The sequence below is a fragment of the Chrysemys picta genome, chromosome 4 (assembly GCF_011386835.1).
Source record: "Chrysemys picta bellii isolate R12L10 chromosome 4, ASM1138683v2, whole genome shotgun sequence".
Classification (NCBI taxonomy): domain Eukaryota; kingdom Metazoa; phylum Chordata; order Testudines; family Emydidae; genus Chrysemys; species Chrysemys picta.
The window spans coordinates 37028176-37270990 of record NC_088794.1 but is presented as its reverse complement, the minus strand read 5'-3'; the positions used below and the strand labels follow the sequence as shown (position 1 = coordinate 37270990).

The 242815-nt window shown below is 45.3% G+C and overlaps 4 protein-coding genes, 1 long non-coding RNA gene and 2 other non-coding genes across 30 annotated transcripts; 1 reads left to right on the top strand and 6 right to left on the bottom strand.

Moving 5' to 3' along the window:
- Window positions 1-51336: 51336 nt before the first annotated feature.
- On the bottom strand, window positions 51337-59171 carry LOC135982988 (uncharacterized). The gene is made up of 2 exons (XR_010600483.1): window positions 55552-59171; window positions 51337-51741 (listed from the first exon to the last, which is right to left on the bottom strand). It is a non-coding gene; the product is annotated as an uncharacterized LOC135982988 (long non-coding RNA).
- Window positions 59172-70190: 11019 nt separating this feature from the next.
- On the bottom strand, window positions 70191-84567 carry MRPL23 (mitochondrial ribosomal protein L23). 2 transcript variants are annotated; one of them, XM_005307748.4, is made up of 5 exons: window positions 84409-84567; window positions 83155-83277; window positions 80329-80411; window positions 77940-78013; window positions 70191-70533 (listed from the first exon to the last, which is right to left on the bottom strand). In XM_005307748.4, exons 1-5 carry the CDS (start codon window positions 84426-84428, stop codon window positions 70369-70371), a joined length of 465 nt encoding a protein of 154 aa, XP_005307805.1. In that variant the 5' UTR covers window positions 84429-84567; the 3' UTR covers window positions 70191-70368. The 2 variants fall into 2 exon arrangements, with proteins under 2 accessions (XP_005307805.1, XP_065448136.1); XM_065592064.1 differs by lacking the exon at window positions 84409-84567 and adding an exon at window positions 83376-84319.
- A 3115-nt stretch (window positions 84568-87682) lies between these two features.
- TNNT3 (troponin T3, fast skeletal type) lies at window positions 87683-132899 on the bottom strand. Of its 13 annotated transcripts, none has more exons than XM_065592052.1 (17): window positions 132770-132899; window positions 125677-125711; window positions 124773-124786; window positions 122361-122378; window positions 118290-118304; window positions 116969-116980; window positions 113447-113461; window positions 109147-109191; window positions 101885-101903; window positions 99730-99775; window positions 98269-98385; window positions 96741-96818; window positions 96304-96417; window positions 95766-95875; window positions 94783-94873; window positions 93976-94016; window positions 87683-88062 (listed from the first exon to the last, which is right to left on the bottom strand). In XM_065592052.1, exons 2-17 carry the CDS (start codon window positions 125694-125696, stop codon window positions 88014-88016), a joined length of 804 nt encoding a protein of 267 aa, XP_065448124.1. In that variant the 5' UTR covers window positions 125697-125711; window positions 132770-132899; the 3' UTR covers window positions 87683-88013. The 13 variants fall into 13 exon arrangements, with proteins under 13 accessions (XP_065448124.1, XP_065448122.1, XP_065448125.1 ...); XM_065592050.1 differs by lacking the exon at window positions 93976-94016 and adding an exon at window positions 90893-90933; XM_065592053.1 differs by lacking the exon at window positions 93976-94016 and adding an exon at window positions 90893-90933 and having other exon boundaries at window positions 109147-109188.
- Window positions 132900-133895: 996 nt separating this feature from the next.
- Window positions 133896-161213, top strand: LOC101951463 (uncharacterized). Its single transcript, XR_010600481.1, has 2 exons — window positions 133896-134176; window positions 158959-161213. It is a non-coding gene; the product is annotated as an uncharacterized LOC101951463 (transcript).
- Window positions 150089-232789, bottom strand: LSP1 (lymphocyte specific protein 1). 11 transcript variants are annotated; one of them, XM_042840124.2, is made up of 11 exons: window positions 232559-232789; window positions 193245-193397; window positions 187073-187255; window positions 174803-175028; window positions 173536-173664; window positions 169645-169688; window positions 169262-169343; window positions 168655-168792; window positions 167179-167259; window positions 166154-166268; window positions 150089-151613 (listed from the first exon to the last, which is right to left on the bottom strand). In XM_042840124.2, the coding sequence occupies exons 1-10, from the start codon at window positions 232636-232638 to the stop codon at window positions 166179-166181; spliced, it is 1206 nt and encodes a 401-aa protein (XP_042696058.2). In that variant the 5' UTR covers window positions 232639-232789; the 3' UTR covers window positions 150089-151613; window positions 166154-166178. The 11 variants fall into 11 exon arrangements, with proteins under 11 accessions (XP_042696058.2, XP_042696059.2, XP_005307810.2 ...); XM_042840125.2 differs by having other exon boundaries at window positions 150089-151610; window positions 232559-232715; XM_005307753.5 differs by lacking the exon at window positions 232559-232789 and adding an exon at window positions 212085-212827.
- TRNAI-UAU (transfer RNA isoleucine (anticodon UAU)) lies at window positions 180920-181013 on the bottom strand. Its single transcript has 2 exons — window positions 180976-181013; window positions 180920-180955 (listed from the first exon to the last, which is right to left on the bottom strand). It is a non-coding gene; the product is annotated as a tRNA-Ile (tRNA).
- A 3459-nt stretch (window positions 232790-236248) lies between the features above and the next one.
- On the bottom strand, window positions 236249-240864 carry TNNI2 (troponin I2, fast skeletal type). The gene is made up of 5 exons (XM_024102165.3): window positions 240708-240864; window positions 240032-240160; window positions 238537-238626; window positions 238040-238216; window positions 236249-236742 (listed from the first exon to the last, which is right to left on the bottom strand). The coding sequence occupies exons 2-5, from the start codon at window positions 240152-240154 to the stop codon at window positions 236644-236646; spliced, it is 489 nt and encodes a 162-aa protein (XP_023957933.2). The 5' UTR covers window positions 240155-240160; window positions 240708-240864; the 3' UTR covers window positions 236249-236643.
- Between the last annotated feature and the right edge of the window lie 1951 nt (window positions 240865-242815).

Here is a 242815-nt window from a genome sequence, read left to right as displayed (position 1 = left end):
GTGAGTATAATATGTTGCCATTCTGATCTGGTGGAGTTTCACACTCACTGTGTGCAGGTGTGAAGTACAGCCCCAGGAGCAAGGCGGCAGAGAATCAGGCCCTGGAGATCAATATGGGATATTTTGATCTACTTCAAATCCCTCCAGTAACTGCAGTGATTCTTCACCTCCCTCACTCCACTGTGTGACATGCACATGAGGAACAACTGCCATATTCTACCCCAGAGATGGATGCATTTCAGTTGTGAGCAATCACTGGATATAAAAAAGTAGATGGTTAGAATATATATGCAGTCTATGAAGCACCTGGGATGAAAGAGGCTATCAAAATGTAGGAACCCTTTTTATAGCTGTATGGCCAAGATTGTCCCAAGTGACTAGTAATTTTGGGGTGCCCTTAGAAGGCCCAGATTTTCAGAATGTGCTGAGCACCTAGGAGATGGTAGGCCAGCCAGGGCTGCTGGAACCCAATGTGGTCTAGCCCCACCCCCTTCTGGCACCAGATCACCTCTACCTCACAGTGGCATGGAGTAATTTTCTCTGAACCTGCTACAGATTTCTCTATTACAAGGAGCTTAAAGCTACCTTAAAGCAGAAGCTGAGAATTGCTTTATGATAGGGGGAGCCGGAGCTGCTGTGTAAAGCCAGTTTTAAAAGCCCTTTGCTTCACTGCAGCAGCACAAAGGGGACTTACCTGGGGCCGACGATCTGATGCGTAGATTCTTGGGATTTCCCTGTGGCAGGGACCAAAAAGCTGGTAATCTGTGGGGAAAACCCGTAGGCTTGGCAGACCTAGGATGATCACTTAGTCATCGGTAAGGAATCCTGCTAAAAGGAATAAACCGGTTATGTGAACAGTCTTCCCCTAGCACCGCGGCTGGTGTTTAGCAGGTACTGCCTACATTCTCCAGGTACTCTGCACTGTTCACCTCATCTTGGAAGATGTGGCCATTGACAATAATATCTCAGATACTTTATTTTTTATTGCAAGCCCTCCCGCTTTGGAAAGCACTAATAAAGGTCCCACTGTGCTCCTGGCCCTGTCAGCTCCAAAAACTCATGCCTGTGGCTTAGTGGTACATAGGATGTACCAACACCCCTCCTCCTATCCCCGCTTCCCATCCCACAGCCTTTGGAGAGCTGCTCTGAGTCATGGCAGAATTTTTTCTGCCTAGTTTACTCACTGACGTACAGAAGGGATTTTACCTACTGGAAAACAATTGAGGCAATTCCCCCAGGGTGCCCTGCTGAAAGCACTTGACAACTTGCCGTCTCTGTGATGTCTCTGTGACGTCAGTGAAGGATCTGGGGTCGGATTTGTTTAAGGGGAATTGGAATCCTGGATTCCACAGTGATTTTTCAGACACCAGGGAGAGGTGGTATAGGCTGTGCCTGGGCCAGAGGCATGTACATTGGACATGAAATTTGAAACACGTGCAGCATGGGAAGGGCATGGCAAAGAGGTGGCTCAGGGCTTAGTATTCATTGCTCTCATTGTTATTCACATAGGTATTGAAGTCATTTGTGTTACAGAGCAAGACAATCTAGCCTAGCAGTTAGATCCGGGGATTGGGAGTCAGGACTCCTGAGTTATAGTCCTGGCTTTGCCATTGACTTGCTCTGTGAAAGTCACTCAGGATCAGATTGTGATATCCTTACTCCCAGCAAGTAGTACCTTACTCCACAAGCAGTTCCATTGATTTCAGTGGGGTTACTCATGCCAGAAGGTACTAGTCAACCTAAGTAAGGGGGGAGGTCACATCCCTATCCTTCACCTGGCTGTGCCTCAGTTTACCCATCTATGAAAAGAATACCTACGTCACCAGGGTGTTGTGCGGCTGTGTTGACGAAAGGTTTAAGCTCCTTGTGGAAGGGTAAGAGAAGTCCAAAGTGTTAGTTTACCTGGGGTTTGGGGGCACCCACTGTAATTACAGTTGCTAGCCAGTTTCAGTTCACAACTTCCTGTTCCACAGGCCTGTAATTTGCCCGAACATTCGCTTTTGAAGCTGAGGTTGGTGGCTAGTGGGCAAGATCCTGGCCCTTTTGCACCATTCTGGCAGTGCACGGGGAATGGAAAGGTGGTTCAGTGAGGATTCCCCAGGCATATGAAAACCCAGGGCTGGGCAAAAGCCAGCCTAGCCAGCTCGGTGCTAGCCTGACTTCTCATGCAAAGGGCGAGGCTGGAGGTGTGGTCCGAATGTGCTGGGCTCCGGCTAGGCCAGCGGCAATCACGCGTAGTGTAGAACAGCCTGCTGTAGCTTGTTCCAGGGCTCAAAATGGAGGAAGGGCAGAAGGGAATTCGACCTCTACCCTCACCATAGGGGCACTGAGTGTCTAAGAATCTATTCTGGGTCAGCTGAGAACATGGCTCCTTGGATGAGCACAGCTGGGTGTGGCTCGTAGTGACTACAGAAACTGGGGGCGCCGAGTGTGACTCTTGGCGCTAGTGCTCCGCTCATGTATGGGTCATACTTCGTTTTGCCCACCCCGGCACAAGAATTTCAGTGTGCCGGGCCTAGAACATTCGCGTTTGTGTCAGAAGGAGTGGTAACCAATGGCAGGTCGTTGCCAGTCCTCTCCTTCCTCTTCGGCTTTTCCCTTTCCTCTCAGCCTCTCCCCGCCTAGACACATCAAGAGGCTGGGGAATAAGGGAGCAGACGGTAGGTGTCAAGCAGAGGAGGCACTAGCATTGGTTTTGTTTTAAAAGGAACAGAAAACATACTGGAGTCAGTGGAAGCAAGAGCTGAGCCTTGTTTTTGATTTCTCATAGACTGGAGTTACTCTCCCCAGAGAGAACTGTCTTTTTTTTTTTTTTGTTATGCATGTTTTTGTTTGTAAGTTAAAAAGTCCCAGGATTTACCGTCTTTGAAGCATGGTCGGCCTGCCAGATGGAATCAGTCAGGGCCTTTTCAGTCGGAAATCCTGGGAAGATGAAGCAGGATGAAGATACAGTGTTTTTCTCATTTGCTGGGGAAAGCTCTGCCTCACCCCCCGCAAGTTCAACTGGAGACTGCTGCAGGCCTCCTCAAGTGGGCAGGATGGAGGCAGCAGGAAGCCAAGCAGAGGGCCAGATTCTCCACTGGTGTAATTCACTGTGGCTCCACTGCAGTCAATGTCATTACACCGGTTAACAGCAGCTGAGGATCTGGCCCAGATATTTCTGGTGGTATATGCTCTAGCTACAAGCAGTGGAGTTTCATCCACTTACACTGGGCCTGAATTGGTCCTCTCTCTGGCTTAATGCAGGCCTTCACCCCTCCCCGCCCCCTGCCTGTCTTGAATCAGTCGTCTCCTGACTACACTACAACTTCCCTCTCCTGAATTCCTCAAGGACTCCTGTTGAGAGAAACTTGCATCTGAAGAAGTGAGGTTTTTACCCACGAAAGCTTACGCCCAAATAAATCTGTTAGTCTTTAAGGTGCCACCAGACTCCTTGTTGTTTCTGTTGGGAGAAGAGTCCTCTGTGTTCCACATCCCTGTCTGGGCTGTCGCCTCCTTTAACTGGACACCTTCAATTCACTCCTAAGTCTAGAAATCTTGGCATCACCTTTCAGCCTAGCTTACTTAACCTTTTCCTCTCCAATCCCCTTTGCCTCTCAGCCTGCTCTGAAACACTGACAGAATTCATCCTTCCTTCACTCCCATGTCTCTGCTACACCCCTCAGTTATCCCGTGATCACTTCCCGTCAAAGTTATTACTTCACAATAGCATCAGCTTACTCTCTCCTCAGCCAGCAGTGGAGTGAGACCAACTGCCACTGATTGCAACCTATGGCAGATGAATAACATCCCACCATATACACCCAGGCGTGCAAGTATTGCTAATGGAAGAGTTCAGACACATTACACTTGGTCTGAAAACCTCCTAGTGGGAGGCCAGGGTCATGTTTACTCACCATTACTCTGTAGATATTCTGATTGCCTCTGCAAAGAGGATGAGGAAGAAGAGAGGGGACAACCACAGCATAATACATTGCAATGCAGAGTTGAAGGAGCAATTTAAACCAATCACACACGGCAGAATTCTGTATGAGCTGGAGGTGCTCAGAAAGAAGTATCTCTGCAGGACTGGGGCCAACTCAATGAAGAGGTTTGCTCAGCGTGCAGTGACGGGCCAAAGACAGTGAGTGAGATGCGCTGCTGTTTTTGCAAGGGAATAAACTAGAAAAGTTATAGCTTTCAATATGGCCAAATCCTGAGAGGGAATGAGCATGTGCAATTCTCAATTATTATTTATATTACACTAGCGTTTAAAGGGCCAAGCAAAATCAGGGCCTCATTGTGCCAGGCACAGTATATACACATAGTGAGAGCTTGTTTGTGCCCCAAAGATCTTCTAGTCTAAATAGGCAAAGGGCAGGAGGGGAAACTGAGGCACATAACGGTGACACGACTCACAGCAGGTCAGTAGCAGGGCTGGGAATAGAATGCAGGTGTCTTGAGTTCCACTCCAGTGCCTATCCACTGACCACGCTGCTCCTCTAAAGGCAGCAGAAGTTTGGCTGAGTAAACAAACAGTGAGTATGGAGCTTAGGACTCGGCCCCCAGAGGTTAAACTGTGGAGCTCACTGCTTTACGATATCGTTGAGGCAAAATACTATAAGAAGATTCAGAAAGGACTGGGGTTTTAAATGAAGAAGAACATAGGGCAGTCGATTGGAAAGCCCACCTCCAATGGTTGGAATTTCAGGAACAAAAATGGAAGCCAGCCAGGTGACAAGTAGGCTGAAAAATCATGCTGATAATCCACATTTGCTAGGATAAAAACTAGCAGGGGCGATCGATGGTTATGTGCTAAAGCATATGCTCATTGCCTGGCAGCGCTCAGAAGGAATTCTCCTCTCAAAGATTGTGTAACTGGCAAGGTAACTTGACCAGCTTCCCCTTCCTTTAATGTATCAGGTGCAGCTTATATTGTGTGTGTGTGTGGGGGGGGGGGGGCTCCATACCAGAAGAGAAGACTATTGCTGTGTCCTAGCATGAGAGTGCCTGTGTCCTTATGCAGAGGAATAGGGTCTTAAACTCAAGAGAAATAGAGCCATAATAAATACGATATGGAAAACCTGAAGCAGGTTCTCTGTCCCCATAGCAATTTCCCTGGGAAAGACATCTCTTTCTGCAGTTGGGTTGAGATCATGAGGTCACCTCTCTTGAATCAGGAGCAGCTAAGACCTTCTTAATAGGCAGATGGGTTAATATTCAGTCAGTCTCTCCTTCCACCCCATCTGACCCTAGGGTCACCTATACCCCTACGTGTCTCTCTCAGTACTGCCAAGCGAATGGTGGCATAGAGAGAGTGGGGCTGGTTACCCATATTTATGAATGTCTCCCCTCTGATGCCCCATCTACACCGCCAGGTGGATGATTCCCCAACAGTGTTTCTGTAGAGTGACACTGCCCTCCTGTGGCTAAACAGAGCTGCTGCCAGCTGAGGATCCCAAAGGATAAAAGTCACCTGTTTCCCCCACAGACCAGACAACTGTCAAGGTCAAAGAGCAGTGACCCTGCTCCTCCACTCCCACGCGCACACACTGCCTGCAGTGAGAATCCAAATGAACCTGCTATCAAAACGTCAATGTGAAAATCATTAAGTATCAGGAATGTCTTTTTAAAATCCCTATTTCTCATGCCTAGGATACTTAACAGCTGACCAGTGTTGATCTCCCTTTTGCCACCAGCACCAAGGCCATGAAATGTCTCATTTTCATGGGCTAAGAGATTTCTCTCAAATTCCACCTTCCGCATTGCCGGCTTGCAAATACACTTACGGTGCCACCCACTGGGCTTGTCTTTGGACTTGTCTTTTAAAGCCTAATCCCCATTCTGAGGGTGGACAACAGTCCTAAAAAGGCCCAAAGCAGCCTGTGCATGGGGAGGGCAAAGTGCCACCCTTGACTGTCCTCCTCTTTAATATAGAGGTGCTCTGTGCAGAGAATTCAAGTCTCAGCCGGTAATAAACACCGCTTGCGTCGGAACAGAACAGAACCACCTGCTGGGATTTGTAGGCTCAGTGGGCCACAGCTTCGGATTCAAAACAGGGGCAGAACTTCGATGGAACGATGGCAGTTTACACTAGCTGAGGATCTAGCCCTGAAGGGTTGTGTTCTTCTCCACTTTGTACACATTAAGGGCTCCTGGGAAGCTGCCAACATGGCCCAGGGCTAGGCAAAATGTCTTAGAATGACAACCTGTACAGAGGTGTGGGGGGTATGAAACCAGGGAAACAGTCTCGTTTACAAGCCAAAAAGTAAGAGCATGTAGCATAGTCCAAGGTCCAGTGTGTTTTCCTTCGAAGTCACTTAGACTTGGCTTCCCGACTGCTCTAAAGTAAACAATGGAGAGAGACACAAAGAAAGTGGGCAGGCTTCACAGAGGTTATAAAAATATCATTTGTATAATTAGATTGAGTCAAAACGCATGACTCTGTGGTTGGAAGGGAGGCTTGTTTTTCTCTCATTTCTTTTTCTCCTCTGCCTTTTTTCCCCCCAATAAAAATCTGGATAAACAAAAGCCCTGGGATATTAGAGGGTTGTTGCCATTTTGTTCCTAAAGCAAAACAAGAAGAAGAAGAAAGAGTATACATTTTTGGCTTTGTGTTGAATGTTTTTCTGGGTGCATATGTGCCATTCTCACCCTCTCTGCCTCACCCAGTATTTTTCTTCACTTCCTATCTCAAACTAATATGAGGTGTTGCTGTGGGTTGTTAAACATTCATCCACTGCCACCCCAGAGGCAGCTGCATGTTATTGAAGCACAAAGTGAATCTTTCATAGTTTATATATCAGTTTGCTAACTTTGGCTTCAATTCCCAGCTCTGCCACAGACTTCGATGTGACCCTGGGCAAGTCACTTAGTCTCTCTCTAAAGATGGGGAACAGACCCCATGGGGATAAAAATACACCCTTTGCCCCTGTATTTGTTGTGACTGTTAGATCATGAGCTCTACAAGATAGGTATTGTACCTTACTATGTGTATTAACAGTTCCTGGTAGCATCCCCTCTCCCCCCACCCCCAGTAAAATGCTTTGCAATCTTTCAGGGTGGAAAGCACTAAGACTGCAAACCCTAAGTATTTCAAAATCATGGGTCAAACCCTAAAATTCATGTGATTGGCTTAAAAATCATGAGGTTTATGAACAAAAACCAAAATTTGGAGGGTTTTTTTTAATGTCCTTCTGGATTCTGAGCCCTTAGGGTACCCATTTTCAAACTTTTCTCCAAAACCAAGAGGGCTAGAAACTCACTTTAAAGTAATAAATAAATAAAAGTCTCACATAATCACATGAATTGAGGAGCTGGGGCTTAAATAAAATCATGTGCTTTGCAATAAAATTGCGAGAGCTGGTAACATACAGTATGAATATCAGATGATAACTCTCTTCCCCGGCTGCCTGCTCTGTTTATTTCTTCTAAGTAGATTTTTTTAAAATAAATTGTTGAATGACTTTGATTCTCTGTGGACCAAGCTACCCCCCTCTAAAAGAGAGGAGACAAACCAACCATGAATGGTGCTACTTTTTCCATATATCTTCCTATGCTGTGATCTTTGAGCACATTCCTATTTAAGTTTGTTTGCAATATGGTAGTTAGTCCTCTTATTGATCCCTCTATTTTTTGGTTTTGGGGAACCTCAAGAAGGAACAGTTTTATAAGTCCACACCAGGCAGTGGGCAATGCACAGAATCAGAAGGGTTTCTAAATCAAAGCCTTGACTACATGATAACAGGTTTTTGCATTTCAGATCCTAAAATTTTGTTTGGGGAAGGTCCACCTTACTGAGGCCCTATGTGTCTCCTTCTGCCCTCCAGGCCCTTTGGGAATATTCATCCTCTCTTCATAAATTTTAACTGTATTGTCATTGTTTTTGTGCCAGATCCCATTTGTATTAGCTAAGGTTACTTAGCGGCCCCATCCCAGGCAATCCAGAAGATAACTAGTGGAGCTGAGGAGCAATAATTGTGAATTCCAAGGAGATTCGCTCTCCGTTCTGGATTGCCCACTACTGAGACGACAAAACCAGGGGGCTGGTAATGATGAACTGCTGGGCAAGTAGCCACCCATCTCAGTTGCTATTATGACAATGGGTTTGGACAGCAATTATGTTAAGTGTGAAGGAGATTAGCCCTCAGGCCAGCTCAGGCATGCTTTTAAAACCTCCCTTTTTTCAGCCCCTCGCAGATAAGAAAAAAAATTGATCTTTACAACAGACTTGTTACCAGGGCCGGCTCCAGGCACCAGCGAAGGAAGCAGGTGCCTGGGGCGGCCAATAGAAAGGGGCGGCACGTCAGGGTCGTCGTCGTCAGCACTTTGGCGGCAGCTCAACTGGCCCGCCTCACTCTTCGGCGGCAATTTGGCAGCGGCTCCTTCACTACCTGTCTTCCTCCTCAGCGGCAATTCGGCGGCAGCTCAATCAGGTTTTTCTTTTTTTTTCCTCCCGCCGCTTGGGGCGGCAAAAAAGCTGGAGCCGCCCCCGCTTGTTACCCTACTTCTGCAGTCATAGTGGCTAAAATTCTTCTTCCTTGTGTAGTACTAGAGAACAGCGATCACCCCTAACACTACCACTGGGACACACTCTTTTATGTAGTGCTAACTAGTAAGAAGGTGGCCTGACAAAGGAGAGAAACATAGTTCATGCTAGCAATGTATCTACTGACACATCTCTTTGCTGCCCTCTACAGAGGAAATCAGGTAAAGCCAATGGGGTGAGACACTGGCTCAAAGTATTCAAATAACAGGCAGCTTAGCCAGTCTGAGAGGTGCTGATCCAAGGAAAATATGAAATAAAAGTCAATGGATCAGAGTGGAAAATGTTATAGCAGTCAAATAGGCTGTTCCAATAATACTACCTCTACCCACAGGTATGTTTGAAGGGGCTGGGGGGTGAGAAGGAGAGAGAGAGAGCTCTGTGTTGAAAATTAAGGTTGGTTTTTTTGCATAAATCCCACCCATCACCACAGCAGCCATAGAACTGCCCAGTTTATAGAGCCCTGAGGCTCAAGGAAGAGATGACCAAGGAATAAGTAAAACAACTGCATGGCTCATTACACACACCAGATCAGCTTGTATAATGCCTTGTATAGATCGTTGTTGCAGGGCAAGGAACAGTGACATCAACCCATTGCAAGGTCATCATCCCAGCTGCTCCTAACACATGATAATACTGCCCCCAGTATGGCACCTTTCACTTGAGAACACCTCTCCCAACCTGCTGACGTGTGACACAAACCACCGAGTTGGGACAAGTGACTGAAATGAGTGAAACCTGTGCGTCGTTACACACCACAACTGACAGATTAGAAAGATTTTTTTAAAAGAATAAAACCTATTTTAAGGCTCTCTCACTATGTAAATCAACTCCACCAATTTTGCAACCTGTAACAGTCTCCTCACATACAATGAACCTGTCATAAGCGTCAACCAGTTCAACTGCTCCCCCCTAAACCACTCCCTCCTCCCCCAACCCACACATATGTTAAGATGCCTGGAGAACCCCCAGAACAATCTACCAAGAGCCTGAGGCAAGCAGAGATGGGGACTCCGTCTGCTAGGAAAGGGAATTTCACAAGCAGAGCAGACTTGTGTGTGTGAGCAGTTCAGTGGATCACGATCCTGGTGCATACACAGAGCTAATACAGCTAAGGACTAAGATGCATTAGCTGGGATGTGTGGAGAAACTGGAACAGCAAGGGGGTTAGCAGGTGGCAGAGCTGTGGTGAGGAAGATCACAGAGCTCCTGTCCGCACCATGCATGGGTTTAGCTATGGCTATCAGTCACTTCTGATTAAAATCACTAAAATACATCAAATTCATCCCTTCTCTCTTAAAAATCCAAGGCTGGCTAATTGAGCACAGCTCCCAGCCTGGCCACCATTGGACAGCTCAGTCGTGCTGAGTTCACCCCTTCCGATGCTGGTGAGAGATGAAACCAGAGCCTGGAACTCCACAGCTGAAAGCTGGGCATGATGGTTGGACTCCAGATCCCTACGAAATCCTTTGTGGTTGCAGAGATGTCACAGCTGAGGTGGGTTTTACCCCAGTTTGTGGAGGCAGCCCCTGGTTCTTATTAGCTGTACTGAGGTATGGAGGACGAGAAGGGAACAAGCCAGAACCTACTGCAAAATGTAGTGAGCACACACTTGCTTCTGGTCTTCATTAATTTTAAGTGGGTTAGTGTGGGTAGAAATTAGAGGTCAGGGGAGAAGAGCAGGAGAACATCATGCTTAACTGTGACGGTCTAGTGACATGTTGGGTTTTTTAAAGAAGCTTCAAGGCATGTCGTGTCTGGGCATATGGGTGTGCCAACATATGTGTGCGTACGGATGAGTTTACATATGTATGCATGGGACAGATGAGCCTGTACCAAAACCCTGGCTTCAAACTCCCCCACATTTGATAGGATGGGTGTATGTATGTGGATGTGAGGGAAAAAATCTGAACCTGGCTCTTGAATTTTGCAGCATGGTCCCAATAGTAGTGTGAATGACTGGTTCTCTCAGAAAAAGCGAGAGAGAGGTAGAGTGGGTGAGATGTAAATGAGTAAGTAGATGCCAGCAAGAGTATATATGTGCATATGTGTCCCTCTATGTATGGGTAAAGGAGCAGTGTGTACATGAGTGGGTGTTTGTCAGAGAAGGTGCACATATATATGTTTAGACAGATGTGCCTGTATGCACAGCACTTGGATACAGGATGATGGCTAATACAGAAAAACTTCCAATGGACAGAGAAGATGTATATATGTGTGAGCGTCTGTGTAAGAGCATGTGCCTACGTTAAGGAGAATGTGTTTTGGGGTGATATGCCACACACACACACACACACACACACACACACACACAAGTGAAAGGATGAATATATAAAGCTGAATATACATGTGTGGGTAACAGAGCAAGTAGCTGAAGGAGAGGGTGCAAATGTGTGGCTATATGAACAAATGGGTATCAGTGAGTGAATGTACAGGAATGAGTGTGGGCCAAATTCAGTGGTATGAGTTACGCACTCTGCTAAATTCAGTTCTCAGTTAAACCCATGAAACCTCATTGACTTGCTGTGGTTCTACACAGTACAACTGAGGGCAGAATGTGGCCTGTATAGAATGTAAAACTTTCAGAACTGTAGTCTAAGTGGTCGAGTGGTGTAACTTGCACTGATGTGATATTCAGGGAGTGTGCAAAAATGAGTACTTTAAACATCAAGTAGGCAGAATAGGAGGCACAGCAGGTAAAGCAACTAACAGGAGGATGTAAGGCGAGTAAGGGAGAAGGGGAGTAAAGGTATAAGCTTTATCTTACACTCTGCAAGTAGATGCTTTTCTTGTTTCATCTCTCCTCTTCTGCTCGCATGGCTGTGAAATCACATGGGTTTTGAATGCCAAATTCACCTGCTGAATACCAAATTGGTGCAAGTTCCCATTTAAACCGCTGTCCTAACCAACATGAAACGTACAACACATAATTGTTTACATCACTGCCAAAGTTTGCCCAGAATGCTTGGGAGGCTGTATATATCCCCAGAGGTAATTTTGGGGGAAGTTTCGATCCCAATCTAAATTTTGCAACGGGCCCCTCTGTCTGTGATGGGCTGAACCAAAGTTATTATTAATTATTATTACTACATGTATTATGGTAGTGCCTAAAGGTTCCCGCTTGGGCTACATCTTCACTACGGGGGGGGGGGGAAGGGCGATTTAAGATACGCAAATTCAGCTACGCTATTCGACGTATCGCAGCCGACTTACCCCACTGTAGGGACGGCGGCAAAAATCGACCTCTGCGGCTTCCCGTCGACGGTGCTTACTCCCATCTCCGCTGGTGGAGTAAGAGTGTCGATTCGGGGATCGATTGTCACGTCCTGACGGGACGTGATAAATCGATCCCCGAGAGGTCGATTTCTACCAGCCAATTCAGGCGGGTAGTGTAGACCCAGCCTTAGATTGGGTCCTCACTGTGCTAGGCTTTGTACAAACATACTATGACTGTGGTGCCTGGAAGGGCCTCACTGAGATTGCTCAATCAGGGTAAACTGCAAAGATTGGGGCAGACAATCCCCCAAACTGGTGGTTTATTCCAATACTTAGATTCACCAACCCAGCAACAAAACAGCTTCTATCATACCTAACTGGTTACCCAGGAGCTGAAAACAGCTCCCTTAAAGCAAGTCAGCCCTGGACTTTCACCCAGACAGTCAAGTCAAATATGGTGAGGATTACTTAAAACATATATAAAGTTCTACCAATCCCAAGCAATCAGACACATTATCCACCAGGTCAGTGAATGTTCCAGATTTTACCCAAATACACACGTATAGCCAATTCTTATGAGCTAATCTAAGATTTATTTAAAAAGAAAAGAGAGAGTATTATGATTAAAGATCATTATACATACAGATATGAGTAAAATTCTTAGGTTAGTTTCATAGTAGAGATGAGCTGCCGATTTGTAGAAAGTTCTTCCAGAATCAGTTCCATAAATTATAATCCAATAGGCAGCCCATGTGCAGCGTCTGTTTAAATTCTTCCATGAGAAGTAGCAGGGTAATCCAGATTGGAGCCGGAGACCTCAATCTTGCAATTTAAACTTCCCCTGACCAAGCTTATGCAGATCTGAGATGAAAAAAGGATCAGGTCCCAAAGTTCTTTTATAGCTCTCTGGCAGATTACGATAGCCTCTTGCTAGCAAAATGGCACAGCCAGCGTTCCTGGGGTGAAGAATAGGTAATATACATGGTTGCTCTGAAGTCAATTCCTATTTCCTATGTATACACAGGTAATTAGTTTCATTGATTAGCATAAGGCAATTTACCATTCAAAGGTTCACAGGTAGTTTACTACAAATTTCAAAGAGAAATAAAGACATGATACCATTACGCCCAAGTTTCATCTAATTGCTAATATTCGCTTTTGATTTCTGAATCAATAGAATATAGCAATGTAATATTACAGACAGGAACCGAGTACAGCATCTACATGCTAATTAGATCACATTGTTAAACTCCTAACAGACATAGGTAAACACAGACAAATACAATAATATTTACTTCTAATTCTCTGACAATATAGGTTTGCATTTCAAAGGATTTAGTCCACTTACATGGCTTTGAGAACTATCTACAAGAAATGGCCCTGCTTACCATGTCAATATTTCTCAAATACGTTTTTAAAGGTTGATCTTGGGTCACTTAGCCTGCTGGTTATTTAACCCTCACTGGCTCAGTGTCACACATATATTAGAAGATAGTCCCTGCCCCAAACAGTTTATACTCTAAAGAGATAAGATAGATAAAAAGCAGGAGGGGAAACAGAGGCAGAAGAAGGTGAAGTGACTTTCTCAAAAAGACACAGTAGGTCTATGGCAGACCTAGGAATAGAACGCAGGTCCCCTGAGTTTTCCCCATTGGGACATGCTGCTAAGAACACAGAAGTCCTGAACCTTTAAAAAGGCCAGATCTGGATGTAAGCTCAGATTCTGATCTCTGCTACACTGACCTCAATGGAGTTACTCTGGATTTACGCTGTTGTTTATAGGGATCCACATCTAGCTACTTTCTGGCTTTAGCCCATCTCTAGTTTTGAAGACATTTTAGATAGACAATCTGTATTTAGATATTTATTACCCAGAGTTGTGTGCACCCTCGATTTGAATGCGCTACCAAACTTTTTTTTTCTGATCAGTATGAACAGTCTCATCACATGCACAAAGAACTGAGAGTACTTTCCGCAAAGGATGGTTTTAACCTTGGGGTTTCTCATCACTTTTTGTTGGTGATGAGCTTTTGTTAAAATTGTTATTCACTCCCCACACCATCATCATCACTGCCATTGGGGAGGGCAGAATATTACATTTCTAGGGCAAAAAATAAGGATGTCTGATCTCCACCAGTTCACATATAGACAGAAAAGTTCAACCATATACAGATGTGCTATTTGTAAAAACAGCCTTGTTACAGTGACCCAGTTAAATAGACAAGCAGAACAAAATACAGTTAGGCTTCCTTTGGCCAGCCTACAACATATGGTATTTGTCAGCCAGTCTTGTTCCTCTCTGGGATCTGGCAGGAGACAGGTGGCTGGTTCCAACATGGAGAGAGCTCCTGGAAAGTCAGCATGCTGAGCACACTGTAGGAGTGGGCTAGCTGGGAACATAATAGCTCACAAAGGCACAGATTTAACAACATTTCTTCCACATTGTTCAGCGCAGCACTAGGTTATAGTGGCTTTGGCTTTGATACATTTATGGTCCACACTGTTCCTTTGGTACTGTATCTGTAAGTTCTCATTTGCTAAGTGTACACACTGTTCTATGGCAAACCTCTCTTTCCAAATGGTCGACAGACAAAAGTGTGTGGCTCAGGGAGAGTTCAGTTAGCTTGGGAACAAAGAGATTCTCATAAAGATAAATCATACCAACTGTCTGTAGGTAGCTGGCAGATTGTGATTATTGTGACGCCTTTCTACTGTGACATAAACTGAAGATGGCTGCTGCCACTGCATAATTTTAAGGAAGACTAATCATTTGATTGGTAGTCACAATGAATACTCAGGCTATGTCTACACTACCTCGGTAAGTCGACCTACGCTACGCAACTCCAGCGTCACGTAGCTGGAGTCGACGTACCTTAGGTCGAGTTACGGCGGAGTCTGCACCACGGGGGGTCGACAAGAGAAACTCTCCCGTCGACTTACCTTACTCTTCTCATCGGGGGTAGAGTACAGGGGTCGACTGGAGAGCGATCTGCTGTCAATTTGGCGGGTCTTCACTAGACCCGCTAAATCAACCGCCAGTGTATCAATCTCAGAGCACTGATCCTGGTTGTAGTGTAGACCTGCCCTAAGATGCAATGTCTCCCCACCTTCCCAAAAGGAATTTTTGATTAACATGACTATTATTAACTAGAAAACTATCCTCCAATTCTGGCTTTGCCCAGGGATTATTCTTCCCTAAAGCAAGGGCCTTGCCACTCTGTGTTACAAATTAAAATGAGGCAGTCTTCTAATTCATCTTGAAATAAGTATGGGATAAGTTTGATATAGTGGAACTGGAAAATTCATTGCATCATGTGCATGTGAAACAGATGTCCCAGCGCAATCAGTTACTGATATGGAAAAGGAAGCTGATACAGGATTATCTGTTTATTCCAACAACAGAAAAGGCTTGAGAATGGAAGAGATCTGAATGCTTTATTCACATGTTCTGGATCTGAAATTCTTGGACTTTCTGCTGATTCATCCAATGAACCATCTTAGCATCTGAAGGGCCAAGCACTGCTAATCATAACTCCAGCATGCAAGACATTCCTTTCATATGTTTGCTGGGTATGACACTGGTTCTCTTTCAGCAGTGAAACTCATTCAGCCCTTGCAGCACAGATATGAGCTAGTGCTGCTTTTAAAAGTTCTGTCTGTCTTCTATCTGCTATCACTCTTTGTTGATTTCACTTCTCCTTGGCAGTGGCTCAAGATGTGTTTCCATAGGTTAGTAAAAATTAGCTAACGTTATAGTAGAGATGTGCAATGTAATTTCTGCTGATTTGTTCTGTTTTCTTCCGGTCCAGAGGGATCTTCCAGTGTCTTCTTGCCACACTTTATTGCTGGGTGGGTTTTTTTTGCCAGTACTGGCCTTTCCTGCAGCCACTTTATTCTGCATACAAGGACAATCAGTTGGTTCCTCAATAGTATATTGCAAGCCTATCTGATTTTTACACAAGCACACGATTCTTGATGTCCTGTCTTGCCACATCAGTAAAATCCCAGAATACCTGACATTTCCCTTGCAATCTTGTACCTTTTTGAATGAATATTCAGTGCTAGGGATTCCCTGGGCTGCAATTCCCACAGCCTTTTGGCCTGTGAGATCTGGCTCAGACAATAGGCCAGCATCAAAAGCACTATGAAAGCATTTCCCACTCTTTTTGGTTTCTATTACAAGACAGAAATCTCTCCATGATCACCAGCACGGTTGGAACATACTGTGACAGCAGCACTTGCACAATCTTTTCATATGTTTTGGTTCCAGGTCTGTCTAGTCCCACCATGCTCAGGGAAGGGGTTATAATCCATTGCTCCAATATGGCATTTGTGTCTGCAAAGTGTTCAGTGTTCCATTCCATGTGCCCCATAAATCCTGTTACAGCTGCTATTGTTGTGCTCTTTCTTCTAAGATCAATGGGCCAGATCCTCAGCTGGTGTCAATGGACGATAGCTATATTGACTTCAGTTCAAAGGATTGGCCACACTCTTTTGGGTTTGACCTAGAAGATAGCAAAGGGATTAATTAATGCAGCCAGATGAGTCATCAGTCCATATGATGACCATATGAACAGTAGCCCCTGAAAGGAACTTGGCGGACTTTTATTTTCAGGAACTGGGGTACCCACGGTGGCCTTGGCCTTTACTAGTAACTTGTGAAGACAACACACATCAATTTTGTGGCCACGATATTCTATGGAGTGCTGCCAAAAAAATCACATTTGTCCTCCCGTCTGCAAGGCGGAATCAGGAGGCATCTGCTCTTGTTCTTGTCCAGCTCTAGGATGTCACTTAAGTAGCATTTCAGTGGAGCTAGATGAATTGACACCAGCTGAGGATCTGACCCAGTAACTTTAGTGGTGTCCCATAAGCACTCAGCCATGGCCAGTAATCTCCCTTTGCTCTCACATTTTGTCCGGCTGCACCCCAGTTGGATTTCCTTGCACATAGTCACTGGCAATCTTAACTTCCTCTCTCAGGGTGTAGCTCCTCTTCTATGTTTGAAAGCTTCTTTTCTCTCCAAGGAGCTTCTGACTTTTAATACATGGTGGTTGCGTCTTTGGAAATATTCAGGTTTCATCCTCTTAGCACTAGGAAACTGGACATACTTTCGTTTCTCTTTGGCTTTCTGTTTGCACAGTCCAATCTTCCTGTGGCTCTTTCCTTTAAGATGGCTGCTGCCATCCCATATATTTAACAGTTTACCTTTAAAAGTTAACTGTTCAATCCATAGACAGTCACACCGTTTCATAGTATTATCTCCCTTAAAGGAGCCGTATCTCTTTGTTTCCTTCCGTAGATCTCAGGATACCCATCCCTAACAAGGAGCTTTATCCTGCTCCCATTGACTTCAGTGGAGCAGGATCAAGCCCAAAACACTACTGCCACTGCAGTATAATACCCAGGCATGTCCCTCTGTTGATGACAGCTCATTAACTACAAAACCATGCTGGAGCCAGTCACTCGCAGGTCACACATATGGCCAGTTTTAGTATGCTGTTTGATTTTATACATGATTTATATTCTTTCACAACTCAAAGGGTATCTCACAATATTTTTAAAGTTTTCAAAACCATGCAATGGAAACAGAGAGAACTAAAATGACATTTACCCAGTCCCAGTAGGGTTTTGCCATTGCTGTAACATCACCAGTACTGGGACACTACTTCCCATGAGTGGCCAATGATCTGGGTGGGGTTGACCTTGTAGGTATGAGATACAAGAATCATTATATGCATATATTGGCCCGGCTTTCAAAGCAGCCATCCAGTTTTGTGGGCAGAGTATTATGTCTACAATTAATTGTGCCCACAGTTTTCCACCTGTAATGCATTCATGCTTTTTCCTGGTACTTCAATATAGCCACACAATTGTGGGTGTAAGATTTTCATGGCAGAAAACTAGCTTGAAACTTAGAATCACATTATACTGAATGCCGTTTGGCATGGTTTATGGGGCACTTGAAACAAACTGCTCTTTTGTAAAAAGATGTGCAGTTCCCCCTTACGTCAGTGGATTGAGTTCTCAAAGTCAGGTATATGCAAATACATGTATATATTTGCATGTGCCTCACCCACAGATAACTGGTGTATGAATTTAAGTCAGGTATTTACACAAGAATCTGGCCAGATAAGTACAAAGACCTGAGTTTTGCACACAGATAGAAGCACTTGAGCATGGAAATCAGGCATATACAAATATATATATATATGCCCACCTCACTTTGAAAAACTGGCACAGTATGTGAGTAAATGTTAAACATGATAAAAATAACAAGACACAGACAGGCAACAGAATTAAGAACTACAGCCATCTGGGTTCTTCTAATCAATGACATCAAGGGATTGCTTAGGTAATACACTGATGGTTTTTAAATGAGCTGTAACCACTCAGGGAAAAGATTCAGGCGTCATTGCAGACAGCTCAATGAAAACATCTGTTCAGTGCACAGAGCCCAGCAAAAAAGCAACCAAAATATTACGTTGACTGGGGCAAACAACAATACAGAAAATATTTTAATGCATAGTGGGCATCCTTCGAAAAGGTTACAGTTTCTTTGTAATTACGTGACACTCCCAAAGCATTCACAGATTTCCTTAGGTATTTTCTATACAAAGGAAAAAGAGAAGTTCAGATACTGTGAATACACAGAACCCATTAAGGCAAACATAAGGCAAAACTGTACAGTGTTTAATGGCAACCACTGTATTAAATGTGAATATTACCAAGATGAGTATAGCTGAGTGAATATGCTCCTCTGTCAGGAGGAAATATGCTCCTCTGGTTGTGGGTATGTCTGTGAGCATGGCAATAAGTGTGTTTGTGAACCAGTATGCGCATTTCTGTCCTGCCAAAGGTGCGTAGGGGTTGTATGTGAATGTGTGTGTGTTTCAGTTCATGTCTGTGAATGGGCATTTGTATGGCATGGTTCTCTGTACAGATCTTTATGCGAATATCCACAAGTGCATTCCCCACTAGGCATGTTCAGAGTACCACAGCTGGGTGTGTGTCATCAGTGAGTACATCTAAAGTGGTTTCACCATTAGTGAGAAGAGGGACCCCACAGGGCACAAAGCAAAGGTCCCAATGTGTGCTCCCTTGGAATATGAGCTTATGTCCCTTCAGAACATCCACTTTGATGACTTTCCCCCATACAGCTGCTGGGCAAGAGGAGTAATCTTGTTATACAGTAACAAGGGCCAAATCCTCATGTTGGGTAAAACTGGCATTGATTTCTTGCCTCTTTGTGCTTATTAATCATCCAGGAAAGGCAATTCCTCTCCACATGCCTCCTACTCCAAACCCCATCTGCACTCCTTTCCCCGCATACAAGCAGCACTACAAAACTACAATACTCACAAGTTACAACACGATACAGCAACAGAATCAGGTGCTGTTCAGGGAAGGCAACTGCAGCCAGCATTCCAAGGAGCACAGTACACGCTGTGTACGCTAGTGCCGTCAGACTCCATGGATGAATTTCTCCAGTGTTTTGGGAGGGGGGAGGGGAGAAACAGACCGAGCTTTGTGGAATTCTTCTAAGAGCGTGTGCGCGACTGTATAAAAGAACATTTTTTCTGCCCTTGAAAAGACAATATTATTTCACACAGGCCATTTCCAAGAGCAGTTGAGCTGTTTCTAAATGAACCAGTGCCTGGGTTGAAGCAGAGATGCCGGGGAAACCCTCTCGCCGCGTGCGACATGGAAATTCCTTGACCTCAGCGGGAAAGCAGAGCTACTTGCACGCAATCAGCCAAAGGAAAAAAATATTGAGGTGAAAGAAGTGGACAGAGGCAGGTGTGTTGGGGAGGAGGAACAGCCCGCCTTTCACAGGCAAGGGGAGTTCTCGTCTGACAAGCCATGTGTTTGTGACCAAGTTGCAAGGACAAGATGGACAGGGTTGTGAATAGGATGGGGTGGCAGTTAGGGCAGTGAGAAACAAGTCATAAAAAAGAAAGCCAACCAAAATGCCTGTCACAGGGGCTCAGCGTGACGAATGGGGCCACCCCTGTTTGCCCAGTGTGGGGTTCAGCCACCTTGTCACCCAGTTGTCAAGATTCCCTGTTGGGTCAAACAACCACAGTCAGGGTATCTCAGGACCCCTGAGGGGGCAGAGCAACCAAGCAGTCCATAACCCCTCGGGCAGGGCAGAGCAAGGCAAACACTCAGTCTAGGGCCCCTGAGCCTCCTGGCTGAGGCAGGCAGTAGCAATGGGCGGAAAGGGCTCTGACCCTCTGGGCAGGGCAGAGTAACAATCAGCCCATAGCCCCTGAGGTGGGGCAGAGCAGTCAGTTTGGGGCTCTGGCCCTGTGGGCAGAGCAGAGCAAACACTCTGTCTATGGCGGGAGCCCCGGATAGCCATGACTAGTGGCATATGCAGTGGGGGAGAGGATAGGGGAACCTGGGCCCACCCTACTCCACCAGGTTCCAACCAATGGCCCTATGGAGCCAGTAATCTCCCTATAAAGGGTTCAGGCATCGGCTCCTAACACATCCCCTGGGTCATTTCCTACCAAAAAGGACATCTCAAGCATCTTCTCGACTGGCAGCATCTTGGCATCCCAGTCAGTCTCCGTGGTCAGTTAGTTGTCCGCAGCATAATCTGTGTCCACAGTCCCTACAGACTGCAGAGTTGACAGTTCCTCAGCGGAAGCCTGCAGCACATGCCCTTCCTCTTCCTCCACCAGCCCCGACTGAGCTGGGCTGCCTTCTTTTATCTGTCCCTTTCACTTGGAGCATGCACAGCAAGAGTGAGGGGGTCATGGTCTCCTGGGCCCACAGTGATTGGTCAGCCCCCATTGGCCCAGTGCAGGGCTGATACACCCCGTCACAATGCCAAGCAAACAAATTCTGACTCATGCCTCCTTCTCCACACTGGTACCATATCCTGAGCTAGGGTAAACTTGCATTGAAGCCAATGGAGCTACATTGACTTACACCAGCTGAGGATCTGGCAGTAACTTGAGTTCTTTCAGATATTTTGGTGCTACACTACTGGTGTACTACATGAATGGCAGTGCATCCTTGATCAGAGATTTTTGGTAGCAGTGTCCATGTGATCCTCACCTGTGCTCTGTACACCCTCCGTGTGGAACTGCTGCCACTCCAGTTCCTTCTCCACTGTGAAATATAGCTTAATGCTGGGACTCCGAAGCAGAGGGGAAGGAAGGCAGAGAATGGAGCACCCGTAAGGACAAAACATCTTGAGGAACTCACCTTGCTGTACCAAGTAATCATCAATCCTTCTTTGAGTAATTGTCCTTATGGGTGTTCCACTTCAGGTGACTCTCAAGCAGTGCCCAGACTAAGGGGTCAGGTGCTGAAGAGTCCTGTCTAGATTGGAGAACAGCTGTCCCAAAAGCTGCATCAGACCTGCGAGCATACACTGTGGCATAGTGCTGGGAAAAGCAGTGAACAGATGACCAAGTGGCAGCTTTACAGCTGTCTTTGATGGGGAGATTCATGAGCCAAGTAAGAGAGGTGGGCCTTAGTGGAATGGACAGTCACCTTAGAGGGACGGTGCATTCTAGAGAGTTCATAGCAGGACAAAAAGCATCCCAAGCCCCATATGGGTAGTCATCGGATAGAAATAAAGGTTACACTCGTTCTGTCTATGAAGGAGATAAAAAGCTTAGAAGAAGCTTTGAAGGATCAAATTCTTTCTAGGTAGAACGCTAGTCCCTCCAACACCCAGAGTGTGTAGACTAGCTTCTTCCCAAGAGTTGTGTGATTAGGATAGAATACGGATAAAAGAAGGTCATGGAGAAATCAGAGGAGATCTTGGAGAGAAAAAAAAGCTGGAGGCAAAGAGTCACTTTGCCCTGATAAAACCTGGTGTAGGATGGATCTGCCAGAAAAGCTACCAACTGCAAAATGGACTTCAAAGGAACATAGCAACAAACCCACCGTCTTTAAATTTAACGGGTAATCTAAAATCTGTATTATGTGAAGATTAGAGGGAAACAATCATGCTGGGAGCATCAGTAATGGAATCACATCCATTTGTGAAGGTAAGTCTTCCTCACTGATGGTTTCCTGTTCAACCCTATATTCTGCACTTCAAAATGAACAATCCATTCCTATGGCCGAGAGCCTCCAAGAGCCAGGCCTTGAGATATCGTGTGGGTAGATTTAGGTGAATAGTTTTCATGGAGAGGTTCCCTTGAGCCAGCAAGTTTGTTGTCAGTGGCAGGTGAAGAGGTGGCCAAAGTGACAGGCAAATCAGGTCTGGGAACCATACCTCTCTTGGGTAGGTTGATTTGGGTAGGTTAATCTTTTTCAGGCCTTTGAGAAGCAGTGGTGTGGGAGGATAGGTATACAGCAGGAGCCAGTTGTGTAGGCAGGGAAAGACTGCCACTGCTATCTCAGCTGGGCAGCCACCACTCAAAGGACCTTTGTGAAGCTTCTTGAGACAGTCAAGAGGCTGCACGGAAGTATCCACTATTGATAATATTTGTGACCAACCATGAACCTTAGGAAGTGCTTGTGAGCTGGACACACTGCTATGTGAAAGTATGCATTCTAGAGATAGAGAGTCATAAATCAATCCCCTGTATCTAGAGATGATATAATTGCTGCTAAGGTTGCCATCCTGAACATAAGAGTCTGGATGAATATGTTAAGTGTGCTGAGGTCCAAAATCAGTCTGCACCCCACTTTTTTTCATGGGTACAAGGAAGGATCTCGAGTAGAAGCCTTTCCCCATATAGGGAGGGGAAGCTGGCTCTACCACACCCAGTTATTTCCTATCTTAGGAGACCTTTATGAGATGGGTCCCTGAAGAGTAGTGGGGAGGGATGGAGCTGAAGTGACTGGCATATCCTGATGTGATGCTTGCTAGCACCTATCTGCTCTATGTGGTTTGTTACCATAAATGCTTGAAATGGGAAAGACAGTCCCCATAAGGTGGGGAGGTAGGAAATAGAAGGGTGATGCAGCATAAGATCCAGGTGGCAGCATGACTTGTGGCTATTGACCAATAACCAAAAAGGCTGCTTTGTAGAGGTTGATGGCTGGATGACTGTAGCTACGGAGATCAATGGTATTTTCCTTTGGAACCTAGGCCCTGTGATATGTTAGAAACTGGACCAGGCTGGACCTTTGGGCTGTATGATCTGCTATATCTTCTTTTGGTTGCAGGAGTGTAAATTCTCAAGGACTGAAGAATTGCTCTGGAACCCTTTAAGGAATGGAGGGATTCAACCATGGTGTTGCTTAATAGCTTAGGGTGCTCACCTAGAAGATCCTCCACTATGTTCTGGATCTCCTTATGGACTCCAGAGGACTGTAAGCAGGATAAGCGGTGCATTACTATAGTCATTGTCATAGACCAAGAGGCTGTGTCTGCCACATCCAAAGATGCCTGTGATGAGGCCTTGGCCCCTAACTGTCCTTCAATGATGAGAACCTAGAACTGGTCTCTTTGTTCTTGTGGGAGATACTCAACAAAGTGAGTGAATTTCTTGTAGTTTGTGTAATCATGTTTTGCAATCAGGGCTTGGTAATTTGCTACCCTGAATTGTAAAGAGACCAAGGAATAACTTTTGTGCACTTACATGTCTTTTTCATGTGGTGTGGACCAGGAATGATGCTGTTTGTTTCGTTCATTCAGAGCATCAACCACGAAGGAATTTGGGACAGGATGGGGGAAATAGGTATTGTGTGCCTTTGGAGGGTGCAAAATATTTCTTGTCCACGCATTTGCAAGTGGGAGGAATAGTGGCTGGTGTTGGCCATACTCTTCTGGTTAGCTCTAGCAAGGCATCATTTATTGGCAGGGCTGCCTTGCCCAGATAGGTGATATGAAGGCTATCCCTCACGCTATGCTGTGACTCCTCCTGCACATCTTCCAGAGGGATTTGCAGAGATTCTACTATTCTTTTCATGAGGTCTTGGTCATACCAAGGGGGCTGTTGAGGGGCTTGCAAGTCCCTGTTTCCTGATGACCCTCTTTCAGAAAAGGCTGAGGTGGTGGAGTCCTTTTGCCTGGCCAGTTCCAAGCCAGGTACTGCTGTCGGTACCAATGGGGCTGCGTGTTGAGAAACTGTTTGGTGTGGATAACACTAGATGTTTTTTTAGTCACTGCAGGAAGCTCAGTACTGGAGTATCTAGGACCCTCGACTGCACCCATACTGGGATGCAAGATCTTCTTGATGACAGATTTATGAGGTGATTTACCCCTTTTCTTCTATGCCTCTCTATCAGGGGACTGAGGTCTCTCCTTTTTTGAGACCTTTGAACTAGTCTGTGGAGCTGTCCCATGGTTCTTACCCGATGGAGCCAGATGTGTAGAAGTTGAAGAGATGCTCAGGCTGTCTGATCCCTTTGTACAAGGGGGTACGCAGGCCCAGAGTTGGAGAAGGGTCTCATAGAATGCTTTGTGAGAAGCAACTTAAGACTATTCTCCCTCAGCCTCCTGGAACTGCTCCAAATCTGATGCAGATCTTGCACCTCGATAGATGTGTGTCTAAACCCAGACAGCAGAGACCATCATTGAGGGGAAAAGACTTTCTGCGGTTCTGGCAGGGTGTAAAACCTGGGATTTGGGGCCTATCCAGCAAGAAAAGAAAGAAAAAGAAGACTTAAACAAAGGGAGAGATTAAGCGGAGGGGAAGAGATATGACAGCCCCCAACCACAAAAAAGAAGGGCGGGGAGCATTTCTAAAAAACAGATGTGCCAGGTAAGTTCAAAAGCAAAATAAAGATAACAATTTAAGAATAAGATGAGGAAAACTAGCTACGCCCAGTGTACACTAACCCTCAGACACAGCTGCACTCTGTCTCAGGCCTCAGATGGTTGAGAAGGAACTAGAGGGACGGCAGGTTCACACTGCCTTACATGCCCTCAGATCAGAGCATGAAGGCACACAGCGTGAAGACGTGGACTACATGGACACTACTACCAAAAATCTCCAATCACAGGCATAGGGGTGTGCACACACTTGAAGTGGAGTACCCATAGGGACAATTACTTGCAGAAGTAGTCCTGGTTCTGAGATTTGACTAAGAGGAGATCATTAGAGACTTTGGTGAGAGCAGTTTCAGAGGAGAGCAGGGGGCAGAAGCCAGGTTGGAGATAGTCTGGAATGGACTTGGAAGAGAACACCAGACAGCATTTGTAAGCAGCACATTCACTGAGCTTAGAGATGAAAAGAAGATGAGGGTGGTAGCTACACAGGCCGCTGGAGTCAAGGATGTTTTGTGTTGCTGAGCTGGAAGAGACAGGAGTATGTTTGTATTACGAGGGGAAAGAGTCAGAGGAGTGTAAGAGGTTAAGGTAGGGGATGAGAGGGGGCAGCAGAGTAATGAGGAGATGGACCCAGGACAGAAGTATATTTTATTAGGCCTAACAGACTGCCAGTGAATAGAGTGTGTATGAATTAGAAAATGAGCCCAGTTTGTACTAGGGTTGGGCAAACTTGTTTTGCCTAATTTAGAGGCCACTCAAACACTGTGGGTTTGAATGTCACTGGATTAGTGTTTCATGTAGGAAAAAGTGTAGAAAAAAAGGTGCAGAGAAGGGGAGAGGAAAAAAAATCCAATGGAAAAATAAATACAGTATAACATATATGGGGCACCCTCTTGTGCCAATGTGGCATTTCTAGCCCTAATTCATAGCACAGGCTTCCCTTTAGCTGGAAGATCGTTTCTAAAAATAAAAAATTGGCTCACCCTGGAAGGGAGAGAAAGATGAATTTAAATTACAAGGACATCAGGTTCTAAATGATGAGGGGTGGGGGTGTTCATTAATTCAAACCAGTTTCGTGAAACGTATAAATCCAGAAACTAATTTGTGAAGTTCAGAAAAACCTCATACTCCTCCAGGTAACAATAACAACTCTTAGAATTCATATAAACACTTTGCAAATATAAATCACTCAACTAACAAGATTCATCCCACTCCCTGGCTGTGCTCTCTGCTTTCTGAGCTACATCTCTGTACACCTGTATCCAGCAATCTCCACGGCTTTTGGAGACATTTGTTGAGAGCCAGATTTAATTTGCATTTTGCTTTCCTCTTTTCTTTCTTTCTCTGGTGCCTTGTTTGAGTGGCTCAGATTTGGGTTGGACTAGAACATTATGGGCCACAGCGTCGGCTACAGTAAAATGTTGATTTCAATGGAGCTACACCAATTCATACCAGTTGAGGAAGAGGCTGTTTGGTCCAAATCTGATATAAGACCAAAATTAGACCTGTCCTGTTCTCTCCAAATAAGCACAAACAATAGAGGGAGATTGGAGAAAGGCTTGGGGCAGGGAGAGAGAGAAGGGAACGAGAGTTGAAAGAGGTGAAGAACTGGAAGAGAATGAAAGGAGATGTAGAAAAGAGGAGCATCGGAATTTCCATACTTGACCAGACCAGATCAGATCTAGTCCATCATCCAGTCTCCAAAATCGACCAATGCCAACTACTTCTGAGGAAGCTGCAAGTGGCCAACTATAAAGTAACCTGCCACGGGGGAAGTTTCTTTCTAGTCCCTATCAGTTAGTGTTCAATTTAAATAAAGATAGAGAAAAGGCAGCCAGGAAAAGATAGAAGGGATTGAAAAGAAGGGAAAGGAAAGTAAGAGAATAGGGAGAGAGGTAGAGACACAGATGGGAGTCAAAGGATGATTTCACACATTGCTCATGCCCAGGGGGACAATGATCAGGGTCTGAGGATGCTGGATACTCAGACAATCATCCTCCTACAGAAACCTTGACAAAGGTTTGGCACCTGGTATACAGTGACCGCTGCCTATCACATGGCCCAGCATCGTCTCACTGATTCCTTGAGGTTCCCCATCCATTTATTGTATCCACCTGTTGTCTACAGTCTTGTACTTAGATTGTAAACTCCATGGGGCAGGGACTGTCTCTTTGTTAATTGTCTGTATTGTGCTTATCACAATGGGACCCTGGCCTCTACACACCACAAGATAGTAAGGGGGAGGCTGAAGCCTACATTTTTTCAAAATAGTTTGACTGGGACAGGGGAAGGAAGAGAAAAAAATCCAGGCCAAAGCCTCAGCTGGCACCACTTGACACCTGCTGAAATTCTGACCCGATGTGTCATCCACACTACCTCTTCAAGAACCGCACTCCCGCTATCACCTGACTAAGACTGTCTCCCCTGTTAGGCAGGGTTTAAAGCCGAGCTGCCAAGATTCCAATGTCACCTATTCACATGCATGATCCCTGAAGATGCCGTGACCCTGGAGCTGTGAGGGAGGCAGCAAAGCACATGGAGTTACTTCTCTTTTCAATACATCTCCTCCCCCACCTAATCTATGTTTTTTTTTTCCCCCAATCCAATGTATACTTTCCAGCTCGTTTCCTCTTGCGGTTCTCATTTCCCGCTCCTAGGAGGTGAGCTCATACGTTTCTCAATTACAGGCCAAAGAAAGGGAGAGGGAGAAAAATCTTATGGAAACAGATGAAGTCATGCCTGTGCAATGCCGTGTTATGGCCCATGCTCACGGAGCCACGAGGAGGACGCAACCGCCCCCCAACCCTGGCGGGACACCCTGTTTTGTTTATTTCCTTCTCATTATCTCTCTTTTGTTTTCTTCTTTGCCACTGAGAGAAGATGCACCACTGATACACAATAACAACAGCATGTTTTTGTCTCCCTCTTTCTCTCCCCCTCCCCTTTCATTCTCCTGCCCGTTAGCCCACCCCCACGGATCTTTGAGTCATTCACAGCACGCAGTTGAGTCAATAGTGAGTGTACAAGTCTCCGAGTGCTGTGTACTCTGCCGATGGCTATGCGGACGCCGGAAAAGTTACACAAGGGAAATCTAAAGGCAATTAAAAGAATAATACAAGTGGTTGTTTAGAAAAAGGGGGGTAGGGAGGGGAAACTAAAATTAAAATAAATAAAGGAATGTTTTAATGAGGTTAACAGTGAAAGCTGAATTAGAGGCGCCTGAACTTCATCTATATATTTCTCATATAGAAAGGAGTTCTGCCCTGTGCAGCCAGAGCTGACTAAAACTAGCCAGGGCCTCAGGCTGAGAGAAACATTTGGATAGAAAGGAAAGAAGGTAATTGCCGCAAATGGAGACTAATTCAGAAAACAACTGACCCTGCATTGGGTCACAGTTCTTTTGCTTTCAAAGAGCTACTGATGCTTCATGGAACATGGGGGATGGAGGGACAAGGAGGTCTGGAAAATCTTTCCTTCCTGCAAGTCACACATGGTTAGCACTTCTTTTTCCTTATTCTTCATTCCCAAGGATGCTTCCTATCTACCTAGGTACTTACTTGGCCCTAGCATCACCACAGCATCCAAGCACCTTGCAGTCATTTAACATAGCATTTCCTAAAATGTGGGGGCATTTCCCTACAAGACAGCACGAAGGGCTAGCTGCAGGGAAGGTGGCAGGGGCCTTGATTAGTGTATTTCTTCTCATTATAGCCCTATGAGGTAAGGAAGGAGTGTCCTCACTTTATAGATGGGGAACAGAGGTAAGGAGAGATTTAAGGATTAACTCAAGGTCACAGGAAAATCAAACCCAAGTCCCCTAGTCCAAGGTCAATGCCTTAAGCAGAGGACCTTTCTGAGAGCTGGTCAAAAAAAAATTCTGATAAAAAACTGCCTTTTCTATAAAAAAAATGTTCATGGAAAATGTTTTTCTGTTGATTTTTTTTTTAAATGAAAAAACTTTTTGGGGAAGATTGTTTTTCATCAGAAAAAGATTCTGCAAAAAAATTGAAAATTTCAAAATTTTTCATGGGAAATAATTTCCATTTTCCAATCAACTTTATTTTTTCCTAGCAAAATCTTTATACTTTTTTAAAAAAATTGCAATAATAATCATCTGTTTTATCATGTATATTTGTTTTTGCAACAAACACTGCAGCAGCCTTCTTCTCATATAATTTACTCTAAGAACTGACGCAGACAAAATCCTTTGTTGGATAAGACTAAAGACCCACAGATCTGCAAGGCACTTTGCAGACAAATACAAATAAGAGGCCCCTGACTTGACAAATTTACTATATAGAACCAATCCTGGGTGGTGCTGAGCAAGTGCCTATTCCACTGAATTCAATGGGAGCTGGAAATAGGTGTTCAATGTTTCTCAGGTTTTGGCACTAACTTAGACATGAGAGATGACAGCAGAAACATGTTATGTGCTAGCTGTGTGTCTAACAATGAGTGAACCATGTCACCCTTTTGTGGTAAGCCCACAGACACAATAAGAGAGAGACCTGCTACTGAAAACTTTGGAGAGTCCTCCATTAGTTCTGGTGGTAGCTACATATGTTTCTCTGGTTGACGGGTAAGGGGTCTAGTCCCAGTTCCCCGAGTGTGTTTTATAAACTCTTTGTGTTTGTTGTCTGTATCATACAGATTAGTTACAAAAAGATAAGATGAATACAATATACACATCAAGAGTTTGGTTGATAGAGGAACATGGGTCAGTTACAGAAAGCTTTCTACTACATAAAGAAAATATGAACACATAGAAACTAGACTGTCTTTGCAGTCCACCTGCAGTTTGGGGCATGCGTGTGTGATCTGAGAGAGAGTGTACAGAGAACTCTATACAACTCAAAAACATCAGCCATATTGTTAATATTATTTTTGTTTCATAAGAGTTCATCTGCCCCATTTCTTATTCCTAACCAGACATCCTAACCCTGTGTTTGTGGCACCCAAATTAATTACCCATAACAATTTACATCTTCAAAGTGCATTAAGGCTGAGTAGTATTGTAACTATTGCTAGCCCTATATTACAGGCATGGAAACCAAGGCTAGGTCTACACTATGGGGGGGGGGGGGGGTGTCGACCTAAGATATGCAACTTCAGCTACGTGAATAGCGTAGCTGAAGTTGCGTATTTTAGGTCGACTTACCTGGCTGTGAGGACGGCGGCGAGTCGACCGCTGCCGTGCCGCCGTCGACTCCGCTTCCACCTCTTGCCATGGTGGATTTCCGGAGTCGACGGCAGAGCCATCGGGGATCGATTTTATCGCGTCTAGTGAAGACGTGATAAGTCAATCCCCAATAGATCGATTGCTACCCGCCGATCCGGCGGGTAGTGAAGACGTGCCCCAAGGCTTAGTGAAATGTCATGACTTGCCTGAGCCCTACAGCGAGTCAGAATTAGAATTCAGGTGCTCCTGATTCCCCTCTACCAACCTTTAACTGGGCCATGCCCCTACACCTGCTCTTGCCTGCAAAGACAATAATTACCATGTTACAAAAGAGAGGATCAGCTGTGAAATCCTGCCCTCGTTAAAATCAGTGGCAAAATCCTCATTGACTTCAATAGGACCAGGAAACTCCTTCCCCCTGCCCCCGTCCAAGACTTTAGGTGAAGAGGAAGAAATAGGAAGCATATAAAATCTTAGGCTGAGATTCAAATTCAAAGCTACCTTAGGGATTGCCATTAACGGAAAACTTCTAGGCAGCTAGGAAAATTGAAGCTGTGACAAAGGCCTTACATTAATGTTGAATAAGTGGTTAAATTAGTTCCTGTTCATACAGCACTTTGGAAAAATGTAGAGCACTTTTCAGTATGATTGAGAAACAAAGATCCTATTCAATTGTTTTTAATTATCTTTGAAGAACAAGATAGTTATTCATCATTGTAACACTGGGCCCATGACAATTAGGGAAACAAATAATAAAACTTGACACCAATATGGCACTGTGACGGTCCACGCCCCCAAGGATACGAGCAGCGTGGACTATCTGCCACCGTCCGTAAAATAGCCCTTCAGTCCAGGGCAGTGTGGCCTAGCGGCCAGAGTCTATGACGTCCCCTTTACCTCAAGGAGACGTGGCCTGATGGCAGGAGTCTATAACACGGCCCTTGGCTACAGGGCAGTGGGGCCTACTGGCCGGAGTCCAAGAAGTAACCCTCAGGTGGAGGGTAGTGTGGCCTAGCGGCCAGTGTCTATGACGTCCCCTTTACCTCAAGGAGACGTGGCCTGACGGCCGGAGTCTATAACACGGCCCTTGGCTATAGGGCAGTGGGGCCTACCGTCCGGAGCCCAGAAAGCAACCCTCGGGTGGAGGGTAACATGGCCTAGCGGCCGGAGTCTTTATCATTGGGGTGCGACAGCCCCAGTAGGGGGGCCCCGACCCGGGGCCCTAACAGTAGCGTAGTGGTTTGCCACCAACTCAGCGGGGGGATCCGACCAAAACACACTGAGTTTCCCCCGGGGGGGGGGGGAGGAGAGGTACCACTCTGTCACCCTCCCGGGGTCACTTCCTACCAGGCTCTCCGTTGGGATCTCCCAGGAGTCATCGGGTCCTTGGTACTCGGTGGATTCGGTCGTCTCCTGGGTCTCCTCCAATCGCCGGGGCACAGGCGGGCCAGGGACGGCGTCTCTTCCCGGTGCAGTCAACAGCTGTGGCTAGTCCGCCGCAGGAGCTCCCCCGGCAGGTCCTTCTCCTATGGGCTCCAGCCCAGAATGAGCTTTATACTCCTTTTATACTCCTGTAGCACTTGGAGCATGCCCAGTCTGCCCGGGGAGGCGGGACTTCCGCTGCCAGTCCCTGGGGCTTAACTCCTTCCGGGTTAAGGCGGGGTAGTCTGGCCCCGCCACAGGCACATTTCATCCATAGATCTCAAAGCCCTTTATCAAAGCGAATAAGGCCTTGTCTATATATAAAAAGGGACTTGTTATATCAACATAGTTAAAGCAATACAGTGCAGATGCAGTTACACCAGTATAAAGGTGCTATATGGCTTATTCCCTTTCCTGTACGACACCTTTATAAGTAGCATAACTGCATCCACTCTAGGGGATTGTACTGGCATATCTGTGTCAGTAAAAAACACTCACACCCCTGACTGATACAGGTATCCTGGTACACAATCTGCAATCTGTGTGTGGACCAGGCTTATGTATCATTATCTTCATTTGACAGATCCCAGATCTGAGGCAAAAAGAAGCAACTTATCCAAGGTCATGCAGCAGAATGGAACCTAGCTCTCCTCAGCCCACTCTTGTGCTCTCTCTGCTAGGCCCTTTATTTCTCCAGTACTGTGGCTTGTGCCATTAACAGAGAAAAAAAAACGCCTTCTTGAACCATTAAGGAAGGTATAATTTTCCTTAGAAAAATGTCATTAAGTGAATCAAGGCCAGCTGACTCCTACAGTGACTCAGTGTCCCATGCCCTTCCTAGAAAGAAAGGATAATCCGGGTGTTGGTGTGCTACCTAGGAATTGAGAAGACATAAGTTCAAGTCCCTGCTCTGCTACAGATTTCCTGTGTGGCTTGGCCAAGTCATTCAATCTCACCATGCCTCAGTTCCCATCTGTGAAATGGGGATAACACTTCCCTACCTCACAGAAGTGTTGTGAGGATAAATAGATTAGAGATTGAGAGACACTCTAATACTACAGTGATAGATAGATAGACAGACAACATGCACTGTAACAGGAACGTGTCTAAAAATATGAGTGGGATGCAGTCTTGCTTTGAATTCTTCCCACATAAACAAGAGACTACAAAGTTAGGAAGATGCTGGGTGCGCACATGCAGGCAGTCTCGGGGAAAGTGTTTGCCTTAGCTTGTGGGATTTAAAATGGCAGATCTCTCCCTCTTGCCCAATTTTTTGCTTGCTGAGTATATAGGCATCAAGAAAAGATGCCTGGATTTTAGAAAATGCTTACAAGGAAGCTTCATTTTGAGACAGGAAGGTTTTTTAAACAACCTATCCAGACCCAACAAAAGTAGTGCCAATGCGCTCATCTCTGCTATAGCTAGCAGAGTAGGTCTGGAGCTAGGATTGAAACACTATTAGGGAGGTTATTGATCGGAGACAGAAGCTGGTACGTAAAAAGACTGAATACAGTTTTCACTTCTTTGTCCCCACTTCTGAATAAGATGAAGTGAATTCCTGGAAACTCATGGGCTTGGACGGTAGAGTTGTAGGCTTGGAAAAATACTCCTTCTGGCAATGATGATTTATTTATAGTTGCAATTAAAGACAAAAGGGCTCTTCAAGAGAGTGGGGAAGAAGTGGAAAACAAGGCCAGGATTAGAAAGTTGACACAACGGGGATTCCCAGAGCAAAGTGAATCAGGGGACTGAGTTGTTTTCTAATCCCCTCATAAATAGTTATCGGCTTTATTTGTCTCTGAGTTCCATTATGATTAAATCTCTCTTTAAATGGCCAGGAAGATTACCTGCTAGAGAGGATCCTTACAAAAAAATTATTCCTGATTATGTATATAAAATTTAGAGATGGCCCCAACCCAAAACTCTGGCTCTGAGCACTGCTGAGTTTTGAATGCTGGATATGGCCCCTCCATATTGGTTTTGGATCCAGGCAAGATCCCAAATTGGCAGCAAAGGAGCAGGGATAGGTATCAAAATGGCTGAACACTTTGCAAGAATTATTTGAAAGATCTCAACCCCATAAAAGGCCACTGCACCATCCAGTGGGTGCCATTTTGCAAGTGGTAGCAGTAGAGGCAGTGGTGGTCTAGTGGGAGAGAAGAGCCAAAGGTCACTGACAAACCTCATCCAATAGTTTGGGGCCTTGGAGATGGACAGAGAATAAAGGAGGGGAGAAAGGCAAAAAGAGCCCCTGCACTGTCAAAGAGATATAGAGCAGCAGCAGGATTCCTAGTTTGTTTCCCACGTGGCCCTGTTCTTACAATACCCTGGTTTATAATCTATAATTATATATCTACCTGTTTTATATTATTCAGCTATTAGATGTCTGTGTGCTGTATAGAGTTCCAGACAGGGTATGGTCTCTAGTAAATAACATAGTTAGAGCTGGAACTCGAGCTGAGTGGAAGTCTGTTTGTTGGTAGTTGTAGTTGTTTTGGTTAAGAAATGTCTCATGTTTAAGAAGATCTGCAATTCCATGTAGCTTGATCCAGATAATAGAGGAGGGAGGGAAATTTGAGGGCCTGAAGAAAGAGAGTGCAAAGGACTGTCTCCTCGTTAACCCCACCCTCAACTTGTTACACAAATGGGTCTCCAAAATACAGCAAAATCTCCAATTGATGTAGCACCCAGCTTTATAAAATTCCAGTAAGGTGATTGCTGCAAAGCACCCAGGTTTGCAAAAGCCAGGAGGGTGATCTCCAATCCCAGCTTTAGAAATGCAGAGAGGGTTTTCTCCAAAGGGCACCCTGATTCCATACCGCACACAGGGTGCTCTCCCTTCAGCACCTAAATCTAAAATATCTGGCTGAACCTTCCCTTCACACATACATTGCACACCTAATTGGAATAGGGGCCTTACCCTGACCCCATGTTTCTACCATTTATAAGCATTTTCCACTAAACTGTTAATAGGGGCTCTCCATTAAATCTGTGTTTCCACTGTTTATGTACTGCATTCCAGACTGTAAGAAAGGCTCACTCCTCCACCATTTATATACACTGTGCTACAGAGAGGCTTTTTACTCCACTCTTATTTTCTGAGTTCCACAGTTCCACACTGTAATAAGGGGCTGCCATTGTACCATTTATATACTGCGTTCCACACTGTAATAGGATCCCTTCTGCTGATCCCGTGCACACACCGTTATACACTGCATTGCTGCTTGTAAATGGACTTATACTGTCACTTTTAATCCAGTATTTCATTCACATGAAAACCTGCCCCGGCACCCCAGCCATGCGTTTCAGAAAAATCAGATCCATGGAAAGCAGGAATATCCCTAGGCGGTGCAGAATACATAGAACCAAAGAAAGAGCTATGCAAGTTTCTGTGCCATGCAGCACTGAGGAATATCCATCTTCATCCATGTGCACTATGTCACCTGAAGAATGACAGGGCAGCCCAGATGTAAGGTCCATCATCAAGCGAAGCAATTCACATGGACATCTGCAAAAGGGTAAATGACGACGTGGCCATCATGGACTAGCTGTCGCTTTGTATCCCTCCAGGGGTTCCCCCTTCTCAATCACATCACACTTAAGCTACTTGTCTTCACTTTCAAGGCCCTTCATGGCCTATCCTCCCACCCACCATCCCTACTCAACTCTCATTGTCTGTTGAACTGTCTACACTCCCCTCTGATTGGCCCACAATGCCAGCTTCCATTGCTCACTTGTTACAGTTTCATATAAACATCTCAATGCTTTCTCCCATGCTGACCCACATGCTTAGGAGGTGCTCCCTGTAAACATTCACAAAGCTACCTCCTTATCCATGATCTGAGATCACTGCCCATCGTGCTGAGCAATGGTGTCTCATTGTTTCCTTGGACTCCCCCGGTTGTGTGTATCCATCTGTTGTTTCTCATCTTAGACTTAAATTGAAAGCTTCTTGGCACAGGAGCCACCTTTTTGGTCATTAGTCTGCATTTGTACAGTGCCTAGTACAGTGGGATCTTGGTCCATGACTAGGGCTCTTTGGTGCCACAGTAACACAAATAACAAATAAAGAATAATAACAAATGTCCTAAAACCACACATGCACTCAGCATACAGACAGACACCATCGGCCAGACCATCCCACAAATACATCTGTCGACTCAAAGGTTGGCATGGCAAAGACAACAGTGTTGAAGCCAGAATAAGGGTGTGATATGAAAAACCATCTGTCAATATTCTTCTCCAAGGAGCTATGATGTGAGTATTACTATCTTCCCTCCACGTGAGATCCATGATTCAACATGCTGGTCTCAGATGATGCCTCACAACTGAGCTGCTGGAAAGAGCTAGTTTATGCATAAATTGTTTGCCAAACAAAAGATGGGTTTGTGCAAGATTTCCATCCCTAAGAGCAATAGAAAAGACCAACAAAAAACTGCACCAAAATACTTCAAATTACTGAGTTAATCAGACTACTTTAAAGCTCAACAATCTGATCTGGTCTTTATGAAACAGGCTGCAACTCTTTTGCTCAGGCTCCAGAACAAGTCTATCTTGTGCAGGGCTGCCCAGAGGGGCGGAGGGGGGGGGGGCAAGTGGGGCAATTTACCCCAGGCCCCGGGCCCCACAGGGGCCCCCACGAGAATATAGTATTCTATAGTATTGCAACTTTTTTTTATGGAAGGGGCCCCCAAAATTGCTTTGCCCCAGGCCCCCTGAATCCTCTGGGCGCCCCTGATCTTGTGCCTGACAAGATAGACACACTGTATTGAGTGAGCTACTAATTTTGGATAACAGTGATGAAAGTCCTTTGAAATACTGCAAACAAAAGCAAATATGGTGGTCACCATTATGAAGCCAACAAGTGTGTATTCCAACCAAGTTTTCAGTAGCCAGTGCAAGGAAGAATTTCACCCCAAAACATGGAAACACTTGTTCATCAAAATATACTCCATGTCTGAGGGGTGTCTCCGGGTGGCGCTAACAGTGAGGGTGACAAACTATGGCCACTTTTCATGGAACAACTGCTGACAACATAGACATCTGATGATCAGCAAAAATACCAGTGGAAGACATTATCTGTGCACTGTGACAGGAGCCTAGCAAGTGGGCATGTGGAACCCTGATTAGAAACAGGGTCTGCTACATGGATCGATTCTGCTTCTGGCTGTGTGTGCATGCATCCTCATCCTTAGACTGACTCCTCATCACTGATAAGAGAGATAGTGTATACGGTAGCACTTTAAGATCTCACTGTGACACTCTCAGAAATTAATAAATTCGCTGCCTCCAAAGAGGCATTGTACCCACTAGCTTGTTAGGTTACCTGAAGTCACGCTTCAGGTTAATATACAGCACTGAGATAGTTTTGTACTAAAACAAGAATAAGTTTATTAATAGAGAACAGAGATTTAAGTGATACTAAGCAAGAGAAAAGGAGACTGATATGATTACAAACAAAACAAAATAAAACATGCTTTCTAGTGTCTAAAGTTCAATAGATTATAATCTTGCTCTCAGGTGATTTCTCACCTATAGCTAGGGCCCTACCAAATTCATGGTCCATTTTGGTGATTTCATGGTCATGAGATTTTAAAAATAATAAATCACATGATTTCAGCTATTTAAATCTGAAATGTCATGGTGTTGTAATTGTAGGGGTCCTGACCCAAAAAGGAGTTGTGTGTGTATGTGGGGGGTGGGGATCGCAATGTTATTGTAGGGGGGAATTGCAGTACTTCTACCATTACTTCTCCACTCCTGCTGATGGTGGCACTGCCTTCAGAGCTGGGCAGCTGGAGAGTGGTGGCTGCTGGCCAGGAGCCCAGCTCTGAAGTCAGAGCCGCTGCCAGCAGCAGCACAGGTAAGGATGGCATGGTATGGTATTGCCACCCTTACTTCTGAGCTGCTGCCTGTAGCACTGGGCCCTCAGTCAGCAGCTGCCACTCTCTGACCACGCAGCTCTGAATGCAGCAGCACAGAGGTATGGTATGGTATTGCCCCCCTTAATTCTGTGCTGCTGCTGGCAGGCGCTGTCTTCAGAGCTGGGAGCCTGGCCAACAGCCACTGCTCTCCGGCCACTGAGCTCTGAAGGCAGTGCAGAAGTAAGGGTGGCAATACCGCGACCCTCCTAAAATACCCTTGTGACCCCCCTGCAACTCTCTTTGGGTCAGGACCCCCAATTGAGAAACACTGGCCTCCCCCATGAAATCTGTATAGTATAGAGTAAAAGTACACAAAAGACCAAATTTCACAGGGGGAGCCCAGATTTCACGCTCCGTGACACGTTTTTCATGGCCGTGAATTTGGTAGAGCCCTACCTATAGTCAGTCCCCAGAGACTTCAACCTATCTGGCTGAAGGATCCACCTTTCATAGATTCCAAAAACTCTGGCCTCTTTTGTCTCTGAAGTGAAGGATAACTAAAATGTGTTGTTGTTCTCCTTATATTACCCAGAGTCCTTTGTCTATGCTTCCAGAACCAGGAAGCTTCCCTGGGTGTGCAGACTCTGTTCCCCGGTGTGCTTACTATAAACTGTTTCCTCCTCCCACTTATTAGTTTGATTGCTTTGTTTAATGTATATGTAAATGTACTTTCACTATCATTGCCTGTAATCAAGCCAATCAGACAAGGGAATCCACATTCCTTTGTCTAGGGCAGGTTTGATTTAGGGACTGCCTCCAAGATACATTTAAAGCCCATATTTCCAGCATAAACACATAATTCTTTATACACAACCCATACAATCAGGCAATGAACTTTCAGAACCAGCTTGTCATCAGTTTACATCTGATACCTTACACAAACACCTTTTTGATACATGTTATGAAAACAGGTGTTGGGGACAGTGTCAGGCCTGATATGAGTCACGGTATAGTGGGCCCGCTGCCAGTGAACACTGAGAGGTTCTTAGGGTCACACTACCTGAGTAGCCTAACTGAGCACTATGCAAGCACTGTGCCTGATAGGATTTGCAGGATTAGGTTCTCTAGTAAATCTGTACTACAAGTCTGTTGGCAGGTGGCCATGCCACAGTTGTGCTAAACATTCCACTTCACAGAGAAGCCCACAATCTCAGCATGGCAGAGACAGACACTTGTCAAAAAGCCTGCCGACTCCATAAAAAAAGAAGTTCCATTTCCAAATTGCTCACTGTGTGGCATGTCCACATCCACTGTGACACCTAATGAGCTCACACCACTGAAAGTAAGCTGCATGTGAAAATCAATCTGAAACTCTTTGTTGTGTCCTCCTCTCTGTCTCTTAGCTATGGGGCTGGATTTGGTGGATACTGGGATCTGGTCTATTGCCTCCCCTTTCCCCCCAAATTGTCCTCTGGTCTATCTTCACAATATGGGGGTTTGTTCAGTGTAAGCACATAAGAACACACACCCAGGCCAAGCTTTTCAAAGTGACTAGTGATTTTGGGTGCCCAGCTTGTGACACCTGAAAGGGACCTGATTTTCAGATTTTCCACTCTCTGGAAACCTGGCCCTTTCAGGTGTCTCAAGTCGGGCACCCAAATAGTGAGACAAATCACCAGCCACTTCAGAAAACCTCAATGTTAGTGTTTTTTCCGGCAATGTGGGAGACACTAAGGGATTACATGACTAGCCCAAGGTCACAGAACAAGTCTTCGTTATAGCTGGGAACCAAGCACAGGTTTTCTGGCTCCCGGGTTTATGAACTTACTGTGAAGCTGTTTAGAGTGGCTCATGAACGTGGGTGCCAACCTCAGGGGAAACCAGGGCACAAACCCCAAACTGGTTGGGTGTTCTATTATTAGATTTCACCAACCAAGTATCAAGTTTGAACTCCTCAAGCACTACAGCAGCCTTAACATGGAGTCACAGATAGTCCCCTGGGGTACTCCGGTCTGTCTTGCCACCCAGGCAAACCTGCCTTTGTGACAGATGGTCCCTTACAGCAAAAAATCACAACAATATTCAGGTTACTCCCAGTCTCAAAGGACCAGTCACTTACACCAGATCAATTGTACCTTAGAGCTCTCACCAAAGACAACACTTGTAGCCAGTACTGTAACAAACTAACTAACGGTTAATTAACTAGGAAAAGCAAATGAGAGTTATTTACAAGGTTAAAGCAGGTAAACATACACACATAAATGAGCTATAGTCTTAGATTCCAAAAGGTGATAGTAGCTGCTCTATACGCCCTTTAGCGCTCGCCCAAATTAAGCATCTTGGGGGATCCCTTGCTTATGCTTAGAAATATTGTCCTCTCCAAATTCCAAGCAGCACAGTGATACAGTTCCTTTGGGTCAGGCATTTTTATTTCCTTCCCCCAAAGTGTCAGCACCCATCACCTCTTCATTGAGGGTGGGTGGGGGGCAATCAACAAAGTCTTTGTCCTTTGATGTTTCACAATGGCTCGTTTCGTTTCATTGGGCCTTCTTGTGTGCAGGACCAGCACTTTACACAAATTAATGCTTCTTTCCTGTTTGGTGAGTTACACAATTACACAGGTTTACCAGGCAAACACTCAGTATAATTTTAGACCATGGGCTACAGATGTTATAAGTGAGATCAATACATGCAGCATCCTACAACCATTTTATCAAGTCTAAACACTAAACACATTCTTATTGACTTAACAATGCTAACACACAGCTTGAGCCAACATGGTTTCCCGCTATGCATGTGTCAGTGTTCAGTAAGACCTTTGGGCCTTGGCATGAGGTGGCACCTGGCCTGCCTGCATCACACTTACCACACCACACTCCTTCCCCATTGTCCCTGTACTGCACTGAGTAGATTGCTGCACAGAGTTACTGGGAGTATACTGACTTTGGTCTTAATGGTCTGAGATCCTGATCCAACTCCCATTGAAGTTAATGTAAAGAGTCCCAAGCAAATCAGTGATAATGGAGCAGGAGAAACTCAACAGCTTCCTCAAGTGACTTGTCTTCTTTGGGGTGGGCAAATAAAGATAAAATGCAAACAAACAAATCCAGCAGCAAACTGAAGCCAAACTGAAGGCATGGCAGCACCAAATTGCAGTGCCAGGCAGGACGTGAGTCTGGGACTCTTCCCCCTCCCCAGACTCAATGGGTGTCAGTGGCAATGTGACTGGTCTCCTGGGGAATGGGTGAAATGCCAACCCTTGATGTTACTCAACACTGCAGGCTGCAATACTCAAAGTGCAGGAAGGAGCATTCTGCACTCCCAGTTGGAGGGAGAGAATCATCTCAGCATGAAGAGGAAGGGGCACTGCCCATGCTCAAAACGCCTAGAGGACTGTCCAGACAACGACAAAAACAACAAAAACTGAATATGAAAGGAATAAATAAATAAAAGCAGATGGAGTTGTGCAGCATCCATGCAGAGGGCTCTTCCCACCAGCATTCCAGGCGTACCAAGACCAGTCACCTCCCCTGACTTGATTACTCTGTCCTCATTTAACTGGAGAACTCCACTATAAGATCCATCTGGTATTCCTCATCTGTGAGGAAAGCAAAACCTCATGTCTCTGACAAATAAATTGCAGCTGTTCTTCTAACTATCTCCCTCTCTCTCTCTCTCTCTCACACACACACACACACACACACACACACACACACACACACACACGCACCAAAAAGAATCCAGTTCTCCTTTTGAATTCCGAGAACAGAAGTGTCATCTCCTAAAAAGATAAACAGTCAGACTAGAGCTAACCAGAAACCTTTGAAATTTCCTCCAAACAGAATTTTTTTTTTACATTAACAATTCTCCCATTTTCCAACTGGATTTCAGGCCTTGCCAACACATAGAAGTTGGACTGATTTAACTTAAATCAGCTTTTAAACTGATTGAGTTAAACTAATGCAAAACCATGTATAGACACTCTGATTTCAGTTTGGTTTAAACCTAGTCCTAATTGATTATATGTAGATGAGGTTTATAATGATTTAAAAGTCTCCACATAGTCATTTGCAGTGGTTTAACTAAATCAATTTTAAACAAAACCTTGGTGCAAATTTGTGTACCAACAAACCCTAAGTAAGGCCCGGTCTGTACTTGACAGTTGTACCTGCAGAACTATGTTGGTTAGGAGAATGATTTTTTTTTACTAATATAGTTACACCAGTATAATCACAATTTGGATGCAATTACACCAGTATAAAGGTGCCTTATACCAGAATAGCTTATTCTCATGCTTGGACAAGTTATACTGGTATAACGGCATCCACACCAGGGGGTTGTTTCACTTTAACTATCCAGTAGATTTAAATCAGTACAACTTTTATATGCAGACACACCCTCAGACTATTTATTCCCTGAAAGCAGAGATCTGTGGTTACCATGTACCACAATTGCATTGATGTCTTCATTCAGTCACTAGAACACCATGCTTTCAAGAAGGTCTATAGAAGCGATCCAATATTTGAAAACCTCATGTTGTTTTTACTTGCACATACTGGATTTAAAAATAACAGATTTTCCTTCTTGACTGGTCAATGTGATCTGCTAATTGCTCCAGTTCTTTTTGGGCTGATTGAACAAGAAAGAGGAGGCTGGGAAGGACCAGTGAGGTCTTTGGAAATATAGAGAGTTGGGCAGCACACCCAAGTCAGTGGGGAAAGACTTCTTTGGAGTGAGAACCTTCACAACTACTGTGGCATGCCTGCATTGACTCACCAGTAGCCAATGGGGCTCCAAACACGAGAAAATACACCCATCAACATAACTCTGTGGAGAACCAGAACCCTTAAATTAAAGCCAGAAGCCAAATCCTCAGCTGGTGTAAGTCAGTGTAGCTCCATTGAATTCATATTTATACCAATTAAGGATCTGGCCTGAAGTGTCCAATTCATTGTCATCTTGCACCTTGAGTAGTATTTTCCATCAGTGCAAAGTGCCAACATTCTGATTTGGTCACGCATTACACCCATTTTGCACTTACCTTGCACTGGTGTAAGTGACCACACAAGGTAATGAAGAATTCGGCCCCTGGTCTCTTATTTGTCTGTTAATCACCATGCATATTTATCATCAAGCCAGATGAATAATAACTTTTTTAAATGTTTAACTCAGAGCTAAGATCCCATGAGAAGAAAATCTAAAGGATAAAGGAGTTCAGGAGAGCTGGCAGTGTCTCAAGGAAATATACTGAATGCACAACTGCCAATTTTTCTGATGCAAATGAAAGATACGAAGAAAAGTAAGAGGCGAATATGGCTACATCAGGAGTTCCTTAATTACCTGAAAATCAAAAAAGAATTCTACAAAAAGAGGGAATAAATCATCCCCTTGAACGACGTAAGTTACACAGACATACACACCTTGCTGGTGGGAGAGCTTCTCCCGCCGACATAGCTTCTGCTGCTCGCGGGGTGGTTTTTTTATGCCGATGGGAGAGAGCGTCTTCACCAGACGTGCTGCAGCAGTGCAACTGTATCAGTATACATTTCAGAGAGGTAGCTGTGTCAGTCTGTATAAGCAAAAACAACGAGGAGTCCTTGTGGCACCTTAGAGACTAACAAATTTATTTGGGCATAAGCTTTCGTGGGCTAAAACCCACTTCATCAGATCCATGGGGTGAAAAATACAGTAAACAATATATATATATGAAAAGACGGGAGTTGCCTTACCAAGTAGGGGGTCAGTGCTAAGGAGGCCAATTCAATTAAGGTGGAAGTGGCCTATTCTCAACAGTTGATTACTTTTGTAGTGCTAACACAGCCAATGCAATCAAGGTGGACATCGCCCATTTCCAACAGTTGACAAGAAGGTGTGAGTATCAGCAGAGGGAAAATTACTTTCTGTAGTGACCCATCCACTCCGTCTTTATTTGGGCCTAATTTGATGGTGTCCAGTTTGCAAATTAATTCCAGTTCTGCAGTTTCTCGTTGAAGTCTGGTTTTGAAGTTTTTTTGTTGAAGAATTGCCACTTTTAAGTCTGTTATTGAATGTCCAGGGAGATTGACGTGCTCTCCTAATGGTTTTTGAATGTTACAATTCTTGATGTCTGATTTGTGTCCATTTATTCTTTTGCATAGAGACTGTCCGGTTTGGCCAATGTACATGGCTGCACCACTGCAGTGCTGTAGGTATAGATATGGCCTTTCTTCTCAAAGTTAGGAAGGCCTCCTAGGGATTCAGTCTCCAGTGTCTCTCCAAGGCACAGAAGCCATATTAATTCTCTGTCTCTTGAGTTCAGGCTCAACCCCTGCTCGGTTGCTTGATAGCTTTGTTTACAGCTAATATGCAAATTAACATAAACCACATTCCTCTGTTCAGTATGGACCTGTTTATCACCTCTACCTAGGCTAGGCTATCTTCTTGAACCTGTTCTAGCAACATTATACAGAGGGAATTCATAACTTCACACATAAGATTAACACATGCATCCTACAATGATATTATTGACCAGTCTACTATTAGTTTCTAAATGATACCTTACAAGGCATATTTTGGACAAATATCATTGCAGTGGTGTGTATGATGTGATGCTTGGGATTACAATGATGCAGCTGCAAAAAAGGCTAACATCATTCTGAGGTGTATTAGCAGGAATGTTGTATGTAAGACGCAGGAGGTAACTGTCCCGTTCTACTCGGCACTGATGATGCCTCAGCTGGAATATTGGGTTCAATTCTGGGTGCTACACTTTAAGAAAGATGTGGACAAATTTGAGAGAGAAGAGAGGAGAGCAACAAAAATGATAAAAGATTTAGAAAACCTGATGTATAAGGAAAAGTTACAAAAACCTGGGCATGTTTAGTCTTGAGAAAAGAAGACTGAGGGGGGACATGATAATGGTCTTCTTCCAATATGTTAAGGGCTGTTATAAAGAGGATGGTGACCAATTGTTCTCCATGTCCACTGATGGTAGGACAAGAATTAGAGGGCTTCCTCTGCAGCAAAGTAGATTTAGGTTAGATATTAGGGAAAACTTTCTAACTATAAGTTCTGGAATAGGCTCCCAAAGGAGAATGTGGAATCCCCACCTGTGAAGGTTCTTAAGAACAGGTTGGACAAACACCTGCCAGGGATGGTCTAGGTTTACTTGATCCTGCCTCAGCACAGGACACTGGACTAAGGACCTCCTGAGGTCCCTTCCAGCCCTATATTTCTATGATAAGGGATGTAAGTATTACATTTTAATTGGTGATATGAAAAATCAGCTGCTGATGATTTATCTAATGTGTAAATATTTAATCACATGCTCACTTAGTGTAAGTCGCTGAACATCCCTTGGCGTCAATAGAGCTTTGCTGATTTTATATGAGCTGAGGACATGGTCCATTATTTTAACATAGGGACTGTTACATTACTTAAGTAGCTCCTCTGATCGACATCGTGAAGTCCAAATATTCTTCCATGTTATTATTTCTATTACAGTAGCATCTAGAAGCCACAGTCAAGACCAGTGACCCATGGTGTTAAAGACTGTACAGTCCTTGCCCCAAAGTGCATATAGTTTAAACAGATATGAAGTGACTTGCCCAAGGTCATACAGCAGGTCAGTGGTAGAGCCTGGAACAAAACCCAGATCTTCTGGTGCTCATGCTGGTGCTATCCACTAGATCATGCTGCCATACTACTAGCATATAGTTCAATATACAGCATAAGCAACTCACACACATGTGGTTGCTGGCATATTGCGCAGAAGGGGAAGACAATAACAGACCATCTAAGAATAACAAAATACTGTACATCTCAAAATGCGGAGGGGAACCTAGCCAAGTATGCTTTTTCCTTCAGTAGAATTTTCTTTCTCTCATGTGTGTGTTAATCTGAAGCAGAGTTTTGTTTGTCTAGGAAAGTGTATTATCCTGGAAGCTGTCTTCTAAAAAGAAAAACCCTCTAGTTCACAAAAATATTATAAATTTTTTAAAAAGAGTAAATGCAAGAAAGAGATGCAGTAAGACAGGGAAATAACAGAAGGAAACACTCATCATTAGGGTTTACAATTGAACCCTACATTTATATGTATCTTTGGGGCAGGCTCTCTCTTTTTGTTCTGTGTTTGTACGGTACCTAGCACAATGGGGTCTTGGTCCATGACTTGGGATCCTAGGTGCAACAATAATACAAACAAATAACAATAAATTATGTATTTAAAAAAAGACAAGAGCCTGATTTTCATTTACATTAAGGCTCTTGTCTTAATGTCTGGCAAAGGCTACTCACCTTAAAGCCCCTTTACACTGCCACAATGGTGTAAAGGGGCCTTGGTGCAAATAGACTCATAGACTTTAAGGTCAGAAGGGACCATCATGATTATCTAGTCTGACCTCCTGCACATTGCAGGCCACAGAACCTCAGCTCCCCACCCCCCTACCCCGACTCCTGTAATAGACCCATAACCTCTGGCTGAGTTACTGAAGTCCTGAAATCATGATTCAAGACTGAGTTACAGAGAATCTCCCATATACACTAGTTTAAACCTGGACATGACCCATGCCCCATGCTGCAGAGGAAGGCAGAAAAAAAAACAGGGTCTCTGCCAAGCTGACCCGGGGGGAGGGGGAGAGAGGGGGTTTCCATTGTATTGTCCCATCCATTGTAGGCAGTCCCATCCCATCCATAAACTTATCAAGCTCAGTCCTGAAGCCAGTTAGGTTTTTTGCTTCCACTGCCCCTCTTGGAAGGCTGGTACAGAACTTCATTCCTCTGATGGTTAGAAACCTTCACCTAATTTCAAGCCTAAACTTGATGGCCAGTTTATATCCATTTGTTCTTGTATCTACATTGGCACTTAACTTAAATAACTCCTCTCTCTCCCTGGTATTTATCCCTCTGAGGTATTTATAGAGGGCAACCATGTCTCCCCTCAGCCTTCTTTTGGTTAAGTTAATCAAGTCAAATTCTTTGAGTCTCCTCTCATAAGATGGGTTTTCCATTGCTTGGATCATCCTAGTAGTCCTTCTCTGCACCTGTTCCAGTTTGAATTCATCTTTCTTAAACATGGGAGGCGAGAATTGCACACACTATTCCAGATGAGGTCTCTCCAGTGCTTTGTATAATGGTACTAACACTTCCCTGTCTGTACTGGAAATACCACACCTGATGCATCCTTGGACTGCATTAACCTTTATCACGGATGCATCACATTGACAGCTCATAGTTATCCTGTGATCAACCAATACACTCCGGTCTTTCTCCTCCTCTGTCACTTCCAACTAATACGTCCCCAGTTTATAGCAAAAAATCTTGTTGTTAATCCCTAAACGCATGACCTTGCACTTTGCACTATTAAATTTCATCCCATTTCTATTACTCCAGTTGACAAGGTTGTCCAGATCTTCTTGTTTTATAATCCGGTCCTCCTCCGTATTGGCAATACCTCCCAACTTTGTGTTAACTGCAAATTTTATTAACACACACCTACTTTTTGTGCCAAAGTCAGGAATAAAAATGTTAAATAAGATTGGTCCCAAGACCGATCTCTGAGCAACTCCACTAGTAACCTCCCTCCAGCCTGACAGTTCACTTTTCAGTATGATTGGCTGTAGGATCAAGCCCACAAATATTCATTGATTAAACAGCCCTAAATAGTTTTCATGGAGTTTATGTCATCTACCACACCACACCCCAATGGTCAAGTGTACAATGGGAATTTTTGCATGGGAAATGTAGCGGATAGAACAGACTAACTTGTGTTTCCAGGTTCCAACAGAAGCCACCCCTTGCTGGTCACAACTTCTTTGCACACAAACTTCAGCCTAGAGGGAGGGTCAGATGAAGAGTTATTAGCAGTTGAGCCTGCCATAGGCAGTGAAGACTCTCCCTTCCCTTTGAACCTTATTTTCAGCAGAGGGAGTTTGCAAAGCTGCAATTAGAATGAAAATGCTACCTTTGTATCGGTCCTTAACCAAAGCCCATTGCAGTCAATGGGAGTCTTACCGCAGAATTCAATGAGCTTTGAATGAGGCCCAGAAAGTGATAAAATGGTACAATAGAGCAAGGTTCAAGATATCAAGAAACTGCATCTCTAATTGCTTCTTGGAACCTCTAGTTGTAGAGTATAAGAGAGGAGGCTACTCTCGACTTTGTGCTCAGTATCTCACATAAGTTGGTTCACGAAATAACTACAGTTAAGCCATTAAGTACGAGTTACCATAATATACTATCCCGAAAAAAACACATTAAAATGGAGTTAAGGTTAAGAGTGCATATCAGTAATCTGGGTAAAATACATTATAGCGCTGTTGTAATTATTCCAAATCCAAGAGTTATAAACTCATGAAATTTAGGGTTTAAGATTCAACTTAAAAGAAATCAAAAAATGTTAAGGTATGGAAGTGCATAGTTCAGGCACCCAAACAACCTTAACTCTGTCCACCAGTGATGACTAGGGGTAGGGCGGGGCAGGGAGAGGGAGGAAAAAAACTAATATATCTTTAAGAATCAGTTTAGTCTAATCTGGGTCCACAACCACTAACATGCCATAATAAAAACTGTATGGTTTTTGCACGGTGTCACTAAAGGACAGAGTTGGTTTCCACTGAAGAAGAAAGTTTAGTTATGAAGAATAATGGGAAAAAATACCATTAATTCTAAAAAATAATTATTCAAATGTAGTTTATGTTCATGCATAAGATGAGTTTTAACTACGTAGGAAGCCTTAAGAGTCTATGTCATTCGGTTACTGAGATCATTAGGGGCCAACAACAACAAAAACAAAACAAAAGTAAAAGTCAACACAGGATGCAAAAATGTTAAACATTCCCATTAATTTTAATTCCAAAACTAATAAATAAATCTACTCATAAATTCTCATACAACAATAATAATTTGATGCTCACAGGGTTGCTGTAATTTTGGGCAGGATACATTCTATTTTTCATAATTACCAGAGGTTGAATCCGTGCTTTCATTTCACAACTCAATTCGACCTTAATTATGAAGGAGCTCAGAGAGCCAGCAAACATCTCTCTCTGCTGCTTTCAGCTTTCAACCCCATCTGGCCTGAGGAAATTTGTGGGTGATCCGCCGCGACCTGCCTTCTGCTGTCACCAGGCTGATCTGGCTCCCGTGGTTAACCAGAGAACTCTCACTGCTCCCCTCCCTGAAGCTCTCAGCTCAGCTCTGCTCTTCCTCTGAGCTCTCTACTTCTTCAGACCCCTCTACTCTGGACTCTGGGTTCTGCACTTCCTTCTGGCGGTCCCTCATTTATAACTCCCTCAGGAGCCCCCACCTGCCTCATTACACCAAACTAGGGCACACCTGGACTGGAACAGGCGCACTGGGCCCATTTAAGGAGCCAACTACCCTGTTACACTTGTTTTAAAAGGATTCCATTGCTACAGGCTAGTGTGCCTATCCGTGCTTTGAAGGCTCCCCATGTCACTGCTGCTTTGGCTCCACCGTGCATTGAGACAGTACTGCTGGGGGACCTCAGGCAGAAGCATTGGGAAAGCCCTTAAAGCACAGAGACATTGGGACTCAAGCACTGGGCTCTTCCTCCAGCAACATGTAGCACCAGTCTCACTAACAGCCCTCTAAACCAATAAGTCAATTGCATATTTGGGGCAGATTCACCAGCAGTTTGGGTGTTTTGTGTAGTTTAGTGACGCAAAGCCTCCGTAAACTCAGCTTACCTGGACAGCCTGTTCCGCTGCTTTGGGGAATCTGCCCTCAAAAGCTGAAACAATTAATTTTATTTTAGGTGGATCCCACATATTTTCACACCATTCGAAAAATCTCATGGTGGCATTCTCTCTGGGGGTCTTGTTCAGTGTTCATGTGTGAAATTTTGTAATTATTTTAAAAAATCATATTAAGGTTGAGACTACATTTTTAAAGATTATTTTCATATTTTTCCCTTCATGGCTAGTCCCTGCAAGTCTAACTATAAATAAATATAACTATTTAAAATGATGGTTTTAAATTAATTTTCATTCAAACAAATTAACGGATTTATTTGGAAAACCTCTGAAAATGTATTCTATACACAAAGAGTAAGTGCTGTAAATTTTGGGAAGATAAACTATTTTTCATACATAACAAAGAGGTTGCATCCCTTCTTGAAGGGCAAAACAGCACGCAAGCTTAATGCAATCTGTGCCACCATGATTATGTTCAACAGCCTCAAGGAAGGAAAGAGACCAAAAAATAGCATGGCAACACAAAACTTTAGAAAGGGGGATTTCAGAATATTGAGGAAGGAAGTCATTAAGGGCTTAAAGTAAAAAATAAATAAATTGTTAGATTTATGGTATGTGTTGGAAGCCTCCATACCAAGATGGTCACAAAAAGAATGCTTAATCTTAAACAAAAAAGGAGATAGGAAGTGAAGAAGTAAATCAGTACGGCTAAATGGAAAGGTTGAAGAGGCTTTTTCTGTTTTGAGACAGAGGCGTCTTTCAGATCAGAAATCCATCCCTACCGAAGCCAATACAAAGGAATATAAACTATGACAGGAAATATGTAAGAAGGAAAATAGGAAGGCTAAGGGGGATTTTGAAGAACAAGGAGCAATAAAAACAAATAAGAAGAAATTCTGCAAGTATAGCGGAAGCATGGAAGCCTGCAAAAGAATCAGGCAAGGCTGCTAGACTACCAAGTTAAGGACAATGGTGAGAGTCTAAATTATTTCTTTGCATTGTCCACCACAGAAGATGCTAGGGAGATCCATACTTTTTTTTCAGGTAATAAGGATGAAGTACTGTCAGGGATCGAGTTGTCAAAAGAAGAGGTGCTGAAACAAACTGATAACTAAAAAGAGCAACAAGACACGAGAGCGAGATGGCCTACATCCATGAGCTCTGAAGGAGCTTTAAAATGAAGTGGTTGAGCTGCTAACAAAAATAAACAACCTCACTAAAATCAGCTACTTTACAAGAGGGATGGAGGGTAGCAGAGATTGTACCTATTTTTTTAAAGAAGATGGCAGGTGTGATCTGAGAATCACAGACCAGTAAGCCATGCTTCAGTACCAAGTAATTTGGTTGGCAATATATCTCCAGATTCAACTAACTTGGTGTACCTGCTGCTGCAAATATACAGCCTTTCTCAGTTTCTGAATCTTCAGAAACACTTCTGTTCCACTTCCGTAACAAACTGAAATGAGATCCAAATGATTCCTACCTTTGAGAAACAAGCACCTGGCACAATGTTTTCAGCACATCATAGGATACCCTGGTACCTACTATGTAACAACATTGGCCTTTAGCATCATTTGAAAATGGACAGTGATGCTTTTACTCTGATAATATTCTTAGTGGAATAAAGAAAGCCACTATCAGCAAACTACTGTCATTTGACTTTCTTAGTCATCTTGGGAAGTTACTGCGGATGTTTTGTGCTGTGTTCTTCTGCAAAGGTCAAAAAGGTAAGAGCTAGATTTCCATAACAGCAGGGTTGGGGGATGTTCTCTCCTCATTGTCATATCTCCAGCAAATTGTGCTGTGTTTTCTCAAGTAACTCTAAAATGGATGGTATTTTCTGAAGCACAAGCAAAATGCTAAAACGGATAGGATCGGATGGAATGTGATGTTGGAACCACAGATCACTCTTGTGCAACAACACACAGGCCGGAGTGTGTCTTTGTCATCTCAACCCATACTACCTCTGTTGCAGATGAATCATATAACAAGGTTTGTGAGGATATATCCTGCCACTCAATAGTAGAAGCCCATGTGCTCTGACTCAGAGGTCAGGGGTTCAATCCCTACTTGTGGAACCCATCTAGAGGTACTGTTAGAAGTGATGATTCATACTGTTGTGTACGTCTGATGTTTAGGACAAGCTTTCCTGGCTAAAGGGTATATGTAACTCAATGGCTAAGTGTGTCTTTGCCCTACCTCGCTCCCCTCTTTCCCCCACAATAGGTGGACCACATAAAGAAGTTTATAAATCTGAATCTGCCTTCAAGTTAACATAGCTAGTCTTTTAGCTCAAGCTTTGTAGACTCATGCTTTTGGATCTGGAAGTCCCAGATTCAGTCCCTTCAGCCCACTAGTCTAGGGGGTCATTACACCTGTTTTTGTATACAATAGTTATGAATTTAGTTGTACTGGTGTGGCCTAACAATGCACATGGCCAAAGCTCCAGTAACTGCAGCCAACAGAAAGATGAAGTAATCACTCCATAACACACTCCCTAGCTTGTTTTATTGAGATTATGAAATGGTATGTCTACTTAAAAATAAAGAAAATAGCTGGAACCGTAGGTCATACACACAGGAATGACATCACTGGTAACCTCGCGCTCCTCTCTGTACGTGCATCAGAGGGAAACTAGACTCCTCTGTTTTCTGTCTTATCTGCCTCTTCAAAAGAGATACATCATCTTTTATGCCCTGGCTGAAGGCACACGACTTTATAAGAACCAGAAATCAAGGAAATGCATGTTTTTAGGCTGACAGGGTTTTTTATAAGATTTCTTTTTCAATTAAATATTTTTATTGTACAAAGGAAAAGGAAGAGCACTATAGAGTTTACAATGAAGTAAGAAAAAAGATAACCAAGTTCATCAGACTTTACACCAATGTTTGACATTTGTCCATTCCTTTCGTATTGTAAGAGCACTTGGAGAAAAAGCGCCAGAGAAACATCAAACAAGCCATAGGAAACAAGAGAAAGATGACATTGTAGACAAAGCAGGTCAGACATAAGACATACCATGAAGAGCAAGAAAGTTGTCCACATGCAATGATGACATCAGTCTAGAACTGTTTTCAGCACTGTTACACCAAATCCGCCGATAACGTGTCCTATATATATTGCCACTCCGCAGTTAGGTCAACCAACCAACTCTAAAAATAAAGACATCAAGACAGCTCCTCAGCTGGTGTAAATCAGCATAGCTCCACTGACGTTAATTACAGAGGATCTGGCCCTAATTGTCATCAAATTTGAAGAGCTCTTCCCTTCTTTTGCTTGTACTCTTCCCAGAGCTACCATGTCACTCAACTCCAGTTCTATATGCTGGGAGATGTAGGTCATTTCTGGTGTTGTACGATTTGATGTTTCACTGCCAACAAGGCTCATCAGAACCAATGTTCCCATGAATCATTAAGAGTAAGCTTTTGGTTGGTGGGTACCAATATAAACAATTTGGCAGGATCAAAAGAAGTCCCTGATACTAAGTGCACCTTTTATTTTTATTTTTTTAACAGCTTCAATAGATATGACAGAGAGCTAAGGAATCCTCCAGATTTCCAATACCTATATGTTTCTTTAATGCCTACTTGGACTGTAAAGGTCCAAGTCACGTGAAAAATAATCTGCTGGTGAATTAGTTAAAGAGGAGAGCCCAATTCATGCTTTTTCTGTATCATGCTCAATTTTATTCCACTGTCCCTGGGATCCTTGAATCCTGACTCAATTTATGTTGAAGGGTTCTCCATACTTTTTCCAATGGAAGGTCAATAGGTATATATTAGTGCACTGGGTCTGTTATGATGTCCATTTTTTTTAATTTTTAATAAAATAAGTTAATCGATTCCAGAGCTACTACTGCACTGGGGCCAAACGGATTGGCTAATAAATGTGTGGCATTGCTAATTTTTGTAGTTAATTTGTAGGTGCTGCCAAAACTGCAGCCAAATTATTGCTGCAATGACTTAAAAGTATCCCTGTGTGGATTGGATGCGACAAGGCTAACATCACCCTTTTCTACCAGTTGCTTCTGCACCATTGATTTGCCTGCATTTAATGAGGCTGGATTACCCCACAGTACTGAATGGTTATATAGCAATGGCTTAACATTTTTCTTTTGTTGCCTCATTAGAATAAGCTCGAGCAGGAAGACATGGGTAGGTGGTATAGGAGTTCATGTTCTAATGCTGGTGAATTATGTGTTCTATCTAGGTATCTTGAGAAGGCTTCTCTCAAGAGGAAAGCACTGTAATACATTCTAATAATGGGAAAATAGAATCCCTCCTTTCTTGCAAAAAGGTGTAGTGTTTTTTTTTCTATTGCTACTGAAATCTTTCCCATCCCCTGCTCCCTTTTTTTAAAAAAAAATGGGGCCAGATTCTCAGCCAGTGTAAATCAACAAATTTCCATTGACGACAAAGGAGTTACACCAGGGTTTCTCAAACTGGGTTCACCGCTTGTGTAGGGAAAGCCCCTGGCGGGCCGGGCCGGTTTGTTTACCTGCCCCGTCCGCAGGTCCGGCTGATCGTGGCTCCCACTGGCCGCGGATCGCTGCTCCGGGCCAATGGGAGCTGCTGGAAGTGGCCCGCGCTGCTTCCAGCAGCTCCCATTGGCCCGGAGCAGCGATCCGCAGCCAATGGGAGCCGCGATCAGCCGGACCTGGGGATGGGGCAGGTAAACAAACCGGCCTGGCCCGCCAGGGACTTTCCCTACACAAGCGGCGAACCCAGTTTGAGAAACCCTGAGTTACAACAATTTACACAGCTGAGAATCTTGCCCATAGGTTTTGTTTTGTTTTTCTAAATGAACAGGATATGCTGGTCACCGGCATATTAAATTTAAAGACTTTGTGGCACTAACCAAGCTAATAACAGTTCCAGTGGCACCCAGCCTCATTCAGTGCACAACAGACAAGATACACACATTCACTATATGGCTTAGTAACTTAAGCATCTTCAGCACAGCATCCCTTTCCTCCTAATGTAAATTACTGGAGTCACCACAGGAGTAACTGGATGGAATTCTATTGCCTGTGTTATACTGGGGGTCAGGCAAGATGATCTTATGGCTCCTTCTAAACTTAAAAATCTGTGAACCTACAAATGTTGGCAAAAACTGCTAAAGTATCATGGCAAATTAAGTATCAGAAGCAGGACTAGAGCCCAGTTCTATTAAATCTGTAGCCAATCTGTAACCCATTATGATCAAACTATTGAGCCTCATTGTTCCTTAGTTACCACTACTTACCTAATGCATTCTCATGTGCTGCCCTCAAAGCACTTTATAGAGGTGGCTACACATTATTATCTCCTTTTTACACATGGCCTAACTAAATAAAGAGATTTGAACCAACAGGTACAAAAGGTGCCATGGCCTAATGACTAGGACATGGGTCTCCTATCTCGTCAGAGATTAAGGTTTTGTGCCCAGCTGCGCTCCAGGCCTCCTAAAGTAACTGTTATTACATCCAGCTGCTTCATTGAACTGGGTCTAGTTTTCAAAGCATGGCAATTTCTATACTATTTTTACAATTCTGGCCAGTGAAAACTGCCTCTTGCGTGAGCCAGTGTCCAAAATTGCCTAATGTTGCAAACTGTGTGGTGTAATATGATTTCGTTGGCAGTTAGAGGGACATAAAATGTTAGACACTTGCAAAAGTTTCAAAAAGGAACAACTGAATAAATCTTTTAATCTCTAGTAGTACGTACTTCATTACATCAGCATTTTTCAGGGAATGTTCTAATTGTCAATGAGAGTTAGCTCCAAGAATTTTGAAAGCATAAGAATTTACAAGTCAACCAAAATCACGAGGATCATGGTTGCAACTTTATAGCAAGGCTATCATTTTTCCATAATAAAACAACACCTACTGGAACCGGGACTAGAACCAAGGTTCTTGCTGCTCCACAAATACATATCCCTCCCTACTACCTGAGAAAGATTAAAAGGGAGATGGCTTTCTAGCAAGATCGCTGACAGCTCCCAGCTAGAGAAATCTCCTCACACATACATGTACAGCCCTATCCTGCTCCCAGCTAGAGAAATCTCCTCACACATACATGTACTGCCCTATCCTGTTCCCATTGAAGTTATCAGCAAATAAAAGAAAAAGCGTTCCCATTGACATCAATGAGAATAGGAACAGGCCCAGAACTACTATTTACTGTAGTTCAGTGGAAGCTGGATTGGACCCCAACATGACCCACAACAAAAATTGTTAATAATTTGCTTAGTTACATCATATTTTCTTCAACTACAGCCAGCACACAAGTAATAAAGGAGATTTAACTATGTGGAAAGTTTGAAGGGGTAATAATCATTTGTTTTTGGAGCTAGGGGAACACAAAGAAACATGATGCAAATGTCAAATTTTCAAATCATAGTAATTTTTAATGACTTGTGACTCAAAACACATTGACACATTTTCTTCAGACTTTGCAGAAGCATGGTCACTTGCCTTCAGTGTAAATCTAGCAAATGCCCAACCAAACCAAATTTTTCCAAGCCCAGGTTAGCGGGACCTTCAATATGGAAGAAAGTTGCAATGTGAGCTATGGAAAAGTTCCTGCTTCTCCATAACATGCTCAGTGCTTCAGACAACTCGGCTATAAAAGATGAGAGGCAGGGGTTATCATGCCTTAAACACAATCATCACCCGCTCTCCTGAAGCCATACCAACTTTGTGCCAAGAACCTGTTAGCCCTTACAAGCTAAGCAACAGATCAAATCTGGTTGATTGGGTTTTTGGAGAAGGCTGAGGGAATGCTTCCTATAGTGATGAAGGTGAGAAAAAGAGTTGCTGTAAAAGGCTGTCTTGCTCTCCTCCTGTCGAACTCATCACTTTAATGCTCCTGGGATTTCCTTATATTATTAAGGGTGTGCCAGGACACGTAGATTATTGGATAGACATCTTTTCTAGTTATTATTTAAATCAAAATAAATAAGAAAACAAAGACCATCAGTACCTGAATGGGAGGCCACTAGAGAAGTGGTGTTGATGATTCAATAGTGGATGCTATTTCCTAAGAGTCAGTGATGAGCCAAGGCCCCTGGAATGTGGGTTAGAAATCACAGAGGTTAGATGCCATATTGAGGTCCTCCTGACTACAAGCTACAACTGCTTGCTGTGTGGGCTAGCAATTCCTTAAGATGCCTCATCCTTGCCAAGAGAAAGGCTGCTGGACGTGACATGTTTGTTCTCTCTGTTAGGGCCAGATTGCAACTGTAAGCACAGCCCTGAGCAAACCACACAGACCCAGGAGTGTCCCCAGGAGGGACTGTGCCTCAGACACCGCTCTGTGAGTCACAATTCTCTCCCTGCTTCCCCTTACTCATGGGGTGGGATATGTTAGTTCACTCCTGTGCACCCATCCCTTTGCCATCAGCTATTCTGCCTGGCTGGGGCCCCTGCTCTGCCCCACTACGGCCAGAGTTGCTATCTGAGCAGCAGAGCAAGGGTGCTTTACTCATTTTTAACCCCCTGTGCAGCCAAGTAAGGGCTGTGACAACATAGCCCACAGTTATTTGAAAGGTGCCTATCACTCTGGGGTCTAACTGCAGCTACAACAACAAAGCAATGCCATTCATGGGAGACACCTTTCAAAAAATCACTTTTCCTCCTTAAAATCAAACGAACCATCATTCACCTACCAGTGAAACGCTAGGAAATGACATGAAGATTTTCCTGATGAGGCTGTGAGATTCTCACTGCTCTTACCTCTAGGCCAGGGGCCACGTTAAGCATCTGACTCTATCACAAGCTATAAACCTGTTTGCTGGAAGAGTTTTGCAGTTCTCAGAAGGACAATGTGATTTGAATAACTGGACAGCGATTGACATGGATCTAATGGCCCAGTGGTCCCTGTTCAGCCTGGGGTCTGAGAAAGGCAGAGGCAGCCTTCCAACAAGGCTAAGCAGAAAGCCAAGATACACATTGAGACTTGGGACCTGTTTTAATTATGCTTTCATGTCTGTTCTTTCATTGCACAGGAACATGTAACAAGCTGAACTGCGCATTGTCCCTGTAAACATTTACTTTCTTTCAGCCTTGCACAATAACTGTGTCTCTTCCTGCCGGATAATTCTTGGAACGTCAGATTAGCCAGAGCAGATCAGCCCAGTTCGGACAGTGACTAGAACCAGCTGTTTCAGAGGAACATACAAGAAACCCCACAGTGAACAATTACATGCCCTTATGGGAAGTTTCTTCCTATCCCCATGCAGTTAGTGTTTGATTTATGCCCTGAAGCATGGCACTTTAATCCCTGCTAGTGGAAGGGAAACTAAAAAAAAAAAAAAGTAACTGTGGATGTTTTTATTCATATGAACATTTTGGCCTGAACAGTTGCTTGTGACAGTGAGTTCCACAGGTAAATCATGCATCATCCTATGGCTGTATTATGTAAAGTATGCAGTTGGATGGCAGAGATGTGGCTGCCTGGGATTACTGCTTCTTGAGGACTAATGCCAGTGTTACAAATATAGAAACAGAGATTTGATTCATCCTCTACTCTTGAATATTAACTCTGCTGTTCCACAACACAGATGCACTCTTGCCATCTACTTCCACAGTCTGGGCACACAGGGTGCCTACAGGTAGTCAGACTGTCACCCTTTTTTATATCTTTTGAAAATCAATCTATAAACTAAGGGGAAGTGCGGGAGTGTGCAGAATCGCTGGGGTATTATTTTTTCCAGGCATGATTCTTGGATGAGAATTTGTCCCATGAGCCACAATTTGACCAACAAGCCAAGATGTACAAAAGGCTGACCTGAGGCTTTAACGAAGAGTTTGCTGGCTAGGTCTACTTTGCCTGCTCTCTCCCGGCCCCAAAAAAGCACCCGTCTGCCTCGCACACAAAACTAAAAGAACTTTTGCTCCTTTCCTTAGTCACAAGTAGCAACTGCAGAACTGAAACCAATCAAAGCCAGCTGTGTAAAAAAAAACCTGATTATTATGACTAGGAAAAGCACTATTAAAAAAAATAAAGAAAAGGGAAAATGATCCCATATGGGGGGTGAATGAAATACAAATGTAAAACAGGCCATTTCCCTGTGTTGCATGGCTGCTTCTTTGGGGTTCACTCGTGTGTGGGAATGCTGTGTCTGCCTTCGGAGATCCTTCAGAAGTTCCCCCTCTGTTTTATTGTAGAGGGGTTAAGATTACCTTCAAGCATCCTGACTTCCAACCAGTGGTGTCCAAAATAAATGGGAGGGCTGGTGATTAGATACACACACCGCCCACAGACACACACATACACAAGATCATGTTTGGTCTTCCAGATAAAATCACTCAGCCATCCACAGAATTTGGGGCTGTTCTCCCCCCATTAAATAAATTCTGTGACCCTTCTACCCATTATATCCTCAGCTGTATCCCCACTGCTCCTCTCCAAGTGAGCTAGCAGACTCTCTCTCTCTTTCATTCCATTGTTATGTTGGTCACAGGCTCCACCCCGCATGCTGCCCCTTTCCTCCTTCCACTCTCCTCCCTGGACCACAAGCTCTGGCCCACCCATTTTCCCCATTTGACAGATCAGCCTACCTACTGCTCCCTGGCAATCTCAGGTTGGCCCGCTCCTCACTCCCTCTGCCTCAGCTTCCACAGCGTGGGCCTTTGCTGCTGCTCCTGAGTTTGGGGCATGGCCCTGCACTGAGGCTGCTGCTCAAACTCATTGAGGCAAATTTTCTTCAACCACAAGGAGACCTGAGAAAGGCAGCCAGTGAGCAGGCTCTGGTCTCAGCCCTGCTCTATACTTTCAATAGAAAAAGGAACTCTCTTAGAGCTAACAGTCTTGGCCTCCCCAGACTGCACCCTATGGTGCCACTGTACTGAAGGGACTGGAAACCCTTCCCTTCTCCCCACCTGCACCCTGCTGCTTTCTCCATTGTGCTGCTGGAGAGATGGAAGAAAAGAAAGGAAACTGCTGCCACAAAGGATTTTGCTATTGGTGGTTGATTGTTCAAGGAAAGAAAGGAGATGGTGAATTAACCAGAGAGGGGAAGCAACATTACCAACCTTACCAGCTGCCACCACTTCGGACAGCTTTACCGATCCACAGAAAAGCTCTTCTCCAGAGCAGTCTGATCAAAGGGAGGCCCAGTGCTACTAACACTCATGATCCTATTGAGAATCTGATAATATTTGGTGTTTTTCCTCAAAGCTTCAGCACATGTCAGTGTCTCAGCTTACATTTTTTTTAAAGTAAGTTTTTTGCCCTTCTGGTTGCAGAGAAAAGTTTGTAAATGTGAATCCTAAAAGCTCAAACACCAGAAGGCAAATTAAAAAAAAAAAAACATTTTATTTTATTTTTTAAATCTCATCTTTAAGCCCAGCTCATGATTTCTGGAGCTTGGCTCGTGATTTTTCAAGTGCAGTAGTGATTTGGGGTTGAAGCGGCCGCAAACATTCAAATGCACTGTTCTGTTAAAATTCCAAATGTGGCTTCAAATGTGGGCAGTTCTACACTACAGCCACGATCGACGCTCTGAGATCGATCCACCTGAGGTCGATTTAGCGGGTCTAGTAAAGACCCGCCAAATCGACTGCAGATCACTCTCCAATCGCCCCCTGTACTCTACTCCCAACGAGAAGAGTAAGGTCAGAGTAAGATTTCTCCCATCGACCCCCCGTGGTGTAGACACCGTGGTAACTCGACCTAAGGTACGTCGACTCCAGCTACGTTATTCACATAGCTGGAATTGTGTAGCATAGGTTGACTCACTGCGGTAGTGTAGACATAGCCTTGGTTGCCATAAACCACCTTTGGATGACCTGTGCTGCTTTTCATCAGCTGTGGAAGGGCTGTCTTTGGTATATGTGCTTGGAAGGGTGAGGGAAATACGTTTACCAGTGTTCTAACGTACGAGAAATCACATCTCCTTTGACTGGGGAAATACGTTTACCAGTGTTCTAACGTACGAGAAATCACATCTCCAGAACTGCTGGAGTCCGAGCCTAGTGCAAAATGCTTCATAACTTCCCTTGACAAGCCAAGAAAAACAGAGCATTTGTCTAAACAGAAAACAAATGACCGTAGGCGAGTGGGAGTATATGCCCCTTACTAGAATGGCATTAAGCAGTTGGAGAGGTAGTGCTGATTAACCTTGAATTACTTACGTACTAACGAGCTCTGTCTCAGGCATTTCCTGGCAGCTAATGAGCGGCTGGAGGAGTTGGAGACCTATTGCACTATCTTCACCACAGGCCTGAAATCAAGATAAGGGCCCTTCACCCGGCTGGTCATTAACTGCCAAGAAATGCTCCATGTAGAGGTTGTTTATTGCTATTAAAAGCAGTAGAAAATACAAAGAAAAAATAATCCACTATTTTACGGAGAAGTCCAGTGCTGACTTGCATGTTGCCATGGTTAAGATATTCAGGTTACAGTACTGGTCTTAAAGAATGGTGAAGCAAGGAACAAGAACACAGGACTTCATCCTCAGTGCACCATTATGATGATTATTGTATTACAATAGTATGTCAAAGCCCCAACCTAGATGGCAGTCGCATTGGTCTAGGTGCTGTACGAGAGCCTGTCCCTGCCCCCAGAATTTTACAATTTAAATAAGTCAAGCGGACAAAGTGTAGGTGCAAGGAAGGATTGCTATCCCCATGTTACAGATGGTGAACTGAGGCAAAGAAAGAGATTAAGTGATTTGCCCAAGGTTGCACAGGAAGTCTCTGGCAGAGCTGGAATTTTTACTCAGCTCTCCTGAATCCCAATCCCCAAAACCACCCTTTCTTTCAATGGAAGTTATGATGTTTACAACATATAACTTGGCAGAATGTAGAAGCTAGTATCCAGTCTTGAAGAGTTTAGGAACAAATTATTAGAAATGATGTTATTATTACCAGAAAGATCACTCTTTTAATACACTGCTAGGAACATCAGAATTGCCATACTAGCTAGACCAGGGGTCCATCTAAGCAGTATCCTGTCATTAAATAGAGACCATTACCAGCAGATTCAAAGGAAGGTGCAAGAAACCCTGCATTCAGCAGTGATGGGATAACCTGCACCCAGAGAAAGTTCCCTTCTAAACCCCAATAGCTAGAGGTTGGCTCGTGACCTGAAGCATGAGGATTTATATTGTTCCCAGAAGTCTTGTTGTTTTAATATTTACCATTATCACTCTGGTTATTCTTGTGATCCATACAACTGTCTCATCCCTTTTTGAACCATGCTAAGCTCTTAGCCTCAAGATTTTCTTGTGGCAATGAGTTCCAAAGACTAATTGTACATAGCGTGCAAGAGTATTTATTTCCTTTTAACAGTTTTGAATTTGCCATTTTTTAAATTTCATTGAATGGCCCTGAACACTTGTATTAGAAACAAGAACAGGAGTTCCCAACCTCCGCTTGTTCATCTCCTTTCTAAGGCAAACCATCCCAGTCTTCCGATGAGAAATGTTTCGTGTACATAATCATTCTCATTGCATGCTCCACACACCCTCTAATTCTGCTATTTTCTTTTTGAGATGCACTGAGGATCCCAGGTGAGGGTGCACCCTACATGCATACAATAGCATTATAATATTTCTGTATTATTCTCCTATTGGTTAAAATAAGGAATCTGGAGGCAAAGGAAGCTAATTCCCTCCTTAATTCTAAGACTTCCCTGTCTTCCAAAGACCACTCAAGATAACTGTACCAAAGAATGTACCTGTGCCTAACTAATGAAGCGAGGGGAGGGAGGGAAAGAGGGGCACTGATCGTGGCTGATCTGGCTGTCCATCAACACTCGGTCACCCCTAGTAAAAAGCTATAAAATCACAGAAAATGGAGGACCTATTACAGCTGAATTGCACAGTTGTTCCTATGCAGACGTTCTTCTTCACTGTCTGGCTACTTGTTAGCCAATCGTTTGATGTCCAGCTTGTTGTAGTTAGCCATAGGCATTACGTGTATAGCCATGTTAGACCTGAAATAAAGCCTGCCAAATTGAAGAGTCCACCTCTTGGGATACTTCCATTTGTGAGCCTAAGAAAATTATCCCTACCCCTAACCTATTTTATCTGCTCCCCAGACCCACCTTCAGAATTCAATTCTGGTCACCTCACCGCTAAAAAAGAGCTATATTAGAAATGGAAAAGGTACAGGGTACAGAACAGCTTCCATTTGAGGAGAGATTAAAAACACTGGGACCATTCAGCTTGGAAAAGAGACTACTAAGCGGGGATATGATAGAGGTCTATCAAATCATGAATAGTGTGGAGGAAGAGTTATTTACCCCTTCGCATAACACAAGAACCAGGGGGCACGCAATGAAATGAATAGACTGCAGGTTTAAAACAAGCAAAGGAAGTACTTCTTCACACAACACACAGTCAACCTGTGGAATTCATTGCCAGGGGATGTTGTGAAGGCCAAAACTATAACTGGGTTCAAAAAAGAACTAGATAAGTTCATGGAGGACGGGTCAATCAATAGCTATTAGCTAAGATGGTCAGAGATGCAACCCCATGCTCTGAGTGTCCCTAAGCCTCTGACTGCCAGATGCTGGGTCTGGAAACAGGATGGATCACTTGATAATTACTCGGTTCTGTTCATTCCCTTTGAAGCACCTGGCATTGACCACTGTTGGAAGACAGGACACTAGGCTAGATGGACCATTGGTATGACCCAGTATGGCCATTCTTATGTCTTTATATTCTAATTCTTTGGGTGCCAGAAGAAAGGAAGACAAGTTGGGTGAGGTAATATGTTTTATTCGACTTCTGTTAGTCTGATAAAATATATTACCTCACCCACCTTGTCTCTCTAATACCCTGGGACGAACACAGCTACAACAACACTGCACACAACAAGAGACGAAAGGAAGGTCCAACAGGATGGTTTAACACAACCACCTGAGATTTCCAAGCTGACCAAAACTAATACTGCTACTTTGCATCTCCACAGCACCTTTTGTCAGATGATCTTAAACTGCTTTGCAAACACCAAGCCACCCAGCCCCGTTGTGAGGTCGGTATGTAGTACTGACCTCAGATAGGGAAACTGAGCCACGAAGAAGTTAAATGACTCACAAAAAAGTCACAGAATAAGGCAGTGGCAGGCAGGAATACAGCCCCCTAGTCCCTTGCTTTAATCACTGGAACAACATGCTGAATTTAGCTTCTTTTTGTGAAGAGCTGATCGGTGAAGGGAAAGATGAATTCACCTGTAGCTTCAGGGCCAGTGTTGGGGGGATAGGGAGGAGGTACTAGCCTGCACATGTGGATTGAAAGCAAACCAGGAAGATCCCACAAGTAGGAAAAGACTGCAATCTGGTGCAGCTGTTCTTTAACTCAGCTTCTAGACCTCACAATTCTTAAGCTTTTCACACCAGCTTTATAGAAAATTGCATGCATGAGCAATGACAGTGGGCCCAGGCCAGTCCATGAAGTCAATGGCAGTTCTGTCTGCATAAACAGACCAGACTCAGGCTCAATACATATTTAGCAAACAAGCAAAAGAAAGAGCCCCCCGGAATCTTTTAGCTCCGTTTCAAAGGAATTAGAAAGTTGCTAACTTCTTCTTCTCCTAGCCCCTTCCATAAAAGCTTTGCATGCAAAGCAGTGTCTCCTGAGTCCCTCATTCCCTCTAACAAAGTAAACAGACCTCCTGTGTAGCAACAAATGAACAACAAACAAAAGGAGGGGGAAGAAAAAAGATCTCGCTGCCAATTCGGGGGTTTTTCAGGCTGTTTTATTTTTCAATAAAAAAGAGCCATGCCCTGAGGGTGACCCTGCAAAAAGCTTTTTGGCAGTCTGACTATACTCTGATCACCCCCTCCCCAACCACCACATGGGTGCATGCACACACATGCCCCCCCCGCCCCTCCAAGTACAGGCACTATGTGTAAATACATGTGTCTCCATCAACATGTTTATTTTTCTTTGTTTTCAGGGTTGTTTGCCCAGTTTGGAGTGAGGGGGAAGGTTGTTCCTCACAGAATTTGTTGGTATTTATCTTTCAATCAACTGTTCCCTGTTGCAGGGATAAACAGGATGTTTAGAGTCACTGGGTATGATGACCAGTCTTCCACAGCTGTTGGGACACACCACTTGCTGGGCTTGCCATGTGTATACATGTGCCTGAGCATAGGCAGAAGCAGTCCCTCCCAACTTGTGGAGATCAATTATATGACCAAATAGGTCATTCCCAACTCTAAAGTCTCGGTACAGGATAACAGGTCTGGAATGTCTCTGTCCCCCACCCCGTCAGAATCTCTCAGCTGTAAAGTGGGAATAATACTTGCCTACTCTACACAGGTTACTTCTAGTCTGAATTTGCCTAGCTTCAACTTCCGCCCATTGGCTCTTACTATGTCTCTGCTAGATGAAAGAGTGCTCTGATATCAGAAATCTCCTCCCCACATAGGTACATACAGACTGTGATCAAAACACCTCTTAACTTTCTTTTTGATGAACTAAATAGATTGAGCTTCTTTAGATCTGGTCTACACTACAGAGTAAGGTTGACGCAAGGCAGCTATGGAAGTGTCTACACCAGGGGTGGGTAAACTACGGCCCTTTAGACGTTTTAATCTGGCCCTCAAGCTCCCGCCAGGGAGCAGGGTCCAGGCCTTGAACTCTTAGGATTTAAGAACAGCTAAAAGAAGAAAAGGAGGAGCAACAATTGGTAACCAGAGTCGTGTTTGTAATAAAAACAATTGCTTTTGGGCCAAGATCTAGTGCACCGAATTCTCAGGCAATGCATTGAATTATTATAGGATACCTTGTAAACTCTAGAAGATGGGTGTGTTCATAACAGCCTTCAGTGTAGCAGCACTCATTTTGATAAGTTATAATATATACAAGGAGCTATATGCTGTCTAAACAGCCATAAATCATTCTACAGGGAATGCCCCAGTTAGTCAGGGTGTCTCACTATTTACTCTGAAGCCCTTTAGATTTAAAGAAAAAAATATTTATATTTATCCTTCCTGTTTACCAACCCTTGATAATGAATATCAGTGCTCAATTTTCTACACCAAAGCCAGTTTAAGATCAACTCAAAAGTCAGTAAGACAGAATTACTCCACTTACTTAATTTCCAATTGCTCAAGCACTGCCTATTTAGGGAAGTTTGCCTTACTTGATCCAGGTACATTCCACCACAAGTTTTTGGGTTCTATGTAGGACTTACTAGATGAAAACTATGGCATGTTACATAGGAGATCAGACTAGATAATCATAATAGTCCCTTCAGGGCTTAAACTCTATAAATATGGGAGCGTCAGCTAATGTGGATGGGGCAAAACCATTTTCAGCCAACTATTTTAAAATGGTTTATGGTCAGTCTTTGAAAACTGTTTCAGGAGAAGGCAGGGTGGACAAGGCGTTAGTTTTTTTAGTTCTCACACCCTAAAGCAATACTATGTTAGGTCTATAGACAATGCCGTTTCGCTTACAAAGCAGACCTGTTGTACCAGCCTTTACTACCCACTGGAGGTTATTTCCTCTGCCCCAGCTGAAGAAGCAATAGAGAAATTCCAGTCTGTAAAACAGCCTTCCCTCAACAGCTACATCTTCAGATACGATTGGGGAAAAAAACCCTCTGCAGATCATGTGGCTCCCAGACAATAGCAAAGCTCCCGCAACAGCAACAATCATCCTGGATGAGTGTAAGCAAATGCTTTCCTCAGTTTCATTCATTCAAAAATATTGGTGTTACTGAGATCTCAGGGACAGAAAGTTCCACACATCTTCTTTTCTGCCACTGGGATCATAGACTAATGGTCACAGGACTGAGAACCAGGTGCTCTGAGTTCTGTGCCCAGTTATGCCACCTATTACATAAGCAAGTCACTAAACCTCTCCGGGTATCTCTATATTGCAGCTGGAAGCAAGCTTCCCAGCCCAGGTGGACAGGCACACACTAGCTCTGTTCGAGCTAGCATGCTAAAAATAGCAGTGTGGACATTGTGGCCCGGGTGGCAACATGGGCTACCCGCCCAAGAAAAAGCCCGGGTCCTAGCTTCGGTAGCTAGCCCAAGCTGCCACCTGTGCCACAACGTCCACGCTGCTATTTTTAGTGCACTAGCTTGAGCACAGCTAGCACGTGTCTACCCAGTAGGAGAGGCAGGCTTCCAGCGGCAGCATAGACATTCCCTCAATGACTTTGCTTCCTCAGCTGCAAAGTATGGATAATACTTGCCTTTGCCATGGGGGTTTTGCAAAGCTTAATTCATTGTAAAATGCTTTGATGGGACAGACCACAGCAATGCAAAGTAATATTGACTTTTATTCTTACACCATTATTTTGCTTAGCCTTTTCCTTCAATGCATCTCCCTTACTATATAGCTTGATAAATTAAAAAGGCAGCACAGGACAATGGAATGTGAACCAAAGGCTGAACTGTGTGGGATATTTCAATTGTCTCTCTGTTCTAAGCATGCCAAAATGGTTACTCTAGGCTGCGCTTTTTCATTTCAAGTGAGAACCGTGTAATCCTGTCTCACTCAAGGGCCAACCAATCATTAGCTTTTCGCACAAAGCTTTTGAATAAGCAGGAGGGTAATAGTACAAAGCTATGTTAAAGCTGTATCACTAAGGAAGTTATTTTACAGGTTGTGGTTGTTTGTAATTCAGGTTAAAATAAAATGGCAATGGGAAGGTGATCTATTGTTTGCATTTGTATTTTCACAAGAAGCTGATCATCTCTCTCAGCAACTCAACAGAATCCCTTACTCAACGGAATTGACACACACCCCTCCCTCACACACTCTGCAGTCCAACTTGTTACGCCATTCTGGGGTCTGTCCATGACAAGAGGGGAAAGGAACCATTCTGCATCTCCGCTACATGACAGGGAGGCCGGCAGCTGCAGAGCTCTCTGTGCCAAGTATGGCTCTGTGCGTCATACCAGACTGTTATGATGTTGCCTTTTCCAGGCACCTCTTCTATCAAGTAATCAGTTCACTCCATGGAGAAATTATTAACATCTACATTCAACACTGGCCCACTCAGGTACAGCTGCTGCCCTTCCAGCCTATCAGGGACAGCTGTCGACCTCCCAGCAACAGGGCAGTATCTGACCTCCCAGAAACCACTGCTGACCACTTGGCATACTATGGGACATTGGGGTGCACTGAGGCAGCATGGTTTTGTGACTTCAACATGGGTCCAAGAGTCAGATAGTTCTGAGTTCTATTCCCAGTTCTGCCACCAACTCGCTGTGCACCACAGGCATTTCTGACAGCCTCTGAATCTAATTTCTAATCTGTAAAATAACAGCAGTGATACTGACTGTACAGGGGTGGCGATAGGATTTGTAAAGCCCTAGATAAATGTTAAACATCAGTATTGATAGTCATTTTCTATAAACTGTTTGCCAGCATGAGAGCTGAAAGTATCTGCCATCTCTCTGATGCCAGTCCCATGGAAACTGGAGCAAGAACAACATTTGTTATAATAGAATAACCCATTTTTTTCATGTTCTCTGCATATATATATTTTCACTGCATGCATCCGATGAAGTGGGCTTTAGCCCACGAAAGCTTATGCCCAAATAAATGTGTTAGTCTCTAAGGTGCCACAAGTACTCCCCGTTCTATTTGTTTTTGAGAGATTTTCACTCAGTATTTTATTAACTTTATCTTCACTTGGATTGGAAAATTCTCCTTTGTGGGGTTTAGTTGCTGGGTATCTGCTACAATGTGCAAGAGCCAGTTTTATACAGATTCGTAGCACCAGATCCTAGCCCCTATTCCTTCCCATTTGTGCCAGCCCTGCAGTGCAAAAGGGGCAAAAATCTGGCTTAAATGGCCATCTGGGGAGTCCTCTTACATAGGGGAACCCCTGGGTGGCAAGGGGCCATTATAGCAAAACCCTCACATAGGGTGTGCTCTGGACTGCAGCATACTATCTTCATCCTGGGCTGTTACTACTGGTGCAAGTGATTAAACCTCAGGCAAGCCATCCTCAGGCTACTCTAACTTGCATTGGGGGCCTATCCTGCCCTGAGCTACTCTGAGAACCTGGAAGTGGGCAGGGCAGAAAGGCTGAAGGGTTAGAGTCTCATGGCTAAGCCAGGTACCTGTTGCTATTATGTCTAGCTCTAATAGACAAAGAACAACCCCAGTTAACCAAAGCAGAGTCATACCTGCCTCACAGGGCAATACTATACTCTTCACGGTGGAGAGCTGCTCGGCTCTTTGGTTAAGGCTGGTTGACCAGTGACGAGGAAGGAGGCAGTAAAGAGCACCAGCCAGCTTCCCCAAAGCCAGCCAGCAGCATTGAGGGTGGTTCTGCTCCAGCTCTCCCAAGCCCATGGTACAAGGAGGCGGCAGTTACCTAGCTTAGTACATCAGCTGGATTCCACATGCATTATTTAGCATTTATGCTGCAGTAGCAACTTGATACTCCCATCAGGATCAGGTCCACATTGAGCTGGGAGCTGTGCAAACACACAGTAAAAGTCCCTCGCACAAGCAGTTTATAGTCTGAGACTGGGGTTATGCTAGTCTGAGCATAACCCCTTTAAACCAACTGGTCTGGAAATTCAGCCACTCTATTCTAAAATTCTAGGCCACCTCCTGACTTACACAAGGTTTCAGCTGTCACTAGAGATCTTTGGCACTGTTGGGTTTGTTGCATATGCTGGGCATAAAAATTAATTCAGATGAAGCTAATATTTTTCCACATCTACTACTGTTGCTCTGTTAGCAGTTCCGTGATAGTAAAACCTCCCTTCTTGTTTCTCCCACCCCAAGAGCATCTCTCTGTTTAAGCACTGGCTGGCAGATCATGATGCACTCTAAATCTCTTTCTTGGAAGTTGTACAAGGAGGGGGTGGGGTATTCACTCATGTTGTAAGGAACAAACCACAGGAATCGGACTGTCATGCAGGGGGAAAGGCAGCTAATGAGCAGGACGGAGTGCATAAAATCCTATTTGGATGGCTTCTCTGGGGAACAGCTGTCTCCTTGTAAACATCTTGCTAGCTGTCCAGTCTGCAAGTCTGGACAGAGACAGTTAAAGGAGAGTGCCTGGGTAGAGGGAGAAGGGTGTTGAAGGGGAGAGTTCATTCACTGCACAGCCAAGGGCTTCAAGTGGCAGAACTCAACAGCAGGGGAAACTTGAGCTGAAAGTTTGACCCCTCACATGCTGGAGAGGAGATTTGTATGTCTAGTGGCCAACCAAGATAAACCAGAGCACTAAGGGCGGCACAGCTCCCGTTCCAAAAGCCACAGTAGTACAGTTACTCTATCTGCTGAAGAGCAGCCCCCTTTTGACATACAAGCAGAGCACATTACCTGGTGAAGAGAAGAGAAGGAAAGGATATGTCCTCACCAGGGCAAAGAGAAAAGGCAGGAATACAAGACAACGAAAGAATCTGAAGACAGCAACCCTACATTAGAAACACTTTGCTGGTATAACTGCTGGCAGACCCTCTTATCATAGATGCAGCTATAGCAGCAAGAAAGTGGTTTGCCAGCATAGTTTACACCAGATCTGTGAGCGAAAATAAACTATGCTGGCAAAAGCATTTTATGTCAGTATAACCGCATTTTCCCTAGGGCTCGTGCCAGAATAGCTCTCTCATTAAAAAAAAAATCATCCTCCTATCTGACATTGTTATGCCAGCAGAAGTTTCCAGTGTGCACTTGTCCTAAGAATCAACTACTTATGTCATGTATCAGCATTCAGGGAGAATCATATTCACTAGTTCCTGCAAGTCTTTGTGGGCTATATAAATGTGTATATGGATGTGTATCCATCTTGTATAGCCTCCTCCTCCAACATTAAAAGCCCCACAACACTAGAATATATTAAACATTAATGGAGTAGTGAAATTAGATCATAGCTACATCTCCAAGCAGAAAGAGTCACTACAGCATAGTATCCTGTGAGCAAAGCATTAGTCCACTTGGCAAGGATGGAAACTGGTGCTCTGACGCCCATGTAACCAATCCACTGGTTAGCTAGAGCAGCCAGTCCATCTTATATCGCCCCATCAGTATAGCATCCACACAGCTCATCCTTTATACAATCTATTCAATGCACACTACAATTAACATTGGACCATGACATTTCTGATACTGGTGCTCAAATGACCTGCAGGAGGCAGTGAGTAAGGAGAGTGGGAGTAGAGGTCTTCTTAGGCCTTTAAATTTAAGCCCGACCTATACTTGAACTGGACCAAAGCCCACCCAACCAAAGCCTGAGAGGGTTTAGTCATTTTCCAATCCAACCCTGAATCTTTCACCCCAAACCTGAATCACAGCTGCCCCTGCCTGTGGGGTTGGCACAGTAGTGGCTGCATGCCCCATTCTTGCCACCCACCATTGCACTATGGCGGAGAGGGAGGCACTACTCCTCGTGAGAACACTCGCTCCGCAGCACACAGAGAGTGCAGTGAGATGGCAACAGCCACCAAGAGTGAGGCATGCAGCTGCTGCCACACCAACCTCACAGGCAGGAGAAGGTCAGAGACAGCCTGACCTGACCCCAAGAAGGTTGGGTTGTTTTCTGACCTGCCTCAAACCTGACACTTGTAGATAGGTTCCACTGATTCAGATCGAGTTGCAGGGCTCTAAGTGGGAGAGGGTGGGTGATACACTCGCCCAGCCAAAGAGAATTGCCAGTGAGTCTGTATTTAAGAGGTCCGGAGCCTTTATAAGAAAGATCTGAAATGCTTTTTATTTTTATTTCTCTTTTGTGTCATTTTGTCATAATTATGCACAGATAGGCTGCTCGAAAATAAACCCTATGTCATAGGGAGAGAAAGACGCAGGTTCCGCTGATTCAAATCCATCAGAGAGGCATAAAGAAAGGCAGCTGCCTTGTTCCATCAAAGTCCAAACCAGTCGGTGACTCCTCCTCGCCTGGGGTCAGCTGTCTGCCTCTGTCTCTCGTTCTCCATAAATTGCTTCTGGATGTCTTCGACAGAGCCAGGTTCTGGGGTTTCTTCTTTCTCTGGAAATAGGTTTGGGAACTGAAAGGTTTGTCCCTGACCCTAAAGAGAGAGAACAAATGGTCAGATACACATTCCAGTCTTTCTCTGAAGTAGCTGTGATGTACATACTTACAGCTATATCTGAAGACCACCCGGAAGCTTCAGCTGGTGGAGAATGCTACTTCCCATCTCCCCATCTCCCAAGCAGGACAGGGCCCTATACACACCAAGACTCATACTCTGCTCTGGTTTCCTATTCACTTCTATGTGCAAATCCAGGTGTTGGCAACAATCTTTAAGGCATGAATGCTCAGGAGATGACTATCTGAGATCCATCTCTTATATTATACCACAGTGCATCAACTAAGAGGTGTTTGTATTAGCTCCGAAGATAAGATCAAGGCCAGTGGCAGTGAGCAGTTCTGCCAGAGTCCCAACTTCAGTGAACCATGTAAAGACCATTTATTTTGTTTAGCACTTAGGTAATGGTCTGTGTTTATAGCTGGTTAATTTATAATATAAATGTTATACTTAATATGCCTAGCTGTCATGGTGAGAAGTGCTCCAGTTCAGTGTCAGCAAGTCACTACCGGGAGGGGGGGATCGTACAGGGTAGTGCTTGGCAGGGGTCTCTCACCAGGTGAAACAAAGAATAGAATGCAAAACAACAGTACAGTGGAAAAAAACTGTAATGTACCAACAACGTTCATGAGATAAAGTGATTAAACCTACATCAATCATTCCACCTAACAGACAAGCTGTTGTAGTATATCACCATCACAGGATCAATGTTTCCCGCTTGGATGGAAAATAAACATCACTTGGCCTCTAGCTTTTATCTAACAGCAGGAAACCATTATTCTGTGACAACGTTTTATCCCATTGACATTATCTCTATTTCTGAGTATTGTTTGCACCAATTGCAACCTCTTTAAATCAACAATGCAAGCCTTGTCCATTCATTTCAGTATGAAACGCTGCATAATTAAACACACACACAATAATATGGCAGAGAGAGAGATGTTATAAAAATAACACTGGGGCTGTTTTAAAACTATCTGACAAATAAATGCACATTTCTCCAGGTTTTTATATGCATTTATTGCCACTCTATAAACTGAAATTGGTTTTGCAAATTAGAGTGCATTTGTAAAAAAATGGGTAAATACCCATCTACACTACAAACACATCAAAGATCCAGTTACAACACAACTCCAGATGGGAGCTTAATCACATTTCATACCCAGGCTGGCATCAGAGCAAGGCTCAACTATGCTTCCAGAACACTGTTGTGTTCCCATCTACAATTCATTTTAGAACTGAAATTGTGATGCAACTGGGTCTCAGGAGAACAGTAACCATGTCACTTGACACAGTTGTCCTTGTATTGTTTTTTTTATTTAGCCTTATACACTGCATGGCAATTTACAGGTGAGAGATGGTCTAAACCCCAAATGTAGCTAAGGAAGTTGCAACTTGCCCCAGTTGAGCTTATCCATGCTTGAACCTACAACAAGTTCAACTAGTGCAATGCAATTCCTAGGTTGTTTCTGTGGCATACACTTCCTGGGGATCCTAAGAGGCTATCTACACTACAAAACAATCAGGGGACTGGGTACAGCACAGCTGTCCTACAATAATTAAAGCACAGCTCCATTTCATAGTATAGAATTGGGCCTCATCAGTACTCCTAAACAGTGCTGAAACTGTGGAGTATTGAAGCTCCTTTGCTATAAGTACCACGAAAGTAGCTACACCATTCCCTTAGAAAATGCACAGACTGGACCAGTTGTGAGCACTCTTGCAGCCCAAGGCTGTCCGAGACTTTAGCAGACTTCAGACATGTTGCTAAGATCCTGTCTACACTGCACAATATTAATATGCTTTAATGAAAACAAGGGACAATCATGTTGCACCGAAATCCCCTGACACAGACAAGGTCAGCCCTAAAGCTTCATTCACACTGGGGATTAAACCATTTCAGCTGAATTGATTTGAAAACAATTCAAGCCAACATGTAGGCAGGACCCAAGCACAAGTTTTACTGGTAACAATGTGGAAAGGAGTGATCTCCTGATGCAGCACAGCCATTTTGGTATGTTTCCAATACTGATATGCTTCCATTATTGGGGAATGAAGGAAAATAGTCCCTGCAGTGTACTAGTGACATCCATTGTGATTCACTAAGCATTGCAAAAAGAGAATGTAGAGTTATGCACAGAGGCTACAGCGGAACCAAACAAACTTTTCATCCATTTATCAAAGTGCTCAGAGTTCCCATTTCAAGGCTGGTGAAAGTAAAATATTGAGCAGATTAAGTCTATCTGTATCTGGAGCTTTTGAATAAATAAAAATCAGGGTAGACAAGTTGGCTCTTTCCAGCTCTTGTTTTGTAAAGAAATTCTGATTTTGGCTGGCAGCCAGACACGATTTCAAACAGCCAAAACATTACACCCTGGAACTGAAGGTTTATAAATCTTAAGTAACAATACTATGCTGTAATACTGCACTGTAAGACTCTGGAGTGATGAAAGCTGCATGAAAAATAGCTATTGTGCATGCTTGGTAGCTAGTTTTCAAAAGCATATTTCTGGGCTTTTTCAAAACTTAAAATATATCAGGAGGCATCCATTTATGTAAAGGGCAGAGTGGACATTCAGACATATTTAAATTCAGTATACCTAAGGCATTAGGTGTATTGTTTGTAAATAACATATACAAGTTTACCATTTTTAAAGTAATACAGTAAACAATTGGCAGACATATGATAAAAAGATTCATAAGAGAAATCCTGACCTACCTAAGTCAAAAGCAAAATTACCATTGACTTCAATAGGGCCACAACTTCACCTCTAACTTTCCACGTGACGGAACGTTGACTGTTACAACATGCAACTGGAAGGCATGTTTCTGGCGTTCTATTCCTAGTGCTCACAATGGTTTGCTGTGTGACTTTCTGTAAGCCATTTAACCACACTGGGCCCCAAATTGCTCCTTTTGTATATTGAAGATAATGACAAACTCACAAAGGTGCAGTGAGATTTTGTGTAAAAAATGCTTTGAGATCACTGAATGAAGGGGGCTTTAAAAATGTATTGTATTGTTGTTGGGATAGTAAAACTTGGTGCTAAAAATCTATGTATTGCAAGGATTCAGGGTCTTCCCACAGATGTCATTGTTTTCTACAAATTATAAATTTATATGCAAGAGAGGCGCATGGTCCATTGTTTACATTAAAAAAAAGGAAGCAATTAACTCCCCAAATCTAATCCTTCTTCAACAAAAAAAACTTCAAAAACAGAATCCAACGTGAAGCTGCAGAACTGGAATTAATTTGCAAACTGGATACCATCAGATTAGGCCTGAATAAAGACTGGGAGAGGTTGGGTCATTACAAAACCTAAACCTAATTTCCTCAATATGAATTTCTCCCTACTGTTACTCGCCCCTTCTTGTCAACTGTCTGTAATGGGCCACTCTCTTATCACTTCAAAAGTTATTTTTCCGCCCTTCGTATCCTGCTGTTAATTGATTTACCTCATTAGACTGACCTCACACTTGGTAAAGCAACCCCCATCCTTTCATGTATTTATACCTGCTCCTGTATTTTCCACTCCATGCATCTGATGAAGTGGGTTTTAGCCCACGAAAGCTTATGCCCAAATAAATTTGTTAGTCTCTAAGGTGCCACAAGGACTCCTCGTTGTTCCTTCTGTTTCAGTTTACCCTAGTATAAAATTCATTTACATAATGGCTATTATAAGGATTAATTCATGAAATGTTGTTAAAACCTTTGAAGATGAAAATGCTATAATAAGTGCTAAGTCTATTTTTAGTTTACATTTCTAGCTCTTCTGGTTAGGAAGATCGTTTTCAGGGTAGAAATAAAGGTTGTCTTCAGAGAGAAATATCACACCAAGAGGTACAAATTGCCTCCATTCAGCTTAATGGGCTGTTAAGTGATCATAATTAGGCCTTTAACGTTAAGTGTTCACATTGTTAACCTTTTCACTGCCGAGCATCATGCCAGAAATATCCAGCTAATAGGCTTGTCCAGCACAAGCTAGTTATTATACGTGCTTTGACCTTCCATTTATTTCACAAATTTAGGAATGGAAGGACAGCACAGAAACTGTTCTATAGGAATGATGCAACAAATGTTGAGTTTGCAAACAGCTGAAAGCTCTTTTGATTATTTGGATAATTAAGACGCTTACTACTATCCTAATTCTGAAGGACAGAGTGATGTTTATAATGTCATCATCTAAAATATGCTGGATTCCTACAGTCTGGGACGTGGGCCAGCAGCAAGGGCAGCTCAGTTTTATAACCTAATATATTTGCATGACTCTCCTTGTGTCTTATAATAATATCTGGTATTAAAATAAAGAGTAGAGCCAAGGAGAATAGGAGACTTAACTTTAAAATACTTTCTGTAACATAGCAGCATATGGGGAATCTTACTTTCTCCAAAATTCCTCAAATACAGTGAGAAACCCTACAAACTGCTGTCATCTTTGGATGGGAGCATTTTTAAAGAGAAATGTGAACTGCTAAATACATGCTTATAAGGCACTGTAGCCAAAACATATGTAGGAATATTTACAAAAAAATTCCCACTGGTGCTATCCCTTGTACAGCTGAACAGGTGCTAGCCCAATGTAGACAAGACTGCTCTTCTTTTTATTACCATTTCCATTAGACTTTCTCTAAGCAGGTTTAATTAAAATGGAGGTAAAACCAGGTGTGGATTTCAGAGCCTTGTCTACACTTCTGCTCCACTTGCTTAGCAGAACTAGCAGCTTTGACGATTTAAGGTAATTTTTAATGGAAGAATAGTAACAACTGGACTGACAACTTATTTGGCAAGTTAGAACCTGAGGAAAAAGAAAACCATTCCAAATCCCCAAGAAATAGAATTTAAAAGAGACTGAACTGATATATTGTATATGATTAATAACATACCATTCATTTTCAAAACACTTTCAGTACATTAGTATGTGCAAGTGCTGTAGAAACTAATGTTCTCCAAAGTAGAGCAGCATGACTGGTCTCTTTAAAATGAACATGATTTCATCCAGGTAACCAGAGACTTGCTAGTTAAGGAAGTCACACTAGGAAGAGTAATGCTTCCACCTAGTGGTTGATAAGAAGGCCAACACAAAACACTCCTGACCTCTTCAATTTTCTTACACTCTTACACCATTTTAACTTGAAACTGGACTAGAGAAAACACAGCTGGTAAAAATGATGGGGAAGCAAAAAACACTGACTAGTTTGACCTTAATTGGAGTTGTTACAGATGCAGCATGATTCTAATCAAAAAGGGATTTTGAAGTGCTTAGCAGAGGTTTTTCTACACTACGAGTAGAGTTCTATTTTAACCATGGGCTCCATGGGCCTAATGAAGGCAAACCAAAAGTTTCAGAATTGACAGTGGGGGCATGAACTCTAGTCCACTGCTGTAAAATCAACACTAATGCAGAACTGGGAGCAGAGCGAGAGACAGACCAGAATTAGTAATTAAAAAAAAAAAAAAAAGACCCAAAGAGGAGAAATACATAGGGAAGACATGAAAGTAAAGAGTACCAGGGGCCAGGAGGTAGAGCACACACAAAAGAAACAGAAGAGGGCAGGAAGAGTCTGGAAACCTAGAGGTGAGGGGAAGCAGAACACACACACGATATCCTGGCTCAAGGTTCACTGCATTATTTTTCAGTGCCTCGTGTTATTACTTTACTTGTATTACTGTAGGAGCATCTAGGAGCTCTACCTATGCATCCAGGCTTCCTTTGTACAGCGCCTAGCACAGTGAAGAGCAAATAAACCATCCCTGCCCCAAAGCATTAAAGCTGTCTCATATCACGGAATGATAAAGAATGGCATTGTTAAACGCTTGCCCCGCACAGATGTGATGTCTGTGATTGTTCCAGGTACAGATGCTTGGCCTGAGGTAAGCACACACAATACTGCTTTGAGTCTGCAATCTATTCCACAACACTGGAGAATTTTGTTTCTAATTACAGTGTAGACATTTTCTGAAGATCTATGTCTGTTTACAGTCTGGCTGATCCTTCCTGAAAGTAGAGAATGTGGCAGTGGAAAGTGGCTGCCATTGGCCAGAATGTGGAGCCTGGCCAGGAAATGCAAGGATACCATGCACCCCTGAATCCTCTCCACCCACAAGGCTCCTTTTAAGTCTTGACTGTGGCTTAGAGAGGCTTCCTGACAGCATAGACATTATAGTAACGCTGCCTACCATCTCTCAGGATAAATCTCCCCTGTATCTCAGACTATGTCTTCCCTGAAAATAATAGGTATGTTTTTACATCAAATAGCTATTGCATGTTGTAAAATCCTAGTGGAGACAAGGACCTAGAGTTTTTACCTCCAGGTAAGCTAGCGGGAGGTCAACTCTATACACTCCCCAGGAGGACTGTTACACAGTTGTACATAACAGGATTTATTTTTATCTTGGTCTTTTTAAAAGAAAAATGAATAAATTACATATAAAACCCATTAAAAGAACATTTAAGGTTGCAAAGTCAAGCACCAGAACATTAGGAAATGCCAGATTTACGGATGACTATGCAACCTTCATTCAGTTTTCTGTGCATATGCATTACGATCCGGCCTTTAATTACATGATCATATACTATTTTTCCCACAGAACACTTGCTTCATTCAGTGCACAGGGTGGATGCACAAGGGAGTAGGATTAAGGTTGTACAGGCAATAGTAATTCTGGCATTTCCTAACTTTCCAGTGCTTGATTTGGCAATTTTAATAATGTTCTTTTAAGGTAGTTTTTGTGAGTGTAAGTTTTCGATCAAAGAGGTTATTCCAGGAAGAGATCTGAACTATAATATGCTTGGGTTGTTAAAAAAAACAAAACAAAAAAACTACCACAGTTATACAAAATATTGGGCTCCATCTCCACTGGGACACCAACATTTTAGAACCCAGTTTAGCCACAAAGCATACTTGTTAGACATGATTGAAAGCCCACCAAGGCAGTACCTAAACTCTTCCAACCATTCCAACATCCAAAGAGTTTTATTAAAATCACCACCACCACCCCCCCGCTTTATTCTTTAACTTAGCAGACATTTCAGCAATCAGTCACATAAGTGGTGAACCTTTCAACATGCAGAGTACAGGGTCAGCATGAAACTCACTGGCAGACTGATACTCAATGCTACCTGACTGGACCTTAGATTCAGGATTCAAACAAAAAGGGATTTAAAAACGAATGGTTTGTTTGGGTGTTTCTGAACTAAACTCTTTTCATTCAGACAACCTCATCATGCGGTATCAAGGGTGCCAGGGGATGACACCATTAGTACAGAGAAGGCTGAAGTTGCATAAATATACAGTACAAATGGACAATTAACTAAGCATTATTTCTAATTATGCTGATTAACAGACCCTACCCTCACTTCAAACACACATACATGTTTACTCACCAGCTGTACGTACGCAACCTTGTAATCTGGCTTCTTCACTTTCTGGTTCTTGTGGTTCCTTTTATTGTTTGCACCTATTCAAGTGAAGAGAAACACTTACTTACCCAGAGTCACAAGCTCCCCCAACTGAAAGGTTTGATTTGCATTTTGATTATTTGTGTGGAAGAATTCTATCTTAGCTATTTATAACTACACCTCTACCCCGATATAACGCGACCTGATATAACACGAATTCAGACATAACGCGGTAAAGCAGTGCTCCAGGGGGGGCGGGACTGCGCACTCCGACGGATCAAAGCAAGTTCGATACAACATGGTTTCACCTATAATGCGGTAAGATTTTTTGGCTCCCGAGGACGGCGTTATATCAGGGTAGAGGTGTATTACCATAGAATCTGGGCACCTCACAATGATTAAAACATATTTATCCTTTGGTAGGTACTATTATCCCAATTTTACAGACTGGGAACCGAGGCGCACTAGGTGAAGGCCACACAGGAAGCCTGTGGTGGAGCAGGAAATTGAACCCAGATCTCCGCTAGTGTCCTAGCCACTAGGTCAGCTTTGGGAAACCAGTACTCCCAAGGAAGAAAACAGTCATTTATTAAGTGGCTATGAGATCAGTGTCCCTGCTCCCTGGAGCTCCCCATCTAAACTATACACTTAGTAGCGCTAGTGCACAAGTGCAATTTACTGTTTCTGCTTTAAAGAAATTACAAAATCCAAAAAGTTTAGCAATTTTTAATTTTCTAAAATATAGTGGCTGTGCTTCATTATAGCTCCCCAACTAATGACACTTTCCCACTCCCTGCTCGTCTATCTTCCTCCCAACATACACACACAAACCACCACCATCTCCACCAGCCAGGCTAGGCTTTACGGGGAGGTGGAGTGGAGCGGTTGCCAAATTGGGTATGAATATTTTTAGAAGCTGTTTGGAAGTAAATGTGCATAAAGTCAGTATAAAGTTATTTATAAAATAAAAATTTGAAAATACTACACTTGCTCTCCCATTAATTTACTCTCTACTTTTCTCCCCATACACACACAAATACATAACTATTTTAAGAATTTAGCAACATTTCTTCATGTTTTCTCTAGGAATTTTTACTTCCCTCCTGTCTCTTCCTCCTCAGATTTCTCCTATAACCTTGTTTTTTACCCTTTTTTTAAAAATGTCCGCCCCACTGATGGCCTTCACACACACATCCAACCAGTTCCTCCTCTCTAGTTGTGAGATGCAGACTAAGAAAAACATCCAGCAACCCAACACAATTTGACCTGTCGGTCAGAACAAGTTACATTTCAGTTACTTACTGCTTGAAAATCAAGCTGATGACATTTAAAAATCCTGCCCCTTACTCTGCATCATTCTTCCAATGCATTCCAGCTATGATTACAAAAGCTCCAGGGAGGGGGACATCAGATGCAAAGGTGGCTTTATGGCACCTTTGTGCACCCTAATCCAAGAGTTGTTTGGCATCAGGTCATACCCAGGCATTAATTAGAGTAGACTATGATGGATTTTTGGGCATAGGGGCTAGGGCATAACCATGACAATTATATTGTCTGGTTGTTAGATAAACTCAACTACTTTCAGCCTTAACTATTTCTTAATACTTTAAGAAATATGGGGGAGGGAGATTGTTAGTTTGTTTTAACTAATTTTATATAAGAATGAAGGTTGGGGTTGGCAGGTGTCTAACTTCAGAGGGGATAGATTTTATGCTCAGCAAAATGAGGAACCAACAGTACCAACCAGGGGCATGAACGTTGTATAGCTGTAATCGCATCTCACTTTTCACCTGCAGGTTCCTGCTATTCCAGTCCTGGGCTACCCTTAGAAGTCTAACAGAATTCTGCCAACACAATCCCTCCTGCTATTTCAGTCTTGGGTCCCTACCAAACAGAGGCTGCTGATCTTGCTAAACTGTGTGAAGGTTATGTGATATGAAATACAATGGGAGAAGGTAAGGACTGAGCAAACAGAGATACTGATTTTACCTCATCCCAGGGAAAGGGGGTCCTCTGGCTCAGGGACAAAAGAAAACATTCTGAATTGAACAAATATGAAGACCAAATTCCACTTTCCCCAGAATAGGACAGTTGAAGTTCACAGATAAAGGAGTTTAGGAAAGCCCAGGACTGGATGACCATAGAGACACAGCTGATCTTCAACCTTGGAGAGGAAGATCTCTCCACCACAGTGATGGGATCTATGCAGTGGCAGGCGGGAGAGAAATTTCACCACACCACCCTCTCAAAATACCTTACTGGAAAATCAACACTTGGGGATTAAAAAAAAAAACAGTTGTAGGCTGAAGAGGAGCTTTGTTGAAAACAAAAACTTTTTAAACATCCCGAAAAGAAGCTTAGCCTCTGCACTCACCATACTGTATTCTGGTCCTCACAACAGACACTGGCACGTTGTATATTTTTTCAAGGTAATTCTTAACATCCACTCTCGTCATCCTGTGCAAAGAGGAAATATTTTGGAGAGGAGGGAAGAAAAGTGTAAATGTTTAAACTAAATTCAAAACAGAAAAAAATATGTATAGGCTTATCGATACTTTAGAGCAAATATATCAACAAATCCATTTGGCCAAGATAATTTGGCTGCCACAAATATATAAACAATACAAACAGTTCACAATGGTTCTATAAGCAAACACAGGCTGCAGCAATAATAACTATTTAATCCAATGTAATCTTAATAGTCAAAAACTCAAATGCCAGTTGTATTCAAAGAGGGTGGATGGGCTCACTCTCTCTATCCTAAGTGGACAATTCCTTTGTTTTCTTTGTAGAAGTCTCTAATCTCTGAAAACAAATGGATGAGCAACTGTGACACACAGTACCCCATGTAACCACTGATAATCACATAAAATCTATCTTTCTATAATCAATAAACTTGTTTTATTGTCTTATCTAAACCAGTGTGTTTTGGTTGAAGTGGTTGGGGAATCTCCACTCAGGTTAACAAAAGCTCAGGCATAATCATTTTCTTTGATAAAATTACAAATTATTAATGAGCTTGCTCTGTGCAGCAGTGTGCTGGACAGTGCAAGATGCACATTTCTGGGGTGCAAGGCTGGGGAACTTACAGGTGTCACCCTGTATATAGTTCATGAGTGGCTAAAAGAGCATTCATGTAACTTTGCTGGGTGTGCCTTTACATATTAATGGCTGTGTGAGCAGGGCCTGGAGAGGCTGCTTTTCACTAGTAAAGCAGTGTAAGAAGCACCCTGGGCTTGAGAGTGAAGGGGACACAGTGGTTCTGGTTGCACCCTGGGGGATATCACAGCAACACCCTGTCTCTAGGAAGGGGCTCATAACAACCAATGCATTCTCCCACACCAGTTCCCTTGGACAAATGGAGAGTCTTCTTAATCTACGGAAGAGGCGCTAGGAAAAGTTCATGCTTAAGAAGCTACGGCCTTCACAGCCTAGTGAAGTCCCTGATATAAAAGTTACCTCAACTGTGATACAGTGCCCAAAGCCTACTGTATGTAACGCTCAGCTTCTCTATTCCTCAGGCAGTATTTTACAGTTATTGCTCTCAAAGCCTGTCACTACGATTGCACTGGAAACCTATAAAAATGGACAATCTTGTTGCTCCAAAATGTTGCTTATTTTTAAGTGGGACTCACTGTCAAAAATCATTATATCCCTAACAGGTGCTCTTCTATAGCACCTTTCCTCAAATAAACTTCAAATGTTTTAAAAATATTAAGCTTCACAACACCCGTTTGGAAGGCAGGGATTAAATCCATAGTTGTCAAAACTGAGGCGAAAAGAGCTTTAGTGACTTGTCCAAGGTTACAATAAATCAGTGGTAAAGGTGGGACCTGAACCCCTAACACCAGACTCCCAAGTCTTGTTCTGATCACTAATCAACATTCCCTTCCTACAGAGTGTATCGGTATATTAAAGTATCAATGGGCAGACAATCAGTTTTGTGAAGACAGGGTGCTGTAACATATTTTAACAGTACTGTCCTCCTTGCTGGTCAATAGCTATTGGCACCAAAAAGCTATTGGCTGGCTAGCAATCCACTGAACAAGATCCAGTGACCCTGTCTCAACCAATGGGATTATGTTTTGAAATCAAAGGAACAGATTATTTAGGATCCTCTTTATCAGTATGGATAGTCATCCAAGACAGGTTCTGCAGCAGCCTACCAGAGGTCCAAAAGTAGTGGTGCATACAGTGAATCTTTTGAAGTGCGTGTTTTTCTCTAGAGTGAGAGGAAGCAGTTGTGAAAAGACAACAAAGTTGGACTCTTAATTTGAAAATATGAAAAAAATTAGGGTATAGAACCTTAGCTTGGCTTTGAAGACAGAACTATCACTTGCCAAGTGGATTCACATGCAGGAGCACACAACCACTATATGTTAAAAGCTTCAGGATCTGCAGCCATGCCACTTTAGGCTGTGATCCCATCAGATCACATATGCTAAGCAAGGTCAAAGCGAGTTAAATCTTTGCATGAGAGAACTCAGAGATTACCTATGTGATAGAGGAAACAGTGTCGATAACTAAATAGGTGTCACTTCTTGCCACCAAATCAGTACAGAACTATTACCAAGCATGTTGTAAAGAGACACTGTTGTTGGAAGAGGCATATTTTGGGTGAGATGTAAAACTCAGCTCCTGAACACTTGTGATAATTAAAGATCTTATGTCCTTTAAATAAGTGCAGGAGTGTTTCCTTAAAGGTCCTACCTAAAATTCCCCTTGAGTTTCAGTTAGATATAGTATTCTACACATTGTCTGAAACTGCAATGTAGTGTTGCTATGTTTCACCCCAGAGATGGCTGCATTTTGGTGAAGCAATTCCAATAAACAATATACATTTTGGTTGGCAAATGGCTTTTGGATGCTTCACAATCAAAGATGTTATCAAAATTGTAGATATTATTTCTAGTTCAAGGAGCATGTTTCAACCTATGCAACATTCACTAAACATGGCATCCAGGCAATGGGCTTATCTGCTCAAACAGCGGGTGTGAAGTTTCACAACATGGGAGATTTAATAAATTCTAATTACAACCTAAGTCTACTGTAACTAACAATAACAAAATCTGACCTCAAGCCTAGTTAACTGTGTTTCCAGAGATATTGTTCTTCTCATTATTTAGATTGCTATCCCTGAAGGCTTTCAAACTGAGAAGCAGATGACCCTTTCATCTACTGTTTCTCTGGTTGCACTTACTGCATGGAGATACGGAACTGTACAGTGTCTTCTGGCTGTGTCACACCAGGCCTCACCAGTGTCATGAAGAAGTTAGGTCGGAAAATCCTCAGCTGGGGGTTTCCCAGCTGGTACAGGGGGTAGCTACGGGGGGGGGAAAACATCAAAGTTACTCATAAAACACCAGTGCTATTATAAAATCTTGGTTTTAATTGTTTTATTCCCGGAGTGAAATCACATACTGTACACACAGCAAAGACCATAAACCTCAGCCACAGAACTGTTATTTCAAACTGGCTTATTCCTTTGCCAGATACACGGTTTTTTGCACTTTAGTTTTAAAAAACAGGCAGCATGTATAAAGAATAAATCATGTGCTTGGCGGCTACCCTTAATCAGCACCATATGCTATTTCTAAGGAACAAACAAGCCCAGATACACTGCTTTAAATAAGTAAGTGTCAGGATTCAACTCTTCACTACCATCCAAAGCAGTACGCAACATAGTCTGAGAGATGTCTTTGCAACAGGGGAAGGGACCAAACCTGTGAGCCAGAAGGTTGTAAGCAGTTTAGGAATGACAACAAAGGGGATGTGCCAGCAGGAAAAGACGGTAAGCGGGATTCCGAAAAGGAGGAAATGTTAGTGGGACAGCACCAGCATGTGGGAAGAAGGGGGAAAACAAGGGGAGGAAAGGAAACAACAGTAAGGAAAAGAAACTGACAGATCCAGGGAGAAAGCAAGAGCAGAGAACAAGACCAAAGTGCCCCTGACGAGAGAACTGGGCCGCTGTCGCTCACTGCGCTGAAGGGGCTGATAAAGCGCTGCCTGGAGCCCTGCCTATACTAGGGGAACATCTGCACGACAAGTGCCGCAGCTGCAGCGACTCCAATGCGGGCGCGGGGGACGGGACGGGACTTTCCAGGGCTCTACCGAACCCCTCCCCCCGCCAGCGGCGGTTAGCGGCACGGGTAGGTCCCGCCCTGCGGGGCTCCAGAGCTGCCCTGTAGGCGCGGGGACTCGGCCTGGGGGGCCCCTCCGGCCAACTCCCCGCCCAGATTTGGCACAGGAGGCGGGGCCGGAGGGCCGCGGGGGCGGTGTTGGCGGCGCGGTTATCCCCAGAGCGGAGGCGGCCTCCCAGCGCCGCCCCCGGCCCCTCAGCCCTGCTTTCTGGGCGGGCGGGCTCGCGCGCGGGGGGGGGGGGTGCCCTGGCGCGGCAGCCTCGCGCCCCTTCGCGCGTGGGTGAATCAAGGGGGGGGCGGGGCCGGCTACTCACAGAACCTTCCCGCTGGCCATGGCCCCGCCGCGCGCGCAGCGTCCCCCGGCCCCAAGCGACCGCGCCCAGCGTCCGTCCGGGCAGCTGCGGCGCCCGGCGCAGGAGAGTCTCCCCGGCCGGCTCACTGCAGGCGGAGGCGGCGCTATCTCCCCCTGCAGCTCGGGAGGCCTCACTGCACTCGAGTGTTCCGCGCCGGGGCGTCCCTAGCTCGGGCCGGGCTGCGCTGGGCGCGGCGCGCATATCCAAGGCAGCCCCAGGGACGTAGGCGAGGTGCGATCCACAGGGGTGCCTGGCTCCCAGCCACAGCAGGGCTTTTCAATCCTTGTTCCTGGGTAGCAGCCCCCAGCCTTCAAAAATCAGCAGTTAGCCCCCACCTAACCCCAAACCTCACGCGATTGCGCTAAAAATTGCCTTGGCTCCCCGGTTTCTGAGCCTGGGGATTACACTGAGCCTAGGAGGGGGTGGGGGTCCCCTGCAACCGCCACAGCGAGGCACCTACTTTTATTTTAACTGGAAGTTGAGAGTCTCCTGATTCCAGGAGCTGGGGCTTGAAGAAAAACACCGACCCTCACAAAAGGCACAGTAAAATGGTGAGGGTTGGCAATGCTGGTGTAGGTTGTGGAACCAAGGGTAAAAAAACAAGAAGCATTTGAGATCCCAGGGTGTCTCAAGGGGAGGGAGTCAATTACTATAAGTCAGAGTCAAAATATTTGCTGTGGCCCTGCTTCAGGTCCAGCCTTAAAAGCATTTGAATGCAGCCATCATAGCCTGGGGCAATGTGGCAAAATGGGCTTGTTTGTTTCTTGCACAGGGAATCATCGCTCACATCTTGTCCTAGTAAATGTAAATTAGCTGCAACCTGCTGTCTCTGCCTATGTTTTCCAAGGCAGGAAAGTTCAAGACCTCCAGCGTCCTCGTGTGTGGGTTTGGTTAGTGGGCAAGCTGTGATATATATTCGGGTTGTATTGTATTTGATACAGTGTTTCACTCTAGATTGAAAAATTAATTCCAATTGTCTTGCATAGGAGCAGTATTATGTGGACTAAAAACTGGATCAAAACCTTAAACAGGGCAGTGATTTAAATACTGAGTAGATGGAAGATCTATCTAAGCATGGTTCCTTAGTTCAGGCTTAGGCCAAGTCTACGCTTAAAAATTAGATTGACCTAGCTACGCGCTCAGGTTGCCCTGAATGCCATAGTTAGCTCGACCTATCTCCTGGTGTAGATGTTGCTAGGTCAACAGAAGCTACTTCCTCTTGGAGAGGTGGATTAACAACATCAATGGGGGAAAAAACCATTGATGTACAAAGTATCTACACTACAGCTGCCTATTTGCAGTGCCGTAGCTGTGCTGCTCTAGCAATTGTAGTGTAGACATACCCGTAGTTAATTATCCACCACGTCTTACTCAAAGAGGGAGTAAACAGCACATTAATGAAATTCACAGTGATACTAATTTTGGAGAAGTTGCAAACCCTAGTGAGGACTGAGAAATAATACCAGGAGACCTAGATAGATTAGAAATATGGGCAGAAAATAACCCAATAAGATTCACCTTGGAAAAATTAATGCTACTATGTGCGTGGGGAAAATAGTTCAATGGAAGAGATTAGCTTGTGAAGAAAGATTTAGAAACTGCGCCAAGTTTTCATCTCTAGTTTGACTAAGAAACAACTAAAAGAGGACTGAGTCATTAAGTCCCGTCCTTTGCTATTGCAGGCAACCCCATCATATAATCCTGATCATAATTGTATCAAGTACCATCTTAACACTTGTTAGGTTGTTTGTCCCCCCTCCACACACACACCCCATTGGAAGGCTGCTCCAGATCATCACTCCTCTGTCTGCTTGAAATCTTCTAATTTCCAGCCTAAATTTATTCATTGCCAGTTTATACCCATTTGTTGTTGTGACAACCCTGTCCTTTAGCTTAAATAGCTAATCAGCTCACCTTAACTGATCACTCTCCTTATAGTGTGTATGGTAGCACCCATTGTTTCATGTTCTGTGTGTGTGTGTGTGTATATATATATATAATAATCCTACTGTATTTTTCACTACATGCATCCGATGAAGTGGGCTGTAGCCCACGAAAGCTTATGTTCAAATAAATTTGTTAGTCTCTAAGGTGCCACAAGTACTCCTGTTCTTTTTGCGGATACAGACTAACACAGCTACTACTCTGAAACCTGTAGGGCAGTGGCTCTCAACCTTTCCAGACTTCTGTACCCCTTTCAGGTGTCTGATTTGTCTTGTGTACCCCCAAGTTATACCTCACTTAAAAACTACTTGCTTACAAAATCAGTCATAAAAATACAGAAGTGCCACAGCACGCTATTACTGAAAAAAATCTTACTTTCTCATTTATACCATATAATTATAAAATCAATTGGAATATAAATATTGTACTTACATTTCAGTGTATAGTATAAAGACCAGTATAAACAAGTCATTGTCTGTATGAAATTTTAGTTTGTACTGACTTTGCTAGTGCTTTTTATGTAGCCTGTTGTAAAACTAGGCAAATATCTAGATGAGTTGATGTACCCCCTGGATGACCTCTGCGTACCCCCAGGGGTACCTGTACCCTTCATTGAGAACCATTGCTGTAGGGAACAGTCCTGCATTGGTCTCTGGAGATGGATTGGATGACTTAGCAGGGCTTTTCCTTATTTATCCTTCCATGATTGTAAGTGTTCTTTCAACTGTCAATGGAGTTTCTGCCTATTACTGCAGCAAAAAGGAGATGAGACTATATTAGAATGACTTCTTATTAGAAAGGTGTAATTCAAAAGCCTTCCTCATTTGTTAGTGAAAAATGTTACCATTTCTGATCCCATTTGGGAACCTAAAATTTCATCTAACTTGGGGACACCAGAAACTCTGAAAAGTTAATGATAGTTAAAAATATATGAAGATAGAAGTTGGCCAGCACGTAGGCTTGCCCTCTTCCCCATCATGATGAACCAAACACAGGGCAAATAAAACACCCTGTAGAAATCTGACTTCTTGAATCCTTACTTTACCAAGTGCATTTTATCCTGGGTGTTTTTGTGTTCCCTCAGAGAGCATCTTTGATGAATCACCCAGATCTGTCATGTTTTAATATTAGATTTTAGACTTAAATTTAAGTTTTCATTGCCCTAATAGACGCTTTTATATAATGTTTGAATGAATTGCATTTGAACATCCCCTTGGAGTCTTTGCAACGTTGGATACAATTTTAATTTTTGGAATTGAAGAACCCGAAACGGCAGTCATGAGATATATAATTGAAGTAGGTATCGGTCACACTTTATTTACAAAATCCAGAGATTCATACATAGCAATCTACGGGAAGCGGAGGGCTGGTGTCAGGAAAACAAAGGACACATGAAGCAGGAAAGGTGCCAGCAGGGAGTCATCTCTGTTCCACGGGGACCTCCTTCCTTTTAGTTCAGGACGCTGCTGGAGTCCTTAAAAAAGGAGTAGGCAATCCAGGCTGGTGGTGTAGTTTTGCTCAAGCATGGGAGTGAAATTGATTTGTGAAAGGGGTAGGGGGAGGCCAGCGATGTTTAGCCACGCCACCGGGGATGATCCTGCCTGCAGTCACCTTCTGTTTCTTTACTTCCAGCGCCCTCCAACTTTGCCCTTGGCTCCTGCTTTCTTGCTGCTGTAGTACAGAAAGAAGGAAAACACATCAGTGTGAGTGCTGCAGAAAAGTCCTCTGACCTTTTGTCTTTTCAATCAGCTGCTACTTTGCTGAGAAGCTCTAAACCTCGAGTCAGCAGAGGGAGCTGATCAGATAGCCTGAGAATTGGATGCACCTGCTCCAGAGCAGCTGTAGCACATTCTGAGGAAAGAGATTATCATGGTGGGAGCAGATTTTACTTGGGGTCTTCAGAGGATGGCCAGGAAGTATAGGAATGGAGGGGTCAGAGGCTTTGCCGCTTACTGAATTGTATGCTCAGAGAGCAGGGGATCCTTGAAACTAGCTGACATGGGCCCCAAACTTCAGAGTGCAGATCCAGTTCCAGATCTGAACATTTCCCAAGTTCAGATCTGGATTATGGGTTCAGGTGCAACTCTGGAAATGGAAAGGACTTCCTCAGGACTGTGCCAGTACAGTACCTAGAGGCCCAAGTCACCTGACAATAGAATTTTAGAAATTATTCCCATGCAAAATCATCAGAACAATATTTAAATACAACTAAGGCTGAATAAAAGAATTGCTATGCCATAGTAAAGGGGACTGAAGTCCCCCCTACAATGTGTGGGGAATGTAAAGAATTATAAAATGTTTTAACACATGCAAAGAGATGATTCTGGTTTCCCAGAATTATGTGTCCTCTTCTGACCCTCATTGGTACCAGTAACCCAGTCTTACTGGGGGATGTATGGATGCAGTCTCCATATGATCCTCAGGCTAAGGCTTGTAAAGCACCCCGAGGAAATGATTACCAAGTAATATCTTCTTGCATGCAGAATAGCATTTCAACATGCAATCCACTTACCTTCCTGCTGTGAAACAGATGCATGCCTGCTTCCAGGTGTGTTCCAAGTGAGAAAGTTAGTCTGGTTAGGCTCTGCACTGTGTCAGCAATGGTTCACTCTGCAATGCACTGAATCCTTGTGCATTGCATAACCCCCGTACCCTTCCATCCCAAACATACACCAATAAGGCTACTTCTTGAATCAAACCACTTGCAAGCTGTTTAATCTTTTTGGTGCTAAACGGCATAGCAAGGGTGCCGAGCAAACACATCTGTGTGGCCAGTGGAAGCGGATAGCAAATGTTGTGTTGGTTGGAATGGATGTTTCCAAGGAAGCTGCATTCGGAACACATGTTCCTCGAGGCAGCAGGGAAGGGATTAAAAGGCAACAGCAGAAGGGTATATTTAGCATGGCTATATAGGCCCCAACTTACAGTGGGTTTGTTCAGGAGTAGTAGGCTTATGTATGGGAGAGTCTTCCATAGAGACTTATACACACATACAATGAATACTTTACCTCTCAACCAATTTAGAATAGAAGACAGTCTATTCTGAAAATTGACCTTTTACATGAGAGACAAGGGGTTATTGTCTGTTTACTCAGAGAATATCCTATCTGACATTTTATTAAGCTCAGTTTTCTTTAAACTCATCTCATTCTCCGTTTTCCTGGCTTTTGGACTGGATCAAAAATCACTGTAGAAGCTGCATGCCTAACTGTCAGCTCCCCAAATTAATGCAGCTCTCTTGTCACTTCGAGTTTCACAAGGCCTAAGATGTTTCATGTTATGCCTGCCTTTAGACTATGCTTATGGGGGGTTATTGTTCCTTAAAACAAAAAGGGAGCATACAAGGCTAATACACCAAGATGAAAGATTTGTACTTTGGAATGTCGTGCTCCGTTTCTCACCGAGAAATGCCCCATAATACCTGGAGGGATCCACAATCGTACCTTTCCAAATGAAGTGCCATCACACCCAGAAGAACCATCTCTGGAAAGAGATACTTCCAGGAAAAATATCACCTCTTTGGATAATTGGGAGGGTCCCTAGCATGGTAACATTTCATGCTGGTTTTCTGGTAGTGAGATCAGAAGACATAGGAGGAAGAAAACCACCCAGATGAGCCACTAGCACAATCTTGCAAGGTTCTACGAGACCCCATACTCCCTATGAAGTAAATACATCAAGCCCTCTGTTTGGAATCTACAGAGAACTGCACCCAAAATGTTACATTCATTTGACATTCCAGTGTGAATGGGGGGCCAGGGGAAGAATGTTTGGTCCTTGGTGATACCTAATTCTTTGAGTCATTTGCATGACCGGAACTCTTCATGGTACAGAGAAACTGCAAAGAGCAGATTTCAGCGTTCGGAGACCTTCCCTCCCCTTCTTCACAAGACTCCTCCTCCTCCTCCTTGCCTTTTACTTCTCTACACACTCCTCCCTCCCCCAACCCCTTGTCTCTGATGTATTGAGGTCTCCTGATGAAAACATGCAACAACAAAGACATGGGACTCACAAGCAGGAAAGAAATTAAATTAAAGAGGTAAGGTGGGGAAGGAAAGTGGGAAGTCATATACCTATGAAAAGAACCCACACCTCTGATCTCATGACATCCGTGTGATGGGGTAACCCTGGATGTTAGTCTTATTACACACCTTTCCTTACAATCTCAGCAATCACTTCTCCATCCTGTATAAGCAAGGACCATTTCCGCTCCTGTGTTCAAAACACTTCAGCCAATACAAACAGTCACGGCTTGAGCGGCTGGCATCTTTGCAGCGATTGTGGGAAGGTGTGCGCATGGGAGATGATGGTTCTTTTACATTAGGTTATGAATTCACTTCAGTTTGACCATCATTTTCTAAGGGTGGGGGCGGGTTGGAGGTTGCCCTTCCACTTCTCGCCTCATTCCCTTCTGAGAAGAAAATGTCAGCATCAAAGCTGAAGTGTCCGCTGGAACACTGAGCGGATATCCCAGACTTTAGGCTGGGACATAGGTACTTACTGCTTCTGGGCCTGATCAATCCGGTTCCTGAGGGTGGTGATCTGCAAACAACATACACGACTAGGGTTTTTAAAGGGCTCTGCCAAGTGACCTGATTTCCCTGTGGGGAGGGAAGTGGTTTACCTGGCTGGAGGTCTGGAGACAGGTGCCTGTGATGGGGAGAAACTCTTTCTTTTCAAATGAAAACTCTCTTGACTGAGATGTTGCTAACTAGCAGTAAATTTACAAGCTAATTTCATGTTTTACAAGGAGGCACAGATGAGGGATCCAACTGAAGGGACGGTGCTGTTGCCCTTGTTAAAATAATTAATTAGTTCACGTACAATGGAACCCAGTTATGGTGAACTCATGTATAGCCAAACTTGAGGTAAGTGACCTAGGAAGTCATAAATTGGCCATTTTGAAAGCTCACGAGACCCTGAGAGGTGTGATCTCCTTGTGTGTGCTGTCCTCGCCCTCCCGTCAACCCAGCTGTAAATTTACCAGGTAGCTAGCAACATTGAAGTGGAAGGTGGGGTTGACCTGGACAGGTGAGAAATTGGAAACAGAAAAGCTCCAAAGCTGGAGACAAACAAGTGAGTATGCTCAGCAACAAATAACTCCAGGGCTTTCATGAGAGGGGAAGTATATTGGAGGGGTGCAGGCTGCCCTTCCCTCCACCCATCAATATCATATAAAGAGACTGCTGCACTTTGGGAATGAGAGATACTCCAACTGAGGGGTATTACTGGGTTTAGGCAATTCATGATATCTTGATAGTTAGACTCCACAGGTCCTGTTGTCTTCAGTGGGCTTTGGATCCGGCCCCCAGGATGATGGGGCATGTGCTCTCCTAGTACTTTCTGCAGGCTAATTAGTTGAGCAGCTCTGGTGCTGATTTGGGGGCAGGAAGTAGAGAATGCACAATGCAAAACCCTTTCCAGACATTTATCTAATAGACTGAAGGGTTCCCAAGAGGATAGAGAGGAAATATTAGAAAGGAAACACAGTAACCATAGAAAGAAGGGCTGGAGTGGGGGATTTCAGGTCCTTCCCAAACCATCTTCCAGACTGTGGCAATTTGTGGTGTGGTAATACTTGTGTTCCATTGCCCCTGGGGGGGGGGATTCATAATGAAGATGAGCTCATCCTCTCTTAATCATGGTGGAATTTTAGATTTGAACTAGATGCTCAGGAAAGTGAAGGGCTAATACACAAAGCACCAGCTAGACCCAATGTGTGGCTGCTGTGTTGTTTTGCCTGAGTTAGCACCTCAGTCCTGACATGCAGCCTTGCTATTCCAGTCTTCCAGTGATCTTTGTGCTCTGAATATATGTCCACTAAAAACTAGAATGAGTCTACAACCAACTTCTGTTCATTTCATTTTTCCTGTGTAACCCAATCAGGATCGAACCCTGGTTTCCAGAGGTGAAAGTTAACCTGCAGAGTTCCCTTCTCCCCCCACTTCTGCTCTTGGTGTAATTCAGAATTCTCCATTGCCTCTGGACTCCATGTTCTGAGCAAACTCACAGTCCAAGAACTGATGACCCAGCAAGGGTCGCATGGCATTTGAAATTCCCAGTGCTTGAAACAGGAAAAGATCACATTTCAGGATGGTCTGCCATCCCGGATTTCCTGGGCCAAGTTTTCCCATGGCAAACAGAAAAAAAAGAAAGAAAGAGACTGAGACATTAGAGGCAACAGGACAACATCAAAAAGGAAAGATCTGCTGCATTCTGTACTTACGGTAGTTTAAAAATCCACTCCTTGGATTTGAGTCATTTATCGCAATTGGGTATTTTTTTCAGACCTGGCAGAGATTCAGCTTTGCCCTCCAAACTGACTCAAGGGCTTGAGACTCACCTTTCCTGCTAAACCTGTGACAGTAGGCACAGCAGTCACTGTCTTACACAGTACCAGTAAGCAATAGGGGTACATCTACACTGCATTTTAAAACTTTCAGCACCAGGTCTCAGAGACCAAGTCTACAGACTAGGGACTTGTGCTATGGCACTAGAAACAGCAGTGTAGACAGTGCAGCTCAGGCTCTGAAGCCCAGTCCCCACCACAGTCTCCACTGATCTCCAGCCTGACCTCAAACATCTACACAGCTGTTTTTAGCACAGTAGCACAAGCTCCAAGAGCCTAAGTCTGTAGGTCTGGGCTCTGAGACTCTCTGCCATGAGTTTTAAAATGCAATGAAGATGTACACATAGAGGCCAGTGCTTAAAACCAGGCCCCCTCATTGTCATCTTGTGTGTCCAATTTTCTTCCTTTTTCTCCCCCTTGCTTTCTTTGTTATTTTATGTCTTCTTCTTCTTTTTCCTTCTTACACTTTCTCTTCCCATCTTTCTCTCTCCTTTCTTTCTCAGTCTTCTCTGCCTTCCTACTCATTCTGACCTTTCTTCTTTCTGTCTTCTTTTCTATTCTCTCACTCTTTCTTTATTACACTTTTTGCCCTCTTCTCTTTTTCCTTTTGTACTTTCTATAAGCTACAGAGCTCTACAGGGAAGCATGCAGTCTGGATCTTTCAGCAGTCAGTTCTACACAAAGCCAACTTAGAATAAGGTAAGTTAATTTGTGCTTCTCTGGTTTAAGGAGCAGCCTGCTTTGTCTCTCTCTGTTTTTGGGGTTCTTGTGTGTTATTCTAAATTCTAAGAAATTTAGTGTTATGTTGCAACCTTCCAGCAAGAGTATTTTTCTGTTTTTATCTAATTTCTCTGTATGTATGCCATGAACATAATTCCCACTCTATCTATGGTGCTGCTGCATTCCATTTAAACTAGTGGGATGTCATGCAGTGTCCAGAAGATTCATTCCATCTGAGCATACATGAATCATCCAACTGCAGCTGTTAAACACCACTGTGATTTTGTGCCACTGTTCAGACTACACCCTGCTTTACAAGAATGGAAGGTGAGAGAAAAACGAAGTGAAGGGAGACACGCAAGACTCAGTCTCCTCGTCCCTCTGCCAGATGGAACTGAGTGCCAGTGCGCTGTCCACCTGCGTGCGCAAGCGCGCGAAATCTCGCCATGCAGGAGGCTCATGCATTTTAGCAGACTTCGCTGCTCCTGTCACATGGGCGAACTCTTTGTACTTACAACTTGGATAGCGCCTGCACCCTGCTACGTAGTGATGTAATCTAAGAGAGATTAAGATCATCATGTTGGTGTGGGTTGTTCTCAGTCCAAGTATTTAAAAAAAATTGAAAAAAGGAAGTGAAGAGAGAGAAAAGCAGCCAGAAATATCGATCCCAGCAGGATCTTGGTCACTGAAGTTTAGTGCAGTCGAGTATGGGCATATCCCATTATCAGACTTGAAAGGGACATGTCAGCGCTCTGATACCATGTGACACTTCAGTAAAATGCACATCTATTGAGGCACAGATTTCATCAAGGGCCTCCTAAGAGTTCACTCCACAGGGGGTCATTTCCGTCCCACTCTTTTTGTTTTAACTCTATGATGGAAATAAAAAATCCAAAATTTAAGTATGAAATTGAACATGTGATTAAGAAAGTCACTTGCTGATGGAGATAGGCAACTGAAAGAGTCTGACTAACCCCTTTTCACACCTCTCTTCCACACTAATAAACAATGGGGTTTTTCTTTTCCCATTGTGGTGCGTGTCTCATTTTCATAGATTCTGGTCTAATCAATTTCAACTTTAAGACTCAATTGCGGCCTGCTAATAGTAGCCCCATGCATGTGGTAGGTACACAGTTATGGAAAATATGATTCCAGTGTGCCATGCACGGCTCTGGCAATTTACTCTGCTGAGTAAATATTCCAAGTTGTGTGTGGAAGTAGCTTAATGACATCTCCACACATTTCCTATGGGGGTTTCACAGCTTCCTGCAGACTGGACCCAGAGGTGACTGGTGCCATCACCAACTTGCTTCTCAACCCACCTCATATTTTTGACTCTTCATCTTCTCTGCAAATTCATACTTCTCAGTTTCCAGCTGGTATAACCAATCCCACAGTTCCTTGGCCTTATCCCTATGCATTTAGGAGGGAGGAAGACAGGAGAAATATTTCACACATTTGAAATGTCACATGTTTGCTGTGGCCCTCAGGACACTAGTAGCAATTTAAAAAAAAAAATTTTGGTGTAGCATGTACCGCTTCCCCTTCAAAACTCCTCCCCAGCTTCATGTCACTCACTATTTTTATGTTCAGATTTTATTTTCCTCAGCTTAATCCCTTTTAACATTTCAGCCTTGCACTGTTTTCCTGTGTTTCCTCTATTAACACCCTTTCACAAGTTTATTTATTTACTTGGCTCTGTGTCTCTCACTAAAGAACCCAGGGGAAATGGAGAGGAAGTGGTGAGTGGGATTCCAAAGCTTGAATGAGCAATTGGCTGTGCAACTGGCATGGTAGTTTTCACCAGGCTAAGGTGGATAAGCAAAACTGACCCAGTGTAACATTAGTTAGAGATTGGCTTGGACCAGAACACTAGATCTCTCGAAGCCTCCAAACTCTGAGAAGGTTCACATCTAGATCTTTGCAGTGCAGACCCATCTCTACTATTACTGATGTTGGCAGAGGCCTGCTCTTCTTCCTTGGATTGCAATACTCCTACAATTATGACACTAACCACATTACAAACAGCCCTTTCTATTTCTGGACATCCACCATTGTTCTGCCCCGTCTCCACCAGGGTTGGCTCTTCTGTAGGGTGGCATTTCTAAAGTGGCCCCTACCCATTCCTTTTATATCCCAGGGCACACAGGTACTCCCACAGCACACTCTCTTTCTATATCCCTTCAGTGTGGGAGGCCCCAGACCACTAGAAGAAATTTCTGTGTGTCCTCATTCAGATCTGTCAGCCTTGACCTCCCTGAGAAATCACCCAATCTACCTGCAGCAAATGAAGATGGCATGTTACCTCAGCTTGTCTTCATTCAGATGGTCAATGTTTAGTGTTTTGCGCCTCTCTGCCAGGATCTTCTTCTTCATTTCCCTAGCAGTCTGCTTCTTTCCTCTCTTCTGGTCAGCCTGCAGGAAACATATGCCCAGAACATCAGTGGATGCTGCCCTGAACAAATTCAGGATGAAGTAAGGAGATATTGTGAAAGAGCTAAGGAACCATGGACACGTAGTACTGGAGCATTTCCAGGCAGATGCACTGGGGCCATTCTGGAGACATTAGCACATTCCCAACCACACTTACTCCACACGAGCTGAGAACCTCTTAAAAGTTTTGCAATGGCCTTGAAACCTCAGGGAATCCCAAGCAGTTATAGGAGTTGTCATGAAAATCTAAAGGATTCCTAGCAACTGCTGGAACAAACTTACTGAATTCCTAATGATTGGTGGAGAATTTAGGAGACTCAAGGGGTGACAGAGAGGTACGCGAGTGGTGATAAAATTCAGAGAAGTGTGTTTAATGCCTCCCTATTTCATCCATTGATCAATGCCTTTACCTTTGCCAAATAGCTGCTGTATGTGGCACCCATGGAGGTCAGAGCCTTCTTTTTCTTCAGGTCATCCTCAGCTCTTCTCTTAGCATCTTCTTCCTCTCTTCTTACCTTCTCCTCCTGCAGAATGCACCATAGAAAAACAAGTTACCGAAAGGACTTTGGCTGGGGGAGCCCACACCTACTCCACTAGCAGCAGGAGTCACTGCAGGGAATGATGTAGAAATGTATGCATCTGGGAAGGTATATACCTGCTTCCTTCCCAAGCTCTGCCCAGTTAGCCTCACCGTAATGAGGAGCATATCAGTATCTTCTCTGGTATTCCTGAGGCAGGTGGGACCTGCAGCTTCTCTCCATCTCCTTTCACAGTTCCCGAACAAGATCTGAGCCCAGGTACTTTCTTGTTATGTGTCAAGAGGAAAACAGAAAGCAGAGGCACGTACCGCAAGCCTGACCTGGCGCTCCTTCTCATTCTCAGCCCGGATTCTTTGTTGTTCTGCCCTTTCGGCTCTGCGTTTCTCCTGCCCGAAACAAAGGAAGAGGCATAGAGTCATCAGTATGTGGCTTTATTCGTCTCCAAAGCTTTATAAAGGACTTCAGTTTCCATATTAGGCAGTGGACCTTTCCCATTACTTTACCAAAATGTGCAGGATGAGGCGTATAGCCAGCTGAAGGACCTCAGGTGAATTTCATGACTGTAAAACACCTGGGAGGCTGAGAACAGGGATGAGTTACAATGAGCGTGGTCACGTCTGTGCAGTGTGGGACAGGCTTCCCTCAAGCCAGAATTGAACAAGTAGAATAGATTGTCCATCTACAGAGGGGACCTGAGGCTAGCAGGTGGTTTCTACACCTGTTTTCAGAATGGTTATGCCTCATCCACCACATTTAAAGTGCATTTGGACTGGACCAGTTTAAAACTGCACTGAAAACCAGTCAATGAAAAAAATGGTTTTTGTCCCAGTGTAGTTGGGGGCTAGATTGACCATATCTTGCAATCCTTGCCTTATCTAAGGTTGAAAGAGGATTATCCTTATGTATGTCTGAGTTTCAGGCCTATGGGAGACTGGTCTTCTCCCATATGTAGCTCCCACAGCTTATCCTCTGTTGTTATAACATGTATGTGTGTGAGTGCATTAAGTGCTCCTATAAGTGAGGAAATGATACCATTGCCTAGACCCAGACATTATATAGGCACTAGCTGTGGTATCAGTTCCTCATTTGTGGCAGCATCCAAGCTTCCCATTCACCGCTTAGTCAAGTCTCCTCAATCAGGCCTAAAGCAACCCATGCTATCCTAGTTATGGGCTTCACACACAGCTCTGTTAATGCACCTCTGTTCTGACCTGCAACACCCCTTGATGTTCTAGTTCTGAGTCCCACCACACATATCTGCCATTTTACCTCATCCTTGACCTGCCTAAGCCCTGCTACTCCAGTCTTAAGTCCACCTCATCACTTTACCAATTCACCTCAGACTTGGCCTGCAGCAACCTCCTCCTGGATATGTCAGAGCAGAAATGGTCTATGGTCCTGAGCTGTGCTTAACTGTATATGGTGTTTTATGGTATAAACAAACACACTCCTAAGGAAGGATGAGAAGACCCAAGACTTATTTTCATTTGGGACCTAACCCAGGTTTGCATTTAGCTCTTCAGAAATGAGAGGCTAGTGCACTGACCCAAGCCTCATTAAGGCTATCACTGCAAGGTGTCCTAGACTTCCACCTTGGCACATGGGCACATTCCACTCTACACCAGCCAAAAATGCACAGCCATTATCTTGATCACATTGGGAACAACAGGCAGTCACCTTGAAGGACTCTCTTCCCCTATTCTCCTATCTCCACTTGTTGGATAGAAGAAGCAATTTGGTCTGTAAGGTTCCAGTTCAGTTTTGAGTCTCTGAGGTAATGACACACACTATCTTCCTGAAGCAGACATCACTGGGGATGGCACCATAGAGACTTACAATTCTTTCCTTCAGGGCAAGCAGTTCCTCCTCTTCCTTCTTCCTGCCCTCGAAGTGATTGTCAATCAAGGCCTGCAGTTCAATCAGGTCTTTGTTCTGCCTCTTCTTTTGGATGTCCTGAAAGAGCAGTAAGGCGTTATTACAATAACAATCTAACATTGGTGCAGCTCCTTCCATCTGAGGCTCTCAGCACCCTGTACAAAGGTGGCTAAGTACTAACAGCCTCATTTTACAAATAGGGAAATTGAAACACAAGGGGCATCATTTGAAGGCCAATGAAGTCAATGGGAGCCTTTTTATTGACTCGGGTGCTGAATCAGGGCCAGAGACATTTAGTGGCTTGCCCAAATTAATAGCCAGTGGTAAAACAAGGGACAGAGCCCTGATTTCCCAGCTCCCACATCCTCACATCAATGGACCATCCTTTTATATTTCTCTGCATGCTCCTCATTTTACCTGTATTCCTACACCAGTCAAAATGAAAAGAAGCTTCATTTACTTGTGGACAAGGTGAACACTACCGTGACCCTGAATGATCATATAACTTATCCTGATGTAATCATGTACCGCTCATCATTTTTTCCTGTTGACTTACTAGAAACATATTTGGGTCCATGCTTGTTTGGTTATTTGGTGGTGCCATTCTGAGCACTATTTCTCAGAGACAGAATTGATACAACCTGCTTCAAGTGTGTGGATTCATTACAGGCACATGCATTGCTGGGAAAGCCTCCTCCAAGGGTCTTGCTTCTGCTTATAGGTGCATTGTTAAGGGGGGGTTGGGTTTTTTTGTTTTTTTGTTTGGGGTTTTTTTAGGTTAAATCTATTGTGTGGCCTATTAAAGGAAAAGTGTTTTTTTACCCATGAAAGCTTATGCACAAATAACTCTGTTAGTCTTTAAGGTGCCACTGGGCTCCTCGTTGTTTTTGTGGATACAGACTAACATGGCTATTCCTCTGATAAAGGACATAACCATTTCCCATGCACTATGGCAGTTTCTTGATACCATGAAAGCCCTTTCCTGGCCACTCATACTCCAAAGCTAATTTTATTTCATCATTCTTGAGTCAGGGGAGCTGCCTGGAACACTAAGCAAAAAGACAGGACTAGGAAGTGATTGAAAGGGCAATTGGATTGTCCTTGAGAAATAATTAACTGATCAAGATAAAGATCACAATAAAGGTCTGCAAGGAAGGAGATCTAAAGGCTTTCTAAGCAGTTACTAATTCCATTTCCACCCTTCAGATTTCTCTTTCCAAGACGAATTAAGATATAAATACAGCTGCACAACTAAAGCAATGTGTAAGAAGGTTTTTCAGATTGGACCCCAGATTAATCTTTCAGTGAAAATAGACTCCTTTTGCCCTTGGCTACATGGCAGTGACATTTTCACAAAGGCTAGTAGCGATGCAGGGAGAGCTGGGTGTGTGTATGTGATGGGCATGTGTCAGGAATACTTACATCAAAGTCTACTTTCTCACCCTCTGGTATTTTAGGAGCAGTCAGTCTGTAGGGGATAAAAAATAGAAGGAATTGAACCTCAAAAAACCAAGAGATTAACTAATTTACCAAATGGAGCCATGCTGAGGGAGAAATGTCGATGGGGAGGTACAGCTGAAGCTATGGCTTGATTGAATACTATGCTGGAAGTAGTGCTAGGGGACAATCTGCACTGTCCCCCACAGGAGAAGGAGGAGAAATGACCCAATAGATGGCGGGAGATGACCCATCCCAAATGTTTATGGGGTTATCCCATTTTGCACAAAAAGGCACAGAATGGGACAACTCGCATCTAAAGTTCCATGAGGCTGCTAACACAAAGAGAACATTGCATGACCCATCCTGGGATGCTGGCTTGGTGGAGACTCGGGGCACTGATCCACTAGAGCCAGAAGATGCCTGGGGAATCCTGGTCAATCCCTGTGGAGCCCAGGAAAACCCAATTGTGTTATCTGCCAGCAACACAGGAAGTATGGGTAACTCCCATGACATGCTGCCATTGGCTACCCTGTCCTCCACATCCAGCTGTTGCAACTCATGCCCAGTGTCGGGTTTACAATAGCTCCAGTGGTTCCATGGAACCAGGCTCATGCTCAGAAGGGGCCCCGGCCTGCTCCGCTTGCACCGCGCCCCAAGACCCCGCTGGCTCCCCCCGCCCACCACTTGCTCCTCTCGGCCTGCCCGCTGGCTGGCCTCCGGCTCTGGGCAATCTCTGCTTCCTACCACCCACCCACGGGGGCCCCATCTGTCTCCCCGGAGCTGAGCCACCTGGGATTAGTGCAGAAGCTTGGCCAGTCTCAGCCAGGTGTGTGTAGGAGGGGAACAGTGTGGAGGGCTTGGCTGGGCCCCTCCAGGCAAGTGCGTCTTGAGGGACCCTGCCGGGGCAGGTCCTGGCCTGCTTATCACACCACTCCCGAGGGGCTGGAGCGATTCCTGGCCCTGGGACCAGCCGTGGCTGCGCTGCCGGCTCAGCTCGGCAGACAAAGTCGCCTCCCAGCAGGGCCGGTGAGTGTGGCCAAGAGGCAGGGCTTGGGGGATTGGGTCTGCCAGGAGTATGCGGGGGTGCTGGGCTGTGAATGGGCAGGGAAGTTCTGTGTGTTGGGGCACTAAGGAGTGGGGGTTCTCTGTGGGGATTGCTGGGAAGTTGTGGTGGGGCTGTAGGCGAGGCTCTGTTGTGCAGGGCGCTGTGCATTTGGGGGTGGGTCTAGGGGGATAGTGGGCCCGTGGGGGCTCTGGCCATAGGGAGTTGGGGGGGTGTTGGGCAGGGGGGGCTGTGTGGTGTGGCATCGGCCCACCCCCGAGGGGAAGGGACACCCTGGCAGCACAGGGCCGGGCAGGCCACTGTGTGTCTAGCAACTGCCGGTTTGTAAATAGTGCCCTCGCATTGGGTGGAGAAGGACCGCTCCTGCCATGCCCCATTGCCTCTGGCTGGCCCCTTGCTCCGGGGACTGACCTCCCCGCGCCATGCTCCATTGCCTCCATGGGGGCCCACAAATATGTGTGGCGCTGGGCCCACAAAAGGTTAATCCAGCCCTGCTCATGCCCCCTTTCATGGTTTAAAGAACGATGGAAAGGATTTAATACTGAACCCCGCAGCATTCATTGTCTGTGGCAAATAGCCATCCCCTGTCAGACATTCTCTTTTACCTGCACATGTTGTTGCAAAGGTGGCCGCAGAGCAGGCAGAGAAAGGTGGGCAGAGCAGACTGCACACTTGCCTTTCCCCTCTTGGTACCCTCTCTTCCCATTTGTGTGCAGCCCAGGAGAAATGAGCAGATAATATGAGCTCAGCTTCACCCAACGTGAGGTGCTACAGGGGATGGAGTAGGAGCACTTGGCTCTGGAGACCTGATGTCTGTGCCAGTCCTCGCTGTAATAAAGATGTATGAGCTGGTGTGGGACTGGTCTCTATTTCGTGGCCTGTAGCTAGTCTTACAGTAGCTTCTGACAGAGGGAGGCAGTCTAGGGAAGAGTCAAGAAATGCTGGGTGTTGCATGAATGGTGGGGAGGAGAGGGTTGCGCATAGGTAGTGGGAGACATTTCTCTGGTAGGAGGTCTATGATGGTCATCACATTTATACCAGTATTTTAAAAAGCAACCATTAATGCACACTTACTTCGGCCTGGGCTTTTCCTCTGTGTTTGGAAACATAGACAGAAAACAGGAAGAGAGGGGAGAAAAGAGAGAGAACAGTTAGAACAAGAAAAACACCAGCTGTGGTTTGTTAAAGCAGAGAAACTGAAGGGAAATCCAGGTTTAGGAGGAACACCCCTGAGGAACTGGTTATGCCTCATACACATCCAAAAGAGACCCTCTCCTTTGGTGTGAGTGAAGAGCAGACTGATTTGACCTCAAATCAGAACTCTACAGAAAAGGAAAGGAAACAAGAGATTGTATAAAAGACCTAACGTAGCATCTGGAAGTGAATGGTTTCATTTATGAGATGAGTGCTAGTTCTTACCCCCTGGAGACCAAAGCTATAGGGAGGATGACAGAGCTGGAGAGTAAAAAAGAATATTCCCCCTCCTAGTGTAAGTTTCTCATCTCTTTTACGCTGTTGGATATTCTCAGCAACTCCACTAAAGTCAATGGAGTCATTTTGGGTTTACACTGGTGTAAATGAGAACTAAACTTGGCTCCAGATCTACTGAAATGTTGCATACATAGTCCAGAAGGGGAACAGCTTTATGGTAAATCATCTCCAGTCACATACACTGCCAGACATCCCTGCATGGCATCTATGTTTCCCGAAGTCTCCATGTTCTCTCTTTCTCTCCTTCATACACAGCAGTGCCCCTCAAACCCAACCTGGAAAGATCATCCTGCATAATTCCCCGGTTGATGTACTGATGGATATTCTAAGCAAAATTCCCATGACTGTTAATGAGAGTGACGCTTGTGTCTCCAGGAGAGGACAGACCTCTCAATATGCAATGTAAACCATCTCCAAGATAGTCAATCCTGGGCTTTTCATAATGAGAGACATTCTACTGCACCAAACAGCCATTTACTGTTTTGGTGATATGATGTTTTGCACACACTTTGTGCCTGATTCTCCTCTCTCTAATGTTGGGTTTATGTCAGTGTAATGCCAGCAAATTCAATGGAGTTACTCCCATAAGTGGAGGAGTATTAAGCCCATACATTCTATCCTAATGTTGTCTCTTACGGACCCAGGTTGACTTTCATAGCCATATGCTGAGTTTGAACTTTTAGGAATTCATCTGAATTCTGCATACAATGCTCTTGTATTGTTTGCTTGGTGGGGTGGATTAGAAATAAAAAGCTCACAGCCTATTGTGGACAGGGCCAACTTTGAGGAGCTCAGCTTCCCTCAGGAATTGGTCCAAGCACCCAGTTATCCAGAAACAATATTTTTCCCCTGTAATAATTTGAGGTCAGATCATTATATTTTGAGGCATTTCAAAGGATGACTTTTTTTTTTTTTCATGGAGCACCTGTACTCTGGGAATCTCACTCTGGCCACCTTCACTGCCACAGTGTGTTCAAGCAGGCCACTGCCAGGCATACTATTTCCATATTTACAAGTCCCAGTCAGCTCTTTCTTCTGGGGAGAAAGGCAGCAGTCTTGGCAGCAGCCAGTTCTGCCTTCCATGAGGCTCTTCACTCACTCACCCACCTACCCTCCCAGGGCTGCCTTCCTCTGTATTTAGCTGCTGCTAGCTCGTGGGATTGCTTCCCCCTCTAATTAGCCCTTCAGTGTGGCGCCACTTGTTAATTGATCCTCTAGTTAGGGCCCAATTAACCTATATGGGTGGGGATTTGAGTGACAGGTTACTGTCAGCATGTTTTCCCCAGGAATTGAAGTTAGAGGGGGTGTTCGAATGTACAGGGGAGGTGTTGGAAAATGACTAAATTGGCAACATAGGCCCCGTCACCCTCCCGTTTTTGCAAGTGTGGGGGGTGGGGGGATGAGTGGGACAAGGGAGAATAAAATGAAAGTCGATTATAAAGCCAAAAAAAAAACCCCCTCTAAAATCAGTGGTGAAAAATCCTTGCGGGAAATATCAGCTATTTGGGGTTTGGATAATTGGGGGAGCTGATTAAGGGAGTCACGGTGAGAGGCAAAACCAAGGCTGGGACTACACTCAGAGCTAGGGACGTGACCCCAGCTTGCATGCACATACTTGCATTAGCCCTCGTTGAGTTAGCTGACTCACAATAGCAATAGAGCTGAGGTAGCCTGGGCAGCAGCGAGTGGCGGTACGGGCTAGCCGTGCTGAGTATGTTCAGGCGGGTTTGTACTCAGCACAGCTAGCCCATGCTGCCACTCACCTCTGCTTGTGCTACCCCAGCCACACTACTGATCGATTTAGTTGAGGGTTGGTCCTGCTTTGATCAGGGGGTTGGACTAGATGACCTCCTGAGGTCCCTTCCAACCCTGATATTCTATGATTCTATGATACTGTTTCTACGGCGCTAGTCTGATGACAGCTGGGATGAGTATGTCTAGGCAAGCTGGGAATCACAGCCCTAGTTCCAAGGGTAGACATACCCTAAGAGCCACATAAGAGTGAATGTCAGGTGGTAATAGTTCCTTTCTCTCACTCTCTGGCTGTCTTGTCTGTTCAGATCTGTAAATCCTCTGAGACAAGGACTGTTGCTTACAGGGTGTGTGGACAGCACCTAGCGCAACAAGGCCCTGATTGCAGTTGTGGATCTCTAGATGCTACAATAGTGCAAATAAATAATAATAATACAATAATCAAGTGTCAAATGATCAGGGTTTTACTGTACTCTCATAAGAATGTAAATAAAAACAAGTCACAGATCATCTCTGGTAAAAGCAAAATTAGCTTATTTCTCCAGGTAGGATTTTTGTTGTTCATCTTCTTTTGCTTAGATTTGTCCAATAGACAGTGAGCTTTTCATATGATTTTTTTGTTGTTGGGGGCGGGGGAAGGGAATTGCTTCAACCAGTTTGACCTGATTATTCAGAGACACGCAGGATTCCCTTCGCCTATGAAATTCCAAGGAAATAACCAAACCATTCCAGTTCAACAAGGAAGTTGTAAGTTAGTGGCATTTGTGACATAAGAGAGAGAAAAAGAGCTGTGGAATGACTAATTGTTCTGTGTTTGTTTGTTATTCTTGGTTGACCCGTCTATCATTGACTGGGTGAATCCAACCACATCTTAAACTTTAGCATCAGTTGCTGCTAAATTGCTGCTTTCTGGATAATTGAATGAAGAAATGATTACCAAAAAAAAAAAAGTTTGTTTGCTGTTCTCAAAATAAAGTATTGTCGTTGTGAGGTCTAAATGCACCACCAGGAAACTAGAAATGGGTGAGACTACAAAGAAATGTCAGCTTTCATCCAAAAAACGTCCTGTAGTGTGCATGGCCCAGCACAATATGTACTGTATGCACTAAAACCGGCCACAAGGCTGGGGTTTATTTTTAAGATGCTCTCTCTTTCAGGGCTGTCAATCAAGGAACTGGGCCAAAATTTGTTAACACTCAGGAATTGTCATAGCAAATTCCTATTCTTTGACGCACATGGTGGATTCTCACTCTCATATTCTGCGCATTCTGCCCATGAACCATGGGTCTGTGAGAAAACCCCCACAATCACCCTGCCAAAAGTTCTGCAAAGAACCACTGAAAATCCAGGTTCACTGATGCTGCAATAATACATATGTTCCAGGAGTTGTTGGTAGTCACAATGGGGTAGCACAGGAACTCCATATGTATCATTACGGCACCCTCCATTCTTTTTGCTACATCTATAACATTCTCACTGTGCTCTCCCTTTTCCGAGAATCCATCTTCACTACACCTCAACTGCCTCAGATTTCTCTAGTCGCTTCCCTTCCTCTCGTCTGCCAGAAGTAACATTCTAACCAACATCAAGAGCTTGAAAAGCAATATATTATTTAAAAAGAGAGAGAGAATTCACATCCTGAAGTGTAAACTGATGTAAAGGGCCCAGAAAAGTTCTCAAAGTGCTTTTCCTAAAATAAGAAAAAGGCTGAAAAAAGTGAGCAAGAAAATAAATTTTAAAAAATGAGTTGACTTCAGTTAATGTTGGAAGAACCTCCAACTCTCACTTTAGAACCTGCTGTCCCTTAGTACTCTAGAGCGCCTGGGATTCAGAAAGCAACAAAACAACATCAAGAAATGAGGGCTTCCTTTAAGACCATATGCAAAGTCCATTGAAATCAGTGGGAATCTTTCCACCTAGTGCTGCTATTGAGCCAAAATTTCCTGCTAACATAAATGGGCAAAAGTCCACTGAACTTCAGTAGAGCTTTGCCCTATTACACCATACAGAATTTGGTCCTTTGTATTCATTGATGACCACAAAGACCTCATATGGGGAAAAAAGTTGTTTGGAAAAAAATATCTTTTAAAAAAATCTTTCAGTGAGGGAGGAGTTTCCAAACAGAGATTAGATGTAATAAAGTCATAATATATCACCTAGCTCTTATGTAGTGCTGCTTGTCGGTAGACCTTGTTATTGTAATAATAAAAATGAACAATAATAGTTATTAAGTCAGCAATAATTGGAATTTGCCAACTATGTAAAAGCAGTTTCTCTGTTACATAGTTGTTAATCTTCCATAAACTTTTCAAATATCTGCTTATTTGCAGTGCCAAAACTCCCTTATGCCCCAGTCCTGCAAACACTTAAGCACGCGCACAGCTTTCATCTTGTAAATTGCTCTCATTGAAGCCACTTAAATGCCTCACAGAAGTGAAGTTAAACACATGCTTAAGGCCCTAATCAACCAAAGCACTTAAGCATGTGCTTAATTTAGTCCCATCAACTTCAATACTTGAAGTTAAGTACATGCTCAAGTGCTTTGCTGGACTGGGATTTAAATATTTGAAGGATCAGGGCCTGTTTTTTTGCATCCATGCAGATGGATCTTAGCACCCATACATAGTCCCATTGAATACAATGGGCTTCCCCTGTGGTGGGAGTACAGGGCACCGGCACAGATCAGCTTTCAAGTTAAGGCACATCTGCAGTATATTTGGGAGGCATAATTAAAGTTTTACATATCATGACTATTTTCTTATAACTCTAAAAATCCTCCGTCAGGTACCCATCCATTTAATATGAATTCTTTTGTTTTATTCTGAGTAAGTTCCAATTTAGATCAGTGACATATCCTGATTCAGTAAAGCATGTGCCTAACTTTTAGGATGTGCCTAAGTACTTCCCTATTAATCAAAGCATTTAAGCATTTGCTTAATTTTAAATGTGTCAATAGACCGTAAGCAGATGCTTACAGGCCTTTCTGAAAATATGACATTATTAAAGGTTCTAAGTCACACCTAGAATAGTGGGCAGGGTTCTAGAGATGAACATTCTAGAGTACAAGGTTCTCCCATTGCTAATTTCCCTGGTGATGGAATGTGCGAATAAACACCTCAGACACAGCAAAGTCCTCTGAGAGAGCCTGGATATGCACAGTGAATGTATGTTTCCAGCAGTGATGTTTTGGCCCAGTTCCTGAATTTAAATCAAGTGAGGATTAGAAGCAGATGGAGAACAAAAGGGTGGGGGGAGGGGGTTAGAAAGATATTTTTGTTCTCTCAGAACAACACCAAACTACCATCATAGTATTCTCCTTCGTCTCCAGCTGCAGGTTGAAGAACAAAAGCAAAAGAAAGGAAGTATACTAGTCAATCCACAGTTGATGCTGTTCTTCTGTAAATACCCCGCTTACTCTTTCCCTTTCCCTCTCCACTACTCCTAGAATCTTGAACTTGCTGGATAACAAAGAAGAAAGAAACGAAAGGAGAGAAGAGGATGTCCAATGACTCAAATGCATGAAAAGAAATTATCCAGAGGAATCATGGGACACAGTACCTTTGTCCAACAGAACTACTGAAACCCAAAGTGACTTGTAATTATTATACTGTAAGTCCCAAGACCATTGAGAGCTATTGGCTGTAACACACTTTAAAGTAATTTATTAATGAAGTCATTGTTATTATTAAAATAATGACTGTAGTTACTGTATAAATTATGTTAGCAATTATTTACCCTGACTAGCTTATAGCTGATAACTAGGGCCCTACCAAATTCATGGTCCATTTTGGTCAATTTCATTGATCATAGGATTTTTAAAATAATAAATGATCTCAGCTATTTAAATCTGAAATTTCATGGTGTTGTAATTGTAGGGGTCCTGTCCCAAAAAGGAGTTTGGGGTGGGGGATCACAAGGTTATGGGGGGGGGGGCGCTGTGGTATTGCTACCTTTACTTCTGCCGCAGTGCTGCCTTCAGAGCTGGGCAGCTGGAGAGTAGCAGCTGTTGGCCGGGATCCCAGCTATGAAGGCAGAGCCACTGCCAGCAGCAGCGCAGAAGTAAGGATGGCATGGTATGGTATTGCCACCCTTACTTCTGCGCTGCTGCTGGCAGGGCGCTGCTTTCAGAGCTGGGCGCCAGGTCAACAGCCGCTGCTCTCCAGCCACCCCGCTCTGAAGGCAGCACAGAGGTAAGGGAGGCAATACTGCGATCCCCCCTAAAATAACCTTACGACCCCCCTGCAACTCTCTTTTGGGTCAGGACCCCCAATTTGAGAAATGCTGGTCTCCCCCATGACATCTGTATAGTATAGGGTAAAAGCACACAAAAGGCCAGATTTCACGGAGGGAGACCAGATTTCATGGTCCATGACATGTTTTTCATGGCCATGAATTTGGTAGGGCCCTACTGATAAATTGTTAAAGAATCAACCTGCTCATTTGAATCATATTGAACAGCCGATTTTTTTACCAGGACTGAATGGAGCTCTGTAAAATATAGCTCTGATACAGAAACAAAGCTAGTTCCTCGACTGGTGTAAATCAGTGCAACTCCGTTGACTTCAATGAAGCCTCACTGATTTACACCAGCGGCGAATCCCCCCTAAAATGTGTACTCCCAAAGCTTTGATGGAGGATAGTAAGGCTCATGCAGCTGTCAAAAAAATTCCCTCCCATTCATCTCAGAATTCCAGTGAGGAGTTGTGCTGGGTAAACAGCTGTCAACATCAGCTTTTTCAGTATTTGTCTGAAGTACTACACCTCTAGGCCCACTAGCCTCATCCTAAAAGAAACCCATTAACAGATTTTACAACTGTCTAACAAGTGCAACCTTTCCCCCCCTCCCCTAAGAACTTTCTGTGTGGCCTTTCGGAAGGCTGAAGCTTTGCTCTCCAGTCACGCTAAAGCCAGAGTAAAGCAACAAACTCAGATTCAGGCAGGAATACCATAGCATAAGACAGGAGACATTGACTCAGACTGAATAGATCTGACCAATACGACAGCACCACAAAGCAGCAATGCTGAGACTTGGTAGCATCCCATAAAGCACATCACTTCTCAGATTCAAGGACAAGAAAGAAAGACAGACTTACCTTCTTCATACTCAACCTCTTGCTCTTCTTCTTCAGGGGCCTCTTCTTAAAGGGCAACACACACACATACAAAAGAAAAGCAAGTGCAAGAAAGCACAAGGAACATTTATTAGAGATGTACAGGAGGAGCTTAGGATGGGAGAAGTGAAATTAGCTCTATTGTAGGGCAATGAAGTCATGATGAAACAAAGGATAATGTCATCTAGGCATGGCACTTGTTCTGGGGTTCTTTGGTTACTCTTCTGGGGCCAGATTCTGCCTCAACAGGGCTACTCCAGATTTACTCCAGTGTAATCAAAAGCAATATTTGGCCCATGGGAAAGTGACTTTTCCTCTCTGCTCCTCTGCCTGTCTGATGAAGAAGTTGTGGCAAACTGCGTACTATCGATTCCACCACGCTGCATGTTCAATTTGTAGTGCACATCCCCAGTTACCCAGTAAGTGCAGATATTGGCATTGGCCAAAATTTACAAAAATAGGAAACTAAAGGTAGGCTCCTAAATCCATATTTAGACACCAAAGGGTGAGATTTTCAAAAGAGCCTTAAAAGCACAGGTCCTATTGTCTATCTCTTGAAGACTTAGTTCAGATGAGAACATATGCCTATAATTCTGGATGGCAAGTAAGAGATGGAGTATAGAGTTTAGGAGGAAGACCTGGTGAAAACTAGAAGCATATGATTTATTTGACAAAATGTATCTGATTATGTGTGTAAGCAGAGTCTGAATGAGCTCTCCCCTGACATCTTGTGGTGAGCTGGGGAAAAGGATTTCAGGAGTTGATCTCATTTGCATGGGCACAGCCACCTTGCCTATGTACTCAGCATGATGGCATTGCTTGCCCAAATGATCACTTGTGGCTGGTGCTGGATCCCCAGTCTCCTTGTTATTGGGGCAGGAGTAAGATAGGGTTGTTATCCTTGTTGTCTGAATCGAGGGCAGAAGAACTGTACCTGACATACCCCGATGGAGGGACTCACCCTCAACTGAACAGCACTCGCTAGGCAGGGGACATAGGTTCCAAAGCCCAATGAGTTGAGAGAAGGTGGGTACAGGTACTTATACCTGGTGGTGTAGACCATTTTTAAGGGCCCTAGATGCCATTTGACCCTTCCTCTCTCCACATATAATAAAAGAGCTAATTTAGACTCAATTGAGAGTCTTGTTACACATTGCAGAGCTGAAATCACTGATATCTAGGTCTAAGTATTAGACCTACTTTGGGACAGTGTCTCTGGTGCAAGAGACTGCCCAGTGTGCACCAGCAGTGAGCCCTCCTCCTCCCCCCCCCCCCCCCCACACTAACAGCTGAGATCACTGAGAGCTGAAATCACTGACAACCACGTTAAGTGGTGAGCCCTGAAGACATCTTGGCGAGTGACCAGCCGAGCGGCTGGTGGAGAGTGCGGCCAGCAAGGCGGCTGGCGGAGAGGGCCAGAGCAGAGCCCCGCAGCGAGGTGTGAGAAGTGGCTAGCGGGGCAGCGAGCGAGTGGCTGAGCAGCGGAGCGTGTAAGGTGCCTCCTTAACCCTCATCCCCCTTCCACCCAGGGTGGGAGGTGAACTCTGCAGATGAACCTCTGGACTCTGGGGCTGCACTGACCAAGGACAGCAACTGTGAGTGGGGTGCAGAGAAGGGACGGGCACATTAAAGGGACTTTTGGGTTGCTGGACTTAAGAACCTGAGGAGAAAAAGACACTGCCCAACTTACTTGGGAGTGGGTCTTTTGCTCAGGGTTTATGTTTATGAACCTAGTTGCGGTGTTTTCCCAAATTAATGCTGAGTTATTGCCCTCCTTTTATTAAAAGTTTTTGCTACACTCAGACAGTGCTTGCGAGAGGGGAAGTATTGCCTCTGAGAGGTGCCCAGAGGGTGGTGTGTAATTGTCGAGCTGGTTTTGCATTGTATTGTTGAAAAGGAATCCCTAGATATTGAACCCAGTCTTTGTTGCTACCAACTCTGACTGGCAGAAGGATTACATGTGTTTGCAAATTGTCTGCAAGGAGCTTACCATTTTCTTGAATGCATTCATTTTTCTAAATTGTTTGTAGAATAATTCCAGGTATGCAGAGTTTTTATCTTAAGTATTCATAATTCAGACTGAGAGCATTAATACTGCATACTGGAAATTCATGTTGTGTTGATTAGTTTTGATAGGCCATATAATATTATAATAAATTATATTTTTATATATTAATAATAATAATAAATAATATTATTTCTGTTCCTTCTTAGAATCAGGTTTCTAGTGCTAACCCTCACATTTGTGAATTCAAAATTTGCTTTCCACAAACATACCCTCATATACAATTTTATTTTAAGTGAATTATTAAGCGAATGGGGAGGGGTTTTTTGTTTTTTGGATTTTTCTTCTACTTCCATTTCCAATGAAAATCTAAAAAACATCCAGATTTTAAGCTGCTTGGAATCCATCAGGGTATGACTGACAGGTATAATCAAAATCACCTGTGTCATTTAGGCTATCATCTGTGCTTGCCAGACTCTTGACCAAATTTCATGGAACCATACTCATTACAGAGGAGAACAACCAGAAGTATCATAAAAGATGTCAAGGAAAGAGTTTAAGGGAGAACCATCTCCCAAGCAACTGGAATTCAGTGAAGACCCAGAAGGTTCTACCTTGCTGTGGGATGGTGTTATTTCAGTGAGAAGAAAACTAGTAATCCTATACGTGGAGGTTTGAACAAAGACAAGAAAAGCACATGACTCCATATTCTAGATGTTGCCTCCTCAGAATCTCTCTCAACCATGCAATCCGAGCTTTGTGTAGCCTATTTTACAAAGAAAGGAGAACACCAGACTCAACAGACAACAGCATTTTGCCATGCGCTTTTTACACAGAAGATTGTTTTCCTATTGTTAGCTGAAACTATTTCCAAACCAATTCTGCACCTCTCTCCAGTTAATCCCCAAATTTGGGGGGAAAAAAACCTATCAGAATGATGTGGGTGTTGCATTATTGACATTTTCTTTAATGTCACCTTCCAGACCCCCCAACTGTGCAGTTCCATACTGAGAATTATAGATTAGGTACATTAGGTACTGAAATCATGAATTTGGACCCTAACAAATAATCTAACATATTTTGTGAAATTGGGTGACTTTATTCTTTATTTATTCATTCTTTTCACTTTGGTAGAATACTGTACAGTCACTTTTCTTATCTACTCATCTAGACATACTTCCATCCTTCTAAATCTTCATCCATGATTTCTTCTCTTTCTGTGACTACAATCTCCCACAACCATGTGTGAGAACGCTCTTCAAGAAACACTATAGAATTATAGATGGATCAACCTGTACTTTGAATTACAATTTTGGCAAATACCACTCTATAATCTGAAGGATTATCAACAAGCTTTGCAGAAAAATAAGTACTTCTGAGAGCAAAATTTTAATCTCCTTGTCTCTCTCAAAGATCACAAAAGCATCCATGGGTCTTTCAAGCATTTTCCAACATCACTTAAAGAACTGCCCAACATGCTAATTTTTTCATTCTAGAACTCAGAACACTCCTGATAATTTGATCTAGAACCCAAAGCTGCTTCAGTAGCTCTAGCTAAAATCAAAAGCCTAAATTTTCAAGTGTCTATGGATCTTCAGTGCTGCAATTTTTGGATGCCCAACATAAGGCACCTTAAAGGGGCTTGATTTTCAGAAAATGCTGAGCATCCACTCTCTGAAAATCAGGCCATTTTGAGCTGTCTCAAGGTGAGCAGCCAAAACTTGATGTCACACTTGAAAATTTAGGCCAGAAGTTTCATTATAGAACCTGTAACACTCTTTTCATATTGCCTGAAACCACAATACTTGGCAAACACAACCCTTTTCTCAATGTTCATCCAAAACTCTTCAAAGGAGAGGTAATTTCTCCTCCCACATTCCTTTCTTGGGCCTCATCTTGGGCAACCTTAACATTTTTTAATACTGTTTTCCCAGCACTGAAATGGCTTGTCTTCACTACCAGGGTAAGTCGACCTAAGTCACACTACTCCAGCTATGTGAATAAAGTAGCTGGAGTCAACGTAGCTTAAGTCGACTTACCCCAGTGTCTTCACTGTGCTGAGTCAATGCGAGATGCTCTCCAGTCGACTTCCCTTACTCTTCTCGGAGAGCTGGCGTACCAAGGTCGACTGGAGAGCGCTCTGCCATTGATTTAGCGGGTCTTCACTTCACCCACTAAATCGATCCCTGTTGCATCGATTGCAGCAGCATTGATCTCCCTGTAGTGGAGACCAGCCCAAAGCGTAAGGGAGTGAGATTCTTTAAGTCGGTCACATACCTTCTTCGTGAACTTCTGTAAGTGTCATGGAGCAGGCAGTGATGGGAAACAGAGAAACAGAGAAAACAGAATACATATGTAAACACTTTGGAGCCTGAGAAAGCCATCAAGGAATGGGTGAAGGAAAATAAGAATATCGGTGCAAAAAAGTGAGAAACACTGAAACAAAGGTGTCTGGAGAGGCTGCTGGGAATTAAAGATGCTGTAAAGTTAAAGTAGCAGCAAGCATGGAGATTAAAGGAGAAAACTGCTGTAAGTGATCATTTGTGGTTAATATTTGTTTCTTATGTTCTCTCTCTTCTACCAACCCAGGATTCCTGGTCTCTCACACACACACACACGCACTTTGGAACTACAACGAGGAATTCAGAAGTCGTGTCACATACCTGGCTCATGAACTTCATCAGGTGAGAAGTGTCATGGAACAAGATGCAACGGAGAACAAGAGAATGAGAACAAGAAACATGTTATTAGAAGCATCTTAAGCTCTTTCAAGCCAAGGGAGGTGAGGGGAGAGTGTTTAGGAAGTAGATCATAGGTAAATAACATTAATAACATTTAAAAGGCAAATAAATTGGAAGACAGGGTTGTGAAAGGATTTTGTCAGGTGAAATAGACATGCAGCTTCATGGTAAAAAATGTAAAGCTTGCAAAACCTATAAAGAGGAACTGACCACCATGATTTATAAAGGTTTCTCCTATTTTTAAAGCTACACATGAGCATAGAACTTAAAGTGATCTCAAAGAAATACTGGGTCTGTCATTTTCCAAGAGTGGAATTTCGTTCATTTGCATTATAACATTATAGGGCTTGAAAACCTGCTTACATATAATGGTCCATCACTAATAATCAATTAACATCAGAAATCTCTCTGTATTTTTTCCCTGATCTACAACTCATGCCACTTTATGCCTTGAATACAGTTTTGGAAGGACATCTATCCGCATTCTTGTTGCTATTCACATCCATTTGCAGTTTTGATTTATAAACATGTCATTTAATAAGAGGAAAACCTTGCTCACAGGTCTGCGTGGTGAATTTCAGACTAGCTAAGATATGAATTTCAGTATTCTACTTTCCAAGTATGCAAAAGGGTTGACCCTGTACATCCGAGAGCAAGATTTTGCCTTTTAAATGTGGTTATCTTGCAAGCATTCCAGACAATATTGCTAATCATGCATAACTGTAATGCAAAGATCCAACAGTACTTAGATTCCCTTTATACAATCAATGGGCCAAAAATGGCTGTACTGAACTGGAGAGAGCCTATTTGCAACATTGCCCTCTATTGGATGGAATCAGAACTGCTCCACTTTGTGTGATGGAATCTATACTCTTCATTAGGCTTGGAAGGATTCGTTTTTTATTGGTAAATGTCGATAAAGGTTGATTTCGCCATACACACACAAAACTGATGGAAAAAATATTTCCACCAATAATTGAAAATTACAGATAGGTAAGAAAAATGCTGCTGGAGAACTATTAGAGTTTGATTTAGGGGTATTTATTGTGTATATTTTGATATGTGATGTGTTTTAACAGTTATAAAGCTTTAACATTTTGAATCTCAACTTCTACCATCATTAAATAATTATTGTCTGACTTTCACATTGATTGAATCCCACATAATTTCCTACAACTGTGAAAATTTAAATCGATAAAAATAAAAAAGCCTAACACCCATAATTTTGCACAAATGTGAACATTTAAATCGATAAAAATCTTTTAAAATGCTTTAAAATAAACATGGATATCTTCTGTCGGTTTGTGTGTGAACAGTGAAATCGACGGTTACTGACATTTAATGATATAATTGAATTCTGCCAAGTCTACCCTTAATACAGTAGAAGCTTAGTTTTATGAACATCTGTCTTATAAACGATTGGTTACATGAACCATCTTTCTGCAGCCAACATAATTTTTCTTCCACCAAATGTCACGTCAGTCCTTCTGCCAGCATCCAAGCAGCTGTACAGGTTTGGAAAGACAGAGATTCGGTGACAAAGAAGAGATGCAGTTCTCACAAAGAAATTCAGGAACTCTGTATACATTTGTTACTATTCATTAAGAACACTATTATTGAATGATTAACACATTAACTTATGCACCATACCTATGGTGATTCTGAGATGTTCAGTTTTATGAACTTTCCAATGTTATGAACTCAATCCCCCATTAGTTCATAAAAGAGAGGTTCAAAAATAGCTAGAGGATTTTCTCCATTAGCTCAAGGAGAAGGGGCTTGCATTTGTGCTTCTGTAGTATGAGGATCTGAGTTCTATCCCTGCTCTCAGAGCAAAGCCCCGGTGTACAACAAAGATGCAATCCTAAGTGGATGTTAAAATGGTTCATATTTTTCCTAAAATGTGTTATTCTTACACCCAGATATTAGGATTAAATATCATAATTTGTTATTTTCTAGAGAAATGGTTATGGAAAAACAGTTAGAAGTAGAGAAAAAACTATCATTAATATCTATTGTTATCTCCTGTTCCCTTGCGCCACCTTTGATTTTCTGTGCACATTAACCCTTGAGACTGAAACAGAGGAATTCAGAAGTCACATCACATACCTGGCTCATGCACTTCATTAGGTAGGAAGTGTCAGGGGAAAAAGATGCAAAGGAAGACACAGAATTAGAAACAAGACACAGAGGACGGCAATAACCTTAAATTTTTTCAAGCCAAGCTTGGGTGTAATCTATGAATAGGTTGCAAGGAAAGAAAACTAAGGTCATTAATGAGATAACAAATGGCACATACAGGTGTGAAATGGGAAGAGAGGGGGATGGGAGAAAAAGGAGAAGGAGCATGCAGATGAAAGGTAAAAAAGTGTAAATCTTGCAAAATACATAAATATTGTGTGAATTAAGTACTGCTGGCTCCCATTTGTTTACAGAGAACCATATTTATTACATCAACACAGTTTTATAAGTGTGAACAGAATAGAGACATCATGTTTCTATTGTGTGCTTGTGGCCACTCCTTTCTTCCAGCACCCCAAAGAATGGATCCTCATGCACAGGCTCTACCCTGTACTTATATAAAGAGCAGAGCACGGAGGGCTTAATCTATGCTTTACAAAGCTATGCACCAGAACAGACTTGTAGCTTAGTATACATCTTACACAACTGGAGTATGCTTTGGTGCAGCAGGGGAAGTGTATGCATTAGTGTGCTAGAAAACCACTGTCCAAATGTATTGGGCCAAATCCTGCCCTCAGATAGAACGTGAGCCCATATCCTGAGTTGGTATCAATAAGTGGAACCCCAAATGGAGCTACACTGATTTAACCAGCTGAGGAGCTGGCCCAGCATATTAAAATGTATAACCCTTTTCATGCAGTGATTATCATTATCACTGGTCAATCAACAGAGACAGAGTTACAGAAGAAAGATTGAAAGCCAACATCTTTTCAGTGATAATGTAACAGAATTGTGTCCCATCCCCTTCCACCACCTTTGAATTCTTGCACACACTAACGCAGGATGGAAAGAGGAATTCAGAAGTCATGTCACATACCTGGTTCATGAACTTCATCAGGTGGAAAGTGTCAGGGAACAAGATCGATGCGACAGAAAACAAGAGAATTAGAACAAGCAACACATGATTATAACAACCTCAAACCTTTCAAGCCAAGGAGGGGAATATGAATTGGTTATAGGGAAAGAAAATTAATACCATTAAAAGAAAGAGAAAGGGTGAAAAATGGAAAAATACAGGATGTGATGGAATGAAGCCAGATAAATGGAGCATGCAGGTGCCTGGTAAGAAATATAAATCCTTCATAATATGTAAAAAAAAAAAAAAAAGTGTAAATCAAGTGGTGCTGATCCACATGGCTTACTAAGGTGTTTATACTTATTTTAAACATGGCCATGAACATAAACTTACAAATCTGATGGGAATATACATACTGTGTTACTATTCATATCTAGAATGTAGGTTTACAAATGTCTCACTATGTTTTGGTCCCAAATCTCAGTTCCATCATTTTGCTCTCCCTTCATGCACCTACCTATCTTGTAAATATCATGTACAATCCTAGTATACATGTATCACTGTTATGCAAAAGTTTACTTAGATCCACTTTGTAAGACCTACATTCTGCTGTGTAGCATAGCTACATACATTTGGTTATATATGCTACAACAGCTTTGCAAAGTTATGCTTTAAAAAGAAAATACCTTCTGTTTACAGTCTGCAAAGTTACATAATTTTGATATTTAGTAGAACGCTTCACAGCTGGACTAAAACCTTACAGAGGAATGCTTAGGTAGGCAATAGAATGCATTATACAAACACATTTGGCTAAACGTTATCCCCAAGATGCTCCGATGTGGCACATACCAAGGACCTAATCCTGCATTTTTTGTCCACCCAATTCTCTCATTGAAGTCAGTGGGAGATTTAAGCATCCAAAGAAGGGAGGGCTGGGCTATCAAATGGGAGAGACATACACACACAACCAAGGGCCCAATACGCCTACTGAACCTGCTTCCTTTCTCACTCCAGTGTACAACAGGAGAAACGCCAAAGAAATCAGTGGAGCTACACCAGTGGAAAACTGGGAAATGGGAAAGATCGGACCCTGTAACATTGTGACAAATGGAGGTTTTCAAAGCATTTACATGTTCCCCCAAGCTTAGTGCCTTTTTACATGCAGTGATCATTGCTCATATATTAATGTACAGATGGAACATTTTAAATGCAAATGATGCTGTGTGAGTAATAATTTGTCACAAATGGAACATTTTCTTGTCTCCATCCACCTTCTTAAGAATTCCTGTGCATGCTAGCACTGCTGAGGGAAAGAGAGAAATTGAGAAGTTGTTTCACATACCTTCCTCATGAACTTCTTCAGATCGAAGCATCACGGAATGAGAGGCAATGACAAAAAGAAAATTAGAAAAAGGAACACCTGATTAAGACAGCCTCGAACTCTGTTAAATTAATGGGGAGGGTGCAAGAAAAGAGGAACTTAGATGCTATGACATGGGAGAGAGAATTAATAAAATTGATATGAATTGGCAGAGCAAGCTAAAGGTGAGCTGAAAAGATACTGGGGTGTGAAAACATGGCTAGGTGAAAAAAACAACTACATTGGTATAGATATTATTATGAGATTAGAATTGGTTGAGATTTTACCAAATTGGATTTTTGATGAAATTTTGGCCAAATGAAAACGGGATTGTACAATGTTTTTCATGATTTCTTTCCCTACATTTCTCAACTGGCTAAAAATTGGATCAATATTTTTTAAATTTTGAATTGTCAAGGACATTTAACCTCAAAATTTTGACCAAAAAAAAGTGGGGAAAAGATTGCCAACAAATTCTTGAAATTTCAAAATTTCAGAAAATTTCAATCAAGTCTAATAATTATGGAATGTTAACAATTCATTTTACTCCTGTTCCATTTGGTGTGATCCAAACTCCCGGTGAGGCAAATAGGACTTTTGGATCTGCAAGGATGTCACAGTTGGGACTTGATCCAAAGCCTCTGGGATTAGGGCTGATTGATATGTTCCCTCAAAAAAATTTTTTGACAGAAAGTTTTTTTTCCTCCCTAAATGAAAATTGTTGTAAAGAGTGTCTGCTTTCCACAGAAAAAAAATATTTTTAATTGAAAACAAATGCCTGAAACCCAAAATACTTTGATTTAGATAGCCTGGCAGGATGCCTCATGGGATTTGTAGTTTATTTTCCTCATGTTCTCATTCTCCTCTATGACGTGGGCTCCCCAGCTGGACTACATCTCCCATGATGCACAACAGCCAGGGATTCCCAGGATACAACTGCCTGCCCTCACCATGAGTGGAGACTGTGATGCAGCATAGGATATTTAGTCCAATCAGGGAGCCCATACAGGAGAATGAAGCACTCAAAACAACAACTCCCATAAGTCAATACAATCGTATTTCCAAATTGAAATATTTTAGTTTTTCAATGAAAAAAACCTGGGTTTTGGACTAAATATTTTAATTTTTCATCAAAAATGTCAAACTTTAGATTAAAATGATTTTTTGCTGTTGTTTTCATCATTATTTTTCACAGAAATAAACCCCATTTTCTGATCAGCTCTACCATTAACATCAATGGGAATCTTTCCATTGATGTCAATAGGCTATGGGCCAAGCCCTTGTACACTTAGTGTTAACGTTTCTTTCTCTATTGTCCTTTCTCTTCTGCCATCTGAGGATTCCTTCACACAAAATCCTCTTCCAAATTTGAAGAGAAAGAAATCAGAAGTCACGTCACATACCTTCCTACTGAACTTCTTCAGAACAAAAGGCAACAGAACAAAACCAAAAAAAAAAGGCAATAGCATATGGGAAAATAAAACAGAAAAATCCATTAGACCTTTGAAGTCTTGCAAGCTAAGACTTGGGAGGGAAAGGGTTTAGAGAAAGAGGTTATATGAAAGGAAATGAAACATCTCAGAAGAGGGCAAAACAAAGGTCAAGCAAAGGTATGAATTGGGAAACCAAAAAATAGTTAGAGGAAGCATGCTTAGAGCATAGGACCGTGCAGATTAAAGAGGGGGGAAATCAATTTCATATTAATATTTAATTCTGAAATCAAAAAAGAAGGAGAAAGTTAGGTGAGAAAGGAGAAAGGTACAAAGGTGACAAGGAAGAATCTTTTTTACTGGGCATACTTGCCTGTATTATTAACACCCTCATCTTTCTCTTTGCATGTTTGACAAGAAGTGAATAAACATGGAGTATGAATGGCACCTTCACCCACATCAGTTCATGCTTCTGGTTTTCTGCTGGCTGCTTCTCCAGTACAAGGATGGTGCTGCCACTCAGGACAGGTCAGGCAGCAGAATATTAGAGGCAGCAATTCAAATGCTTGAATTGCTCCGAGTTTTCGAAGGTGTCTGCATTAGGCTCATTTGTGGAAAAATCTCTTACCACTGCTACTGTTTCAGCTCCATCCATGTGAAATGGATAATATCCACTATGTCACAAAGGAGGCCTTGTACTGTCTTATGGGTCTACAGCTGCATCTATATAATGTTGCTCTAAAGATGCCAAAAGCATGAGAGAAGGTTCCATCCAGCTAACAATGTTGGGAGTGCTAGTGCAAGCAGGGCTCCAGGTGGCTGCTGGTGTAACTAGCACCGTGATGTCTAGTCCTGCTGTGGGCAAATCTATACAATGCAGCCCTTAAAATGCTAGCACTTGGTCTACATTTGCAACCTCCACTGTCACTATCCCTGATGGAAATGAACTGGTTGTAGCAACAGTGGGGAAATTGTGCCTAATGTGCACAAAACCTCTGAGAGTGATTATGGCACAGAAGGAAGGACAAGACATACCTCAGAAAACCCTTGGCACCAAAAGCCTTTGAGCTAGAGTTGGTGTCATAACCTTGCTGAACAAATATCTCCATCTCCCAAAAGGGGTTTTCTGCCTACCTTTACTGGAGAAAGCTAAAGAACTGGGGTCAAATCCTAAGAGCACCTGCAAGTCCGATTGACTTCAGCACTTCTCAGAATTTGTCCCTCAGTTCTGTCCCAGGAGGTTTTTAACATCTAAATAGAGTGTAAAATAATTTCACTTAATTGGCAGGGAAATGGCTAGTGGGCACTTTCCTTGCATTCAAATGTCTTTGGAAGAAAATAAACAAGCCAGTTTTGAAGCACAGCTGCCTAACTTGAAGGCTGGCTACGTGCAGGCAATATGCAGAATGGCTCTAGCCAATCTCTGAGCAGTGACAATAGGACTATGTCTCTGAAATCTTCCTCTCCCCGCCATAGGAGAAAATCTTACCAGTGAAATTGCTCTGTGAAAACATGGGGAAGAGAGCCTTGCACACTCCATCTTTTTTCAAATCTCCTATATTTCTAGAGTAGCTTGTCAAATCATTGGCTGGCTAAAGGTGACCTGAAAAAACCCTTATTCTTGCCAAGCTCTGAGTTTCAGCTTTTGTGTTCCTCTTAGCAACAGCTGCTGATGTCCTTCACGTTGACGCAGGACCAAAAACATTTTGAATTTCAAAATTTCAATGAAATATCCTGTTGAAATTTTGAACTTCAGCGAAAAGAGCAAATTTAGCTGAAATTTTTATGATTTATATATATATTGCTAGCTGCACCTGAGGCCTAAAAGAACACAAGAATCTGCAGCACTTGCTTTCCTCACATCGCTTTATGTGATGTTGAGGTGATCAGCTCATTTAGGGGAAAGCACAGAATCTCATATTGTGAGTTGATTTTAGCAGATAGGTAAAGGAGGAAAACATTTTTCAGCTATTTTTTTCCCCCAAAATATTTGTTATATTGTTGAAGTCAATTGCAGGTTTGCCTGAGTAAGAATTGCAGTAGTTGGTCCAGGAGACGCGATATTTTAATAGAGGAGGCTCCATATGCAAATCCCAAATTTGAACAGCCCTGAACTTATTCACGATTAATTTTTTTAATCGCTTGACAGCCCTAACAACAAGTAATTGGCTTCATCTGCAGCAAGGGAGATTTAGATTAGATTCTAGAAAAAATCTTTCCAACTATAAAGATAGTTGAGAACTGGAATAGGCTTCCAAGGGAGGTTGTGGAATCCCCGTCATTGGAGGCTTTTTAGAACAGGTTAGACAAAAACCTGTCAGAGACAGCCTAAATGTACTTGGTCCTGCCTTAACACAGGAGGATGGAGTAGATGATCTCTCAAGGTCCCTTCCAGTCCTATATTTCTATGATTCTATAATGGGAAAATTCATACCCGGCTCTAAATTTCATAGCTCTGGCACATCTCTACATGTTTGTCTCCAAAACAGTTTGGATTGATTTATTGAACAAGCATTCCAGATCATCTTTAGCAGCATGTAACAAAGAGATGGGTGATTGACAGGCAAGGAAAGAGGTGGGGTCAAGGGTCACAGAAAGAAATTACGTTCCAGTTTTTTGTTACCTTCTTCTTCGTATTCCTCTGCATTGAAATAAAAAAAAAAAGCAGCAAAATCAACAACAAGGCTGAGCATTCCAGCACATAGACCGCAAAAGATGACATGGTGATAAGAAGCCAGTGACAACAAAGAGCCCTGTTCTTATAAAGAGCATAAAGATTTCCAAGGGGCTTGTTGGAATCATATTTAAAAGTCCATGGTCAAGTTAGAAAAATTACGACTGATTATTAAGAGGCTGATTGCACTGAGCTTATTGTGCTGAGCTTAATTAAAACTGCATGAGTAAATTGGAAAGGAAGGGTCTGATTCTAATCCAGCTCACACTGGTGTAAATCGGGAGTATCTCCGAAGTAGTCAGCTGAGTTCTACTGGTGTAAAATTGTTGCGAGCAAGACAAGAATCAGGTCCAGGGAATTCTGGTTCTGTTTGACTTCACAGAACTCCACCCACCAAAGTTTTCCAGCAGGTATCAAGTTGCATATACGTAACCAGAACAAAAAACTTTGATGGGCATCTCATACTCTCATGAGTGAAACATGCAGAACCATTTCAATGAATGCAACGATTCTGTCATTGGATCTAACAGAAACAACAGCTCAAGAGGACATACAATAGCAGAGATCCAAAGTATGACAAATTGAAAACTGTCACCTACTTAAAGTGAAAGTGTCGAGTTTGGGTTTTCAACTGAGCACTTTCCTGAGTTGCAGCTATAAGGAAAAGGCATCTTATGCCAATGTAAAGAAAAATGATGTCTGAACTGTTCCAAAATGTGATTAAATGGCTATGAAATTTCATGCTAAGAACAGTTTTGCTCAGCTATGGTCTGATCCAAAACCCATTGAAGTCAATGGGTGACTTCCATTGATTTCAGTGAGCTTTAGATCAAGGCCTTATTTGAAATTTTGGCAAATTACATCAGTTTGATGGGGAACATCAGGTAAAGTGAGAACTAATGAGTTACCTCACTCAAACCACAGAGAAAAAGGATCATAACAGATGAACACAGGCCCCACACTGCCAGTCACCGCATTTAATCTAACATTTCACTACAGTGAGCAAAGTCAGGTTCACTAACCAATGACATGTTAGCCCAGGGGTTCTCAAACTGGGGGTCGGGACCCCTCATGGGGTCGTGAGGTTATTACATGGGGGCAGAGCCGCCAAGAGCGGATTCGGGCCCCAGTGAAAAAAAATTTTCGGGCCCCCCAACAAGGGCGGACCGGCTAAACAAGGCCGATGGGGGGGTGGGGGAGGAAGCCGGGCCCCGGGCCCTCTTCCGGACTGCCGGGCCCTGGTAATTTGTATCAGCTTCCTCCCCCCCTCGTCGGCCCTGCATGGGGGTTCGCAAGCTGTAAGCCTCCACCCCAAACCTCGCTTTCCATCCAGCATTTATAATGGTGTTAAATATATTAAAACATTTTTTTAATTTATAAAGGGGGGGGTCGCACTCAGAGGCTTCCTGTGTGAAAGGTGTCAACAGTACAAAAGTTGAGAGCCACTGTGTTAGCCTGTAACATGTATGATGGTGGCATCATCAACACGAACAAACATACAGCCAAATGTCATAACAATACAAGATATTTCACCCTGTAGGTGCACATATTCTGAGGGAGCTTCTGCATTTGAATCTATGACCTCACACAGGAAAGGGGACACAAGACAGACGACTGCTGAGAGATCATTCCAAAAATGTCAAAAATAAATATTGAATCAAGTGACCTTGAGAGAGGGAGAATTAAAAAGTGACAGAGAAGATGGGGAGAAAATATTGTATTAAACTTTATCCTGGGCATGGAGACTTACAAGTACTTTAGCAGGTTAAAAAAAAAACACAGAAGGGCCAATGTATATAAGAATAAAGCAGTAAGAAAAAAAATCAAAATACACAGAGGATAAGGTTGCAAATAAAAACAATCACCGGCAGATGGCAGCATCTCTACAAAAATAAGACAAATCCATCCACACCCAAACAAACATTATTTGCTGTTAACACACACATTAAAGGCCTGAATTAAATATTCTCCACTGGGTGGATAACAAAGGATTATATATTTATTATGAGCCACATTCAAGTATTCTTCCAGAGCAGCCCATAGTCCACAAGCAGTCCCACTGAACTCAACAGGACCACTTATGGAGTTAAGGGTTATATAATATAAGTATGAGTATCAGAATCAGTACATTAGATAGATAGATAGATAGATAGATAGATAGATAGATAGATACCAGCTGTATCAGCATAGCTCTACTGAAGTCAAAGAAGCTACATACACACATTTACACCAGCTGGGGACTTCACCCAGAATAAATAAAAGGAAAATAATATGCAGCAGAAAAATAAAATGGAAAAGGCTGTTTAAAAACACATCAGGCTGATGTTTAAAGAATTAGAGACAAGGAGCTTTATGACTTACCCTCTACCTGATCCCTGTGAAAAGAGAGAGACAGAAAGTGAGAGTTTGATCAAACTGAATTTATATTTCATCCACTCTACATTAACAATAGGTTAATGTGTTGCTTTAAACTGCGTATTTGAGCAAGATGCCACATTTACACTTAAAACACAAATAGCTCTCTCTTCCCTTCCCCCCCTCACCCAGCCAGTTGTTTTTAGGTTAATAAAATTACTACATTTAAAAAAAAAAAACAATTATGGCCAGGCTTGCAAAGTCTTACTCATGTGGGTAAATGTTTGCAGGAGAGGGTTGTAGGTAATAAAAGTTGTCATTGGTTTATTGGCCAAGCCCATTTCTGAGTGATTGGACCAGGCCAGATTGTTCCCAGATCAGCAGTGGCAGGGGCTCCCTAAGTCCTGGGGTCTCTTGTGCAAGGAGGATGTTTATTGCTCATTCTCCAGTGCTGCATAAGGTGCTTCAGGCTGATTCAGAGTCCTCAGTCATCACAACTTGAGTCCCCTGGCAGGTCTGATGTTCTCCCTTCCCATAATGGAACCCTACCTGGGGCACATTGCAAGGTCTATCTTCTGTTTAATAGGAAACTTCCATCCACTGTTACCCTGATGCGCCCCCTCCATATACATCAGGTGCTGCATTCTGAAACTACACCAATTTATATGCCAAGCAACTTGTGTTACTGCTCCAGATTTACCCTGGTAGCGGAGTTTGGGGCAGGTGCAGGCTGGGGGAAGAGCAGGTTGCCCATTGAAGTCAGTGAGACTCTGTCCATTGACTTCAATGGGCAGCTCTTGGTCCTTGCAGCTGTGGGGCCCCATCTTTTACCTTCACAGGGAAACCCCACATTGACTTAAAATGGCTCAGCTGCACAGATTAACATGAAGACAGTTTTATTTCTACTTACACTTCCTCGGTGTCAGACATGTTGGCAGTGGGTTTCTAGATGAAGGGGAAAAGCAAGAGGCGAGTTATTAGTAACAGGGTCTCCTAAAAAAAATACCAAAACAGAAGCAGTTGTGCTGATGTTTGAAGCTGAAAAGAAAGACAGCTGATGCCTTAGAGAGCAGCAGATCCCCACCATGACCACCATTCTTGGAACTATAGAGCTCTGTGCTGGTCAGATCAAATGAGAGGGACAGAGGAAAGGAAAAACAAGTCATCTAAAAAGATACAGCCCTTTAGCTTTGTAGCAAAGATGATTAGCATGGATGCAAAGAGCTGCAAAGAGTTCAGGTTGGGATCTGGGTGTATTTCAAAGCTTTCCAAACATCAGAGGTGTTCGGAAACAGGTCCATCCCCATCAGTCAGCTGTAATCCAGTCCTGATTCTTCTTTCACAGCTGTTTGACCCTGGTATCACGCCAAAGAGTTCAATGAATTTTATAGTGAGAGGACAATCAGATTCAAGTATATATGGGAACTGGTAGAATAATGTACAAAAATATTGGCTATGAGCTATTTGATGGTTGATGCCAAAAAAAAGTCAAATAAATTATTGAATGAGTAGCACCAGGTTTGAAAGTCTAGTTGAATCGTGTGAAAAATTATCCAGCAACTAATTTGGGGTATGGAAACTGGCCTGATTCATAGAGGAGACTGCTTGATTAATATTATTTGGCTGGTTGCAGTATTTATTACAGCAGGTACTCACCTCGTATGATAGGTACTGAAACAAATCTAGCTATGTTACTTTTATGGTCTCCCTCACTGCAGTATTTGAGCGCCTCACCCTCTTTAAGTGAGGTTGGGAAGTGCTTTCATGCCTATTTTACAGACGGGGAACAGAGGCACAGAGAGAAAGTGATTTGCACATCACCATCCACGAAGTCTGTGGCAGAGCAGGGCAGTGAACCTGGGCCGCCTGAATCCCAGGCTAGCACTATAACCAATAGGCTGGGGTAGATGTAGCATAGGGAGTCCTGAAAAAATCAGGGGTCAGATCGGATGGCTCAGCTGATCTTTTCTGGCCCTCAAATCTATGGTGTAAATCAGTGTAGTTCCATTGACGTCAGTAGAGCTAGGCCAATTTACACTGGCTGAGGAGCTGACCCTATAGTCCTATGATTTACCAGAGGGAATGACTTAGCCAGCATTTCCTGTGAACACTGCAGAACTATTAATTCCACACACTGCTCTCTGCAGATGAAGAGATGGCTATTTTTAAGGAGTTAGCTGCCTCAAGGCGGTAGGGGGACGGGGAGAATAGGCGCTCCGGAGGGTAGGGGGCCTTTCACTCAACCTTCCTCTAAATCCATGATGGGTCTTAAATTAGAAATCAAGACACCTCCTTGCAAGAAACCCAAGCCTTGACTTTCATGACTTCATTACTTAGCCGATATATGAGAGGAGTCTTGAAGGAGCAGGCGGACTGATTTACGTCCAAGAGGAACAACTGCAGCTCAGAAGGTTTCTATTTCAGATGAGTATAATAATCCCATAGGCACTGGCCTTGCCGTATAAGGGATCCTGTCCAGTTCCCAACAATAACATTGGACAGCATAAGTAAACATGCAAAAGGACTTAAATGTATATATATATTCTGATCAGGATGGAATGCTCTTCCTGTTCATTTACTCCTTTGTCCCTTTTCCATCATCCAAACATGCCTTGAAAGTTGTATCTGTCAGGTACATTTTGTATATATATATGCTGTATATATCAGTACTAGAGATTGGTCTGATAAGCTCAGGTCTGGCTCCAGCTCCTCCAAGGCACAAGGAACCAGGACTTTAATCCAGGCCCACCTCCCACTAGAGAGGAAGAATGATCTCTCGGGTAAGACGCTGGACTGGGACCCAGGAGTTCTGGGTTCTGTTATCTATTTATTTTTTTGGTTTTATATTGATGCCCATCACCGTAGCATGTAAGCACCTTCCACAAAAAATCAGTAGCAATTCCTAGGGGACTTCATAGGTGCTTTGGCACTTCTCCCTTTTTTGGCATCAAAACTCTGCTTAGGGTAGGTGTTCCAGGTCCCAGCATGGCCACAGTCTTCTTGTGTCAGTTAATCTCTGTGCCTCTGTTGTTCATCTGTATAATGGGGGTAATCATATTTACTTTCTCCTGTCCCTCATCTATTTAGATTATAAACTCTTCAGGGCAGAGACGGTCTCTTACTGTGTGTTTGGACAGTGGCTAGCAAGATGGGTGTTTCACTCTCAGTTTGGGCCTCCAGGCACTACCATGATACCAATCAATCAAGTACCATGCTTTAGAGCAGGGCAACAGAGCCATTACAGAGCAAATCCTGCTACGATCCAGGGGGAATGGCCTAGAAGACCTACTATCGGCCCCTTCCAATCTAGATGATCCTGTAAGGGTTTGTGGAAATTTTGGACAATACCCCTCTTTTTCTCTGCCTGTGCTATATAAACTTGGATTTCTCTCATTTAAAGTCTGAAGATAACATAGATGTTTTAAAAGACTCACTCTCACCAATACAATGTCAATGGAGTCAACAGAGTTGCAGTAGTGTATTTGGGAGGAGAATGAGGCCTTGACAGTTCTTCATGCACATTTATAATGTGAGTATTTAAGGGCTGACTTATTTTTGTGATCAGATCCAGGATGAATACTCAGTGCAGTGCAGAGGGCCTTTAAGGACCTGAGCCAAAGCCCGCTGAAGACAATGGGAGTCTTTGAGACACAAAGCGAGTCTTTCTTTTAATGATTCCCACAATGAGCTCATCCTGTTGCCATTAAGCGGTTCTCCTTTAAGGACATCTCGCTGAGGTTTGGACATATCAGGTCCAAAGATTTCCGTAGATTCTTCCATATTTGTTGACAGTCTAAGTGGGGAGGAAACCAATGGGATTCTATAAGGCAGCTATTAGCATGCTATAAAATATGACTAGATTGTAAGCTTGACTGAGCAGGGACCACATCTTTCCATCTGTTTGTACAGTGACTAGCACAATGAGAGCCAACGCCAGATGGGACTTCTGGGAACTAGGCAACATTAGTAAATAAATACACGAATAACAAAAATAATCATTAGTAATACAAAGAAGGCGGCAAGCAATATACAGAGATGGGCCAGAATTAATTAAAAACAAGGCCCCAGATCCCAAAATCCCCAGACTCTAAGGCGGTTACAAAATCCAAACCTAGGTCTAGAACTAAAGTTCACAAATGGCCCTTAGGTTTACAATGGGCCAAAAAAATCCACAAAAAGGCTCTAAATATTCCATAGTCTTGTGATTTTAAGAATCTGGAATTGAATTTTCCATCTTGTGCCCCTCACCAGTTATTCTAGCCTTTATTTTTAATGACTGTTCTTATGGAGGGGTTGGTGTTAGAGTGTGCCTCACTGGGATGGAGATCCATGGTTTCCGAGTGGAGACCAATGATACCTGACAGAAGTACGTTGGTGGACACTGAGTATGGCAATCATTTGCCAAACACACTGTCAGGTTTACTCATTCCAACAAAATGAGTTGACATGTAGTGTCTTATCCTGAGATCTTGCCTAGGCAATCCCCCCTTTGCCCCTCCCCGCCCCCAGTGAGGCTAATCAATGTCTTGCCTAAGAAATGACAGCACGACTGGGCCCTTCATAGCTCTCAATGAACAGAGGGCCTTATCTAGTTTCTATTAAAGTCAATGGCAAAACTTCCACTGGCTATAATGAGAGCCAAAATCACTTTACTCAACTGGCTTCACTGTATTATACATATAATTACTTAATGTATTAGAACAATGAATAAATGAAACTTTATGTACACCCAAATGGAATTAAATAAATAAAACAAAATACAAAACAGCAATATTTTGTGCTGCTGGGGCCTGATCCAAAGCTCATGGAAACCAACAGAAAGACTCCAGTTGGCGTTGGATTAGGCCCCTAGTGGAGATAACATTTCTCATCACAGATATCACAAAGCAAAAATACCAGCAATTTAGACTGTTTGCTTCTGAGACAGGAGCGGTCTTTTATTTTATATTTGTACAGAGTCCAGCAAAATGAGGCCTGAACTTGACTCAAGTTTATGGATTAATAAATAATGATTATTAATCATTATTATTATTATTGATGTCCACTGTTTGGAAACAAATCTAAAAATATGCAAAAAATATTGTTTTGATTATCAGTCTGCCTTTTAAAACCCAGTTTTCCCAAAGCCAAGGTTTATTTTCCACACTTAATTTAAGAGCTTAAGGCCTAAATTGTTTTCTTTTTAAGTTTGTTTAACATCTTCAGGGCCTGATATCCGGGGCCTCCAGAAATTAAACTCAAGAACATGCATGCTTCATTCACCATTTACAAAGCAGAAGAATCAAATGAGTATATTTATTTCATACCCTATATGAATGATGCCCCATAAATTATTATGGGGTCAAAGTGAAGGGTAAATATTCTGTTCCTGGTCATATTAAAATGGACAAGGTGGACCATGATTCTATGTAGCAAACTTGTCTATGTCTCTTGCTCTAAACTATATGCTCCTTTTGGTCCAAATCAGTTCCTTCTTGGCTTAAAGAACTCAGCTACCATCTCCCAGGGAGCATCTTAACAGCTGAGAATGTACCCATCTGCCAGCTGACAGATTGAATTCACTCCCCTGCTCTTCAGAGGCCGTCTATGAAAATAACCCTCCTATCAATCATTCTCACTCCTTAGCCAGACACTGCCTGCCATAAAGGGATGTAAAGTAGCGAGATTATTAAAGAAAGGGGGAGAAAGAAAATGGACATGCATGGAAGACCAGACCTGGCAGGAATAACTGTCAGACGAGATGGCTGGGTACAATCTATCAAGTAGCAGATGGGTATAGTTCCTGGCACGGGCTCCTGTAAATCTGACAAATCTAATAACGTTTTCTATGTATATCCTTATTCCCTCCCCCCTTTGGTGGAATTCTTCGTCTTTGAACTATTCACTGCTTTGGAAGATAAAAGAGATTCTATTTTGGGGGCCAGAAACCAACACTCGGTATGAAAGATCCACCCTGTTCAATCTTAACACAATCATTTATGACTTGTATTGCAGTAGCACGTAGGAACCCCAGTCCTGGGCCAGGACCCATTGTGCTAAGCACTGTAAAATCACAGAACAAAATGACACTCCCTGCCCCAAAGAGTTTACAGTCTAAGTAATCTTAACCCCATCCATTTGTGCCTCTGGGCTATTTCACTCCACTGCCAGGGTTTGCTAGGAATAAGACGACTTTACAAAAAGAGAAATGAAATCCCAAGTTCCCCTCATCCCCCACTCCTGCCCACATCCCATCCCTCCCCCTACATCCCATCCCACTGGATGGGAACACTGGCAAATCCTTTGTAACCACCAATCCTTTCACCGTTCTAGGGCTTATCTACCCTGGGGTTTTACGCCAGTGCAGCTACACCAGTGCAAACCCCTAGAGTAGGACACACCGCAGTGGTGTAAAAAGTGACTTGCACCAGTGAGGCTTACTCCGCTTTGTCACCGACAGCTGGGCATCATACAGCTGCATTCACACAACACAGCAATCAACAATTTAGCCACTGGTCGCCACCACAACTAGATCCATGATGTAGGTGCTCAGCACCCAAAGGGCAGGCACCCTGTTTGCTGACACCCTCCCTCCCAAACTTTCAGAGATAATTAAGGCCTGAGGGCAGAAGGAGAAAAACACACCAGTGAGCCATCTGTGTAATAATAACCCACATGGCCCTGGGGAGGTGTGAGGAATGCAAAGTAGTCTGCAATACTCACTCCCCAGCAAGCTGGTGAAGAGGGATGAGAAAAGTAGTTTGGGCCACACATGAACATGTGGAATTTTTACATCGCTCCTCAGTTTGAGGATGTCGTCACGGACCATTTCAATATACATCTCACTGTACCTCCATCCACAAAATGGCATCTGCTAGCCAGTGTTAGCCGACAACTCTTCTGGGATGCTAGAAACTTACCCCAGCGTCCCACACCCTCCTTGGTGTCCAAGCTGGCTCTTGGGTTTCTTTTGCTACCCTATACAATTACTGAACCACTGCTGCTGTATGTGATCACCTAGCTGACAGATCCCTGGCCAGGATGAGGCATGAGGGATGTTAGAACTATCTCATGGGTGGGAATGGAGGGAAGAAAGCACAAGTAAGAAACCATCTCTTTGTAGCACCCTCACCTCCCATCTTAATCCCCTTTTCTATTTTGATTTTAACACTCTCCTGGTTGCCTATAGAAACCACTTAGCAATATGTACCGGGGGGGGCAGATCTCAGAGACACAGCTACTGTATTTCGTGACAGTTTGAACTCACTTTATCTTTGTGTAACAAAAAAAAATCTCCTAGTGACATCTTTAATTTAACCTCCCCCAACACAGACACACATTTCTTTAACGGATCAGGAGGAAGTCCTTCATGTTTGTCTCTCACACTCCTTTTCTCCTTTAAGACTGAATACTAGGCATATCCAAGCAGCAAGCTGCTTCATGTTTTTACAGATACCCTTCCTGCCTTTGGATCTCTCCATGAGATGTACCAATACACATCACTTCTTCTTTGCATATCCTCCCCCCCCCCCAGCCTCAGCCTTCTTGCAGGGTTGGGTTCAAAATAAAGCTCTTGGCAGTGCTTTAAACAGTCGGCTCATCCCAGGCTTTACAAAGTGTCTTTGGCACATGTACTTTTTGTTTTATCACTTCCATATTTCTGACAACCTCAAAGTCATGGGAGATGCCATGTCACTTAGTTCTCATCCACAGGGCCTTGAGCTTAGGTGGAGATTTCCCCCCCGATTCATAGGAATATCTGCTATATACCAGACAATCCAGATCTTCATGGACATTCTCAAGCCTCAAACAAGGTCAACAAATCCCCCTCTGAGTAGATAAGAGAAAGAATAGGTCCACTGCCCTCCTTAGTGCCTTCATCTGAGTGCCAGGGTTCTGAGGCTCAGTCTTATTCATGAGCGAGCATCATGACCCCCATAGTGTTCCCCATTTAGACGGAGGGTCCAGTCTGCTGTCCCTCCTCTACTCACACAGACATGTCCCCTGCCTAATCTCCTTCTTACCTGAGAGGGGGAAGCTGAGAGAAGTGGTGAGTTCCCTGCCGAATGGGACGGGCTGCAGGATCTGCAAACTTCCCAAGGTGATTAAGTCCTCATGTTATAGTGACATTTGATCTTCTGGAGAAGCCGATTGGCCACCAGGCCCACAGTGTCAGGCAGGGAAGGAGCAAGGGAGTGGGGGGAGGAGAAGGGAAAGAAGGTCATACCAAGTATAGGAGCAGCTGGAGGAATTGCATAGATTATGCTAAGATGGGAGGGACGTGTTTGGAGAAAAAACCCTGCAGGCTTATGTTTCTATATTTATAACCCAACCATGCAAGCAACATTTAAAGAAGGGTATCCAAGGCAAGGAAGCAACAGGCTCTCCTGCATGCACTGGAGTGAAGTTCTCATAGAAACACAGAGATAGGTGGGGTATGGTATTTAAAAGAAGTCAGTCATGGCCCTCCCACAGCACTGGCAATAACCACCACCCTCTAAGCCTAGCAGAGACCCTCTCTCTTGCTATGCTAAAGGTTTAAAAGGCTTGAGCTACATGGTGCATTTGGGATTCAGGAAGGAAATGCAGACATACCACTCTTTCGGTGTGATACTCCTCCCATTTCCACCAGCAGGAACTCAGTGGAGTGACACTAGTGTGTAATAGATCAGAAGCGTGTTTTGGGCGGGTATGTGCACACCACTGAGAACTGAAAAAAATGAGCAGAAGATTCAAGCAGACACTAGGGACATGTCAAAGAGGAGTAGGGTCTTTTTAAAACACGGCGAGTGCGGTTGCTTGACCATCTCCTGGAGACACATTTCAAGTGCCTTTCATTGCAATGAGAAGAGGCTTTTAAAATGAGAGCCTCTCCCATAAATGATTGAAGCATGGCAGGCTGATTGCTGCACCCAGATCTGGGAAACTTTGAGGGAATTAGGGGATTCCTGGGGATCCCATAGGCCCTGGAGATACAAGAACAAACTCAGACCAAAAGAGAACCCTTTGAAGGATGGTTTGTTGATGCACTCAGTGCAGTTGCATTAATTTGCCAGTAGAGGTTTGCAGTGCCTAATACAACCCTTGTGAGATTGTTTCCATTTCACACTGCTTCAACCTCACTCTCCCCCCCCCCCCCCGCACCTCCCATTGGCAGGGGTCCCCAGCGATATAGACCATGCCCTCCAGTGGGGCTGACAGCTTTAGCAGCCCTCTTTGCTATCAGCCGGTAAGAGCAGAGAAAACGTTTAGGTCAGGAGCTGTGGGGCTGCTTTTATTTTTGGCATGCATCATGGATCAATTCCTTTGCCCTCTCCCTGCCATTTGTAAGAAGGGAAGAGTCCAAACCAAGGATGTTCAGACAGGTTTTTAAGCACAAGGAGCTGGGAACAACAAGCTGCAGCCTCTAACCATCACTCAGCACTCACCAGGTAATGTACAAAAGCAAAAATTGTGTTTTGAGCTTTTCATTCTTTAGACGTAGGCTGTTTTCCCCCCTTCCCCTCTCCCTTCCCCCGAAATATATTGAAACAAGATTCTTGAGGGTTTGCTGGAAAGGAGGGAGCTCTTGCTAAAACGTGGAAAGGGCTCACATCTGTCCCCAGTGCTATTATTCTGTAATTCACATAGGGGAAGAAGGAATCTGACTAGTGTATGGGTTGGGTTGGAAACCCCACACAGTTGAGATGGGGGAATCCCTAGCAAAGGTGCACAGGTATTAGGACATATAATGTTGGTTTTTTCCCCTCTCACAGTGCCACTGAAAGCACTAATGCAACGAACACACATTTCTGTTGCATTTTCAGCACCATTAAGCATTTTTGCTATATTTGGCTCGATCATTGCCCTTAGGCAATCGAACGGCTGGCATTTCTCCAAGAAATACTGCCTTTGATCAAATAGTGGCTCATGGATATAATGTAAGGGAATACCACATTTTCCTCTCCCCGTCTTTTCTATGAACTGTGTATCATGTTTGGCAATGTCTAAGGGAGTGTATTTGCTAGTCTCACTTGACTAACTGCTTGCCTATTATAGTCTGTCTTTAGTGCTGACATGGCATTTTGTCCTACTCTACAGTAGAGGGCTCAGGGACTGAGGTGCATTGGTAGAGCTCTGTACAGGACAAAAGCTGTACAGTGCCTACTTGCACTGTGTCTGTCTCCGGTCAGTTGACCTAGTCCCTTATTTGGAAGCAGAGAAGGAAAATTCACTGGATTTCACCAACAAAAAACAAGTGAAAAGAGAAAAACTGGAAATCTATTGCCTTGGCTGGTATGAATCTGAGCAGCTCCATTGCCTCCATCAGCTGAGGATCTGGCCCATTTGTTTTAAGTCCTTCGGTGGAAACAAACTGAGCATCTTGCAAAAATGGGAAGCCTTCGTCTCGCTGTCCATGTATGACCTGAAAGGAAGCAAGGGCCTTTCAACCCAGCTTAGAGGCACCTGAATAACCAGGATTCTCTTTTGCTTGGCAGTTAAAACAAACATTTTGATTTAGGTTGTCATGGGGTACACAAACCACACACCGGGCCCAAAGGGGCTAAAAGGCAATACTAGGCCCAGGTAGGTCTGGCCTGCTGTGCACGCTCTGGGTGGAGGAGGAAGTTAAAAGGAGCTCAGAAGCCCAGGCAAAGGGTGGTGGACAGTCTACAGGAGAGACAAACACTTTTGTTAAACTATTGCGTGTTTGGACTGTAGGGGCCACACCCCAAACTGAAGGAGCACATAGATAGGAAGTAGTCCATGGCAGAAGACTTAGACTCCCTGCAGGGAGGATCCTGCCTGGGATACTTCCCACAAGACCCTGGGCTGCGGCCCAGTGGAGAGGGAGGGCGTGAATCCCTCTACCAAGCCCCACTTAAGGGCAAATGTCCAGACAGGGGTTGAGGCCAAGTCATTTCCGGTCTAGTGGCAGGAACCAGGCACCCCAACTGCGCCTCCCCCTCCCCTTCGACAGACAAGGTGCTGGAGGACAGGTGTGCTAACAGCTAGGTCACCCAACCCTCCACGCCCCCCGTCACATAAATTTTTTTTGGTGGACAGTTGATCCTGTGTCTCTCTGCATCATCTCTCTGCTTCTTGACTCACCTGTATGCTCCATGCATCTAATCTCAGCTCCATGCTTCATTTTGAACATCTATAGTATCTACTCCGTGCATCATCTACTGTATCTGTCCCCTGTGGCTCTGATCCAAGTCTCATTGAAAATCAACAGTAAAACTCCCATTGACTCAACGGGTGGAGGATAAGGTCCAATGTGTTCCATCTGCTCTGTGAAACATCTTATCAATATGCTTTCTCATGACACCCCTCTGATCACATCTCTGAGTAGCTCATGTATACATATCGTGCTATGCATAACATATCCTAATCTATGCATGATCTTTCTGTTCCTAGCATGATAAAGGTTTCTTCATACATGATCAATTGGCACCAGGCATCGTCTCTCTGAAAGAGAAGTTAGCTGATTCATGCATTCTCAATTTGTTCTGTGATCATCTGGATCATGACTATATCATATCTCTGGCTCATGCCTCATCTGTAGATGGTATGGATTCTCTGTCTTCTCTTTGCATATCATCTCTGGCTCATGCTTCATGCCTGCTTCATAATAATAACCATATATATCTAGACTTTTTGTTTCATGGTTCAGCCATCTGCTCCATATGTTATCCATGTACAAGGTGTCTATTTCTTGTTTCATCTCTTGATTCCATGCATCTGTTTCATACATCACCTATGGTATTTTCCCCATTGACCATCTCTCTGCATTCTGTATTGCCTGCTCTGTATACTTTCTTTTTGTTCTATCCATTCTTTCTTACACACATCATCTTTGCTCCTTGCACCCATCTCTCTATTCTTTGCATCATCCATGAACTGCCTGAAGAACAACATCTTGTCCTCTGTATACCATCACCAACATGAAGAATAAGCTACTGGCAACAAATTATCCTATACTTGCTAATGAATTAATTCCCCAAACAATGGAAGATGATCATTCATATCCAGTCTTACATTAGGGTCTAAGATCTATGGGACTTTAGTTAAGTGAGGTTGTGACAAGCCACGTAGCTTGTCAAACCACATGTCTATCTCTCTATAAGATGACATTAAGGAAAACAAATGTAGGTGTGACTATATCTCATGTGTGTATGTTTGAGTCACAAACAACCTAGATAAAGCAGCAAAATGTCTTTATCTCAAACCTTATGGAGAGGGTTTGCTGTATTTTTATATGACACAAACTTTTCTTCCAGAGCAGGATACCTGATACCAATTTTCACCTTTTATTAGGAACCAGTGCCTGAGATGTATATATAGACCATAGGAAAATACCCATAGAACAAACTTAAGCAAACATTGCACCTCCTTTCAATAGGGAACAGTGTCAAGAGTGGTTAGTCAGGGGTATCCATAAGGAATATACTGCATCACATGCTTGCTGTGTGTAGGAGTTGGAATCAGACCTTTCCATGTGTTCCCTCTATTAGCTGACCTATTGAAATTAATTATTCATCTCACAGATGGAGTCCAGTGTTTCTGAATTCTTATCTAAATGCTGGGAAGAGGACATCACTGATATAAAGAGAGATCTATTTCCCTTACATTTCACAATCCTTGCTCTTTAGATTACTTGGAGCACAGGTATCACCCGTCAGGCCAGTATAAACATTCAGGGACAGATTCTCTACTGTTCTCCAGCTTCTTTGTGTGCTTTCATGACACAGGAGCTGGAAACCAGTCAAGGCCATCCACAGCTGAGAAGTCCCCCAGCACAGGGGGAGCTCTCAGCTAGTAAACAGCGAGCATATCCAACTCCTATAGGAGTTTTCTGCCACCTCTGTATAGGGGGCTGTAGAGGGGTGGACACCCCGCTCTGGCCCTGAAAGCGTTAAAAGCCAGCCCTTGCGCGGAGAGCCAATAAGGAGAGGCTGGGAGGCAGCCAATCAGGGCCAGGCTTGGCCCTATAAAAGAGCTGCCGGGCCAGAAGGTGAGGAGTCTCACTCTAGCCCCGGAGTGGGAAGAGCTAGCTGCTTGAGAGGAAGGTACCTGAACTGGAGCAGTGCTGGGGAATAGACGCAGGGGAGCTCCAGCCTGGTAAAACCCCAGGCTGCAGGCCTTGTTGAAGGCCTACAAAGGTACTGGGGCTGCAGAGATACAGCCTGGGAATAGGCAAAGGCAGCAGGTCCTAACCCATTGCCAATGATGAGTGGCCATTACAGACTGCAGTCTGCCTCAGTGAGCGGGAGCTAGATGATGACTGGCAGTAGCCACTGAGACAAGGTGGGTTTAGAGGGTTGGGGGTTCCCCTGGGAGGAGAGACCCAGAGTGTGGGGGCACCGCTGGGGAAGAACCCCGAGGTAAAGGGCACCAGGGTCCAGTAGGGACACGGGGCCAGCGGAAGGTGAGACACTGGCCTGCAGAGGGTGCTCCATACACTGGAAAAGAGCTAATTCCCAGATGACCAGCAGGAGGTTCTGCACCGGTGAGTTTCACTTTGCTACAGAGGCACACGGCACAGCCAGTGTGTGCTCTGCTCCGGCAATCCCCAGTTGGCCTATCATCCCCTGGGGAACATGGTCAGTTGGTGTAAGATAGAGCTGCCCCAGTACAGATGGCGCTGGGTAGATACACTGTGAGACTCTAGAACTACAACCAGCTCCCCACCATTCCCACAGCTCTCAGGTTCCAGATGTAATGGCACCCACCCTAGTAATTTAGGAAAGTTATGTGAAATCCTGGAAGCAGGGATTTTTGTCCAGCTTTTGCATGCGAGAGGAAAGTTTAGCTATCAAAATTTCACAGCAAAGGCAGAAAGCAAGAAGGTCATTAACCAGCAGGAATAAACAAAGGACGCTGATCATCTACACTGATTATAAGTCCAGCAGGAGAAAACAAAGGGCTAGATCCTCAACTGGTATAAATCAGCCTAGCTCTGTAAAAGTCAGTGGAGTTATGATAATATGCACCAGTTGAAGTGTTGGCCCATTGTGGCTGGTTACTCTGTTAATATTCTCAGTTGTATTTTATTTTTAGCTGCATCTTTTGCATGCACCAAAATAAATAACAGGACTGGATGGATACAGGACTGGCACTAGAATATGGAGCCTTTCACCTTTAGAACCAGGTCAGGCGAAGCCAGTAGTTGTTAGCACCTGAAGGTTCTTTAGTGACTTTCATGAAATGAGTTGATGATCTAGTGAACATAAAGCCACCGCCATCACCATTGCTACCCTTGCTGTCAGTCTCAGAAGAGAGGCCACAGATTGAATGAACATGGAAAATGAACTATCCTCTTGCTCCTAGAAGTGGTTCCTGTTAATCCAATTTGAGGTACATTAATGCTTAGGGGGAGTAAATGAGGAAGCTCAGATTGCTGGTGTTAGTGCTGGATAAGCAGAGGAATTCTGTCATCCTGCCTTGTTTCACCAGCTCTAAAACCAAGCAAGAGAGAATTAGTTTGATTGAACTCTGAAGCTACTTTGGGGACCTCAGAAAAATCACTTCTGCCACGTTTCATTCACTATTGAAAATGGTTTTTCATTCATCTATTTAACCTGATGTCTGTGTTGATACTTGTTTGCTGCCAATCAAGGCACCTGTCGCAAAAGCGCAGCATTCTCCAAGAAGCTGGTGTGGCAGCTCTGACTTGGATATTGGGATATGAAGAAAGGGTTATGTGGAGAAGCATAGGTGTAAGAGAGCAAACCAAGGTGAAAGGCGTCTTGCAGACTGTGGAAAAGCCAAAAGCAACAGCAAATAGATCATGTCATGAGAACGGGAGATTGAAAGGAACTCTCTGCTGACTAATGGACAATACTATCCATTGATCACCAGAGCACCAGATGCACAGCAAAGATGGAGGAGAGATTAACTCAACAAACTTTGGACAACTCACATGGTCAGTGCAGGCACAAGACAGGGTGGTTATTTGTCAGCAGCATCGTGAGGCTTTTATCCAAGAGTGGAGAGAAGGTGTCTTGTGTTAATGATGTTGCTGCCCTCCTGGTGAGTGTAGGATTGAGTTGATATAGGTAGCAGAGAGGTTCTCTAACCACATTTTATTTGAAATGACTGCCCTTTGTCCTGGTATTTCACTTTTTCAGTCACCAACAGTTTTTTTGACACTTACCACTGTGATTGTGTCTAGGTCTCACCATTTGCCTTCTTATGTCTCTGCTATGGCCACGAGCTTTTCCTCCACATACTGAATGCCATGCTCATCAGCTAATGCCAGGAGTCTCGCGCCTGCCCTTTGAGTGAAGCAGGAGAGACGCTAGCATATTAGTGACAGGGCAGGATTTGTAGCCTCTATGGGAGAATCAACATAGCATAGAGCCAGGACACATGCCCCTCTGTTTGAAATGCAATATCCACATCCCAGTACAGTCAGATTCAAGCTTCCAGCCTCTCTGGACAGTAGGTTCCATATATGTCAATACACTAGTGCCAAGATTCAAGCTCACATTTTCCAGGTACATTGGTAACCAGCACACAGATTCACGCTTGCAGCTAAGAAACATTCTGTGATTGTGATCTCTGAGAAGAGTAGCAGCTCTGAAAGGTGAATTTAAAAAGCCCCACATTGGCTTCCCCATCTAGCATGACCATCCCAGAATATTCATCCTGGCACCAGGTCTCCATCACCCGCCTTTGAAATTTACAATAGCTTAGATGCCAAATCTTGCTAAGCAAAGTCTAGTGACATGTGATGGTGTTACCTGATAGTAGGTCTTCATGCTACGTTTAGCCAATGGAACTTTCCATCTGTCAAAGAGGATGTTTTATTTAGAAGCACTAATCTCCTGGATTCATTTGGAACTATAAATATCAAGAAGTCACCGGTTCCCTTTCCATACAATGTTTTAGTAACTTACCTGCCATCTCAAACTATGAAGGCCCAAAGAAAAATTAGCACTCAGCCATCTGTAGTCTTGAAACAAGGGTGATCCATTAATTTTGTTAATTGAAACCAGTGCCACTATGGGTCCAGCTAACAAGTGATGGAGGGAAGAGATAGCCAAGGTGAGTATCAATGATAAATGCAAGTTCATTAGATTAATTTTTGTTCCCATTTGTTACAATAGGCTGATGCGCCGTGATTCATTTATTCACTTTGGTGCTTCATGGTTTGATATAGATAATTGTATTAGGATATGGTGGCAATAACTTCAAAGGATGTTGAAAAACTGGTGAAGGTTCAGAAAAGAACTACAAGACTGATTCATGGCCTGGAAAACACACCTTGCAATGAGTGATTTAAGAAGCTCAATCTATTTAGTTTATTTAATTTTTTTAAAAGGTCCAGAGGTGATCTTGGCAATTACAGGCCAGTAGGTCTAACTTCAGTACCAGGCAAATTGGTTAAAACTATAGACTCATAGACTTTAAGGCCAGAAGGGACCACCATGATCATCTAGTTCAGTGGTTTTTTAACTGTTTTTCTGGTGACCCAGTTGAAGAAAATTGTTGGTGCCCATGACCTAACAGAGCTGGGGATGAGGGGTTTAGGGTGTGGGAGGGGCTCAGGGCTGGGGCAGAGGGTTGGGGTGCTGTAGGGGGTCAGGGATCTGGGCTGGTGGTGCAGGCTTGGGGGGGTCAGGGATGAGGGGTTTGGAGTGCAGGAGGGGGCTCCAGGTTGTGGGGGGCTCAGGGCTGGGGCAGGGGATTGGGGCATGGGGTTACCTTGACCGGCTCCCAGTCAGCAGCGCAGCAGGAGTACTAAGGCAGGCTTCCTGCCTATCCTGGAACCACACTGTGCCCCAAAAGCGGCCAGCAGAAGGTCCAGCTCCTAGGCAGAGGTGCACAAGTAGCTCCACGCAGCTCTTACCCGCAGGCACCGCCCCCACACCCCCAGCTACCAGCCAATGGGAGTGTGGAGCCTGTGCTCAGGGCGGGGGCAGCGCGCAGAGCCTCATGGCCCCCTGCATAGGAGCCGGACCTGCTGCTGGTCACTTCCAGGGTGCAGCATGATGTCAGAACAGGTAGGAACTAGCCTGCCTTCGCCGGGCAGCACTGCCAACAGGACTTTTAACAGCCCGATCAGTGGTGCTGACCAGAGCCACCGCGACCTAGTGCCTTACATTCCACGACTCGGTACTGGGTTGCAACCCGCAGTTTGAAAACCACTGATCTAGTCTGACCTCCTGCACATTGCAGGCCACAGAACCTCACCCACCCGCTCCTGAAATAGACCCCTAACCTCTGGCTGAGTTATTGAAGTCCTCAAATCATGATTTAAAGACTTCAAGTTACAGAGAATCCGCCATTTACGCTAGTTTAAAGCTGCAAGGGACCCAGGTGGGCTCCATGCTGCAGAGAAAAGCAAAAAAACCCAGGATCTCTTCCAGTCTGACCTGAGAGAAAATTCTCTCCTGATCCCAAATATGTCAATCAGTTAGACCCTGAACATGTGAGCAAGACCCACCAGCCAGACACCTGGGAAAGAATTCGCTGTAGTAACTCAGAGCCTTTCCCATCTTGCGTCCCATCACTGGCCAATGAAGATATTTGCAGCTCTTAGTCGCAGATCAGCTACACGCCATTGTAAGCAGTAAAGAACAGACTTATCATACATATAGATGAACACGATTTGTTGAAGAAGAGTCAAAACGGCTTTTGTAAAGGGAAATCATGCCTCACAAATCTATTAGAATTAATTGAGGCAGGGGGGGAGAGGGTCAACAAACATGTGGACAAGGGTGATCCAGTAGATTTAGACTTTCAGAAATCCTTTGAAAAGGTCCTTAAGCAAAGTAAGCAGTCATGAGATAAGAGGGAAAGTCCACCCATGGATCAATAACTGATTAAAAGACAGGAAACAAAGGGTAAAAATAAATGGTCAGTTTTCAGAACGGAGAGAGGTAAATAGTGGTGTACACTATGGATGTGTACTGAGACCAGTGTTGTTCAACATATTCATAAATCTGGAAAAAGGGGTAAATAGTAAAGTATTTGCAGACGATTCAATATTACTCAAGATAGTTAAGGCCAAAGCAAACTGGGAAGAGTTAAAAAGGGGATCTCACAAAACTCAGTGACTGGACAAAAAAAAATGGCAGATGAAATTAAATGGTGAAAAATGCAAAGTAATGTACATTAGAAAAAATAATCCCAATTATATATAAACAACAATGGGGTCTAAATTAGGTGTCAACACTCAAGAAAGATCTTGGAGTCATTGTGGATAGTTCTCTGCAAACGTCTTCTCAATGTGCAGCCGCAGTCAAAAAAACTAACAATGTTAGGAACCATTAGGAAAGGGATAGATAAGACACTAAATATCATATTTTAACTCTATATAAATCCATGGTATGCCTACACCTTGAATACTGCATGCAGTTCTGGTCACCCCATCTCAAAAAAGATACATTAGAATCAGGAAAAAGTACAGAGAACAATAACAAAAATTATTAACGGTATGAAACAGCTGCCATATGAGGAGAGATTTAAAAGATTGGGACTTTTCAGTTTGGAAAAAAGATGACCGGGGGGGGGGGGGGGAATATGATAGAGGTCATGAATGGTGTGAAGAAAGTGAGTGTTATTTACTCCTTCACATAACACAAGAACCAGGGGCCACGCAGTGAAATTAATAGGCAGCAGATTTAAAACAAACAAGAGGAAATACTTCATACAATGCATGGTCAACCTGTGAAACTCATTGCCAGGGGATGTTGTGAAGGCCAAAACCATAACAGGGGTCCAAAAAGAATTAGATAAATTCATGGAGGATAGATCCATCAATAGCTATTAGCCAAGATGGTTAGGGATTCAACCCCATGTTCTGGGTGTCCCTAGCCTCTGACTGCCAGGAGCTGGAAATGGATGACAGAGGAAGGATCACTCAGTGATTGCTTGTTCTGTTCATTCCCTCTGAAGCACCAGGCATGGCCACTGTCAGAAGACAGGACACTGGGCTAGATGGACCATTGCTCTGACCCAGAATCTCCGTTCTTATATAAGTCACTATTAAGAAGAAACTCTATCACAGTCTGAGTTCCCACACTGGGAGAAGATCTCTGATATTAGAGGGCTTTTTAATATAGCAGATAAAGGTGTTACGAGATCCACAAGCTGGAAGTTGAAGTCAAGTTGAAATTCAAAATGGAAATACAATGACTTACGTTTTTAATAATGAAGGTAATTAACCAGTGAATGTGGTAAATGCTCCAACACTTGGTGTCTTTAAATCAAAGCTGGATGTCTTTCCCAAAGATATACTCTAGTTCAACCATAAGTTATTGGACTCAATGCAAGAATCACAGGGTGAAACTCTATGGCCTGTGTTAAGCAGGTAGTCATATAAGATACTTGTAGCCTTAAAATCCATGAGCCAGATCCTCAGCATAGGTCTATTTACTTCAATGAAGCTATGCTGATTTATATCAACTGAAGATCTGGCTCTGTGCATCTATAAATTGATCACCACAACCCAGTGTTAAGCATGAATTCCAAGCGAGCTACAGGAAGAATGCTAGATGCAATTTCTAAAACATCATCCTATGTAAACCAGAGATGAGGAGCGCAAGTTGAAGGATCAGCAGTGGAATAGCCATTCAGGGGTATTCTCACATTCCAGCCACCAGTGCTGAGTGACTGGCAAACTTCCAGCAATCTTGATGTTTCAGTTTGGAATGGAAAGGTCACATACTTGTCTGAAGCTTATCCAAACTTCTTTGGTGTAGAAGTCAGACTTGAAACTTGCAAGGGATGCTTTATTCAAACTGGGCCTAATCCTGTTCCCATTGAAGTCAATGCCATAACGATCTTAAATCTTGGACTTGATGCTTAATAGTTGCTGGTTTTATTAAAACCAGAAATAACAGAGATGGACTTCATTACTGCTACTTCTGGACAAAACCTGGCAGTGCAGAGTTACGCAACGTTAAGAAGATGGACATCAACTAGAATTACCCAAGGTTTTTACAAACCTCATAAAACATCTGATTACACTGTGGGATGAAGAGTTGTTTTCATTCTTGTGTAATCTGTAACCATTCATGCATGAATGCCAGAGACCTGGATTGGAGTGACAAGTTTTCCCTCTGTCTTTTACCCTGTTATTTAAAGAAAGAAAATAGTTTGAACTGTTTAGCATTGCAAATCCTCCATCACTTGGAGTTTTTAAACAAAGATTGGATGTCTTTCTGAAAGATATGCTCCAACTCAACCACAGCACAACTATTCAAACAACCTTTAGTGAACTCAAGGCAAGAGTCACTGGGTGAAGTTCTAAACCAGGCCTGCACAACATGCGGCCGCGTGGGCTCACTGTGCGGCCCACGGGGGTTGAGTAGGTGGGCTCACTGTGCGGCCCGTGGGGGGGTGAGTAGGCAAATGGGCAGGCAATTGCAGGGAGTGAGTCGGCGAGACGGGGGAGGGGGGCTGAGGAGGCAAGCAGCAAATCGATGGCTGACCTGTTCTACTGATCTGGTCTGGCTCCCATCCCCTTTCCCAGGGCCAGTTCCAGGCACCAGCAAAACAAGCAGGTGCTTGGGGCGGCACATTTCTAGGGGCGGCATTCTGGCACCAGCCATCATAGGTGCCGACTCTGGGGCATGGGGAAATAGTGCCCCCGCCGCCCCAGCTTGCCTCCGCTCCACCTGCTCCCCTGAGAGCACCACCGCCACTCCGCTTCTCCTCCCTCCCTCCCAGGCTTGCCGCGTGCGGAACAGCTGTTTCATGCAGCAAGGCTGGGAGGGAGGACAAGCCGAGCGGCGGGGCACTCGGGGGAGGCGGCGGTGGTGGAGCGGAGGTGAGCTGGAGTGGGGAGTGGTTCCTGCACCCCCCCACCCTAGCTCACCTCTGCTCCACCTGCTCCCCTAAAAGCGCTGCCGTTCCGCTTCTCCCCCGTCCCTTCCAGGCTTGCCGCACGCAAAACCGCTATTTCGCGCAGCAAGGCTGGGAGGGAGGGAGGAGAAGCCGAGCGGCGGGCACTCGGAGGAGGCGACGGTGGTGGAGCGGAGGTGAGCTGGAGCGGGGAGCGGTTCCTCTATCCCCCCCGTTACTTCCTGCTTTCCCCGACCCTAGCTCACCTCCGCTCCGCCTGCTCCCCTGAACGCACCACTGTTCCACTTCTCCGCCCTCCCTCGCCTGAAGCGGAGCAGCAGCACACCAGGGGGAGCAGGCGGAGCGGAGGTGAGCTAGGGCGGGAGGTCACGGGGGGCCCGCAGGAAGCAATGGTGGGGGGGAAATGCAGCACACTGGGGGAGGAGGCAGGGCTGGGGATTTGGAGAAGGGGTTTAGAAGGGGTGGAGTTGCGGCGGGGCCGGGGGCAGAGGGGCACGAAAAAAGGGGGGGGGGGGGAGTGGCCAAAATTTTTTTTGCTTGGAGCGGCAAAAATCCTAGAGCCGGCCCTGCCCTCTCCAAGTGTTGCAGCTGTCTGGAGGTGCCTGCCTTCCACACCTTCCTCATTCACACCTCATTCATTCAACAGGGCAATTGATTACAAAGTGTGTGTGTGTGGGGGGGAGATCTTATTCTACTTCTAGCAAAAAGACATTTTTCTTTTACCTTAATTATACTACCTTTGGGGCCCGCTATAAAATTACCAAGGTTCAATACTGCTGTTACGGTGGGGTGACGCTGGGAAAGGAGGGTTTGTTTCCGCGGGGCAGGTAGCGCTAGGGGAAAGGGGGGGGTGTTTTGGCAGCGCTGGGGGGGGTTGTTTTTGTGGGGCAGGTGGCGCGGTGTTGTGTTTTGGGTGGCGCTGGGGCGGGGTTGGCGGCTCTCGGAGGGTTTTGGCCCTCAGCTGTTTTCTTTGGAGTAATATGGCCCTCGCCACTTTATGAGTTGTGCAGGCCTGTTCTAAAACCTGTGTAATTCAGGTGGTCAGACTAGATGACAGTGGTCTCCTCTAGCCTAAAAAAAAAAAAATCTATGAATTCTTTATTATATATATTTTTGGCCAATGTCAGACCCACTCTTTATACAGCTAGGAGGAAAAAAGTTTATTCCAGTGGTGGATACTTAGATTCTTAGACCCAACAAAAGAGGATGATATGTCAGTATACTTGCTCTGAGAGTTTTCAAAACACTTATCCAGTACTAGTCCATTATCTGTGGGAGTTCCACTAATATTTCCAAGGAGGAAAACCTGACATTCAGACCAGATTTTCAGACACCAGCTTCCATTTCCAGAGGGTACAAGTGCAATTTAAAAAAAAAAAAAAACCCACCCCACAAGTAATTTAACTTCCAAATCTACCTAATTCCTCTGCTTTTGGCTGTTCACTAATAGCCTGATCCAAAGCCCATTGAAGTCCGTGGGAATCTGTCCATTTCAAGGGGCTTTCAGTCAGACTCTTCACTATGTGAATTGTGGGCACGCATACGTGCAGTCACAAAACTGCACCTACAGTTATTTTACAGCTAGAAACAGAAGCTAGTTGAAATCCAGCCTTCAGTCTTTAAGCAGAGCAAGCCCTGGAAATAGTGAATACTTGAGGATTTTCTCACAATTCTTTTCATCAGCTTTTTAGTCTATCATTTTAAACACTGCTGTAAAGGCTGAAACTAAAACACGTTTCAGTGCAATTTTTAATCACGCACACTTGTTATTTTAGCATTGCTCACCAAAAGTGCTAGATTTGTTTCAAGAAAGCGGCACTGACGTGGGTGTGTTTTAGTAAAAGAAGTGATCAGTATCCTTTTCATTACACTCACCGGCTCAGTCCAGAGTTCAGATCTGGAGGTCTCACATTCCAGGTGTGGCATTCAGAGCCTAGGGTTTGATTCAAGCCTCACCTGACAGCATTCCAGGGGAATCTTGCTTGGAAATGTTAAAGCAGCACAAGAGGAGGAAGGATGGTCTTGCAGTTAAGGCACTGGACTAAAACCTGAGCCATCTCAATTCAGCTCCCAGCATAGATTGCCTGCATGACTTTAAGAAAGTCAGTTAAGCTGTGCCTCGGTTTCCCCTTTATAAAAAGGAGATACTACTCTGCTACATCACCAGGGTCATTAGGATGAATTCATTAATGTCTGTGAGGATCTCAGCTGCTACAGTGACCAAGGCTATATCAACATCTAGCTAGATGGGGAACAGTTTCATTTTATGGAACAGAGGTACATGTGACAGAAGGGCCCATTCTGTCACCATTACTCCAATAAAAGTCAGTGGGGACCAGTCCACAGCAGCCGGAGCCCCTGGCCCTTTCATTTGCCCCTGAGTTCCCAGTCACCTCTGCAGCTGGTAGCTCCGGGGTGATTTAAAGGCCCTGGGGCTCCCTGCCTCTTCTAGTTGAGGCCCCGCCCCCCCTCAGGACTCTGGCATACCGGTAAGTCCTTTAAGTTACTTTCACCCCTGGGGAGGGGGATTGTGTTCAGGGGCAAGATGTGAGGAGGAGAGTGCAGAGAGTGTTTCCCACCCTGCTTCCATTCACTCACTACTGTACAGGTCTGGTAGCCTTAGGCAGCTTCTTGGGCCTCGCCGAGTTTCACATCAGGATCACATAGAACATTATAGGCCCCCCATCTGCCTTCAAGTCCTTTGCCTACTTCTCAGTGACCTTGGGAGCTGGCTTCCACCACTACCAATGCTAGCTACATATCCATACTGCAGCCCTGGGGAGAGGAGTTCTAGCGAGTATGAAAGTTAAATGAAGTATGGAAAAATTCCCAGTTTCAGGTAGTTCCTGAAAGCAACCAGAGAGTATTCAGGCCCAGTTTTTCCTGGATCTTCTTTCTCCCTCCCCATCACTAGAGATAGAAATGCTCCAGAGGAAGCGTAACACACACTTTCTGGGTGTGGTGTTCTGTCCCATCTGGTGGCACCAAGACCACTTAGAGAGCAAGAGAGATAAAATGCCCCACTTATAATGCCAACAGACCCCGGTCGTCAGCGGGCGCGATCAAACCTGGGGCCTGTGGAGCTTAGTGCATGAGCTTCTACCACATGAGCTAAAGGCCAGTTGGCTTTTAGCTCATGCCCTAGAGGCTCATGCACTAAGCTACAGAGGTCCCTGGTTCGATCCTGCCTGCTGACGACCGGGGTCTGTTGGCATTATAAGTGGGACAGAACACCACACCCAGGTGTGTGGGTTACAGAAGCAGCTATGAAGTCTGTTCGCTACCTCCATTGAAGCCAGCACCTTGACCATGATAGTTGTTTCTACTGAGACCAGTTGTGACTTGAATCTGGGCCACGGAGTCTTGGGTTAAAGGGGTTATTGGGCACTAACTTCCAATGATCCCAGTGGCCGTTTGTACCTTTGTGAATCTGGGCCCAAGTGTGTGGGAGGGAAGGTGAATATGCCAGAGTGTAAGTCTTGCTAAAGAGAGCCCATGTCACACAGAGCTTTCAGAGTTTTGCTATGAAATCCATGGTGCTGGCACATAAAAGATGTCTCCCTGCTTCCCTACCACTCCAAAACAGAATTGAATGTTGGGCAAGGTGCCAGCTTGAGATTCCTAGAGATAAATTCAGTGCTCTGATGAAAGCAGCATCTTAATGCCAAGCTTTATTAAAAGGATAAGGGTGTGTCAGGGCAGAGGCAGTCCCTTCTCCAGATTAAAAAACAGTTTTAGCTAAGACAATGCTGGAAAGACTTCTAGTTTCAGGCTTCTATGGAGGTACTGCAAACAGAGGACATAACTGAAGAGAAGACTGGCCTTTTTCCAACCATTCTTGGATAGCATAGGTAAGGATAGCACTGCACGGCTTCTGCCTGTACATACAGAGGGTGGTACAGAAACTGCCAGGGAGGTAGGACTGCTAAGGCTGATTAACTTTGGCATAGTGGCCTTTGTAGTGGGTTTGGCAACATGGTCTTCAGATGGTTCCAAATACTGACAGCCAGGGCATTTACATATACCAGCCTCATTCTGTCCTTCAGTGCTGCTTTGGCTTCCTGTGAAGTGATGCCACCAGTACACTAAACCTAGAGCTGGGTGCGCAACGTTTTCCAAAATTAGATTTACACAGTTAAATTTCTGCATTTCAGCCAAAGAACTGATCATGACCATCTCTGTGGACTGAGAACCAGCTTTGCTTTCTGCTCCTTCTAGAGGTCTCGTTTTTAAGAAAGCAATTCTCTATGCTACAGCCAGTGTCTTTTATTCACTCCCTAAATGGGATCTGATCATTTACCTCACCCGCTTCCCCACTACCAGTGAAAGTCAGAAATGCTCCTACCACAGAAAACTTTCAGTGGTAGGATCTTTTCCTAAACCTACTAGTATTTGCTGGGTTTCTGCTCTCTTCATTTCAGAGAACCTGGGAAATTTTGCTTCTCCCAACATGTTGCTGTAGCCGGGCAGGTGGAGACTTTGGAAACAACTTTGTTGTATGAACTGGACCATTTTGACCATTAGTGAAACCCTCAGAGCCACAATTGTTACAATATCTTCCTCAGACGTTTTATTAAATGCTCACACACAAAAATAAATCCAGGACAGAATCAATTAAAGCAGAAAGCAAACTGAGGGATGAGAGAGGCCCCATAAGGCAGGGGTTCCTATCTGAGGAGAACAGAAGCAAGCTGCAGGGGGAAGAACAGAAACATTTTTAATGAGAGGAGATCAGGGATGTGCCAAAGACTGGGCTAGAGGACATGAAGGAGTTGACAAATTGACCTGGGAGAGTTAGTTTGCAGGGACTGGGAGCAAACCAAATCCTGTCTGTTACTGTGGAGGTCTAAGGTTTACTAATCTCCAGGGGCGCTCCCCACCCCTACAACAAGCCCCTACCTCCCCAGAACACCCTTCTACCTAGGCAGCTCCAATGGGTGAAGAAAAGTGGTGACGATTGTTGGTTTCCACACTGCACCAACACAGTCCACACACAGGAGCACAGGCCAAGGTTTGCTGATGCACTTTGATGGGAATACTTCACACAGCTCCACTGGGGCTCATGTTAAAAAGATTAGCTCAGTGGGTTTGAGTATGTAGCAAATGGAAAAGGAACCCTCAGACTCATCAGCGGAGATCAAAAGGCAAGAGCTACTGCATGGGCTCAAACCCCAAGTCTGAGCTGCCACTGTTCACATGGGACAGTCAGTCTGGAAGAGACTGGCACAGTGATTGATAGATGAAGGGACCACCTCAGTATGGAAACAGCTGTAGAATTAGAAAAGTCTGGATTGGAATCTTGTATTCAACTGGAATAGACTAACCTGGCCTGGACAGCCACACAAAGGCAGAGGATAGGGTCAGTCATATAGGTTTTCCCCACCTCGTATTAAAGTTCACAGCAGAAGAGGCACAGGTGAAGAGATGGAAAAACAAACAGAAGGGAAGTTTTCCCCACTTAAAGAACATGGTGGTTCTTTGATACATACGACACGGTCTAGGTTGCCAATACAGTTGTGGCTCCACCGGATTATGGAGGCCTGAGTACAGGTGGTTCTAAGAATCAGTCCACCAGCCTTCTCTATTGAGCATTCCCCCTGCTTCCCCACCACACCCATTAATCTTTTTCTGTTCAGCCTTATCCCTCCTACTCCCAAAGAGTTAGTAGCTGGAGGTTTCTCATTGGTTATTGAGACACCTTCTACCCCCTGCTTGATTAGGCAAGTTGGCAGATCCTTCTCCTTGTATGTTCGAGAGATTAGAGAGGGCCAAAGTGCCTCCCATCTCCAGCATGGAAACAGAAGGGCCCAAAGGAGCCAAATACAAAACAGCAAAGAGTCATTTAGAAAGTTAAAGTGATGAACAATAGCCAGCTGATTATGTTCCTTTCATCCACATGAAAGCAGCGTGGGGTGATGCTCCCACCCGAGGATACAGCCAGGCTGTTCTGGAGCAAAGAGAAGTTGCCCACCAGGGACTGGGAGAAAGACATCCTTCAGTGATCTCCCTTATAGCAGAGGAAGCATCAGCGTTGAGTACAGGGTTGCATCTAGCCAGGACCAAGCTCTGCTGTAAAAGAAAAACAGAACAAAGGATAAACTTACTATAGTAGATAGTGAGAGTGATCATCTGGGCTATAGAAAGACAGTCAGCCCAAGATGCTTCCTCCCCCATGTATCTTTTGAGTGTTCCTCCGGGGTTTACAGCCCCTATACCCTGGTTCAGCAAGTGTACAGGAGCTGCTTGCAACCCAGAATGGAAGCCTAGAATGTCTGAGAAGACATCAAATCACTCTCAAGGCCTCTGGATTCTGCTGCTCTGTTACTGTGACATGAGGCGATCAGCAACAGGCAGGAGACCATACACAGCAGCAAGGGTCCTGAACAGGTCATGTTACCCTGGCAGAGAGAGATGCATTTCAGTGCAGTCACCTCGACCCTAGGAGTCGTTTAGATGCTAGAGGTGATGCTGCCCCAGTCTTCCCCTCTGAGCCCAAGAAAAATACTAAAGCAAAGCTTTCCCTTAGCGACCAGCTGCAGCAACACAAGTATCAAGTTCCCTTAGCTCATTCTTCCGCAAAGAACAGCTGATTCTGTGCGGTCATTCCAGCATCCCAAATTACTTCTCCATCTTGAAGTTAATGACTCTTCCACATGGATACTTCCCCTGTTTAAAGGTCAAACTAGAGACTAGGTTTGATAAAAGCTTCTCTCTAAGCACAGTAGAGCAGCATAAGAGGGATCCCAAGACCAAGTAGGTTTCAGGTTGTGCATCAGCATGAAGTACACACTTAACACTTTAAGAATCCCATAGACTTAGTCTCACATTCACTTGCTTTTCCTGAAGCTTCACAAACTATTTGGGTTCTTTGAGCAGTTCATTCCCCCTCGGTTTTATAATGAATCCTTTTAAATATCCACTGCAGTCAATAAGACCAAGCAAAGCAATCCATCTTTCTTTGCTCTCCTATTGTTACAATACACAGCTTGGGGGGGGGGGGTGCGGGAGGGGAAAGGTATTCCTAATGAGAGGACAGATTGCTCCAGGAGAGAGCTCTCCAAAATGCATGCAACTCTGAGGAGGAGACACAGAAGGTAGAGCTCATGACAAACATGTCGTCATCCCCCGGCCCCCCAAAATCTATGAAACAAAGGCGGCAAATTTGAAAGTGATGAAAGGTATCACTCCCATTCTGCCAGAATCCGTCTGTGGACTCCATTGCCACGTGGTATCACCGAGACCAAGGATTTAGCGGGATTCAAAAAAAGTATTGGACATTTACATGGATAAACAAGAATATTCAGAGTTCTAATAGCAAGGATCTTTAAAAAAAAAATCAAGTGCATTAGAAGTGATATGAACCCAGATGCTTCAGTATATAAGCCAGCTTCTAAGTATTGGGAGTAAGACTTTCACACTGGACTGATTACCTCCCAGCTGCAGGGAACCTGGCACCTTCTTCTGAAACAGCTGCAAGGATTAGACAGACACAGGACTAGATGAGGCACTGCTCTCATCCAGCATAGCAATTCCTATGGCTTAGACATCACTTTCGGGGGTTGAGGCATAGGGAAAGTTGTCAACTCTACCATGAGGTGTCACACTATTGGGAGGGAGGTGTGTTTCCACCTGCCTCCTTTTGCTTAGATCAGTTTGTTTTGTATAGCTACACAAAACAAAGGCTGGTGCCTCCCATGTCCCTGTCCCCCTCCACCTCCACTTCACAAGCCATTAAAAGCTAAAGTGGCATTTTGGTTCCTTTTCAGAGAGTGGTGATCCTTGTGCCATTTATACAGCGATGCTTCAACAAAGCTTTCGAGCTTCAGAGTCAGCGACTGGCACCAGGAAACACAAGAGCCCCAAGTCAGTCTAAACAGCAAGAAATGCCTCTGTTTTTAGCACAGCAGGCAATATTTTAGCCAGCTAGAGTTCTGTCTACTGCTGGCCATAAGAAGATTTATATAAAATCTAACGACCCTACCCATGGCTACACTCCAGATATTCCCTAGATGTAGAGTGTGTTTTGCTCAAAGCAGGTTTAATGAAGGATGCCTAGGAGGTCCTACCTGCATAAGAGACATTTGCACTGGTGTAATTACATGGATACAAAAGGGGTGCAAACCTCTTATATAGTCTATGATTCCCCTGCTCACACATACAAGCAAGCTAGATTGAGCATAAATCACAGCATAGCCATGGTGGCATAGGTTGCAGCAGCAACGGCACAGCTGTTTGGAGCACATACCCACTAGTTTCAGGCAGATTTGTACACAGCACAGTTCAGCCAGACCTCCGCTGCCGCTACACTGCTATTTACGTGTACACAAACGAGGGAAATCACATCCCTAGCTCAGTGTAGATGTAGACAGATGCAGGACTCTGATGTGAAGTTGGGCATATGCTATTGCACCTCGCGCTAGTAAATTACCAAAGCCAACTGCACCAGAGTAAATCCACTTTATGCTGGTGCAGCATAGCTGAAGTAGGAGCTTATGCACTTGTAATTACAGCAATATAGCTACACTCGTGCAAAGTCTAAGTCAGGCATTTTGAGGTCTTTCAGACCTCCAACCCTGGGGATGTGTGGTGGTTTGGTGTATGGAGGACTGTGTTGGAATTGCAAGCTATCACTTTAGGAGCTGGGAGAAGGCTTCCCTGATCTTGCATGCAGGTTACAGGGCTCCATAGCAAAGTGTTCCAGCAGAGTCCTCAGCCAGACAGTGTACGGGAAGGTGGAGCAAGTTGTACCTCTCTGCTGTAGGGAGCTGTGTCTCTGTTTCGGGGTTCTTGTGTGTTCTGAATTCTAACAAAAGTAGTGTTCTGGTGGAACCTTCCAGCAGGAGAATCTGTTCTAATAGGGTTACCATACGTCCTCTTTTTCCCGGACATGTCCGGCTTTTCGGCACTCAAACCCTCGTCCGGGGGGAATTGCCAAAAAGCCGAACATGCAGGCCGGGCACTTCCCCTCCCGGGCTCCAGCGGCACAGGGTCCGGAGCCGGTAGCGCTGGGGCAGCTCAGCTCTTAAACAGAGCCGAAGAGTCAGGGGAGGAGCAGAGCCTCCAGCCGCGGCTGCTCTGCTCCTCCCCGACTCTTGGGCTCTGTTTAAGAGCCGAGGTGCCTGAGCGCTACCGGCTTCAGGCAGCCCCCATGCCTCTGGACCCTGCGCCACCGGAGCCCGGGAGGGGAAGTGCCCGGCTGGGGGCGCAGGGTCCGGAGGCATGGGGGCTGTCCAAAGCCCAAGCGCTACCGGCTTCACGGTTTGCCGGGCAGCCTCCAGACCCTGCGCCCCCAGCTGGGCTGGGGAAGTGCCGGCCGGGGGTGCAGGGTCTGGGGGCTGCCCGGCAAACCGTGAAGCCGGTAGCGCTCGGGCAGCCCTTTCCCCGTGGCTGGGAGTGGGAGGGAGGAGGGGGCGGAGTTAGGGCGGGGAAGGGGCAGAGTTGGGCGGGGCTGGGGGTGGGGAAATGGGCAGGGCCAGGGCCCGTGGAGGGTCCTTTTTTTTATTTAATAGATATGGTAACCCTAGTTCTAACATAACAGTGGGGAATGGGATTTCTAGCCCTCTTCAGTCAAGTGAGTTTCACACGTAAGAACTGCTCTTGGAACAGAGCTACGCCTAATTCTAACCTTTGCTTAAAAGCGATCAGCTGCTTCGAACTTCCAGCAGTTGCCATCTCACATACACAAGTCCCCTTCAAGGCTTCCTGACAAAATGCTGTGCGGCTTTCCGCATATGCGGGCACACACACACAGCAATTGCCTTTTGCCTATGCTGACAAGGCACCACACCCCTTATTCCTAGGGTGACCAGATGTCCCGATTTTATAGGACAGTCCCGATTTTGGGGTCTCTCTCTTATATAGGCTCCTATTACCCCCTACTCCCTGTCCCAATTTTTCATATTTGCTCTCTGGTCACCATACTTACACCCTAGAGAACAACCCCAGCTGTGCAGTGACAATATTTCCTGCTGAGATTCTGCTGGAATTAGGGTGGCAACTGGAGCCTGTGGGGAAGTAGAGAGCCTTTAACTTTAGATTTTGCTTTAGCCCTCCCTTTTCTCCACCACTCTGCCTGCCAGGAATTTCTGTAGCAAGCAAGCAAAAGGCCAGCCTCCCAGCAGGAGTAGTTAGCCAGTGCTGAAAGACAGATTGCAAAGGCAGCCAAAGGCTGTTTAAGCCTCATGTGCATTGAAGTGGAAACATCTGTTCTACCAATCAAAGGGTTTTGCTCAGAGTAGTTTACAAGTGAACTAAAGCTTGCACCTCTAGAGACATCGATGTGGCATACTGCATCACCTCCAAAAGGGCCAGGACTAGGGGAGTTAGGACTCTGTGGCCCAAAACTAGAATTTTACCTACCACAAACAAGAAGCTGGCATAAGCTTGGCAGTTGCCGAAAAGGAGCAGAGCACCTGACAGCCCCAATGAACGCTCTCAGCCTCCTCCTGCTCATTCCTTCTTTCAGGACACTTGACACCATCCAGCAGTGGGAGTTGACGGATTCATTCTCTTGTGCCTCACTTCTTAGCCAAGCCAGCTCAGCAACTGTGAAGCTGGCGATAACTGGAGGAAAAGTTTAATCTGTGACACTTGGGAGCTGAAGTCTGTGTCATGGAGCGATAGATGGAATAAGCCAGGTGGTCGCCCTCACTCCCTACCCCAGCATAGGCTTCCCACTCTTTGCTCAACTCCTGTGGCTGCCTCTGCTGGTAATCTCTACACAAAGCAGCAATAATCTGTCATGAAGAACTTCTTTTGTTTCTAGACAGGGTCACAGAAGTTGCAGCCCAGGGTGAGGATGGGAAGAGAGCTGGGGCAGTGGAGGTTCACACAGTTTAGGGCATTGCCAGCCTCTGAGAGTGCCTGGGTGTAATCTAGGGGAAACTCAAAAGCAAGTTTTGTAGACATGGTTCCAGCTGCAGAGTTCAGACTGGGATTTCAGACAGCTCAGAGCAAGGGATCTTGTTTGATGCAGAGTTGAAGGAAGTAGCAATACCATGTGACCTAAAGGCCAAATTAGAGCTAATTTTTATTGCCAGGGTTGTGGGCAGGGCCGAATCCAGGCACCAGCTTACCAAGCAGGTGCTTGGGGCGGCCACTTCGGAGAGGGGCGGCACGTCCAGCTATTCAGCGGACAGTCCCTCACTCCCGCTCGGAGCGAAGGACCTTCTGCCGAATTGCCGCCGCAGATTGCGATCGCGGCTTTTTTGGGGGGGGGGCTGCTTGGGGCAGCCAAAACCCTGGAGCCAGCCCTGGTTGTGGGAGTAGGAAGGAAAATGCATTTTAGTGTTTGAGGCAGCACGGGACTTGCTAGCATCAGGCAGTCTGAGGATAGATGCTTGGCAAGCTTCTAACCACAGGTGCTGGAACAAGGCGTGCTGCTGCATCCCCGGCTTGAAGTGGTTTCTTTCTATCATATACAGCAGGCCTGCACAACATGCGGCCCGGGGAACGCATGCGGCCCGCGTGGGCTCACTGTGCGGCCCACGGGGGTTGAGAAGGTGGGCTCACCGTGCGGCCCGTGGGGGGGTGAGTAGGCAAATGGGCAGGCAGTTGCAGGGAGTGAGTCGGCGAGACGGGGGAGGGGGGCTGAGGAGGCGAGCGGCAAATCGATGGCTGACCTGTTCTACTGATCTGGTCTGGCTCCCATCCCCTCTCCCAGGGCCGGCTCCAGGCACCAGCAAAACAAGCAGGTGCTTGGGGCGGCACATTTCTAGGGGCGGCATTCTGGCACCAGCCATCATAGGTGCCGACTCTGGGGCATGGGGAAATAGTGCCCCCGCCGCCCCAGCTTGCCTCCGCTCCGCCTGCTCCCCTGAGAGCGTCACCGCCACTCCGCTTCTCCTCCCTCCCTCCCAGGCTTGCCGCGTGCGGAACAGCTGTTTCATGCAGCAAGGCTGGGAGGGAGGACAAGCCGAGCGGCGGGGCACTCGGGGGAGGCGGCGGTGGTGGAGCGGAGGTGAGCTGGAGCGGGGAGTGGTTCCTGCACCCCCCCACCCTAGCTCACCTCTGCTCCACCTGCTCCCCTAAAAGCACTGCCGCTCCGCTTCTCCCCCCTCCCTTCCAGGCTTGCCGCACGCAAAACCGCTATTTCGCGCAGCAAGGCTGGGAGGGAGGGAGGGAGAAGCCAAGCAGCGGGCACTCGGAGGAGGCGACGGTGGTGGAGCGGAGGTGAGCTGGAGCGGGGAGCGGTTCCTCTATCCCCCCCGTTACTTCCTGCTTTCCCCGACCCTAGCTCACCTCCGCTCCGCCTGCTCCCCTGAACACACCACTGTTCCACTTCTCCACCCTCCCTCGCCTGAAGCGGAGCAGCAGCACACCAGGGGGAGCAGGCGGAGCGGAGGTGAGCTAGGGCGGGAGGTCACGGGGGGCCCACAGGAAGCAATGGTGGGGGGGAAATGCAGCACACCGGGGGAGGAGGCAGGGCTGGGGATTTGGAGAAGGGGTTCAGAAGGGGTGGAGTTGCGGCGGGGGCAGAGGGGCACGAAAAAAAAGGGGGGGGCGACCAAATTTTTTTTTGCTTGGAGCGGCAAAAATCCTAGAGCCGGCCCTGCCCTTTCCAAGTGTTGCAACTGTCTGGAGGTGCCTGCCTTCCACACCTTCCTCATTCACACCTCATTCATTCAACAGGGCAATTGATTACAAAGTCGGGGGGGGGGGGGAAGGGGAGATCTTATTCTACTTCTAGCAAAAAGACATTTTTCTTTTACCTTAATTATACTACCTTTGGGGCTCGCTATAACAAATTACCAAGGTTCAATACTGCTGTTTTGGTGGGGTGACGCTGGGAAAGGAGGGTTTGTTTCCGCGGGGCAGGTGGCGCTAGGGGAAAGGGGGGGTGTTTTGGCAGCGCTGGGGGGGGGTTGTTTTTGTGGGGCGGGTGGCGCGGTGTTGTGTTCTGGGTGGCGCTGGGGCGGGGTTGGCGGCTCTCGGAGGGTTTCGGCCCTCAGCTGTTTTCTTTGGAGTAATATGGCCCTCGCCACTTTATGAGTTGTGCAGGCCTGATATACAGGGTTTACAGTTTGGTTCAATGGCTCTCAGCAGCTCCACTTCTAACAATCTGCTAACATCTCAAATCCTGGCCCATAGCCCTAAACTGGTGGTCACGCATGCCCTTCTGTTGTGTGCGAGTGATGTGGAGAAATATCCATTAGACACTGATTGTATTGAGAAGGCAGGAGATAAAAGCACCAGTACGATGTTCCTCCCTCTTCCAGATAAAGCATTGCTTCTGAAACAGATCAGACCCTCCCTGGGACAGCACTTGTAAGTTCTACAGACAGATGTTTGGAGTTTGCTGGCAGCAGACCCATCTTTGTGGCCCCATGGCAGGCACGAACAGCCCAGGAGCATGCACAGGGTTAAGCAGATCAGTTGCTGATGTCAACTCTAAGCTTTTTGTGTTTCATTTCAGGGGGTTAAAATGCTGATCACTGTAACACCACCTTATGAGCCAGCATCCCTCCATCCACAGATTCTACCCCCTGCTATACTACCAAAACCCGGGAAGGACAATCTAAGGCTCCAGAGACTCTTGAAGAAAGTTGCAAAGAAGAATGCACCACTAGCCTCCCAGCAAGCCAAATCGTTCCGGTCCAACCTCTCCCCAGTGAGCGAGGCCAGCCCAGACCTAGAGCACAGCGAGCGCTCATCTCCGCTGAAGACCCCAGAAACATTGACGCACATCACCATCCGCCTCCCTCCCCGGTTCTCCATCAAGCCAGTCATCCACCATGTCTCATCCCCTTTCCCCAAGGCCAAGCCATTCACGCTCAAAGTAACTGAGCAGAGGAGAATCTCTGAACACCTCAAGCTCTCTGTCTCTCCAGCAGCATCCCCTGTGCACAGGCAGTCCCCATGGCAACCAAAAGGGGAGACAAAACCAGACACGCCCACCCAGCTACCTTCTCCACAGGCACATTGTGTATTTGTTTTCCCTGACCCTCCTGTTTCCATCTCACCTGTCATAGAAGCCCAAGTGGAGGTTACTCACGTCACCAAAGTGCATGCGCGTGTCCATAGTGTGCAGGCACCCAGAGCAAAGACCCCCTTACCAGACCAGTCGTCTACAGTTCTCAGCAGTGAGGACAGGCAGCCTTTGGCAGCCCATACTGGCAAAAGCCACTCAGAGCCACCTGCAGGGCTGGCACCAATCACTCTGAATGCTGATGAGACTGGAGCTGCTACTCCAAAATCAAAGGACCCCATGCTTCCCACCATGACAGCAGAGCCCCCCTACAAAACCCTTAAGTCTTCAACTCCCAGAGAGCCTGTTGGGACTGCTTTCCCCAGTCCTCGGATGCCAGACCCCCAATTCAATAGACCAGAAACCCCAGGAAGTGCCACAGCAAGATCCAGAACAGAGTGGGTTCCTGAACTTCCTGAGCCACACAGCAAAAGCCTAAGGCCAATGACTCCCCCTACAGCTCAGAAGCAAGAGGCCACAGAGCCAGCTGACAATACAAGGGCTTTCTCCACAGAAGCAAAGGAAGATCTGGTCATTCCACCACAGCCAACATCCACCATTCCCAGTGCCAGTCCGTTCCCCAAAGCGGAGTCTCCACCACCATCTGTGGAGAAGGCCAGACCTCTTACAGCCAAGCTTAGCGGATGGTCTCGCCTCAAGAAGCACTTGACAGTGGAACCCGAGGGGCCCCAATTCCCAGAAACCAAGCCAGCCAAGCCTGAACAGGAGGAAGCAGGAAGTAAAGCAGAAGGCTCTCAAGGTAATGCCAGCCAAGACAACAGGCTGATTAAATCAAGGGCCACCAAAATGTGGGACGCCATTTTATATCAGATGACAGCCCTCAAGAGGAGAAAGCAACAAGAGGAAGAAAAAGGGATAAGGAAAGAGGAGGGATTCTCATTCCGGTGCCGCTTGCCCCTTCTCCACAGACCACGTTTTGATGCCCGGAAACTGAAGGAGCTGGCTTCCAAACCAATGACGAAGATCACCACCATGTTAGAGTCGAGCCTGCTCCACCACAAGACACCTGAGGAATCCAAGAATTTTAACAGGACTGCATCAGGGTGGCAGCTCAAGTGAAGCCAGCTGGATTTCACCTCGGCAACAAGCTCTCTCTCAGGCCTCCTCCAAGGTGCTGCCTGAGTTCTGAGCAGGAAAGTGCCTTTTATAGCCAGATTTTCCTGCAGCATGGAGGCCAAACATGAGAAAAATATAAATAAAATCCTTCACAGACAGCAGCCTTATGCTGAGGGCTTTAGGGGGTTGAGGACTGTACACTACATATCTGTAGTGTACATATCCGTAGTGCATGCACACACCTCCAGAGTAGCTTGAGGATCCAAGAAGAACAGCTGGCATGTGCTCACCCTCTGAGCTCTCTCTCTGGAGCTTTCAGTCTTCTCTTAAACCTAACCAAGCCCCAATGCAATGCACTAGGGATGTCCTAGCAGAGGTATGGCCAAAGCACGCCTTAGCAAGGCCTTACGATTGGGTTTTTTTCAACCCATCAGTTCTCAAGCACTGTAGGAAACATGGACAAATCCAAGATGGAGGCTCCTCCGCACTTTCCATGGCTTTCTGACATTGTATTGAATTTATTTTTGATCGCTGCTCAGGTTTAACACATGGGTTTGTTTTGTTTGTTTTGGGGTTTTTTTGTAAATATTAAGCAGCATTACATTGAGATCTGGTTTTTCTGGCTATTTTGGGAGTGGTTTGTTCATTTTGCTTTTAATGTTCACAGTTGTTTGCATCTCCATAGTCACCAGGCTTAGGGAGTGAGCTCACACAGGGTAAGCATGCAGCTATATCCACTTCCCTAGTGAGGTTACCATAAGGGGGAATATTTCTGTATAGCTAATATAGGACTGGTATGTTTCGCCCCAAAGGGAAATTTGATACCTGCTTCTACCTTCTGTGCCTATGCACAGGCTAGCGAGCTGGCTGGAATTTCTCATTCCAAATAGACAGCCTTAAAAAAAAACACCACACTCCACTTTGTTTTTGTGAAGTTTAATTTCTGAGAAGAAATGAAAACTGAAAATTCTCAGTGTTGAAGAGTCAGAACTCCAGTTTTTGCCCCTGGCCATTTTCCAGTAGCAAAAACGAAAAGAGGAAGAAAAAGGGAAATCCCCCAAATAAGCATCTGAACAATTTCAAAAGTTTTTCCATGAAACAATTGAAAAAATAAGAATTACTTGGCATTATGTACTTCCTATTTTTGGATCAGCTCTAATATGCGATACAGGTAGTTAAGATTCCACTGACACAGAAAGGTGGCTTGCTACAAGACAACATTGTACTGACCTAGGCTGAGAATGGAGGTATTTTGCTTTAATTAAAATATATGTGCAGATAGGCTGGTATTCTCAGGAGTCCAAGAGAGTTAGGCACCCAGATTCCATTGAATTTAAGTGAGATTTGGACATTTATCTCCCTTACGGTCTGTTAAAAAAATTCCAGCCTTATTTTTGGCTCAATCATTTAAAACCTTTCCCCAATTGCTATTTTTTTGTTAATTACATATTTACAGGGTGAGGATTCAGAAATGGCTCTGTGATTGCTCCTTAGGCCTAATCTATATACACAAAACTAATGAATTCATTTAGAGATAAGATTTTTAACCAATCTAGTTTCACCAGTACAACTTCTAGTGTGGATGTAGTTATACCTGTATAAAGGTGCTTATCCTTTTATAGTTTATTCCTCTTTCCTTCTAGAAATAACTATACTGATAAAACACACTTTTAGACCAATGTAATTACCTCAGAATTATTGGGTTTTACCACGACAATACCAGAATAGTCAAGGCAGTCTAAACTAGAAAGTTGTATAAAGCTTTAGTCAACAGAAATCTCTACTAAAACCTCAAGACAATCCTTTTAAGCAGTACCTATTTTTTCTTCAACTCTTCAAATACAGTACAAGGAGCTTGTCTTCCCTTGGAAGCTATAACCCAATTCATATGATGCAGAACACTACTTCACAACCAGCATAGACAGCACGCAGGTAGCGTAACAACTTGTCTGCTGATCGCAGGAAAGGTTTAGCCCTGAGCAGTTGGAACAAACACCGAACACATGTTGTCCATGTCTAAACCGACTACAAAGTCATATTAGTTAAAGATGTATCAAGATAAGAGTCTTAAGCAGCCTAATTTTCTAGCAAAGTCAACTCCAAATTGTTGCCAGGAAGCCTGTCTCAGGTGAAGTCAAATTAAACTCAAATATAAATGGTTCAGGTCACTGATTTTTAAAACTGAAGATTGTGTTTATAAGACTTACTGGTTTTGAATTTCCAGGGTGGGAAAATACATTGAGAAAGTCTCATTTTAACTCTGCATGACAAGGTTTCCAAATGCTGCCCCAGTTTTTTTTTTTTTTTTTTTTTAGTTTGTTTCAGCATAGTTGCTTTGGGACGTCATCAGCTATTTGCAGTCTCCTATAATGGTGGTCAAGAGTTCAGTCCTTCAACAAGATGCCCTTGATTGGCAGCCCTTTTGTCCGCTAGCATACAGTAGCCTCTTTCTAATGCCAAAACAAGTTTGCTTAAAAAAAAAAAAAAAAAAAAACACCCAGAACCTAGAAACACAGAAAATCTATTTGTTGCCTAGTAAGAGTAACTTCACTGCAGCATAGTTGGCACACACAAAGGACACCAATTACCATTCATGGGATCTGCATTATTACCATCAAGCAGAGCAACTAACATTTATTACAGCTGGGAGGTTAGGCCAATTTGGCAAGAAGATAACTCAGTAGTTATTGAAACTTCAACCCACATTCTGTCCTATAGTGGCAGTGACCCAGGGAACAAGGAAGGTCTCCCACAGATGAGAGGGAAGGTTATTGCTTGGTTTACCAATTTAGAAAGGTGTACAACTGCTTGTTTTTTGCTGTGCCCCCCTCACCTCAGTGCATTTGCAACGAAGCCCACTCTGCTGCATAGGCAAAACAACTTGCAGGGAACTCAGTTTCCAGAATGGAAAGTAGGCTGAAGCAGGCCACATTGCATTGCTTAGCTCTACAACACAGAGAATGTCAGAGCAGAAAGCAGATACATTCAGTAAAGGAGGGCTTGTTTCTGGAACCATGGACATTGGAAAGAAGAGATCCATAAATATTCATGATATGCCCACATCTTGAATACTGCATGCAGATATGGTCACCCCATCTCAAAAAAGATATATTGGAATTGGAAAAGATTCAGAAAAGGGCAACAAAAATTATTAGAGGTATGAAACAGCCATATGAGGAGAGATTAATAAGACTGGGACTTTTCAGCTTGTAAAAGAGACTACTAAGGGGGGGAATATGACAGAGGTCTATAAAATCATGACTGGTGTGGAGAAAGTAAATAAGGAAGTGTTATTTACTTCTCACAACACACGAACTAGGGGTCACCAAATGAAATTAATAGGCAGCCCTTTAAAACAAACAAAAGGAAGTATTTTTTCCACACAGAGTCAACCTGTGGAACTCCTTGCCAGAGGATGTTGTGAAGGCCAAGACTATAACAGCATTCAAAAGAAGAACTAGATAAGTTCAGGGAGAATACGTCAATCAGCGACTATTAGCCAGGATGGGTAGGGATGGTGTCCCTAGCCTTTGTTTGCCAGAAGCTGGGAATGGGCAACATGGGATGGATCACTTGATTACCTGTCCTGCTCGTTCCCTCTAGGGCACCTGGCATTAGCCACTGTTGGAAGACAGTATACTGGGCTAGACCTTTGGTCTGACCCAGTATGGCTGTTCTTATGACATGTTGTGGAAAGAGAAAGGGGAACGCAATAACTAAACCTCTTCAATGTGTGGTTGAAGTTACTAAGATATGTGGTGGCAGCCAAATCAGTAACTGTACAAGCCACCACTTGGAGACCACCTCGTTTCAAGAGCCTGCCAAGAGGAAGCAACTCAAAAGTGGAGGGTGCGGAGAAGAATGCTCAACACCCTGCCCTGTGACACTTTATAGTGAGCCTTCCAGTTGCTTAACAAGTGGTATAATGGGGCTCCCCAGGCCTCCTTGAGCGGAAAACCAGAGTGTGAAAGGGGACTGCGTGATGAGGAAGGGGGAGAGAAGTGCCAAAACAAGATCGTTAGGGAGAGGAGAGACACTCAAGACATAAAACAGTCACGGAAGCAAGCGAAAGCAGAGGTGAAGCCCAGCACCCAAAGCCATTTCAGCCTTTTTGTCTTTAAGTACCAACATTTGGAGCCAGAAAAAGACTCTGAACTGCAGTACTGTGGGGCAACTGTGCCAAGCCCTCACCATTTAGAGTATTGGCTATGGCTGTCCTGGGGGAGGTCTAGTCATTGCCTGTTTGCCTTTTGAGGAGGGACTGAGTGATTCAGAGACAGGAGTCTCAATCTCCTAGACAGGCTCAAACTAATGAAGTGGTTTATTTCCCTGGATGGGGAGGAAAACCCCTTTATGTGAGCTGCAGGAACTCAAATAATGAGGTTTAACTGCACCTAGGAGAGCCAAGCTCCGCAAGGCCGGGCTTGGCACATGAAAGGACAGTACAGCAAGGGGAATCTATGTGGATTTAGAGGACAAGGTGTACAATGAAAGCAGAGAGTTGAAGCAGGTTTTAGAAACAAGGAGCAGAGAGGTGGGTATGGTCACAAAGTGGCCTCCACGTCTGGATACACAATCCTATGGGATGGGAATGCATGTGGTAATTAGGGAGGGATGGAAGGAAGAGGTCCTTTTGTAAAGACTGAGCTCTACATAAAGCTTGGAAAGTCAATAAAGGTTTTATGAGAAGTCAAGTGCTGTTTTTTCCTGCGCAGAGCAGACACTCAGGGTGCTTTGCCATTATCACACCTCTCGAAGCGAGCTCTTCTTTGCCCTTGAGTCTTCTACTACTGGTCACTTAAGATAGCACAGGGATATCTATTAATACAAGCACCACGGTCCTGAGAGGGTGGGGAACAGTCTCTGGGTTTCAAGTGGGCACAGACAACATCTACACTCTTCACCACCACCACCCCCTTAATGTGACTAGACTGTTCCTTCTGTGCCACTTGTCTATCTAGAAACAGTGCACATTTTCACAAGATCATTCCCCCACCCCACCCACAAGCATAGGCCTGATCCAAATGCCATTGAAGTCAATAGGAATCCTTTCATTGACCTCAATGGTCACTGGATCAGGTCCCATGAACACATTGGACACAGAGGACTTGGTCAGCTTCCATGACTCTCTGGAATGAACTCCAACTACCCCCCGCACCTGCAGTTCTTACTCTTTACAGCATAAGAGATCAGATTAAGCGATGTCTAGTTCAACCAAGGCACTTTTACTATGAGTGGGGCTGAGGTCAGTAGCTTCCATAAATAGTCTGATCTGCAAGGTAAGTTTTCTAGCTGCAGCTAACGTGGGCATCCTGCTCTGCACAGCTGCTAGAAAGAATTTCTTTGTGCATGCCCTTCTTCTACCCCGAAGAGCATTGTTTGCCAAGAAGTAGGAGCCCACCCTTTGTCCATACAGTACCTTCCAACACACCCAAGTCTGGCTGGCAATGTCGAATGTATAGGCTGAAGGAACAGGTTTTACGCTTATTGTGCTGAATCGTCCTAGCTGTCCTGCCAGAGAAGTACTAGGTGGTTCTCCTACAGTCAGAGGTTGTGTCTAACCTACCTGGTTGATTGGTGCTCCACACACGTTATTGCTCCGTTGCATCATCTATCAACACCTTCTTGTACTGGCCATGTCCAGTTGCTACAAACTTGTACTTCTTGCCAGAAGCGGTGGTCTGAATGGGAGAAGAGAAGTGAGGATTAGAGCCCTTCCTCAAGTGTCCATCTCCCAGCCTGTATCTCAATCAACACAAATAAGTTTCTTAAGTATTAAGAGTCAAATAAACTGAAGTCTGAGGAGCAGGCGAGGTTCTCCAACTTCAATATTTTAATGTGGCCCAGATTACCACATAGGGTGAGAGCTTGTTCCTACCATCTGTTTGCCTAGACAAATACATACAATAAAAATAATAATGGAGATGGATAATTATTGGAACTGCCAGATAATGCAACAATTTTAAAATTCATCATAACATCAATGGTAAGATGCAGCTCAGTCAAACCTCTCCAGTAACCCCATACCAAAAGGAGAGGCAGCATCAGAGTTGAAGTTCTATGGAGCCAGGGCTATTCTCAATCTTAGGTAAGAACCTTTTAATGCATTATACCCATGCACCCTTAGAGGCCTCCACATCTTTCAGAACTAGCAGACAGCCCAGAAACAGAACCCCAGGTATCTAAGCCACTCTGCACTTTCAGAGAAATAGGCTATTATTTAAAATTTTAAAAAACTATTAATTAGCCCAACTTGCAGAGTTTCAATCCAAATGCAAATGATATCAGAGTCTGGTGGGAGGGAACCTTGGGCTTTGGTCCCAGCCCTTCGTTAAATTAGTGGGAATGTTTATTACAACAGATACGTTTAGAAAAGGAAAGCATGCCTTCCTGTCACTGCCATAGAGGATACCTCCTTTGGCCTAGGCCTATGCTTCTGTTCGTAGGCAACCTCAACCTATGCTCCAATATACAGGCATCCTTCTCCTTTCTCTCCCCCTCTGACCTAAGAGGGAATTCTCTTGAACAAACTCAGCCCCAATACCATAAAGCAAGTGCTATAACAAGGACATCTAGGAAGAAGCTACTTACCTTGATGTTGCCTTCATTTTTGGGGGTACCCTTCTGTTCCCACATGCTTCGCTTATTCACAATATCTCCAGCCACAATATCCTGGGGACATAAGAATGAATCTCATCACCCTGCCATCAATACAGCTGAAAGCTGCCTTTGTTCATTTCACACTGACTGAAGCCACCTGCCCAATAACTATGGTATTTGGCCATGTGATTGGGTAGAGTCACACTGGGCAGGCTGCATACCAGGTGGCACGAGACTTCCTTTTCTTAAAATACCAAATGTTGGAGGATGGTTAACAGAACACTGGATCTAAGGCCCAAGATGTAGGTTTTGTAGGGGAAAGGGTTTACAATATTAAGAAGTATTAATAGGAAAGTTTCTTTCCTAGGAAGCTTTAAGTGAAACAGTTTTCAGAGAGACATTTTTGATAGTGAGGCCTTTGCAACCTAGATGTTGCAGCATTGTGCCGGCACTTGAATCAGAAAATGCAATTCACTAGGAATAGAGAGTAGATTCTTTCCATTGTTTAAATTTACAACTTGGCTGTACCTTGGATGGCTCAGTGGGGTCTAATCAATACGCAGCAACTGGGGTGGCTCCTAGTGCAGACAAGGAAACAACTGTTTCCAGCAGTTCGGTTTAACTCCATTTCAAGCCGTGATAAACAAAACCAATTTCCTTGGTATTTGCACTATTGTGGCTGGGGCTAATCCAGGTACAGACAAAGTTTTAGTGAATTGTAGGCAGTAGAGACAGAACATCTGAAAGTTTTAACATGGATGTCAATAGAAGAGGGGAAGAATGAGGTTTTAACCTGACATTGCTACTCCTGATACCATTGTCCTTTCAAGTCCCTACTCCACAGTGATATGCACCTGAATAATTTGAGTAAACCCAGCCAACCATGTAGCAGGGTAAGTTTTCTTCCTGAAGTTCATGCTGTTAGACACAGGGGCAGCCCTCTGACATTAAACAAAGCATAGGCATCGACTCAGTGGGTTCTCCGGGGCTGGAGCACCCACAGGGAAAAATTAGTGGGTGCTCTGCAGCCACTGGCAGCCAAGCTCCCCTCCCCCCCCCCGCCCCACCTCCTCCTCCGCGTCCCACCCTGAGCATCCCGCGTTCCCGCTCCTCTGCCTACCTCCCAGCACCGCCAAACAGCTGTTTGGCGGCGTAGCAAGCTCTGGGAGGAAGGGGGAGGAGCAGGAACGCGGCACACTCAGGGGAAGATGTGGGGCCGGGGTGGGGATTTGGGGAAGGAGTCAGAATAGGGGCAGGGAGGGGCAGAGACTTTGGGGAAGGGGTTGGAATGGGGGTGGGACAGGGGCGGGACCTCATGGAAGGGGTGGAGTCAGGGCGGGGCTGGGGGCAGAGTGAGGGGGTCAAGCACCCACTGGTGGGAGCAGAAGTTGGCGCCTATGAAACAAAGAGCTGTACCCCTTCTCCTGCAGTAGAGTTGGCTGGGCATATAAGGCTCAGCAGTCTTACCTTACAGGATGGAGACTTAGAGGACTGAGCTGCAACCTCTCCAGTCTCCCAGAGGCTTTTTGTGCTGGCTACAACCATGCTTGTGGTGGCAAGTTCAAGGGAAGATTGTCGGACGAGTTTCTGAACCTTCTCGGATGTCTGGAAACAAAGCAAATTAGAGTGAAAGTGTTCCAAGCACTTGCAGATTTTTGTGAATAGATTCTTGGAGAAAGGAGGTTGTAAATAATCATTTCAATGGATACATTAACTACAGAGTCAGGGGACAGAAACAAACAAGAACATGGAGGCTAAGTTGAAGTACATTGTGCCCATTCAGGACAGAGGTGCAGGGAGGAGACCGCCCTTGTCTGGTGTAATAAGATAGGAGAAAATGGCTTGTTCACATCTCCAGCGCTCCTGCTCAAAAGACACACGATTCCTTATCCTGATGAATTAAAGAGCACGGAGGGATTTAGGAAGATTAGATTCAATCCCTTCTAGCATTATTATAGCTAGCTGCTAGGGCAGTCTACAAGGACCAAAGGAGGTGAGGACTATCCAGAATAGAATAGAGCCTATATGGGGCTGGGGGTTGAGAACATGCCACCTATATGATCAAGAGCATCACCTCAATGGCATGAGTGTACTGCTCCAGTCTGTCATCAATCTTGGAAACAGGAAGTGGTGGCTGAGTCTTCTTCACACTGTTGCTGGAGAAAGAAGGAAGTGTTATTGCCTTAAGCTCATCAGAGTGAAGTATACCCAAGCCTCTTTTGGGAAGAAGCCACTAGTTTTCCCCCACCCCCACATCACAAATGCTGGTTCTGAAAGATGTCCAAGTGACCCACTAAGCAATAGGACACTGTTCCCCATCAACCCACCAGCAGAGCCCTCCAGCATGATCACTTGGAATTGTGTCTTTGGTTCAAGTGCGGGTCTGTGTTACAGTAATACTCAAATCAAAGCCCAGTGGAGAATTACCAACAGGTCAATCAGTGGAAGGAGAATTACCTTTTCTTTATTGAGCGGTTCAGGGATTCAGTTCGGTCTGTGATCTAAGTGGGAAGAGATGAGAAAGAAGAGACATCAGTTTTCCCTGCTGCCCTGAGTCCCTCATCTTAATTGGCCATAACTTGAATCAGTGAGTTCTCCCCACCCCTAATTGAGAGATTTGGGTCATTTCAAAAGTATCTTGTTTCCTCCCACCTCCCTACCTGAACCCTGGAATGACGGAACCATCAGTCAATCCACTTGGGTGTCCCTATAACTCCCCACTTTGCAGTCAAGAGGTGGCATCTTCAGCTGCAACAGCAATGATGGTAGATGCAGCACACCTGATGGTGCTGGACCAACAATTCTGGGAGGTGGCTTCAAAGTGGAGGAGCTACCAGGAAAGTGAGCTTCCAGAGTATCATAGGATGAACTGCAGTGAAGAGTCAAACATCTGTATTTTAAAAAGCTTCCCCCCACGTTTCCAGCCCAGTGATTCCCCCATCTTGAAGGAAGAGTCACATCTAGGGCAGAGTGCAGGAGGAAAAGCTGCAGGACACTTGTACCTAGTCCATTCCCCACGGCAGCCGCAGCCTGATCCTGTTCTCCGAGGGTCACTAATTCATCTGGCCACAGGAGCAGCTAACATGCATGTTGGCTGCCAGTGTAAGCAGCAACCTGACCACCAGGCTTCTCTCCTCCCATCCCATCATATTCTAGCACATGGGTGACCCTGGGGCCAAGCTGCAGGGCCTCTCCACTGTAAGACTCACATAGGCTCTTGGTGATGATGAGTAGAATGGAAGGGGCAGGTATAGATAAAGGTAAAGACAAGAGGGGAAAAAAGGCAGGAAAAAGAGGAAGATGGATAGAAGACGGCATCTGTGAGGGTACATAGTTTACACTGGCCGTTCCACTGCAAGGAGGCTCCAAGACAGAGGAGTGATTTAACCAGCAGAGCCTTCTGCACTGCCTAGGGAACAGGAATACAAGGCTCAGGAGCCTTCAAGCCAGCATGTAGTATATTCCTTACTACCAGGGAGTCCTACAAAACCAAGAATCAGAAGCCCCATAACCGTGATTCACCCTGCACACACATCTGCGTGCCGTAGGAGAACTGTGCACCATTAGCAGGGGAGACAAGTAGTAAAAGCTGCAAAGCAGAAGGGTTTTAATAGACCTTCAGAGGTTACTGACCGTTTTAATTGAGCAATAAAGCATCTGACAAGACAAACTTGTCTTCTTGGTGACTGTCCAATTGCTATGTGGATATACGCAAGATAGGTTAGAAGAGGCTGTTTGTAGGCTCTATTACTTGAAACAGGGATGCATTAGGATGATGGTTCTGCTGGTTTATAGCATACTTGTTTGGGAGTTTTTTGGGAGCAGTACATATCGCATCCATTTTCTGCTCTGGAAAATTATTCCTTTATCAGCAGAGCTCAGCCTGTCAGAGCTGCAACATTTGAGAGGCTGGGCAGTGTTTGCAGTTTGAGCTCAGGACTGTGAATCCAGAGATCTGGGCTCCAAGCCTCCGTCACTCTGCCCCTTGTGCAGTCATTGGCTCCTGTGCCATGTGTGCTGCACATGACCATTCCAACCGGACAGCACCTTACACGGGTGTGAAAGGGACAGGACAGAGAATCAGCCCTCTGGGTTCTGTTCCCAGCACAAGCAGCAAGTTAACTGGCATCTCGGGCAGGTTGTAGATCACCATCTGTGTCTGGGCTTCTGAAGAGTAAGGATAGCACATCACAACCTGCATCTATTGGGTATTTACAGAAGTTTTGTAATCCTTGGAGGAGAGGCACTATACAGGAACAAGGGATTGCTCTCCTGTTCCGTTCCCCCACCAAGACTCCAGCATTAACACTGCTCCAACGTCCACAGAAAGCTATCACAAGTACCAACCGGAGAAGTTGCTTCATTTCTGCATGACACTAGTCACAGCCTTTCTGCACTGCTCACTTACCTGAACCCTGCTCCCCAGCCCAGACCGTTACATTGATGAATTTGCAGAACTCCTCTATTCATTTAGAGGACAGAAGGGAACATTATAAATATCTAGCTGACCTCCTGGCTCCAGGCCATAAAGAAAGTCTGTGGCAAGACTTCAGGTGCCTAGCTTCCCTTCTTCTGTGGTTGGCTACTTCATGCCTTGAGAATCCCTTCATTCCTCCATTGCTCCCATTTTTTAAAATCCCCCTTTCCTGGCCACAGAGGCCTTTGAAGCCTCAGACAGCTACTTGTTATGCTAAGACCTCACCCACCCACCCAGGACCTGTGGATCTAAGAGACACAAGCTTCAACTGCCTGAGCTAAAGGAGCGAGCTTCCCCGTCTCACTCCAGTAGTCACTACCGTGGTTAAAACTGTAAGAGCGTTTATGTCCTAATCCTACTTTTCTCCCCACAGGCCCATGCCTTTCCAAACCAGTCATGGTATGGAAGGATTCCATTCTTGGTTTCTTATGGCTGATCCTGGCTTTTAAATTTTATTTATATTAGTTTAAACAAAATTCCTTCAACTGCTTGTGCGTAAGAACTCCTTTCTGATTTGCAAAGATTGTGAGCACCTCTCTCCCCTGAATGAATGCGTGTACAGCCTGCTCGGTGGGGAAGCTTCCCCACCAACACCATAAAGGCCCCTTCAGAGGCAGTGGATATTTAACCCCTTCCCTGCTGTGTACGGGATTGTTCATAGCAACAGTTCCATAGGACAGTATAGGGATTTGGGGGTTGCACTGCAAGAGAGCTTCTGTCCCTAGTACCAAAGGTAGGGGGGATTTTTCAGAAGCACAAGCCCAATTCTGTTCTCACCGAAGTCCATGGTAACGCTCCAGAGCTAGATTTTTTTTTTTTTTTTTTTTTTGGCTGCACGCACCACCCACTCCCCTCTCTCAGTGCAGTGAGGGGTCTCTCTTCCTGGCTTGATAGTCACACACACATTCCCATCACGTGTCACAATGCAAATAGACTGGGGCCAGAATCCAGGTAGTTCTATTGCTCCCCAGAAGTTTGATTTTTATTGTTAACGTTTCCTGTAATGTAACAATGTTCTGCTGCCCGTCTGAGTAGCTCCTCCGACAGTTACAGACGAAACACTCCCCTTGCTATATGTTTCTTGTCACAACACCTTTTGAAAGTGACATAACTCTCCCTGGCCAGGCAACATTGAGTCACATGCAGGCAGCATGAGGTTTAAGAGCCACTAGGGGAGCACAATGCTAACAGGTGCGTAAGAGACCACTCGAACGCTCAGCCATCACCCCAAAGACTAATGAAGTCTGCACGCACTGGACTCCTCACTCTCCATCCCAATCTGTGGCCAACAAGATCAATTCTGACAGGAGAAGGAAAAAGCCATTTTCCCCATACACCTACCATATCTGGATACACAGGGCTGCGTATCCACATGACATTGAGGGGACGTGTATAAAGCAGACCCAGTATTGCATGGTAGGAAACAAGACAGACTATCAGTTTGGATTAAACTTGTGAAGGTAGAAGATGGCCAGGCTTACTACTGCTTTGTATTATAAAAGTTCTTAGAGGCCCCAGTTGCGACCAGGGCTCCATTGTGCTAGGTGCTGTACATTCCCATAGGGAGAGGCAATCCCTGCTCTCAAGAGCTGACTGCGTAAGTAGACAAGACAGACAACAGATGGAGAAAGTATTACGCCCATTTTACAAGTGAGGCATAGAGAGTAAGTGACTTCCCCAAGGTCACGCTGGAAGTCTGTGGTAGAGCTGGCAAGTGAATCCAGATCTCCTGAGGTCTTAAGTATTAGACCATCTTTCCTCTCCACTACATAGCACACCAGTCTCAGAGCAGGCCGCCAGGTCACCTCTCGCTAAGGTTTAGGCCAGCTCTAACTGCACTTGCGATTCAGAGCTCTCTTAGCAGCACGTACCGTTGTGGAACTCGTTGGGGACTGGCTATCACATTGTTCATCCTCTTCCCCTTCCACGCTGGAGGTGCTCGGTGCTTTCTGGCGTTTTTCTGGTGTCTCCGCCTCCTCATTCCTCCTCCTTTTTTTCTCCTGAATGCAAAGAATGAGCAGATCAAGAGCAAAGCTGATTAAATGCCTGCTGTAACAAGTGTCAGACCCACCCCCACAAGTGAAGCTTTGGATAAAGATACTCTGAGCTTTCTTTCACATGTGAAAAATTCATTCTCCCAGTTGTCATTTTAAAAGACAACATTTTTACAGGTGCAAGGTCACCAAGTGAACTGGTGAGGCATTCTGCATGAGTTTTCACAAAGATCAATTTTCCCACCAATTTTGCCCATCCCCCATCAGAAAGGAATATATATCCCCAATCTCAGGCAGGGGACAGGGAAAGTAACTGCATTTATTCTGAGAAGCTATGAAGCCATAATACCCCCTAATAAGAGGGATGTCATGATATATGCAATCACAGTCCATCTTAAACATTTATTACTACTAAAAGTGACACAGACAGGTTTCCATACATCTTGAGTTCCATCTTTGTCTCCCTTGTTTACCAGGGCCACACCATGCCTGGGACTATATACAGCACAGACACCCCTAGTGGATGGAAGGCATCAATGCTGGACCCCAATTTCAGATCTATTAGTAGATCAGGCCAAGGCTTCTCAGAGCGTGGGACAAAAAAAAGGGAGGGGGGTGGGGGGTTCTGAACACATAGGTTCTGAATTTTCTTAAGAGTCCTGTATCTGTGGCTTTGTAGGATTGGAGAAACTGACACTCTGTACTGAATGATGATGAGAGAGGACAGAACAGATACCACAGCAGAGAACTTAGAACACAGAATTACAGGCCTTGTGGTACTTGTCAGAGCAGCACTAAGTTCTCCATTATGTGCAGTGACTGATTTTTGGGAGGGGAGGAGAGAAGAGAAGAAAGGAGCCAGTAAACATGAAAGTGGCATCTACACACTTAAGCTGTGTGTAACTGGGGGTGCTTGCATAGCTGCAGCTATACCAATGCAAACTGCTGGGGTAGACGTGCTGCACCATCGTAAGGCAGGGTTTGCACTAGTGTGACCCTTGAAAGCTACTGGGATAGTTAAGTATCACAAGTACAAGCCCTGTTTGACACATTGCTGCGATGTCTACCCCAGATGATGGATGGGTCCCCCATGAAGTCACAGCCATACCAAGAGAAATCACAGATCCAATATTTCTGCCCTGACCTCCTGCCCAGCTTTCTCCTCCTCCTCCTCTTCTTGCTTCTGCTCTTGAATGCATTCTTCCTCAAAAAGTTGCTGAGGCTCCTCTGTCTCCAGCGGCTCCTGCCTTATCTCCTCCTTCTCCCCGGGAATCTCCTCCGGGCCCTCCTGATTCAGCTGCACCTGCTCCAGCTTGACTTCAGCTTCCCTCAGACCACTGTCCTCTTCCTCATAGGAGTGTCTTGGAGACCTAGAGGTGGGAAGGGGAAGAAGCCTTTGAGAAGGGAAGTGAGTGTTTCAAGCCCACAGAAAATCTGGTGTCCTGTACCTTTAAAACACCAGCTTTATTAGTAATGGCCCAACATACAACTGGAGCTCTAAAAATACTGTGCAAATGCAGATATACTATTTAGTGCAAGTAGGTTTTGGTTTAATGAGAAGCTAGTGCAAGGCAGAACTGGTCAATAAAACAGTAAGAAGAATTACAAACACTTTTGGGACATTTATACTAAGGCATGGATGAAATCTTTCAAAAACAGAAGGCAAATCAGGTCCACTTTTTATCATTGTTTGCATTATGGTGGCACATAAAAGCCCCAATTTAAGACAGATGCCCCACTGCACTAGGTGCTGTACAAGCAGAGCATGATGTAGCTCTTCAGGGCAGGGACTTACAGTCTAAACAGACTGAGGGTGGGAGGGGGAAAAAAACGGAGGCAGAGAGACTTGCCCAGGGTCAATGGCAGAGCTGGGAATAGGAGCCAGGACTCCTGGTTCCCAGCCCAGTGTTCTGTCCACTGGTCCACATTCATTCCAGCAGCAGGAGCTGGACCCAAAGCCTATTTAAGTCAATAGGATCCTTTCCATTGATTTCAGTGGGCTTTGGATCAGGCCCTAGGCTGTTTATCACATCGGTTTGGCTCCATGTACTATACTTGATTACATGAGGCAACTTCCCTTCTGAACAACTTCTGCAGTGCAATCCAGCTTCTTCGACAGCGAACTTGGAGCTAGATACCAGATGCCAGCATTACACAGACAGGAAAGCGCTTTCACAACCTCAAGCCTCCAATTTCTCAACCTTCATGTCAGACGCAGAGTCCCATCTGAAATGGGCCTCGGGCTAAGGCTCAGCATGAGAGGAGTACAGTACAGTAATGGCGGAGGAAGACTGGTAAGAACTAAGAAATAAATGTCACTTCTCTGTGCTACAGAATTCCTGCTCCAGTCTCAACTGCAAAGACAACAAGAAATAATGCCTCCACATTTCTAGTTCCAGATGTATGGAGCAGGAAGAGATCCCCACCCCCTCTCCCTGAGCTCCAGAGCTGGACTTCCCCTGTCCAGCTAGGCTGTGACTGAGATCCCTTCAAATTCGGAGGCCATTTGGGCTAACTTGTGTGGTCTGAGGTTGGGCAAGACTAGCTTGAGTTCAAGGGGATTTCTCCCCCTTGTTCTTTTGTTCCCCAGCCACCTTCTGGGAGAATTTGATTTCTAACTACAGGACAGTCTGCATTATTCATTAGGGTACAAGAACCATTTACACACACACACACACACACACTCTACTGCCTGAATGTCTGTCCACACAGCTCCTTTTTTTGATACCATTTTTCTACCTGATTCCCCCTCTCCCCCCCCCCCCCCACTAGTAGAAACTAATGGAACCACTGGAATTCAGCCAAAGGAGAATGGAAACCCAGCAACGTTAAATCCAAACATTCAAATCTACATTGTCAAAAGTAGGGCAAGAGGGAAATTGTGCAACTTTTTTCAAAATGCAAAGATCCCAAACAGCTCTAGTCCCAAGCTCGGTACACATCCCCTCTGCCCATCTCTAAAAGGTATCCCCAGCCAGGGGTACCCACTGCACATATTTCTTTGAAGCATTTAGAAAGAGGCTCGTGGCTTGATTTTCCAGAGGCACTAAAATGACTGACACTGCAGGCCATTTGCCAGGTCACAGCAAGGTCTCCATATCTAAACTGGACACAGCTGGAATCCATTTGGCTCACTTGTGGGTCAGTACTGATCAAATAGATATTAGTTAGAATAAAGTGTTTAGACTACTGAATGCATGTGAGTTGCTGCATGCATTAATCTTACTCTCAATAGCGGGGTTCTATACTGTAATGTAATATTGGAGCAGTTGTATTGTGAACCTCTGATACTGTATGAATTGCTGTACAGTACTAGAGTGATATTTGTATGAAGAGCTGCTCTTCTACAGAAATTGTTATGACTGTCAAAAGAGGCTGCCCATCAATACCAGACAGGCTACGGGTGGCTCCTACAACAATTGAGGAATTGTCAACAAGAGGACAAGAGACTTATTGTTGTTCTGCTCCCCTCCCCGTGAAGGTCAGTCACGCAAGTGGACTCCTCCTATCAGCTGAGTTTGCAGCTCAAAGCATGTAGTAAGAAGGGGATAAAAACCCCAAGCAAAAGGAACTACTAGGTATCTCTATGCTGCTGCAACTCTGGAGAGGCAAGGGCCAGGTCTACACTACAGAACTAGTATAACTAAAGTTGCTCAGGGGTTATGAAATATCCCCACCCCTGACAGGGCCGGCTCCAAGTTTTTTGCCACCCCAAGCAAAAACTCATTTTCCCGTGCCCCCCCCCCGGCCCCGCCCCAACTCTGCCCCTTCCCCACCCCATTCCAACCCCTTCCCCAAATCCCCGGCCCCGCCTCCTCCCCCAGGCACACCATATTTCCCCTCCTACTCCTCCCTCCAGGATCCAGAGTGCCGCCCCTTGGAAAGTGCCGCCCCAAGCACATGCTTGGAGCACTGATGCCTAGAGCTATCCCTGACCCCTGAGAGAGGTCCTTATACCGATTTAATCACACACACACACCCCCCATGGGCAGCACTATGTCAACGGGAGAGCTTCTCCTGTCAACATAGCTATTGTCTCTCAAGGAGGTGAACTAACTACACTGAGGGGAGAAACTCCCCTCAGTGTAGGAGCATCTTTACTTAAAATGCTGCATTGCCACTGTAGCACTTAAGTGTAGATCTGCCTCAGGTGTTCTTAGGCATAAGCAAGAGATCCCCAGCTCCTTAGCCTGTGTTAGCCCTAAAGAACAAACCAACCAAGCTTGTGATTATAGAAAGTTTCAAAACCTAATATAGGCGAAGACTAGCATTTGTGTGTGTGTGTGTGTGTGTGTGTGTGTGTTTGCTTGCTTGCAAATAACTCATTTCCTTTTCCTGATTAAAAAAAATCTTCATATAGTTTGCCATAGGCCTGGCTACAAACATTGAGACCTAAAGCACAATTGACCTGGGGTAAGTGGCTGATCCTTTGGGACTAGGAATAACCGGGATATTGCTGTGATTCTTAGTCTCAGTCCTCTATCACAGAGATACACTTACCCGGGTGGCGAGACAGACGAGAGTACCCAAGGGGACTGTCTGTGACTCTGTTTAAGGTGGTTAGTGTGCCTGAAGAGTTTGCACTTGGTGGAGTTGGCTGGTGAAACTAAGATTAGAACTCATGACCACTTTGGGGTTTGTGCCCTGGTTTTGAGTGTTTTTTTGTTTTTTCTCTCTCTCTCTCTCTCTCTCTCTCTCTCTCTCTCTCAAAAACAGTCTGCCCTGAGGTTGGTGCTCACACTCCTGTGAGCATTATGGTGACCACAGATACCATTCAAGTCAATGGGCATTGCAGGTACTCCCCACCACTTCAAGCCAGGCCACTGTCTATTGAGCGATTTATGGATTCATTTTACAGTTCTTTTGCTTTTAAGCCAGTCTATAGTCTTCAGTGCTTTCACACTGTCACCAACGCAGGGTTCCTTTGCACCAAGGCAGCCACCACCAGCAAGACAGCTAAACTGCTCATTGGAATTAAGTAGATTTTGGCTTAGAAGACAGCCAGGAACGCTATGGTCCTCACTAAAGCTCTTTGCTGTACTGCTGCTGAACAAAGTTGTGTTTATGTAGCTATGCCTCAGGACTGGTCATCCGCAAGCAATGAAGCAGGGAGCTCTGGCTCTAAAAGCATAAGCACTTCTATTGCCTGAGTAGAAGGGCAGAGGTCATTAGCTTGAAAGCAGTATAGAACTTAAACCTGTATACCTGACCTAACCACTAAAGGAGAACAGAGTGCAACATTGTGTTGGCAGGGGTTCCACAGAACCAACATTCAACAATCTCTGGTGAGGGGGCGTGGGCCAGCCAGGCACTGACCACAACACAAGACAGTGAACAAATGCATGCCTCTCTCCTCAGATACTAGCCCATGCAACTGGTATCCAGGCAGACAGCTGATGCTGCCAGGCCAACAATCAGATACATCAAGTCCGCAGCCTGGTTGCCTTCTTTACCCCAGGCATTGTCCCCTCACCTGAATCCAGAGTAGCTATCACCAGCCATCTCTGCACAGCAAAAAGATGGAGCGACCAAGTGGAGGTTAGGTAACGGACAGCATGTTGAGCAAGAGGTGGTAGAGGGTGAGAGGGGAAGTTGAGGAAGGATTTAGGCTCTGTTTGGAAGTGCCAGTTCTGCCAGACTTGCCCTGCACCTTCTCGTCTGGTGAAGTCTGCAGAACTGCAAGATAAAGTGACCTGTTGCTGACATTGCAGCAGCCTGGCTTCGCCCAAGGTGTTCTTCTCAACAGTTGTTCATGTGAAAGGACTAGCACAGGAGTCCCTCTAGCAGAAACAGCAGCCTGGCCCAGACTCACTGCCCTTTGTCACCTTATTCCTAGCCCAGAGGAGGACATGGCAAGGGTTTTCAGGCAAGTAACTTACTTGGTGAAAGATACAGTTTTCATCAACCCCGGGGAAAAACGTCATTTCAGGACAGCAAACTCAACAGGTGTCTGCACATATCCAGGCTCTCAATCTTTCCTTCATTGTGCCCAGGAGAGAGCAGGAGTACCACTCTCTAACCTGGTAACTAAGGGTACGTCTATACTACCCGCCGGATAGTGTTCGATGCATCGGGGATCGATTTATCGCATCTCATCTGGACGCGATAAATCGATCCCCGAATCGACGCACGTACTCCACCTCGTCAGGAGGAGTAAGTGGAGTCGACGAGGGAGCTGTGGCAGTCGACTCGCCATCGTGAGGATGGCCAGATAAGTCAAACTAAGATACTTCGACTTCAGCGACGCTAATTGTGTATCTTAGTTCAAACCCCCCCCCCCCCACTAGTGTAGCCCAGGCCTTAGGTAGGAGATGTGGATTCAAACCCCTCCTCTGAATCAGGCAGAGAGAAGATCTGAATGACGACATCTCCTACCTCCCAGCTCAGTGCTTTAATCACCAGACTCGAGACTCCTCCTCGCTCTTTGTCACCATGACTATTTAGATATTTATATAAAGTGGAACAGTTTCAACAGGAGAGACTGAGAGCAACCCACCCATAACTGCCTACAGACTGGCAGTTTGGACACAGCTGGTCGGGGGAAGGAGAGGAAATAAGAGAAAAAGAAAGGTCTGAGCTCAAGTTCCTGCTCCAGAGCAGGAATTCCAACTCAGGGATTCTCCCCCTGCTGTAGTTAATCCCCATCCCTGAGAGGCAGTAGCTAGGTTGACAGAACAATTCTTCCATCGACCCAGCAGTCACCCTGGGTTAGTTCAGCATATTACATCTCTCCGGGAGTTTGGGTTTTTCACTGCCAATGTAAGTTCCCAGTGCAGAACAGCCCTATGTCTCGTATATCCTGTTTGCCCTAACCAACGGGCAGAAGGCAAAGAGGCGGGGAACAAACACACACACACACTCACTCTGCTGGCCTGTAATGAACTTTTCTAATTTGCTGACAAATTCCAAACATTTTTGGAACCAAACAACATTTCCCCTGGTTTTTCAGTTCGGCGGCCACGCCAGAAAAGTCAAACAACAAGTCAGGTCTACTTCGGAGCTTCTCTAGCACGTTGAAGGGAGATGACAATCCTTCTTTGCATGTCTCATTCCCATAACACAGAATCCTAGAATATCAGGGTTGGAAGGGACCTCAGGAGGTCATCTAGTCCAACCCCCTGCTCAAAGCAGGACCAATCTCCAGACAGATTTTTACCCCAGGTTCCCTAAATGGCCCCCTCAAGGATTGAACTCGCAACCCTGGGTTTAGCAGGCCAATGCTCAAACCACTGAGCTATCCCTCCCCCCTTTTTTAAACTAGTGCTCCAGGTGAGGTTTGAACTCACAACCTCAGCATCACTCCACACAGGACTGCTCTATAAGTACTGTGTGCTAACCCATTGCACCACTGGAGCCCACAAAAATTATTTTTGTGTTGTTGTAACACCAACAGACCCCAGTTGCATACCAAAGTGGCGCACCAGGTTTCAGGGGAGAAGGCTACGGGGTGCTGTAAACAACTGAGATCCAGCCAATCCATCCCCAGAACTGCTGGGATTCCAGAGGGGTGGGGAATTGTTCATATAGCAGCTTCCGCCAGCGCCTACTCTCTTCCACCAAAAATGGAGTGGATTTAAGTACCCAGACTTGATCTCTTCACAGCAATGCTGAGAGGCTCAATTCACTGGCATTTGTAAAGTGCTCAGGTCTAAAAATATGTTCACCATTACATTTGTATTGCCATAGCATCTAGGAGTTCTAGTCATGAACCACTTCCTACTGTGCAAAACACAGAATAAGAGATGATCCCTGCTCCACAGATCTTATGCTCTAAGTAAGGTTTGCAGCACAGCCTTAAAACCACAGGCTTCTGCAGTGTCACTATCTATAAAGTAAACCCCCACCCAATGGAAGTGCACTGACCTATCCTGTAGTAGCACAGTCACGACAGGATGTGTCACGTTCAGAACTAGTCTCTTTGAAACATATTTCACCCTCGTGCACTGAGTTAAGTTCAGGCCAGTACAAGCAGGAAACATTTTCTAGACTGCAGTGTTCACATCACATCTAGCATCTCAGTTGGCAGGCTCCACAGAGAAGCCAAGGATTAGTCAGGAAGAGACAGAACTATGCTCCAACTCTTCCCAGGTCAGGGCTGAGGGGGAAGCGGACACTGCCATCCTTCATGCCATGCTGTCCCTACTATGAGACTAAAAGCCTTTGGTCTCCAGGTCTGCTAAACCATCACCATTCACCAACCCTACATTGGCTCAAGTTGTTTGTGTTTTTTTAATATTTCATTTACTGTTTTAGTTAAAAACCATTTTAACAAAAACAAACCTGATTTTAAAAAACTTGAATGTTTAAATTCAAAAATTCATATGCTTGTTTTGTTAAAATGTTATATGTTTGCAGTTGAAGAAAAAAAATCCAGAATACACAACACTGTTGTTTTAGTTAAATGAAACAATTTAAATGTCTGTTTGGTGATGTTCTCCTCCTAATACAGCATGGCAAGAAAATCCTACAAATATTAATGATTGACCTGTTGAATTGGAGATAATTCACCTCACAATGACTTCATAAATCTCTGCTTCAATTACCTTTGGTAAATGAAATCACCAATCATTCATTTTCTGATATAGCTGTAAAACTAATCTAAAAAGTTTTCAAAATAAATCACTTTAAAAATGTATAGTGTGTACCTTATAAAAATGAAACCTACATCTATCTCTGAGTTGTGAAGAATATGTATTAAGGTTATGACAACTAAAAAGAATGCACTTTTTTGTAGAAATCCATGATTAAATTGAGTCTTCCTGACTAGTGATTTAAATTAAATACACCCTGCTCCACAGCTCACTTTTCCATACTTGTCCTCAAGGGAACAAGTATTGAACACATATTGAACAAGTATTGCCCAACACCTTCAAAAGGGAAGTCTGTGAATGTAACTTTGCTAGACACCAAAAGCCCTGGACTTAACAGAGACACTGGTTTTTGGCTCATTACAACAATTTGTAACACATCTGCTTGTTACCCTTAATTGCCCACTTCGAACCTTTTATGCATAATCATCTAACCCCCAATTGCCCATTCCAACTGACTGCCTCCCATGTATTATCCCTTCTGCTTAAATCTGTCCTAACTTGTATTTAGGTCAGACACACTGCTTCCTTCCCCAGACCTGATGGAAAGCTCTGTGAAGGTACAAGCTTTTGAGCTACAATAAACAGAAGTTGGTCCAGTAATAAATATTATCTCACTTACCTTGTCTAATATCCTGTGACTAACACAGCTACACCACCAAGATATTTAACAATCTCACAAAAATTATTTGAGAGCACTGACAGCAGAGGTCAAAGTCACCCCCTCTGCTGGCACAGAGCCAGGGGGAGGAGGGGGCAGCTTGCATCCCTTGATCCTGAGAGTGCTGGGGGCTGGCTTGACCCTCCCTGCCCCCCCTTCACATACACACACTAGAGCAACCCCAAGGGGTACCCTAACTTGCATCCCTGATGCAGTAGGTCACTAGATACTATGGCACTGCAGAATAGTCAGGGCACATCACACCCCAGCTACAGCATCTATCAGTGTCTCTTGAAGAGCACCCTGTGCAGGGGGCAGAAAGTCAGCATCATGTGGTTATATTAGCACCCTTGAATCCCACCACATCACTCACACAGGTGACCAGCATGATTCAACAGCACTGGCCTCTCCCCTTGAGCTAAAGGTGTACACGTTCACAAGTAGCACTGGTAGTACACTTAGCAAGCATGCTCGGTTGTAGGCAGTGGTGTTTTTCCAATACCCTGTTAGAAGAAGGTCACTCCCCAAGTTTGAAACTGTATCAACATACATGTGTCTGAAAAGTCCCTTTCCACAAGAAAAAGTGTCTTGTAGTCAGCATTATACTCCAGGTGAGCAGAAGCCTTTAACTAATACCCCAAGTCTCAACATTAAGGCGAGAAAAACAGCACCCCAATAATCACACCTTTGGTGCAGTGCTGCGCACTCCCAAAGTGTCCTGTGCCCACGTGCACCAAGCAGTGGGTAAAACCCAAGCTAGACTTCAGTGGTTCCACAGTCAGCAATGTTGACGGGTAAAGCCTCCCAGGATATTGACAATGGCCAAGAAGGGTGGTACCAGGCTCAGTAGTTCATAGAACCACACTCAATAGCAGGAGAGCATATAGCCTAGATCCACTCTGAGCAGGGAATGCTAATGGTCACTTAGTGAAAACCAGACTGGTCAGAAGCCAGCAGTTCTGCAATGGGATTTTATTTTAAGCTTAAGTGCTGTGGAGAGACGGGGGTGGGCAGGGGAGAGAGAGAGAAGCTTTCTATACTTCATATTTATTAAAACATCTTGAAATGGCAGCGATGGGCCCTGCAAGAAGTGGGCTGAAAGGTTCTCTAGTTTCACGGTGGCCTCTGCTGAAACAGCAGCAACTGCTGACTCTGCTACCCTCCTACAACAGGGGCTGGAGTCACCACCTCCCACCCAACTTTCAGCAGTGGGGAAAGATACATGTCACTGTACAGCAGCAGACCTGTCCTCCCTACCGAGACCCTAGGCAGAGCCAGGTCGAACATAGCTGAAATAGCAAAGAGCCACCCATCCTACTCTGTGCTTGTTCTCACAGCAGCCTCTCTATACTGCAATTAAATACCCGGAACTGGCCCATGTCAGCTGACTCAGGCTCATGGGGCTATAAATCTGCAGCGTAGATATCCAGACTAGGGCTAGAAAAAAGATTCTGGGACCCCATGGTGAAGAGGGTGCCAGAGCCCAGGCTCCAGCCCTAGTCCAGAGCTTTACACTGCAGTTGTATAGCCCTGCAGCTCAAACCCAAGTCAGCTGACACAGGCCAGCCACAGGTGTTTAATGGCAGTATAGACATGGCCTAAATGTTTTACTGCCTCTGGTAACTGCCTGTTCTGGATAGAGATAGCCCATCTAATAAGGCCTACCCCTAAAGCACAGATCTGTTTTAGAATTAAAGCCCTACACATCTGACATGTGGAATATATACCCAACATATCAAGTGCTGGAATACAAAAGATAACTAATTTGACACCATCACTGATGTCTTACAACAAACTCACAGCCAGGCTGTCACTCTGCTGCATGCCATGGCTATTCAGAACTTCACAGCCACAGCAAGAATCAAGTTTGGTTCCTATAGCACTAAGAGCACAGAATCCCAACACCAAAGCTAAAAGCTAGCAGTACTGGGTCTATGACACAAGTCACAGTTCCATCCAGTAGGGCACAACTCTCCCTACTTGCCAGCTCATTACAGTGGCATATGTCCATAATATGAAAAAACACCTTTCTCCCTCCTGAGGAGAGGGATCCCAGCCACAGCTCAGGAATGAGACAGAACAGTTCTCTCCACTACAGTCACATGCCTTCATTGGGGATAGCAGACACAACTGTGGAAGAACAGGGTGAAACTAGAGTACATGACATACCTGAGAGCTCACACAGGGCTTCCAACTACTCTGTGACAATATCAGCAGGAGAAGTGGAAAAGGAGATGCTCTTAGGGAGCACAACATATGAAGCAAAATGAAATTTCTACAGGTTTGTGAGGGACCTCCTCAGGTACCCATAAATCACACCCACACTGAGTCAAACAAAGAGGAAGGCTGGTGATAACCTAGGTAGCCCCTTTACTATGTCACTTCAACACCCTCCCAATAAAAATGGCCTGAGCTCCAGTGCCTGGATTTAAATGCTTTCCAGCTGACAGCTGCTTGGCAACTCCCTTCACTGAGCCTCACCTGCCACAGGTGTTTGCAATTTTCCTTCTTCCAGCTACTGCAGAGCAGCCTCACCTCACACAGCCTGTGTTTGTCAAGCAAGAAACAAAGTTGCATTTTTATTTTTAACAGAGTGTTGCCGGGAAGGAGCAGGCAAATAAGGTGCAACATTTCTGGTCAACAAGGATAGAAAATCCTTTCTGTTAAAGGCAAAGCAGATGTACGTCTGCTCACACACACACACACACACACACACAGAAGAGTGGGCCTCTTCCAGCAAGAAATCTTCACAGGAGAAGAAAGGGAGGAGGGAGAGTTTGGGGGAAATGGGCCCGTTCATAACGGAGGCCCTAGTCCTGCAAGTATGATTGAAGACAATGGGATGAATGCTGTGTAAAAAGTTAAGCACGGGTGAGTGTTTGTCGGATTAGGGCCTTAAAGAGGAGGGAGGAGATGTCACTTTAGATTTTATTTAGCTAAGATGTTTGAAAAGAAATCCAGCTAGAGAGACAAAGAAAGCTATATTTCTGTCTGCTTTTGATGCAATGTTAATTATGCATCTTTTCACCCTTCTGGATAAAAAGGGACTAAGATTTTAAGACAAAAATCCCAGTAACATCAGACTAACAAGGGAGCTCAGACAGGATGTTCAGATCCAGATATCAGCTGTCCCCCAGGGAAGGGTTTGGATCCAGGGGTCAGCTCAGCAAGGGGATACGGACCAGAAGCAAAATGAGGGATTTGGGGGTTTACCTATTGCTGATAGGGGTGGGACAGCTGGGCCTAGGCCCAGCCATAGCTAAAGACCTACCCTCTCAAGGGGGGAGGGAGGAACCATCTCTGAGAGAGTACAGTGACAATACACAGTCTGCAAGTGCCTTTTGAAGAATTTCCCAGGCACAGGTGTAACCCACACACCTCCTGGGTGTGGTGTTCTGTCCTATCTAGTGGCATGGAGAACACTTAGAGAGAGAGAGAGAGCGATTAATGAGTCTGCTCTATAGTCTTCGCTAAGGGCCATATGGCTTTCAGCTCATGCAGTAGCGGCTCATGCCCTTAGCTCCTGAGATCCCAGGTTCAGCCATGCCCGCCGATGACTACGGTCTGTCGGCATTACGCAAGGGCTGTGTTCAGCCGCATACAATAGCCCTATGTTGTCCACTCTTTCCTGAGAGCTCCACTGCTGGGGGGAATGCTCTGAGAAGGATGTGGGGGACGATAACACACACCATTCTGGCTGGCACCACAAGCCAGAGGCAGGACTAGGAGACTGCCATAACTTAGAACAGCTCCTTGGGCTGTCTAAATTATGCTGGAGGTCATTTCAGCGACTGCAGCAGCTCAGACTCAAGAGGGCATAGAAGTGGCTTAAAGCCAACTTTGTCCTCACTGCCCTTGGACTTAACCTTCTGTGCTGTGCCTCCTGGAGGTACATTACAGCACAGAATCTGCCCCAGAGCTGAGGAAAGCTGCATCTGGCTCCACACATGACCAAAGTTTGGGGGCATTGGGATCTGAGCTTGTCTCTCCACAATAGTACAAATTATTGTGAGTTGAGTGTTTGCCTCTGAGTTGTCAGACTAGTTCTTCCTGCAGACCTAGCTCAGCCCAAACCCTCCTGCCCCCATCTCCCCACCTGGCTCTGGTCTGGGCTTGCCCTCAGAAAGATGCCACCTCCTTTGGAGGAGTCCCTTCACTGCTGTACCTTTCTTCTCTGCAAGTAGGTGCTGCTTCCTGGGCCTGTGTCCATTCCCTGGGAGATGTTCGCTCCCCCTCTTGTGTTCCCTCTGCAGCCCACCTCTGTTTGCGCTGCTCGAGCTTCTGAGACCAGTCGCTGAACCCCTCATCCTCTTCCAGCTCTGAGGTCCCTGAGGGCTTAAAGTCAAACCTGAAACACAGCAGGAGAAAGATTAGAACAGTGGTACTGCAAAGGATCAAAGTTGGTACCGATGATCCCCATGCTGGTCATGGTCCTTCCCTTTGCACTAACCTGGCTATCACAACCTTCCTCTAGTAGCTCCTCTCATACCAATAAGGGCCTGGTCTCCAGAATCTCACCTGTCCTCATTCTCCATTAAAGGAGAGGTCACAAAGCAGCCTAAACCACTTAGGAAAACACCACAGAGCAGCCACTTAGGAATTCTCCTGGTATAAGGGGAATCCCTGAACAACACAGCAACTCCACCTCACCCCCATTCCTGGGGCAAAAGAGACAGTGACCTGTCCTCTGTGCGCCTACTGATTCCTGGCTCCTCGGATGGCCTCGTGGGGCCACAGGAAATCCCAGCATAAGCTACAGCTGCCTTCAGGCCACCAGTGTCTTCACCCCCTCCTCTAGTCCTGCACTGAGCACAGTTTGGCCAGACCAGAGACTCTGGTGCAAACTCTTCTTAAATGCATTTAGGAACCCAGGGTCCCATTCATGTTTACCCTGCAGCTTGAGTATGCCATTTACACTAGTGCCAAGTGGATGCAAAACACTCCCAAACAATGAGAGTGAAAGTGCTTTGCACCCACTTGGCAGTGGTGTAAATCACAACACACATGCACAGCAATGGATGAGTGAGAGAGGAAGGATGGTCCAGTGGTTAGGGCGCCAACCTGGGACTTGGGTTCAATCCACTGCTCTGCCACAGAGTTCCTGTGTGGCCTTGGGTAAGACACTTAATATCTCTGTGCCTTGGTTCCCCATCTTTAAAATGGGGATAATAGCACTGCTCTCCCCCACAGGGGTGTTGGGAGGATAAATGCATTACAGATGATAAGGTGTGTGGATCTGTGTTAATGGGGGGGGCAGACAAGTGGCTTAGATAGACTGGTCCCCATCTGTCAATGCAAACCTACCTACATGCCTTCTGCTTCATGCCTCATTGCCATCAATAAGGGTTCTGGGATCGGTTTGTAGACAGCAACTGTTATTGATGATGTGTGAGGCAGAACACAATCTGGCTTTGCTCTTTTGTGTCTTCCTGGACTCTTCACGGCTGGTAGCAGTTTAACAAACTTACTCTTACCCCAGCAAAGTAAGCAGATATGGATTCAGGAGGGTAAAACCTTGGTGCTAAGAAAACCAAGGAGAATTTTGCCATTGACTCCACTGAGAACTGGATGTGCCCTGAAGGCGGCAGGTATTGGGAGTGAATAGGTGTCATTTTCCCAGTGTCACTTTCCCATTTGGATTCATAACTGCACTTTACAGTGCTCCTGAAAACACACATGTTGGCAGTTTCCCCCCGGCCATGCCACCCACTGCCAATTGCTGAGCTGGCACATGCCAGCGTAGTTTGGCATGGCCAAGTGCTCATCCCTCTGCCTCTTAAAAAGCCCTGTGGGGAGGGGTGGGGGGGACCAAAAGGAGCTTAACCTCTAGAAAGATTTCCTATCCTTCTACTGTTAAGGGGAAAACTCTCTTCATTCACCAAACAGGAAAGAAAAGAGGTGAAGAAGAACTTGTATCCAACTGCCAAGAGCCTGCAGAGCTTCATCACCCTGCTGGCACGGTGCATACAGACCACATTCCAAAGCTCTGATGCAACCCAATGGCTGTGATTTAACACAAAGACACAAAAAAAGCCCAATGCACAGTTGAGCGGTAGGCGATCAGAAGGAGGATTGGCTCCTCCAGATCACATGGCTGCCTGCTGCAGAGCAACTTTGGCCCATTTTATTCTCATTGCCTCTCTCTTTCTCCTTCACCATCTAGGCTTGTGGTGACTTCAAGTGAGATGCCCGAGACAAAGGATGGTCAACCCCAAATGTTAAAAAAATCACGGTCAGGCCTCGAGAAATCTTGAGATTGGCTTAAAACCAATGAGATTTTTTTAATAGATAAATGTGTGGTGGGGGCGGGTCTTGTTTGTTTTCTGAGTTCGGAGCCTTAGGGAGCATTTGGATTACATACATTTTCCAGCTTTTCTCTGCAACCGCGAGGGCTAGAAACTTACTTTTTAAAAATAATGAAAGCTGAGATTCTCCTATTCACGTGACTCCAGCAGCTGAGTCTTTGGGGGGAGAAAATCAGCTATCACAAGCCTTGTGACAGCGGACAACAACAGACAGGACCAGATTTAAGTACCCACAATGCCCCACATCTCCAGAAGGACCCTAGTAATACAAGAATCTTCAGTAACTGAAGTGGCGTTCACTGCTGTCCCAAATCAGATGGTCAGCCAGTGGAGAAGCCAAGGATGTCTTTCAGGGTTCTTCATGATGTTTTCCCATTGAAACTTCCCATATTGACTAAGTGATACAATGACAATCTGTGATGTCACAGGTGAAAGTGGATTAGGATTTACTATTCCTGTAGTTCCTAGAGGCCCTGAGCGAGACACTATGCTCGACTGTATTCATACAAATAGTAAGTGAGTCCCTGCCACAAAAAGCTAACAATCTGAATAGACAGGGTAGGAAGTATGATTCCTGTTTTACCAATGACCAGCTGAAGCACAGACAGGGGAAGAGAGTTGCCCAGGACACACAGGGAACTCTGTGGCAGAGCCAGGAAAAGACTCCAGGTCTTCCGAATCCCCGGTCAGGGCCTGGGGGAAGAGTGTTCCTTGAGCGGGAAGCTCAGCCCTTAAAGGCATAGATAAAGGCCATACGCCAATTGGGGGTAGCCAGAGCACAGCCCACTCCAGTCATTCCCTGACCCCAATGGCCTCCTTTTGCCGAGGACAGAGACAGGGGTATGCTCCGTGGCAAATCCCCTGCAGGGGACTGGCAGGTGGTCCCCATTCCCTCTGCGATGCTCAAGAATCTTCCCCCATGTCCCGACTGCAGCCCCTTGACCTTTCTGAAATACCACTCCCAGCACTCCGGCTGCAAAGGTTGGATGCCACTGGGCTGGAGTTTGGGGTAATTTTGATTTCACAGCCTAGTCTCCCCCTTACTCCCCTCAGAACTCAGGATCACCCAGGAGGAGAAGTAAAAGGGGTGAGAGTGGGGCTGGCATAACACTGCTCCCGCACTTCAATACTAAATGGCTTGGCGCCACTCCAGACCTACAGGGAAGCCACCACAGCTGTCTGGGGGGGAGGAAAATGTAACCCGGATTTTCTTTGGGGGCTGTGCAAAGCCCCTCCCCCCAAGGAAACGATGAGGGCCTGTTTACACAAAGATGAGTTGCATGAATGGGGTGAGTCACTTTACGGGGGCGTGGTGTTTACATAAGAGAAAGCAAAGACTTATGGAAGATTAATGGCAGGCTGACCCCAGCTCAGCAAGCCAGCCCAGGTGGCCATCAGCAGCTGCAGAAGAGGCTGGAGAGAAGGAAACGCGATTTTAGAGTGCGGCACAATAGCTCAGTGCTATCGGTGTGAGCATATAACAAAGCAAAGAGGTCGGCTAAGGCTCATCCATAAAAGCCAGAAGTCAAGATGGCCAGCGGGCAGGTTTTGAGAGAGGATGGACTTTACTATCAAACCTCCCCGTTGTTCTGGGGCATCTGGATGTGGGATTTGGGTCCAGGCTCATCCCTACTGAAATGATACCTATAGGTTTCCTAACACTCTCCCTAACCCTCAGCACTCCATCTACAAATATTTGCATGTGTATTTGTAAGGGGGATTGAACCCAGGACCTCTGGATCTTTATTAAAAAAAAAAAAAAAAAAGCACAAACTTCACTGCCTGAGCTAAGCTAGCTCACCTCTAGTATCAAGCTCATAAACCTCTCTATGTGGTCTGCCCGTCAAAGCGGCACAAAGAGTCACATAATCCTAGCATGGGCTACTTTGGTCTTTATTGGCCCCGGTGGAAAGATGCCCACAAGCTTCCGATCTTTTCCCCATCCTCAAAGAGTGAGGCTAGTTCTCCTGCACTGGGGTTATTTATTTTAAATTGTAAAGCATGCCTCAGACCTCTCTGCGTGACCTATCGCCTTTCTCCTCCTTCCTTGCGGGCTGATGTTTATCAACAACCTTTTAATCTGCTACTGTACACTTGGATCTTTGGTCACTCAGGCCAAAAATCTCCAAACATAGCTGCCTACAATTAGGCTCCTAAGTCCATATTTAGGAGCCTAAATAAAAGTGTCCTGATTTTTCAGAAAATTCTCAGCACCAACAAAGCTCACCGAAGGCAACAAAAACTACCAGGTGCTCGGCATCTTTGACAAGCAGGCCACTTTTATTTAGGTACCTAAATATGGTTCCAGGTTCCTAAATGTAAACATTCAGGTTACAAAATTTTGGCTTTGAGCCTGATTCATTCCTCTTTTTCTAAAACACCTAAAACTCCCAGTAAAATTAACGGGAGCTTGTACTGTGCAATGAATCCCTGCCTATCCACAGAAAGAGAATGACCATGAGCCAAAGGGCAAGTCTGGGAAGGGCAGGTCTCCGCTCCGGGCCCTCCCTTAATACAGCTGGGGATTTTGTTCCTATTTATTTGTATATTGCCAGAAACTGTCAACCCCCCACTGTATCATATATGACAAATGGATCAAACACATTTTCTGTAATTACTCCCCCCCAAAAGTTGCCCCCCCCCCCACACACACACCTTTTTTCTCTATTCTTCCCTTCCCTTCCCTGTTTTGCTGTGCCTTTTTCACTCTTTTCAATGGGACTACTAAAGCTAAACACACGCATAAGGCCCACTCCTGTAAAGGCTTACGCAGGTGCTTAACTTTTATACATTGTGAATAGTCCCCCTTGGTGTAAATGGGACCATTCATGGGTCATAAAGTTAAGCACGTGTGCAAGTTTTTGCAGGGCAGGGCCTCTGTGTTTGCATTATTGGGGGTGCTATTTTTTTTACTGTAACTGCTGCTTTGATGCCTTGTGCAAGTCACTTAATTTTGCTGTGGCTCTAGACATCTGTAAAATAAAGATATCTGCCTCAGCAAGATGATTTGAGACTTTGTTAATGAATGTTTGTAACGCGTTTTGTGATCCTGGTGTGAAGGGTGGTCTAGAAATGCTCTCAATTAATATTATATGGCACATCTTACATTTTTAATGAAATGCGTTTCTTTTTAGAGTGGTAGAAATATTTAAATTTTCCAAATATTGATGAAATGCTTTTCACAAAGAAAGGAAACATTTTCACAAGAATTTGAAAATAAAAATATTGAGAATTTTTTTTTAAATCCTGAAGAAAACTGAATTCTTTTCATGAAAAATTCTGCATTTTTTCATGAAAAAATTAGAGTTGTTTTCATGAATAAATTCAGATTTTCCTTTAATTTTTTTTCACAAACAAATTTTGATTTGTTTTCCCCATAATTTTGTTTGCTGTTTTTGTGCCTTGGTCCTGATCCTACAATCACTTATGCACATGCTCAACCATCAGTGGTGAAGTTAAGCACATGTATAAGTGGTAGCAGGATGAGGGCCTTACAGAGCTGGTTGACACTTTTTAAAAATTCAAATGAAAAATTATCACTATTCTTTTCAGTCAGCTCCACTTCTTGTCTAACTTGGGCCCTGATCCTACAAAACACTTAATATGCTTAAACAAGTTCTGTAGACTTCAACAGAACTATACATATCCTTAACGTTAACCATGTGTTTAAACACTTTGCTGAATTGGGATCTTATATATCAATTTAACCCTTATTGAACTCTCCTCATTTAAACTCCTAGCCCCCGGCATTTTTATCACCGAGGAAAATTAAAAACTGTCCCCCTAAAAGGGTTGTTGGCAGTAGGAATAGAACCTGGGATCTCTGAATTTTAAAGCATAAGCATCAATCTAAAAAACTCTCCTTTGCCAACTAATCCCATCAACCTTTTGATGTGGCCCAGCCACCACTAGACAGGGACAGAGCAGCACACTGAGTGGGTCTGGGTAACACAAGCACTAGCATATAGTGAGGATTTTTAACACTAGAATGGTGTATGTTTGAAGAGTGTTCTACATTCAAGCTCATCTTACTGGTTTTCCTGGACTGGCAGCCCACTCTCTGAGAAGGAGCTGGTGTTGTTCAAGCCATCTTCTGCCTGGGACCGCTGTTGTTTCTCCCGTTCCCTTCTACGCCGCTCTCTCGCTGCCTCCTCCTCATCCTCTACACTCCACTGTGCTGTCAGCCTGTCAACCAGAAGGGAAATGCATTCTTAATGCAGGCAGCCAGTTCCAAGAGAAGCAAATGAAGGGAAAACGTCCTGGAATCTCAGGAGAAAACACAGCACTGGGTGGGCCCCATTCTGTGAGCTTCACTCCTGCCAAGGAGCACTTACTTACCCTAGCAGCATGCCTGGAAGCCAAGGCACTTGTGTAAGTGCTACACAACATGAGAAAGTAGGATTGCAGAATCAAGCTTTGTATGAGAGGATTGGATTGCTTCTTAGGGGATGGGTAACAGTGTGTATGGTAGAGTCATAAGAACATAAGAATGGCCATAGTGGGTCAGACCAAAGGTCCATCCAGCCCAGTATTCTGTCTTTCGACAGTGGCCAGTGCCAGGTGCCCCAGAGGGAATGAACAGAACAGGTAACCATCAAGTGATCCATCCTGTCGCCCATTCCCAGCTTCTGGCAAACAGAGGGTAGGGACACCATTCCTGCCCACCCTGGCTAATAGCCATTGATGGACCTATCCTCCATTGGTGGGAGGGATAGCTCAGTGGTTTGATCATTGGCCTGCTAAACCTAGGGTTGTGAATTCAATCCTTGAGGAGGCCACTTAGAGATCTGAGGCAAAAATCAGTACTTGGTCCTGCTAGTGAAGGTAGGGGGCTGGACTTGATGAACTTTTTTTCAGGGTCCCTTCCAGTTCTATGAGATAGGTATATCTCCATATATTAATATCTAGTTCTGTTTTTGAATTTATCTAGTCTTTCACATATGAAGTGATAATATGTCCCATTCTAAATGTTTCAGGGGGATGCATCCATTTCAATGAAATTTTCAATGGGAAAAAAGTCGAACAAATCGTTTCTCATTTTGTTCCAATACGGTAAAAACATTTCTTTTTGACTATCATTGCAAGTCATTTCATGCTGACCTTTAAACTAAATAGCGATTTCACTATTACATTTTATCTAATACGTTATAGGTAAATATTTTACTATAATATGAAAATCAACATGAAATAAATTCAAATGATATGGTCGAAATGAAACATTTTGACTTTATCAAAACAAACCATTTTAATGGTCCCAAATTTAAATTTTTCAGAATTTTCATTCTGTGGGAAATTTCAATATTTCAGCTTTTATTTCCCATTTGGAATTCCCCCCCCCCCCCCCCACCGCAAAATGCTGGAATTTCCCACGGGACAGAAATTCTAGTTTCCAACCAGCTCTAGTATCCCACAGGATGCTCAATAGCACGACTCACACTGCCTCAGCGGGGGTGCTGCTGAGAAATCCCACACTGCAGGGAAATTCTTCCTACAGCACCTGGTACCACCTACGCGATAGGTATCGCCCCCACAGCCTGCCCACGCCTGCTGCGGGATAGACGTCCTGCTTTCTCGGTTTGATCATCTGGTTGTTTTCCCTGTGTGTCATCCAGCCTCAGCTGGCAGTGACTGAAAAGGGCATGTGAAAAGAGTGTATGGATCTCTGTCCAGGGGGCAGCTATTCATATCACACTGATATCATGGCAACTGATGGCCTTTCTGGCAGGCTCAACAAAAAGATTTAGCATTGGATGGCCTGGGAAACTAAAACACCTTCTAACCCCTAGGTCAGAGTTGAAGCACCTTGACAGGGCCGCATGGGGGAAGTGTGCTGCGTAGCTGTTCTGTACATGATGGTCCTGATTCAGGAAAGGACTTAAGCAAGTGCACTTAAAAGGGATTTCAGCACATGCTTAAGTGCTGTGCAGAGCAGGGATTCGTTCCATAATCTGGGCCAAAGAAAGGATTTCAACCCTCAGCTCTGTTAGTTCTGCCCCCTGCAGTAACATTAAAAGAATGATAAATATTATATATAACAACGATCCAGTTCTTGGAAATCCCGGGCCCTGAAGCGGAAAGGTTGCCCAATACTGTGAGAAATCCAAATCCAAGTTTGTGGGCCCCTGCACTCCCAGGGAGAGAGCCCTACGCGGAGCAGACCTTGACAGGTTTTCTTAATCAGCTGAGTAGTTATATTTTAATCAGAATTCCTGTGCCAAGCTGTTCTCTTGCTACAATGGTGCAGGGAATGTCGGAGGAGGGTACCCAGCGCTATCACTCAGCAGGGCTTCAGCTGTGCTCTGCACTGTTTCCTTCCTCCCTTGCATAGAAGAAAATCCTGGCTTGGCTTCTCCCAGAATGTCCCAGCCTCCAGATAATAAACCCTCTGTCAGCAGAGCGACCTCTCGGATCCCAGAGGAAACGATAAGGCCGCGGCAACATTCCTACACTGGTGATAACATGAATTTTCACGCGGGATCCGCTCCTCCCCTTCTTGCCTCTTTCAGCACCATACTGATCTTGGCATGAGAGGGACAAGCCAGATCAGTGACCCAACCAGTCTAACTTCAGCACAGCAGAACACCAGCCCAGCCCTGCCAGACTCCCGCTTCCACAGGGTCTCAGACTACAGCTGTAATAGGGTGGGGCCTGAGTCATTCATGGCCCCTATCAGCAGGGCTCCAGCTGAAATAGCCAGGGTTCCAATCCTTTTGCTTCATTGTAGTGGTGAGTCTATCTGACCCTACCCAGTTGCTGCCAATGAGCACTCCCGCTCAGTACAAGGCGCCAAGTTAATGAGGGCTCCAGATTGAGAGCGGAATTTGAAGGGGGCAGATGTTCCCCTGGAGATATTTTTGCAAACATACATAAAGGAGAGCTTTGAGCAAAACATTGGTTTTTGATCAAAGAGCAAGGTCCTTTGTTATGTTGATGATTTGTAATGAGAGTAACATCCAGAGGCTCCAGGAGCGAGGGCCCATTGTGCTAGGTGCTGTACACACCAGAAGGCTGGTGTACATGTAAAGCTGCACCAGCTTAACTAAAGGCGTGATTGGAAAGTGATTTAGTTACACTGGTGCAAAAGGCTGTGTGGACATGCTTATTGCAGTTTAAACAAGGCTCATTTTTAAATCTTTACCTTAAATCGGTTAGGGATAGGTTTAAGCAAAACCTAAATAAACTACTCAAACCAGAATAAGTATGTTCCCACAGGGGTTTGCACCATCTTAACTAATCTGATGCAAATGGGTGTGTAGAGAGGATCATAGAGAAAGATGGCCCCTACCCCAAACAGCTTACAATCTAAACAGACAAGACAGAGAAAGTGTGGGGATGGGAAACTGAGGCACAGTAACTTATCCAAGGATGCACAACAGGTGACTGGCAGAGCTGGGAAGAGAATACAGGTCTCCTGATTCTCAATCTACTGCCTTAGCTCTTAGATCACACCGCCTCAGAGTAATTCTTGCAAAGTGCTTTCCCCAGGCAGCTGTCAAGAGCCATCACTAAGGTGTCTGAAGCCAGGCATCCAAAATCATCAGTTACCTTTGAGAATCTTGGCCAGCATATTTGATGTTTCTTTGACTAGCTTGTTTTCCAGCCCTTTTTTGTGTGTTCTCAGACAACAATGTGTCTGAGCTCACCTCCATTTAAAGCTCCTTGCCATCCCAATGTGGCACTACAGCACATGGCAAGCATGCCAAAGACCTCAGAGGAGCTGGCGAGGAGGACTGAAAGAGTACAGAGAGAGTGGAAATTCCAGCTCACTAGTGGGGTGTAGCAAAGTTACAGTGCACAGCCCAGCCCTGATTTCTCGTTCCCCCACCCCATCCCACCCCGCCACACACACCTGCCGTCACGACCCAGCACCACTGCCAGAAGGGACACTGCATTTTCTAAAAATTACATTACGTGAATTAAATTGCACCCCCCTTCTCCCATCCCGCCTCCTCCACCCTGCCCTACTCTACACAGGAACAGAGAGCATGAAGCCACGAGAAACAAGACCCAAGCAAACCCCCTTCTTCATTCATTCCACACTCATATTTACTGTTTTCTCCATAGTTCCCATAGAAACAGTTGTCTGTGGTCCTGGCAAGGAGCCAAGGTGGGATGTGTGGGGGGGGGGGGGGGAGTTAAGATATATAAATGAAGTCATTCATTAAGCTCTGCCTCAACCTCCCTTTTTTATGTGACAGAACTTGATAAGAGTCTCTGATTCAGAAAGGATCTTAACCCCGTCTGTCCTGGACTCCCCCAGTCATAAGGTGTGAGGGCCACATTTTTGCCAGAGTGAGTGGGATTTTTGGAATTCACCTGATATTCCCCAGAGGGCTGCAGTGGGACAGAATTATAACTACCCCCCAGGGGTGAACTGGAGTCTCCCGGAGGGGCTCCAGTAGAAATTGTCTAACAGTCATTTACATTATCAAAGAGCTTGGCTTGCAGCCCTCTCTGTTTCCCTCTCCATGACCTCACCGGCTCACTATTCTGTCACTGCATCTTCTGAACTGGCTGTGTGGAATGTGAACGGAGGACAATAACAACAAGAACAACCATATTGGGGGGCGGGAGGGAGAAATTAAAATGATTGCTCGGCCCAGTCAAAAGATACCCACCAAATTCACCCTGCCAAAGGACAGCCTGGCGTATTGGCTTCTCTTCCAACTGACCCACATTGCAATTATCCCAGTGCTGAGAGCCTCTTTGCCATAAACATGTGGGTCGCTGCTTTCTATTGTGCTGCACAGTGCTCAGAGGTCCGAGGCCTCCAGCTGGAGGGAAGTGCCGTCATGCTGAAAGCCTCTCCCAGGCTTCTGTCAGGAAGAGGGGGTGCACCGAACAGTCCCAGCTGCAGCTCAGGCTGGGGTTTCTCTCTGATGTCACTTGTTTGTCAATAGCGCTGCTAAAAATGTCCCGTCTTCAAAACTTTGGAGCAGATTTGGTGAATTTCAGTGCTCAAGAAGTGTAGGGGCTGGGAGCACGGGCCAGATCCGGGCATTGCACAAGCAGGCTCGGGCCAAGCTTTCTTTACTACAGCTCTGCCAACGGGACTCCAAACTGGCCTGGATGTAACACACGTGCGCAAGCTCACTCCCTGCCATTCCAGTCCTAAGTAGGAGCTGCTAATCACACAGTGGCTTAAAGAAATGGATATTATCCACTAGGGACTAGACTTAGGCCTGGTTTACACTTAAAACTTCTACCCGCGTAACTACAACAGTCAGGGAAGTGGGGGGAAAAAACACACCCTAGTGACACAGCTATGCTGACAAAACCCCCACTGTAGACACAACCAAAGAGTGCATAGCTAACATCATCTGGGGAGATGGTGTTCCTATACTGGCAGAAACACTCTTTCTGTTGGCATATGCTGAGTCTACACTAGGGGGCCAGGCCAGCATAGCTATGCCAATATAGGGTCTGTAGTGTAGACCTAGCCTTAGAACATACATGTTCATTACACTTGTGGGGTTTAGCCTTATGGGTAAGGATCAGAGCTGAAGGATTAGTACAGTCCATTATCTCACTGTATCCAGCCCTTCCCTCCCTTGCCCCCCAACATACAGCCAGTTTGCCTATTTTCAGTTGCAAATGTACATCACAATGAATAACCCATAGATCCAGAAATTGCACGTGTTAGGGACCATATGACATTCATCACCTCTGAATCTCCCTTGCTTTAAATGCAGCCTTTCTACCAAACAATGTAAAGACTCTTCTGCACAGCACAGCCTTCCCCCACCCCCACCCCCACCCCACCCCCCAACATAGGCCTGCATCTTCCTTAGCATATCCTTTCACCTGGGAGTCCTAACTTTTGTGACGTCTTAACTTCTTGATGCAGAGACAGCTGCAAATATGTCCTGAGCACATGACATGAGGTCAATGTGCAGAGAAGAACCAAAGAAAAGGAGATGGAGAAAGAGGGAAAACTTGGACAGTCTCACATACACAGTGGGTTTGAGTTTGACCTCCTTTCTACCCCATCCCCGGGGTTGCAGAGGGCGTGATTGAGGCCAGGCCATGATAATACCAAAATGCATTGGCATGGATTATGACTGATTAAACTGTGCTCACTTGCCATGCGGCTCTTTTGCAGTAACCTTTATGATCCTGCCTCCCATCCCCCTGCACTGTGAACCCTGGGGAAAATCAGGGAAGTTCAAAGCTCAAGCTTTGACTTGGGCCAGCTGTGGGCTTGTCTACACTGGCAATTAACAGCACTACAACTTTCTCACTCAGGGGTGTGAGAAAACACCCACCTGAGCGCAGCAAGTTGCGGCAGCGTAAAGTGCCAGTGTAAACAGTGCCCCAGCGCTGGTAGCTACGCCCCTCGTGGAGGGGTTTTTTTTAGAGCGCTGCGAGAGCTCTAAAATTCTAACAATTCCATGGCAGCGCTTTAGCATTGCCAGTGGATCCAGATCTGGAGTTCCTCTAACTCTACTCGTTTGAGACATGGTGGCTGTTAACTCCCACTCCCCACAACCAAGGATTTCAAGGAAGGTCACGTTCCCTGGGGCATACTCCTCACCCACGCTAGAGGAAATGATAGTGGCCAGGCAGGAGAATTTCTGGCTCAGCTTCTGCCGTCTTTAAGGGAAGTGCCCCAGACTCTGGGAATCTTTTGCATGGTTCACAGCTAAAAGGAAGTTTTGCTGGCCCAGAACCAGCTCTCAGCACTGAAGCTAATTCCAGAAAGGAAAATGAAAAACCTCCAATGGGGACTAGACTTCAAGGATCTGTGCCAGAATTCAATACCCCTATGCAAGTGAATTCAGCATTCCTGTCTCCTGAGCTACAGTCAGGGGTGGCTCCAGGCACCAGCGCAGCAAGCACGTACCTGGGGCGGCAAGCCGCAGGGGGCGGCATGCCGGTCGCCGTGAGGGCGGCAGTCAGGCAGCCTTCGGCGGCATGCCTACGGGAGGTCTGCCGGTCCCACGGCGAGGCCAAAGACGCAGGACTGGCAGATCACTCGCAGAAATGCCGGCGAATCCATGTGACCAGCGGACCGCCCGCCGAAGGCCGCCTGAATACCATGCTTGGGGCGGCAAAAAACATAGAGCCCCCCCTGGCTAGATTGGCAGCAAGTGCTATAAAATCATTTTCTTTGGTGCCTGTGTATGTGAGGCAATCTTGTCCCCCTTCCTCCCCACCCGCATACACAAGGACCAGGGTAGGTGAAGGTAGCCTCAGGCTTTGGGATCACCTACTAGCACTCACAGTTGCAATTTATTACATATGCAGCCATACGTTCTGGATGGTATTTCCAAAAATCACTCAATGTTAACCTAACTCTGCTCCCATTGGACTCAATGGTAAAACTTCCATTGACTTCAATAGGAGCCAGGTTAGGCCAATGCTGAGTGCTTCTGAAAATACTACCCTAGAGAAGGAGGGGTGTCTGAAGCTGAAAGCAGGTGGCAATGGCAACCCTGTGGATGTTTCCCCAGCACCCCTCTCATTAGTTTTAGCCAAGAGGGAAGGGAGAGGAAGATTCCCCAGACTTATTCATGGGGTCTTCCCTTTTCCAATAAACCCATTTCTACTGACAACCAGCAAATGTGACCTAGGTGACTCACAAGCCATCCGGATAGACTAAGACCTACGTCAATCAACTGATTCCTCCTGCTGCTGACTTAATATTAAGGGTACATTTAGAATTAGTTCATAAAGGATTAATAGATGTGATAAGCATGTTATAGACAGGAGTTGGCCTTGTTATAGATGGTTTTAAGGGCATCAGCAGAAGCTTATAAATTATGGTTATAAGCAACCTATTGACCTGTTGGACCCTATAACAATTGATTAAACCATCCATTAATCATTTGTTAATCTTTATAAATGATAAATAAAAGTACCCTTAATACCAAATGTGACTGATCATTGTCTATGGCATGTTCTTGTGGTCTTTATCTATCCAAATAATGGGGCTTCCACTGCTTCCCTTGAGGAGATTGTTGCAGTATGGCTATCAGACATCACTGTTTGAGGACATGTACTGTAAGTTTTCTGCTGCTCAGTTTACTCCCATCACAGCTAGCCATACATCCCTTGGGTCAAACTAGCATCCAGCATGATTTCTCACAAGGTCCTATGATCAATGGAAATCAATGGGGGTAGGTGCCTAGCGACGACTTCTTTTGACAGTCCCAATAGGCACCCAGCTACCTCTTTAGACGTCTAAATACCTTTTAAAACATCAGGCCCCAAGTCACTTACCCAAGGTCACCCAGGAAACCTGTAGCAGAGCAGGGAACTGAACCCAGCTCTCCAGCTAGCTCCCAACCACTGGATCATCCTTCTTCCTATGGAATGCAGGAGAAAGTGGTTTCACTCCTCAACACAAGGCACAATTTTCCCTCCGGCCGACAAAATGACCACAACGGGGGTATCTTTAACACAGATGACCAGACAATGGAGCCATGTTTCTTGCAAGATAGGATTCTATGACCTATGATTAATGTTGTTTAATAGCAAAGACTCAGTACAATCGTTACCTACTTTGGCAGGTAGGAGTGGGTTGGATAGTATGAAGAAGATGGGGGAAACCCTGTGACAGATATCCATCTAGGCAGGGAGGCTAGTCTCCCAACCTATCCCTCAAGGGAAGAAATGTTTATTTTGGCGCTGAAAGATGAGCTCATTGTTCAGACACGCATATAAAGACATCACTGTGCTGGACCATTATTAGTTCAATTACTGGGCTGCAAAGCTCAGTATGGAGTCTTTGTTACAAAGTTTAGACTAGAAGAGCATTGGGGGGGAAATGATGCATATAATTCATCCTATGCCTCTCTCATACCAAGCTTTTCTGCCACCCCTGTAGCTGACCTATCTCAGTCATTTCCCCCCACCCATCCTATAAATCACAGCTTTGCCTACAGGATCCAGACAGCAGGGTAGGGCCGAGCTCCCCCACACACCCCTTGAATTATCTCCAATCTCATCCCTGCTGACCTGTTTGGTGCAAGGAGCCGGGGAAAAGAAACACTGCTTGCTTAAAAGGAAAACAAAACAAAGCAAATCTTGAGACAGGGCCAGGCCAAGCAGTACAGGTAAAATAAGCAGCAGCCCAAAGCTTCACCCATCTCCTGAACAGAAATTGAACCAAACTGGACTGGACTTTCCAGAGAATTGTCTTCACTGCTTCTTCTAATGATTTTTCATTTGAATGCACAGTAGCTCAGTTCAGCTCTGCATTGTGAGAAATTATCTTTACCCCAAGAGTCTATACTCTAAATCAGTGGCGGGCAACCTGCGGCCCGCGGGCCACATGCAGCCCATCAGGGTAATCTGATTGTGGGCCACAAGACATTTTGTTGACGTTGACCATCCGCAGGCATGGCCCCCCGCAGCTCCCAGTGGCCGCAGTTTGCCGTCCCCGGCCAATGGGAGCAGTGGTCAGCAAAATGCCTCGCAGCCCCGCAATCAGATTACCCTGATGGGCTGCATGCAGCCCAGGGCCGCAGGTTGCCCACCACTGCCTTATAACATTGCCTGCATTGTGATGCATTAACCCCCTTAGCATTGTATAGATTCTAGCATATAAACCTTGATTAGCATTGTATGTCCTGTCATCCGTTAAGCCCCTTAGCACTTCATGGATTCTAGCACACAGGCCTTGTACCAGTGCATGCATTGTGGTGCATCAGCACCATTGCATCGGTTGTAGAGCATAAGTATTGCATTAGTTTGTTCTATATCACAAATTCTTTCAATCCTTCAGGAGCACCAAAATATAGACCCCTTAAGTGTTCAGTCTTCATCGTCACGTGTTCTAGAGTCAAGGCCCTTCACAACCGAGTGGGTCCTAGACTTCTTTTAGATCTAGGGTTCTAGAATTCAGAACCTTTGAAAGATAATGAGGTTTTGTTTCCATTTGCAGGAGGTGAGAGCTGGATAATAATAAATAATAATAATATATCACTTAGCTCTTGCAAGGAGGAAAATTTCACCTAGATAAGGCAAGTGTCTTGCCAGAAAGGTTCTGATAGTTTCACGAAACCCCATACATTATTTTTTGGGGAAACTCGTCTCTATAATCTCCCCACCCCAATTTCAATGGGGACCTGATTCTGCTCTCATTTACACTGGTGTAAACCAGGAGTGGCTACACAGAGGTTAATAATGTTACGCCAGTTTAGAACTAGCATAAGTGAGATCAAAATGAGGCCTGATGCTTTTTATAGTACTGATGAGTCGAGAGGTTAGAATCCAGGCGCCCAACAATACTTCTTCATTCACTCATTCTACACCACTTCATTCTACAGAACTCTCCTGCGCCCTTGACACGTAGGGCAGAGCTCAGCACATGCACAGCACTGAATAGCGGAGTGCAGAGAGGCAATGGGAGTGTGCTTCTCAGTTCCCCGTGGGATTTAAGGTGTGCTTCCTTTATTACTATTATTTATTTTACAGTAGCAACTAGAAGTCACAGCCAAGCTCAGAGCCCCATTATGCCAGGCATTGTACATACACACAATGAGACAGCCCCTGCCCCCAAAGGGCTTACAGTTAAGACAAAGGCTGGGAGGGGATGACAGGGGCACAGTGGTGAAGCATTTTGCCCATTGTCATCATCCAACCGAGCCAAGAACAGAACCAAGTGTCCTGAGACCCAAACCAGTGTCCTGTCCACTGCCTCTTCTTACTGAAAAGCTCTCTGAGATTGATTTGGTCATTTTTAGACTTGCAAACCAAACCCTTTCCCCCAACATGCTCATTGACCACCATCAGCGGATGCTCCATCCATCCCCAGGGGTTTGCTTGCTTTACTAAGACTGTTCAGGCTTGGCAGGAATAAACTGCACTCCATGAACACTGAAGGGCTCAGTCCAACTCCCGCTGATTTCAACGGGAGCAGAATTGGGCCCTAGATGGCCAATAGGTCTGGAGAAATCAAAGCTCTGAAGGAGGGTAAGTGGAATGATGGTAACAGAATGCAATAAAATTGACCACGCCATAGGGAGCCCCTGTACTATATGGAGCAGTAACGTTATAGTTAATGGCTAGATGCATGGCAGCTGCAGAGCTTCTGATATAACAATCCAGAGTGCTAGGAAATTCTGGGAATGAATCCACATGGTATTCAGGAGGGAATGCTCTCATTCCTCCATTGGCGAGAGCAGGATTAGTCAGCAGGCTTCGGGGGGACAGGTGGGCAGGAAGAGTGGAATGTGGGTATCCTACGAACGCAAAGTTGCTCCGGGGAAGGGATACGGAGCCTTCCACAGCCGACCAGTGAGCTCAAATGGGGCAGGGTGTCATTCTCCCAGCCCAGGCTCCAGAGGAGAGCGTGAGGCTCTGTCTGCAAATGAAAGGATTTTGCTTGTGAGCATCTGGCTTTCGTGCTACAAATCTATTTGCCAGCATGACGCTAATGGTTGTTGATTTAACTGCTTTAGGGGAGGCAGAGAGCTTTGCTGGAGCCAGGCCTCGTGCGTTCTGTTGCCAGCGTGGCCACTGACTCACTGGGCGATCCCTGACAAGTCGCTTAGCCTCAGATTCTCCATCTCTAAAATGGGGGTAACAACATTTACCTACCTCACAGGGTTAACCCGTTAATAGTTGCAAAGTGCTCCTTTGAGATCTTTTAATAAAAGGGTGCTGGATCACTACAAAGAAGACAGATTCTGGTGGGGGAGGGAGGGCGACAGATTTGCTCTCCAAGCCCTGCCTTCCTCCCAACTCCTTCATTCACAGCGAAGGAAGGGACCTAACTGTCCATGGCCTGAAATAACAGTCAGTTCCTCTGGCAGGGCTCAGAGTTGCTCAAAGCCAAGAGAGCTCAGTGCGTCAACATGCATGTGGGGGTGTTAGCCCCAGGGTGAGACTGTGCAGCGGACCTTCCCCTCCGCCCTTTTACAGCTTCCAAGACAATGGGTGCTGGGGAGGCTTGCAGGCCGGCTTACGCTCTCCTGTGTGGAGATGTGCACCCAGAGAAACACTCACACTCCTAGACAATACTGGGTGGGGAGAGGGTAGCTGCCTCCCAGATAACATGCATCATTCCCACCCAGACAATGAGGCCTGGTATTGACACTCAGATACCAGCACAACAATATGGCCTGCAAACAGCACAGCACTAGAGTAGTACTAGAGATAGGAAGGGGGTGGAGTCACCCTGGGAATCCTAAGGATCAGGGCACAACCCTCTAGCGCTGTGTGATCCATCAGTCTGGCACACCGTGCCTGCTAGTGTGTCCTGGGAGCCCAGCAGAGCCTGTGCACAAAGCAGGCCTCACGCGTGCTCCCAACAAACGGCATATGGACATTTCTCTCCCCCGCCCCCCACTCATTCCTCTGCCTCAGTGAGCTTGCTAAGGTGTCTGTCAGCTATGCCCCGAACGAGTGAGTAATGGTGCAAAGAGCAGGGGGGACGACGGGGATGACAACAACAAAGGGACTGAAAGGGTATTGCATGAGAGGAGAGGCCATTGTGTATCTGCGGGCTCTTGGGGAAAGATGGAGGCAGGGTGGAAGGCAGCATTTTTATCCCCTAGGGCTGTACTTGTCCTCAGCAAATTGTGCTGAGATATTCAGCTGGAGCTTCTAAGTCCCCCCTGCTGCTCCTAGGACCCCACCATCCAGCAACAGCTGATCCCTGACCCAGTAGCCTGATCCCCTCCCAGTTGCCTCTGCCTCTCCACCCACTGCAGTAACACTGCATGGTGTCAAGTATCCGGGGGTAGCCGTGTTAGTCTGTATCCACAAAAACAACAAGGAGTCTGGTGGCACCTTAAAAACGAACAGATTTATTTGGGCATAAGCTTTCGTGGGTAAAAAAACCTCACTTCTTCACTCTATGCATCTGAAGAAGTGAGGTTTTTTACCCACGAAAGCTTATGCCCAAATAAATCTGTTAGTATTTAAGGTGCCACCAGACTCCTTGTTGTTTTTGCAGTAACATTGCCACCCCCAACTTGCTCCCTCCTCACTCCCCAGTGGACAATTGTTTTCACCTCCCCCACTTCTTCATTGCAAGTTCTCTCCCCCACCCCCTGGTATCTAGCCCCTAGATAACCCGGTGATGGGCACATAAAAAATGTGATGATTAATAGATAACCTACCACAACCCCTCCCTCCACCTCCCACTGCTGGTTCCCATCCTGATTCCAGAATCCCAGTCACAGGTGACCTGCACCCCAGTTGCTATTACCTTCCCCTCACCCCCGCACCCTCCCACAAGCTGCTTCCCTCTTCAGCCCAGAAATTCACTCCCAACCCAGCCCACCTCCCAGCCCTTCGAACACTCCCTACCCAGATCTTGTCTGGAAAGTTCAGTGCTTAGGAGAGTCAAACAAGGCAGCACCAAGAAACTGAGCATAGGGTTTTCCCCATCGCACAAACACTTGTGACCCCAGGGAAAGTTGGGGTGTTTGAGGAAGGGTAGGCAGGATAATAGGGGCGGGAAAAACAACTGAGCAGGGTGATCCTCCATCAAACAAAAAGTTCCCTCCAAGAGCTATGAAAAATGGAGATGACACCACAATCTGAGGAGCCAGTGGAATTGTGAAAATGCCTAAAACCCAGGAGAATTTAGAACAGAACCCATAGGCTGAACTGGTTCACAGAGTTCCACAATGCAGATCACAGCAGCCCTCACCTTTAATCAAGAGATACAAGCCATGGAGCCTGTAGGTACCTGGAGCAAGGAGGCTTGGATCAAGATGCAGCATTGCATGTATGGACATGCAGTCTCCACAGGCTGCATCTCCATGTTAAGGTACCATCTACACTGGGCCTGAAAGTAAGGGGAGTCTAATTGAAAATTCCATACTTTGGCTTTCCTTGCAAGTATTAATGATTCCCCGGACTGATAAGATACCAAAAGAGCAATAATTCTGTATGACTGAAGAAATGCCTTAGATCCTTCTCTCCACTGATAGCCTCCACATCTCTTCTTGATTCCCTGGCACTCCCCTTTTCTTGTGATGATAGTCAGAGTTCAGATTTTGATACTTTGGAAATTATCCTTATTATTTATTGTTTGTCTTGCATTTGCACCTAGGAATGCCAGTCCTGGACCAGGACTCCACTGTGCTAGGCGCTGTACAAACACAGAACCAGCCGATGATTCCTGCCCTGGAGAGTTGATCATGTCTCAGTTCAAGCCTAAATCTTTTGAATCCCTCCACACAAAGAAGGGGAAAACATCAAACCAGGTGATATGAGAGCGGAGGCTTTTCTATTATCCCTCCTTCACACACACACACCCCTACTTCAGTTGTAATAATTAATGAAATGGCTAAGGAAATCTGATTACATGAAACCATCTCAAGGTTGCTTCTCATATTCAGAAGACAGTGGAAGCTGCATCTGTCCATGAAAGATGCTATTTAAACCACCATTGAACAGAGGCACATACAATACAACAGCTTTATAAAGAAGTTGATTTGTAGGTTAATTAAACAGTAATATTCTGTTGTAAAACACTTGAGACTCAATAAATACAGAGAAGATAAAATTCTAGCAGGGGTGGCTAGTGAACTGAATTAATCAAAAGGACAAGCAATAGTTGCATATCTTATTGATAGGAATTCATTAGATAGATAGATAGATAGATAGATAGATAGATAGATAGATAGATAGATAGATAGATCTGAAAATACAAAGTCTCATAGCAGTGCTAGGTTTTATCATTATTGTGTGCAGTGTTGTTATAGCCGTGTTGGTCCCAGGGCATTAGAGAGATGAGGTGGGTCAGATAATATCTTTTATTGGAGCGACTTCTATTGGTGAGAGAGACAAACTTTCGAGCTTGCACAGAGCTCTTACAAGTTATTAATAGAAGTTATTACCTCACCCACCTTGTCTCACAGGTATTATCATTGCTAACTTATTACAAACAAGACAAAGCAGCCTGATGTCTGATGGATGCTCTTTTGCAATCCATTGACTGATAGAGACCATATCCAACAATGGGAGATCCTAGGTACACATTGGAGAGAAGAAGAAATAGATAAGCTTGTAAACTGCCTATTCTTTTTGGATGTCATTTCTAGTTAATTACAGTCACTTGCGCTGGGTATTCTCTGCAATCATCGGGTGTATCCCTGGGCTCTGTTAGCCTGATGGACGCTTTCCAGTCACCAACTTTTCAGGTGCAAATGACGTGCTCCTGTCAAGTGTCTTCATGCAAAGCAACCCCCAGTATCCTCCCTTTGCCAGTGACCAGAAAAAGAGCAAGAAGGGCTTGTTTTACAATCCACCTCCAGGATGCAACAAAATACTGATCATGGCCCTCCAGGGAACAACTGCACTCACTCTCATGCCACCCATTGGGCATTAAGGCCTTGATCCAAAGCCTGTACAAATTGGAACAATCATTGTTCCTGTATTTCTGCACTACAGTCTTCACTGATAGTAAATGATGCCTATGGAAACAGCATCAGTTCATTGCCAGGACACTTCTGTGGTTGACGCATGTATCTGTGGTCAGAACTTCCCCTTATACTCTATTTTCAGCTCCCCAAATATTTGGGGTTTTCCACTGGGCCGTTTATCTATTCAAAGTTCATAGGCCTCAAGAGTTACGCTAACTTGCTGAAGCTAATATCTTTCAGGATATAGGCCTGTAGGTTTCTTGCATTACTGCTGGATATAATGCAAAGCAGAATATAACGCAAAGCAGTAAATATAATAAAGGCAAGCTAGCCACTGGGCTACAGTGGACAACACGTACATCACCACATACTGGGTATATCACCACACAGGAGCACAGCAGTGAATAGCTTATGTGGGGCAATGGGGCCAGTGAGGGGCTTAAATGCAGCCCACAGAGTCTGAGGGAGTCCATGGCTGCCCTTCCCTCTAGGCTACTGTTCCCAGCTCCCACCATGCACTGCAGCATGGCTGGGCTGCTTGAATTCGTATTCAGCACTGTATGCTGGGATCTGTAGTCCCCGGGGGCCGCGCCTCCCTATTAAAGACAAGCATGGATGCAATCTCTTTATTCCCAGCAAATTAGATGGAAACTCGGGGCTGCTGACAAGTTGCCAATGGGTCCCTTCATTGGACAGTTACAGAGCCCTAGCGTCAGGACTAAAAGTGGGGAAAGCCATCAGCAACCTCTTGCCTCCAACAGGCAAGTGTGGGAGAAAGCTCAGTGATTCAGCAGCATCTGAAGTCACTGGAGCTTAGTCTAGTTTTACACCAGTGTGACTAAGATCGGAGTCTGTCCCTGCGTTACCCATATAAATGTGACATACCAAGAGGTGCACATGCACTATGTAGGCTTGCAGTGCAACCAGCCGGGGCTTACAGTGAACCTGGAAACTCCAGTCATGTAGCAAAGCAGAAGAAGAGCAATACTCCCTGGCACTGCTGTTGTATCTTGAGTCCAAGAATCTCAAAGCACATTAGGAACGTGAATGAGTTCAGCCCCACACCAGTCCTGTGACGGAATAGGCAGAAAGAAAGTCCTGAATTGTTTAGTTGTGCAATCAGCAATTCTGCTTATAGCAAAACTTAGAACAAAGTTCTGTGCGAAAAAAAATGACTCCTCTACAGGAGGGTTTCATTGTATATGAAAAGTGTATGGACTGTCCTCTGCCTATATCTGAGCAACCCTTCTGCCTTCTGTTGACCTCAGTGGGGTTATATCTGTGTAACCCAAGGTGAAATCCATCTCTTTTCCCACCACATGGAACAGGGACGATATATACCAGGGGTAGGCAACTTATGGCACGCGGGCTGAAGGCAACACGTGAGCTGATTTTCAGTGGCACTCACACTGCCCGGGTCCTGGGGGGGCTCTGCATTTTAATTTAATTTTAAATGAAGCTTCCTAAATATTTTAAAACCCTTATTTAATCTACATACAACAATAGTTTAGTTATATATTATAGACTTTTAGAAAGAGACCTTCTAAAAACGTTAAAATGTATTACCGGCACGCAAAACCTTAAATTAGAGTGAATAAATGAAGACTCGGCACACCACTTCTAAAAGGTTGCCGACTCCTGATATATACAAACACCCACGCTAGAATCCAATTTAAAATCCACTTACCAAACGACCCGACTCAACCACAATTTTAATCCCCATCTTCCATAAAATCTCCCTCTAATCTGATAAAACACCAGGGGGCAGGTACTCTTCCGAATGGGCACCTACGATCCCCATCAACATTCAGAGTAATTATGAACAGCTATTAAGAGGAGGTCTGGACTGGAGCATGTGTGAGTGCTTGGGTCATTTATCTATCTATGGACCATGTGCAGCATGCTCATCACCCTTGTCTCCTCCAAAGAGTTTCAGCCCAGATTTGAGTTCTGGAGAAGACTGAAGAGGGGAGTCTTATTTTAGCGTAACTGTTTTGCCCAGCAGCACCCAATCCTGGCCCATTTTCTGAGCCGCGTGTCCTGTGTTTGAATGCATTTGATGATTCTATTCCACCTGCATTTGTTTACACCTTCCAACCCAGCCCCAAGCACACTATTACAAAATGAGATTCCATCAAATGGGGTGATTCCCCTGAGCCAGGGCTAAGGAGAGGAACATGTATGGGTCAGAATGGAGATGACCATCCCCCTGTCTCTCCAAGGGGGCAATTCAATGCCAGGTGAAGTCAATGGGAATCTTTCTGTGGTCTCCTGCAGGTATTGAACTGGTCTCCAAAAAGGGTAGTACAGGAAGTCCCTGGATTGAATGGACATGAAGAACAAATTCCTCTTGCATCCAGGAAGAGAGAAGCCCTTCTGAGGTAAGGTTTAAGACTGCAGTAATGCCCGTGGGAATCCCCAAATTGAACTGGGCTTGGAGACTGGAATCCCCCCTACCCAAAAACACACATTGCAGGCAGCCACTCCCACTCAGCCGGGGACCAGCATCCACTAGGGAAATTGTACACCCCAGGGACGACTAACATGCCCAAACTGTAGTTCAAAGGAGAGCATTAGTCTCCAGTGCTCCCATTTCCCACACCTCTAAGTCAAACTCAGCATTAAAGTAAAGAACAGAGCAGGGAGTTCCCCCTGTTGAATCTGAGCTTTTGACACCTTCCTGCATGGTTCATGACAAGCTTCCATAAATGCCTGTAATGATCGAAGTGTTAGGAACACTGAGGCAAAGGTCTAAGAAGCAAAAGTGGTGTTTCTATTCCACATTAGAAAGCAGCATGGTTGCAACTGAGTGGAGTCCCAGCCTCAGTAACTGAACAGAGCAGAGTGCAGCCATCCTGCCCACAGAGATCTGGGCTCAACATTTATCGAAAAAAGGAACCAAGGATCTTCTAACTGTCCAACAATCTGCCCTAGCGAGTACACCCAGATGCTCAGGTGGTGTAAATCAGCATCTCTGTCTCCTATGAAATCAGTAGACTGATGCAGATTTAACACCAGCTGAGGATCTGGCCCTTTAAGGATTTCTGCCTAAAAACATGCATACATTGCACATATTCGCCTCCAAAAACTTTGCTAGACGGAGCCCCTCTCCTTCAGCTGAGACACACATAAACTCTCCAAGCCAAGAGGAAAAACCAGCAGGTTCAGGTACATATTACAATACGGTCATGTTTAGCTATTTTAACTATGTGCTTCTGGAAAAGCCATCAGTAAGCTCAGCTCCGCCTTGCTGATATTGTTATTTGGGGTTTATTTATTTTCCCTGCTTCCAAGATGTTCTGTCTGCTTAAGAGCCCTGTTAATGAATAGGTTCAACTGATTTACATATACGTGTGCACAAATATACCACAACGGAACAATATTCTTCTCACCATGGAGCAGACACATTTCTCTCTGTGAAAGAAACAGCCCATAGAGTTTGGAATTAGCCAAATCAAATTGCCATGGTGGAAGATCAATGGACTGAGCTCCATGGAACAAAGAATCCTGCCTCTCTGCCTTTGCTAGGCAGGTACAGACTTACCTTATGAGGTTCTGTAAGCCTTGTTTGCTGGAATTCCTCCTCAGGATCGCACTGGTCATTGTGGGAGAGGTTGATCTCAGGGCAGGCTCACAGATCCTGGCTGCTAAACCTCCTTTTCCTACTTTTTTTTTCTTTTCCTTTTTTTAATAAAAATAAATAATCCTCTCCCTCTCTTCAGGAAGTTCTGCAGCTGGTTTCCTTTTGTTTCTCTAAGCCCCCCTGTTCAGCCCCCCTCTTGTCTCCTCCACCTCTACCTCCTCCACAGCCTAGTGGAAATGTCAGAGAAAAATCTTTCAGAGAGCAGCTTTGTAGTTCGAGGCAAAGCAGGGTCCCCTCCCTGCTCCCATCTGACCACTGAGTAAGCTCAATGCAAAGCTTAAACCTCTCCTTTGCTCTAAAGGCTATTCTTCTTCTATTTGGCTATCTGTTTCTCTCTCTCCTCTCTTACACTCCTTCTGGTTTATGCTTCTTTGTTTCTCATCTTTTTCTCTCCTTCTGTTCCCCCTCCCCCACTCCTCATTTTTCTCTCTTTTTTTTCCCTTTCCGATCTCTTTCTTTCTGCATTAACTAATTGCATAAATTAGGAACAAAAGCCACTCAGGGACACAAAACCTGATTAAAGGAAAGACAGCGGAGGACAGATTTACAACTCTTGAGCCAGATCTTGAGCTCACGTAAATCATCAGCAAGCCATTAAAATCAATGGCACTACTCCAGTGTGCACCAGCTGAGAATCTGACCCATAGCCTCCATAGTCTAAATCTACTCTTAAAAATTAATTGCAAGTCTCAGCAACTTGCAAAGGGGTTGCAGCACTTTGTGGTTAAAAATGCTGTATCAAAGAATGAAGTGCAATGTAATCCCACTTGCATCAGGCTGATTCAGACTACTGCATCTGAGGAAGCAGTGCAAGACTAGTGGACAGAGCACTGGCCTGGGATTCAGGATCCCATCCCTGTCTCTGTTCTGTTCCCATCCCTATCTCTGACTTGCTGGGTGAGCTTGGGTCAATCACTTCCGCTCTCTGTACTTCAGTTTCTCCATCCATGAAATGGGGGTGATGAGACTGGCCTCCTTCATAAAGTGCTTTGCAATCTACTGAAAAGTGCTCAATAAGAGTTAGGTGTCATTATTATGATGTCAGCTGGGTGGTCTTGGATAGCGCTCTGGACTATGCCTCGGAATATGACGTTCATTCTACTTATGGCTCTGCCCCATCCCACTGAGTGATGTTGGACAAGTTACTGTGCCTCTGTTTCCCCTCCCATCCTGAGTCTGTCTTGTCCGTTTAGATTGTAAACTCAGTGGGGCAGGGAGTTTGTGTACAGTCCTTTAGTCGGGGGTATTGATGTGCCACTGTATTACAAAGAAGAAGAGAGGACTCTGTGGGAGCATAGGGTTAGCAGCCAATAACTACTGAGATCTAATCCCATCTTTGCTATTCACTTGTTGGGTGATAGTGGGCAGGTCAAGTAACCTCTCTGCCTCAGTTTCCCCATCTGTGGAAAGGGAATCTCAACCCTGACCTCTCTAAAAGGTGTATTGTGAGAATTATAAAGTGTCCTTATTATCAGGACCAACATGTTTTGAGATTTTTACTTGCCACTCTCCCTGTATCTCATAAAATGTGCATATGTTTTCTTTGGATGAGTAATGCTGGACTATTTACAGTAGCTCGGTTGTTTGAAATGTAGATGGCTGATAACTGCCCACATAATAAATGAAGAAATATCAGTAAAGAGAAACCGCATTGAAATAAGTACAGACGGGTATTAAATGTAAAAAAAAAAACCCACACACGCACTTTAAAAATGGGTTTCTTTGTTAATTATGTATTTACCAATCAGCCCATAAATGATGAGAAATAATAAAAGCAGCTAAGCACAGTGGTTGTTCTTGCACTGGGATCATGGATGGACTATGTGCTGGAGTATATTTATTTTACATCTCTACATTCTGTGAGGCTAGGTGGAACTAGGAGAGCAATCAGCAAAGGTCTCTAATATTCAAAAAGATAAAGGCCCAGCCCCTGCAAGCATGTATATGTGTTTGGCTTTAAGCAGACTCACTCCCACTGACTTCATTGGGACTGCTCACATGCTTAAAGTTAAGCACACGTTCAGGCATTTGCAGGATCAGAGCCTATGGTCACTATGAAGTCACTGGCCAAATGCCCAATGGCTTTCTGCAAGATGGAGGAGTGATTAGAGGGCCTGATCCTTCAAACTTTCATTGATTTCAATGAGGCAGGATCCAACTCTTAACATGGGGCCGACCACCCAGCTGGTACCATTCTAGGGTTTTTATAAGGGGCTGGTGGTGAATGCGGGCAGAGACAAAGGGGCGATGAAGCTAACAGCGATGGCATTGCCAGAACAACTGCTGCTGAATGAAATCACAGCTCTTATTATAGCCAGAGATGCCACACAATCCGTAGCAAACTCAGGAGGGGCAGAGAGGAATGTGAAAGACTTGGGTTTGATAACTATGGGGAGGCTGGGAGCACATGCTTGCCAAGGGAGGGGAGGTGGGCTCACCGGGAGGCATATGAGGCCAGATCCTCACTTGGTGTAAACTGGCACAGAGACATTTGCTTCAGTGGAGCTACGCTGGTTTACACCAGCTGAGGACCGGGTCCAGAGACAATTGTCTTGCCCACATCTCTCCACTCAATAAACACCAGTGCCTGGTGGCAAAGAAGCCAAAGAAACAGGCCACTATTAAATATGCAAGAGTTTTCAAACCAAAACTGTTAGCCTAGAGGAGGAGGTAGAGTCCAGCGGTGCTAAAATCCTGCACCATAGTCAATTCTGCCTACAAGCTAGACACGGGTGCCCTTCTATAAACAACCCCCTTCCCTGCAAGGGCTCATGTCCTCAGGCACTGCAGAAGCCAAATGCAGTGGAGGATGTGGGTGTTTGCTTGCTGTATGGCAGATGGATTTCCTGAGCCAGCAGGGCATCTAGGATCAAGGAGAAGTCCATCGGATTAGCTGTCTTAAGGGAAGTGAGGCGGGGGTGAAAGGTGGCAGGGGAGATAAGATCTTTGGAATGAACTGAGGAGGGTGACTCAAAGTAACTGTAGGGTGGGGGCAGAATACACCATGATATGCAAAGGGTTGGGGAGGGGGTTACACTTCCCATTGCATTATACAGGGTAAGGGAATTCCCAGGTACCACTCCCTGACTGCAAATTCTCCAGGCTGGTATGATGTGTTTGTGATGCTCCTCCTATAGTGAAGATTAATCAACATCCCTTCCCTTTCATCTCTGTCAGAGAATGCAGGGAGATCATGTGGGAGGAACACAGATGTCCAGCACTGGGAGGGTCACACAGGACCCCATGGACGAGGGCCACGGGAGTGCTTCTGTTTAAATGCCTGCATCTCCAAGACCCATCTCTCCAGTGTGCAAAAGGAAAATGCTAGTGATTGCTCTTGGGGACGATCCATTCCCCTTGACTTAATTCAACTGGGGACACTGCAACTTTATTTTAAAATTTTTTTAAAAAATCACTAAAGTTATGAGCAAGGGGGATCCCTACCTTACCCCCTCATAGCTCAAGATGGTTTGACCCGCCAAAGGAAACTGGGGCTGAGGGCTTCTCCTGCACAATCTGTGTAGGATCGGAGATCTCCCCCCCGCACACCACTGCCCAAGGTGGAGCATAGCTGCTTCAACGTGATTTATACTTCCATTCACAGCAGCTAGAGGTTAGCATTAACCATGGTCCCATCTGCCCAGCTCCTACAGCACTGCCCACATAAACCTCAGGGTGCCATTCTAGAAACAGCAGTGATGCTGCAGTAAGAAAAAGACACCAACCAAAAAAAAAGACGATTAATTTTCCTGCTGGAGTTAACAAAAAATCCATCAAAGAACTCTCTGCAGGGGTGTGGTGCATTTAGCACAAGACAAGACAGGGGCAATAACACAAGGCAGTTTGCTAGTGCATAGCATGTGTCCTCTAAGCCAGAGGCTCATAAAGAACTTTCCAGCAACAGACAAAAAGGGAAGGCTTTAAAGGTGAGTGGGATGGGGGGGAAGTGACTCAGTTCTGTTGCCCTGGGATGCAGGGAGGGAGTCCCAGAGAGATAGGGCTGCACCAGTTCTCATTAATGACACAATCGCTCTGCTATGTAGCACGGGTTGCAAAATCATTTTGGAGGCTAAAGTATGTCTAGGAAAAAACATGACTGTAGCAAAGAAATGCAACCAGAGTGATTTGCTCTAGCACTGTTGCAATCAAAGGTCCCAGTCAGGACCAGTGTTGGGCATGACCACGTAATTTGGCTACTCTAGGATCCCAATCTTTTAGGGGCACCTCCAGCCCAGCTGCCCTGCCCTGCTGTGCACCAACACAGTTTCTGGAGATCTGTTGCTTTAAGTACACCCCACACACTACTGTCTGAGAGGGCGGACACCTCCCTGGGCAGATTCTGGCTGCGTGAGCCCCACAGCACAGCTTTCAGCAGGGGAGGCTGTCCCTTTAAGTGTGCTCCCTCTGCATCCTTAGCCAGGAGCCACTCCCCCAATACAGCTCCAGCCAGGACAGTAAAATGTCTAGTGCCAGCCCAGGGCCCAGTCCTTGAAGATACTGAGCACCCTCAACTCCCAGAGATGGGAGCAGAGGGTGCTCAGCACCTGACAGGATCAGGCCCAGCATTTGTGGCACGTGCCTGTTCCCAGTGATGGGATGCCAAAGCCGCTGAGATCATCGGCCCTCTGCCTCGCCTTTCCACTGATTTCAACAGGCCTTGGATCAGGCCCCAGCACTGTACAGCATGGGAGTGACCTGGGTTTTTAAGCATGAGTGGAATTATTGATAGAGCAGCACGGCCTGCTTCAGAATGACTAGAAAACATGGGGATGAATTGAAAGGGACTTCATTTAGATGGAGGGACAGGAAGCCACCTTTCTGTTCCCCACAGTCTGAGGCAGCTGGCCCTGCCCAAGCCCTGGTTTCACTTAGAGCAGTCTCGAGGCTGCTCTAGCATGTGTTCTACTTCTCATGGCCCCTTGCAAGAGCACAAAATGCCCATTGTTCGGTGCTCTCAGCTACACCCCTTTTCTGTCCCTCCAGGAGGGGGGAGTGGGGCCAGGATAGGGCTGCTCTACTCCAGCAGAGGTTCCCCTTTACACAGACCATATTTCATGTCCTTTAAGGCCTCCCTTACACCACAAGAGAAGCATAAAGGAGCTTGGGTGCTTTGGAGAATCAGGCCCTAGAACTGTAAATGTTTCAGAATAGCCCATTTGCTGTGTTCCCTCAGGTCCCATGGAAGACGCGTCCTGGGCATATTTTTTCCTCCCGGTGTCTCCTTTTTAGAAGCTCTTCACCCTTGTCTCCCCTCTTCGCTGACTACACTGAGTCCATTTCTCACAGGAACTCTGGATAAAGAAATTGCACCTAACTGCATCTTCAGCGAGACCCTTGGTCAACTTCAACCTGTGCCTGGTAGTTCTTGTGTTAGCTGCCAGCTCGAATAGTCCAGTCGCAGTGATTCTCTTGGTGCCCTTTGCCGATTTCCTATACGTTGGTAATGCCCATTGGCACACCTCCCCACATGCCCTAACCACCAGGTAAGGCACCCCAACATGACAGGTTTCCTTCAGGAGATCTCGCAGTAAGAAGGGGTGAGTGCACACCCCATGTCATTACTCTCTCTGTAATATTCCCGCATGGCCACTCTGCCTCTCAAAAAGGTCATTTACATACCATCCAGCCAGTGAACCATTGCATTGGATGCTTCAGAAAAATTGGTGTTGAGAGCCCTGGTGTTGATGATATGGCAGGGAGGTGCCCTGTTTCCTAGGTGGTACAATCCTTCATACATCTTCACGTTCTACTCTCTCCGTCACTACCCCTCCTTCCCCCCCTCTCCTCTCACCCCCCCCTCCCATGGACCCACATTTCTCAGAAAGTCTGACAGAAGTAGGTCTCTTGGGATTATCTTTACAGCATTTGTCCTTCAGCTTCGAACCTTGGCTAAATGAGAAGGGACATGTTAATTGGAATGCCAGTCTAATGGATATGTAAGTAACCAATGGTGGGTGTGCTCTAGCCTGTGAAACAAATGTTACTTACTGATGTGTGGGATCCCAATTAATACGTCCCATCTCATTTTGCTAAGGCTTGAAGATCGGTAGCCAACCACGTTAAAGGTAATCCCAGTGAAACAGCGACTTTAACCGTCTCAAATATCTTTCAAGTAGGAGCAGCCACTTATAAACTCATTGAATACACAATCAGGATTCTAGGACAGGATGGCTCATTTTGTGGGATTATATCAAGCTATTATGATTTTCAGGGCTTAATCCTATAAGAAAGAAAGGAAGAGCCAGCAGATGGTCCCTTCTCTCCCTTAAGGGACTGACGAGGTGTTGAGTTTTCTGTCACTCATTAGCAACACCCTACTAGCTGGTTTAGGAGCAGCGCTGCCAGGCCCCCAAAAAATGCCCAGGTGCAGACTGATGGCTCTAATGAGAGCTTATATAACTACAGGTGGGTGTGAGATGAGGGTGGTTTTCTGGTTAAAGCAGACGATGGCCAATTGGATAAAACAGATGACTGGGAGTCAGGAAATCTGAGTTGTGTTCATGACTCCACTTCATACTTGCTGGTTGGGGCAAGTCTGTACCTCAGTTTCCTCCAGTGAAAAATGGAAACAAAATTACTTACCTGTGTGATAAGCATGTTAGGTCATTAATGTCTCTAAAGCCTTGCCAGACCCTCGGATGGCAAGGGCTATAGACGTGCAAAACATTCTCATCAAGAGGCAAGGGAGTTACAGAGAGGGAAGAATCCATGGCTGTCCTCAGGATTGCCCCTGGAAGCAGAGCACTCCTGCTGGGCAAAACCCACCTCCCCTTCTGCAGCCTGAGAGGCAAAATGGTTTGTTCAGGATCACAGTGACAGACTCCTAGGAACAGCAAATGTTTCACAGCATCTCAGCAGAGGATGCCTTGCTTAGGAGAGTCGAAGAGAAGAGCAGAGAGGGAAGGAAAGAGGACAAGGGAGAGAGAGTGAGAGAAAGATGCTGAAAAGACAAAAAAAGCGGACAGGGGAGAGAGTTGGTGAGACCACTGTTATTCGTATAACAGAGGCCCCAGCTGGGATCAGGGCACCCTGGTGCTAGGTGCTGTACAAGCATGTAATAAGAGACACGTCTTGTACCAGTGAGCTTACAGTTTAAGATAGACACATTATTCAACATGCAGGGAACTAAGGCAGAAAGGCATTTGCCCAAGGTGACACAGGAAGCCTTTAGCAGAGCTGGGAACTGAACCTAGATTGTCTGACCTCCTGTCCACTGCCTCAACCACAAGAGCATCTTCCTCTCTAGAGCCCCTTAATCACAGGGTCTGGGGCTTGGAAACAGGCTTCTGGGGGTATCTCTCAAGCCTGCAAGGCAACTGGAAAAGTCTCAGGACTTTTGGTTGTGTAACACCTGCCGGCGGCATGGCCATGGGTGGTACCAGCAGGAGAGGGATGATAAACAGGAGAGAAAGGGGAGGGATAGGTGCTGCCTAGGCCAAGCACAAAGAAGGCAGCCCTTAGACCACACCCCAGACAACGTTCATTTAGACTGAGATGTTCAAAGCTGTCCTAAGGGATTGGACACCCCATTTCCAATCAAATAAACAGGAACTGAGCATCCAAACCCCCTGGGCAGTTCTGCAAACCGTCCTCAGCCTTAAACATGAGATGCACTCATTCTTTTTTTGATTACAGAAATATGAAGATGTGTTTGATGCCCATTATTTTTCCAGCTGGCAAAGAAACAAGGCTATTCAGTGGTGGAGGGGATGGTGTACAGGCGATCAGAGAAGAAATCTTCAGCCTTTTCCATTCTCCATCATAGGCAGGATGGGTACAATCTGCCACGCCCCTGCTTTGCCAAATAGCATTCGTGCAACATATGTAAGTGTCCACTGAGACGAACACATTCAACTCAATTGTGAGCTCATCCATATTTGAACCAAAATATCCCGCTGATGCTACAGCCGGGGGAGCTAAACTCTGCCATGATACTGAAATCTTCCCCTCCATTTTCTTTTCCCCCTGCTTAAATTGGTCAGTATGAAAACCAGGACCAAAGCGCCAGTGCTGGTTATTTTGAATGGGATGGTGAATCATAGACTGGAAGGCCAGAAGGGACCATTATGATCATCTAGTTCAGTGGTTCTCAACCAGGGGTACACGTACCTCTGGGGGTACACAGAGGTCTTCCGGGGGGTACATCAGCTCATCTAGATATTTGCCTAGTTTTACAACAGGCTACACAAAAAGCACTAGTGAAGTCAGTACCAACTAAAATTTCATACAAAATCATATTGCTCTATATACTATACACTGAAATGTAAGTACAATATTTATTTTACAATTATCTTACAATTATATGGTAAAATGAGAAAGTCAGCAATTGTTCAGTAATAGCGTGCTGTGACACTTCTGTATTTTTATGTCTGGTTTTGTAAGCAAGTAGTTTTTAAGTGAGGTGAAACTTGGGGGTATGCAAATCAGTCTCCTGAAAGGGGTACAGTAGTCCAGAAAGGATGAGAGTAAGGATGTAAATATCGTTTTAAAAGTTAGCCGTTTAAACGATTAAAATATTATTTAATCGGTTAACCGGTTAAAAGGAGAGGGGCTGGGGTTGCTCCAACCGGCTAGTGCGACTGGGTCTGGGGCCAGTGGGCCGGCCTGGGGCTAGGGATCAGCAGGCCAGCATGGCTGGGGTGCTCCAGGCAGCGTGGTCCAGGGCAGGGGGCAGCGTACCGGGTGGCCCAGGGCTGGGGGCAGAGGGCCAGACAACATAGTGGGCTGGATCCTTAGCTGGTTAAGCCAGCACCACACCACTGAAGTCAATAAAGCTAGTTCAGTTTACACCAGCTGTGGAGCCGGTCCGTTCTAAGTACCCATCTTTAGAACAGAGATGTCTCTGCAGTATGTCCAGGGTGCTGCCCACAGTCCCGTTACTGCTGAGTCAGTGAGGGTGTTACCCCCAGTCCCAACTCCTCGGCCTAGGAATGGCTAGATCATTGCAGTAAGTAAAAGACCTTGATTTAACGTTTTGTAGCTCAGGATCGTCACACACTTTCCCTGCGAGGGAGGGGGCTGCCAGCCTTCCTGCCCCTGCTTTGCACTAGATGAAGTCCCCAGTGAGTCTGGAGTGGGCCTGCCCCTTGTGAGAGAGACAACTCAGACTGCTGAAGCCCAGGATTAAGGCACTCAGGCGGCTGCCTCGCACATCTGGTGTGTATTAAGACGGATAGACTGGCAAAGAAAATACACTGAGATTCCAAGCAAGAATGGTTAACCCATTCATTGCTAGGTCACTACGGGCATGCATTCCTGTAGCAGTTTTCAATGGAACTTCTGGCAGTGGGAGGTTTTGACTAAGGTACTGGGCTAGGACTCAGGAGATGTAAGTTCAAGTCTCAGCTATGCTACAGGCTTCCGAAGTGACCTTGATTAAAGTCTCTGTGTCTCAGTTCTCCATCTGGGAAAAAGGGGATCACACTTCCTCTCTCCCTTGCATATTTCGGTTCTATATTATTTGGGATAGACACTGTGTCTATGTATTACCTATATATCTATACCTTGCAGAGCACAATGGGGTGCTGATCTCAGCTGGGCCCTCTAGGTGCTACGGTCGTACAAAGTGTGAGAATAATACCAGCTTTGTACAGCCACACCATACAGGGTCCTGTATCTCAAAGTATGCACAGCGGCATCCGGGGTAGATCCCTGTGGCACATAGACCAGGTACAGCTGCCCAGGAGCAAGCGACTGGCTTGATAGTTGTTCCCAGTGGCACACGTCTGCTGGAATACCATTAAGTACTAAAATAGAGGGGCCTCTGAATTCCAGTTGTACCATACTAAATACCTCCCAGAATGTTCCTTAGGATATCCTGATTCCTTAGCGAAAACTCAAGGAAATGTTTCCCGGAGGACTAGCTCCTGCAGCAGATCCAGGGGGACACCAATAGCCATCACACTAGACGTGGGTTCGGGCACAGAAAGTCAGGCCAAGGCTAGTTGAGGCCAAAGCGAGTGTCAGCTAATGAAGTATTCCCAGGAACAGCACAGCCCTCACGCTGTGCAACATGAGAGCAGACTCCATGACTCCCAGACAGAGGGGGCTAGCCCTAACAGAGCAGGAAGCTTTCCAGAACGCTCACGCTGCTGAAATTGTGACTGGTGCCGCTGGAGTCCCTGCTGTGGGGAAGCTCACAGTGTTGGAGTCCGGGCTGATACCTACAGGCGGGGCCAGCCCTAGAAGTCTCACTGGTTTTTTTTGCTGCCCAGGGTGGAAAATGTTTTTGGCACTGCCCTCCCTGGCTGGCTGAGAAAAAATATCTCACACACAGCCAGGCACGGAGTAACATGAGGCCCAGGGCAATCACCCTGCTCACGCTGCTTACAGGGCACTGCTGTGGGGAAGCTCACAAAGAGACCCAAAGCAAAAGAAGGGTTTGCAATGCATGACTTCAGGCACACACTGAATTTGTTCACTGGATAGATGGGTATTAAGGACAGAGAGATACGACAAGGAACTAAGGGTGGATTAAGGCATCAGCAGCTCTATGGCACCCCTCTCAGGAGCTCTTGGTGCACAAGGTGTGCAAGGGCAAGTCCCACAAGGAGGGAGATGTGGCCAGGACATTCCTATGCCCCATCTACTCCTGGCTTCTGGGCCAGCCCACAAGCGCTGTTGGCAGCTGGGCTCAGGCTGCTCTAATGTGTGCCAAGGGCCAAACCAGCCCCAGCCTGCCGCCCACTCAGTCCCTGCACTAAGCAGATCTCTGGCCCAGGGATGAATAGGCCCATAGCAGTTTCTTCAGAGCATGCAGTTCAGTATAGCCAAAGGCAGGGATTGTCAGGGCTAGGTGCCCAACTACATCTGAATTTCAATGGGATCTGGGCACCGACCTACCTCCTTGAGAGTCTTTTGAAAATACCAAACCAAATCTCCCCACTCCCAGTGGGGTCTCTTCAGAGTGCAGCGCCCAGGCCCTCCCATCCAGAGGGAATGGGAGGAAGCAAAGGAACTCGGTGACACTCAGTGAGGAGGTCACTGCTTCGAGCTCTTGGCAACAGCAGGTTCCCCTCCTGGGCTTGTTGGTCTGGTGCATGCAGTTGCTCTGAGGTGTCCTACAGGCGGAAGGCAGGGCAGGAGTAGGAGAAGGAGGAGTGCACAGAGGAGACAGCAGCCAATCTGGCGAGCATCCACAAGCAGGAGGAAAGGTGGAGGGAGGACAAGGCAGCCATTTATGGTCTAGCCCCATTGTGAGGTACAAAGAAAGAGAGAGAGAGAGGCATCTGCTGAGTTAGAGCTGTCCAGAGGCAAGCTACAGTCCCAAGCATGGTCAGCCCACACGACTGTAGACAGGGATACCACGACGCATTACTGGGGCCTTAACCTCCTGCCACCAGATAGCAACAGCTCCCACTGGCTTCAGGTGCAGTCACTGGCACCCTGCAGCAGTTGACTTGGGCCTGTAGCTGGCTCTGAGAAGGGCAAGTTCATTTATTTGTATTATGGTAGCAGCTAGAGGCACCGACCAAGATGGTGGGCACTGTTGTGCCAGGTGCTGCCCTGCCCCAAAGTGCTTCCAATTAAGGTCACACAGGAACAGAGCCCAGGTCTCCTTGCTCTCAAGCCAACACTATCCACTGGCCCAGGTTACTTCATAGACTGATATGGGGAAGTTCATGCTGCTGAGACCCTGGCTCTGGGGAAGCACAGGTGTTTAAAGTGTATTTACTCCTCACACAGAGAAGTCCTCTACTTGCCCACAGAATGGGCCCAACATGGACAGTGGCAATGTAAGTACAGCCTTGTTTGTCAGCCCTGGAAATGGAACAACCAGGGCTGCTGCAGGTCAGTACGGAAGGACATGAGTTTTAACTCCCTAGCTGCTTGCTGAACTGTCTGCCAGGGAAAGATGGGGCACCATAATTAACCACAATTAATTAAACATTAGCCAGCATTTGTGCAGCACTTTGAAGTGGTAAAGCACCATGCACAATAATTGTGCAGAATCATAATTAGGTGCATTGGCAGAGCTATGGGGGGGGCGGGGGAAACAACAGGGGATGCTGTGGATCAAGAATAAGGGGCATTGGTGGGGCTGTGAGAGGGCCTGGAATAGCAAAGGTCATTACAGGTCAAACCTGAGAGTCAAAGCTGTTGGGGCCCCACGACTGGAATCCCAAGGCATGCTGCAGGTCAGGATGGAGGTGTATTGCCCTTAACTGCTTAGTTGCTAAATGACATATCAGATCCAGCTGAAAAAAGGTAAGGTGGGCCCAGTGTTCCTGGCAGACAGCTGTGATAAATCCTGAGGTTCCAGGCAATGGAAAGGAAATTGCATTCTCACAGTTGGGAACATAAAAACAGCCATACTCGGTCAGATCAAAGGTCCATCTAACCCAGTATCCTGTCTTCTGACAGTGGCCAGTGCCAGGTGCCCCAAAGGGAATGAACAGAACAGGTAATCATCAAGTGATCCATCCCCTGTCACCCATTCCCAGCTTCTGGCAGACAGAGGCTAGCGACACCATCCCTGTCCATCCTGGATAATAGCCATTGAAGGACCTATCCTCCATGAACTTATCTAGGTTTTTTTTAACCCTATTATAGTCTTGGCCTTCACAACATCCTCTGGCAAAGAGTTACACAGGTTGACTGTGTGTTGTGTGAAGGAATACTTCCTTTTGTTTGTTTCAAACCTGCTGCCTATTAATTTCCTTTGGTGATCCTTGTGTTATGAAAAGGAGCAAATAACACTTCCTTAATTACTTTCTCCACACCAGTCATGATTTTATAGACTTCTATCATATCCCCCCTTAGTCATCTCTTTTCCAAGCTGAAAAGTCCCAATCTTATTACTCTCTCCTCATATGGCAGCCGTTCCATACCCCTAATAATTTTTTTCACCCTTTTCTGAACCTTTTCTAATTCCAATGTATCTTTTTTGAGATGGGACGACCACATCTGCACACAGTATTTAAGATGCGGGCGTACCATGGATTTATATAGATGCAATATGATATTTTCTGTCTTATTATCTATTCCTTTCTTAATAAATCCCAACATTCTGTTAGCTTTTTTGACTGCGCTGCACATTGAGTGGATGTTTTCAGAGAACTCGCCACAATGACGCCAAGATCTCCTTCTTGAGTGGTAACAGCTAATTTAGACCCCACCATTTTATATGTATAGTTGGGATTATGGGCCAGGCACATTCTGGCAGCAGTGTAGGGGGTAAGGACATCTGCAGGAGGACTGATGGCTGATGGGAACAAATACATAAAGCCCGTATGAGGAGATATTTTGCCCTTCTCTCAGACCCTCCTACTGAGGCTCTCAGAGTGCTTTGGGAGCATTAATGAATTAAGCTCAGAACACACTGGTGAAGAAGGTAAGTGTTACTAATGCTATCTTAACCATGAGAAACCTGAGGGATACAAAGATTACATGACTCACCCAAGGTCACATAGCCAGTAAGTAGCAGAGCTGGGAACAAAGCCACAAATCTTGTCTTCTATTTGGGCTCAGCTACTAGAACATGCTGTGCAATGGCATTCACGCTGCTTCCCTAAACAAAGACTTTCTGTAAGGCTGCCCTCTTGACTAGGGCATGGCTGGCTGTGTTAGGCAAGGGTTAAAGCTTCCACTCCCCCAAAACTTTGCCTCGAAACACAGGCTTTTCGCATTCTAGCTCTCTCCTTTCTGCTGCCTTATGAAATAAGCATGAGCAGAACATGCCCCCTTGTGGCTGATGGATGCAAATGTATCACATCGCTGCCTGGGCATAAGAACAGGTGTTCAGTCCTCCCATTTTCCATGCGTCCAGACCAGCAGCAAACAGTGCTTTGTAGTTCTATGTTACAGCAGGTTTCCTGGTGCTGTAACATGTGTGCTTACAAGTCTAAACTGTGCGGTGCTACAGGCAATCAGTGCCAGCCTAACCGGTGCAATACAACAGATCGCGTTCCACATTCGTGGACTGAACAGAGACACTGGATTGACAGCTTATTAAAACAAACTGTAACCCACTAACAACTCCCCCAACTGTCTTCCCCTTCCTTCCTTTCCTGAAGGGGTGTTAACAGGCCACTTCACCTTGAAGGGTCCCTTGAAATAGGTGTTAACTACTTATGCTAACAATCTGTTCAGCTTGTATTTAGCTGTGACACTCTGAATATGTTTCCCAGACCTGAAGAAGGGCTCTGCCTAAGCTTGAAAGCTTGTCTCTCTCACCGACAGACATTGGTGCAATAAAAGATATTCACCTTGTTACCCTTACACAGTGCCCCAGCTGTTCCAGTGCCTCGCTGTCTTGTGCACTGTTAATAAGAACTCAGAGACCATCTGAACTTGGACACTGCCACCATCACTCCAGTGCCATCATCACCTACTGTATGCAGCATTCAGCGCCCACCTCGCCTGGGCAGTGCCACAACCATTCCAGCAGCAATCTGTAAAATCTGCCACACCGCTGTCATTTCCAGCCTGTTCCATACAATGCCACAGCCACTGCCCACCCATGCCCCGCTCTGCTGCTCACCCTCCAGCCCACACAGTGCCATCTCCCTGCAGCTGTGCCATTCCAAGACAGCCTGTGTGTTGCCAGAGCCCAGCTACTGCCAGCCCAACCTGGGCAGTGCCACTGCTTTTGCTGTCACTACCCCTTTGCTCTGCCACACAGCTCCCCTCATTTTGCATGTGCCCCTGCCAAACTCCTTTGAGCTGAAAAGTTTAGTTCCAGAGTCTGGAACTTTTGCTCCATACTGAGGTGCAGGGATCTGGGGGTTTGGTATGAGCCTGTCTCTGCTCCTAATCTTTCTCACCCCTCCACCTCTTTCCTCCCTCTCCCTCTCTGTCATTTTCTCTTTCATCCTCCACTCCTCCTTCTGAGGCTTCATTTTATTAAACAGCTCGCTGGGAAAATAGCAGTGCTCTGACCCACAGCTGCTAAAAGGGAAGATGATGTATGTGTCAGGAAACTGTTTCCAGTTCATCTCCAAACAGGGAGAGAGCCCTCTGCATCCCTGCTGTGTCCCCACTCACCTTCTCCCACCCACCCTGTGTGAGACTGAAAATCCAAATTGGGCTGTCTTTTCGTGAAGATAAAAGGTGCAAAACTGGCTTTGTGTACTCCCAAGTCTTTGGAACTAAACCCTGCCTCACCACTAGGCTTGAGAGCTGCTCTTGATTTTTATACTGTCACCATTTGACTAGTTCTTTTGTCATCATAGAGCAGGGGTAGTCAATAGGCAGACTGTGGGTCAAATCTCGACCACCAGGTGCTTTTGAACTGACCCCAAAATCTTTTTATTTACTTATTATCATTATTATTATTTTCTCTGGAGTCTGGACCTTGACTAAACCTTGACCAAGAAATTTGGACCTTGACAAAAAGTAGACACCCCTGTCATAGAGACTTCCAACCTAGACTGGCCCTGAATTTTCAAGGTAAAAATGAAGCAGAAAAAAGAAGAAGAAGAATCTTTCACACCTTTTTTTTCCATCTTAAAGAAGTAAAAAGGGCCACAAGCCACTTTTTTTTAATGTCACCTTTAAATAAAATGATTCTTAAACTCAAAGGGCCAGTCACAAATTGCCCGTATACATGGCACTCTTTTGTCAGAGTTAGGGTATTTTCTAGCTCTTTTTCTTATTCATTCAACTAGAACCTATTCCTTCTCCACCACCCCACCACCCCCGCCCTCCTTTCTTTGATGGAGCAGCATGCAGCTGAGTTAAATTTTTAACAGCCTCTTTGAGCATGGCTCAAAAGTTCCTCCTCCCCTCCCCCAGGAATTTGGTGCTAAAGAGTTCAAAGATAGCTCCTGAGGTATCAGTTTCCCAAGACAATCTCCTTCTAGCCTCGGATATACTTAGCAACTGTGGTAATCTTACTTAGGACTCTCCAAGTCTCCTCTAAGGGATCTGGAGAATTCAAGACAGCTGGGGATGGACGTGGCAAAGGAAGGGATGGGGCCTGCTAGCACAGCAAAGCCATCTTGAGCTAGTGACCATACATGGTCAGCCCAGGGCTCCCTGCAGCACGGGGGATAGGAGGCCAGAGAAGGAAGGGGACACTGGATGATGAGCTAGAATGGCTGATTGTGTCTATAAGAAGTTATTTTCTTGCCTCTCCACTGAAGCTCACTAACAAGAGGAGCACCTGCTCTGTGTGTGTGTGTGTGTGTGTGTGTGTGTGTGTGTGTGTGTGTGTGTGTGTGTGTGTGTGTGTGTGTGTGTGTGTGTGTGTGTGTGTGTGTGAGAGATAAGTGGCTTGTATGGAAGGACCTAGCTGCCGCAGGTTCCAAAGTGATCACTAGGAGGATGGAGAGGTATGCTATGTTGAGTGACAGGGGGATCTCGGAGGTTCAGAGGTTCACGTTGTGTACTGAATTATCCCAGCTTTTTGTAAGCTGTGCCCTCTCCACACAACAGCTCCCTGATCTCCCAAATCAGCCGGCTGTCCTCTTTGGGATAGGAGCGCCAGCTCCCCCTGAACTACAGTGCATTATCTCTTCAGGGGCTGGCTTACTTACTCCCATCCAATCTTCAGGAAGCAGCCATTTCCCTCCCCATCCCTCCTCTCCTCAGCAGCCATCCCTCTCTCCAGACCTCACAGGCAGAGAGTAACAGACCCCAGTGTGTGAGCTTGTCTCTCCTGGTCTTTATTCCTGCAGTCCAGTCTGCACACTAGAGCTAGCACCGGTAGAGCCGCACCTCTGCTAGCTAGAGCGACCGTGGAAGAGCTGCCTAAATGTCTCATACCTATACCCAGCATTGTTAGATACACAGGCTGATGCATTGCCTGAAGATATGCAGGGTTAGCCAAATCCCCCTCTTCCTCCCACATTTACACTGGCACAAGTGGCATATGTCATTCACTACCAGTACAGCTCCAGCAGCAGCAACCACAGAGGAAGCTGTAGCGTAGACACGGCTATGTAATTTTGATCACTATGTCGTCTAACCTGCCTTGAGCCCCCTCTACAGTAGAGCTTCCAGAACTGCTACCACAGGTGAATTATGGGCCCCATTTTTGCTTGCGTAGCTAAGGCATTGGGGCCTGCATGCGCCAGCAGCACTGCTGGAAGCAAACAGGCTAGGTGATCCAAGCAACAATGCTGACTCCTGTTGTCTGTCTGTCCCAGAATAACAGTGTAGAACCCGTGAGGGATCTAGCTTGTGGCCCCATACATGAGGGAGTGAAAAGAGCCGGTGCTGTTGTAGTGGGACCTGTGGGCAATTTTCTGACTAGCCTTCATCATACTCTGACCAAATTCTGCCCCACCTCCACCCGCGTCAGCTCCTCATTCACTCTCCCTCCACAAATCCTAACCCCCATGCCCCTGTTTGGCTCTCTCCATGCCCTCAGCCCTCCTCAGAGTTGTCTCAGGAGCATTGCTGTAACTTGATCGGCAGCGGGTTTAACTTGAAAGCAGACTGGGTACAGAGTGAAAGGCCGATGAGCTGAGCTAACAGCCTTCACTACTGGGTGGTAAAGACCGCCCACGCCGAACATTGAACAAACCCCTTTTCCTACATTTTAGGAGGCGGATTTCAGGAGAGGTTGCTCACCTGGGGAAGGGGAGATAGTAGAACAACTGCAGGTTAAACTAGAACTGAAGTAAACCTAGAACTGGACCTATTCCAAGGTTTGGGAGGGAAAGTGGTTATCAATTTTAAAAACAAAATTCAACTCCCCCACACCTCTTTTTCCCCGTCTAATTTTTAAATTTAAAAATTTGTGACAATTTCCAAACTTGACCAGGGATGGAGGGAATCACAACAATTTCATCTGTATTTTCCCCCCATTTTTTCATCCAAGTTTCAAAATCTGAAAAGTTTCAACCTGCACTAGTTTGTAATATTTGTGATCTCTGCCCCCTCTGTTCCTGCCTGGGAGCACAAGGGCTGAAATACCACAGAAAAGCATTCTTACTGCTATACTCCCAGTGACAACAGGGTTCCTTAACCCCATGTTCTGCGACTCAGTGGAGAGACTGTGTGAGAGCCACTGATCACATTGGCACTGCATGAGCATCCTACCAGCAATGCCTATGCTGCCAAAAACATGCCCTGGCCTCCTGCATGCAACTTGGGGAGCAGTCTCTACAGGCAACTTTTTCTTTGGTTGTTTCAAAGTCTTGGTCAGGAACCTAGAGGGGAACCTCACCAGAATACTGTCCTAACATTACTGCAGTCTGATTAGAAGCCTGTGCAGAGCTGCCCCCACCAAAAAAGACATATCTACACACACAAACATGGCAGGCAGAGGAATCAGTGGGAAAGCTGCACTATGCCAGGGCTGTGCCACTGCCTGACTAATTACATATAGGTGCCAACTAGAATATTTGTTGCAACAATCTATCACTATTTGTCTGTTCCCAGGCTCCCCCAACCAATAGCACTGAAACCCTCAAGAGCTTTGGTGTCCCTGTGAGACAATTAACCCTTTCATTACTGGATACTGCAAAGCATGCATTGAACATGAACCCTTCTTCTCCTGATCCCCATCATCCCAAAAGTATTGAGGGGCTACAGACAGATTTTCTTTTATCGACTTCCATAAGACATTCCTTTTGTGGGTAAATGTTACATATTTTGAACACGCATTGGATATGATTTGGTGAATAATATTGTTATTGCTTTATTTTTAGAGAGGCCAGAGTCAACCCCCCAAACTTTATAGATGCTCAACATTTGAACCCAGATCTAGATGAGCCCAGGTCTAGATAACACACTGGCTAAGTGTGTCTTTGTCCTTTTCTAGTAGCTAATTCATAGACAAAAACCAACTGCTACTGCTCCCAGCTGATGGACTTACTCTTTTAACCTAAATGGTAGATTGTCTGTGCTATGGAGCTAACAGTCCAAGTTTCAGTCCCTGGTGGCAAACCAACCAGGGAGGTGTCATTATCTGGTTGCTGTTATTTTGGGGATGATGTAAGTGAACAGGGAGCTGTACAAACACACAAAATACAATATCCCTACTCTGAGAGGCTTCCAGTCTAATTCAGCCAGAGAAATATGATATATAAGGAAAGAAATCAAGACTGCAGCAACTCCCATCCAAGGCCTCACTTGTCTTTTCAATGTATTAACATCCAGTTTCTCATCCATCTACAAATATCGTGATAGCTGGGGCAAAAATGGCAGAGTTTTTTTCCACAGAACAGAGTCAGAAAAGGGACTTTTTTTCTCTGCCCCTGGTCTTCTTCCAGGAAACTCTCCCTCAGAGAAGGACACACTTCATTATGACCTTCACACGCAGCTCTAGCTCAGTAGGTGCCCTCCAGACCAGATTTATGGACAACCTGAATATGGAGTCAAAATGCTTTGGGGAGAAAGATGAAGTGGACTATATAAGTCCCCCTCACCCAGAGTCTAAATGGGAGTCATTCCCCAGTGCCCCAAAACAGTTGCTACAGGGAGATGGAGGAATGGACACTAGAATAGCACAGCTAATAAAATCCCTCCATTTCCTCTCACGCTGGACATGTGTGCATCCTAAAGAACAGGGGCATCTGAACTTCATGGCTCCACAATGAGCCAAAAATTCAGATCCAAACACCCAAGAAGCTTCAGCCTAGCAGTGCCAAGTTTGGCCTGAGCTGCAATCTTTAGTTTGTCCCCAGAGGGGACTCTGAAGTCCAAAAGAGGCGGGAAAGGCAAAGAGTCTGATTGTCTTGCAGCCCTGTGTCCATGAACGAGGCAGAGAAAAGCTAGTGAGCCTAGTCAACAGGATCGGCTCTAGGCACCAGCAAAGCAAGCACGTGCTTGGGACGGCGCATTTCCAGGGGCGGCATTCCAGCCATCCTTTTTTTTCAGGGCAATTGTGCTCTTGGAGCTGCACCACTTAGACAGGGTGAGGGTGCCGCGCCCCCGGCCACAGCGGGAAGGGGAAGCCCCAGCACCGGGATGCTAAGCTGCTAGGGCTCAGCCACTACCTGGGGAGGAGAGGGCGAATCCTGCCAGGGAGCCAGGGCTACGCCGCCTCATCTGCGCACTGGCTGCTGCACTGCCTTGTGCCACCCCTTATATCGGGGCTTCTCTGCGCGGCTGGGCAGGGGAGGGGTAAACTCCTGCAGGCACTGGGAGAAGGTGACATCACTCCCTCCGCTTCCAGCGCTGCCTGCGAGCCTCAGCCCCACCTGAGCTTGGGGCAGCAAATTTTTTGCTTGGGGCAGCAAAAAACCTAGAACCGTCCCTGCTAGTCAAGAACTTTCTAGAGCTTCCAATGGCTGGTTCCTTTTTGCGTTTCCCTCTCCTTGTTCATGCACTACCAACTGCAATGACTCTTAGCTCAAGTTCATTTGGGGCTCATTCAGCCCCTTGTTTTGCTTCTACCGTCAAGTTCTCTGGCTAACCTGTAGCCCCCTCAGAATTACGAACCAAACCATGAGGTAAATTTCAGCTACACCCAAGGGCCTTACCTTTCAGTGTCCGTCGGGGGCTCTTCCCCCTCCTGATTCTTGCTCTCGGGGTCTCCATGGCACTCCTCAGAGTCTGACATTTTATTTCCTTGCTAACAACCTTGTCAAATCGACGGGCTCTGCAAAGAGCTCTGTAAGAGTAGAGTGTGTGTGCGCGCGCGCGTGCGTGTATTCACTTTCATACCACCCTTCCTGTCCTCTAACCCAGCAACAAATGATGCCGGAAGCCTCTGAGGTTTGAGGGGGGTTGGGAGTTCTTACTCAGGTTATATTTAAGGTTTTGTTTCCATCTACTGCCTAAAAATCAGGAAGTACTAACCCGAGCTGCAGGGGAAGCATGGGGCAACAGCCACTCGTAGGGCCTGAGTAGAAAGATGTCTGAGAGACAGGCCATAGCCACTCATAGTACTAAAGTACTAAATGGCTGCATCTTTAAGTGGCAACATTTGATAACATCCACGTGCCAAGGATTGGTTCTGTCCAGGCCACAACGCCTTGGCCACAAAGCCACGGAGTGCAAGACTGAGTGCAAGACTGTCCCAGCCACTGCCACTATCATCTCCAACATACACACTGGCCTAACCCAGAAGCCCCCTTTGCCCAAAGGTGCACTGCTAGCGGTTCCCAGGGGGGGGCCTTGCAACTCTGCGCAGCCTCCTTTCCCCAATCTAGCCGGGCTGTAGTGCTTGGTGGATTCCCTTGTGTCTGCTGATGCCTACATAAATGCTTTCAGGCACTCGCACAAGGGTGAGGGATTACTGAAGGCAAAACCGGACAATGTTCAGAAGCAGCTGAGCGATCCAGTCCACCTAGGCTCAAAAGTTCACTTTGGGACGTTCCTGTGACAATCACAGGTAACAAACCTTTTTGTCAACAGAGCTGAGGCTGGCATAGGCAAAGGAGCTCCTCTGTTGTTTATGTGTTGGCCAGGAAAAGACATGAACTGGATTTCTCTGTCCTGAGCGTAGGAGAGCCACCAGGAAAAAGAAACACCTGAATCAGATTTCTGTGCCCAATTGAAATACAACCAACACAGCTGCTATGTGGAGATGCAATTGCACAAGAGTGTGCTGTGCTCAATCGGCAAGGCTCAGATTGCAGAATTGCTTAAAAAAAAAAACTGTGCGGTGGAGTGCAGGGGAAGTGGCAACAGCCCCTTCCTATTACACAGAAGTTCAAATTCAAATCTCCAGTAGAATATGTCCTGCCAAAAACTACCCTGCCTCTCTCCTACCAGGCCTGGTACCCACCTCCTACTTATCTTGCTGACCATAGCAAGGCCTGGTTGTCTTTTCCCTCTTCAGGAGTCCTGGGTAGCCAGTCCTTCATCTTACATCTTTGGTTGGGGGGTTGGGGAGATACAATTTGATCACCTGCCATCCAGGAGAGCAGCCAAGGGGAAGGGCTAGCAAGGAGAGCCCCCTCCCCCACCCCAAACACACATTGTTCTCCAACCACTAAGGGCACCCTGAAAGTTCCCCAGCTCCTGAGCTTGGGTTTATGGGGTGCCATATGCCCTGAGACACAGTGCAGAGTTTCTGTAATGGGAGAACTCCCTGCCCTCTCCCAGGAGATTTTGGGGGTTTGGAGAGGGGTAACTGCCCTTCGCTGAAGCTAATAGAAGATGGGGGACTGGTTTAGCTTGTGCCCCTTGCAGAGCCAGGGAGGGAGCCATTGACCCCACAAGGGAGTGGGATAGGGAAGTGGCTAGAACTCACCTCATTCCCTCTACAGCAATGATAGTAAAAGAGGTTGCAGGGCTCAAAGCGAGGAGGAAAGGAGGGAGAGAAGCTAGCTGGTGTTTGGATTTCCCTGCTCCCCAAACATCTTCTCGGAGCAGAAACCAGGCTGCTCCCAGTAGTGAGAGAGGGAGATTTCACCTGGCTCAGCTAGATATGGGCTCTGAGTACCAGGGCCGCCCAGAGGATTCAGGGATCCTGGGGCAAAGCAATTTTGGGGGGCCCTTCCATAAAAAAAAGTTGCAATACCATAGAATACTATATTCTCATGGGGGCCCCTGTGGGGCCCAGGGCAAATTGCCCCACTTGCCCCCCCCCCCCCCCGGGCGGTCCTGCTGAGTACAACCTCCAGGAGAGGAAAAAACGTGGAACAGATTTCTGGATTGAGCTATGCAGGGTTCTGTCTCTCTTCTTGTAGAAGAAGAGAAAACAAGAGAACCTGGAGGGGGAACCCGTGGCTGGCAGTAGAGCACACTGCACCCATTTCCTTCCTGTGGCCTCTCTCACTGCACTAATCCCCTGAACTCTTTCTCAACCTGCTCATGCAACAAGCATCTTCTCCAGCAACCCCGAAGCAGCTCAAAAAACATAGCTATCACAAAGGTGCTTTCCCCACTAGGCCTGGCTAGGTGGTGGGAGGCAAAGGGGGTTATGTTTGCTCTGGGTGGCAGCTTCGTTTTAATTGAGCTCCATCCAACGCCCATAATGGGCCCAATTCTCCTACCATTGAAGAGAGTGGAAGTTTTGCCACTGACTTCAATGGGGGCTTGCCTGCTGAGAAAAGATTTCTGATTTTAGATAAGCAGAGCTTGCAGATAGATATGAACCAGCCCAACAAGAAACCTCTTATCCATCTTATCCTATAGATAAGTATACAAGGAATGTTCCTTCCCTTGCCTTATCCGTTCTGTCATGGTATCTTACAGGGGTGGACACATGAACGGGCACTTATTAATTACTAAAGATTCCTCAGGATGCTATCAAGATGTAGCAGATCAAAGGAAAGATGTTTAGGAGAGAAGAGGGTCTCAATTTTAGGCATAGCCTAGTGCGATACACAGTGATAATCTCATTACAGCTCTAGTCTGAAAAGGTAATTATGGTCTAAAAAGTGACAGGGAAGAAGAAAATAAGTGGCCTCCTGATGCTTCATATTTATTCTTTCACTGGTTCCCACAGCTATTTGCTAAGGTTACAAGAGCTCCTAGCTCCTGCCATTGAAGACTTAATCTGGTGAAAATCAACGGAGGGTTCTTTCTGCTTTGAACACCATCAGCAACAAGAGAGAGTGTGGAATCAGGACACAGTGAGACACTTGTCCTGGATGGATAAACAATGAAAATGCAGTTCTAACTTCACCTGCCAGCAGCAATTAAGAGTAGAGTGGGTTCTCTAACCTATGCTCTAAGGCATGGGAGCAGCTCTGAGAGAGAAAAAAGGTGCAATTTTTACTGGTGAATTTTCTGATAATAGCCCCCAATGGTTAAAGCAGTTGACAGCCTGTGGGCCAGACTCTGATCTCAGTTACGCCTGTATAAATCCAGAGTAACTCCATTGACTTTGATCTCTCTCTTATACAGCACTTTTCATCTGTAAATGTCAATGCATTTTACAAAGGAGGAGATAATCTTAGTCCCATTTTACAAATGGAGAAACTGAAGCATGGAGATGAAGTAACTTGCCCAAATAGGCCAGTGGCAGAGCTGGGAACAAAACCTAGGTCTCTCAAGTCCTAGTCCAGTGTGCTAGCCATTAGTCTGCACTGACTCATTAGTTATCCCATCAGGGCTTCTAAGTACTGGTTTTGGCACTCCAACAAGACTCTTGCTAGCCAATAGGGTCACAGTAATTGGTAAGGCCATAATTCATGCAGCTTGATCATCTGCAGTCTCTATAGAGGTATTTATTATCCCCTCCTCCCTCAGAAAATAAGTGGTGATGTGACACAAAGTAAATTCATGCCTTGCTCTCCAAGGCTTAAAAATTCAACCATACTTTCAAAGCTTTATTTACACAGTTAAGATCACTTTGATACACCAGATCCTACAAAATTACAGGGTTAAACTGCATTTGATTTCAGTTCATGCCACTAGCATTGTTTCAAAATGTAATTATGACATTGCATGATTTAAGACAGTTGTTTCCATAGCAACAGTAGGGGGTGAGACTGAAAGTAGGTCTTGTGCCTTGGATTGCTTTGTGAAATGTGACCTTGGGCTCAGGAAGTTTAGCCCTAAACAACGCTGCTAGAGAGCTGGTCTGAAAAATAGGTGGCAGGAGAGATGGAGAAGGAGAAATTTGGAAATTGCCTAGATACCAGGATTACAGTTAACAGCTGCGTGGGATTTAGGATTCACTAGTCTCAAACATCTTCTTCCTGCCCTCCATGCCAGACTTCTCCTCGATGTTCTTCCTCCAGTCACCCACATCACGCAGATCCTTCTCCTGTTGGCGTTAGGGGAAAAAAAACATGGAAGTACTGACAACGCTGGGTGGTATTCACGCCCATCCTTGTATTCTTTAGCTAACATCCATCCCAGTGTAGCACAGATACCACCTGGGATTCCAGTTAGCAAACCTATCTAATATCCCTAAGAGATGAGATTCACCCCTGTGCAGAGGACTGGATCAAAGCTTATGCCCCACAAACCATATTTTGAAGAACTTGATTGGGATTTAAGTGATGTCTGGGCCTTATGCTCGTCCTTAGTTCAGGGGTGAAATGCACCCCTAGTGCTTTTCATCCCACAGTGCTTTCCAAACCATCCATTCAGAGATTGTTTCACCCACTGTTGAAATGCAGCCCCCTCTGATGTGGAATGAGGCAATTTCTTTAACAGTGCAGAGCAGCTCGGAACAACAGTTTGGGTAAGGAAGCGAAGAAGAGTTTATCTAATAAGAGGAATTTAGGTTAGCAGGATATTACCCCGAACTGGAAGTTGATCGGGACTCTAGAGATATATCACAAAATCATAGACAGCAGGGCCAGGAGAGAGCATTTGGATGATTTAAGTCTGAATTTTGCAGGTCTGCTCACTATGACATTCTTGCTAATGTCACCTAATCTGTAACTGGAGTGGAATATCCTCCCCTAGATACCAAGCATGAATGGGCAAAGTAAAATAGTTTGACACAAAGCTCTTAATCCACCCACAGATGGGGAGGCCATTAAAATCTAGAGTTTTCCCACTTGGTAGTAAAAATGTATGGCAGTGAGAGAATCCCAAACCATCTCCCACTGTGTGGCTTTGGACCACAGCCATGTGTACATCCTCATGACAGCTGGGAGGATTTAGAGATAGGAGGAAAATAGGGAAATGACCATGTGGCAGAGACAGGGCCACCCTCAGGATGTTAGAAAAGGCTAGAGCAGCCCAGTGTCAAGTGCAAACAATACAAAGGTTGGATATCAGAAGTACATAAGGCAAGTGATTGGGAGACCGCAGCCTTTTCTGAGCAGCGAGGGTCTTTGGTCCAGAGAACCATTGGCCAACTGGTCCGCGTATGTGTTACAGGTCCCCTGTGCGCCCAACCCACAAGGAGGAGAGCCTACTATGGCTGCAGGTGGGGAGCTAAGCACTTTAGCTTAAGCTGTTGTAGCTCATGCTTTTAGCTCTGGAGGTCCCCAGTTTAGTCCCCAGTGCGTTGGTCAAGATGTGGCTGTCACACCAGTACACAGGGAAGTCTGATTTCCAGCTAATAATGCCTGGATCCTATTACAATAGGGGAAGTTGTGTGGTACCTTCTCAGTGTCCTCCTTCTTGACCTGCTTCAGGTTAGCGCGAAGGTCCATGCAGACCTTGTGTTTGGAGCCCAGAAGGGCACGCAGCATAGCATCAGCAGACATGCGGACCCTACGCAGGGGTGGCCTCTTGAACTTGCCCCTCAGGTCAAACAGTTTCTGGCTCAAGTCTTCAAGCTACAAAAAGAAAGAAGAGATGGGGAGAGAGGAGAAAATGATGTGAGATGGACCCATAGCAGAAGACGAATGGACAGGCGCACACACAAGTACATATAGTGTGATAGAAAGGAAACGCCATCTACGAAGGCAAAGGATTAGTTTGACAAAGCTTAGGCAAGCACGGAAGACATGGGCATTTGGGAGAGTGGGCAGGTACAGGGACGGTGGGGTAGGAGCACAGGCAGCAGATACATACTGTAGAGAGGGACAAAGCGTGGGACTGGGCACACTCCACTGATCTCCACATCAGCAGCGATGGGAGTGCCAGGGAAGATTACCTCTTTGGTGGTTTTCTGTAACTTAGCCTCAGTGTCATATCTTTCCTCATCCACCACCTCTATCTTGGCATGAAGCTTTTTGCATAGCTCCTGCAGAGAAAGAGAAAAGGATGTGGGCCATTGGAAAGCGTGTGACTCACACCGCCTACCCTTTCCACAACTTCCTCCAGTTCTGTAAGAGCTCAGCTCAGGTGTGGCTCCGAATCTCTGTACTTGGGATGCATCTGAACCAGTTCCTGGTCTCTCTGTTCCACCTGCTTTCTAAGGCTCCAGCAGCTTAACACAATTGACAAGTTGGCTTACCCATCGGTTGGGAGTTCCCCTGGCACAAGGGAATTGCACATGGCCACTATAGCCAGCCTCTAGCCAGCCTCTCCTCTGCCCACTGGCCCCAGTAGGCATGTCAGGAGCATGACTGAGGCAAATGGGTGCGGTCAGAGTGCTGTTGCTGGAATGACCCCTTGGCAGCTCTAGGCTGCTTCTCAGGGCCACACTTCCGCCAAGGGAACAGGTTCAGGAGAGGCAGAAAAGAGGCTTTCAAGCCATTTTTTCCTCCCCCAGCTCAGCTGGCCAAGCTCTGCTCTAGTGCAGCTCAGAAACGAGTCCAAATATTGCTCCATGTGGCTTTGCATCGGGCTTTTGCATTTAAACTTCCTCAACTGTAATTGGTTTCCAGTCAAAGATCCAAATACAATAGTGCTGGAAATGTCTGGTGCCCACCCGCTAGGGAAAGTAGTGCATTTAACTGAGTAGTATAGAATGCTCTCAAGCAAGCCAAGAGAATTCCCCTGTGACCCTCATGCGGGAATGATGAGTTGTCTTAACATGGAGTCTTTGGGGGAATCTGGAGGACTCCTTTCTCCTCCACCTTAAAGAAAGATTGCATTGGGCAGGAGGATCTGTTGTATAAATGCAACCTAGTATGACTGTGAGTTGAAAGGCCCCAAACAAAATCAACTTGATACCTCACCTCTGAGTTCATGATCAAAACTATTGGACATATGGAAACAGCTGAGCAAGGTTCCCTCTCCAACGTTTTGAGTGATACATTCAAAGTTGACCAGCCTACTTTAGAAATTTTTAAAAAGCCAGAATCCATTTCTGGACCCACAAGTTTTCATCTCTACTTTGTGGGGGAGAGAACACCACAAATTCACTGTAGAGCCAGGACTTCACCTCTCACTGGCTACTATGCCAGAAGTGGAACAGAGGATGTAGAACATGGGTGCTCAAATTGTGAGTCATTACCACCAGGGGGCGTATGAGGAGATGACAGGGGGTCACAACTACCTGTCTTTCCTAAATTCCCAAACAGCAGGCACGTCCCTGCTCAGTCACAAGGGTTTCATGGGATTGAAAAGGTTGAGAAGCACCAATTTGGGGAAATGGGCAGTGTGTTGGGTTGAGTTGGAAGAGCCCATATATGTGGGGTAAGGCAGAACCCTAAACCTTTCTGCTCTTGCGTAGGAGAAAATGGAAGAGACAAAGCTGTTACCTGCAACTCCTGCATGGAGTGTGGGAGTGACAAAGGAGGACAGTGCTCGGCAAGGTAATTGGCCTTTTCTGCTTCTTTAGCTGCTGTTTCTTTCTCTAGGAGAGTAGCAGCAATCTGGAGCATAACACTCTGGAGGGGAAAAAAAAGAACACAAATCCAGTTACTTGTGTGAGTGAGCAGCAATGGGGAGGGAGGGAGCTCACAGCTACTCCAACCCCTGTATTCTCAGCAGGAATCACTGAAGAAGGAAGTGCTCACTGCAGGGGGGGTCATGGACACTCCAGTCCAACTTGTTGCCCACAGGAGTTGCTTCTTGTAGGAGATGGCATAGGAGTGCTGGATGTGGGGAGCACACAGCTACTCCCAGGACCAGCTTCTTTCAGCAAGAGACCCCAACCATAGGGAATGTTGTAGGAGCAGTGATTTGGGAAGCTTTGGGCTACCCCAGCCATTGGCCGGCCTGGAGGAGGATTCACCAATGATGGGGAACTTTCAGCTGTTCCAGTCCCAGCAGGAGGCACTGTCTGGAATGGGGTAGGAGGGAGCACCAATTTTGGGAGCGCCTGGTTTTTGCAATCAGGGGGCAGCTGCAGGAGCACTGGCTGGCTCAAGAATGGACAGTAGAATGGTTGTGGACAAATCCCATACTTCATGCAAGATCAGGAATAGCACGTACCTTCAGATGCTGCCGGCGGGCAGTGATTGCCCTCTTCCTTTTCTACAGGTGGGAAGAAAGAAAGACAAGGCAGGTTCACCACATGCTTCCTCCCCACCCCTTCCCATATAATGCTAATGATAGTTTTAGCATCTATATTCCTCCCCAGAGCCTGCCCAGAATGGGAAACAAGAGAAGAACTGCACCCACAGCATGAAGGGATCTGGCATCAAGCCCCCACCCAAATCCTTAGCAACTGGTCTCCAAACTAGAAGACACTGACAGTTTGCTGCAATCCATATATGCCAGCAGAGCTCAGCACAGATCTTCCCTGCTAACCCCAGTATTGCCAACTCTAGGCATTCAGCAAATATGAGTCAAACCTCAAATCCTGATTGGCTTAGAAATCATGAGCGTTCTTTTTAAAAATAATAGAGTGGGGCCCTTTCCATTCCCCCTCCAGTTTTGGACCCCTGTAGGGGTCACATGTTCTAGCTTTTCTCTGCAGCCAAGAGAGCTAGGAATGTGTGCACTTTAAAAACTGAAAGCTGAGATTGTAATCCCAGGACTCCAGGAGGTGGAACTTTAAGAACACCAAATATTGTGAGACTTATCAAAATTATGAGAGATGGCAACTTTGTTAAAAAGTCAATAGTACTAAAGGGCCAGTGAATGGGATGCAGGGGAGAGAAGCATGGAGGAGGTAGCATGTTAGAATCAATCCCACTTTCCAACTCATCCTTGGCCTAGCAGTTAATTATCTTTCTATTTACGGCTTTAAGGCTGACTGGGGAGACAGGGCTGTGGGATGAGCGGATTCCTCGTCACAGGGGTATGAGCACAGCAGTGGGGCTGCGCATGCAGGGAAGCACCTATATTCATCACTCCAAGGGGACAGGCAGAGCAGCAGGAGACAGGACAAAAGCCAGATTTACCTTCCACAGCTCCCCCTCACCCTTGCAGGAAGGAAAGGTGGGACATAACCAGCTTTGTCGCTGCAGAGGAGTGAGAAAAGCACTGGGACTATGGGAGTGGGGAAGCCAGATTAATTGCTCCATGAGGAAGAGCAAAGCCGAAGGGGGCCGTGGGAGCTGCCAGGCAGGAGGCAGGCATGGAGGCAGGCATCAACAATACAGCAGCAATACACTCCATTACCTTGTGTGCATTGAGCTGGCCACGAACCTACGCCCCGACCCCTTGTTCGTGACCGCACCTTGGTTACCTGACTATCGTTTGGGCAGGTAGGATAGTGACAATAAAGGAATTGCTCTCCAGGACAAGAGTCTAGGTCCAAGTTTCACACATTGGCCAATACCCTGATGTTGCAGAGGAAAGTGAGAATCCCTCCCCCATTAAGCACTTGGGCAATCAGGTAATGCTGCCCATGGGGGTGGGGCTGCAGGAGTCCAGGAGACATGTCCTGGACTAGAGAGTAGCTTTTGCATTGGGCTTTTTTTTTTTTTAATTAATATGAAAAAGAAATCCTCACTGAGTAATTTAAATGTCTTTCAAATGGATACAAAGCACCAAACTTTATTCATTTCCAGGCTACATGGGCTAGCAGAAATACTCTATTTACAGAAGCCACAAGCTCTGTCCCACACTGCACTGCATCTGTTTCCTGAGCATTTCATCATAAAGACTGTGTGCATCTGAGTGTGGTTGGGGTGGGGGAAATAGACACATTTGATGTGCATTTGTGGAGGAGGGGAAGAAGCATTCTGTGCTTTACGGGGGGGGGGGGTAGGAAGAGGATAAAAAACAGTAGCTCGGTAGATAATTATTTACATTTCAATTGCACCTTTCATCCGGAAAGAGTGCAGAGCCCACTATGGAATATGTAAAGATCATTTCATCATGGCAGAAAGGCAACCACCTCTGAGGTGCAATGCAGCAGTAGATTAGCTGCATACAGCATCTTAGAACAGCAGAAGAACACCCTACACACAACTGAAAGTGCAGAGGGAGAATTAGAGAGGTGAGTTATTATGACTTCAGCTAGAATTTGAACAGAATTTGACTAGAATTTGGTGCTAAAACTTACTTTGAAAAGAATTGCCCAGGGATTTCCTTCAAACTTGATTTCAATGGGTGTTAGCTTAAGTAATGACTGACTGAAAACTGGGTAA

Excerpts from the sequence above, each read along its gene's own strand:
- MRPL23 (XM_005307748.4), bottom strand. The coding sequence starts at position 84,428 with ATGGCCAGCGGGAAGGTTCT. Across the intron at positions 83,278-84,408 it reads ATGGCCAGCGGGAAGGTTCT|CTACCCCCTGTACCAGCTGG; the intron begins GTGAGTAGCCGG and ends CCCCCCCCGTAG. Across the intron at positions 80,412-83,154 it reads CAGTTCCGTATCTCCATGCA|GATGACGAGAGTGGATGTTA; the intron begins GTAAGTGCAACC and ends CTCTTTGCACAG.
- LSP1 (XM_042840124.2), bottom strand. The coding sequence starts at position 232,638 with ATGTCAGACTCTGAGGAGTGCCATGGAGACCCCGAGAGCAAGAATCAG. Across the intron at positions 175,029-187,072 it reads CCTACTTGCAGAGAAGAAAG|GTCTCCAAGACACTCCTATG; the intron begins GTACAGCAGTGA and ends TCCCACCTCTAG. Across the intron at positions 168,793-169,261 it reads AGTACACTCATGCCATTGAG|ACATCCGAGAAGGTTCAGAA; the intron begins GTGATGCTCTTG and ends CTTTGTTTCCAG.
- TNNT3 (XM_065592052.1), bottom strand. The coding sequence starts at position 125,696 with ATGTCTGACACCGAGGAAGT. Across the intron at positions 96,819-98,268 it reads TTGCCCTGAAGGAAAGAATT|GAGAAACGCAGAGCCGAAAG; the intron begins GTAAGTCTCTAT and ends TGTTTCGGGCAG. Across the intron at positions 96,418-96,740 it reads AGCGCCAGGTCAGGCTTGCG|GAGGAGAAGGTAAGAAGAGA; the intron begins GTACGTGCCTCT and ends TGCATTCTGCAG.
- TNNI2 (XM_024102165.3), bottom strand. The coding sequence starts at position 240,154 with ATGCTCCAGATTGCTGCTACTCTCCTAGAGAAAGAAACAGCAGCTAAA. Across the intron at positions 238,217-238,536 it reads TACAGAAAACCACCAAAGAG|CTTGAAGACTTGAGCCAGAA; the intron begins GTAATCTTCCCT and ends TTCTTTTTGTAG. Across the intron at positions 236,743-238,039 it reads AGAAGGAGGACACTGAGAAG|GAGAAGGATCTGCGTGATGT; the intron begins GTACCACACAAC and ends TAACGCCAACAG.